The sequence below is a fragment of the Rhinolophus sinicus genome, linkage group LG03, assembly GCF_036562045.2.
Source record: "Rhinolophus sinicus isolate RSC01 linkage group LG03, ASM3656204v1, whole genome shotgun sequence".
In the NCBI taxonomy this organism is placed as follows: domain Eukaryota; kingdom Metazoa; phylum Chordata; class Mammalia; order Chiroptera; family Rhinolophidae; genus Rhinolophus; species Rhinolophus sinicus.
The window spans coordinates 46,696,723-46,985,080 of record NC_133753.1 but is presented as its reverse complement, the minus strand read 5'-3'; the positions used below and the strand labels follow the sequence as shown (position 1 = coordinate 46,985,080).

Genomic DNA, 288,358 nt, shown 5'->3' with positions numbered 1-288,358 from the left:
TTGGAAAACATTGAGGAGCTCTTGGAGTTTAAAAAAAATGATAGCAGAAATGATAGCTCAGTAAAAGAGTTGGAAGATAAAATTTAGAAAATCTCCCAGAAAGTAAACAAATAAAAACACCCATAACTTTTGAGAGAAATCAGACATTTAGGATGCATTTGCCTTATCAACCAAAAATTATTCAGGAAACCTTGGTTTAGGAGATAAATTTTTCAATATTTCCTCCTGAATCAACATCTGACTTCTCAGATATGAAGGGACTCCACCCTCCCTTTCTTGTGTTTTGCCTACCAAGAATTACTTACTTCAAATGTAGAGGTATTTATGTGAATGAGTCCATAAAATCGAATGCTGATTTCTGGTTAGCAAAGTATAACTGACTGAGAAATAGACAGATAAGCCAATTGAAAAAGTCCAGAAATAGACCCAGGTATACATGTGAATGTAATACTTAATAAAATTGGCATTTCAAATCAAAGAAGAAAGAAAGAGCTACAAAATAAATGATATTGAGACAATTAGCTAAATATCATGTTCCATTTGGGAAATCCATTTAAATTATACTGCTACCTCAACTCCTTACTCCAAAATAAATTCCAGATGAATTAAAAAACTCAATGTAAAATATGAAGCCATAAAAGTATAGCAAAGGAACATAGGTGAATACATATATAATCTAAGAATGAAGAAGGCCTATCTAAGCATGTCATGAAACATGCAAACTGTAAAGATAAATATTGATAAATTTGAGCGTATAAAATTTTTGAATTTCTGAAGAAGAAATTTAAAGCCTAATAAAAATAATTGCAACATATACGATAAATAATTGGTTAATTTCCTTAATATACAAAGAATTCTTATAGGTGAATAAGGAAAAGAAAACACCCAAATATGTCAGTCAAGATCCAGTTAGGAGTTGGTCCGAAGGGTGAGGGTTATTATTAAGAAAAAAAAAAAAAAAAAGATCCAGTTAGGAAAACAGAAAACAAGTTAGATAATTCAAACAGGGAAAATTAATGCATCTGGTTACACAGATGTTGGGGGGGGCGGGGTGTCAAAAGACAATTGGGTAATATATTTGGAATTCCTATCATAGAGCTAAGAATGTTAATTTATAAAGAGCACCTACAAACCAAAAAGAAGACCACTAACAACCCCACATAAAAGTATATGAAAAGAAAATTCACAGATAAGAATATACAAATGGGCCTTAAGTAGATAAAAAGATGCTCAATCTCATTCATAAGAAAATAAATAAAAATTAAAACTACAATAAGATAATGTTTTTCACTTATCATTTTGGAAAGATCAAACACCATTAAAAAGACCAAATACTGACTTAGAACCATCTAAAACAATTTAAGTGGAAAAAGCAAGTTCCAGAATGGTGTGACCATCTGTGTCCAAAAAAAGAGAGAAAAAAGAATATATAATGTATTTTCTGTATATATGCACATTATATACCATATGTAAAATACAAGCACACGTATAATAGTGTAAACAGTATATATATGCACATACACAAATATACATACAATAATCTCTGGAAGGATAGAGAAGAGAGCTAATAGTTTTGTCTTCAGGAAGGGGACCTTGAGAAAGGGGAACTTACTTTTTACTGAATAGCCTTTATTTATTTATTTGTTTGTTTGTTTGTGTGTATTGTGGTGAAATACACATAACATAAAATTTACCATTTTAACTATTTTAAAGTGTACAATCCAGTGACATTTAGTATAGTCACAATGTTGTTCAGCCATCACCGCTATCTATCTAGTTCCAGAACATTTTCATCACCCCAAAAGGAGACCCCATCATGCTCATTAGCAGTCACTTCTCATTTCCCTCCTTCCCAGACCCTGGTAACCACTAAACTGCAGATAAGAAAATCTCTGTGGATATTTGCTTCTTCAGGATACTTCATATAAATGGAGTGATGTAATATGTGACCTTTTGTGTCTGGCTTCTTTCAGCTAGCATAATGTTTTCAAGGTCCATCGAAGTATGAGTACATCATTCTTTTTTGGGCTGAGTAATATTCCCTTGCATGGATAAAACACATTTTGTTTATCTATTGTCAGTTAATATTTGGTTGTTTCTACTTTGGGGCTATTGTGAATAGTGCTCCTATGAAAATTTGTGTCTAGTTTTTATTTGAATGCCTGTTTTCAATTTTGGGGAGTATATACCCAGGAATGGAACTGCTAAATCATATAGTAATTACTGAATGACTTTTGAATGTTGTACCACGTGCACGTATTACCTAACGAAAAACTGACTATTGCAATAAAAATAACTAAGTAGAGACAAATATATTGTTTTATAATAACAGTTTGGCAACCCTGTAAAATCAGCATTGGATTAATAAGTGGCTTCATAAGTCCTAAAAGAAACTGATTTGTAGGAAGTAAAATATAATCCAATTCTTAAATGACTCAGAACCAGTAGTTCTTCAGGCTATATATTCTCCCCATCATTAAATGTTCCAGCAGCCTTGTTCTGGTGAGCATGGGAAGGGCTGTGAGAATATTTTTTAACTCTACATTTTTAAAAGGTAAAGAGATAATTAAAGTAGGCTTCCAGCAGGTGATTATGTTGGTTTGTCTATTAGTTGCATGTACTCCCACCGGTGTCCTCTAGGGGGCAATCCCAGGAGAGACCCCAGCCCAGGAGTTGCTCTCCGTGGGTGGCCAGGGAGAATTGTCCAGCAGAGCTTTTACAAAGGAAAGAAGAGGAAATACCCTCACAAAGAATCTAGTGCTGAAAGGACACTTGGAAAACATATTTATCAAGCCCTTTATTTTTATAAACAAGGAGACTGAGACCCACAGTGGTTGCTGATGGTTATACAGACTTTATACACCAAGTCTGGAAACCTGCTTTGGTGCAGTGCAAAGTTCCAAGTCTGATAGAGCTGAGTTTGGATTCGTTCTCCTTCCTTCCCTTTCTGCTCCCGCTTCCACCTGATTCCCACCATTTACTTAAATGTGTGACCTAGGGCCAGGTCCTTAACCTTCCTGAGCTTGTTTCATTATCTACATAATGGGGATTATAACATCTACATAATGTCGATGAAAGGAAGAAATGATATGATGTCATGTATGTATAAGACTTTGCTTATGCTTGGTGCATTGTAGGTTCTCAATAAGTATTTGTCGTGTGAATATGCTCCTCTGGCCCTCTAAAAAGCGATGGTTCCAGCGCCCGAATAAATCTTTATTGATGACATCATAGGCAATTATCCTTATGGGCTGTCTCATATTCAGAAGGCTGACCCTGGGAGGGAAGGGAAGGAGAGTTGGGGTGGTAGTGCCACTCCTGTTGGGTGAAAAGTTCCTTTGTGAAGCCTGAGAAGCCGCAGTTACTGGCCTGCTCTGCTGCAGACGCTTGGAGGCCTGCCTGTCTGTCAGCCAAGGTCCTCAGAGCTCCCAGGTCCTGACATTCTTTGCCAGAAAAGTGGGTCCCTGGTGTGGCCAACAGAGTCACATCTCCCTTCATTCAGGTCCCGCCTTCCTTCCCCGAGCACTCTAACAAAAGACCCGGTTTAGCTGTTTCAAGTAATACTAATCAAAGCATTTTATGAGAACTGTTGTTTATGCCAGATTACACAGTGATGGTGGCTTATCATCAAACACATCAGAATAACGTGGTGATAAATTGTATTTGATTGCATTATGAAATTCAGGATATATTTTCTCAGTCTTCATAATTTATAGGGTACAAAATTAGGTAGTTTTAAGTTGTAGTTTTCACAATTATTTTTTGGGTAGGAAGCAGGGTAGTGATGGACTGAAATGTACTTTTTCATTATAAAAAAAATGAGGAAAATAGAGAAAAGAAAGAAAATCTCCCATGATTCCATCATTCAGCTACTGTTAGTGTTTTCATTTTCAAACATCTTTAATGAACTTTCTACAAGGTTATAATTATGATAATGTTTCTTATTTTAAAAATTTGTCCTCCTCAGTGCCTAGCAATGATATTCATTCATTTATCAAACAGCTCCTAAATGCCTACTATGTGCCTGGCACTGAGATACAAAGATGAATTAGTCAGGGTCCTCGCTAGGATATTATTCATTCTCCTGTCAAAACATTTTCAGCCTGTTGTTATGTATCTGCTAAATGGTGCTATTCATTGGGGGAGCCCTCAAAAGGAGAGGACACTGATAAATCAAAGGCAGGGTTGAAGAATGTGTCTGGTGGAGGCGAGAAACAGCCTGATGTGGCCAGAGAAATAGGAGGTGCTCAGTCAGTACTTGCTGAGTAAGTGGATTATCCCAGCATGCAGTGCAAACAGTTTGGTTTAGTCTTTAGAATGCCATAGTGGTTCTCAAATTGCATCTCCCTCTGGCTCCTTTCTTCCAGGTTTTAAAAAATGTTATCTGTGCAAATGTTATCCTCTTGAAGTCTCTGACGAATTTTTCAAGATCCTATTCTTCCCACTGCCTTTCTCTAACCTCACTTTTCATTTAACTGTGAATCTGTCTATGACTTTCAGTTTTCCTCTTCTGAATCATTGCATAGGTCTCTGTACCCTTCTTGGTCTGATTTGCCCAGTGCCTAGAACTGTACCTGATTTAATGAAGTGTTCAAACCAAAATCTCTTGAATGAGTGAATGGATTTCCCCTTGTGAGTTTCATCAATTTTTTTCGACATCCCCCTTCCTTCAGCCTTTCCATTGGTCATACCCATGCCAGCTTCATGTGCTTTTTTTGAACCTACATGAATCACTGTCAGTTTTCCACTCAGTCTGTTCCTTGCCTTGGGAAAGGTGCCAGGTGCTACCTCCCAGGGGTGTCTCATTGCACACCAGTCTTCTTTGGACTTAAAGAGGTTGGAGACCTTTTAGGGAAGGAGGAAGAGAATGCCTGCCTACTCAGTACTCAAAAGAGCATACTAACCAAGCCAAAACTCTCATGCCTTGGACTTTTCCCAACCCCACCCCGAGATTCTATCAGAGTGTGAATCTAGACTGTGTGCACAAGGCCCCTCCCCATGGGAATGAGAAGTTACAAGTCAGGCAGAGTAAGCTGGGCTCCAATATGAAATTAGAACAAGTATGATTCACACTTTCTAGTCAAATCCAGATATATCATTTTCAACCATGTGTGACACCTGCATCACACCACACCGAAATGTCTTTATGGGGCTATCATAGAGAAACAGAACAAAAACCCTGGACTGGGGATGAGGAGACCTGGGTTCTCCTTCTGGCCTCTGTTTTATTTATTTTAATTTTTACTTATTTTTTCAGTTTTATTGAGGCAAAATTGACAAATAAAAGTATAAGATATTTGAAGTGTACACTAGGGGTGATTTGATACATGCATACATTGTGAATTGGCTTGGCCTCTTTAGGTCTCAGTTTCCTCATCTGTAAAAGGATGGATTGGACTAGATGATCACCAAAAGTCTTCAAGTGCCAAGATCCTAGTCTAAGAGCCTATCTCCAAGGGAAAGGCTGCCACATGACATTCACATTTTCCCACAACGAGTACTCTGCAAACTGGTAGCACCACCACCTCCAATCCCACAATACTACCCCATCACAGGGACCTCGATTTTGGACAGGCTGGTGAGGATGGTGCACAGAAGGAAGTAGATCAGCTTATTCAAGGGAGCTCAGCCCTGAGAAAAGCTGATGGCCCTGCCCAAATTCTCAGGAAACTGAAATGTATCAAAACACCTATTTAATAACATGTGCTGGGGACCAGAGCTGCCAAACAGAGAATATTGCTCTCTTCCCACCCACCCTTCTCCACCCCACACTACACCATGTCCTTCATCACCCCTTCCCAGGATGGCTGCTCCTGGAAACTTAGATAAGATCAGAAGGCAAGTGTGAGTATCTCCATGATAGGAGGGGTTCCCTGGGCCTCTAGAGTCCTGCCTTACCGGGGCTCTGTTCCCCTTTCCCCTAGTACCAGAGACAAACTGGCCAATTCCTTTGAAAATGGCCTTTCTCCATGCTCAGAGCTGCCTTTCCTATTCTCCAATTACTCAGGCTCACGTTAAGGTACAGAGATGGCTTTGGGGAGGATATCTAGTAGGTGCTAATATATCACAAAGGAGATTGGAGGAGCTGATTTCCGGGCAGGGTCTGACCTCTTTAGTTGGGACAGGGGTGGCCCACCTCCTACAGGGCCTGGGGCTGCCAGCTTCGTGCCCCCCACACACACCCCTTTCCTCAGAATCCTTTCTGTCTTTGCCAGGCCCAATTTGAAAGGAGGTCATCCTAGTCCTCCAGTGCACATATTCTAGCATCCTTCTCCCCAGATATCCACTCCAGAGGGTCCAGGGCAAAAGTAAGAGCTGCAAAAGTGTGCATGGGATGAAGCTGGTGACTCGTGTTTATCAGGAACCTACTTTATGAAGGGCAAGAGTCACATGTTCTACATATGTTATCTCAATCCTGCCTCACCACCCAACGGGATAGGCACTATTATAACCTACATTTTATAGGTTTTGGACCTAAGAGGTTCAGAGAGAGGAGGTCCCTTATCCAAAGTCACACAATTATTGAAAGGCAGATGGGAACTCAAATTCAGTTTTGTCCATTGTCAAAGCCAAGGCTCTGTCCATCAAGTAACTAACAATACTTGAGGGCTGAACATTTATTGAGAACCTACTATACGCAAAACCCTGGGGCCAGTACTATGATAAATGTACAGATGAATGAGAAATGAGTAGGTCTTGCAAACCAAGGACATAGTTACTAACTGGGAGGTGGTACAAACATGAATTCTCTTCCAAAGCAGACTGAAGTGCAGCTCTAAGGTACGAGCAGAGGCCCATGGGAATGTGGGTGAAGGAAGGAGATCAATTCACACTGTGTGTGAGAGAGAAGGAGGGGAGATAGAATGAAAGAAGGGAGGGAGGCAGAAGGGAAAAAAAGAAAATACAAATGAGTGTTGGGAAGAATTCTTCTAGAAGATGAGCTTTGTGCTGTGCCTTAGTAGGTGGAAGAACTTCAACAGGTAGGAGTGAACTGGGCAGAGGAAGCAGCTTGAGGGAGAAGCCAGGGTGAGAGCAATCAGGCCCAGGTGGGCGTGTGGGGAGAAGCAAGGCTGGCAGGTTGGTCAAGATCAAACGTATTGGAGTCCTGATGCCAGGGAAGGGTCTGGGCTTGCTTTTAGGAGCAGCGGGGAGCTGCTGAAAGCTTCTGATAGAGCACAGACAGGAAGAGATGATGCAAGTTTGCAGTGAGCACAGGTGGTGGGAGGTAGGGATGAGGCCTTTCTGTGGTTTCTGTCTTTTTTGACCAACACCCACTGCCAGGCTGACCACTCAGGGGGACCTGGAGAGGAGGATTGGTTCTAGCGGCGGGAGCTCCCTGTCTTAGCGCAGGCTGAGCATAAGGCCCCTTCAGGGCCTGTGGGAGGGGCTCACCGGAGGGAGTGGCCTGATGGTTTGTGGGGGATGCTATAGGAGACATTGAGGGTCCCAGGGTAGGAGGAGATGGGGAGCATGGGCAGGGGAAATAGAAAGGAATCACATGCTGTGACACGGTGAAGAAGAAGGCTTTTCAACTCCAAGTACAGTAAAAACTCAATGAAACTGAGAACCCAGTTGCCCGGGTGTTCCAGTCACTGAAATTGTTTTTGATTGAATTAGAAGAAACAGAGGTAAATGGCCTCTGTTAATATCAGATGTCAACTGTAAAAACACCTATCGATACCACAGACAGAATCAACAGTGTCAGCAGACGATGACTCAGTGTAGGTCCCACCGGAGGGGGTGGGGGAAGCAACCCTGCCTAAAAGTTTGCTCCACCCTATCAATGTTCTTAGAGGCCTAAACTCCTAAAGAACTCATGGTATCTGCCTCCAATATATAATTCAAAATTTTAAAAATAATAGAAATAAAGTGTACAACAGAAAAAGTATGCATATACTACAGTTCAACTACATTCTCTGGTTGCAAGATTCTTAACTTCATTAGAACTGCTCTCTCTCTCTCTCTCTCTCTCTCTCTCTCTCTCTCCCTCCCTCTCTCTCTCCCTCTCCCTGCTTTTGCTTTGCTGATTCCTTAACCAGCACTGCCCTCACTAGCCTGTCACCATATCCAACAGCCCACCATTACAAAGACATTTGGGGGGGAGGGGCTTGTAAATGTTTGCATTTTTAAAAATCACCTATTGAAAAGAAGATGCTAACATTTCAAGTCAGCCAAGTGGAGGTGGGAAGTGGCAGGCTTGGGAAGTGGCATGCCTGCGTGTGAGACTCGAATCAAGTTCTTCAGTCTCTGGAGCTCAGTTTCCTCATCTGTAAGATGGGGAGGGGGAAAAGAATAGTATCGCTCTCACTCTCGTAGGGTTATCTTGAGGATGAAATGAGTCAATACGCAGATTAAAAGTGTTCAGAAGAGTGCCTGGCACGTGGTGAGTGTTCATAGGTTATCACATTTCAGCTTCACAACAACCCGGTGGATAATTGTCCCTATTTTAGATATATACCATGAGGCTCGGAGAAGGTAGGTAATTTGTTTTAGGACATCCAGCTAGGAAGTAGCAGGATTAGCTGGGAGTCAAAGTCAAGTTAGTTTGACTGTAAAGACCCAGGTCTCTCCCTCCTATTGCAGTGCACATTTCCCTGAGGGGGGAATCACATTAAGCTTAATTTTTTCTTTAAATATAACTAATTTTTTGATCACCAGTGGTACCAAACTGAAAAAGAATAAAATGGTGTACGGTAAATAGTAAATTTACCTCCCTCTTTTCTCCCACTCAGTCTTCCTCCCTAGAGCCAATAGCTATTACCAGTTTCTTGTATGTCCTTCGATAGTAAGCTTTAGACTGAGCCTCTCACGGCTGAATACACATTTATTTACCAGACTAATATAATTCCCTGAGTGCCTCATACGTGCCAGGCACTCTCTGCTGGGGCTACTGCCGCCTTTAGAGGGCTCACTGGCTTGAGTCTGGAGGTTATTTATGGAGGGACCTGCTATACGGACTGTTGCATTCAGTGTTTGTCCCTCTGTAGCCATCTCTTTCCCCGACAGAACCAACTTGTGCATCCTGAGCATAAGAAGGGGCAAACGAGGTACACAAGAGAACTATTCTCCCACTTGGCTTCACACAGATGCTGGCAAACTAAGGTGTCAGGAGCCCACCAGAGAACTCTGGAGTGCTGAGAAAATGTGTCACCTTTCTGAGAGCGGTTTCCTCCTCTGTGAAATTCCTGACCCTTTCAGTTCTCTAATCACTCTGCTCTCAGTTCTCTTAGGAAGGGTAATTCCATGAAGCCCTGCTGCTTCTGGCCTCCATTTCCAGCCTGAAAGTACCAGCCACGGTACAGGCAACTGAGAAAGGTTCTAAGGCCCTTTTCCTACTTTTCCACCATTGTTCTTTGGATGGTAATAATGTTAAATACCGTTTTCCCCCTGCCCACTTATAACCAGGTCAGGCACAGCAGAGCTTTCTAGATGATGTAATTATAAAATATGCTTAGAAACTTTGGTATGATTATGTAAATGCATAAATTATGGGTGTTGGCAACTCTAGAAAATGGTTCTGATCACAACATGTGAATCCCTGTTCTCTCTTTCCAAACATAAGTATTTCACTAAGGGAGACACAGCAGGGAAGTCACCATTTTGGAAGCAGCTATTATTATATTATTCCCGTTTCGTAGACGGAGGCTCAGGAGAGGTCAGGCTGCTGGCCCAAGGTCACACAGCAGGCCAGTGGCAGAAACAAGACCTTAGCTTGATCGTACGCAAAGCCCTGATTCTTTCTAATGCATCAGGCACCTCATGGAAGGGTTTGGGACCATAAAAATTTATGTTCTGGGTGTTTGAGAAATTCATTTTCTGGTTAGCTGAATATTCCAGGTAGCTGAATTGTCAGGTCACATTAAGGGTGGGAAAGAAGAGGGGAAGGCAGAGATGGACGTTCTCTAAGCTTTCAATTCCTTTCCCCATCAAAATTCTACTTCTTAAAGTATATAAACCTCTCCTTCTCAGTGGGTTGTAAGCTCCTCAAGGACAGTGTCAATGATCTGGTCATGATTAGGGTGCAGGGGAGTCACATCTACATTCTAATTCCTGCCTGTTGGTTTCTAGGTAGGTGTGCACCGTGGTTTTAATTTGCATTGATTGCTCAGATGACTATAATGCTGTTGAACATCTTATAGCCATTTAATAATTGTTAGTTGCTTTCTTTATTCTGTCTTATCTCTTACCTTTCTGCGTCTTTGTACCCTTATGCCCTCTCCCAGGACTTGGCAAAGTGTAACCCTGAAAGATGCCAGAGTCCTGGGGACCAGATTTCTCTGCATTGGCAGTTCTTGCTACAGAGTCAGCAGCCCTCAAAGTCTGTCTTCTACCTACCTTGCCAGCCTCACCTTTTAGTTTTTCATCTCCTTGCACATGACTTCCCAGCCAGACTGGCAGCCTCAGATTCTCTCTGAGCCTCTGAGCCTTTGCAAATACAGTTCCCTCTGCTTGGGATATGATGTCCCCCTCCCCCAACACTACTTTACCTGGCTAACTCTTAGGTATCAATCAAGTCTCAGGTCATATGTTATTTCCTCCAGAAAGCCCTGTCTGATGCTTCCCCCACCCATGAGCCTCAAGCCTTGGTTAGTTGCCCCTTGTTTGTGGCTAAGCAACATCCTGTACTTTCCGTCCCAGCACTTATCACACTGTTGCAATTGCCTATTTGCTGGTGTGTTTCTTTGCCCCTTCCTCATCCTTTTGAGGATGAAACGTTGCGTTGCTCACTGTTATGTCCCATGAACCTTGAGCATCAGTGGTATTTGTTGAATGATCTGGCCCACATCCCTTTGAAAAGACAAACATTTAACCTCTTGTGCCAGCTGTACTAGAATCAATGATTTCAGGGCATCATCCTCCATCTCCCACATCAATTCTCCTTTTTGACAAGGTCTCAAGAAAGTGAACATTTATTGAGGGTCTACTGTATGCCAAACACCAAGGCAGGCCCTTGACATATGACTCTGTTTTTATAATTAAAAGGCTTAAAGCCCCACTTCCAGACAGCACTTGGAAATTCAGAGGCTCCGATGTCCAATAAGGCAATGAACAAGCAAAGGGAAAGGAGTGATATCACAGTGTTTTCCATCTTGATAGTGGCTAAGAGATGTCAGTAGAGGGGGACCCCACATAGCACTGAGCCCTGAGTCCCTACATCATCAGTGCCTGGCATGGGGCAGGACCACAGACAACGATTCACGGACTAAATGAATGGTTAAAATGAGGACACAGAAAGGACAGACTGAAAGCCTAGAAAACCCACATTTCTTTCTGGACGTGACCTAACATATTTCCCCCCTTTCCTCCATGTGTTGATAAACAAAACGGGCCACTGAAGTATTTTTGTCTTGGGCAGCTGTCCACAGTGCCAGCCAGCCAAGGCGGAGCCTAGTGATTTCTGTTCAGGCTCCATTAACTAAAAATGGCTACACGTAGCTACAGGAAAGATGAGAAATATCTAGTGAACCCAAGAGGAAAAGAAAACAGATTTGGGGTGGACCGTTAATAGTCTCTGCCCCAGGATACCAGAGCCTTCTTGCCGCTGCCAGTGTCACTGGGTGGCCATGAGCTGTCACAGGATCACTGAGCCCTCACTCTGGAAAGGCCCTGAGGGATCATTTTGTCAAACCCTCTGTTTTTACAGATTGGAGACCGGGGCCCTGAGGAAGAAGTGACCCCTTCACTGTCAGAGTTGTTTGGTGCTAGGGCCCCAGTGTTTTGCTCAATTGGTCAATGCTTTATCTGCAAAGTGGGTCTTTCAAACAAGAGAATGTTCTTATCTCCTTCATAAAAGTGCTGTGAAGTTCACATTTCAATGAGAAAAAAGAAAGTATTAAGAACAACACAAATTAAGATGTTGATGATATGATTATTACAATAGTACTAAACCTAAATGACTCTTTAGTTACTCTTCTGTATCCTGTGGTCCCTAGGAGTCTTCATTATTAGGAACTTAAGCTACTCCCATATAATACTGCAAAAATCATTTAGCTGACCATGCGTTTGAAGGGTAAAACTCTACCAACTTTGATGAAAGACCAAGTACTAATTGTGTATATTTGTGCAATTATTTAACCTTTTTTGAGCTTTTGCTCTTTCATCAGTAAAACAGATGATAATACCTACCTCAGGTGATAATACCTGTTGTGGGGATTAATGAAGAAATGAAAATCACTTGATAGAGTATCTGACACCTACTTGAAACCCAATAAATGTAAGTTTCTGTTCTTACGTATTTGAGGTCCTTTCAGTGACTACCTAGGGAACCATTACCCTTAATGATTGATGTCATCACTCTCAAAAGGGGGCACTTCCAACATCTAATCCACAAATACAATAATGTTTTTTTAATATCTGCAGTTGATGAACTAGGTGCCTAGGATCCACAGATGAAAACCATCTGTTCCCAAGGGAGACTGAAAGGTACAGAGAAAATAACAGCACCATGTGACAAGCTGTTACAGAATGGGGTTTGGGCAGGAGGAGGTTCAGCCATCTGCTTGGGCGAGTGATGGACTCGCCCTGAGGAGTGATGGCTTCCCTGAGGAGGCTATAAGCTTCATGGAGGAGGAGGAGGAGCTGGTTTGGTAGTAGGGAAAGAGGTGGGAGAAGATACAGAGGTGTGAGGAAGCATTTTTTCCATAATCAGGGAACTATTTTAGGTACTGCTGAAACAGTTTTTAAAAAAGCTTTAGCGAAAGAGAAGCGGCAGGTGACTATGATGGCAGCGGGGTTCTGATTGATTTTATCTTGCCAGAGATAGGGAGCCAGTAAAGAATTTTGGGCAGGGAAGTAATGCGAAAGGGGTGAATGTAAAGAAGTGGGAGAATGACACTGCGTGGGTATTCCTGGGTGCAGAAGTGAGGGCTGGCTGCCCTCACCCACCCCCTTCATTCAGTCATTCAGCAAATAGTGACTGAGAGTCTGCCAAGTATCAGGCTGAATTCCAGGAGCTGGGAATCAGGCGATGAACAGGACTAGCAAGGTTTCTGATCTCATGGAGGAAACTGACAATAGATAAACAAGTAAACAGGCAAGGGACTGTCATATAAGTGTCGCTTGAAAAATTAAATGAGCTAATAAAAAAGTCCTTGGGGCAGCTGCCCCTCACTCCCATCCCCTCCTTCTGAATTCTCACCAAGCCTTCTCTTGATCTAACTTTGATTTCCCAAGGAGGCTTTGCTCCTAGAAAAATCTCTAAGGTAAATAATCAACCTAGCTGTCTGGGTGCTTCTAATAAGCCTTGCCTGAGTGGGGATAGTCAGAGCTAGTCTTCCCAGGGCCTGATCAGCTTGTAATCCTTGCTTGGGGACCACTGATTTTGCCAGAATTCTCAAGTCTAAGGCTAGGGGAAGGTCAAAGCAACCTTGAGACCTTTCCTGATTATGGTTCCCATGGCAACGTATGCTTTCCCTCTCCCTTCCTGCGTCAGCACCCGCCCCCCTTTATATGTATACATCTCCTTTAGATGAGAAACATTTGATAATATGGTTGAAATTGTGCATTCTTCTCTTCTGAAAAATGCAAACTTAAAACTCCACCGCCGCTGTTGGCAGGAGCCACCCCTTCCCTTCTCCTCCCCCGGGCTGCTGAGGGTTGGCTGGGGAACCCGGAGGCCGCTCGTTTCCAAGTGCCTGAGCTGGAGGCTGGCTCATCAGCACCAGGGCTCACTGTTATGTATGTCAGAGCTCCTCAGTGCCAAAGCGACGCGGGCCAAGAACAAAAAAGCGAACGTTGCATTAAATGTAGCCGAAGAAACGACGAACTGAAAAAGCAGATTTCCCAGTGTGTCCCGTGGTCTTCCCCCGCTTGACACATTTACTCACCGCGAGGTTTCTTCCCCCCCTCAATATATTATTTTAGTATGAAAACTTTCAAAGACACAGTAAAGTTCCCTGTGTCTTTTTTCCTTTTAAAAAGGAAAATCTAGCTAACGCTCCAGGAGGCCCTCTTTGATTTTGCCAGCTTCTCTGGACTGCCTGGTAGTCATAGCTTGCCCTCTGGGGACTACAGCAGTCAGGGATGACTAAATTAGGGCCCTTGTTCCGGAGGTTTTTATTCAAGCTGGGGAGAGAAGATTCTAATAAAAACCTTTCTTTCTTTCATTTCTTTAGATTTTTTGTTGTTGTTAGCAGTTTATACCTTACACGTTTCTGATGCTGTCAAAATCATAAACTCAGAGCTGAAGGAAACTTAGAGATCACCTTGGCTGGGGGGCAAATGCCTGGCATATGTTGGGCCACATTCTAAACTCCTGCCCATGGTAGACACTGCTAATCGATCACTCATTCATTATTGAACACTTATTTATTGGAAAACCTCCACGTTCCACATGTTGTTAGCAATACAGCAGGAAACCAGACAGACTTGTTTGCTATCCTTATGGATCTCCAAGGGGAAGACAGACATTAAACAAACAAGTATACACATGAAGAATGTTTAAAAAAGGCAGAGTGTGGGGGTAGACAAGGGCATCACACACCTGAAGGTAACCTGGGAGTGGAGCAGGGTCAGGAAAGGCCTCTGTGAGGAAGTGATGTTTAAGCTGAGGTAAGAATAAGGAAACTGAGTCTCTAAGAGGGTGAAAAAGAGACACATTACATGCCAATATGAAAGACAGCATGGGTCAGGCAGGGCATGCTCCATGGCTAAATGAGGGGTATGGATACTAAATAAGGGTAGGTTTCCAGAGGGAAACAGAAGTTGGTCCAGCCAGGCCTTGAAAAAAGATGGGAGCTTGAACAAAGGTCAGATTTATTGTTTATCCTCTGCTTTCCTAGGAATTATTCCCTCACCTACTGTAATTTTTAAAAAACTATAAATTATTGGATATCTACAACATAGTGGCAATTCATACGAATTCTCACATCTTCTTTGCGAGATAAATATTATTTTACCAGTTTTATGGATAGAAAAGAAACGGCTTGTGTGGACTAGAGCTGCAACTCCTCACTGCCATAAAATCCCAAGACTGAGGCTTGCTGTAACAGAGCAAATCAAATAAAATTTTGGAAGCGACAGAAAGCGTTGACTGAGGAATCGGAAATACTATTGGGGGACACAGTCGGCACAGATGCCCCCAGGTGAGTGGACACCATTAGGAAGAAATCGAGTGGTGCCGGGGGTGGGAGAGTGGAGGGGGGATGGGGGATGGGGAGAAGTGAGAAGTGACGGACAGGACATCCCCGAGTTGTTCCAGGACTGCACGGCAGGGAGGTGCCCTGCTCTAACCACTACCCGGCCCGACCCGGTTAATCATTTCCTGACCTTCCTTCCTCCTCTCGCCCTGCCCGCAGGATTGCCACATCCTCCTCCTCCCCACCCCTGCTCGCCTTCTGGCTTTGCTGCTCCTTCGCCGGGTTTTACAAGGAGCCCCAACTTTAAGGCAGTATTTGTAATAACCCCGGACGTCCTCAAGGCCGTGCCCCAGAGAGATCCCACGCTCGCTTGGGTGTAACACCAGCTCAAACAGCCCTTTAAGGCTTGCCTTATCCACTTTTCACAAAGAGGTCAGAGACTTCAGGGAATTTATTCTGGCACGCATTAGCGAATTACAGACTAGGTTTCCCCACGGTAGAAAAGGGGTTTATAACAGCAGCAGGCAAGGTGGTACGAGGTTTAAAATGAGGTATTGGGTGTAAAATGCCTGGCCATGAGACAGCAGTAGGTGTCTAGCAAAGGTTAGATCGCTTCCCTTTTTATCACCGGGTAACCAGGACCTCGCGCTCAGCAAGCCCAGGTTAGGGCTACCCCACTGCCAGTGAAGGGTGAGGCGTGCAAGTCCGACCACGTGCTCGAGGTAACGCGGATGGTGAGGCACAGCGACAGGGTTTGAACTCAGGTTCAGGGGCGCCCTGGCGGGCCCAGCACCCAGAAGGCTGGCTAAGGCCACGTGTTCAGGACCTGGAACCTGGTTAGTATCGAACCTGCCCCAGGGAAAACACTACATTAGGACTGCTCTGCGACCTACGCAGTCCGCTGGGCTACTGGGGGCCAGGCCCTTAACTTCTCTGAGCTCGTGTGTAAAATGCGGACTCTAGTGCCTGTCTGCCCGACTGGTTTTTGTTTTCTTCTTCACACTTTCTTGTGTGGCCAGATTTTCTATCACGGTGTAGTCAGGCCACCAAACACCAGGCAGGATCAGTCTTATCTGACTGCGAACGCTCGCCGAGCCGTGGTGAACGCAGCGGACCTGCCCAGCTTGTCCCGGCTTGGCGCCCCACCCTTCCCGAGACTTGGGGAAGCCGCGGCCGCCCGGGGCGGCAGAGTTGGGAAAGTCATTTAGGAGCGCAGCCTGACTCCGGGCCACCCGCCTGCAAGCGACAGGACTTCACCCCACGGGTGTGGACGGGGGCGGAGCTGGGCCTGGGGGCGTGGCCTGCCCAGGGGCGGGGCCGGCCGGGGAAGACGGAAACCCCAGCCTAAGGGTGGCGGCAGAACCCGGACCCCGGATTTCCATGTTTTCCGGAGCGGGACTTCTGGAGTTGGCGGGAGAGAAAACCCGGCGCCCGGAAGCTTTTGCTTTCTTTGACGCAAGGGCTCGGGACGCAGCCGTCGTCGGCCGAGCGCCCGGCGAGGAGCGACCCCAGACGGAGCCTTCGGAGTCCCTCCGCCCCCACCTCGTGCGGTGCCGGAGCCTCGGTCCTCCTCGCCGCTCTCCTCGTGGCCATGGAGTGCCCGCACCTCAGCTCTAGCGTCTGCATCGCTCCGGACTCAGCCAAGTTCCCCAACGGCTCCCCGTCGTCCTGGTGCTGCAGCGGTGAGTGCGGCCCCAGGCGGCCCTGCCGCGCACCCGAGGTCCCGGCTCCGCCGGGCCTGCCGTCTAGGGGCCGCGGGCGGTCGTCACGCGGACTCGGCGAGGAGTGAGGGCGAGCAGGGCCCGGCGGCTGGGGAGGGGTACGCGGTGAGGCTGGCGCGGGCAGGCGGGCGGGCGGAGCGGCGGCGGCTCCTTTGTTTTCCGCGGGCCGACTGTCCGGCCGGCGAAGGAGAGGCCCGCGCGGGGCGGGAGCCTGCTGGGGCCACGAGCGCGTGGGGACATCGGCAGGCCGGGAGTCGGGTCCGCGCTCGCGCCCCCGCCCCGCTGTGCCCGGGGGCTGTGCTCGCCCGTGTCGCCGGGTAGGGAGCTGTGGGGGCGGGTGTCCGGCCCCCACAGGGCGGTCGCACGTGTGTGGGGGGGTCCCCCGAGTTGTGTCGGGTCGTCAGCGGGACGGGGAAAACGCCTCTCTCCCAGCGCAGCTTTGTCTGGGCTGCGGGGCGCGCTGGGGCCCCTTCGCCGCCCGCTTCGGCCGCGTTTCCTTTCGTTTGCCCGCAGGCGCAGGCAACGCGATCCACGCCGGGCTGGAGCGCCCAGCCCGGAGCGGTGCTCAGAACTCGGGAGGCCGAGGTCGGTCGGAGTCTTTCATCAGCCAGGGAGGGTGAAGTTTGAAAACAAGATGCAAGCTAGAAAGCTCGGGAGGCAGTTCCAGCAGCTGCTTCCGAGAGGCGGCTCGATTGCCTTTCAGATGTTTTGGGTTGGCTGAAATTGCGTTCGGATTCCCGAGGTCATGTGCTGTAGAGCGGTTATAAGGTTTATATACTGCTTTTGCATTGCTTAAGCAAATGAACCCCTCTGCCGGGCCCCTTGGAAGCCCCAGTGCCCTCTTATTGTCTGCTCTAGAGACTTAGGATCGCACCGGCCACACTGCTTTGATTACTTCCTGGTAGGGCCCTGGTGCCGCCGCTAGAGTCTTTGTTTATTAGCTTTGAGATGATCAATGGTAGTTTGGATTGTAGCGCAACATTTGGACGTTGCACTTCAAAAATCTCAAAGTCATTTGAAGAAATATAGGGAAACAGCCATGGTACCATTAGCTGTGTGACACTTCTCGTTGTGGGCCAGAGTTGGGAAGACAGAGAATGCCTTAACACTTTTGACAGGGTACTTCTTAAATGGTGATTATGTCCTTGGAGAAAAATACAGGTAACGCCGCAAAGAAAAATGTACTCTAGGATAAGGAATAGAAATAACTGCGGTTTCCTGGAGCTTTCTGAGGTTTGATGCTTTGCTTGCCTTTGTAAAGTCATTATTTTTTTCTGCACGAAGCCTTTAAAAATGAACCGGTTAATTCGTTTTACAGTGCAGTATTGCTATTCTTTTGAGAGTGCAGAAACTTGTATAAGTTAGCTCTTACCTACGAATGTATCTTTCACAGTAAATGTTGAGAATGAACAACAAATAAGGTGTATCAAACTGTTTTACAAATTGGTTGGTCATACATTAGTTATAATTGTAGCTATACCTGTGGTGCTAATAACTGTAACTTATCATTTTTCCCCCCAAAAGAGATTTGAAAGAAAAATGACCAAAGTAAACACTAGGAAAAGCAGACCTCATGAAGAATGATGAAATTACGCTTGCTCATCTGTAGTAAACTACAAGTATACAAAGTGGATGGTTAACGCACACTTCTGGTTTTTTTCTGGTAAAACCACATCAAATTTTAAAATGGACTCACTGGGCACATGTATCAAAAAAAGGAAAAGACTATGCAAATGGCAGATATTCTGTCAGTGTTGCTTTTGTCAGTCAGGGAGTCAGTCCACTTGACTGGAAAAGAGATGCAGAAAATTGAGCATCTCTTTAAGAACATAAGTTAAAATGGAGCATAACTAAGACTTGTGCTGATAACAAGAACAAACTAGTATGCCTAGCCCTAAGGAACGGATGATTTCTGTCCAAGAGGTAGGATGGCATCTTTGCATCTTGCAACAAACTTGGTCTCTGACATGGCTTTGCCAGGGTGCTTCTAGTCATGCACTTGGATTGGTAGAACCAATAAAGCTAGTTTCACAACTTTCTGTGTTTTTCCTCCTGTCAATTTTCTGTGATTTGAGCCCTCCTCATGTGTGCCTTCCATTTTATCCTGTTGGCATCTGTTCATTGATACAATCTAGTGTTATTGTATTGAGCTTGGTCTTGTTCTTGCCTGCCTGTTGTCTCGGTGATTAAACGATTAGTAGTAAATCTGTGAGTTCGTAACGAAGTCATCATCTTGGAGCATTATGTATTTGGTATTTATTCTCCGACGCTCTTGAAAATTCTTTTCTTTTTTCTTTTCTCTCCTCTCTCTCTTAGGGAACCAAAAGGGTAGCCAATGTGTTGAAGAATGCTGTGACCCAATATTGAGTCTGATTACGTTCTTATTAAGGAGCAGAAAAAATCCCTGTTTTGGCACTGGGACAATAAAAGTAATGCCCTTGCCCTGTTTTCTTTGCAATTACACCACAGCGAAACAGCCTAAGGCAGCCAAGCAAATTGCAGAAGACCAACATGTAGATTCTACTATGAGCTAGGTAGCAGTACATCCTTGGACAGGTAGTTCTGTTTCCTTTAAGCATGAGTTTCATTATGTCTTCTGTCAAAAAGGGTAATACTTCACATTTACTTCACAGCTTGCTGATGGGATGAACAGGGTAATTTTTGTGAAAAACGTTGAGAAACTTCTATACACTAATCAAATAATAGGAGGTATTACAGATCAGAACATCTTTATAAAGAGGACTCTGAATACTTAAATATCTAAAGCCCCTTAAATAGGGCCTAGGACAGACTGGCTTTATGCTGAATTATGCTTTACAAGGATATATGTTACTCGTCAAGATTAGGGGGTATAAGAAGTAATTATATTTCAGATTTAACTTGAGCTTCTTATCTCTGGAAGTCACTGTGTGTTAGGCTATGTATGTAATTCTTGTACTACAGCTGTTCTCAAACTTTTTGTTCCCAGGCCCCTTTACACTTAAAGAACTATTGAGACCCCAAAGAGCCTTTGTTTGTATGGCTATAGCTATTGAAATCTGCTGTACCAGAAATTGAAATAGAAAAATTTTAAATACGTATTTATTAAATTACTTACAAATAACAATAATACATCCATTATCAGTTAACATAAATAATAGTTTATATAAAATAACTATCTTTTCAAAACAAAATTTAGTGAGGAAAAGTGGCATTTTATATTTTTGCAACTCTTGTCTAGCTTAATAAAAGACAGCTGGATTTTCATATCTGCTTTTGCATTCAGTCTCTTAATATATCACACATCATGTAGCCTCTGGAAAATTCCACTGCATGCTTGTGAGAGAATGAGGGTAAATAAAAGTAACATATTATTTGTGAGAATAGTTTGACCTCACGTAGCCCCTGAAAGAGTCTTGGAAACTCTGGGGTCCAGGATCACACTTTGAGAACCCACTGGTATATAACTGTAGTAACAGGGACACCTGCTCTTTTCAAAATAGCTTTAAAGTATTAGAGAAATCCTTCAGGTTTTAAGGCTAACGACGTTTATGTGGAGACTCACAGAGTTTTTGAAATATATTAGCTGGGAAACAGATAATGGGGTCCAATAGTCCTCTGCTTTAGAAAGAAGTATAACGTAATTGGGGAGAGACAGGAAGCTAACTGATTAGAAGATAAATCCATGTTGTGGTTTAAGGTAAATGTTGAAAATAACAATCTCCTAATAAGGTAAAAGCTGATTTTTGTCTAAACTTCGCTAAAGGCATTCTCGTTTTAAATGAAAAAGTTTTAAATAAAAACTAGGACATTCTCTCAAGCTTTTTGTTCTGTGCACATACCAGATGTTATTTTCAGAAACTGGAGGCTTTGGGCATTATTTCTGTGGGTGAAAGAGTTGAACCAGTGGCAAAATACAGGGTAAAAAACAGGGAAAATGGTTCAAAAAGATGCCCTAAACCCAACTGTTTTAATAACTAAGGAAGGCTGAAGACCAAGCATTTGGACTTTAGGGGTTTGAGTTAAATAACCAATTAAATTGGAAATATTTTAATAGTGCAGGCACTAGAAATTTTCCCTGATTAGTTCTCCAAAGAGTTGAGAATGCCTCTTTAAGTTTCCCGTACACACTTCCCCTCACATTACCCAAGAAAAGTAAGTGGAGATCAAGTAAATGTGCTGCACTTTGGTGGGGATTGGAGATGAACCCCTTTTTTTGAAGATCCATTTAATAGGATGAAATGCCGATTATTGAGTCCTTATCAATGGTAATAAGTTTGTAATTTGTGATAAAGGTTAGAAATCGCCTTGGTAAAGTGATGGGTTATTATTTTGTATCATATTTTTTTCCTACAACCTACATCTGAAGTGGACTTTTGCATGCCCAATAGACTAAATTTTCTAGATAGAATCAGTATTTTTTGTTAGGTCAAATGCGTTTACTGCTTTTTGGTAACACTCTATGAAGTATTTATTACGTGCTTAGCACACAATAAGACCCTCAGTAAATGTTTGCTTGATGAATGAAGAAACTTTCTTCCATTTAGATCCAGGCTGGAATGGTCTTTAACTTTATGTTGAAAATAAATGCAAAGTAAGTGAGCTTCCCCCGAGAATGCTTTCACCAATCCTCCCTCCCAGTATTTTAGTTGGTAAACTTGGGAGTATGAGCACATGACTATATGCAGTGTTATTAGCACAATGAATTTGTATTCTTTGGACATTCTGTGTTTCTAGATGGGCAGGTGGATGAGGCAGTTAAAAATCAGTGGACAGGTGATACTTTTTCCACATTAACTCGGAAGATTAATATTTTAATTTTATGTACTTTTCTGAAGCATTTAAACATTTGGGATAATCTTTGCAAGCTTCAGTCAAATGTAATTGTCTTTCTAGTTTTTCTGGCAGCCCCACTGCCTACCCGCCCCCCACCCCCACCCCACCCCGCCCCAAGGTTGAACCTTAAAGCAACATCATCATGTTTCCAGTCTCTAAATAACGTAGTAGATGTGGCAGAGCTGGAGTTTAGAATGTGCTCCATGTATTTGATTGAAGACGCTGCAGTCTAGGGGTTGACCTTAGTATTTTGCTATTGTGAAAAAAGTTTTGAGACGTTGATCAGAAGTTATTTTCTAAATCGTATTCTTAGTAATATACAAAGAATATCCTTCATGACCTAAGGGAAAGAACGAACGGATGAAGTCGAGGGGAGAATTCAAACTCTTTGTTTCAGTTTCCGTTATTGATTTATTCTCAAAATAATTCCTTCTCGTCATTCTTTGCTTTTACAGCATTAGCCTTAGGTTCTTATAGCATCCTACTTTCTCCTCGTTGAAATTTATGCAATTTCCTTCTTTACTGGAATATAATAGATTAATTTTGGATCCTTTAAATTAGATTTAGAGATACTTATGTTTTTATAGTTATTTGTAGCTCAGTAAGCAGAACAGTGAGTAATTTGGTTTGTAGCTCAGTGGGTAATTTAAATTCCTGGTTTAAAATTTAATTGAGTCTTCCATCAGGGAGTAATTTACATGTACATTTCCTCCTAACCTGCTTTGTTTTTTTTTCTTTTTGAGCTTTTCCTTTCTTGAGCTATTTTATATACTTTTCCTTCTCTGGAAAAAAATATTAGTCTCCTTTAAGCTTCAGTTTCCGACCTACCTACCTATGGGTTTTGTGTTCAAACCAGGTATTGGAAAAGACTTGGGTAGGTAGTATATTAGTGTTTGAAGTGGAAGATGTATGCGGTTTAATGTATTTTACTGTTTTATGTTTATTCAGAGCTCCTTTAGACATGAGAGCAAATGCATTGTAGGTGTTTTAATAGGGTTTTCCTAGACAGATGGCTTAGAAGGAAGTACTTAGATGCTCAGCAGGGACTAGTTCTTTTTGGATGGTGTATTTGTAATGAAGCTTACCTTGATTGACAGTTTAGGATGCTGAAAATAGCAATAACGACAGTAACAGCTTGTTCATCTTAACCAAGAATTGTTTTGTGCCAAGACCTCTCAAGATGCTCTGCTTTGTAATATAGTCTGATTTGAGAATGTAGGTAAGAGGAGGTATCTTTCAGACTGAAAGGAAATTTACCTAAAAATTGTTCTTTGCAATTGTATCCTGAAAGCTTTTGGGGTTGTTGAATGAACTTTGGTTTAGAAGTTTGTAAATAGAGATCATCTTTTAACTGCTGTGAGTCTTCAGATGTTAGTATCTATAGTAATTCCAGATGTTTTCTCATCTATTAGTTTTACTGAGTAGGAGGAGAACTGAGAACAACATAACTTCAAAGCAGTTTGCTAGCATTTAATCCTGACTAATTTAATTAGCTACCCATCCTTGTAGTTTTTCCTGTTTTATAGATTGTGAAACTGAGACAGATTAAGAGAGTTGCTTAAAATGCAAGGAGTGGAGGGAGGGGGGTAGAGAGTGCCCAAAGCTTAAATTCAAATACCATTCAAATCATGCTTTTAGGTTGTCTTTTTAAAAGCAGGATCTTTATTTTGTCATCCAGTAACTTAATGCTTGATAATTTAAAGTGTTTGGAAATATACTTGAAATAATTCCTTTGAAGATTCTTGATGTGAAAATACACTTTAAATTCCACATTTTGACAATAATTTATTTTAAAATTCTGTATTTGATTAGCTTTTCCTCAACCTGTTTATTGATTAAAGTGCAGGCAAGTTGGGGTAAGATTGGTAATACAGTTGGAAGAAAACAACTGTTTTTGAATGTCTTAACTTCGTTACAGTTCAGATCTAATTTTTTTTGCAGACTCTTCACATTACTTCAGTTATAATAAACTAGCCTTCTCAACATAGCTGTGGATAAAATGCAATTAGCTTTTGGTTATTTTTTAAATGTGCTTATGTCCTTGAAGTCCCCATTTAAAAATTTTTTTTCTGTTAGAGGAGATTCTTCTTGGAGGGTGTTCAATTCAGGGTAAAGGAGGGAGAGAATTCTTAAGATACTGAATTTAGCTTTTGCCTCTGGTAGTTTAGAGGTTATTGGAATCTTTGCTTTTAGACAATGTATTTTGTTGGTTCCATTTAGTTCTACGATTTTCAAATTGTATTTCTTGTAAAAGTTAATTATAGTCTTTAGAATGCAGAGCTTAAAACACATTTTCCTCTCCTTAAGATACACTAAAAAGTGGGTATATGTGTGCTATTTACGGATACATAAAATGCAGATGAGCTTAGAAAGGCAGTTTCGGATTTTGAAAAATATTGAAATTAAACTTGGACATTGGAAAATGAAGTTTATAGTTATATTAGTGTTTTTGTTAGCTAAATAATAAATGCTAACTAATTAAATTTTATGAGACGTTTTTGAGGAGGGAATTGAGTTTATTTTTATAATGAACCAGCTTGTGTCTTTGAAAAGATATAACCAAGTGGATTTTATCTGGAGACTTTGTACTCTGCTTTAGGATTGAAGAGCTGTATCACTGGGCTGTTTTCCATTTTGAGGAGATGTTCCGTCCTGATATTTTTCTTTGTTCTAGCTGGGTTTAAGGCAGCCTTCTAGAAATCTGCTGGTCTGTTTCTCCTTGACCCACCCAGAAGTCTCTTCATTTTATGGACTGTTCTTGTACTATCTCATCACCAAGAAGAGCAAGCTGGTGATTAACTGCTCCTCCTGTGGGTTTAATTTAACTGATTATGAGAGAGTACACTTCCCGTTTTAGCTTCTTTAAATCTTTGTCTTTACTGTCCATGCTCAGGTTTTCTTTTTTTAAAGAATAGATTAGTGTCCATTTCTTTGTTTGAACATTCGTTGCATAGGATTGGGATGGTAATATCTATTATCTATCTATATTTTTTAGTGTCACCCAGTAAAATGTTTGATTTAATTGCGATTAACTCTAGTTTCCACCTGAATTGTTTTGAATGTTAATAGATGTGTTAACATTGAAAAATTGCTCTGCAAGAACCAAGGACTCATGCTTCACCTTATGTGTGTGAAGTAGGTGCCAGAGCTCAACATTCATGCCATGAGAATTTAATTGCATCAGTTTGATGCATCAGTTTGAGAACTTAATTGCATCAGTTTGATTTCAGTTATTTTAAGTGTTTTGTTTGGGTATAGTCTTTTTAGAGCCTCATTTTAAAAATATGTTTTCAGGCTTTTGTGTTTTGTTTTGTTTTTTCTTTGAATAGTTAATAGAGATTCTTGGGAAAATGTGGGTCAGGTTTTAAAATTGAGTCTGTTGGTTATAAAAAAATATTCCAACACTTGGTTTTTGTTAAATAATTGGAACAGCTATTAGAGTTTACAGATGCCTATTTTCCATAATTTTGGGTATCTAGCCCTTTAAGGAGAGTATAAGTCTGTGCCCAGTTTATATATATATGTAGATATATATTATTTACTTCATAAATAGTCCCATTGATTTTAAAAGAATAAAGAGTTTCCCAGCACACTAGTAAATACACATGTGATAATTGTGATAATTTTTCCCCCACTTCACTTTGTGCTTTGCACTAACCTTTATTATATAACCATAAAAAACTAGGAAGAGAATTATACACTGCCTATATTAAACCTATTGTTCTGTGAGTAAAGTCTTTGATAATAAGTCCCTAAGCCTCTTAATTATTTTATTTATTTATGGGAGGGAGTGCTTCCTATAAAAATATATACGTAAGAATCTTTTCATATATTGCATACACTTGCTGTTGTTTTGAAATAGGGTGTGTTTACATTTGTGATTTAATTCATTTCTTTGGAAGATCCTACTATGTTTAACCATGGATTTGCTTACTCAGGTTGTTGGCAAAAGCATGGAATTGCATCAGATCTTGCTATGTTAAATAAATGGAAATATTGGATGTCAGAATTTTTCTTAAGTGATGCATGGCTTTTGTGTTCATTCTTTATATTATCACCTTCATAGGGGAGGTTATTTTTGAAATAATATAAAGTCCTGGTAATTTTTCTGTCATTATTTGTGTCTGGTCTTCCAAAGGCAAACCCGGCCCCTTTAGACTCCGATTTAGTAATCTGCTTGGCTTTAGTAATTTAATCCTTCTCTCCTCGCTACCCTTTCCCCTCATTTGGAGATAGGGACACAGTTCCAGTACTTAGTTGAAGACTGGTAGAGTAGATAGAACATAATAAGCTTCATTAGGTGTTTTTCACCAAACTAGGTCTAGTTTTGTGATAAAACAAATAATGACAAATTTGTTTAGTGCATTGCAGTTTTTGAGATTATGTAGTTTCACATACATTGTTTCCATATGTTGTTTTCCTTTGATGTTGAAAACTGATTTCAGAAATCCACTTCAAAACAGAGGAAAATGCTTGAGCCCGTGAGGGGACCAGCCTTATGGATCAGAATTTGCCGCTATGTGGACAGTCAGCAGGCCCAGATGCCCTCTCTGTTCTGGCTCTGTAGGTTTCTGGATCTGTTAATAGGTAGATGACAAATTTTGGCCAGCTTTGAGATTACATTCTCTAGTAGAGGCCACATGCCATTAGCTCTGCAAATTAGCCTTGCAGTATGTAGGGGATTCAGTAAGTGCCTGGCCCCAAATGATAAACTGGTATTGTAATTTTTATGCTGTGTGTAATAAATAGATTTTAGACATACTTCTTTTTTTAATATAAGAAATGGTTTGGGTAGTTTCATGAATTGATATTATATCAGTTTATCTTTTAAAGATTTAATTCATGCTTTCAAAAAGTAATACATATACACAGTTAAGTCAAAAGTTTTAAGATAGAACAATATCCCTCTCCTCCACCCTCAGTCCTGCTGGCCACAGACAACTGCCTTAAGCCTTATTTAGCTTTTTCGCTCATACTTCTAAGTAATGCGCTGTTATTTCTTAATTTATCAATTTTAGGCGTTATCTCAGGACATCTTGCTGTGGTAAATGACGACATTCGTGTTTGCACCACCCTTCCCTCTGCCCCTCTCTCCATTTCTCAATATAATTAAATTACAGGTTTTTGTCAGTATAGTGATTACTTTTTCCTTCTTGTCCAGCATTTTATTTTTCCTTGAGTAAATAATTGCCTTTTTTAAAAATTGCTTAGTTTACCTTCTATACATTTTCTCCCAAGTGTACCTGTAAATCTGTCAAATGTCCATGAATATTATTTTCCAAGCACTTAAGTAGATAGATAATCTTTTAGCACTATGTTTTTCCTGAAGACCTCCTTCCCAGAGCGGTCTTACTCTCATTGGAGCTAATTGTTCTGTAGGCCGACCGGACAGTTTTTATGCTGCGATTCCCTTGCTGTTCTCTTGCGTTAGATCTCCCATTTCCTGCATCACATATCTTGGTTTTTTAAAGTGTTTTGCTGGAGTACATCATCTAGCTCCCTTCTCAGGGGAGGGAAGTTTTTGACCCAATGCCAGTCGGACACTTTTATTCTACCTTTGTACTTGATTGCTTGGTTGACTATAGACTATTAGAAAAGATTTTTCTCTTAGAATTATGAAACCATTGTTCTTTTGTTTTTAGACTTCAAGTGTTGCTGTTGACAGAAACCTGGTACCTTTCTGATTACCGTTCCTTCATATGTTTTCCTTTCATTATTTTTCCTGGAAGCTTTTAGGATTTTCTTTTTTATCCGTGGTGTTCTGAAGCTACATAGGTAGTTTTTCTTTTATTGTGATGGGTACTCAAGGGTCCTTTCAATTTATACATTTGAAAATGTACACTCATCCTCCCATATGTGCATCTCCTAATTTGTACTTTTTTCTTTCTAGAACTCCTATTAAGTGAATGTTAGGTGTCCTGGGTAGACCTGTAATTTTCTTTCTATTTATTTGCATTTGGTTCTAATTCCTGAGATAGTTCCTTGATTTTTTTCTTCCACCCTACTATTGAATTTTGGTAATCATTTTCAGTTTTCAAGAGCTTTTTCTGATTTTTCTGACCGTTGCTTTTTTGTATATCCTGTTGCTGTTGTTTTGCACTATCTTCTCTTGTTACTTGAGGGTTTTTAAGTTTGCTTGTTTGTTTGTTTTGATGTTTTTTGTGCTCCTTGCATTGTTTCTGTTTTCTCTGGGTCCTTTTTCTTTTGAAAAGGATTCTGTGAAACTAGAGGCTTTCTTCAAGGATCTGTTTTACTTTTGTCTATCTTTTCATGGAAGAGGTACTACAAAGCTCTGTAAGTGGATGGGCCTTGTCTGCGGTGGACTTCACCCTGAGGTGGTGGAGCAGGCCACCTGCTTCATTGGATGACACTCAAGATGTCTGTGTGGAGAATTTTTTTTTTAGCCCCATGTAGTTTTGCAGTCTTCCCTCTGGCCACTCAATTCTGACATGAGGGTGCCAGCAATTCTGTGATTCAGTTGTTTCTCACAGACCTTAGACCCCTGGTTTTCAGGCCCATCCCTGTCCTTGCTGTCGGCTGGGCCAGTGTCCCTGAGCCCAGGACCTCCTCGTGTCCACATTCTTCTCTGCCCGCTCTTAGGTTATAGCTTCCCTTGCACTACGAAGATTGTTGTTGCTCCTCTAACTTCTTCCTGACTTCCGGACACACGGGGAAACCTGGTGCTGCTTTGGTTGCCTCACGTGTTGTCTGTATCCTTGAGTTAACAGCTATTTCATTCCTGTTTTGTCATTTTAGTGGGATGTGAAGAGGGAAAGAGACGAGAGAAGTTGGTGTGCCGTGATTAAATTGGTGTCTATTTTTAGATGAAATATTTTTAATCCAGTTTTTAGGGCAAAATGCTTTGTTCTATCAGAAGTGGATCTTATTAGTTGTCCTTCAGAAAGTTAAGTCATTGAAACTGAGTGACTTTGCATTGCTCTGAGTAAAAGTTTAAACTCAGATTTACCTTCTCTGATGAACAGAGCAAATATTGTTGCTGTTACAGAGGCAGGACAGAGACAGGTAAGCCAGAGGGTTTGACTCTGCTTGGGAAGCCAAATCACAAGCCAGATTTTGGATATGTAAGTTCATCTGGACTACTGCAATTAATAATGTTGTAATATTTTTACTGGATTAATGTATCATCCATCAATAAAGGGAAGTTGATGCCAGGTTTATAGGACGCTGGCTCTGCACACTGGTGGTAATTTAACGTTTTCTCTTGTGCTTTAGTTAGGAAAAAAAGGTATGTTCTTAATTGGAAATAAAGAATAAATTTTTTAATCTCAAAAACCGTTTTTATTTTGCTATAGTAATTTCACACTTAAAGAAATATTGCTAAGAATAGTATAATACAAAGAACGCCTACGTACTCTACCTAGATTCACCATTTGTTACCATTTTGCATCATTTGTGTTATTTATGCACCTTCTGTTTATATATTCCCTCTCCCCCCAGTAATTTGCAGACATAATGCTCTCTCATCCATAAGTACTTTGTTTTTTTCCCAAGAACAAGGAATTTCTTTTGAAAAAGCACAGGTTATTGGTCAAAATCAGGACATTTAATATTGACACAGCAGTATTATCTAATGCATATTCCGTAGTCAGATTTCTCCAGTTGACCCAATAATGCTTTTATATAATGTGCTTTGTAGCCATTTCAGCTTTCTGTCCCCACTTCCACTCCCCTGGATCTAATCCAGGATGATGTGTTTCATTTTGTTGTCATACTCTCCAGTCAGTCTCCTTTAATCTGGCTGGAACAGTTCCTTAGCTTTTCTTTGTCTTTTACATCTTGGTATTTTTGAAGAATACAGGCCAATTATTTTATAGAATGTACCTCAATTGGAGTTTTTCTGATGTTTCCTCATGGTTAGATTCCAGTCATGCGTTGTTTTGGTAGGACTGCTGCAGAGGTAATGTGTCTTCTCAGGGCATCCTATGAAGAGGTATGTGATGTTGCTTTGCCTCGTTTTTTGGTGATGTTAACTTTGGTTACTTTATTAAGGTAATATTTGCCAGTAACTTTCCATTTTAAAGTTACTATTTTTCTCTTTGTTATTAATAAGTAATTTGTGGGAGATGTTTTGAGATTTTGTGTGTGTGTGTGTGTGTGTGTGTGTGTGTGTATCCTGTTCCTCACCAAACTTTCATCCACATTTAGCATCCATTAATGATTCTTGACTGAGTTATTAGGATGATTGCAAGATGTTGATCTTCTAACTTGTATTTCTTCTAAATATATTAGTTGGTATTCTATAAGGAAGAGCTTTCCTTTCTCCCACACTTATTCATTTATTCACTTATTTTATTAATATGGACTCAGATTTTTATTTTATTCTGTGATATTTTGTTATTATGATTTTGAGGCTCAAATTGTCCTAGATTTGGTTGGTGGGAACCCCCTTAAGCTGTACTTTTGACATGTCTCTGTTGTTCTTTGGGCCATTTCTTTCTTTCTTTCTGGCACAGCCATCTAGATGTTCCAGGCTTCTCTTGTGCTCCGCCTGCCCCAGCCTTGCTTGGAATCAACCATTTCTCCAAGAGCCCTTATTCCTTTTGGTCAGGAATAATGTTTATAAACTAAGATCTCTCTTCCCATTTACTATGATCTTAAAAATGTATTCAGGGCTTGTTGATGTGAAATACGTTGTTGTAATTCTTTTTCTGTCTGGGGAAAGCTTGAAATCAGGAAATCAGAGAGCTAGAAGTGGCCATGGAAACATTTTTAGTCAGTGGTAGCTAATCGTCTGCTCTGGGTTCTGTTTCATTTTAAGCAGTTGACTGTTCCTTGTACATACTGAACAGTGCTAGTTCACCACCTGAGGACGCAGACCCAGCTGTTTCTGGGACTTCTCTATTCCTTTTTAATTCATGTTAGGTTCGTTCATGTCATACTATTGACTGGCTGCCCCCTGGGGTTATAGAAGGGCATTAAAACAAAGACAGTTCTGCATAGGGTAGAACTAAGGCTTTGGGCATCCATTTTCTCTGACAGGTCTCAGAGCATGGGTCTTAGAAATTACAGATCCTCAGAGGAATGGCTTCTTGGATTCCTAGATAATGTTCCTGCCCTCTCAGATGGTTGATGACTTCCAGTCGTTTGTTCCAACCAGTGGACATTGGAGTAGAAGGGAGCCCTCCTCCTGTGTTGCTAGATTACCAACCATGTAAAAGATCGGCCAGCATAGCTTCCCATCAGAGGGGCCACGAGTGGATTGCATATGTGTTGAGATAATGAGCCCCCCGGCCTAAGGGTGGTTGGAACCTCCAAGCAGATCACTTCTGGCCCTGAGAAGCCTCTTCAGTTTATGACATGTGCCATCCAGATGCTGTTTTCTGTGCACGTCATGACATGGGAAAGGTTGGGAAAGTAGGCTAGCGCACAGTCTCGAAAGTAGCCTCTAAGAGCCAAGAATATTGCCCCTTAAAGAAAACCAGGTAGTAAGGTGGATAAGAATTGAATTATTTAGAGTAGAAGTTCAAACCTACTGTCCCTAAAAATAAGCTAATCACTATATCTTACATCTGGTGTGATTTGAAATCATTCCTATTTACTTCTTTGCTAAAACAAAAGTTAGAAATTAAAAAATATTTTTAAATGACTTGGCCTGTAACTCCATTATATTGGATATTGGAATATCCAAGGTCTCTTTTGGTAAACCATGATTTAATCTCTGTTCTGAATACCTCTGAGTTTGGTATATTTCAGTATGGTTTGACATTTAAGTTGCTTCTGTACTTAAATGTGTCTAAACCTCCTTGGCACATCTCTGAAAATGTGCTTCTGAAATGCATTTGCTTCCTAAGGTATGTATTTTACATTAGCTATATATAAAATTTAAGGATTCTGATGTTAAGCTGCTTATAACCAGCTTATAACTACTCTAGGAGTTATATCAATTTTGAAATAAGCTTATTAAAATTGAGTATTTTATCTCATTCATTTGATGTTTTGAATATAATTTAATTTTAGGTCAGATAGGAGTAGTTTCTGAGGGATTTTTGTTGACTTTAATGTGATGTATTTGGAAGTTTTTTGGAAAGGAATCGTCAGCTGCAATTTCTTTTAATGAATATACACTAAGCAGAAAAATTCTGAAACTTAGTAGTCATGGTATACATGGACATGTGACCTGTGTTGTATATAATAGCAGCCGTCAGAATTCGTCCCTGAGAGCCATTTCATTTCATACAATACATTTTCAGGGGAAAGGAACTGACAGTCACTGAGTGCTTTCTGTTTGTTAGGCCTTTTGCTATGCAGTTTATATTGTTTTTCTCATGAAATCCTTACCATAGCCATGTGAGTAGAGGAGGTATTTGTCCTGTTTTACAAAGGAGGAAGCAGCCTCTGGAACCAACTCCTTAAGGTCATAGAATAAAAGAATGGTAAAGCGAGAAGGTAAACTAAGACTTGGTTCTGAAGCCCACGCTGGCTTCATAATATCACGTGACCTCTAACATGTGTGAGGCTGCAGAGTGGTAGTTACATTGCTATGAGGGTAACCCAGTCAGTTTGGTACATTTTTGTATTGGAGAAGAAAGGAGTTCTTTTGGCAGGGTCAGAGGTCAAGGGCAGGTGATCAAGGTCTCTGCCTAGTTCAACCAAAGTGACGTGGAGCAGAGTTCTGGTCACTGCCCCTTGCCTAGCTCCTCCTCCCGGGCAGCTGCGCAGCAATGTGCTGAGAAGTTGAAGAGAAAAGTGTGAGGACTTCCTCAGAAGTCCTGGGAGGCTGGTCAGGATGTGGACTCTTGATCCCAGCTACCCAGGCCTGGGGTCAGACTTTGCTGGGTGTGGTGGGGGTCAGGTAGGCTGGCTGATGAGTATGTCACAACTCATAGGGTAAAGATGGAATTGGAAACAGAGAGAACAGGATGTTTTCAACTCTTGAAATTATTCAGTTTTTTAAATCCAGCCTTCAGTAAAATCTGAGGTTTCCCGGAGTGCTTATTAAAGAACATAATCCAAAGAGACAAAAGGAAGAAGGGTAAGGCTTTGTAGCTTTTAATGAAGAGAAAAGGATTTCCTGCAAATGACCATGGTGTGTTCTTAAGGGTTTTATCCCGAATTTGGGATTGCTGTGGGAATAGTATTTTTGAGATTTTGAAGGTGGCTTTTACAGTATAAGCCAACATTAGGAGTGATGTTTGTGCTCAAGAAACAATTAGGTTGTCTCATCGTAGTGACAGCACGTCTGGATTTGAATGTCTAAGTTACTTATGGGACATAGAAAGAGTCCAAAGGCTGATGACAACTTAGTTGATGATCAACTGCCATGTCGTGACTCCTTCGGCCTCTGTTCCAGAGGGGACAGTCTGGTCTTTGAATAATAGTTTTGATTCCTATGCAGTAGAGCCTCTTGACGGTCCCTTCCTCACTTCTCAACCACAGAGTCACTCATTCCAGTGAGTTATTTGGCAGGGGTGAGTGATGATGCTATATCCCTGATACGCCTTCTACAGGAGGTGTCCTGGTTATCTGTTGTTGCGTAACAAACTATCCTACGTCTTAGTGGCTTCAAACTAGCATTTTATTTTGCAGGTCAGGAATTCAGGAAGAATTTGGCTGATGTTGCGTCAGCTGGAGTACCTGGGGCTGGGCTGCGCCTCCTCTTGCTGACGGCTTCTTAACTCGCGTGTCTGGAGCCGCTGTGCTCCCTAGTCTCTGTCTCTGTCTCTTTCCCAGTCTCTTCCCGCCCCCCTGCCCCCCGCCCCATGGTGTCATGTTTTCCAAAGTCTCCATGTGGTTTGCACTTCTCACAGTATGTTGGGCTCGGTGATCAGACTTCCTCCGTGGTGGTGGCTTCCAAGCTTTCGCCAGAGGAAGCTACACCTGCAGCTGATGCAGTCACTTCTGCCCTGTTCAGTTGGTCATGGTGGTTACAGAGCCCGCCCAGGTTCAAGGAATGAGGACACAGGCCTGCCTCTCACTGAGGGCCATTCAACAGACAGAGAATGGTTATGGGAAATACTGAATTGTGGCTTGACCAGGAAACAGTTTCCTTATCTAATGATTCAGGACAGATTGATTGCTAGCCTTGAATAAGAATGGGACTAAGGCAAGAGAGAGCTGCCAGAAGGAGGAAGGTGGAGAAGATTCTCCTGGGGCAACGTGGAAAGACAACCAAGATAAGCTCTGCTGCGTAATTGCCTTCCCTGCCTTGGCCCCGGAATTCTTGGTTCCATGGTCTTGGCCTGAGTCCCAGCCTCCACTTCTGAGCACTTTGAATTTGGTTCTCATGCTGGCTCTTCTCCTCCGACATTATTTAGGCCTCTGCTTCGTCTCCCCAGCTTGGCATTGGCTCACTGCTTTGACCCTGGGCACCTCCTGTTGCTTTTTAAGAGAACCCTCCTGCTTCCCTGTTCCTGGGAACCCCGTGCCCTCTCCCCGAATGGGCGTCACTGAGGGAAGGGGCGGGGGCAAGAGACAGTGGTTTGGGCAGCACTCGGGCAGCTTTGGCACCTTTGGCAGTTGCTTAGTGTAGCTAGTGTTCTTTTCTGGGCTACATTAGGCCCAGTTCCTGACCTCTTTATGTGACTTGAGCAACTCCTTCCACCAGTAATTTCAGAGGGTTCGAGTTGAAGATGGAGAGACTTCAGAACTTTTAGAGTAGAATAGGCTTGTGAACATATGGTTCAAAGAGCCTTTATAGTATAAAGATTATATGCCTTGTTCTTAAACATTTAAAATTGTATCAGTTGGAGGGTAAACTGGGTTAGTTCTAGAATTTATTTCGACTTATATGTACTGGAATACTTACAGAATTTTTACGGTAGTATTGCCCTGTCCTCCAATTTCAAGAAAAATAACACTTTACTATTGATACTTTTATGGAGTATGTGTGTGTGTTTTGAATAACAGCTGCAAAAATTTTATTTTTATTGATCATATTTTTACAAACTCAGTTATAATCTTGGATTTGGGTTTAATTTACCACTTATGCTTAATCATTTAGCATAAATTCCTTTCACTAGGTCTTTATAATACCAGTATCTTTAAATTTAAGGCATTTAAAATTTATTTTTATTATAAAAAAGGTAATGCTTTCTGAAAAAATTCAAACAGTATAGTTGAAAGTGGGTCCATGTACCTCAAATCATCCATCTCATTCTTTTCACATAACTGTTAACGGTTCCTATATACTCTTACAGACTTTTAAGAAATTTATGTATAGGTATATAATAAATACACAGAAACACGTAGAATGGAATATTTTTAAAACTAAAATGACAGCCCTCTGCACTTACTGCTTTGTAGCAGTCCATGCCTTCAAACACTGCATGAGTTTGAGTTCTAGTCTGTCACTAACTCAGCAAGTTAATAACTTGTCTGTGCCTCAGTTTCCTTATCTATAAAATGGGCCAAATAATAGTATGTGCCTCACTGGATTGTAGAGGATTAAATGAAGTAATATCCATAAAGTGGTTGCAGTAATGCTTGGCAATAGTATGTACTAGATAAACATTGACTAGATAAAAACGAATTTGCTTTTTAAAAAACACGTATTATGGATGTTATCTAATGGGTTGCTAATATTTTTAGGGTTGCACTTAAAATATTCTGTGCGTGTTGGGGAGGGGACTCTGAGATTTTCCTGTGGTAGTAGCATGTTTGTCTATGACGGTTTTGAACAGTGATTCCACACGCTTCCCACCCCCGCTGTTGCAGCCGTTACTGATGGGCAATGCGGTGGGAAAGTGTTTGCTTCTCAGGGATGGTGGGAGGCGGGGGGGAAAGCTGAAAACCAGGGGTTTAGAAAATCATGCTACATTAGCAATTAATCTCTTTGTTAACCCTTTTAAGAAAAGTAGGTGGAGAGTGGAGTTGGAAGAATTTTATCTATAAGGGAAGATGACATGATTGTTTCATCTGTTTTTTGCCTTATGTTCTTTGAATGCTTTTATAATTAGAGGGGACATGCTCATCGCCTGGTCTTCATCTTACAATGAAGAAGTAGACCCAGAACAGTAGTGATGTTCTCGGTTCTACAGCCAGCAGTGGAGGAGCCAGGACTAGAGACCTGATTATTGGATCCTCGCTTTTGAATTCTTAGTCTCTACCAGTGCAAGCAACTGTTGAATAATGGATGCACTATAAATGGCTAGTCTGTCAGTGCTGTGTTCTTGAACTATTTTGTGTATAAGGACAGTGCCTAAGTTATATTGTAAGCACTAGCTCATGTTTTCTAAAAAAATTTTAGAATTCCAGGAGAATTGTTGACAGGCTTTGAATATCAAATGTGCTCTCTATTGTTAGGTTCTATGTAGTGAATTCCAAGCATATTGAAGATCGGCGGGTCTGCGGAAAGAACGTTATATTCAGCGTGGATGCCGTTTTGTCTTAGGAACACCTTGTCTCCTGAACACAACATGGAAATGTTTGCGTGTAAACAGGCCCCTTTAAGCGCAGACTTCCCTAGTTTTCTGCCCGTCTTTATCTCTTGATGATAAAGAAGGGCAGCATGTGATTCCCTGTCTCAGGACTAACGGAGGGAAACCACTTTGGTCTATGGGTCACTTGGATGCCTTCCCTCTGCCTCTGTGCCCCATCAGTTCTCAATTCCTGGTTCCCAGGAGAGTTAAAGTTTTGGGGGGCTTCAGGAAGAAGATGTGTGTCCGCAGGTTTTAGAGGCCTGCGCTTCTCCACCCTTCTCCCCACCCAGCATGTCTTACAGCTCGAGCCTACCTTCTGGAGAATGGCCCTCACTCAGGATTCTTCACTCCCTCCAAATGGGCCCCACTCGCAACTCCCAGAGCTTGTGGCTGAGTTGAGAACTGGGCCAGAGGAAGGTTCTGAGGCTGTAGCCGCAGGAGAATGGTGGAAGGAGCCTAGTTAGTACCAGCCTTCAGGCTGAGATGCCCAGAGACTGAGAAAAGAGATGCTGAGCTTGGAGTGAGAAGAATCTAAACAAAAGGGAGAAGAGCCAGTAACTTTGAGGAAATTTTATAATCTGAGTGAAAGAAGACGAGACTCCATTTATGTATGAGATCCAGTGACCTTGCCGTGGCCACGTGTGACAGTATGAGAAATACACTGCATGGCTTCCTGGCCTTGACAGCACCTTGAAGTGTAATTATGTGTAATAAAAAGAACCCTTAGAAATTCTCAGATTTGTCATTTTGAGCTTCTACAAGTGGCTATTCATATTACTCTCCTCTCAAGTACCAGCATTTAAAATTTAAAACATAAAAGCTTCAGTGTAATATTTTTATGTTTTACTGAATAGATAGTGTATTCAAAGTTTTAAAATATTCTTATTGACTATATATATATTTATAAAAATTTCAGTTATATTATGATTCATATAGAGTTTTATAGAAGAGCCTGGAAACCTCTAATACTGTTCCCATGGGAAATGGGTTCATCCTGTAGGTAAACTTTTGAACTCATCCATCTATAAATTGAGACTACCTTTTTATAATAAGATAATTCCCCTTAAAGTGATTAAAGTAAATGATTTTAAGATTATTTGTAGTATTGTTTTATTCATGCTATGTATGACCTATTCTTAAGAATTGAGAATTAGTTTAAAGCCAGTATCTTTTCATTCTATTTTATAATTGTCTTATGTACACTAAAGATTTCTAATTTAGATAAGGTGTGTGTGTAGACAGTGAATATTCCCCAAAGCAATACAATACATGGCTTTGGAATGCCTCATCATACCCTGTTGTCTGTGGCTTTCTAGCCTTCAGATGTTTTTCTGGTGTGAAAGTATTAAGCCCTTAGAGAGGGCTGTCATTTATGTATCCAAGACCAACTGCCCTATCGTACAGTAAGTTTTCACTTATGTAAATATTCATGATAGAAGAAATCAGGTTTCTTGACTCAGATTGTGATGTCTTTTTTGAGATTTATCAAAAGGCTCAGTCACTTGTTTCCAATGTTTTTGAAAGTCAGTACTTTATTTACTTTTATTCTCTCTCCTTATCCCTGTCTTATTTATTTATCTAATTTATTTTATTGAGGTACGATTCACATAACATAAATTAACCATTTAAAAGTGAGCAATTCAGTGGCAACCTCCATCTCCATCTAGTTCCAAGACATTTCCATCACCTCAAAATAAACCCCACGCCTATTAAGTAGTTACTCCCCATTCTTCTTCCCCTCAGCTTTAGGGCACCTTTTTTAAAATTTGAAATTGAGATATTAAAAAATTAATAAAACTTGATGAGATAATTGAGGTAGTATAAGACTAGATGTAGAATACACGGTTCTAAATTCAATAACATGAAGACATGCGCTCAGTATACTGATAGTAGAACAATTAGATTACAAAATTGTATGTGTCGTGTGTATTTATAAAGGGGAAAAGAAGAACACCTGGTAGGAAACACATCAAAGTAATAGTGATTTTGCTCTATATTTTCATCATTGAAAGGAGGAAAAAAAACTTTCATAATTCAAAAAAAACACCTCTAGATAAAAACTTGAACCTGAACTTACTGTTATAACATTATTTATTATCGGGTGATATTAAATTCAACAGTTGTTGTTTTTCCAGGTTGAGTTACAGTGTTTTTTAGTATTTGCTGAAAGAAAAAGAGATATGCTGGAGGACCAGAACTACAATATGTGTAGTTTTTCAATCCTCCAAATTATATCTCAAACCATGAATACCTGTGTCATGTAAGCTGTTTTCTGATTTATTTTTCTTTTTAAAAAATGCACGTTTTAGGACTTTCTTTTCAAAATATAAAAACATCATACTCTTGATGTAAATCAAATACCTGAGGGTGTACAAATAAAAAGCCAACAGTCTCCCCTCAGAAATAGTTTTCTCATGTACCTGCCTAAAATAATTGTTGTTAGCAGTTTGGCAAGTATTCTTCTTAGCCTTGCTGTCATGCAGCTTACGTAAACATATAACAAAATTGGACCCAACTGAGTAAAACACAAATATCTTCAGGATGGTCCTGGCAATTCATGTAAATGTGTGAATGCCCTAAAGAAAGGCCCTTGGCTAACTGGAAAGGGATTTTATCTCAGCTTTCATATTCAAAACTAGTTAGAGCCCTGTGTCAGGCAGTCCCTTAGTTTATCCCTGCACTCTTTTTTGCTTCCTGTCCTCTCCTTTCCTCCCAAACACAGGGGAACATATGTCGTAGATTTAGCTCATGATGAGGTAACCAGCAGAATGGGAAAGCTGATTCTAAGAGCGTTTGAGGAATTGAGTGTATATAGACACTGAAGAATGAACATTGCAATCAATTGCTAAACTAGATATAAAATTGGTTAAGGTCCTACAGGGTAGTAAAACCATAACCTTCGGAATCTGCTGGACAGAAATTATCTCTACTAAATAAAAATCTACAGATTTACTTTAACTTCATAGAATTCGGGTCCTAATCAGTAGTAAACAGCAGGTCAAACAATGGTTCTGTAATTAAATACCTTTGGGAGGACCTATTAAAAGTGTTTCATTATAAACATGGAGGAAAAACAGGGTTGCTAGAGGGGCGGGGGGGTGGGGATAAGGGGAAGGTGAGAGGTTTAGAAAATAGTCGGTAACCACAAGATGGTCATGGGGTTTTGAAAATTAATTTGGGGAACGTACAGAGGGATAGTGGATGGGGGGAGGGGGGTTCACACAGTGTGAGGGATATAAATGATAAACGTCTAAGTTTTGCTTTGTCTTGTGCACCTGAAACTAATAAAATAATTAAAAAATATATATTTATCCTAAAAAAAAAAAGTGTTTCATTATATATTGAAAGGGTTTACAGTTCTTGATTCACCTTATTCCCAGTTTTGGTTAATTTTTCTTAACAGAGAAAGGCCTGTTGTGATGTATGATAAGGCAAGAGCGGTATATAGTTGTCTGTTCCAGATTTTGGAAGAGCTTGGTGTTTTAAACTAAGAAATTTTAACTTTCTTTCAACAAATGTTTATTGAGCATATATTATGTGCCAGACAATGGATTTACTATAATCCTGAGTGCGTGGTTGTGCTGTGGTGCCCTGCTCCCCCATGCCCCTAGAAGCTGACCAGTGGTTCTCAAGGGGTTGTATTATTAGGGAGTCATCCGGGAAAGCTGTTTTTCTCAAGATACACATGTTCTTTGTCCTTCTGTCCCCACCTCAGTGTAGATAGCTCTGCTTGAGTAGAACATACGTGTTTTGAAAAAGCTTTCCAGGTGATTTTTATATCCCTTTCTTTTTGAAAATTGTTGTTATGCTTATTGGGTTTTTTAATTGAATGAGTAAGCAGCAATCAAAATTGTAATCAATATTTAAAAAGTATTCATACCCTTTTTTGCCTGCCCCACCCCTATAATATTTAAACTAAAACAATTAATATTCTGATTACACTCTCAGTTAGAATTATATGCAATTGTCATATTTAGAATTATATTTTATGCAACTGAGATATTAATTAGGGAAGAACTGGGGTCAGTCTTCCTAAGTGTATCCTTAGGTTGTACTTCTCACTAAGTAAACTGAAAGAGTTGTCACTTATAATAGTATATGATCTGTATGGCAAAGACATGTGATTAAATATTAGACTTAAAAAATGTTTTCAATGTAAAAATAGACTGTCATTAACTTGTCAGAGACTGTGGTAAAAGGAATAAGTAATAAAGGAAAAAAAGTAAATATGTATTTAACTTGTGATTAAACTATTTGAGTTGAGTCAACAATTAAAATGAGCAGCTGTTGTGGACATGCGTTTAAATTCTTTTCAATATAACTTTAATTAGGCAGCCATTTTGTGTAAATGCACTTACAAAGCAGGGATTTGTGGTTGCAGTACACTTAAGCTGCCATGGAATTTATAACTTAATCACAGGATATGATATTACAGATTAGGGGAGAAATTGGGAGCTAATGTGATACAATTGGTATATTGTGTATTTTTCTTTTTATTAGTGTGCCGGTCCAACAAAAGCCCCTGGGTCTGTTTGACTTGTTCAAGTGTCCACTGTGGAAGGTAGGTGACATACTTATTACTTCATTACCCTACTTGCCTTTTTCAATTTGCCTGTAAGCTTTATGTCAGGTTTATTGATTTGGATTTATTTAGCACCATTGCTTAATCATAGTGTGTAATTCTCTGTAGGGTTTCCCTCTCCCAATAGAATCTGTTTTTTCAGTGGTACAACTGAGGAAAATCTAGGGGGAAAACCCTTTATATTGATACTCAGAGGAATTCATTTGATGACAAAGATAATCTAAATCTAGTAATAGTTGATTGAAAAGATGAAATAAGGGAACTTTGAAATCTTTAAATAGAAGTTTTTCTTATGGTTGTTTTTAAAACCCTTTATTAGGTTAAATTTAAGCATACACAAAAGTAGGGAGATAGTATCATTGAACCCCATGTTTTCATCACCCAGATTCAGCAGTCATCATCACATGGCCTGTCTTGTTTCACCTGTTACCTGCCCCATTTCCACCTTTACTGACGTTTGATTTAAATCCCAGCTATCACATCATTCTTCAGAAAACAAAACAAAACACTAAAATATTTACAGATAAAGGAATTCCCTTGAAAATGCTCTCACTGTGGACTTCATAATTAATTGTAAGATGTACCAAGTGTTTCATTTTTTCATTAAGGTATTTTTGCTTTCCAGGGACTTAACTCTTCACCCCCACCCCCACCCCCATTCCAGTTGCCTGAGCGTTTCCTTGCAGTTCTTGGCTTCAAAATGATGTTATTTAAATACTCTGGTAGCTCTTTTCTTTGAACACAAACTCAAATACCAACCTTTGTGTTCTTTTAGCCTGGCATTAGCACATTTATATCTATTGCTCTTTTAGCTTAGAAAGTCCACTTTGAATTTGCTGTACAGTTAAAAGCTTAGTAACCGGGGCATGGGAAATCACACTAAGTCACACAGGCTGAATCCTATATCGTATTTATTAGGACTGTTTCCCCATTGTTTTTAAACCCTCATTGCATGAAGAGAGCATCTTTGTTCAGTTAACTTTGATTTTTCACATTTTGAGCCCTGGAATTGAGTATTTTTTTCCATGTACACTTAAGAGTACCTTTGGAAAATGTTAACTGCATATCTTAATTTTGGCTGTTGTGGTTTTGAAATCTCTAGGATTTGGGGAACCTGAAAATACTTTGTACAGATAACATTTTTTTAAAAAAGAAGAAAAGTAGAAGCACTTAAATTCTGCACTTGAAGAGACAGATTCCTCTCCTAGATTTTGAGAGGTGAGAATTATAATGCAATAAAATTTATGTAGTTCTGTTCTCCAGTTGTCTCATAGTGCTCTACAACTTAAATCTTGAAGGTCATATGCCAACAAAAAGACCTGACAAACTCTCAAAAATTGGAGAGATTAATGTTTTTAATAGCAAGCAACAAACAATTTTCTAAGCAGGTTTTGGAAAAGTAAATGGAAAATTTTCTAGACTCTGCAGGTAGTCTATTTCCAATTGCAAGCAATCTTAAAAACTTAGAAATTTGACATAGTTCCAGAAAAATATGATTAAGTAGATTAAACACATAATCAGAGTAGCCTGCATTTGGATCTTCTTTTTACATGGTTTATTGGTTAATTTTTTTTTATTATGTAATCCTGGGTGTTGATTGCCAAGGATTCTGATTTTTCAGTAATTTTAGACCACTTTTCTGCAGGGAAGTCTTAAATTGAATATCTTTCCAACTAGGAAACAGTTTATCGGTAGCATATTTGAGTTACATATTCTGTTGGTCTTCGTAATACCATCCCATTGAAGTTATTTTTCAAATTTTTGTGATTGTATATTGACATTTTCTTTTTTAGACCAAATTGTCTAGTGAAAATCTAAAACTAGATGAGGGAAATATTTCTTTATGTTAGCCAATTTATATATAATGGTTAATTTCTGACTGTATTGAGTATTAGCCAAAACATTGCTAATCTTCATGTCAGCAGTAATACACTTCTTACTTTATCACGGACATTTATAGTAACCATTTAAACATCTAGTATATTTGGAGACTACAGTGTGGTCTAAATAAACTATGTGTACTATGTACAGATAATAGTTTTCAAAGACTTGAAAATAGTAATGCCTTTATTATTGTTTAATATTGCTTTTTCTTTGATTCCAGAGGAGGTACTCACTATAAATATTATTATTGCTTTTCATGGCACAGTACAAATACGTATAAGTATAGGAAATTGTGCTGATTAGATATTAGCCTGTATTATAAGTTAGAATTCGCCTTTTAATTAAATATTGGGTGTTTCTTGACCTATGCAATGTGTTACCTCAAAGTTACGTGCTTAACATGACCGCTGTCTAAGCAATTATGTTGTTTGGATTCTGAATAAATACTAGTTAAGCAGATAGAGGAAAATATGAATAAAATTGCTCATGTTCATTTATCCATGCATGTGTTCTAAGCCCTGGATTATGTAATTTAATCACCTAACTATTCATGAGCTCTGAGAACTATTATCTGCATTTTACAGAGAAGAAGACATAAGCACAAAGAGGTTAGGTGACTCGCCCCAGCTCACGTGGCCAGTCTGGGGCAAAGCCTGCTTCTGAACCCAGGCAATCTAGATTTTGAGTTTATACTCTTAATCATTACTTTCTTTTCAAATTCATTTTAGTCCACTTTTGTGGACAGAGGGCCCATGTATACACAAGTATTGGTTGTTTTACTGAAATGAAAACATGGGGGAAGAAACGTGATCACATTCTGAGTTGAGGTCAGTAGTACCTCTGTTGCTTTCAGCTCTGGGGTAGAGAGGCTGGGCTTGCAGGTGACCCTTCCTGACAGCTGTTCTTCTTTCCCCAGGTAGGTGTTGCTCCTCGTACAAGTAAGGTGCCGCATGACAGAAATGGCACCTCACCTCCCTGAGCGTATTTATTTTGGTACCACTTAACCAACAGTTGTTTTGACTGTTCTGAATTTTCAGTTAGGCCTTGCCTTCTACAAATTGGCTGCATTTTAGGCATTGGGAGGTTTTGTTTTATAAGGGTCTTCACAGTAGTGGTCAGTCACAGCGTTGTACAGTATTTAGGCAAAAGTGTAGATGAATTTGGGTGCGTGCCATGTGCACAGAAATCCTTATTTCGGTTTCATTTTGCTTTTCGTGATGCAATGATTTACTGAATCTGAGTTGGAAAGTGTTACAAATTTTTTTATGAACATAGTCAACTTTTTTTTATTAAAGTTTATTGGGGTGACAATTGTTAGTAAAGTTACATAGATTTCAGGTGTACAATTGTGTAATACATCATCTGTATATCAAATATAGTCAACTTTTGATTATCTTCATCCATGTAGAAAAATAACAGTTTATATAAGTTTAAGATGATTTGTGTTTTGTTTGGATTTTTTCCTAAACAACTGTGTTTCCATATGAGTGGAGCTGATTATTCAGGTGTTCGAATGAAAGATCTGAAGCCATATTGATGAGAAAGAAATGGAAGATTATCCTGTTTCCATATCTGACTCTCGACGTTTTATATTAAGCAGCAACCCAAGCAGAGCCTGTGGCCCTTGTGGAAAGTGGTTGAGTAATGTAGTTTACAGAGCTGTGTTTGATAATAACCTGAGTTGGGGGTTAGCAGTGTGAGACAAGCTTGAAAAAAAATAACTGTAGCAAGAACATCAGTGAAGGAGTTGATAAGTGAGAATATCAGTGGTTTTGAAACTGATTTGCATAGATAATTCCTTTCCTTGCCTGGCCCTAGTCTTGTGTATATTGTAATTAAAAGTTGACTCTCCTATTTGATTGCAAAAAAGGAGCATATTTTAAGTATTCAACTTAATAAATCACTAAATGATTGAATGCCCTAAAAAGGAGGAGTGAATTCTTTCTCATTTTGATTTGATTACCACCTAAGTTTTTATCATCATCTCCTACTTTAACTTCCAAAACAATATTTAAATTAAAATAAATTTTCATTTGATTTTTGTAAGGTATGTGAATGGCCACGCAAAAAAACATTACGAAGAAGCACAGGTGCCCTTAGCCAACCATAGGAAACCAGAAAAACAAGACAAAGCTCAGCACACAGTGTGTATGGACTGTAGTAGCTACAGCACATATTGGTAAGTATTAATATTTTTCTGGAAATAATATTCTTTACTATGAGCATGCACGTGTTTTCTCATTTTCCTTGCTCCCTGCCCCTCCCAGACTCTAAGCCAGTTGCTACTGTTGCTACTTCTTTTTAGTTCTGCTAAATCACAAGGCACTGGAGCCATCAGGAATGCCTGTCCTGTTCATGCGAGTTTACTTTGCATGTTCCCTTCAACTTCGAGGCCTCCTCTTCCTTCCCCCCTCCTGGTCCTTGTCCGTGCCAGTAAGCTTCAGGGAAGTGAAAAGTATTTTTGTGTTGTTGTTCATCATAATTCCTTTTTTCTTCTTGTTTTGTTTTTAATTGAAGAATAATGTGATAAAAACCCTTGTTAAAAATCCCGTGTTCTTACTGTGCAAGTTAACATTTTGTTATATCATCTTAAAAATTTAAGCTTCGTTTAAAAATTATTTTGACATTCTCACCTCTCTCAGCACAGTTCCCTTCTCGTCTTCCTACTCCTCTGTAGATACGTGTGAAGAATTTCATGTGTAGCTATTTTTTAAAAAAATACTAGAAGCCCTGTTCTCTCTTTGTAGTATAATATACATGTCTGCTTCATATAAATGACAATAAAATTAAGTATTTTTGTGATGACTTAGATCTAAGGTGTTTAGGTTACAGTGATGTTTTACAATCCATATCCACTTGGCATGCTCAGAAAGTCAGTGTATTTTTCAGTTTTAACTTCAGTGTGAAGTGAATTTCTTTCTTTGATTAGTGAATTATAATTCTTTGTTTTAATCAGTTCACTCTCAATTCAAAAGGTTTTTGACATTGAGGGGAAAAAAGCCACTTTAAAGAATTTCTTTGGAGTTTTTATTTTTTTGCCATACAGCCCTTGACTGTTACATGTAGGCAGTACTAGGCGAGGATGGGGATTAAAGTCTAAATATCACTTTTTATTCACACTTTCTACTGAAGTTGTGTGCTAATTAGTTGATAATTGTATTGAAGAAACGTGTCCATCAAAAGGAAGAAAAAAAGATCACGTGGCTTCCCAAGTCTTAATTTCTACAAATTTAACATTATTAAATTGTGGCTATTGAATGAAGCATCTTAAGGTTTAGTCATTCAGAACACTACTACTTTAGTGATCCTTTGTGTGAAAGGTGTCCAGACCTGGAAGACAGGGAAGCTAGCGGTAGATGAAGATTTCAGTAAAAATGAAAATCTTCCCAAGATTTGCACACAAGGCCTAGTGCTCGGTTTCTTGTAATTTGCTCTTGTAAAACACTCCTTTCTACAAAAGCTAAGCATTATCCAAGACGTTCAAGTGTTCTCATTAGTTTTCCCCCCTTTCCCTTAGGAAACTTACATGCTAGAATGACATAGCTGCCTACCTACCTAATGACAGAACCATGTATTTCTGTAAGGTTGTATTTCTCTTTAGACAGCAGAAAATAAGTTCCTTCTTGAGGTATCTATCTCACAACCGTTGTTATAGGTCATGCCAGCCTGTGCTTACCAGATGTTGAAAACATTCATTCTTCTTGATTTTCAGTTAGCAAGGTGCATGAAATGATTAATTGGGAAGCTTGGAAACAGTAAAATCTCTGTGTGCAGTGAGTTTTCTTGCTATTGGTAAGATTATGAGGAAATAGTAACTCTTGGAGGAAATTTTAAGAATTATTTTAGGATTATTTTAACGGAGTAGAATTATATTCATAGGTCTCTTTAAAAAGATAGATTACATACCTTAATATCATTGTATATTGCATTTTGGAGGAATACCTTTATTAAATAGAATTGGAATTTGTTTTATATTGGTATAGTGTTTTATATTGGTGTCGTTTTATGGCTGGATTGGAATTAAATGGCAGATCTTGAACCTTGGGGAATATACACCATGGCACAGGCTTCTTGGCCAATTGCCAGTCTTTTGTGTGAGGTTACACAGAGCTGCAAGTGTGTGCACACCCAGAGCTTCTGAAATGCAGGAAGGGAGCTGCAGCTGGTCACATTACCGTCTCATTTGTGGGTTTTTAGAACAAAATGCCAGAGACTCACCCTGTAGCATTACACTGGTGGCCTAAAAGGAATCTGTGATAGCTGTGAACTCATAAAGCTGTAGTTTAAATTAACATTTTCCCCACACCTCACTATGATTAGGAGACAAATAAAAAAAGATTTCTTTTTTCTGTATGGGTTATTTTCCAGTATACTTTAGTAATTTCACTTCTGTTTGTACATTTTCCTTATACTTAATTTTCTTGTGGTTCAACCAAAAAGGTTTGCCTTAGAGGTAAAATGTTGGTATATTAGGTTTACCTGTTTGATTATTAATTATTATGCTTGTAGTCAAAATAGTTTGACTTTAGCTAATGTTAAAGCTCCTTCCCCATCTGGCCTGTGCTGTGTTCCAAAGTAGAGAAACATGCTCTGAGGCGTACAGGTTTCCTATGCGTTCCTTTCCAAGAGTCCCTGCCCTGCCCTATCTTTGGATAGCCCTTATGAAGCTATCACTGAGCTGCCCCCATTCCTCCCTTCCAGATCCGCTGTAGCTGGATATAACCTCTCCTAAACTCAGAGTTTTGGGCTACTTGTAATTTCCTACCCACATTAGATATTTGTAGATGTCCTTGGGGACTGCAGGAGCCATGTGTCAGGTCTTTGTACCTGTCACAGTACTCAGTGTCTAATGCGGAATGGCAATATATACTAGAAAAACGGAATTTTGTTAACTGTCTCCCCAGAATGGGGAAGGTTATACCAAATCTGTAATTATTGTGCCCTCTGATCGTCTTGGGCCACAGAATGTTTTTCCCGAAGCCCTAAATCATGGCATATGTTTGCTATTTCATTTACTTCCCAAGAGGGTCACCCTTGCAAAGCTGCTCCCCTTCACTTCTGATATAAACTGGGCATCCAGAAGAAGCGCATATTGACCAAATAGAACAACATAAAATGGGTCACTATTTCGAAAGCAGAAAAGCAACACCAAAAGAAATAATTTTGATTTGACACAAACCCACTCCTTTAGGAGATAAGTCACATTAACTGAGCTAGAGATTAAGTGAAGATTTCAATAAAAATGAAAATCTTACCAAGATTTTCATACAAGGGCTAGTGTTCAGTTTTATTGTTTGTTAAGTAATGTTTTCTTTCCTCCCATCCCAAAGTTCTCTAGTCAATACAAATGGAATGGAATGTGGTATACGTTAGTATATCAAATAGAAACAAAGATTAAAATTAGGAACTTATTCTTATGTGGATAGACATTTGGAGTTAATAGAGTTAAAATACTGAACAAATAATTTTCGACATCTGTCATAGTCTTGTCAACTCTGATCCTTATCAACAGTAGCTGAATATCTGAGAATGCAAAATTATGAAAAGAATATTAAAACTAAATTACTAGAATTTTTCTTTCCTGGCAGGGTAATGGTTAACTTCAAAAAAATACTATGAAATGTGGATAAATTCATTTGTCTAGGAAAAAGACTTGTATTTCAGATTTTAGACACCTGTAACAGTAGCAGTTTTAATTAAAACTGATAAAAATAAAGCTCCTATTTGTGGGCTAAAATTGATACTGAATCATTTTCAAAGGCAGTTATGATTAAAAAAAGAGGGGAAAAGCTTTTGTTGACTATCCTTATAAAGTATTTGGAAACAAATTTTCATTGGTATAAAGATTAGAGAACAGGAAGAATTTTGTTTATTTAAAAACAGCATTTTGAAGTTTAAAAAGAAACCTTTTAACAGAGGTGGTCTGAAAACATAAAAGGCTTGTTCTCAATAAGCTGGTACTTGTTTGCTTTTAACAAAGGATATGGGTTTTCTCTGCAGGTATTCGTCCAGTTTTTTTTTAGATTGCCTTGTTTGATGGCACTATATCAGAATTTAATAAAGGAGAATTTAAAAATAAGCTTGCTTTCTAAAAGAGTTCTTTTGGATTTTAACTTTTCTTGGTTTGAAATAGATGAAGTTATTAGAGTATCAGCTTGTTTTTCTTTTCTATATCTATATGTCATTTATAATAAAACCAGAGGTCAGTTTGCATAATACTTTGATACTTTGCAAGGGGATAAAAAGGAATTAAAACTTAATGATGGATCTGCCATGTACCCTTCTTGAGGGTACTTTTTGCATGAAAGTTTTTTTTTAACTTTAGTATTATACATGACTTACTGTATAAAGATTGCTTTGTAGCTAGTAGATTAAAGGACTTTTTCTTTACTGTTGCATAAAAAATGAGGTTCATTTGTATGCTTGCTGCTTGTTGCAGAGGGATCAAAAATGGTTTGATTTAGGAATATTTTCTTAGCTCTTTAAGAGTATGATGTGGAGCCTTATGACTTGGGTAGTTTCAATAGCACTAAATAACAAGAATGGAAAAAAAAACACCTTAGAATTTTAAAGCTGAGAAAGAGATACAGATTTTTCTCTGTTTTGGGTGTGACCTCTGTGAAAATTGAACAATTGAAAGTGGCTAGTGAGACTGGGGAATTGAATGTTTTATTGTGAAATTGTCACGTGTGGCTGGTAGCTATTATATTGGACAATACCACCTCAAAAGATTAAAATTTACCATTGAGTATGTTAATATTATAAAACTTTCAAAACCTTAAAACAAAAATCTGATGGAAATTCCAAAAAGGAAATAAGTCAATTTCACTAATTAAATTAGTTGCAAATAATTATAATTTAAAGAAAATCTAAGCCAGTAGGATGTATCAAAAAGAAAAATTACATAATTACTAAGTTAATTTCATCTGAAGTCTGCCAACATATTCATTATTAAAGGAAACCCCAGGTTATGGTACCATTAGAAGCAAAAATACTTTTATAAATAAACCATTTCTGATTTTAGAAAAAAACTAATAAAATTGAAATAAAAAGGAAACTATTAAAATATGATAGTTTTCCCCCAAAAAAGAAAGCAAACATCATATACTAATTGATGAAATACGAAGCCATTTTCATTCAAATCAGAAATAAGACGAATACTTCCTATCATTTACATGATCTCACTGTAATTAAACATTGTTTTGGAGGTTCTAGCCACTGAAATAAGTGAAATAATTGGTGTAAATATCGGAAAAGAAGAAAAATTATTTCTGTTTCAAATTACATAATAAGATTGTATTTGGCCCAAAGAATTTGAATTTGAGACTAATCTTTACATGGCCAAGACAATACTGTAGTTTGTTTCAAGGTGTTAGAAGTAAAGAAAAATACCAATCCCCCTCCTACCTTGCCTTTTTACATCTTATTTCCTTATCTGACATCTCTAATATGTTGCCTAATATGATTTCTAAGCATTTTTTGTCTTTAATGTTCAATTTACTTAAATTTTCTTAAACAGTTCTTTCTTTTCACTAAATACGGAAGTAAACCTTCTTATCTGACAAGTAGTCTATCAGAAGTAGAACTAATCTGTACTTAAGAATTACCTCAAGTCACTAAGTAAAAACTTGCATAAGTATACATTTAGCAGCCTAAAAACTGGTGAAATAATATAGGTAGTTCCTGACTTCTGTTTGTTAGACCACATGAAGTCCTATGTACATGAAGAGATGCTGAACCCTAGACTTCCTCGCCTAGTGAGGTACTAATCAAGTTCCCCAAACCCTGCCCAGCTTGCTGCTATCACAGTTTCTCAGTGCCAATAGTATAGAAAGGAGAAGAGGAGTAAAACTTTTCAAAATATTATTTCAACCACATTTTGGGAACCAGGTCTATTTTCACCTAATGACATTTAGCCATATTTTATAGTCATGTCAATTTCAAAATGGGAAATACATTCCAAGTTTCAGAGAACCAATCTGCAAGGTTTTAAAAGACAACCTACAAGTTATGTGCTTTTTTTTGTATTTCTTATTCTAGAGTAATCTTCTGGAAGGGAAAACTAAGAATAGTGGCTTAATTTTTTTTCAGGTGTTAGGGGTAAGCATAATTCTGGCCAAATAGTTTCAACACAGTTGTAAACCAGGAAGAGGTATTTAGAACTTGTTTACTTTAAATCCTTCTGTTTGCTTTGGGACTTCTTAATACCGGTATTATTAGTGGGATAGTTTTACAGTTTGAAAGCAGTGACACAGCTAAAGACTAAGGCAAACAGGCATTTAAATTCTCATGTATTTCCTACTTTTGCTACTTTTTTTTTTTTTTTTTTTTGACCTTTGGGCTAGGGAGGAAAAGAAATCAAAACGGAAATGTGGGCAGCTAGAGAAGCTTGTGCTGTGAGCAGCTCTTGGTTACACGAGGGAAGGAAACTTAAGATTTGTTGAGCCTCTACCACGTGCCAGGTACTCTTAGAAGTTTTGACCTGTGGCAGGAGGAGCTTTCCTTATTTCTTCTTCTCTATCATATCATCATCATCATCATCAAATAAGACTTATATAGTGTGGTAAATCCAGACAGTACAAATGTTATAGTCTTAGAAGTAGTGTCTTTAGTGACTTGAAGAGAACCTGAAATTGGTTCTTGATAAATAGGGACAGAAATAGGAAACTTAAAAAAAGAATTTTTTAGCCAGTGAAAAAAATCCAGCCAAAGTAAAATTGATCTCTTATAGTCCAATAAAGTTATATTTGTTACCCCTTTATGATATGGAGGTAGTAGTATTATAGAATATTAGAGCAGATAGTATCTTTGATACCCTTTAGACTATCGTGTTTCCCCAAAAATAAGACCTAACCAGAAAATAAGCCCTAGCATGATTTTTCAGGATGACATCCCCTGAACATAAGCCCTGGCACATCTTTTGAAGCAAAACTTAATATAAGACCCAGTCTTATTTTCGGGGAAACACGGTAGCAGTGCAGTCCAACAGAAGTAATATAGCTCACATATGTAATTTAAAATTTTCTAGTAGCCACATTAAAATAGCAAAGAGAAACAGTTAAAAATTAATTTTAATTGTATATTTTAATTAACCCAGTTATCCGAAATATAATTATGTCAACTGGTAATCAATGCAAAATTATTAGAGATAGTTTGCATTCTTTTTTTATGTGGAACCTTCAAAAATCCAGTGTGTATTTTGCACTTAGAGCTCAGCTCCATCCAGATGCTGACTTCTCATCAGAAATGCTTGATCTGCGTTTAGAGATGATCATAAAAATTGCAATTAAAAATGTAGATTCCAAACACTACTATTAAATTTTTTCCAGTAAATGAATTAAATACAAAAAACATATTTCTTTAGTATTTGCATATGTATTGACAAAACTGACTCATTTTTTTAGAACAATTGGTTTGACAAGCAAAAAAAGATCAGTTTCAAAACTACATCTAAGTTAAGTAAATTCACTAACTCTTGTAACAACTCACTATTATCAACATTAAATTCAAAGGGACATTATATAAACTGAAAATCAACTCTTAATTTATCCACATCAATAGCGTTTCTTCAATTTTTCTCATAGATTTTGCAGCCAACATACCTAATGATGTTACAATTAAAAATCTTCATATTTATTGAGTGTAAAATCATTGTTGATTTGTATTATGACTAGTTTAAATTTTAACATAAATCTGTACCTGTCTAGCTGGTTCACAAATAAGCCTTTTCTCTCCCAGGGTCTTTAATTTAGCTCATTCATGTACACTGTGGTGTAGGTGGAAAATGTGAATTACACTGTGATGTTTTCTATGTTACTGTTAAATATTGGCAAGTGTTTCTTCTGTTTCAAGAATATCTTGAATTACAGTTAGCAGTAAAGTAAATGTTTGTAAACCTTCCATGACTCAAGTAATGAACATTGGCAAAGAACTTGTGGTTATTAAACTCATTATCTTCTCTTAGTTCCATAAACTGGTGATGATTCATAGAATTTGCACATAAACTGAACAATTTTAGGCATCCGTGATGCAGTCTACTTCACAGCACAAATATTTTCAGTGTGTTATCATGCAGTGAAACAAACATAATAAGGGAAATAATTCTAGTAAACCCAGATTTTGACCTCACATAGCTCGCCCATTGTCTGTCTTGATAGAAAACTAACTTTTTCCCATCTAGCTGAAAGTGATGTAAAAGAATAAAAAATCCCTACAACATGAGATCGATTATTTCTAAGGTTTCAAATAGACAAAGACATTTCTTTGTAAATTTGGAAGTAATTTGAGATAAAAACATGCCAAAAGTATTAATTGGCCAGTAACTCTTATCTTGTAAAACTCATCTAAAGCTAGAAATAAAAGTATTTACAATTTTTTCAAATGTTGAATTGATTGATCTTTAATATTGTTAGAAAGGTCTATTCACTGACGGTTGCTTGGTGGGTCAATTGAGGATATTTCAGTTTTTGTAACCTACCCTCTTTAATCTTTGCTTCAAAATTTTAAACATAATTCCCTTAACTGAAATAGTCATTTAATTTTTCATCTCTACATCTAAAAATGGTTTTCTTTCTTGGGCAAGAATTCAAGCCATGTGATAGCTGATCAAAATTACAAGCTCAAATTCTTTAATAATCATTAAAAATTTTTTGTTGTACATTTCATTCTGATTTCATTGATTGTAACTAATTTCATTATTTTTTTCAATTACAGTTGACATTCAATGTTATTTTATATTCGTTTCAGATGTACAGCATAGTGGTTAGACATTTATATAATTATGATGTGATCGCCCCAATTAGTCTAGTACCCACCTGACACTATATAGTTATTACCATGTTATTGACCATATTCCCTATGCTGTACTGTACATCCTGGTGACTATTTTGTAACTACCAATCTGTATTTTTCTTAATCCCTTCAACTTTTTCATTGATTATATTTTGACTGTTGAGAGGCAGCTTATTAAATTAATATACGTTTGTTGAAAATGACTCTTAATATTGTTTATTTTATTATCTTAAAACTTTTTTTACAGCTGATTTGTTTTACTCTGTTGTTCTCCACTTGATTCTGCCTCATTCGTGTGCCTTCATTTGAAAATTAAAATTTTTTTCCTTAATTTTTAAGCTAGAAAATAATTATATTATAGTTAAAATAATAAGTATTTCAGTTTACTACCAATTGCAATCTGCATAGGTATCACTGTAACTCATGTTATCTGCATAAAATATTCAAACAAACACATTGCGTGCTACACTGTTGCATAGAAAAATTAAGTGAATCATTTGGTTAACAAACTAGATTGGTGATCTGCTTATGTATAGTACTAGGAATGATATCCATCTGTCATGTGTACTGCAATACATCTTATGTGATGTAATAATAAAAGAAATATAGTTTTGCCAAAATCATAAAGCTGTCTTTAATGGAAAAATATTTTATACTGCTTCAGGTAAGTAAAATTGTGTATTAAAAAGTTTAAAAATTAAAATTCAGTTCCTCAGTTGCATCAGCCACATTAAAAAGTTCAGAGAGATGAAGCAATTAAACCCAGTTAAGCCAGATTAGTTAGAATGGAACAAGGCAAAAAATAAATCTAAATTACAATATATGGAAAGGTTACTTTAAGACATATGAAGTTAATTTTATATCCCAGGCTGAATCCTTGTCACACCAAAAATAATTAATAAGAAAAAAATCAATTATTTCATTTGAAAGAGTTTGTTTCTTTAAACAAAGCAACCACTTTTTTTGTGGAGTTAAGGGGTTCAGTTATATAGTAGGGCATCCAATTATGAAAGGTGATCTAAATTTCCTCTTAGACTTCGTTTCCCAGATGAACACTAGCATTTGGAGTGGTTTTCTTTGTTTTGAACTGAGGATTGTTTTATCTGACATACATGCATAAATATATGCAAACATGAAGTGAAAATGTAAGGAGGAATTAGAGTAACATGTAATTTCCTTCTTCAGTGAATGCTTAAGGTTCATGGAGGAACCAAGCACCTTAAGCCCAAATATAAACAGAGTAGACTTTACCTTCTTAACATGTATGAAGAGAAGCAAAAAATTAAAACTTTTCATTTATTTAATTCCTTTACATATTTGTCATAAAACTGATAATTATTCTCCTGCCATTGCTGGTATTTGATCATAGAGAAATAGTTTAGGATGTAAAAGTAGCTTTTGCTATTTGTAGAAATGTGGGAATTAACCCTAGGAATTTGGAGAATAGCTTAGATTCTTGATTGACACATACATAGTCAATTAATGGGGCAAAGGGAGTGTTAAATAATTACATATGTAATATTTTAAAGTTTTCAAAAGCATTCATTTAAGATTTTGACTCCTGTGAATAAAAGGCACAAGCTATGCTTTTGTGTGTAATCGTTTTTTAAAAATTACTTTTCCCCCATCCTCTTCTCATTTTTTAATAGACTGGTTTCAGATATGTAAGAAAAGGTTTTTTGGATTCTGCTAGAGATGACCTAATTTTTACTAATTGCTGTGCATTCAAAGTTTTGTTTGCTCAGAATGGCAGTGTTATTGTCATTATTCTTTGGTAGATATAAAAAGTGGTTTTATACAAAGCTGTTATTCAAAAGAATATATTGGTAATAGCTCGTAAGTTGTTTTTGTTACAATTGGCCTTATCCCAGGAAAAAAAAAAAACGGAATGCTAATGTACATGTTAAAGTTTATTTTGTGTGATTCCTTTTATTATTTATTTATTGACTTGCTGAAGGGTCTCTGTCTCTCTCTCTCTCTGTCTCTCTCTCTCTCTCTCTCTCTCTCTCTCTCACACACACACACACACACACACACACACACACACAGTATCAGTTTTAAAGAACACTTTAAACATCTTTCTTCAAAGCAGTTATCAGTTTCCTAAGAGACGCATCCCACTGTTTTATACTTTGTTTTCTTGTCCTTCGCATTGAAAATATTCACTCTTCTCAACCATCTGAATTCAATTTATTTTAATTAAATTATGTTTAAAGTGTGTAGCTTTATTTTCAGTTTTTTCAAAAATCTACTATCCCTACAGGTTAGTTACCTTTTCCCAGCTTTTCATTGAAATCTCTCCTCCCCCCAGTTTCCCCATTAATTTGAGTTGGGAAGTATCACCTTAAAGCTTTATGAATAGAATTGGTGCTTTTTAATTCATTTTCCATGTATTATACATTACTAAAAAGAATGTAACACATGTAGCAGCGTATTTCATTTTCAAAGGTGGAACTGAAGAGCTTTTGAATAAAATGTGAAAAGAAGCTAGTGTTCATTGCCTACGTGGCTTTTAAAAAAGGCTCATAAAAAACATTCCATTGTGGATTCCAAGTCCTCTTTAAACTCACCACCAACAGTAACTGCCTGCAGAGCCCTGTGATCGTCTTGGCAGCAGCCAGGCCTTTCGGGGATTTCATTGCTGTGGTTTCCTCAAGCTCTTTACACACACTGATGAATATTTTTCTTGCAGTTATCGCTGTGATGATTTTGTGGTTAATGACACCAAGCTGGGACTGGTACAGAAAGTCAGAGAACACTTACAGAACTTGGAAAAGTAAGTAATAGACCTTGGGAAAGAAAAGGGATGGGTTGGGATTGAGGGGTCTTTCAGAATTTTTGAATGGGATTTTTGTTTTTGAGTTCTATAACTTCATCATGTTTTTAGTATGATTGAAATGTTAATAAAATAAGCCTTATATGTGGGTATCTGAAACTGCACCCATAGTTATTGGTCATAGCTCAGCATTTGTTTCTTTTAATATTTGTTATAAACCATATCCAAGGGCTCCGGAGCCTGTTTTTTAGTTATAACCCACCAATTTGTAAGCTACACAATTTATTTGCAAGGGGAATTTTGGGAGTGCAAGGAAAGGGCAGAAGACAATATAAAATCATTACAGAGTTACCTTTGATACTAGAAAATCCTTATCAAATGTATTATGAGGTCTTCTTAGGAGCACTAAAATTTATGCGTTATTTTTAAGGGAAATTAGGTTTAATTATATTATTGTCCACTTTGCATCTATGTGATAGCACAAGATCATAGTTTCTTCTTTTCCTTTTTTGTTGGGGGCTGTATATATGATTTGAAATTACAGGAAGCTATGAAATGCTTTGTCAACATAAAGAAATCAAAGTACTTATGTAAATAGGATTTCCTACCTATAGCCAAATAGGCCATTCAGTAAAACTCACTGGGCTCAGAATTCAAGCAGTTAGACAGAAACCCAAATAGCAATACCTTTGAAGCTACAGTGGATAGAAACCTAGCCCTGGAATGACTGCTGACTCAAGTGAAATTTGTGTAAATCACCCCGTGTCATCTAATTTATTTTGCAGTTGATGTATAAAAGGTATTATGAGAACATGGCAAAAGCAAACTTTAATGTAAAGACAATAGAATGTTTTAAAATTGTATACCAAGAGGAAATAACCTAAGTTCTGTAAGGGAAACACTGTTTAGTTTTGTTTAACCAAAGTCTTTATGTATGTCTCTTTAAAAAAGAGATTATAAAGCTGATAAGGGAAGAAGAATTGATTTCTTTAAAATCTAAACTAATTAAAACACTTTGGATTTACTTACTTTTTGGCTTGTCATCTTTGGGCCCCACTCTTTTTCAGAGTGCTTCCTCCCCTCTTTTAATTTGAACAAAGCAGCCTAAGCCCTATCTAGGATTAGAGAGACAGGTACGGATATACAGATCCGAAATATTTAATTTTATCTGAAATTGTCACAATGAACTGTGAAGTAGATTCCTGCAGTAATTTATATAATACCACTCTTTGGTGGTGATATCATCATAAAGATTTTACTACCTTGATTCTTTGTTATAGAAGTGGGTAGCTACCAGAATACTTTTTTCTGCCACTTAATCACTTTCTCTCAGAAACAACTACCATCTTAATCCCAAATAAATTCATCAGAACTAAGTCAAAGGGAAAAGACGACGACATTCAAGAACCTGTATGCACTTATGCAGTTATCAAATCTTTTCTTTCCATTGACTGCTTTATCAGGTAAATCATGTCACAGACCACCTGTCTACACTTCTGCTTGGCCCCACTGGAAATCTACCTTGCAGTCCTTTTCCTGTGTTGAAAAACATTACTTAAGCTCATTTTTGTGTTTTCAATCACAGGCTTTAATCTATAATGGAAGCTGCAATTTTTGAAAACTATAATTACATTTGTGTTTTACTTAAGACTATTCTACATAGTCTCTACGGCAGCACTTGCGATAGAACTTTCCGAAGTGGAGGAAATGTTCTGTCATCTGTATTGTCCAGTATGCTAGCCACCAGCCACATGTGGCTGTTGAGCACTTAAAAAGTAGCTAGTGTGACCGAGGAACTGAATTTTAAATTTAATTTCATTTTAATGTATTTAAATTTATCTAGCTACTCGTAGTGAGTGGCTAGCATGTCAGGCAGTGTGGGTTTAGAAGATTCTGCCATTTTGAGACTCACTGATGGTAAAATGTAATAACTTCTATTTTAAAAAGTGAGATGCTTTATGTCAGTTTAAACTAAAAGTTAACTATCTGGCATTGTCACTAAGTAGTATATGTACTGTGATTATGATTCAACTTCATTACTTACAGAATTTGTGAACGAATAGCTTAACATTGTAGCGTATGGAACAGGTCTCCTCTCACTTTGTAGGCACTGAAACACTGAGAGGAACATAGCATACAATTCTGCAGACATGTTTCCTAAGAGTATTTTTACATTTGAAGCAACTGGCTTATTAGATCTGATGCTCCAACGACACAGTTCATCTGGAAATTCTGGAAAGAAAAGTAATTTAGAATAGCCTGGTACTTTTAGAAGATGGGAAAGAATTGGTGGACTTAAAAGTCTGTGTTGTTGAATGATTATTTTTACCTCCCTTAGGTTACTTCTCCTGATACATAATAATTTTAAAGTGACCCTTTAAAGATAGGAATTACTTTTTGATAAAAATTTTAAGCAAAATATCTCATTCATCAAGAAAAATTTAAATAGGGGCAGCCAGTTAGCTCAGTTGTTTAGAGCGCGGTGCTCTTAACAACAAGGTTGCCGGTTCGATCCCCGCATGAGCCACTGTGAGCTGCGCCCTCCACAACTAGATTGAAACAACTACTTGACTTGGCGCTGATGGGTCCTGGAAAAACACACTTACAATAAATAAAAGTTTAAAAAAGAAGGAAAATTTAAATAATTTAAATTCAGAATTTCTGTGCTTGTTAGGAATTGTTTTAGAATATCCTTTGTAGCATAGCTGGATCACATGAATTTACATATGCCTGTAATTTACTTGTCATTCCACAAACTCAGATGATACCATAATCTATTATGACAAATGAGCAAAACATGATACCTTTATCAAAATTGAGAAAGAAGTAAAACAGTTTTTGAGACTTAATGTTAAATCGCAGAATAATCACGTCAGACCCGGGTTTTCCTTTTGTTATGAGCAGTAGGTGTTCTCATTTTTGAAGCTTCACAATCAATGAGGCAGATGGAGTGGCGGTGGAGAGGGATTGTGTCACACTTTATTTACCTGGCCAGCTTGTCTTGGAAGTGCCTGGTGGTGGCAGCTTTCTGTCCCACCTTGCTGGAGGAGAAGTGGGGATTTCCGGGGGAAGTGGAACTCCTCAGTGACTTCAATGCTTGTGGGCTTAATGGGTCATTTCCTGGCCTGACTCAGCAGCCAGGCAGGGCTCCATACCCTAGACACTTAGCACAGCCAAGTTTATTCTTTAACCTGCTGTACAGTATGTGTGTATTAATGTCTTTGTGACTGTCTGTTTGTGTTTTAATAGCTCAGCTTTCACAGCTGACAGGCATAGGAAAAGAAAACTTTTGGAAAACTCGTCAATAAACAGCAAGTTATTAAAAGTAAATGTAAGTAATTACAGTTTATTCAAATATAAGAATTGGTTGAGATCTAGTCACTGCTTTATTACAACTTTAATATTAACGTTGCCCTTTATAAACTTTCCTAAGTGTATGCCTTGGGTTTAGAATATTTTACAAAATGTTTGCCACTTGTACTGATGGTTCTTGACGTGGCTGAATACCCTAGTGAGCCCATCTGTCAGAACCTTTCTTCCCTGAGGATCACTACTGTATGCTTCTGCCTTCGCAAGCATTTGTTCTTAACGGCTACTCACATACCCTATTACTACGTTTCTATAGGATCCGGAGATCCTTGCCTTCTTCTGATACATGCAGGCCTCTAGCGCAGAATCTGTGGGTCCGAAGTTTTGGTATTTTATTTCTTAGGACTTCATTAACACAACTTCACCAGTAAAAGAATATGCCGTCTCATTCTGGTAACCATCTGTTACAGATATATGAGCCATTCGTGGATTGGCAAAACTTAAGAAAATCACTAAATATTTTGAAATATACTAATAATTTTGCCCCGTCATGCAAAACCTCTCTGCTGTCATGCTAGCTATGGGTAGACACACACTTAATTAAAGTGTTATGATTGTGTGGAAGAAAGAGCTGAAGTGCTCTCTGGCCATCTGAATAATGGGCAGAGATGCTTTGAGTTGGATTGGTAGATTCACTTCCCAGATATGTTGCATTTGTAGCATTAATCAGCAAACCAAGCCTTAGTCTTTAAGGGAAATTCAGGTAGTTTTTTTAAGATTGATATCCCAATGCTAGGAAAACACATATTTAGTCATTTATGCATGGCTTAGAGTTAAAAGTTTGGAGACAGAAATACAAATAGAATCTTATAAAGGCATTAATTCTTAAACTTTATTTTAAGGTTCTTCCTAGTTTTTGCACTATGTACTGCGTGGTACCTATTAATGCTGATTTCCTCATAAGCTTCCATAAAATACTCCCATTTAGAACAATCCCAGGATCAGAAACAACCTTCTAAAAATATCCAGACACTTACACAGAGAGTAGAAAGAGAGTTTGAAATATTAATTGGACAAAAAAGTACCAATTCCAAATTGGCTTGATGCTAGAGTTTCAAATATAGGCCTTTGCTTTGGTGTTTGAAGTAGTTGGCCTTCTCTTGGCATTACTGATGACCTCTTCTTGTCCTATTTTATAGGGAAGCACCACTGCCATTTGTGCCACAGGGCTTCGGAATTTGGGGAACACGTGTTTCATGAATGCCATTCTTCAGTCTCTCAGGTAATGTTACAGTCAGAGCTTAAGTAGCTAATGTTAGTTTGTGGAGGAATGGTGAGAGCAAAGGCTCTGGGATCAGATCTGTCTCTGCCACTGGCTCTAGTCATACTGCTTGGGGCAAGTTACCTCAATTCCCTGTGCCTTAGTTTTCACATTAGTAAAATTGGGGATAATAGTTCTACCTCACAGGGTAGTTGAGACGATTGAATAATGTAATTTGTATAAAGTGCTCATTAGAGCAGTGCCTAGCAGTAAATAACTGTTAGCTGTTATTATTTATTTCCTATTGCTTCTTGAATAAGCTAGGGAAGACGCCAGCAACCTTTTCCGTAAAAGCCAGATTAAATAAATATTTTTGATCTTTGCGTGCCTCGTACAGTCTCTCACATATTCTTCTCCCCTCTCCCCACCCACTGCCCTTTTTAAACAACTCTTTAAAAGTGTAACAGCTCACTGGCCAAGGGCCAGCTACGGTGTGTGGGCTGTAGTTTGCAGATCCCTGGGCTGCAGGGAACCTTGTTCAAAGAATTTATTTCAATCATTAGTTGAGTCTTAAGTGTGGTCATGAGATTGGATGTTTAGAAGATCTTCAGAATGTAAGATAAGCAGTAAAAATAAAATGGCCAACAAGGCTGACCCAAGTTATATAGAATAAATTATTTTGAAAGTTGTCTACTTTTAGATTCTAATGAGGCATCAAAGGCCAGAATGAATTATTTTCCCAAGGCCCCGCCAAGGCTAATAAGGAGCAGAAGCCATATTGATCTCTCCTTAAAGGTATTGGCAGCTTATCCAGTTTTGCTCAAAGAAGAAATTTTAGTCACTGCTGAATTCTCCTTGTTACTCTGTATAGTGTATCTAAACAATATGGTTCATAGATTGTTTTTATTTGAGGAATATATTGAGCACCTGGAAACAAGCACCTGAGAATGAAGAAATGGTGACAACCTATAGATGGTGGGGGGAGGGGAAGGATTCTTTGGACAGAGATTTTGCTTTAAGATCTTTGTTCATTTCTACAAAGTCATCTATTTTTACTGGGGTTTTTTTTGGAATAAGAGGAAAACTTAATTTAAAAAACTGCAGTGCAAGCGATTACATTGAGTACGATTTAAATGAGAAATTGAAAGATAACATTTTCAAAATTTATATGCAGGTTTCATAGAACTTCCTTTACAGTCCTAATAAATTAAAAAAATAATTTTCTCCCCTTCCTTTTAAAATAGTAACATTGAGCAGTTTTGCTGTTATTTCAAAGAGCTGCCCGCTGTGGAGTTAAGGAATGGGAAGACAGCAGGAAGGCGAACGTACCACACGCGGAGCCAGGGGGACAACAATGTGTGAGTTCTAAGAATGTGTCCTTTCTGGCTTTGCTCTACAAAACACATGACTCTTACTGGTGGTTTCCATTGCATTATGTGAGTTTATAGGCACATACATTTTTAAAAACTCTTCTTCTGAAAATTCTGTTTAAGTACCTACCTGGTAATCTTAATAATTGTTGGAATTCTTTTATTTGTATTTACGTAACAAGATAAATTTAGCACTCTGTTTATTGAATCTTTGTGAATCTGGACATTCTAAAAGTTGACATCTATATATAAAATGCTGTTCTAGGTGTAGACCAGCATGAATATCATTAGTCTTTGTGAATTGATTTGTCTGATAGTGTTAAGTAAACCTGTCCTGGGTAGTAAAATTAATTTGTAGTCATCAGATTAATTACAGGGCAATACAGTCATTTGTTAATTGATATGGAGAGGGAAAAAACTGGTTAAGTGATTGAGTATTCACATTCAGTGCAACCATGCTCTAACTGGGGTTTAGAAGATCTATCATATTATCATGATTGTAAGGAGCACATTTTTTCATATCTTAGCATTACTGAAGTCGGGTTGTGATTTATAATCTCTGTATATTTTAATGTAATGTTTTCCCTGCTTGCCCATCTCCTCTTCCACATACCCCATCCCCACACATTCCGAAAATCCATCTTATAATCTGACACTGTCCTGCCTAGGTGGCTGAGGGAGAATAGGACAGAACATATTCAAATAGTGTGCAGTCTGATTAGAGCCAAAATATGGGGAAACTTTAAAGCCAGGCATTGGAGCAGTGATGGAATGACATCACGAAAAGTAGTGTTTAGAGAGTTTACTTTGATAGCAGCATGAGCTAGAAAATGCCTGCATTCAAGGAGGCTTCACACTTTATAGTAATCGAGTTAGAGTGGATAGCAGTGAAATGAAGAGGGGGGGAAACACATAAGTGCACAAAACTTAAGGGAAGAATTAGTAGTACTTCATGCATTCATGTTATTTAGGGTTTAGTTACAAACTGTAGAAAATGCTTCTGGCCATCTTAGGCAGAAAAGGAATTTGTTGAAAGTCTGTTGGTGCAGTGTGCTAACCCTTACTGGATGGGTAGAAAGTTAGATCTGAATTTTGAGCATCCAGGGTACAGCCTTAGTCACCTGAGGACATCACTGCTTCTGTTGCCCAGTGCAATGCCAGTCCCCACCGCTGGCACTGCTGGAGTTGGGTGCTGGGTGGATGCTGTTGTCATTGCGGCCCCTGCATTCTGGACGATGCTCTTTGCCACCAGAAAGGATTTGGCACTGCCCCAGCTTCTTTGTGTCACTAACTCCTGCTTAAAGTAGGCAGAACCCAGGCCATACACCCTACTCCTGGCTGCAAGGGGGAGCTAAGAAAGCAAATATCTGGCCTTTCCAGCTTCCATGGTAGGAGGCAGGCTCTAACTCTCATCAGGGCTCTTAAGGTGGGGAATTCCTGAAACATAGGAAGAGGGTTCAGGTACTAAGAAATAAAAAATATGATTTGTATCCCAGAGAGCTACTGGATAATAGGGGTTGGGAAAGAAGATGCTGAGGATTCTCTGAGATGTCAGTGAGGCAACCGTGAGTATGGTGGTTGTGTTGACAGAGACAGTCATTGAATTGAGGAGGTGTATCGGTTTAGCAGCGTACATAGAATACCAACATTAGCAGTGACTTAAATAGCCACCATTTATTTTCTCATGTAAAAGTTGGGAGTTATCCATCTCGGGCTGTTTCAGTCATTGGGCTCCTAGTTTTTTGTTCCACCAACCGTAGGTGGGGGCTCTCAGCCGCATAGTCCAAGATGGCGCTGGAAACCAGCATTTCATCCCCATTCCTCCTAGAAGGAAGAAGGAAGGGGCTCATAAGGACTGCTCTTTCTCTCTAAGGAAGTTTCTCAGAAGTTGGGCACACCTAGTTTTTTATTCCAAGAGTTCATGTGCCAAGAAAAGAATGGAAGTTCTATTCCTGTGGAAGAAGAGGAAAACATACTGGGGGACAATAGGGAGAGTACAGAGAGAAGGTTTACTACACACTGAGTTTGAAGTGACAAGAGGACATCCAGTGGAAAATTTTGTTGGAAACTGGAGAAACCCGAGTAAAAGCAGTTATGAGAAAATCTGGATTTGGATTTTCGAAAGTCATTGGTATAGAGCTTAGTGTTGAAGCTTTGTGGCCAGATGAACTCTCTGAGGCCGACGTGAGCAGATGGGCACACACTGAGGTCTGGGAAGTGCTCCTGGTGAGAGACGAGAAGGAGCAATAAAAGAGATGGAGAAAGAGAGTCTATTACTTGTTTCGGGTTTTGTAAAATGGACATTCTCACGTAATTTGGTTTATATCTTACCCGTTACTTTATTGTGCAAGTATGGCAGTACTTTGGCTCAGAGTTCGCCGTGTGGTTAAAAAACTGGTTTTGTCACTAATGACTGCTATTTACATAGGTTTTTGAGATGCTCTTACTTAACTGTCAGACTCAGCTTAAAAGAGACTAAACCCTTTTTATGTTTTCGTTTTTTATTTATTATGAATTTTATGTAATTGGACATTATGCATTGAAATAGTAGTCTCACTAATGATAAGGGTATCATCGTCCCTTCCTCTTTTCCAGGTCTTTGGTGGAAGAGTTTAGAAAGACACTCTGTGCTTTGTGGCAAGGTAGCCAAACTGCATTTAGCCCAGAGTCCTTATTTTATGTTGTTTGGAAGATTATGCCGAATTTTAGGTAAGTGTTATTTAATAAGGATATTTAAAACATTAATCTTTGTCTTTACATTGTTCCTGAAATGATTTCCAATGTGGGAATATTCTAAATAATAAAGACTGGTTTTGCTTTTTTTTTTTTTTTTTTAAAGGAGAACAGAAGTTAGATATATCTGACTAGCACTAGACAAATGTTTGTTTAAATAATAGATGTTAGAAATGTCTTTAAGAAAGAGTAGGATATTTTATTGTTATAAAAAACAAAGCTCTTATAAATAATGTGCTCTAGGAAAACATACTGGACAAAATTTCCTTGATTCTTTCAAAATCTTATAAAGAATAATTACCATCATACATTGTCTTATTATTTCAGCTGAAAAAATCTAAATGTAATTCGTAGAAATCTGTCGTACTGTATTCACTGTTCTGGTCTGGGTTCTGAAGGGCTTAGACGACTGTGGTCAAGTCCATGGGGACTCACTTTCCAGAACATAGCTGGGCCCCATCCTATTGAGGCTGCAGTCACTGTATGCTCCGTGCTTGCTCTCCAGCCAGCCCTGCTGGCAAAGGATGCTCCCTCTTCTATGTTAGTCACCCCTGGAGGGATTCAGGTGATACTGTGTTTCCCCGGACATAGGACTTAGCCGGACCATCAACTCTAATACGTCTTTTGGATCAAAAATTAATACAAGACCCAGTCTTATTTTAATATAAGACCGGTCTTATTATATTTTAGTATAATATTTTAATATAAGACCGGGTCTTATATTAACAAAACCAGCATTCTCTAGTAAAACTTAGCATGCATCATGCTCTATTGTCTTAATAGTGGTTTAGAAATGTTTGCAGTATAGAGAAAAGTTTAAAAGGTAACAACTTCAAAGAACTGTAAATTGTTGTGAGTGACTGTTGTTATCCCAGATCTTTGTTTTGAAGGAAACTTCTTTTATATATGTTATTTAAATCTCCTCTCAGGAGAGACTAATTTTATAAGGATTTTAGGATTTCCACTGATCAGGTTTGGACTTAATATAAAATTTCAAACATAATCACCTAGTTAGAGATTGAATCTGTATGTTTTATTATTATGTAAAAAAATATTTATTGAATGCCTACTACTGTGTGTCCCCGAAAATAAGACCAGGTCTTATATTAATTTTTGCTCCAAAAGATGCATTAGGGCTTATGTTCAGGGGATGTCATTCTGAAAAATCATGCTAGGGCTTATTTTCCAGTCAGGTCTTATTTTCGGGGAAACAGCATGTGCCTTGCACTTTAGATCTTTTATATCTGATCTTTAGTAAAGAATACAACAAAATTCCTCTCCAGGTAGGAAGTGTTAGCCCCATTTTAAATAAGAGCAACTTGTTCAATCTAATACATATAGTAGATGATATGACCAGTATTAGAACCCAAGTTTCTGTGGGGTTGGTTAGTGATAGATACATTCACCATAATGTGTCCATGTGCCTGAATGAGGCCCACCCACTAACTTTTTACTCTTCTGCTTGGTCTCCATGGTGACTGAGGTCCCTCTTAACTGGGGATTTAGAAACAGTATGCAACTTTTATTCAATATGGTTCTACTTTTCCTGTAAATCTGCCAGTCTCTCTGCCTTTTCTAGTTTATGTAGTGCAACTGTGAGCGTGATTTAGTTTTTAGCTGCTCAATTTTACACATTCTAATATTCCTCCTGATAAAGGGAAAGAACTTTTGGAAAAGGTAACCAAGTTGAGGAATTTGACATGGAGTTTCCAGGGGGATTCATAATACACATGAACTCTTAAATTTCCTTCATGACTGATGAGAATAGGACACCTGTCTATTCTTGGCAAGGCTTTCTCTTAATTCTGTAATAATTGAGATTGTTCCCCATTTTCATGTAATGAAAACATAATTTTCTCTTGGTTGGATCCAGATCTTGAGTTACGTTATGGATACGACCCAGTGTGAGGCAAGGAGGTGGGACTTCTTTTAGGTTTGCAGGGTCTTAAACATTCCTATGCGGAAGTGCAACGAGTCTTGAATTATGTTTCCATTATATTTATAATCCCAAACTAAGTTTTTTGTAAAGTTTAGAAAGCCCATTGTCTTAGATTAACATATGACAGTGTCTAAGGAGTTTGATATCTTGTAATGAAGTATGAGGACTACGAAATACAAACTTGCATGTAGAAGTAGGAACAACTTTCATTTATTAAATCAATATTCTCTATGTAGGCAACAGCTTTGGATATAGAAACCATCAAAGCTATTCTTTTTTCTTTTCCCACTCAAATCAAGAGCCAGTTACCCAGCAGGGAAATAGTTCTTGGAGTTTAACCTTCTCAACATACATACAGTAGTTTCCTCTTATCTGAGGTTCACTTTCTGTGGTTTCAGTTATCCACAGTCAGCTGTGATCTGAAAATATTAAATGAAAAACTCCAGAAACGAGCAATTTATAAGTTTTAAATTGTACACCATTCTGAGTAGCGTGATGAAATCTTACCCCGCCCCGCTCTGTCCCGCTGGGATGTAGATTGTCTCTTTGTCCAGCATCTCCATGCGCTACTTTATCACCAGTAAAGTATGTATAGGAAAAAGCATAGCATGTGTAGGGTTTGGCAGTATTCGCAATTTCAGGCACTCACTGGGGGTCCTGGACCATGTCCCCTGGGGATAAAGGGGGAGTACTCTAACTACTTGGCCATACTTTTATGGCTTCTCAGTATGCCCAGTTTTTCCTGTCCTTTTCTATTTCATAAAAATACCTTAAAGTTTATTTTTTTAAATAGGCAAAATACAGATGATTCGAAATACAGATGATTCAAAAGATAAAAAAAAGGATATGCAATGAAAGTTTTTTCTTTTACTCTGTTCCCCAGCAGTTCATTTTGTTTTCTGGAAACACCATAATTACTAGATTATTGTGTATCCTTTCAGTGATATTCTGTATGTGTGTTTACAAGAGTGTGTGTGTGTGTGTGTGTGTGTGTGTGTGAGCTTTTTAACATAAATGGTACATACCTTTTTTCCTACTTTGAGATGATCGATATTAGTATATAAATAGCTTTCTTAGTCCATTTTATGGCTGCATAAACTTCTCCTTTGTGGTTGTATCATAATTTGTGTAAGAATCTCCTACCAATGATTGTACAGATTGTTTCTCATCTTTTGCTGCAGTGGACAGTCTCATATATACATATGCCTGTATCTAAAAGAGGAATTACCAGCTCAAAAGAGACTTGACTTTCGTAGTTTTGATAGTCTCTTCTGCTAGCTTTTGCTTTCTTTAACGTGCTTTCATCTTATTGCCTCCATATCTTTGTTTGTTGTGTGCTTCCTGACTACAGTATTTGTCTTGTGGTCCCATCTCCTTTTTTAGGACCCAGCTTAATGCTAACACTCTCCAGGAGTCTCTTGATAATTTAAATCAGGTCTAGTATTTATTCCCTTACTTCCCGTATCACTTATGTACTATTTCTACTTTAATGTATAACTTGATTTAATATGTTTGTCTTGACTTCCCCAGAGTTTTATTTAGTTTTTTAAAAAATTAGTTCTTGTTGTAATTAACATTTAAAGATGGTGGGTGAGTAAATTACTTATACATTATTCTTATATTTGCTAACTATTCTACCTGGCTTTGTAGAATGTATAAAAAATCTTTGTATACAATAAATGAGTGTTTGCATGTGATATTTTAATTAAAAATAATCTTTATAGGTTTTTGTAAATAGAGAACTTTAAAAAATACTATACAGTTGATATTTTATATTTAAACAATATTCTTGTAACTAGGAATTTTGCTATTGTAGCTTTTCGTGTGTGTGTGTGTGTGTAAACAAAATACCATTTTTGAAATTTTCATTTTCTGGTATTTTTGTCTTGAAGAAACTCATCCATGATTGGTGCCACATACTGGATAGAAATAGCTACACTTAACTGATTTTGGTTTTGTAGATAATTTGGACAAAACAATAATTTAGAATTCTTTTATGAATATTAAAGATACTATAATGTGAACAGAACTTGAAATTCTAGTATGTCCTAGGGATTTTAGAAGTTTGTTCTAGAATGATAAAATTTGATTCTATAGAGGCAGATCCTATTCTGATTGGTCTTTGCCATTTTTCTCATTATGCACTGGTACCGTGTCTCCCTGAAAATAAGACCAGCTCTTATATTAATTTTTGCTCTACAAGATGCATTAGGGCTTATGATCAGGGGATGTCATCCTGAAAAATCATGCGAGGGCTTATTTTCAGGGAAACACGGTGCTGCTAAAATACAACGAATCGTCAGTAATGTACAGGTGTAATCACTCACCATGGTGCATTGGGGTGTCACCCAAGGACTTGTGTGTGTCTGCTTGATTTTTGGGATTGTCTGCTTTTCACTCTCAAGCCAGGAGCAAAGTAATATTTTCTGTGGTCATTCTTTATTAGAGCATTCCTTTGTTTTTTAGGATTTGGGTAAATAGGGCTTTTTTGTCTCATCATGCCAAAGACTGTTGTGAAGAGCCAGTTGCCCCATGTTCCCGTACGTTGTACTTCAGCAGCGCCCCTCTTTCCCAGTCCCCTCGTTCAGAAGGGTTGACTCATGATCTTTTAGACCTTTTGTATTTGTAGTGTGCTCTCCAGTGATTATTTTTCACAGCATCTTTAGGACAGGTTTTCTATAGGCATTAAGGAGAAGGAGGTAATCTTTAACGTCACAAACAGTGTTAAAATTGGAGCCACTGTTCTTTTCCTCTGTTTTCTCTTCTATCTTAATACTGGCCTGTCACAGAGATAACTGTTGGTTCTTCATCCATTTCCTCACTGACGCACAAATACCTGTTTGGTTGACATCGCTGAAATAACTTGTATACAAAACAAAAACACTGCACCCAAATATGAGCAGTGTTTCCTTAATGTGATTACCAAACAAGAGAAACCTAACTTGACTGCAGAGGAAACTCTGAAGCCCAGATTGTAAAATTGGGAAATAATTGAAAAGATAACTGAAGTTTGTTGAATTTAACATACTAAATAATACTTATTAAGACCTTCAGATAAGTCAATAAGAGATTTTATTTAAATGTTTAAAAATGGAATAGTAAATGTCTCTTTAGTCAGAATCAGAAAATTTTCTCAGTCTTAGAAGAGACTGTTTTCTGGTAAAGATCACATATTGAAGCAGAAACCCATAAGTTTATAAAATAGCTGAGTATTCCATGATCTCGTGTAGGTGAAAAGTGTGTTTCTAATGGTAAAGGAAACATTAGAAAATAATATATTTTGATATAAGAAAAGAGAATCATGGTGTGGTTGGAAACATTCATTAATGTACATTGGGAAGATTGTTTTTTAGAAAGTGATAGATATGTGTTTGATGAAAATGCAAATCAGCATCACTATACGGTACTAGTTACCCATTTTAGAAACATGGTTAGATATCAGATTATTTTGGTGAGAGAATGAAACTTTTTTATATGTGATAAATTTTCAGATATGGCCTAAAATACTAATACTGTCTTTCAATCATGAAAAAAAAAAAGGATGTTGTGTGGAAAAAGTTTACAGCACCTCCTTAGATACATAAAGGAACTACAACTTTGAATACTGTTGACTGTGAATTTTAACATTTTTATTCATATAAATCTTATGAAGAAATACTTGAATATGTATTAATATTTAGTTGTTAAATAGTCCAGAAAAAGTTATAGTGTAATGCTGAAGTGACTTCTGATTTAAGTTCCATTGATTAGGCAGATTGTTTTCATAATTTATAGTATCCAGGAAAAATTTCAGGAAAGGAGGGAAAATATACTATATTGAGGGAAACTGGTTGAAAGAAATTTTGTTTATGGAACCATTTCCTGGAAAAGTGGTGGAAGTTTTGACTCAAGACCAGGCCCCAAAAAATTGAGATTTAGAGGACAGATTAAAGAGACCCTTCCATGCTGGCAAAATGTAGGCAGAAGTCTTCTCTATCCATAGTTTTATGAAAGTACTTTATATTTCATTGCTTGGTTTATTTTATCTACATAAACCTCTATGACCTCCCAACTGTACCAGCTTCATTTTTAGTCAGCCCTCATTTCTGTTTACTTGTCATTGATCTGTATTACTGTAAGAATTCAATGTAATTTCCTGTCTGAATTATAATGTAAAAAGTAACATTAAGACAATGTTGCTCTATATATTCAAGTTTTAGGATAGAGAATACTTGTGTATGAGTCAATTTAAAAGTATTTTTAAAATGTCCTTTGAATCAGAGGTTAGGATGCAAGTACAGAATATTAGACATCTTTAACTTTTAGATAATTTTTCTTTCCCTGTCAGCCAGTATTTAAAAAGTAGTATCTTCCAATCTAAAAAATTAGTTCTAAATTCCTTATTTCATATAGTGATGGTTTAGACCTAGTTTTCTGCCGAGTTTATGTGAAATTTTAACACTGGAGCCTCTTCTGCAGGGGCCAGTGGGATAGTGGGAAGATGCAGTCTACCCAGGAGACATGGTTACTGTCCCATCTCTGTTACTCTGTTGTAGGACGTTAGGCAAATCACACACACCCCTTTTTTTGCCCCCTCAATTCTCCTCATCTCTGAAATGAGGTCAGTTGAGATCACTGCAAGTCCAGTTCTAATATTCTGTATTTTCTAACTTGTTTTTAAGTAGAATTTTTTCTTGAGAAATGTTATGTGTAAAACATGGAGCAAGTGGGGATGACGAATCAGGGAGCCCAGCTGTGCTGAGCGCTGGGCTGCGGCCCTTCCCTGTGCTTTTCCCTCCCTGCCTGTTTGGCTGGGCAGGCGGGGCCTCTCCAGTGACAGACTTGTTTCTCTGTGTTTCAAGGGGTTATCAGCAGCAGGACGCCCATGAATTCATGCGCTACCTTTTGGACCACCTGCACTTGGAGCTCCAGGGCGGTTTCAACGGTGTTTCCCGCTCAGCAATTCTGCAGGAGAATTCTACTCTGTCTGCAAGTAACAAGTGTTGCATGTAAGAGTTAGTTTCTTTTCGTCTTTCTGGTGAACCTCAGACATTTCTGTTGGTGTTTTTGTTTGTTAGATTTATAATGGAAGGGGGGAGTTTTCCTGGCCCTTTGATGAAACGTTTATGCACTTGAACTTTGTGACTAACTGGACTGGCACGTCCCTCCTTCTTCCAGACCAGAGGCATCTTGTATTTGCATCTTGGTATAGTTCTGATTGTTATTTGGTATAGATTATTTTAAAAGTTAAAAAAAAAAAAGAAAATATGTGTACAATTTAGCGTTTAGAATTTTTCCTCTATACTGAATAATGCAAGGGAGACAATTTTCATATACTAAGATAATTATATTTATTCACTAAAAGCAAAGGCTTAACATAGTTTGAATGTGAATTTTCTAAAGCTTCATTTTGGACTTGAATTTTCCTAAAGTATATCTGTTTGAAACTGAGGCATTTGTAAGTTCTCAAATTATTTCTTACCTCTCTATATGAAAAACACAATCCTTTGGATTGCTTTTCCAAGTACTAATACCCCAAAATATACTTTGAGATTCGAGCATTTATTTTGCTTGAGGCAGGGATACTTTACTGATATTTCAGCCTGGATTCTGTCTGGTTAATAATAGTCTCCTTTTGTTCAAATTTTTGAAAAGTTTTGTGTTGACCTAGGCAGCAAAGGGATTTATAAGATGACCTCCTCAAAGAAAGGAGTAGGTATTATATAGGGGTTGCTGTAGTATTATTGCCTCACAGTCCACAAATCTGACTTAGTAAGATAGGTCTTTTCAATGACAAAACAGTCTCCTAGCTAATCTGGCTGTTAACAGAGAAGGGTAACCAGTATGAATTGTCATACTTCTCAAAATGTTTCGCCTTCCAGATCCTAGTTGCTATGATTCCAATTAGAATCCAATACAGAAAGGGAAGGACCTGTGACCTGGTAGAATTGTTCGTGTTGCTAGCACCAAATTAAAAATAGTATTAAATGAAAAATTCTGTTTTTTATTTTGACTTGATTAGTATCCTTTTCTCAGAGACAGAAATTATAAAAGAAGAACTACATTGAGTTAAAATGTATGGCTTTTTAATAAAGTGGTTTCTATTTAAATTAAAGGCAGCATTGTATGTGAACATCAACATGAAAGGATCATAGTCCCTTTATTTTTAGTAGATATTTTTGGGGTGTGTCCTTTGTTTATGACACAGATATTAAACTTAAAACCTGAAGTGGCCTTATTTTCTACAGTTTCCAGTATCTCTTCCCTTTATGTTTAATTTCTAAACAAAAGCCATATTCCTTATGAAGAACTTTTTTAAAAAAAATGATAAAGCTGCAATATACTTATTTTGCCAGTAAAGGAAGAAAACTTGAAATAATAGAATGGGTCAGATAGGTTTTGTCTGTCTCATTGCAGTAGGGTGAGTTTGTAGCAGTTTAGAAAATATGGTTCAGTGTGTTACTAGTAGTATTATTGATTGCAAGTGACAGAAATCACCTTGCTTTGCTATTAGCATAAAAGCCTTTACTGGCTTAAATTAACTGCGTAAGTGCACAAAGGGTGACATATAGGTGTTCATTGTACTATTAACGATAGCAAAATATTGAAACCATCTCAGTATCTATTAATATTATATTGATTAAGGGAAGGAGTATAGAGTTAGAGTAACTGCTCAGGCCACACCAGCTGTGTGACCTTGGGCCGAGTTATCTAACCTTTTGGACTTCAGCTTCCCTGGTCTGTGAGTGGGGATAACTGTACCTACCTCAGAGAGCTGTTGTGCAGATTAATTGATTTAATAAGTGGGAAGGACTTAGAAAGGAGCTTGGCATGGAGTGAGTGCTGTGTAATAGAGACCTTGCTAATTCTCTCACTGGTGCACTTTCTCAGCTGTTCTTGTGTCCATTCTGTGGTACGCCTTGCAGCTGTCAGAAATAGTGAGGTACGTGTGCAAAATATATATTCAGGGGAAAAAATAAAAGCAAAAGGCAGGTATGATCCTAATTATTATGCTAACAAAAAAGCCCTTAACATATTTTAAGGGCTTTCTCTTTGGTAAGCACTTGTCTAAAAGCACTTTTTGGTAAGCACTTGTCTACATAAGTCATTTCATCTTCACACCAGGCCTGTGAGGCAGTCCTGTTTTACATTCGATGAAGCTGAGGCAGAGAGGTTCAACAATATTAGGATAACTGGTTTTTATTGTTCTTAAAGTGGTGTATTCTTGATCTTCACAAAGGAATTATTTACAGTACCATTTTAAGTGAGCTTTTTAAAAGGCTTGTTGACAGTAACGTTCAGCACTTCAATGGTGAAGTCATACCTCCATCAGTAATTACTAAATATGTATTAAAATTCTCACTTCTTTTTCCCCAAATATGACAGATGACCATCTGAAAAATCTAAATCTGTTGGCGATTAAGGTTGTTATTCAAAGTAAAGTAATGGAGATGCCTTGCAAAGATTCAAATATAAGACATTTCTCTCTTTTCTGAGGGATATATTTGGGGGAAAGGGGTTCTACTGAGGGGTTCTCATGCACGTGATGAGACTGTTAGAAATGGTAAATGTCAGCGTTAGTTACTTTTGGAGAAAGTAGTGGATTGGAAGAGAGCCTTGGGGGAGGCCAGTCAATGGTTTTAAACCTTTTATTTGCATCTATATAGTTTTGAAATTTTTGAATTGTTTCGTAATTTAAATAAATATAAATGATATACATTCCCCCAAAGGGAGTCACCTATGGGAGCTCTTACAGATTTATTTTAGTTTTTTACTGAAGTGTTTTCCTATGTGGTGATTTTCTTTAGAAATGGTGCATCTACGGTTGTCACGGCTATATTCGGAGGTATTCTTCAAAATGAGGTTAACTGCCTCATATGTGGGACAGAATCTAGAAAGTTTGATCCATTCCTAGGTAAGACATATTTGGTATGTTGATATGATACTGGATAAAAATAATAATTTTAATGTTTCCTTTGAAAATTAAGACAGTAGAGATAAATTATTAAAAATATTCAGATTCTGAACTTACGTTTTGAGTGTGGTTATATGACTTTAACAGCTGTTTTCCTATTTCCTTTTAAGACCTTTCATTAGATATTCCAAGTCAGTTCAGAAATAAGCGTTCTAAGAATCAAGAAAATGGACCGGTTTGTTCATTACGAGGTAAGATACTAAATTAATGTTCTAGAATTCTTTTTTCCCCTTCTGAAATAGCTGAATAGATTTATAAGCTCCATCTATATGTGCTATGTTATTAATCATTTTAATGAATTCGTGTTAAAATTTAAAAGTCAATCCTGAATGTCTTTTCCTGCCCCCCCCCCCAAATTCTAATAAGAATGCCTGCCACAGATGTGAGGTCAAGCATAAAATATTTCTTACCTTTTCTGTTTTTAATACTGGTTTTAAAAGTGAAAGTCTATAACAAAACTTTTTCTGACCTAATGAAATAGAATTTATTCTGTAGCTATCCCACTAGTATCCATAGGAAGACAGAACACTAAGCCAAGTTTCCTATCAGCCTGCCTTTCTTGAGACTGTCCAGGAGAAGAACGGATGACACAGGTTAGGTGGTTGATCGGTGCTACAAACAAGAAAAGTGGCAAATGGACACGATACATTTGAAACAAATATTTGTAACATGTATGAAAAAGAGTGGGCAAAGTCTAAAAATGAGGAAAAATGCAAATGATCAATTTAACATCAGAAAAAGTACATCTCGCTTATATTCAAGAAAGTTTAAGTAAAGCAAAATTGGTCAAAATGATATAGATAAGGTCCATTGTTAGTGAAAGGTTTGGAAAGTGGGCACTCTCATATATTGGTGTTAGGAGTATAAATTGGTACAGTTGTTTTTGGAGGGTGGCGGTCACCGTTTTTAATAGGCATTTCCTTAAGCATAGTAATTTCAGTTGCAAATGTGGACAGTAACGTGTAAAAGATGTTCATTAAAGCATTCTTTGTTACTGCAAAAAATCATAAACAATTTATATGCCCATCAGTAGGGCATTGGTTTAATAAATTGTATTATGTAGCAATTAAGAAAGATAAAGTTGATCAATAGCCAGGCCACAGAAAGATAACTACAAAATATTGTGGAGTAAAACACTATCTGCAGAAGTATGTATATAGAATGAATCCATTTGTGTAAGATAAAAAATATATGTGCATTAAAATTCCTAGTAGTATACACCGTCTGTTCACTGTAATTATCTTAAGGGAATAGGAGTCAGGAAGAAATGGAATTGTGACTTTATTTTTCATGCTCTTTTATATCGTTTGAATTTTTTAACCTATTGTGTCACCTTTATAATTAGGTATTTGTTTTGGGGTAGTAAAACAAAATGTGGATTAATTTATGCATACCTCCCAATTACTGCTTTGCTAAATTAAATTTATGTAGTACATAAAGATCTAATAACTTCAACAAACCAGTTCTATTCCCTGCTCTCCATAGGGATGCTATTTTAGTTAACATAATGTGGAAGGCTGACACTTGTGAAATATATGCCTTTAAACCTTTGAGAATCTTAGGAGTTTCAAAAACCACGATGGTATATTTTTTTTCCTATGAAATAAAACAAAATAGAAATGAAAATTTTAAGCAGCTTCCTCAGTTCCTTAATGAGAGATGTGAAGGTCATTAGAGAACAACAAAACGTTGCTCAGCTACGAATGCCTGGTGGGTAGTCGTCTACTCACCGGCCATGTGATGCATTCACTTCCATGTATGAGCTTTGAGGCGAAATTCATATTCATGCTGTTGCAAAATATTAAACTGTAGTATATACACTTCAGGATCAGACTTTTCAAGTAGTTAAAATGGCAGTTTCCAAATCTTTGAATGTCAAGGATATGCTGTATCTAGGTCATCTTCCTTTTAAACATGTTTTTGTGCGTATATGTTTCCATAATGGTTTTCCTTATCACTGAGGACAATTCTTTGTATGCTCATTGTAGAATTTGGGGAAAATTCAAAAGAGTGCAAAGAGTTAAGTAAATATCCGTTACAAGCCTATTGTCCAGAAATACCATGGATAAGGATATTTTTGTTTAAAAACTGATTTAAAAGCTGTTTTATAAAAGGGCAGCAGTTGAAACTTCAGAATTACTGTGGGTTGTCTTTAACACATAGAAACCATTACAAACAAGCATTAGGTTTTCAGGAAAGCTTAAGAAGCTTTTTAAAACCCACATGGAGATGACATAGTGATGACGGGTAGTGGGGGTAGTTCTCAGCTGATTCAGCGAGGGCGTGTAATGTTGCTTCTCTATGACGATAGCACTCCCTAGAAGCTGCCCATGGGCACACCAGTCTTCTGACCTGATGCAGCTGTGACAGCGAAGCTGCGTAATTGTCTGGGGTACAGCAGCAGTTGTGGGGCTCCTGAGCCTGTCTCAGTCACGGGGAGACGTGTGAGAATACAAAGAGGGCCCCTCCAGGCAGGTGGGCTAGCATTTTTGAGTATTTGCAAAACCAGGCTCAGCTTGTATTGCTCGTTCATGAATCATCTAATAGGTCTTTTCATTCCAGTTTGGTTTATTACATGGCCTCACATGAAAAGGAGGGAACTCTGCCCTATCTTGTGCATAAATCGGCCATGGGACCACTTTGTGGTCACCCTATAAGCTTAGGACTTTCAAAGAGGTAGCGAGAAAGAAAAATACAAGGGAAAAAAGGTTGGAAAGCAAGAAGATGCTGGGGGAAACTGAAAGAACTGCCTTTGCGTTGGGGAGAAGCTGAGGACGGAAGGCTGCCGGAGAAGGATTCCGTTTGCAGAAAAGCTGAGACAGGGCCGGGCGCTGCGGTTCTGAGACCTGCTTGTGGAAAGTGGGCCGGGCCCTCCACCTACAGGGAGGGCTGCCAGCGTGGCTGCAGAGGTGGCCACCCACCAGTGCCGTAGCCAGGGGAGAAACTGGAGAGCATTCCGGTATTTCTATGTACCTGTTTTACATTTTGGTCCCAAAACTACAAAATGAGTTGCTGTGCAATGTTAATACATTTCTTTCTGTCGGTAATTTCAACTCTTGTAAGGGTATCAAGTCCCTAAAATTAGAGGTTCTAAATAATTACCAAAGGAGACTTAACAATACTACCTACTAACTCATTAGCTACCCCCTCTGAATGACTGCATGTGTCCATATACCGGGGAGAGGCCCTTTCAGAAAGTGGTTAATGCAGGTTAAATGTAGGGAAAAAAAGCTTCCCTGCTTTCAAGTAGTTTCTGCTTCTCAGTGTTGTGTGGCCAGGGAGACATGGGAACAATGTCTTGCTGGTGAATCTTAAAACCACCTGAGATGGTGGTTTTAATGGGACGGAGAGAGTAACAGCATCTGAGAGCCATCATTGTTGCCTGACCTCTTATTTGTCTGGGAAAGTCTCAAGCAGGTATTCATTTTCACTTATTTAAAAAAAAATTTTGTGCTGGTAAAATATACATAATAAAATTCACCATGTTAATGATTTTTAAGTGTACAATTCAGCAGCATTCAGTAAACTCATTATGTAAATATCAATACTATTTCTAGAATTTTCTATCATCCAAAACAGAAACTGTACCAATTAATGACTCACCATTCCCCATCTCCCTTACCTCAGTAACTTCTATTCTACTTTCTATGAATTTGTTTATTCTAAGTACTTCATATAAGTGAAACCCTTTTGTAACAACTGGCTTATTACACTTAGCATAATGTCTTCCAAGGTTCATCCATGTTGTAGAATGGATCAGAATCGCCTTCCTTTTAAAGGATGAATAATATTCTGTTGTATGTGTATACCACATTTTGTTTAACCATTGATCTGTTGATAGACACTTGAGTTGCTTCTACCATTTAGCTATTGTGAATGCGACTGTGAACATTGGTAGACAAGTGTCTGTTTGAGTCCGTGCTTTCAGTTCTTTTGGGTATATACCTAGGAGTGGAATTGCTAACATAGTCATTCTATGTTTAACTTTATGAGGAAATGTCAAACTGTTTTCCACAGCGGCTGCACTATTTTACATTCCCACCAGCAGTGCATGAGATTTCTAATTCCTCCATGTTCTAGTTAACTAGAGTTATTTTCTGTTTTTTTTTTCATTTTAAAAAAAGTAATAGCCATCATAATGAATGTAAAGTGGTATCTCATTGTGGTTTTGATTTACAGTTCCTTATGGTTAATGAAGTTGACCATCTTTTCATATGCATATTGGCCATTTGTATATCTTCTCTGGAGAAATGTCTATTCAAATCCTTTGCCCATTTTTTAATCAGATAAACCATCCAAGTATTTTTTATTTATTAATATTCATAAATACAGCAGCTTCATTAGAGATTTCAGTTTGAATGTGGACTACTAGGAGAGTCTTTTTCATGTCAAGGTACAGGAAGCAGAGATCACTCCTGCACTGCTGTCAGTGATTTATTTTTATTGTTGAGCTGTAGGAGTTCTTTCTTTATTGTGGTCATTAATTCTTTTTTTTTTTTTAAGATTTTTTTTTTTTTTTTTTATTGGGCAAGGGGTACAGGACTTTATTGGGAAACAGTGTGTGCTTCCAGGACTTTTTTTCCAAGTCAAGTTGTTGTCCTTTCAGTCTTAGTTGTGGAGGGCGCAGCTCAGCGCCAGATCCAGTTGCCATTGCTAGTTGCAGGGGGCGGAGCCCACCATCCCTTGCGGGACTCGAGGAATTGAACTGGCAACCTTGTGTTGAGAGCCCACTGGACCATGTGGGAATCGAACTGGCAGCCTTCAGAGTTAGGAGAATAGAGCTCTAACCGCCTGAGCCACCGGCCCGGCCCTGTGGCTATTAATTCTTTATCAGAGACATGATTTGCAAATATTTTTCTCCCATTCTATGGTTTGTCTTTTCACTTTCTTGTTAGTGTCCTTTGATACACAAAAGTTTAAAAATTTTCGTGAGGTCTAGTTTATCTCATTTTTCTTTTGTTGACTGTGCTTTTGGTGTCATGTCAAAGAAATCATTGCCAAATCGAATGTCATGAAGCTTTTCCTGTATATTTTCTTCTAAGAGTTTCATGTCTTATGTTTCGGTCTTTGATCCATTTTGAGTTAGTTTTTATATATGGTATTAGGTAAAGGTCCATCTTCACTCTTTTGTGTGTGAATACCAATTTTTCCAGCACCGTTTGTTGAAAAGACTGCCCTTTCCCTATGGAGTGGTCCTGTTGCTCTGGTCAAAAGTCAATGGCCCGTACATTGGAGGGTTTATTTCTGGGCTCTCTATTCTGTTTCACTGACCTATGTGTCTGACTTTATGCCAGTGCTACATTGTTTTGATTACTGTAACTTTATGCTGTGTTTCCCCGAAAATGAGACCTGGCCGGACAATCAGCTCTAATGCGTCTTTTGGAGCAAAAATTAATATGAAATCTGGTCTTATTTTACTATAAGACCCGGTCTTATTTTACTATTAATTTTTGCTCCAAAAGATGCAGTAGAGCTGATTATCCGGTAGGTCTTATTTTCGGGGAAACATGGTAATAAGTTTTGAAATTAGAAAAGTGTTGTTGAGTCCTACAACTTGGTTCTTTTTTGTTCAGGATTGTTTTGGCTATTCGGGATTCTTTGAGATTCCATATGAATTTTAGAATGGGCTTTTCTGTTTCTAAAAAAGAAAATGCCATTGGGATATTGATAAAGATTGCATTGAATCTGTGGATGGCTATGGGTAGTATTGTCAAATTAATGTTTCCCAGTTCCTGAAATGGGATATCTTTCCATTTATTTATGTCTTTATATAAACTTCTTTCAGTAATGTTTTGTAGTTTTCAGTGTGCAATTCTTTTGTCTCCTTGGTTAAATGTATTACTAAGAATTTTATTCTTTTTGATGTGATTGTAAATGGAATTGTCTTAATTTCCTTTTTGGATTGTTCATTGTTACTTTATAGAAACAATGATTTTTTGTGTGTTGATTTTATATCCTGCAACTGCCAAATTCATTTATTAATACTAGAAGTTTTTTTTTTTTTTAATCCTTAGCATTTTCTACATTTATGCTTGTGTCATCTATGAACAGAAATGATTTTACTTTTTCATTTTCAATTTGGATGCCTTTTATTTTTTTCTTGCCTAATCGCTCCGGCTAAAACTTTCAATATACTATGTTGAAGTGGCGAAAGCAGCATCCTCGTCTTGTTCCTGATCTTAGGGTAAAAGCCTTTTTTTAGTTTTTGACCACTGAGTATGATGTTTGCTTTGGGATTTTCTTATATGAACTTGATTGTGTTGAAGAAGTTGCTTTCTTTTCCTAGTTTATTGAGTGTTTACATGCTGATTTTTAAATATGGAAAATTCTGTTTTTTTCCCCTATATCTAATCCCTCCCCCAACCCTAGCCCTAGGCAACAGCTTTTTACATGATGCAACAAATATGTGGTGATGACAGCTCCTATGAGTTGAGCTTCACAGCTTACAAACACCAAAATAATCAGTCTAGAGGGATTCCTAGTACCAGCCAGCCTGAGGTGTAGTCAGTGCTTTCTGTAGCTAAAAATGTGGAACTTGGGAGGCCCCTGAGGACAGCATCACTCTAAGTTTGGGTTAAGAATCTGAGACTTGCTTCAGGAAAAATAATGTTGAAACTGTGGCCTTTAGTCGGAACCATCCTTGACATAAAACAGGTTGGCAATGTTTTATATTCACGAGCGCTATTCGGACAAAGTTGAAGAGGGGTCACTGCCCACTGAAGGTTGGGAAAGCCTCAAAAAGAAAATAAGTGAGAATTATGCTGAGTTGAGGGGAATAAGAGGTGGGATGTACATTCCAGGTGTTGGAATCAGGGAGTGAAGGCACATGCAAAAATGCATGGGTGGGGGAGGGTCCCACTTCAAGATGGTGACGTAAGAAGATCCGGAGCTCACCTCCTCCCAGGGACACACTGAATCTACAGCTACATATGGAGCAATTTCCTCTGAAAAAACCCCTGAAAAGTAGCTGAGCAAATCCTGCACATCAGGGAAGTGAGAGGGAAACCACATCGAAGAGGGTAGGAGAGGCTGAGACACAATCTCTCCCACCCCCTGGTGTGGTGACGCACAATCAGAGAACTAAAACTCAGAGCTTCTCCCTGAGGAGCAAAGGGTTTGAACCCTGCGTCAGGTACTGCAACTTTTAAGACCTGCACCTGAGAGGACCCGCATTCACGAGGCTGTAGTGAACCGAGAAAGGGCTGTGCACAGACTCACCCACCCTAGGGCCCAGCCCAGATGCAGCCGATAGACAAGCACCCGACTTGGTGTGAAATGGGCTCGTTTGCTAATCCCAGAGCGGTCACCTGAGGGCAGGGGCCTGCTGGGTACTCGTTGAGGATGGAACTGGCAGCTCCATCTTTGTGCTCTCCCTCTGCCACACTCCAGAGGGGAGCTTTTACATGTGCCTGGTGCCCCGTTTTTGTGGCTGCTGCTTCATCGCCTGGCTCTGCTGGCCAGTGGAGCTTCTGCTCACAGGTCCCACAGGACCTCAACCAATAGAGAAAGTTTTTAAATAGCTACCACCCTCAGGGCAGAACAAGAGGCGGCAGACTCATGAGCTCAGTCTTTCTGTGAGAGAGACTTACTAGCTTATCTTCATAGCTGCAGCCTAAAGGGCAGGCTTCTAATTAAGCACACATGTGAGGGCTGGCTGTACTCCTTCCCAGAGACCTCAGCTGGTGGGTGCTGTTGTCCTGCTCTCCCTCTGCTGTGCTATCTCAGAGGGAGCTCTTACACATATCTGGTACCCCGATTTTGTGGCTGCTGCCCAGGGGATTCCCCTTGATCTCCTGGCTCTGGTGGCCAGGGGAGCTTGTGTTCCTGGGTCCCACAGGACTGTAACAATCGGAGAGAGAGAGTTCTTGGCAGGCTACCATCCCCAGGGCACAGTGCAGACCTCAGACTGAAACACACCCCCGGTCTTTCTTTGAAAGAGGCCTATTTGCTTGTCCTGGAGCTTTGGCCTGAGGGGCAGGGCAGGCTTCAGGTTTGGCACACGTCGGGGCCTACGGAGGTGCTCTTGGGAAATGTTGGCTGTGATACACCATCTTTGTGCTCTCCCTCTGTCCTGCTATAGCTCACCAGTATCTCCCAGAAAGGAGCATATGAGTATATAAGCAGCCCCGATTTTTTCAACTCCTGGGGCCACCTCCGGATTGCCCGGCTGTGGTGGCGAGCAGGGCTTACACTTGTGGTCCCACAGGACTGTGTTTATTTGCATACTTTAAAAGCTGCTGTGTGAGCATCTGGCTTGCAATCAGCCTGAATCAAGTGGCTGATGGAGGTCCTCCCCTTTGGGACTCTGACAAGTCTTGGCAAACCCTTAACTACTGGGAGCTATTAAAAACAAAATATGTTGCTTGGACAATCACAAGTTGCTTTGAGAGACAACTAAGAGCTAGGGCAGGGTTGAATGTTAAGGTTCATCTTTGAATGAGGCCACTCCTTCAAGACTGAGAGAGGTGCCCATTTTATCTAATGCTGAGAAACCAGTAGAGTCAAGAAAAATGAAGAAACAGAGGAATATGTTCCAAATGGAAAACATGATAAAACCTCAGAAAAAAATTTTAATGAAACAAAGATATATAATTCACCTGATAGAATTCAAAGTAATGGTGAGAAAAATGCTCACTGGTATTGGGAGAAGTATGGATGAACACAGTGAGAACTTTAACAAAGAGAGAGAAAATATAAAGTACCAAATAGAAGTCATGGAGCTGAAGACTATAATAACGGAACTGAAAACAGCGGACTGGACGAATCAGAAGAAGGGATCAGTGAACTCAGACAGGGCTCTGAAACTCACCTGTTTTCTAAACAGAAAAGCCATAAGGATACATTGACCTTAAATGACTCATAATACCAGATGGACTTTATAGACATATGTGAAACATTCCATCCAAAAGCAACAATACACCTTCTTCTCAAGAGCACATGCAACATTCTTCAGGATAGATCATATGTTAGGCCACAAAACAAGCCTCAATAAATGTAAGATTAAAATCATGTCTTTTCCAACCACAATAATATGAAACTAGAATTCAGTTACAAGAAGGTAACTGGCAAGTTCCACAAATACGTGGAGATTAAACAGCATACTACTAACCAATGGGTTGAAGAAATCAAGAGAAATAATTACCTCGAGACAAATGAAAATGGAAGTACAACATGCCATAACTTGTGGGATGCGGCCACAGTAGTTATAAAAGGGAAGTTCATGGCGATAAATGCCTACCTCAAACAAGAAAAATCTCAAACTACCTAACTTTACACCTTAAGGGACTAAAAAAAGAACAAACAAAGCCCTAAGTTAGTAGAAGGAAGGAAGTAACAAAGATCAGAGCAGAAAAAAAACGAAACAGAGACTAAAAAGACAATAGAAAAGATCAGTGGCACTAAGAGCTGGTTCTTAAGAAAGATAAACAAAATTGACACACTTTTAGCTAGACTCACCAAGAAGAGAGAGAGGAATCAAATAAAATCAGAAGTGAAAGAGGAGACATTACAACTGATACCACAGAAATACAAAAGGATCATATGAGATTACTATGCCAACAAACTGGACAACCTAGAAAAATGCATAAATTCTTAGAACTATACAATCTACCAAGACTGAGTCATGAAGAAACAGAAAATCTGAACAGAACAATTACTAGTAAGGAGATTGAGTCAGTAATCAAAAAACCTCCCAACAAACAAAAGTCCAGGACCAGAGGGCTTCACTCACTGGTGACTCTACCAAACATTCAAGAAGAATTAATACCAATCCTAAACTCTTCCAAAAAATAGAAGAGGAGGAAATACCTCCAAACTCATTTTACAAAACCATCATTACCTTGATAACAAAACCAGACAAGGACACCACAAGAAAAAAAAATATTATAGGCCAATATCTCTGATGAATCTGTATGCAAAAATCCTCAACAAAATACAGTGGTACCTCGGTTTTCTAACGTAATCTTCCAGAAGACCTTTCGAGTTCTGAAACATTCGAAAACCAAGGCACAGTTTTCCCATAGAAAATAATGCAAAATGGATTAATACGTTCCAGACCTTTAAAATCAACCCCTAAAACTGAAAATTCAGCATGAATTTTACTATCTAATGATACCATAGATCCATAAAATTTATGGCATTTGTAAACCGAAATGTTCGTCAACGGAGACATTCAAAAACCGAGGTACCACTGTATCAGCAAACCAAATTCAACAATACATTAAAAGGATCATACGCCATGATCAAGTGGGATTTATTCCAAGGACACAAGGATGGTTCAACAGCCACAAATCCAATTGATGTGATCCACTACATTAACAAAATAAAGGATGAAAATCATATAATGATATCAATAGATGCAGAAAAACTACTTGACAAAATTCAATATCCATTTATGATAAAAACTCCCAACAAAGTTGGTATAGAGAGAACACATCTCAACATAATATAGGACATATATGACAAGCCCACAGCAAACATTATACTCAGTGGTGAAAAGTTGAAAGCTTTTCCTTTAAGATAGGAATAAAACAAAGATGTCCACTCTCACCACTTTTATTAAACATAGTATTGGAAGTCCTAGCCAGCGCAATTAGCAAGAAGAAATAAAAGGCCTCCAAATTGGAAAGGCAGAAGTAAAACTTACTATTTTCAGATGACATTATATATAGAAAACTCTATAAAGACTCCACCGAAAACCTGTTACAAGTAATAAATGAATTCAGTAAAGTTGCAGAATACAGAATATACAAATACTATTGCATTTCTGTACACTAATAACAAACTATCAGACAGACAGTTAAGAAGATAATCCTATTTACAATTGCATCAAAAAGAATAAAATAATTAGGGTGAAAGACCTTGTTGGTTAAATGTAAGACATTGCACTGAAAACTGTAAGACTGATGAAATAAATTGAAGAAAACACAAATAAATGGAAAGATATTCTGTGCTCATGGATTGGAAGAATATTGTTCAAATGTCCATACTACGCAAAGCAATTTACAGATTCAGTTCAATCCCTATCTAAATCCTAGTGGCATTTTTCACAGAAATGGAACAAACAGCCCTAAAATGTGTATGGAACCACAAAGGACTCCAAATAACCAAAGCAGTCTTGAGAAGGAAGAACAAAGCTGGAGACATCCTGCTCTCTGATTTCAAAGTGTACTACAAAGCTGTAGTAATCAAAGCAGTATGGTATTGGCATAAAAACAGACACAATCAATGAAACAGAACAGAGCACCCAGAAATAAACCTATGCATATATATAGTCAATTTATAACAAAGGAGCCAAGAATATACAATAAAGGACAGTCTTCAATAAATGGTGATGGGAAAACTGGACAGCCACATGCAAAAGAATGAAGCTGGACCACTATCTTATGCCATACACCAAAATTGACTCAAAATGGATTAAAGACTTGTATGTAAGATCTGAAACCATAAAATTCCCACAAGAAAACAGACAGTAAAGAAGTGAGACTACATCAAATTGAAAAGCTTCTGCACAGCAAAAGAAATCATCAGCAAAATGAAAATGCAACCTACTGAATGGGAGAAATATTTGCAAATCATCTATCTGAGAAGGGGTTAATATCCAAAATATATAAAAACTCATACAACTCAATAACAAAAAAAAATTTGATTAAAAAGTGGGCAGAGGATCTGAATAGACATTTTTCCAAAGACGACATCAGATAAACAGGTGTATGAAAAGATGCCCAACATCACTAATTATCAGGGAAGCGCAAATCAAAACCACAATGAGATACCACCTCACACCTGTCAGAATAGCTATTATAAAAAAAACAAAACAGAACAAAAAACACACCAAGAAATAACAAGTGTTGGTGAGGATGTGGAGGAAAGGGAACCCTTGTGCACAGCTGGTGGGAATGTTAATTGGTGCGGTCACTGTGGAAAACAGCATGGATGTTCCTCAAAAAATTAAAAATATAATCACCATATGATTCAGCAATTCCACTTCTGGATTATTATTGGAAGAAAATGAAAACACTAATTTGAAAAGGTATATGCACCCCCATGTTCATTGCAGCATTGTTTACAATAGCCAAGATATGGAAATAACCTAAGTGTCAATACATCAATGGATAAAGAAAATGTAACTGAAACACACACACACACACACACGAATATTATTCAGCCATAAAAAGGAAACCTTTCCATTTGTGACAACATGGATAGACCTTGAGGGCATTATACTCAGTGAAATAAGACAGAGAAAGCCAAATACCATATGATCTCTCTCATATGTGGAATCTATAAATAAACCCAAGTTCATAGATAAATAGAACAGATTGCTGGTTAGCAGAGGCAGGGTCAGATGTGGGGGTGGGAGGGGGTGGGTGAAGGGGGTCAAAAGGCACACATGTGCAGCTATAAAATAAGTCCTAGGGATGTAATGTCTACAGCATGGTGACTGTAGTTAATACCATATTATATATTTGAAAGTTGCTAAGAGATTAGATCTTAAAAGTTCTTATCACAAGAAAAAAAGATTTTGTAGCTATGTATGGTGATGGATGTCAACTAGACTTATTGTGGTGATCATTTTTCAACATACACAATTATCAAATCATTATGTGGTACACCTGAAACTAATATGTTATATGTCAATTATACTTCAATTGAAAAAGAACGCATGGCCCCCTGCCAGCCACTGGCCCTTGCCCCACTGCCGTGCCCGGAAGGGGCTCTCCTCCTCTGCCTTGGTAGCCACGGCTGGCTAGGACCTGAGCACGCTGAGTAAGACAGTGTTGCTTTTCCTTATATAGATGGGTTTGTGCTTGCCACCCAACTTTTCAAACTAAACATTATATTGTTTAAAGATGCATGTATGTGGTCTATAAAGATAAGCAAAGTAACGATGAACACCTAAAGTCAGGAAAACAATGGCTGCTTTTAGGGGGAGAGGGGGCTGTGGTTGGGAAGAGGCACACAGGAAGCTCCTGACAGGGCTCCCGCGTGGCCACACGGGGCCCACTGCCCAGCTCTAAGGGATGCCAGTCACGTAAACTGGCTCCTCAAGTACCAGAGACTCTGTTTCTTTACCTGAGTGGTGGGTGCACAGGCATTCACATTTTTCTCTAAAAAGAATATATTATTCAATCTCTACAGAATAATACATACATTTTATATAGACTTCTGAATATATTACTGATTGCACCAGGAGTCAGCACACTTTTTCTATAACGGGCCCAATAAGTAAATATTTTAGGCTTTACAGCACGTAAAGATCTGTGTCCCAACTGCTCTACTGTGCTGTTGAAGCGTAAAAGCAGCCACATACAATATGTAAATGAATGGGCGTGGCTATGTTCCAACAAAACTTTATTTACAAAACCAGGTGGCTGGATTTGGCTTGGGGCCGCAGTGTACCAAGCCCCAGAGTAGACAATTAAATCATTAAAGGAAAAATACATAGCTGTGGTTCATCCAGGGGATTGAGAGTAGAGTCTGGAACAAAGGATTCACTGGCGGGTATAGTAGGAAGGTTGGTAATGTAGCCTTCTGCAATCTATGTTTATTTTCTAATAAGTTATGACTGTGAAAATGATCTAAATTTGACTTTATGAACTTTGGGCTTTGTCCTCTGTAATGTAAAGATATTGAGAGAAGATTGCTGTTTGAACCTTGATTTCATTAGGGAACCATTTTTAGTAGAATTATTCAAACTAATTCTTTCATTAATAATAGCAATCCCAATAATACATCTGAAAAAAATAATAACCACCTGTAATTAACTGATTATTACCAGAAGTCAGGCATGATGCCAGGCACTTTATACACATTTTTCTTCCTTACAGCAGTTCTTCAAGGTAGGTATTATTATTGTTACTATTTGGTCTTCATTTTGTAACTGAGAAAGGCTGACTTTTCCAAGGTCATAACGGCTAATAAAGTTGAGATTTGAGCCTGTGTTGTTCAGTTTCAAAGTGCAGTCTTTTTCTCTACGGTACAATGCCTCTATTAAAAACTTACAGTTTTCATGCTGCCAATATCAATTTGGTTTTAGATTGTCTTCGCAGTTTTACTGACTTAGAAGAACTTGATGAGACAGAGTTATATATGTGCCACAAATGCAAAAAGAAACAAAAGTCCACTAAAAAGTTTTGGATTCAAAAACTACCCAAGGTAAGTGTTGAGTTTCAAATTATAAGGCAATTTTGAGGGGAAAATGCTTATGATTGATGGGAAGACAAATTATTTTTGTAACTTTGTGTGATCTCTTCTGTATTGGTCTCTAGGCCTTCCGTAAAAGCTAAATAAACCCTTTGATAATGCATACTTAAATGTGTCCTGATCACAATTTCCAGTGTGTGGAAGGGGAGATTCCCACCACATCACCAACAAGCAGACCTCCCACAACAGCTGGGTGTCTGTCCTACAACCAGCTTAATTCTGACACTATCCTGAGATAACACCAGATTCGACAGGTTAAGGGCTTATTCCCACAAGACCGCCCTCCACTTCAGACACCATTCACAAGCCCAGGTTGTTTATACTTCTTACCTACTCATTGGAGGTTACCATGACCCCCTCCTCTTTGGACTTCACATGTCAGTTGCAAGTCCAAGTGGTTTCCTGTACTTCTGATTGGCTATAAATCAGAGGTTCCCATGCCCCCTCTTCGGGTTCCATGAATTGGCTAGAGCAGCTCACAGAACTGAGGAAACCCGTTCACTCACTAGATTACTGATTTATTACCAAGGATATTAAAGGATACGAATCAACAACCAGATGAAGAGATACACAGAGCCAAGTCCCAAACAAAGGAACTTCTGTTCTTGTGGAGTTTGGATCCTGGAATGTGGCACATGGAAGCATTCTGGTTCGCTAACCGGGAAGCTCTCCCAACCTAGTCCTTTGGGTTTTTATGGCGGCCTCATTACATAGGCAAAGCTGATGAGATCACTGGCCATTGGTGATCATTCCAATGCCACTCCTCCCCTGCCTGGAGATCAGGGTGGTAGGACAGAAAATTCCAGGCTTCCAATCACTTGGTGGGATAATGGCAACCAGCCCTCATCCTAAGGTGAGGTCCACCTGTCACCTCATCAACAGAACAAAAGACATGTTTCTCACGCTCATTGCTTAGGAAATTCAAAGGGTTTTAGGAGCTGTGTGCCAGAAAAGGGAACTTAGACCAAATATGTATTTATTACAAATCATAATATCATAATACTATATGCATGGAAGAAAGCAGTAATCAAGGATCAAAAGAAAAACTGATGGACCACCTGAAATATTATTTGAGAGACATTAGTACCGAATAGTTTATTTTGATTGAAAGGTAAATTTTAGGTGTTTGTTTACAATCTTTGACCTTATTTCTCATCCAGGTGCTATGCTTACATTTGAAAAGATTTCATTGGACAGCATATTTAAGAAACAAAGTTGATACATATGTAGAATTTCCACTGAGAGGCCTAGACATGAAATGCTACTTACTAGAGGTAAGGTAATTACCTTTGTTAGCATGGTGAAAAAATTGTCTTCAATAAAATTAAGTCTTCATAGACAGTGGGGAGAGGTCATTGAGGGAGGAGATACTGAAGCCACTAACTCGGTCCTGGGATGCCTTCTCCCTTGTTCTGTAGCCCGAGAACAGCGGCCCCGAGCACTGCCTGTACGACCTGGCGGCGGTGGTGGTGCATCACGGTTCCGGGTGAGTGTCGGCCGGCCGGCGTGCCGGGGAATAGCCGGGCAGACCTGCGCTTTTATACCAAACTCCCTAAAAAACGGATTCAGATACATGAAAGTGGGTGAAAGAGAACTGCCTTCAATTTTGGTGTGAAAGAATATTCCTGAGCGGATGTGAAGCAGGAAGGCACATGAAAGCAAAATGGAGCGCGTTCATTTGAGCCCAGTATTCAGAACCCAGTCTGTGGTCCACAAAATCCTGCAGCCTCTACTCCAAAGTTATTTCCTTTGCCAGTTGACAGTAAATGGGGAGAAATGGAAAATTATTCATAACTTACTTCATGTCCTCTACTTTAAAGATTCATTTTTTATTTTGTTGAATTCTTGATTTTTCTACCTTGAAAGTTTGTATTAGGGGCATATACCTTCTGATTTCTGGTCTGTTTGAGAATGGCTAGTTTTACCTTCAAACTTCCAGACTGCTGTTACTTAGGCAGACCACTGTCCTTGCTGGGAGTCCTTTTCCCTCAGAGTTTTGCAGACAAGCTCCATGACCTCACCACTCATAAGTTAGCAGTTACAAGTCCACTAAGGCTGACTCGTACTTTTTTACAGGCAACCTGTTTTTTCTCTTTGGAAGGTTGTGGGGTCCTGATAAGAAATCATATCAGATATGTTCCTGCTTAATAGTTGACAGGGACAATCTTAGCCTGGTGTCTTCAGCTCATGGAAATTTTATTTGTTCCACCCATTCTCCCTTCTCTCCTCTGGAACCCCTGTTAAATGTACAGTGAATTTCCTGGGTCTTTCACACATTTTAACTATTCTTTAATGTTTTCCATCTCTTTGTTTCTGAAGATTGCCACGGCCTCCTTTTCCAAATCACCAATTTGGTTTCATCTGTATCCAAATTGAAAAATAGCCCCTCCGTGAAATCTTTATATCATGACAGTCACATTTTTTCTGATAATGTTTTCATAACAGCCTATTCTTATTTTATGGTTGCAGTATCTTCTTGAAACCATTGGTACTAATTAGAATTTTTAAAGTTCTCTTTGGTTTTCTGCAGTAAATTCCTCAGTGATTAATTGCTTTACTGTTTTTCCTGTCACTTCTCTTTGATATTTGGTTGTTTATTCAGAATCATAATAAATGAAGGATGAGATTGATCATTATTGGTAAATGGTAAGGGTTTTGCTAGCTGTTGTGAAAGTCTCTGTTGTACCTGGAGGCTTTTCTGACGGGGCGGGCTGCCTCAGGCTCCAGTGAGAGTGGGTGGGTCATACTGACAGAAAAAGCCCAGGTGGCCAGGGGAGGGGGAAGGTGCTTCCCTGGAGGCAGGTTACTTTCTTAAGCTCAGTTTTTTCTCCAAGACTCTGACTGGAAATCTGGTTCTCAGTTTTCCATGTTTCCATAGGCCTTGACCTGTGCTTGTTAGGTTGCAAGTTCCTTAGCTATTTGTTTTTCCATTAATCCAATACCATGTGAACACTCCTTTATGTGTTCTAGAAAATGCTCAATTTCTGATGAGTCAGAGGCACTCTTCCCTGTTTTCCAGTGTCAGTATATTCCTTGTCATTTCAGTGGGTATTGAGGAAGAGAAATACCATCTTAAACCACAAGTCTCTAGGATTTATTCTTTAATTATAGTACTTACTAAAATTTATTGTATATCTAATAAGTTATATGGTTGTACAGTTTCTTTTGTGATTTCTGTAGTTGCTGTCTTTGATCTTTTGACTTTTCCTTACAGGGTTGGTTCTGGACATTACACAGCGTATGCAACTCATGAAGGTCGCTGGTTCCATTTCAACGACAGCACTGTAGCACTGACTGATGAAGACACGGTTGTGAAAGCAAAGGCCTACATCCTTTTTTATGTGGAACGCCAGGCCAAAGCTGGGTCGGATAAACTTTAATACCTCCTCTAAATCGTTATTTGTCAACTGTACCGGACAAACATTTCCAATTTTCCGTAAATACTTGATCCAAGATTTAATTTCATTATGCACTTTTCAATTTCCTATTTTGGGTTTAGTTTTATTTTGTCAATGGTAGTGACTTTTTGAACATGGGCACCAACTAATTTTTTTTTTTTTTTAGTTCTACCAGAAAACCTCAGCAGATATTTTGATTTGCTGCTTTAGTTGTAATAATTCAGTTTTTATATGTAGTTCCAAGAACTTAGTACTATTTGGCTTTTTTATATTAATGTTTTCAGTTCTCACTCGGAGGCACATTTACATCAATGCTTTGTTTCTCTAACGTGCTGAAAGCAAGGTATGTTCCTGATGTGAAGGACAACGTAACTGCCTGCTGTGCTGGAGATCTGATTGACTCTGAATCGAGAATAATGTGTGCACGTAAATTGTGGCCCACGAGATTTCAGTGACTGCTCAGTAATCATTCTTATTGCTTGTAAATGATAACAGGGCATCGTTAAGTAGACCAGGTAACTGATGCTCTTAGTAGCTCTCAAGGCTGCTGTTCCTCAGCACTGAATAAATGTGTTGGTTCAGTGGTATCTGTACTGAAAATTCAAGAATTACTCTGTTGGTTTTTCTGTTTGGGGGTATTTTTTGTGTGTGTTTTCATGGAGGAGATAGGAGTACAGAAAAGTCCAAATAAGACCAAATACATGTAGTGTTTAAAAAATTCTGTGACCCAGCTACATGGTATATGTGTTACCAGTGAGATGCAACCACAGCTTCTGTTTGCTTTTTCCCCCATTCGTCGTAGCACTGGGGACAGTGGCATATCTGCTTAGTCTTTTCGCTGGGCCATCTGGGGGTTGATGCTAGCCTCCAGCGTTGATTTTGACCGTCACCTACTCTTCATGTAACACTGTAGGGTCTGCTTCTACAGAAGGAAATGAGAGTCTTTATTACTCTAGGTTTTAAAAACTCTCAGTGGCCTATCTAGATAGCAGAGCAAATTGAAAATATTCTCACTTTGAATAAGTAGAGTTTCTATTCTTGAGTTTAGTAGTCTTTGTTTTAAAACTGTTTCCAAGAAAAATAGGTATAAACACTATTTAGATTTAACTCAAATTGAAATTTGGAATCAGAATCCCATCTAAAGATGATTGTGATTTCTTCAAGTGTTCCAAGCTAGTGTGTTGATTCTGGGTGGTGATGACATTACTTATAAATTACTGAGAGAGAGAAGGAACTCCAGAATAGGTGGCAGCATAGACCACACTCTTCTCAGGTTCATCTCTGGTCCCTATTGTTCTTTTCCTCTCTTCTCAGTTCTGTACAAGTGGTAACAAGGGGCAGAAAGTATTTCATGTTAAGCCAGCCAACCAGACTTTTAGGTAATTCTTCTATTAGAAGAAGGAAAAATGGTGAAGATTTTAAGTGTGTGAATGTAAAAGAAAGTCTGGTGGCTGCCCTCCTGGGTCGGATATTTGAAGTTGCAGGAGCAGCTGTGACTCCATTTCCACATTAATGTTAGCTGCCTAAATCCCACATTTCCTCAGCAGAACACATCTGCTAAACACTTGAACATGACTAGGAGCAAATTACAATTATGTTTAACCTTGTCCTATCCAGTAAGGCAAGGCGGTCACTAGACACAAATTTAATTAAACTTAACTCAGTTCGTCAGTCACGCCAGCCACAGTTCCGGTGCTCAGCAGCCACGTGCAGATCTAGAATGTCTCCAGCAATATCTAGGGTTTTCTTGGACAGCACTCATCTAAATTTTCACTCCAGAGAAAAAGCTTTGCCAGCATGTTTAGATCTTACAACTTAGAGTCTAGAAAATATGAAGAGGGGAACATGTATTTAAAATGGTTTACAATGCTAAATTACATTAGGTTGAACCATGTGAAATTGTGGTATTTGACTCTTTGATCTACAAAAATGAGTTTCACATAATTTGATCTAATATATCATGACATTAACACCACATCTAATTGAAATGTGCATCTCCTTTGATCTTGCGAAGGATCTCCTATGAATCCGGGCTTTCTTGCTTTAGAAGGTACACAGCTGTATCTCCTCCAACTTTCACACTAGATGGTTAGTCTCTGAATGGGCAGCTGTTACAACTTCAACAATAACGCCTTGGTTGATGTTGGTGGAGAAAAGCTGTCTTTTTATACCAGATGGAATTTAGCAACAGACCGCACTACTTTCTCAGGGAAAGTGGTCCTCAGACAGGCAATACTGTTTGCTGAAGAGATGAACACATCTCCTCTGAATTTTTGTAGTATTTTTACTGCTTGATTTTACTTAAGCGGAAATGTTTGAACGATACCATGAAGGCTCTTTGGAAAAGTGACGGGATCCATCTGAATTGTGCACTTGAGCACCAGTGATGTAAATGTGCCTATTTGTATTTTTAAAAATTTAAGTGTGTAGCCTTATCACACCTATTTTAAAAGCTGATCTTTTTGTGCTCTTCAGGGCTTTTTCCCTTGTGCCATGCTGTCTCGGGCATGTATGTGGCTGCTTGCTCAGAGCTTACGCTGAGGCAGGGCCTCACGCCGCTGAGTCACATGGCTCCTTAGACAAGAAAACTTTCTCAGAAGTCCTCCCACACACGTGGGTGATAGAAACAGTTTGTGGCAACACAAATCTCTCTCCATGGTGGAGAAACCTTTGCTTATCCACTGTATTCTACTCAGTGTCTAGTGATGACAAATGTAATAGAATTAAACCAGTAAAGTGTACTGGCCCTGGCTGAGTGTTAAATGTGTATCTCACCTGTGGAACCTACTCAGCAGCTCGGTTTCTGGGATTGGGGACATATTTATTTCTTAAAGCCAAACCTCTACTTCATTGGATTTGTGTACATAAGTCTATTTAGATGTACTTACCCCACTTCAACCTCCAGCGTCCCCCTTAAACTGTCTCACGTCCCCTCTGTTGCTGAAGTCGCCTCTTCACTCGGGCCCTGGAAAAGCCCATGAGCGGGCTGCTCCCGCAGCCAGGGCGGGGGTCCCAGGTGGCCCGAGTGGAGCCATGGGAGCGCTCCCACAGCACGGGGCGAGGCGGCACATGGGGGTGGCATGCTGCAGTCTCGGGCCGCACTGCCTCACGGGACACAGTACCTACCCCCGCGGGTCTGAGCGTAGCAGACTCCAGACTGCCCTCCACAAGTGCTGGTTGTGCTGTGATGTAATCGTTTGCCATTAAAACCTAGTTCATACGATGCCGAGAGGGTTAACTGTGCAAGTGACCGATTTCATTTAAGTTGTATTCACATCCCCTTTCTGCTTCACCAACCTGAATTGTTTTATGGAAAGTTTCATTAAAGGTCTGGCCTCTTTCCTGTGGACTGTTATTTCTCAACACCTTTCAGTGGAGCCCAGTAAATGATGGACTTGCTCAAGCTCTGTCAGTGAACAGGAGTAAGTTCTTCCAGAACTCAGCGTCGGGGCTGGCGCTCATGGGCCCAGGGGAAGTGACCTGCAGGGGCAGGTGGGACAAGAACCTCTTGTGCCTGCAGTCAGGTACCTGAGGGAGCCCACCTGTGCTGAGGGAATCATACTGTCTCTCCTTGTGACAGCTGCTCTCTGAAAAGTGAGGTCTGCTTGCCTCCTTCAGAGCTAGACTACACTGAGGAACCCGGTTTTAGGCTCTGAGCAAAGGATATTGGTCATCTTTTAAAGTAAAACAAGTGCTGTTAAAAAAATATGTATACATTCTGCTTTATAGTAAGCTCCTATGTACACTACCTGCCCCGTGTCCCCTGCAAACAGATAAAAGAACCACCCTGGTCCACACTCATTCTCCTGTTACTTACTTGCCTGTTCCCATCCGTCTTCTGTAACTGAAGACAGTCGCCTGCAGCCCAGATGGTTTTGCCTGCGGGTCCTGCATTGCACACTCCCTTTGGCACTTTGCAGGTCAGGGACTGTGCAACTGCTGTTGCTGCAGCCAAGGAAAGGAGCCAAGCTCCACACAGGCAGAAAGGGGTGCTGTTGTCACCCACACCCCGGCCTGAGCCAGACCCCTTGCCCACAGGCAGGCCCACCTTGCGTCCTGGGACACGGCCTGCAGCCCACCTGGAGCAGCAGAGGGCCAGGCCCTAAGCACTCACCCTGCCAGGTGCCCGTGTTCCTCCTGCAGCGCTGCGGGAGCCACGCGGAACCATCACATGCCCACTGTACTGCCTTCTAAGAACCCGAATGAACTTATTTCCAGGGCTCAGCCCTGTGGAAAGCACTGGTTTGGAAAGGATTTGGGGGAGAAAGTAGAGATGATACGGCTTTCCTTAAACCCATCTGTGCCTCTGCAGCGTACCTTTTGGTAGAGAAGCACAACTAGAGCCCAGACAGGCTTCAGCTTTCAGCTGTCATTTTGAACAATGAACATGATTAGCTTGAAATATTAGCTAATTACCCTTTCCTTGAGAAATGCTGCTGCTTTAGCTGTTCTGTTTATGTTGTTTTTAAGAAAAATCACCCCTTCCGTTTCACCTTGGCAGTGGTGGGGTAACTGAGGCACAGAAGACAGCTGAGCCTGGCTTCTCAGAGCAAGCGAGATGGCCAGCATGGCTTCTGTCCTTAGCTGCATCCTGCTTTTAAAGGCAAAGCTGCACCAGGCCTGACCAAGTGTTATTTCCAGAAGAGGGTCCAGCATAGTAACTTCATTCTTGTTACTCCACACAACTGGAAACAAAGTATTTCTCCTTCCAGTTCCAATTAAATGGGAGAAGGAACAAAGGTAACCCCTGAGGTGGTGGTCCCTGGTCTAGCAGAGGAAGAAAACGCACCTCATTACTCCATCTGCATGTTTTACTATCAGCGTCCAACAAACAGAACAAACCAGTACACAAAGCTAGGCCTTCACAGCAGGGGAGTTGCGGTAGGGTCCCAGGTAGGACTGGCATTGAAGCTGAATTAGAAAATGGACGCATTATTGAGAAATCTCAGTTACTTGAGGGGAGAACTTAACGGCTAAGATCTCCAGGCAGTTTGCAGAGTTGGAACTGAAGGCATCCAGGAGGACGGTGGTATGTGGCTGGTTTAAAAGGGCAAGCTTAGACTAAAATACTTTAAAATTGTTTCAAACAGTTTTGTATGAAGTGCTACCTCTTCCATCCTGACATTTTGGGAAATACAGGCAAATAAAGCAGGACACTAACTGGAAAAATGTAAAACCAAGTAAAAAGTTTAAAACATAACACAGAGAAGCTTGGAAATATAAGCTACTTAAGATAAATCTTTTGTGAAACAACTCAGGATAAAACAGCCAGTTGGAACCCCTTTGCCTGGTGGATGGAGGGCAGCAGGATTTGAAGGGTCAGCCTAGCCTGGACAAACCATCACCACTGAGTAAAAATGACAGGAGAGGCCTGACCCATGGCTTCTGCTTATAGATCTGAACACAAAACTGGCACCCTTAGCTCCTCACGGACAACTGGTTTCTCCCTCCTAAGAGGGGAGCAAAACACTGATCCTGACGTATATGCTAGAAAAGAAAACCAGATACTACTTAGTCCCTCCCAGGGAGGAGCGCCTACGAGCCCAGACAGGTGGTCTGGCCAGCCACCTAGAATGAAAATGCCTCGAGAAAAGGCAAACGAGCTTGCTGCTGAACACCACTGTCAGCTAAAAGAAAAAGAAATCCCTTTTAAGGAAACTATTTAAACTTCAATAGACTGCTTTTCTGCCAGGATTTTCAATTCCTCTGAACATAAGCCGAGCCACAGACTGTTGCACGTATGTCTGGATCCTGGCTTTCCCCCCACCTCAGAGCTTCAGCACCAGTTGTTAGCCAAAAATAAACCCCATTCCACAACCATATATGTCCACCAGCCCGGAGCTGGGGAGGAGCAGCAGGAGTAGGTCAGGCCCGGGACCCGCCACACGCAGTGTGGCCACAGTGCACCATGCACATCACCCAGCTCAACCGGGAGTGCCTGCTGCACCTCTTCTCCTTCCTGGACAAGGACAGCAGGAAGAACCTCGCCAGGACCTGCCCCCAGCTCCAGGCCGTGTTTGAGGACCCTGCACTCTGGCCCCTGTTGTATTTTCGCTCCCTCTCAGAACTCAAGAAGGACAACTTCCTCCTCAGCCCGGCGCTCAGGAGCCTGTCCATCTGCTGGCACTCCAGCCGCGTGCAGGTGTGCAGCATCGAGGACTGGCTCAAGAGCGCCTTCCAGAGGAGCATCTGCAGCCGGCACGAGAGCCTGGTCAGTGATTTCCTCCTCCAGGTGTGCGACAGGTAGGTCGCCCCCTGAGCAGCGCTGGCTTTGGCACCCAGAGCTCTGGGAGGGTTCTGGGGGGCAGGGAAGAGCAATGTAAGAGACCAAGATGGCTCTGCCTCAAGGAGCCTTGGGCCAGACCCTCCAGGCCTGTCCACAACACAGTCCCCAGAACGTAGGTAAAATCATGAGGGAAACAAGTGACAAGCCTCTTAGCCTCACAGGTCCCGGAGCTGCTTCTGCAGCCGAGAGAACTGGGCTGTCGCTGTCTGGGCCGCTGTCCTGCCTGGCAGCCCTTCAGTGCTGGGGGGGGGGGCCAGCTGGGCCTGGATTTTCAAGGTCAGACCCCGGAGAAAGGCTCCTAGATTCAGCAATTAGCTCAGCCCTCCACTCCCTCTAGCAAGTAAATGCCAAGGCTTGTGAAACACAACTGAGGAGAGCTGGGGTGCTCTGGGTTAGCTGAACTGTGCCAGGCTAGGGGGGTAGGGGTGGTGATAAATAGTCATGGTTTCCTCATGAGAAACTTACTAATCTTCATGGTTCCCCTGGGGCAGGGTGTTTTACCCTCATTTCTCAAATGAGCAAACCAAAGGGCTGAGAGGTCACGTGATTTGCCCACAATCTAGGATTGCTAGGTTTTAGCAAATAAAAATTCAAGACACCCAGTTAAATTTAAATTCAGACAGAATAACTTCTTGCTGTATGTCCCAAATACGTCCTCTTTTGATCTGTGGACCCTGCCTGGACAGAGGCCGAGCCGCAGGCCAGGCTCCCTCGGGGTCAGAGCCCCACGCAGCACACAGACCTGCTCAGCCGGCCTCTTTCTGATCCTTCACCAGTCCCAGGAGGAAAGGCACCCCTGGGCTACTGACAAACTAGGCTCAGCCACCCTGAGGCCTCCCAGGTTACAGTAGCTGCTGTTTGCAGGCAGCATGACAGGAATGGAAGAAGATACTGTAGTGGCCCCACCTCTCTTTTTCAAGGCAGTAGGAAGAAAAGAGAAGATGGACTTGGGACTGGGCCAGGCCATTTTGATGGTTTTAACAAAGCCCAGAAATCCGACTGGAGGGTGATATGCACGGGGAAAGCTTGGCCTGAAGTTCCATTCTTCCTGTAAAAGAACCAGATGTAATCCTCCAAACCAGCAAGGGGCCCTGGCATCACGAATGTGTCAAGGGCTTGGTGGTCAGGGTTCTGTGCTGAGTCCCCAGTTCTGCCACTGGGACCATGTGACCCCAACCCAAATACTTCCATTTGCAATCTCCTTTCATCTGTAAAATGGGGTCAATTGCCTATCTCACAGGCTGAGGATTAAATGACACAGTAGCACTGGCACATACGGTAGTAGGTACAGATGAGTATGATAAATCTGGTTCTTCTGGCAGTCGGCTGGGGGTTGGTGAGGAACAGCTGGGGCTGGCTAGGCAGGGAGGTAGAATCATCAGAATTATTCTAAAGGTTCTTCCAGGAAGGGATCACTCAACACCCTTGGAGCTTAAACACCTAACCCTCATAACCACCCAGAAGGCAACAATTTCCCCCACTTGACAGATGAGGAGGTGGCCACTCAGACATTTGTCCTGGGTCAGACAGCAAATAAATCACAGGCAAGTCACTTGAACTCTCTGGGCCGGTTTCTTCATTTACAAAACTGAGGGTGCAGAGGTTGATGTGAAGAAAAGGAAGGCAAGTGAACTTGGGAAGATGGAATGGGTTCTGTGTGATGTGGCAGTGCTGGCTACTTTAGTTCCTTACCCCCGTCCCCAGGCACAGGGGAGCCGAGGTGGCCCAGGCAGGTGCACTCAAGGGACTAAGGGGGAGGGTGACGGGAAAACCAAAGAGAAAGGGCAACTCCCGGTGCAGACTCCAGCTTCCTCTGGCTACAGGGAGCCCACGACAGGTCCTTGAATGGAAGCAGTGTGGTTCTGTTTATTCCCGGGAGAAGTTTAGAATTGCCCATAGAAAGCCCTGTGCAGGCTCTTCACACCCCAAATCTCACACCTCACAACCTCACTGATAGGCATTATTCCCTCGCTGCCCCACCAGGAAAATTGGGCTCAGAGAGTGACTCAGCGCAGGGCACACTGCGAATCAGCCAAGTGTAACTTTGCTTAAGATCTTTTTCTCCATTAGGTGCCGGTAAGGCTGGGGCAGAGGGGCCGCCAAGCTTTCTGGACAAGTTACCTGTGTCCTTGACTACTCACCTCAGGCATCCTTCTAGCTACCTCCAGTTCCTGACCTTTTCTAGCCTGGGGTCGTCACAATGGGGATGCAATCACTGAAACCAAGGCTTGAGAACCCAGAGCCAATACTCAGAGACACGCCCCCCATCAGCTCCCACTTCAAGGGCTGGAATGGGCCTGTCTCTAAGCCCGTCCCCCTCCCAGGAAACCCTTCCTCCCTCTGCCAGGCGCATCAGGGCCTCAGCGGGAAGCTAGACTGCGGCAGGCACCACGCACCACGCACCGCTTCCCTCGCCCCCACCCAAGGCAACAAGTCCAGAGAAAAACCAAAGCAACTACAGTTGTCCCTCCTCGCAGCAGCATCCCCTCTGTCCCAGCAGGACCTGGGCTTGGGTTCCCCACTGGGGGCTCCTGGGGCTAAAGCCACGCAGATTAAGGGATGGTGAGTGGAGTGGTAGAAGCGCAGGGGAAATGCGACAGAAGCCCTGGTTCAGATCCAGGAGGCAACTTCCTTAAACTCAGTGGGCCCGGTTCCTCCTCTGTCAACCGCGGCGAGTCCTGCCAGTGACCCCCGAGCCAGCCAGCTCCCGCACGGGCGTGGCCGGGGGCGGGCTAATGGCGCCCTCCTCAACCTGGACCCGCGCGGTCACCGCGTTCTCTCCGCAGATGCCCCAACCTGACGTCCGTTACGCTGTCGGGCTGCGGCCACGTCACAGACGACTGCCTGGTGCGCCTGCTGCGGTGTTGTCCGCGCCTGCGCGTGCTTCGCCTGGAAAACTGCGCGCGCGTCACCAACCGCACGCTGGCGGCCGTGGCGGCGCACGGGCGCGCGCTCCAGACGCTGCACGTGGACTTCTGCCGCAACGTGAGCGCGGCCGGCCTGCGCCGCCTGCGCGCCGCCTGCCCGCGCCTGGTGCTGCGCGCCGAGCACAGCGCAGCCATGATACCCGACCAGCCCCCGCGCGGCCCGCAGGCGCCCGGCCCGGCCCTCCGCAAGCTGCTCCCGCGCTAGGCCGCGAAAGGACACCGGCTCCGGCCCCGGGAGGAAGGAGTGACCTGGCTTCCGACCCTTGCTCCTCCAGCTCAGACTGGCGCCACGTCTCCTGAGCCTCAGTTTCCCCGTCTGCAAAATCGGGATACGAATGCCTACCTCACGTTACGATTTTATACATAGAATGAGTGCGAGATTAAATGACCGGATGCTTGGAAAACAGGGTGTTTCTCACTAAACACCAGAACCTTTCCCGTCTCTCTTCCGCAGAGCGGGAGGCGCCTACACCCTCCTCGGGAACTGCGACCGGGTTGGAAACGTGGTCACTCGAGCTCGCTGGCCGCGCTCAGAGATAGGCAGGGACTGGAGGGGATCCCGCACTGCGACGAGCAGCGCGCCCTGGTAACGGGACACAGTGGGCCCTGCGGCCCTCGGAGGCCCCGCCGACTGCGCAGCCAGGCACAGGCTTTCCCGGAAAGTGGCCACGGTGCTGCGCCAGCGAGCGGTGCGAGGGGAGGAACCCAGCGCAGGGGGCCCGAGAGAGTCGCCCAGTGCGCGACAGAAGCGCCCAACGGAGCTCGGGCGAGAGACGCCAGGGCCCCGGCGCGTGGGCTTCGCTCCGCGCCTTTGCCGGCCGCTCACTGTTCCTCGGGCAGGTGCGTTCCGAGGAGTTGACTGTACACGCGATTCCAGAAAATTCGCTTGTGATTCTTCCATAAATTGCACATAGCCTTTTTTTTTAAATAAACTGTTCTCATAAAGGAAAAAGGAACTTCAAAAACCCAAAAAGGAAAAACAAAAGCACCGGCCCTGATTAGGTTCCTTGAATAATGAGACCATTATAAGATGATGCAAAGTTAGATTTTTACCAGTTGGATTTGCTGAATGTGGGCACACGCCTGATCTCCAATTTCAAGGCTTTAGTCACCTGTGTACCACTTTTAGCCACCAAAGTAAAGCCTCCAGGTCCCAGGTACATGGGAAAACTGGGAAAGTGGGGAAGGCAGGGAGCACCGATGAAGGGTGCTCCACCCATCACCAGCTGTGACCAAAGCCCTTTACTCACCTGAGGCCAGGGCTTTCCTTTGGAAAAGGCATCTTGATCCCTACTCATGGGTTCCTTATTTTGTCCAAATTATTTGGGAAATAGCAAGGAAAAAGAGACAAGTTCTGTTCTCATGGTGCTTACATTCTAGTAGGGGGAAGAGACAGTAAGTACAGGCCTTACTTAAACCTCTTGATAGGTTCTTGAAACCAGTGAATGGAACCGTATAATGAAACTGATTTTATCACTGGCTAAGTGATATAAACAATTTCCTAAGATATCTAATTAACATAACAAAATGAACTTTATTTGAGGACTTTCTTTGTGGGGACAGAGTCCCAGAGAACAGTTCCCAGGCTCTCGGCCTCTCGTGGAAAGGTGCTGGCTTGGGTAGTAGATGGCCGTCAGCTGTAACCAGTTAGGCAATTAGCCACTGATACAACTGCCCTGACTGCATTGGTTGGTTGGTTGGTTGGTTGGGAGAAAAGCAGAGGATTGCGGATTGTGTGGATCCTACTTCCTGTGTCTCCCATGGCCGCCAGCAAGACTGGGGTGCAGGAAGACCCTTTGTTGGGATACTGGCGGATGTTTGCTCCCTGTGTCCCCAACCCGGCCACCAGCGAGAATATAGTCGTATGACTCCCCTATCTATGGCTCTGTGGGTGCTCCTTTTTGGCCTCACCATATCCTGCGTTCTTATGTAGCGAGCGGGACCGGAGACCCTGCATGTCACCACGCATGACAGCTGTAATTGGCATATAAGAAGTGTGTGTGTGTGGGGGAAGCACAGGGTAAGGGAGAATCTGCTTCAAAGGGGTTGACCAGTGTAAGCCTCATTGAGAAGGTGGCATTTGAGACATTTTGTGAGGAAGGGAGCCGAGCAGCTCTGGGAGGAAAATATTCCAGGAAGAAGGAACAGCCAGTGCAAAGGCCTTGCTAGGAGCAAGGCTGGTATGTTAGGGGAATAGTGTGGCTGGAGCAGAGAGTGAGGAGGAAAGGCAAGAAGGAGAGGGGATCAGAGAAATAAGAGATGGGGGAGGCGGGGGAGGCTCCCAGGTTGTGTGAAGGGGAAATGAGAGCTGCGTGCCCCCCACCCAGCCTTCCGCTGGCAGGAGCCAAGGCAGAGATGATATCCAGGTGACGATCAGGAGGCGCTGACATTTCTCCAAGTCGCACCTGTGGGCAGGCCAGCAGAACGCCACCCACCCCAGCCCCTGCAGGGACTGCTGAAGGCTTCAGTCACTGCCCTGGGCCCCTGGTTGAGCCAGTGCTTGGCCTGGAAATAGGGTAAGAGTGTTGGCCCTGAGCCCAGGCCTGGCATATACCTCATCCCCGTGTGGGCAGAGCCAACCCCTCAGGCGGCCACCTGCTGTGGAATGTGAGGGCCCACCACCAGCCTGTGGGACCAGCTCCCTCCACGATTTTACAGTTCACTCACCGTGCTCTGGGCTAAGGGGAGAGGACCTGCGGGACTTCATTTTTCTCCCACTGTTGCAAACAATGTTGAAAGAAAGCTCAGGTTTCCCGGGGGTTAAATGTTTAAAATGGAGTCACCTAAGCCCCAGGGCTTTTTGCTTTTGTCATCTCTGATAAGACCTAATTCCCATCGGGCCATTTGCCTGAGTTGGTGGTTTAGTCTGGGGAACAAGCTCTGCTCTGACCAAGGACAGGTCAGCCCTCTCTAAACCTTAGGTTTCTTATCTGTGTATTGGGATAGCTAGAGACTCTTGCTCCAGGGTTTTTATAAGGAGTATGAGATTGTGTTTGTAAAGCAGAGGTCACTGCAAATTCAGCTGGAATGGAGTAACCTGGATTCCCGAGGCCGCTTTCCCCACGGAAGCTCTTTTAAAAATGAGGCTTAAGTTCCCTAACTAAACCTTTGATGCCGAGTAAACCCCACATACCAAGATTTTAGTGATCGCAGAACTAAAGCTGTGCTGACAGCTGTGTTCCACATAATTTCTAGGGCTCTAATTTGGCCCCTCCCCCTCCAGGGGAGTGTTGGGCCCCTGAGCCAAGGGCCATCTGAGGTGCTCCCAGAAGGCAGGCACTGACGGAGACACATGGCTCCCCACTGTGCCTTCTAATAGTTCACCACCAGCAGGCACTGAGCAAAGCACTTGACACACCGGGGCTTGCTTCATCTGAAAACAACTTTCCAGGCCTTCTCTCAGATTTGCATAGAACAAGGAGCACTACATGCTTAATTAATCCTCTGACTCATTCATCTCACAAACATTTACTGGGTATTGGCCATGGGCTGGGCCAGGCCCCACCCCAAGGCACTCCCCCTGCTCAGGTCACGCAGCTGGCGTTGGGAGCTCTTGAGTCCTCTCCCAGCTCTTCTGACAAGTTATACACCCTCTCTGAGCTTCAGTTTCATGATCTGTAAAATAGGACCCGTACCCTCTCTGTGACACTGTGATGAGATTATGTCTAAACGTGCAGTGCCTGGAAGGCAGGAGTAGGGAAAGGCCCTTCACATCCGTGGGGGGCTGGAAAAGCCAAGTGCCTGGCGGAACCCCCAAAGCACGGGCACTGGAAAGAAGCAAGCTGGGTCTATACAGGGGTGATCCCGGAACATCTGACGGAGGACAGAGCCTTTGAGCCGAGCCTGGAAGACTGACTCCAGCTCCCACGTATTGCAGGGTGCGGAGGGTGTCGCTATCAGCAGGCAAAGCTCAGCAAAGGCAGAGTCAGGAAGCTCAAGGTCTGTCCAGGGAAGAGCGAGCCGGGGAGCCGTGAGCCTGTCCGTTCCAGAGGCACTTGGACATGGCTTGGGGTTATCTATGCCCTCACAGCCTCTGTCACGACAGACCACAGACTTTCCTCAGCTCCTGAGTGCTAACTTTTGTCACACTCAGTTTGGGCCACAGCAGCCAAAGGCCACACAGAGGGAAAGCTAGGAGAGACGTCAGCACTGGGGCCAGACAGTGTCCCCTGGCTGGAGGCTGTCCCAGTGACCACACCACAGTGCCAGCAGAGACTGGGGCTCTTTAGTGGGGGACCCCAGATTGCTTACCTGGGAGGCAGAGCCTGTTGGGGTGGTGCTCCGAGGCCTGTCTTGCAGGGCCACACTGGCCCGTTTCTGCACAGGCTGAATGTTTGGAGGAGACTGGCTGAGCCCCCTCGGCTCTACCACTGGTGCTGACAGGAAGCCAGGGCTCCCAGCTCTAGCCTGTAAGCACCTGTGATTAGTGCTTTCCCTCCCCTGACCTCGGTCTGTAAATCACCTGACCCCTTAGCTCAGCTCTAGGATTCCTCCAGCTCTCGGATTCCATGCCTAAGACTTGCTTTTGCTAAAAACTGAGTTTTTAGCAACTCGATGCAGGTTTCATCACCAGGTGTAGGTTTCATCTGGCTGGCAGTGCTGGGTAAGGGCCACAAAGCTGGGAGGCCCAGAGCAAAGCTGTACCCTGAAGGGCCTCTGGGAAAATCTTAAATTTTAAAGGCTGGAGGTCAAAGTTCCCTTGAGACTGTTTAAGAGTCATAAAAACTGCAAGTATTTGTTAACTGTATGAGTCCAGCAAACAGAAAAACTGCCCAAGCCTCCAGAGAAGCTGAAAGTGAACTAAGGAAAATAAACACCTGCGCTAAACTCATTTCAGCTCCTCAGACAGGGACTCACGCCTCCCCCCTCTCATCCAGAGGTTCCAAAAGTCAAGAGAATGGGAAAAAAAAAAAAAAAGACAGGTTCCAGCAAAGAAATGGCATCTGTTATAAAACTGAGGCGTCTGTGCAGACTTTCCTTGCAGGGTCAGACCACTGGAGAAGCTTCTGTGAGGCCCGACAGAGAGGTAGACCTGCAACAATGAGTATCAGCCTGCTGGGGGTGCCTCGGCCCTCAGTCCGGAGCAAACTGGGGCAGCAGAGGCTGCAGCCTCACAAGGGTGGAGCATTACTTTGATTTAATCTCTGAGATTGCAGATGTCTCCAGTTAAGCACACGCTCAGCCCAGGCCAGCAAGAGAGAAAACCCACTTCTCACCAGGAACCAGCCCAGACTAAAAGACCCCTCTCTGTTCAGGGTCTTAGCTGCACACAGAGGCCACACTTCTCTAAAAAAGGTTCCCTCCTGGTCCAGAGGCCTGGGCAGCCTTCACCCCAAGTGAGTGCTTCAAACACAGAGCCCTTCACTGCTGCTACCGACTGAGCTCTCAGATCAAGTACGACAGGTTTGTCTTTTCCCAGAACCTCCTGGGGTTCCCCAGAAGTTGTGGTCTCCCTCTGAGACCCAGTTCCAATCGAAGCCTCTTTTCAAGAAAACTAAGATGTCATTCTAAATATTAGATACACTGGGAAAGATCCATGCGCCATATTATCTTAGCCAACAAAACCCCCTTTTTCTTCCCATTTCTCTTTGAAAATACACACCTTCTACCTTCCTCGTGTTAAACAACTGCTGCAAGGCTCTCCGGCCGGCTCCTCATTTGAGCTGTCAGCCTTGACCTTGTTCACGAAGTACAATGGAAGCAGCTTGTGGCTTGAACTTGCTGTAGATGAAGGAGACAAGCCACCCAAAGGCCTTCCCCTCTTCCTGTGCCCACGCCCGGCAGCCAAAGCCTCCACAGCTGCTCTTAAGATGGCCCTGTACCCCAGAACCACATGCTTTCTGATATTCCTGAACAAATGAGTATACTGCCCAGGGCCCTCGAGGCTGGGTTCAAGCGCCAAGGGTGTAACCCTTTTCCTAGCCCCTTGCACAACTCCTCACCATCCATCGTTCAAGGATATGAAAGCCACTCATTAGTTCTCATGTTTGTTCACACATTCACTCACTCATGCACACAGTCACGAGTGCACGGTCATCCATGCATGCTAAGTGCCTACAAGCAACAGTGGTCCTTTCTGCATACTTCCCACTTGGCCGCGCTCCCCAGACACAACACGTTATTGTAAACGGCCCTGCTCTTTCATTCCATCACGTGTTCTTCACAGGCAGAGTCAGAACCAAATCACTTCGGTTAGCTTCCTCCTTGCCTAGTAGAGCCACACCCTGGGGCTTCACGAAAGGCTCTTCTTAGCGTGTTACACTTTAAGCCAGCTACGTAACAAGAGGAAGGGAGGTGCTGAGAGGTGGGCCAAGTGGCTGAAGCAAGGACCCTGGGGTTAGGGAACAAAGTGAGAGACCCAAGGATGACAGAACAAATGAAAATGGGGGCTTCCCAACCCCATGGACTGCTACACCCACGTGGCCCTCTGCTCTGTGATTTCCAAGCAAAGCCTACGCTCAGTGAGAAGGAATGTTTCTGAAGGAGCAAACAGACATCAGAGTGAGACTAGCCTGAAAGCTTGTTCTTTTCTCAGTCAGAAGCTCCATTGGAGATAACAAAAGCAGCCCACGTTTTAATTCCCGAATTGGCTTTATTTCTCTGCATAAGGAACCCTGCACAGGCAATTCAAATTAAAACAAAATAAATATATGAATATTCATGTAAAACTGTTCTTTCTAATGAACAATTATACACAATGTACAATTTCATGTTCACTGGGTGGGTTTACAAAAATGTACCATTCCCAACTAAAAATGCACCAAAATAGTTCCATGCAAACTTATCAAAGTGACCAAAAATATGGAGGGAAAAACCTGACTGAGAGCACTTTGTCTTTTTTTTTTTGTACAATCACAGAAAAATAAAAACATCTAATTTCTTTGTTACATTTAGAATAACTAAATGTGGCCACTGTTTTTAATGTCGGTTTATGTTCCTAAAACATCTATGTAGTTACCATAAAAGTATATCAACATTAAACTGGAAATTACTGAGAAAAAGAGGGGGTGACGGCACCCCCAGCAGTCAGTAGTCGGTGTCGGAGCCCTCTGCGTTGTCCACGTTTCTTGAGAGCATGTAGTTGTCCATGTCGATCGAGCGGCAGTTGTTGATGGCATAGCGCAGGCGCTCGGCCATGACCAGCTGGCTAGAGTAGGGCGGCAGCCTCAGCTGGAAGAAGCAGGTCTGTGAGGTAGGCAGACTGTCGTAAGGCTGTGGAGAGAGAGAGAGACCCAGAGCCGTGACTGCAGCATCGGGTGTCACATGGCAGCGAGGGGCTGCCCGTTCCCTCCGCCCCAAAGTCAGGAAAGCGTGTCCCTGCTTGCAAGATGGGCTCCACAGACATGACTGTGTGGACAACGCGAGAGGAGGCAGAGACCGGGCCATGGTTTAGAAAGCGCTCAGGCTCTTGTGTCCCATGGCCATCAAGGCTTTCCTTCCTCTCCTCACGTTCCAAAGCCCTCGTGTGTACAGCGAGAACAAGCCCTGACAGGATTGAGAGAACACACTTCACACAGTGCCAGCTGCAAAGTAAGCGTGCAACCGAGCTCATTCCCTTTCACCAAGAGGGTACCAACGTGAAGATGCTTCGGGGATTCCCCTACAGAGCTGGTGAAATGGAGGAACAACTCTCAGGGAGCCACCACCCTCTTCCTCCCCTCACTGTCCCCCTAGGGTGCGTTCTGCACGCTTCACCAGCCATGGCTGCCAGCACACAGCTCAAAAGAGGAATGAGCAGTTAATTAAATCCCAGTCCATCCTTTAACTGATGGTGATGCAGTCATTTAAAATGATAATTATGATAACTAGCAGCAAAACAGAAAAAGTTCTCAGGATGGATTGTTAGGTGCAAAAAGCAGAATACAAAATGCAAAGATGTGTATGCTTGAGGCAAAGACTGGGAGGAATCAGCAAAGGTGAAAGGTGAGAATGGCTACTACTAGACAGATAGGATTACATTATGTTCCCTGTCCCTCCCTGCAAACACAACTATTTTCCAAACGATTTGTAATGATTGTAACAATATTACACCGATTTTACAATTTTTTAAAAAATTAGTTGTTAAAAAAAAACCTGCCCACTCTTTCTTGCCCAACCCCCACTGAAAACCAGCCTTCTCCTCCCTCATTCCCCTCCCCTCCTCAGAGCCTTAGCCAGGTGAGTGCATTTCAAAGAGGTGGGAGATGGAGGGCCCAGAACCCAGAGCCAGTGCTAACACAAAGCTCAAATGCAGAAAAACCCCAAACCAGCAAAGACACTGAAGGGGAATGTTAGCAGGTGGCTCTGACTCGGAAACTAGAGAACTGGTCTAAGAGTCATAAAGGCGAGACCAGCAGTGGTCATTTTTCGGAGGCTGAAACCCCCCATGCAGGGGCTTAGTGGTGGATTAACTCCAAGGATGGCGGGGTAGCCCCTGACAGATACAAGGCAAGGGTTTTTTCCAGAGCTGAATAGAAATAAACCATTTCCTCCTCCCCACCTCTCTCTGAAGCAACAAAACAGATTTACAACTTATAGTTTCTGGCAAGTCATGTAGAAAATTTATGGAAAGGCTCTTTTCATAGCCCTTCCTGTGCGTGGCCTCTTCAGCAAGCCTAGCCCAGGAGTGGAGCCCAGGCGGGCAGCCTTGGGAGGCAGCGGGGGAGGGATAGCTTTGGCTAGAGCAACCTCCAGGAGTAGTTACTGGAAAAACACCAGAAAAGCAGGCACTGAAACCTGCTGAAACTGGCAGGAAGGGCCTTTGTGTGAAGAGGCCCTACTATCCTTACTGTTTCCGGAATAAACACTGTCGGCCCTGCTTGGAGGACTGCCCAGCTTATTGGGAGGGGAACAGGGATAGAGGGAACAGAGACACTTATAACTTAATGCTGGGTTTGAGGGGTATACGAAATGTGCAGGAGGTGGATAGAAAGAGATCTAAGTCTCCCCTCAGGAATGGTCAGAGGGTCCAGGAAAGCACCCAGGAGGGCTTCCTGGAGGAGGTGACACTGTTGTTAGGCTTAAAGGATGAATAAGTGCTTGCCAGGCATAGATGGAAAGCAGTGTGAAGGGGAATTTACTAAAGCTAGGGAACAGCCTACACAAAGGCAAAGTAGTTTAAAAACAGCATGGTCTGTCAGGGAGAAAGGCCAACAGCCCATTATGGCCAGAACATAGTAAGTGTCAAGAGGTTATATATCACAAAGCGGGGCAGAGGCCAGACTGTGGAGGTGTTTACGGCTGCAAAGGTGGTCGGCATTTATTCTGGAGTCAATGCAGGGGGGCCCTGCATGGTCTGAAAGGAGGAGAGTGACATGGTCAGATGGGTGCTTGAGAAAGCTGAGTCTGGCAGCAGTGTGCATTTAAGACTCTAAGCCCTTTTATTCCTACGCCATCTGTCAAAACGGCAGCTGGGCCAGGGCTCTGCAGCTGGGGCCTTTCGTCAGGCTACAGAGAAGCTGCACTGCCTGCTCCGCACGCGGCACTCCACACAAGGAGCTGCAGAGTGCGTTCCCGCTGCTCCCGCCTCTTCCAGTTCCCCCTGGAGCATGTGTACCGTTAACGGAAACAAACAACTAAGACCCTGTCCCAGTGACAAGTCACACAACGCAAAGGTGTAGGAAATAAGAGGCAGAGGCAACACGATGGTCCCTCCGCCAAGCTTAGCGTTCACTCAGGAAGATACTGGAAGATTTAGCGAAGCTTGTTGGTTATAGTATGCCTTCCATATCCATTTAGGTCTTTTTTCACTGAAGTTATGTGATGTTTCTGAACAAGTTTTTCTGCTTGGTTTTTTAAAAATACGGAAATTCCAAGCATTGAGCCTGCACTGGCAGGCCTACTTGAGGGTTACAGTTTGGTTTTCCCAACATATAAGCAACAGGAGGCAATAAGGACAGGCATTACCAAGGAATTAAAAATAGCTTACTTACCCTATCAACCTTCATGATTTGAAATCGCTGAGAAATGTCAGCAGTGTTGGCTGGCAGTCGCGATCTCCCCGACACGAACCTCATGAACAGCACCCGCTCCTCGTTGGAGAACTCCTCCAGCGTGTGCCAGAACCACTGCACCAGCTGGTGCTGCTCGTCCACCTCCCGGTACCGCACCACTTTCTTCAAGACTTCCACGGAGATCTCGGGCATCCCGCACACCATCTGCTCCAGCTGCTTCGCGGTCAGGAGGGACAGCAGTGGCACGGGGACGATCCAGGACATCCCTTCTCGGACTGCAGCTACCTGCTCCCACGAGAGTTGTTGATTCAATGTCAGCGCCCAGACTGAGTACCCATCGTGGACCCACATGGGCTGGGCACCTCCCGCCTGCTCACCCACTCCCCAGGCCCCTGACTTATCCCTCAGAACTCCAGGCACGAGTGCCCATGTGCACGGCCCGCCCTCCTTACCTCTGACCCTTCCTTAGAGCTTCTCCCTGCTGGTGGGACTCAGATACTCCTTCTGGTCCCAGTTCCCGTCACTTTAGGAGCCCTCCTTCCGTCCCTAAGCCTCCTCACTTATATTCCCACACGCTGCCGTGGGCTGTGAAAGTGTGCCACGGGGGCAGTTAATCTCCTCAGCAGGGTAAGAAGCTCTTGGAGGACATGTCTACCTTCTAATGTTTTTGTAATTTCTATTTTTCTTTTGAAAATAGTCATATTTTTTGGTAAAAATTATTTGTGTTCATTGTTTTAAAAACTGTTAGAAAAGGACAAAGAAGAAAGGAAAACTGGAAAATCCTCTTGTAGGAGGGCAGTAGAAAGGACAGAGAATTTAATTTGGAGACTTGGGTTCCAAATCCCAGCTCCCCCACTTCTTTGACTGTAATTTTCTCATCTGAGAAGTGAGGCAAATAACTGCTGCTCACATAACCGTGAGGAGAAGTGTTACTGGCTGGGCAGTGACACCGCTGCTGCTGGGCCCTCAGCACACAGGCCAGCGGGGCTGCCGCGGGGGGCTGCCAGGGGCGGCCCACACCGGCTGCTCAGAACTCCTCCAAGGTTGCGAGTCGTGTCTCCCCTACACACAGACTCATCGGTCTTCAAGGCTGGTTTCATAAATACGCCTTCATTCTTGGTCAACCCAAAACATCTACCAAAAACAAAAACAAACAAAAAAAAAGCAAACCTAGAACCTCAACAGGTGCCACACCTCGGAGAAGGCTCTGGAGTTATGATTGGTCCAAGGTTGTCATGTCTGGGGCTGAGGAATGGGACTGGCAGTGACAATGGTCTCTACTGATATTAAAAGGAATACCCCCGCCAAAGTCTGCCAAAAACCAAGATGGCATGCCTGCTGACTCTAACACAGAAGCTGCCTGGAAAGAAATGCGGCTATGGTATGTTATGGGGCTGGCTGCTTGGGCAGGGGACAACTGGGGACAGTTATGGGAAGAACACTGGGTTCTAAGAGATGAGGAAGAAGTGAAAGAGGAAGAAGGCCTTGTGACAGAGAAAGGAATGAAGCCAGGACAGAGCAGCGCACAACTGACAGAGGGTGGAGTGTCCGTCAGACCCTCAGGGGAAGGGCCAGCAGAAGAGCTGCTGCTTTGGGATCCTGGCTCTGCCTTGGGTACAGCACTTCATTTCTCGGGACTCAGTGCTTTCATCTGTGAAAATGTGACAGTAATCCTTATTTCCCGGAATAACTATGGGAAAAACTGCACGGGGTGCCTCACCACGCCTGGCACGCAGGTGATCAATACACGTTAGTCAGTTATTCACTATCTGAGAGTCAAAAATAGTCAAGAACTAGAGTCAAATCCGAAGTCCCGGCTGTGTCAACAGCATTGCTGATGGAACCCGCCCTCACTAAACTAAGGGATTTCGTTTTCTGACTGGACTTGGCCCAAAGCCAGAGTCAAAGGACCAGGAGTGAAGAATGTAGAAAATACATACTTTAAATCACTACACAGCCTCAGAGCCTGAGACCAATTCTCAATAAAACCTCAACATATTCTGCAAATAAAGTATTACTGAAGTGGCTATAAGGATTGTACAACCAAAAGAAAAAAGAAAAAAACATTTCTGGGCACAAATATTCATTTCTATGATCACTGATCATATTTCCATCATTTGTTAAATGCTTACTACATGTCAGCATAGAACAAGAATATATAGGAAATAGATTAGACAGACTGATATACATAGATCGATAGATAGATGAAGATAGATGAAATATATTTTTCATTCAATGTCTTACAAGCTAATCGAAGAAACAAAACCCAAACTCTATGGCCTAATTCTTAGACCGCAACACAGAAGTATGTGATATCTTGAGGAATTTCCAAGCAACAAAAAAGAGCTCTACAAGTTACGGACTCGGAGGAGAGCTGGTTTGTGGAGGAGATGCATTCTCAGCTGCAGCAGGAAGGGGAAGAGGCACTCGTGTGGGACTGCACGATCAGCGTTCAGGGGTTCCCTCACATGGGCCCTGACTGCCCAAGCTGGAGTGGGGACACTGGGTTGGGGAGCAGGAGGAGATGAGGAGGAGAGAGAAAGCAGGGTCTGAAGGCCTGGGTGACAGCCTGGCCTCAATCCAACCAGTGACCAATTCGGAGCTGACCTAAGTAAGGCCTTGGGTAAGGAGGTAGGAGACCCAGAGCTATGACCTGAAAAGTCTCTGAATAGGAGCTGTAATATAAACACAAATGAATGAACACAGCCAATTCATATGCCAAAATTCAGCAGTAAATAGCCAGTTCTTATTTGGAGACAAAGGCAAATGTTCGTATGCACCTCCCCAAATATTTCATCTCACCTGTCGGTCCATCTCATGAAGTCGATATTCAATGGCCCTCTCCACATACTCCTTCCTATTGGAAAATGTGAGTGGGATACTATTTCCACCAGGGATAATGGGAACCATTTTGCCATCAGCACTCTGGCCAACAAAAGAATCAAGAGGAATCATCTAAGGATAGAAGAAAAAAGAATTTTTACTACATGGTAGAAGTGACAACAAAAAGTACGTTACACACACAAATATAGCACAATAGTAACAACATCAAGATTTTTAAGGATTAAAACAAAGCAGCCGAGATAGCTGATTAGGGTACTGGAGCAGCAGGAAATATGCTGACTCCTCTGGCTGGAGTTAGAAAGGATGCTGAACATTTCTTCCCTAAACTAGGTCTGATGAACTCTGGTCGCCCCTGGCTTCCTTCTCCACCTTGGTTCCCTTGGTCCTTCATTCTAACTGGCAGAGGATTGATTAAAGGGGCAGAAGCTGGGTGCTGGAGCTGACTCTCTTGGCAGCTATTTCAATTGCTGGAGCTGAGCTGCTGAGGGCAGCAATGGCACATGGCATGGGTCAGCCAGACAGCAAGGGGAAGATCACATCTGAGAAGCATCTACTCAATCCCAGCAGAAACATGGACGGGCCAGGGTTTACCTCATGGAAACTCTCCTCGGTAATCCCACTGTCTTCAATGTGAAGAATGCTGTTGAGGGTCTGCACGTAGAGCAGATCCACCTCCTCCAGGTCTTCCAGGGTGAGTGGGACACAGCACAGCTGCTTCCACACCAGAGGGGCCAAGTGGAGGTCCAGAGGCTTCTTTGTGCGAATGGCAACCCCCATTAAAATTCCCAAGAACTTAAACTGCATTAAGTGTTCATCGAGGCAGGCAGAAGGGTTAAAAAGGAACCTGCAGAAATAAAGAAAGTATTTCAAACAAAACGGTTCTCAAGTCTATTCAAAGTAAGTTACCCAACAGCTAGAGCATTAGTCTAGACCTGCGTTGCCCAATATGGTAGTTATTACCACGTGTGGCTATTTAAATTATTAAATAAAATTTAAAATCCAGTTCTTCAGCTACGCTCACCACATTCTGAATGCTCAGCAGCCACATGTGGCCTGTAGCTACTGTTCTGGACAGCACAGGGACCATATTTTGAATTATTTTTAGAAGAGACATAAAAGGGCAAGTGAATGGCCTATTAAGTCCTAAGCTATCTGCTCTAGGATACCCGATTTCCTATATTCACTTCATTTACAAATCCATGACACAAGATCCAAAATTCAAAATTTGGCAAATACAGGGATAACATATAACTGCAAATAGTAAGTGCTGTGACTTGATAGCCTATGAAAGCTTTTTGATAAATTTTGATGCAGAAAATTCCTTGAGAGGAGGCCACAGTGGTCTTCAGAAATACAAAAGAAGTGAGGTTTCATTATCAAGTTTAACTTTCCTCTCTCTACCCCTATATATTATCATTGAGTTGGTCCCATACTAAACACCCAGATATTATGGCAGTGCCTCAGGTCTCTTCTCTGTGAAAAGGGAATAACAGTAATTCCTACTCCTTAGGGTTATAATGAAGATTCAATGGATAGCACATGTACAGCACTTAGAACAGTGCCTGGCACATCGTAAACAATCAATAAATGTGATGAATGCGAGCTACTATTGTGATTATTATCATTATTATCATTACTGATTACTGACACTCAATACCTACTTGCTAATTGCCTTACCTGTCTCTGTTGTAACCTACTTCTGCGGTAGCATTGGGAGAGGGGATGAGAAGGTCAACAATACCAGTTTCAAGCTCCTGTAAATGAAAGAAAAACAATTTTTTGAGAAATGACAATCAAATGCAGCAAGAGAATGAACTAATTACATTAAACATCATACTGAAACGAGAATATTCTAGAAATTTATAATGCTATCTGACAACCAGACATCTCTATAATTATTTTTGCGGTTTTAATTTAAAATGAAATTAGGAACTCCCCCATGCAGAACTAAGATGAAAAGAATCCAGGGCAGAAGTTGGGGTCTATGAGTAGGGTATAGTATATTCAAATATAGACTCAATAATTGATAGCTAGGTGTTATATTAGTCACAGGATTTATCAGATTTATCGGAAAAAATCCTGATACTAGACAAAGCTGGAAGGGTCAGAGCTGATCTGGAAGCAAAGCTGCCACTGTAAATCTTAAAATAAGAACTAGTCCAAACTCTTAAGACTTGTTTTTCTAATTCCCCTGGAGCCTGGAAGTTCTAAAAGCACCAGAATAAATCGGAGCACATGGGAGGTCCAGGATTTGTCTGTTATATAAATGTAAGTATGTGTCATTGTTGTTTCCTCTGCCAGTATTATACGGCACAACAGATGGTGAGTCATTGATAGATGGCTAAGCACTGACATTTATTTAGTAAGGTACCTTCACACAACATTTCACAAACTCTCGCTATAATTCACCTATACATCATTAACAGCATGACTTCATATAAGGCTCACAAATGCATCCTTGCTACATTTACAAAAACATGTCTGACAGAATAATCACTGGAATCAGTAAAATGGCCAACACCAGAGCGGACGACTCAGGGGAAAATGAATATACCTGGCACATCTCTGTGATTGTGTCATCAAACACTCCTCCAGCATCATCAGCCCCTTCGCCAACCAGCTTAACCTTCCACGCTCTGGAGGGCAGACGGAGATCTGACGCATTCAGTTTAACTACCTGTCTTGCTATCTGGACAAAGATGGGCTTACACTTCCGTCCTCTTCAAGAGAAAGGAAAAACAGAATAAAACACAACTCTCACCAGCTTCCCCAAATCACCACAAAGGTCATTTGAAGATGTCTTCCCATCAGTGAATGAACAGGCAAGCTTAACAACAGCCAAACACTGTGCTAGGCCCACTGTAACCACATCAGGTACTAATGTAAGTACTGTTACTATCCTACTTTACAAATGAGGAAGGCTCAAAAGATTAGTTAGTAATAATGTTCATCTAAAAAAATGCTAGTTAGTGAAACATACACACATATGCTAACCTGGTTGAAATCCTCTTGACTGTAATTTGAGGTCCATAGTTTTTGCCTTGAACCATGGTTTTTCCTATGGAGCGCACCATCGGGAGGGTGTAGACTCTTGGGGCTAACAAAGGCCGCAGCTGTCCCTGCACAATGCCCCACGTCCCAGCATTATAATGGGAGGTACTGCTCTATAACAGAAAGTGAGCTTATCATAAACGATACACTCTAAGACTTAAAAGAAATACTACTTTTTTACTTTTAGAACACAATTCTTTCTGAAATTCACTTTAAAACCATAAACCCGGATATGAGTAGCTATTAGTCACTTTTAAAAATATTTGTTCTAATAAAATATGTAATTATTATTTTAAAAAACTTGGAAAGCACAGAAAAGGACACATACATGTACATACACATGAAATCATCCAGAATGCTACCATATGGAGGTGGCCCCGTTAACACTTCGATCTGTTTCCTTCCCGCTTCCTTCCATGTGTGTAGACATACATTTTCCATATTGTTACCATACTGTTTATACAATTTTCTGCTGCTTTTCTCACCCAACTTTATATCATTAGACATTTCTCCCACTAATTACAAACAGTTTGCTGACACTCTGTGTAGTGCATACAGTATTCTGTTGCCTCGCTGATTATCTATTTCTAACAATGACTTGTCAAATCTCTCATATGCCCATTACTGGTTACCCAAAGGATTTTTGATGAACAGTTTTATAAACTGATACCCATTTTGGTAGGCATGCCTACACATTAAACAAACAAACATAGCCAGCTTGCTTTCTTTCTAAGTTACTAGACTGTTCTATAAAGACAGTCAAATCAGCCAAATTTACTTTATCCCCACCCCCCACCCCCCACTTACTCTTCCACAGGACCCAGAATGCACATCTGTAAGGAGAGCAAGAAGTCTCCTAAATGTTGTGGATTCATTCACATAAGAACCTTGACTGGGACTAACCACTGTGTGTGCCTAAGCTTTAAAACCATTTCACCGACTTCACAGAAAACACATGCTTAGCCAGTCATCCCTCCCTGAGGTGGACAAGCCAAAACCCAGAAGGAAGACCACTGTGTGTCCAGCACCATGACTACCGATGTCTGGACTGTCACTGAACCAACAATAAAATGCGAACAGAATTGTTGACTTTTCTACATCTCTTGGGTGCTGGGAGTAAAAACTATTAGCCACGGAAGAATTTTCCACAGGCTCAGAAAGGGCCAGACCTGGTGAGCATGTATGTCACAGGCACTATTTCCTAAGCCAGCATTTACCTGGTTGTTGGGGCTGAGGTTCAGCAGCCTCCAGGACGAGTACATGAGGTCTGAGAAGTGGTAGAGCAGCCGCAGCCGGGCCCTTGCGGTGTGAATGCTCACCTCCCGCAGGGCCCCGTACTGCGGGGGCACTGCATCGGGCAGGCCCAGCTGCAGCGGTACTGACACACCTGCCCGGAAAGCAAATGGACACATAAGGAAAATGCATTCCTTGCATTTTCAGTATTTTGAAAATTTTCAAACACACAAAACAGTGAAGTGCACAATGAACACCTACTTAAATTCTATAATTAACGTTTTGCTACATTTGCTTAATCACATATTTATCAATTCCTCTATCCGTTAATTTATTATGGAAACTTTTTTTCTCCTTTAATATAGTTTTCCATTTAATTATGGGACTTAAATAGTTTCTTCACAAAAAAACAAAAACAGAAAAACCCAAATTCTTCCTTTCATATTCAGTAATTGTCATCTTCATAATAACACCAGTGTGGGTCAAGACCAGGCAGAAAGTTCTGGAAAATGGAAATGAGCAACTTAGCAGAGCCACCTCCCACACTCACTAGGGATCTGACAGAAAGTGACCATGACAGAATGAAAGAAATGGGCGCATGCTTTACTGCAAGAATAGCAGCTCTGGAGAAGTAAAGACTACAAGGACTAACTATATCCACGGTTACTCTCTTATAAAAATGTACAAGGAGTAAAAACAAGATACTTAACTTATTTGAGTTTCCTATAAAGATTTGTACAGCTCAGTTCACAGAGGCATTTTACTATTATTAATAAAAGCTAACATTTATTGAGTACTTCTATGTGCCTGGCACTATTCTAAGACCTTCACAGGAATTGGTTCATTTACTCCTGTAGCTCTTTACGATAGGTGCTATTATTATCCTCATTTTATAGACAAGGAAACTGAGTCTCAGAGTCACTCAGTTCGTAAGTGGAGGCGCCAGGATTCAAGCCAGGCAATGTGGTTCCAGTCTGAACTTTTACCCACCACACTGTGTAGCCTCTGTCCTGAAGTGGGAGGGGAAACCTCTTGGAGACCTCCTGAGTATCTGAAAATGTCAGTACGTGGGCAGCACTGTTCATTTTGGATTCTGTTAGCCAGAAACCATCTTCTGCTTTTTTGGACCTACTGGTAAGTCCTGCCTTGCTCTCTTAGGGTATCTAACAGGAAAAAAACCTCTATGGAGAGTCTTTCCCAAGGACCTGTGGCTTAGAAGTAGAGAGGTCAGCAAAAAGGGAAGAAAATGCTGAGCTCTCAGGTACAAGGTTGCTTCAGGGAAATTATAAGGCCATAGACAACAGAGGATGGTAGAAAGAAAGGGCTTGAGGAACTGGGAAAGAAACAGCCTAAATATGAAGAAATGTGTAAGGATGATAAATGCCACATTTAAGGCAACAGTTACATTTGTGGGGAATGGAAGATGGATTTAATCCGGGGAGTACACAGCTGGATGGTTAAGTACACAAATATGCACTTTATTTTTCTTTATATAGTTTTGTAGCTCTATAAAGATTTCATAATAAATTAAAAGCAAAACAAACAACAAAAAGGTAGAAACAGCCCATCAGTACTGTTACATGCTGGAGTAAAATGGCAACAATTTTTTTTTTCTGTGCCAATGCACAGACAACAACATCATGTTTCAAATGGTTAACTGGAGTGAAGAATTTGACAAATGCGCTCAGGGCTTTTAATCTTTATTCTTAACAGTAGGCCTTAGGAAGCTACTTTATTTTATATAAAAACATACTTAGTTGATGCTCTAAAATTATAAATTTTTGCTTGCCTAAGTAATATGCAGAGAGGGACTGCTTCATAATGAAGTCTGCAGGAGAACTGCCTGCTGTGAAAGTATTTACAGTGCTGGTAGCACAAAGAGTGCTTTGGTTGTGTGGGGTTTGATGGTTTCAGAATGACGTCTGGATGCAGTTTGAAACTGGCAAGCAGACAGTGCAGCTGGGCACTGCTGAAAGAGAAGGTGCAGGAGCATGGGTATTTCATCCCTCACCTGGTGCTCTTGGTGGGACCGGTGGCGCTGTCCATGCAGCACTGTGGCAGCGGCCAGCTGAAATCTGCCGTATGTTTTTCCCTTGCAAAACTGTTACCAAGGTCGGTTCTCGAACGTGGTTGGTGTGGCCTAGGCCAAGCTGGGGATAAATTCAATCAGAGATTCAATTAGAAAGAGGAAGAGAGGAAGCCAAGATGATGAAATTTGTCTTAGATGGTAGCAGATATAAGTAAGTTAATAACTGTACCAAGACAAGCATGGAAATAATGAAATTAATTCTGATTTTCTCTATCAACGTGGTCCTCACAGCTCAGATTGTCTCCTAAAAACCAAGCTACAACAAGGCCATTCCAAATTTAGCAGCTGCGTCTTAATGACTGAACACATCCTTGATTTCCACTTTTGGAGAGGTAATTAATTCTTAGAGAGTTAAAACAAACAGAATGATCTATAGAGCTTTCACTTAAAACTCATGATTTCTTGGTTTTTAACACGGATTGCCTTTGTAACAATAAATAAGCAATTATAAAAACATACACAGAGGCAGGTTGTCATCTCTAGATCTCTGTTCTTAGGGTCTGACAGGGACAGCAGCATTTCAGCAGCTAAGCACCTCAACATCATTACGGAGGATCCTGTCAAGGCCCTGTCAGGGACCTCCCGAAGTTTCCTCAAAAATCAACTGCCCTCTCAGTAAGATACTGTGCAACCACGATGAGCAGCTTCCCCATCTGTTATGACAGTGATGAGGAGACAACAGTACCAAAATGAGGCCATGAGGGATGTTACTGGACCTTGAACTTGAGAGGACTGATGCAGGAAGGGGATGTGGGGTGAAAGCCAGTGTATTAGCCGGCATCTCAGACTCTCCCACTGAAGTCCCTCCCTCCTCCATATACAGGGTAGGCTAAACACATCAACATCGAATCTGTTCGCAACCTTAGAGGCTCAGTTTACTCCTCTTTATAATGGAGGTGACAAGACTTCCTGCACGCACATGAATATATTTTATACGCTATAGTATTATAAAATATAAAAGTATTGTTGTTTCATTCTTTCCATTTTCCAGACCAACTGATGCTCCTAGGACTAATCTCACGTACCACCGATGACGATGATGATGACAGAAGCGAATACTTACACAGTGCTGCTTCCTACGTGTCAGGCACCTAGCAATGTATGTAGACACATACTTGTACATTTACTCAGTTAACTCCCTGAATCACCTTGCTGTGATTTTTCCCTTAAACCACCGTGTAATACTTTCTTGGCCACAATCAAGACAGAGATACGAGCATGAACAAGTGGACGCACAAACCAGCCCCACAACGAGTGGGCGCACGAGGCACCGTGACAGGTGGGATGAGCTTCCTAACTTACCTGTTTCCCAAATGAGGAATGTGGTCAGATTTCTAGGATGTGAGAGCAGCACGTAAGATGAATATTTACCTGTCCTTCTGAATTGCTTCCCCAGGCATATACATCTCCAGTTGATGCCAAAGCAAGTGTGTGTTCAGCTCCAACTGCCACATCTTCTATGACCACTCCAGCCAGCACAGGGATTTGCTGGGGTCGATTGTGATTGCGAGCACGCCCCTCTGGCAAGCCTATCAAGCGATCTGAAAAAAAATAGCAGGAGGAAATTTACGAATGGCACAGCACAGTCCTTTTATGCTTTCTAAAGAGTCACTGAACTTTTATGGTGGCATAGCAGTGACATATAACTCACTGGGGCAAAAGCTGCTCTTTTGATAAGGTGTACTGGATTCTGAGTGAATGGAAAGTTTGAAACTGTTTCTTTGTAAAATGTCAGTGTCCTTATTCATAAAAATGAATACAATTAAATCTAAAATTAGTAGCTTATTTCAAATCAAGAGGCACCTCCGGTACCCTCAGATCTGAGAGGGCTGGTGTGTATGTAGTTCACAAAGGCCTGAAGCTCTCGCATTCTAAGAAAAGACGTTATTCGACCTGTCTTGTCCTCAAACTTCTAACCTACCCCTCCCCTTGCCTTTGCTTCTCAAAGTGCAGGCCAGCCCTGGTTTTTCCATGTCCTCCAGGCCTGTCTGGGTTGGCCACCTTCCACAGCCTACCTTCCACTCTCACCACTGCACTGAAACTGTACTGTCAAGAGCCATGAGTAGCTCCTAACTGCCAACCGCAGCAGCCTTCTAACCAGAGTGAAGGCTCTGGCGTAAGGGACCCTCAATGGGGAGGAGAGTGTCTTTACGACCAAGTTCATAGAGCGGAGCAGAAAAGTAGCTAGCGCCTGAAGGTCACAGTGTCCACTCATCACCCAGCGCAAAAAATGACTCAATTTAGGTCACTTTCTATAAAACTGGAAGGCAAATGTTTGTATAATACATATGCACACAAAACAAGCAACGTAATGCTTTGAAAATGCCTTACCTTGGCCAAAGGTATACACATGACCATCCTTGGTCAATGCAACAGAAAACTGGGTTCCACAAGCAACCTTTTTTATTCCAATTCCACAAAGGACATCAACTTTCTGCAAAACAAAAGTGTAACACACACTTCAAAAAGGAAAAAAAAAACGATTGAATTTGTCGACCGAGATGTATAAACACAAGGATTATCTTCCAATAAAAAATACTAATAGTCACCTACCTCTTTCCACCCAAATCCATACTCCCAAATGACATTTTCCCATACTGCTTGTCAAACTACCTGAATTTGGGGGAGGAAGTATGCATGGGGCATTTGATTAAAATCCCCAGGCCTCATGTAAGGTGGAAGCATTCCTCTGGGCAACAGAAACCGAGGAGTCCTGTGGCCTTTTAAAGACCGCTGCAAGATCATGTAAAGCCATGGGCTGCTCCCAGTTAGACTTTTCCTGCTTTCAGAAGTTACAGTAACTGGTTTATCTGTTCTCCAGAGAGGGCTTCCTGGCTTTGTCAATTAAGCTGAATATTCACCATAGTTTACAATGTATCACAGACTATATATAGCGGTGAATATGGAGTTGAATATAAATTGGATATTTGTAAATCATGATGCTTATTATATACAGAGGGTACCCAAAAAATGTATACACATTTTAAGATAACATCTCTTAAAATGTGTACACATTTATTTGGCACCCCTGATTTGGCACTCCCGGTATGTTAAGAAAACAAAATAATTGTATAAGAAGTCTTCTGTAGAGCCAAGAAAACTTCTATAATGTAAATAATATTTTCTAATTTATTTGTTTCTGCACTCGGATTTCCTTTCTATTATTTTTTAAAGGGAGGTGCATACCTGTATAATTCAGTGGTAATAATAAGCAGAGATGGCAGCAGCAAGCAGAAGGTTACAAAAGATTATTCATGGTTCCCTCTATAAGACACCCTGAATATATGTTCATAACTATTTCTTCTTTACATGGGAGGTAGTGCTACAGTACGCAGCCCGTATACAGAGACAGACACTTATCCTTGCAGATTTTTACATCCAGTTTAACTATTAATGGCTTATTTAAAACCAAAATCTAGAAAGCTGAACATTTAAGAATAAATAACAAAAGCTTCTGAACTCCATTATGAATTACCAAAAATCTTAAAGGTAAATTATCTCCAACTAAAAAGAGGTACTGACATAAATGAAAACTGTTGTCTGAAACACTAAAGACAATACTGACCTGAGGCGAAGATTTTGCCGTGGAATTTCCTAAGCCCAGTTTTCCATAATCCCCATCTCCGAAAGCCCACACCATGGAGCCATCAGCTGACACTGCTAACGTGTGGTTTAAGCCACAAGCCACCTGGAGAAATAACAGGGTATTCAGTAAGGCAAATCATAATACCTACAACACATACCCTTGTTTCTGGAATCATTTTTTCATTTCAGTGAAAAACTTGGTTATGTTTCCAAAGATTCTACATGTTAACCAAAATGTGTCAACGAGAAATAATTCCTAATGTCCACAAACAAAAAATAACTTTTTGTTCAACGTGAAATCCTTCAGTTATCTGAGGCTAACTCAGAATCAGAGTATAGAAGATAGAAGTACATGTGACTCAAAAATACTCCTTCACACCAGAGAAGTCTAAGGTATGATACAGAAAAAGATAAAAATATCTTATTTCCTTGTTAAGAGATAGTCTCAATGTGCACAGGACTGGGACAATTACTGCCTAACATCAGTAGCTATCAGTGATGCAGCAGTTCAGCGATCTACTTCCAGACTACTGGACAGGAGTCACAAAAATCTGTATTCTTTAAAGGTTTTACATCAAGTTGTATTAGTACTTTAGGTGGGGGTTTTAAAATATTCACATCTTGAATTAATGTGGAACCAAATACGACAAACAAACTTATATGACAAACAAACAAACGAGTTAAAATGTGAATTTTCATATAGGGGAAAAATCATGAAAAATTCTCAATTAGGCCAAGCATCAGATTACATCAGATGTACAGCAGATTAAATATAACTGGTGATTCTTTCGTTCCTGAAAGGAGAATGTCTAAGCGCACAGAAAGGAAATGAGAAACTATGATTAGATACAGTGAGCATTGACTTATTCCATGCCTGTCCAATCTGATATCCCTCCAGTGCAGTCACTCTCTCTGGAAGTTTTTTGTTAGAGGTGTTTCCAAGACCCAGACGACCATAGTCACCGTTCCCAAAGGTAAACAGTTTGCCATCTGAAGTTACCACTGCAGAGTGCTTGAAGCCACAAGACATCTACAGATAGAACCAAGGAGAAAAACATTTTTGAGAAAGGGTACTTAGAAAAAAAGAAATCAGTTATTTTTGGTTATTAATATGGTAATAAATGTCACTGACAAATCAGGATCTTCAAGACCAGTATGTCACACCTGCCCAGTGACTTTCCTGCTCCCCCAAACCTGATCTACCTCACCATCCTCGGGAAGACCAAGCTAAACAGCATACCTGGGAACAACTTGCTACTCTTCAGCTATGTACAGATGACCCAGACTACATGAGCTAATGAATGGGGAAACTCTTTGTAAAATCTAAGGTGCTATGCAATGTTACAGTATTACTTTAGATCACTAATAAGATTTTCCAGAAAATGTGTATGAACTCAACCTTTGTGACAATAATGATAGGCTGAAAGCAAAGCTTTTCATTTACTGGTGTCTTAAGAACTGAGTGGCAAGAGCTAAATCCCACAATGATTCCTCCAAGGACCCATAGCACGCTAGCCTGGGCCAAGTAGCTGGCTCCGGAAAAAGGAGTCCATTCTAATTCCAAAGCCAGTCAGATGCTGACAGAATGAATATGAACAATCAGATACAGTGACTCTCTTATGATTGTGTAATACATTTTTACTGTTATTTCCCATTATCTAAATTTGAATCGACAACTAGTACGTTCACATTCAAAGGCATTCAAAGGCAAACTTATCCATGTCCTGCCTGACCTGCACCACTTCTTCTCCTTGTAAGGCCTCAATCTGCCTGGGTCGCCGCTGCCTGTCGCTGTTCCCATGGCCGAGTTTGCCATAATCACCATCTCCCCAGCTAAAGACCTCACCACTTTCCGTCAGGGCCATCGAGTGCCCATCGGAACCACAAGATGTCACCAGCTGAGTCACCACAAAGCCTGGAACAGAGCAGAAACCCAGTAAGAGTCACTGTATGTTAAACTCCCTCTTTACTTGCAGCTGCTAAAGAATATTCTCTGAATCGATATATGCCAAAATGGGACTACAGAAATAAAAACAATTTCTTAATTTTAAACCAAATTTGCATAAATAGCCTACCAAATTGGGAGCAGTCATATAAAATAATGATGTGACAAGGAAGAGGAGGGTGACAGGAGCAGTTATAAAGGACTGTGTTCTAGCTACTCCTATAAATGCTTTAACGGATTACTTCATTTTCTATCTTCGCATAGAACCTATGAGGCAGATATTATTGTCACCACTTTTACAACTGGGGGAATTGAGTCACAAAAAGGTCTAGTAACTTGTGCAAGGTCCCAGAGGCAGGATGTAGTAGAACCAGATAGGAACCAAGCCCTCCCACCCTCACTGCTATGCTCTTCACACTTGGATCTCAAGGAGAACTCAGGAGCTACTCAGGAATTGGTTCTAAACTCCTTGTGACTTATACTCTTTAACTTGAAAAAAAAAACCAAAAAACCCTCTTTGCTCTTTGTGTAGGCTTCAGAGTCAGTAAAATTTAAGAACAAACCAGAGGCTCCCGCAGTGGTTTCTCCAGAGGTATTCTTTTTCTAAGTCATAGAGAACTCTGACAGAGATGCCCTTCAAGTCTTTAGTACATTCCCATATAAACGGATTTTCAATTTTAATGGAACACATGCATGACGGCTACTGCTATTAACAGTTGCCTAATTATAGTTTTGCAATTTTAAAGAATTTGTTTATATTCTTTAGTGGGTCTTAAAACAGTTATTCATACCATTGAATTCTACCATTGCTATGATAAATAACTTGCAAAATAATACAGCTTAAAATATGGGAATTAGGGCTGTACGTGCCTAAAAGAGAATCTCAACATAAGTGAAACCCCTATGTGACTATCTAGGGAAAGTTTGAGATGAGCTCCAGCATAAGCAAACATTCCTACAGTTAGGCCATAGTTTCTGACCAACTTTTAATTGAGGATAATTTTACCTTGTAAGGCTGAAATAACTGTCAGCACATGAAGGTCATCTGAATTTCCTTGTCCTAATCTGCCATAACTTCCTTCCCCACAAGCCAACACTGTGCCATTGGCCTGGATGACAAACGTACAATTCTGACCACATATGACCTAGTATAAAAACATACAGCTAAATATATTATCCTTTATTATACAGCTTTAACATGCAAATATTTAAAATAATTTCATTTATACTTAAGATACCATCATCAATTTTTTTATCCTTTCACTACAGGGGAAGGGTTAATGTAACTAGGGGGTTCCTGTAAGCCCTTAATTGTTACAAAACTGCTTACTTAACTAAGAGATGTATGAGGCTCACCTGAGTTTTTAAGATAGTTTGAACTATGTTATTTACAGGGATTTCAGACAATTGTGAAGAGTTTAAATAATATTAACAACAAAGTAGATAAAATAAGAAAGAGGAAAGGGTGACCGGGAAATATGAAAGACTGGAGGTCAGCAAGAGGTATAAACTGGAAGGGATATACATGAGAAAGAATAGTGCATTCTGGGACTTACTGAGGTAGAGAAGAACGAAAGAGAAAGCAGTGGCCTCAGGAAAGGTTTGGATATATAGTACCCAATTATTAGAAGAGGGGAGGGGTGTCAATGAAATCTGGTTAAAGATCCGAGTAAGTCTATAGCTCCAAAGAGAGAATTGATAATTAGAAGTATCTTCTATAAATAAGTATTGGAAAGGCCTAATGCTTCAAGATGTTAATTTATTAGACGTGAAAGCAAGAAAAATTTAGAAACTTATTAATACAACTTAAGTCTGATAAAAACCTTAGGCAAGCTTTTATTTGGAAGCTATAACATCATGCCTTTCTTTAGTGATTCCTTACAATAGACTATGAAATGCACAAATTTTATCCTCCAGTGTTATTGACAGCAAAGGAATCAGACAGAACTGTCAGTTTCCAAGTTTCTTCTCCATTTTTTTACCCTGATAGTTACCTGCTGGGCCTGTGAGAATGAGGGAGCTGCTGCAGGTACCATTACGTTTCTTCCAGCTTCTGCCAGTTGTCCGTGCCTGCCAGCACCCCATAAGTAGACATCACATTTACCCCCAAGGTGCCAGTCCTAGAAAACAACAATCATCTCAAAATTAGATTCTCATTCATTCAAACAAACAGGTACTGGGTACCAAGTGTGTGCTGGTCTCTGTGGGAGACACCAGGACACAAACACACAAGCATTTACAATCAGAAGATTTACTGGAACCACCATATAGTGATGTCCATCTTTACTGACCTCAGGTCTGGAAGTTGCCCAAGACATAATCTGTTCATCCATGCCATTAATCCATTTACTGTTATCCTGTAAGACAGGGCAAATGTCAGGATCAATCTTGCTTAATCACAATTTACCTGTTCTTAACTATTAGGCTGGTGCAAAAGTAATTGCGGTTTAAAAGATTAAAATAGCAAAAACCGTAATTACTTTTGCACCAACCTAATAACAACTAAGTCTTCTTCTAAAACTTAGTCTTTACAAAAAAGAACTTGGTAATATGAGAAATTAAGCCAGTTCTACAATGCCAAACTTGACTTTAGGCATTGTTAGTATTTCCCTTTATTATAAACACTTTCACTATCAACTATCACTATCACCTTGGTGATTCAAAGCTAACCATTTATGTTTTCTGAGCACCCAAAGGAATAAGGTCATGTCCAGGAGCCACTGTCCCATAAACTTGCTGTATAGCTTTGAACAGGTCACTTCATCTTTCTGGGCTTTAGTTTCCTCATCTACAAAATGACAGATTTGGGGCAAATGGGCTCAGAAGGACATTTCCTAATTAAAGTGTTCTCATTTAGATAATTTTCCTCAATTCATGTCTGTTTATATTTTATCTATATTTATAAATTTAAATATTTGTATATATAAACTTTAATTAAGTCCAGGGGGTATTGGATCACGAGCTGGCCTGCAGTACCTACATTATAGTTTATATTGCTAGACACTCAAATACAATCAGAATGCTCTTCCATATTCTTATTTCATGGTGATTACAAACATGATTGAAGTGCCAAATAATTTAGAATCTATACATGAAACAAACCTTACAAGATGACCAGGAAAAGATGCTAAAATATATACAAATAAGGTACTTACAGGCACTTATGAACAAAAAAAAAAAAAAAAAAGGAAAAATATGGGACTATGTCATTGAGAGCTAGCAAGTTTATAAGAGCTCTAGTTCTCATATAATCAATCCCTGTCACCACAGAGGCCTGACAGCAGATCAAAAATGACTACTGAAAGCAAAATATTTTAAGTTTATCTAAGGGTATGTTTCTAGCTATTCAAGCTAGCAAATACTTACTGAGAAGCTGCTACATGCTAAACACCCATGATACAATCTCAGCCACAAAGAACAGCAGTTCCTATTACATTTACCATTAGGAATACAAGCTCATCCTCTGGAACAGGCTCTAGATCTGGAACAGTAAAAGATTCTGGAAACTGTGCTCCATTGGTCAGGGCTTCAGCAGCTTTTATGGTGGTTGAGAAACATTCTAACCAGGCCCACTCATTCGGATTCCAGGATGCAGGGTCAGGGAGACAGTTCTGGTGGTGTGGTGGCACTGGAGGGTTACACAACAGCTGGTCCAGATGAAGTCCCACAGCAAGGGAAGCCAGACACTGCATATAGGGGCTGTGAACAAGCTGGTCACCACAAACCACATGAGGCTAAGAGAAAAATGCAAGGACATTACGCTGAAGAGCCTCTGACAAATATTCTAAATTAACCTACTGCAATCTGATAGCCTGTAATTTTAAGTTCACTGTTTTTTAAGCTTTTTACTATGAAATAACTTTAGATATACACAGAGTTGTAGAGACAGTAGATAATTCCTGTATTCCTGTAAACCCTTCACCCAACTTCCTCTAATGTTAACATCTTCCATAACTGGTGCATTGATCAAAACTAAGAAATTAACACTCATACAGTACTAACTAAACAACACAACTTTATTTGGTTTCCCATTAATACCCCTTTTCTGCTCCAGAATCCAATTCAGGATATTATATTGTTTAGCATATTTTCAGTAGTTTTTCTTGATTTAGAAAAAAAGAAAGGCAAACAGATAACAACTGAATCACGGAGAACTGCTCCCTCTCACAATTCCTCATTTACCAAGAGAACTCTGGTAGCCGCCAAAAGAAAATCCTTCTTTCATGGTGCTCCCTAGTTGTAGTAGAGCAACTCTGTGACAGACTAAGTGATTCAGAAAATAAATTGTGGGCAAATGCATCAGTGAAATTAACTGGGTGTGGTAACAGTTGATTATATTAATGTAGCTTGGCAAAAAATTCCCAAATCAAACCCAAATCACTCTACCTAGGGGTAGCACACTGTGACTAGTAAGGCCTGGAAGACAGGCTACATACACAGGAACAAATTCTGTAATTCCTCATTCTAGTATTTAATGACCCTACTCAGTCAAACTTAGCTTTTCCATACAACTTTCCACAAGGATTCACCTGATGTGGGGAGAAGATGTCCACTCTGACACATATCCACTCCCACCTCCCAACTCTGGGATGACAAAACCACACAAAAATAGATATATAGGCAAAAAAAAAAAGGGAAGATAATACTCTGAGGCACAGGTATTTTAAGAAGTTTTGGAGTGAATAAATAATCTGAAAAAGAATGATATAAAAACACCATTCAAATTTGAGGGTTATTTTTAAACTTTACTCTCACTAAAATAAAGTAGGAGTAGACTTAGGATTACTGAACAACTGTTTTAAGCATGACTTATCTTCATTTGATTCTGCCCAAATAGCCCCATGTATTTTCCTCAGACCTCATCCTCTTAAGGGGTAAATTCAAAGCTGTAATTCAAATTCCAAAGCACCAGGTATCTGTAGATCTGTAGGAATGAGTGAAATCAATCACCTTTTCATAGGCATACTGCTCCTGAAGCATCATGGGTAGCCGCTCCAGAAACGCTCTCATGCAGGGAGCCATGTTTAATCCCAGAACACCTTGCTGTTTCAGTGCGGTCCTACAGGTTGCTAAAACATGATTGGCAGCAGCCCATTCTGGGGTACAATTCACAACCAAAACATCCTGATGGAAAATAAATCATGTCACATAATTTATTTAAATAAAAGATAAAAAATTCTATCACCATTCACATCTGAGATATTCCTTCCAGTAATTGCATTAAACATGTTTGCTTTTTGGACATTTTATGGTGTACTTTTAATGCCTATGAACTTCAAAACATCCTAAATTTTGCCTAAGTGAAAACAAGTGAATAAGAACCATAAAATTTGTGAACTACCTTGGATTAGCTGATTCTTCTAAGAGACAACAGGAATTATTTGCTATTACATAGGACTTGGAGGACAAAGTATCTAGCATATTTTAAAAGTCTGACATGACCACAGGGATACTAAAGGAAGTACTACTCTGTCTGCTGAGGGACATATATGCAAAAGAAGCAGCACTACTTGAACTGTGGCTCTATGGTTTATTCTACACAGGCCACTACTGCCTAGGGTCTGGTTCTGTGTCTTACTTCTAGCAGGACTATTCATGCAGGTTTACAGGTCTATTTTAGTATCATTTAACCACACAGAATGTAAACCAGAGCAGTACAGTGGCTCTATTCATTAAGGGTATAAAAGGCAATATTAAAGGGGATAATGTCATAGAATTACTTCACAGCAGTAGGGGGCTAGTATTTTTTTTTTTTTTTACTAGAATATTAAATTTGGAAACCAAAATATATTGTGTATACTTGAGTTAAATGTCTTTGAGATAGTCCTTCTTTTCAGAGAAAGTTCTTTTGAGACAGTTTAGTGCTATCTCAAAACTCATGGCAGAAAGTCAAAATCCACTTTATAACTTACAATGGAGATGAAGTCATTCAATAACTAAGCACTTCACTGAAGTCTGGGGTATAATAGAAAGAGTACTAGATTATAAATCAGGAGACCTGGGTTCTACTTTTCTTTCTGCCACTAAATAGTTGCATTATCTTGGGCAAGAAATAATCCCTCTGAATATCTGTTTTCTCCTCTGTAAAGTGGGATGTTTGGACTATGATTTCTAAGATACCTTACAGCCTTATACCCTATCATTTGATATAACTGAAATTACCTTTGATCTATTTGAACAAGCAGCAACCCCAACATCTGGAATCCATACCGTGGTGTGAATAGCTCCAGAGCCTATCACAACAGTTTGCAAGACAGAGCCATCCTAAAATGAAATGTATTTATAATATGCATTACTTAACCTTGGCTATTATTTACATTTTAAATTTATACTTTACATTCATAAAAACATATTCTAAAATCTACACTTCAGCTAAATTTGATGATGTCCAATGACATACCTACTACTCAATTTTCTAGGGCCTCGATGACTTTAAAAGAACTTATCATCAATAAAAAAAAAAAATTAAAGGGCAGAGGATTCTGAAAGGAGTTTTCCAGTATTCAAGATATTACTACATAAAATATTCCTAGGCTTGATTGGGTTAATTTTTATCATACATAAGTTAATGAAAAACATTTCTTAAGATAAAAATAACATCTATACTCTTACCCTTAAAGACCAAATGTTCATGAGCCCACCTAGTCCACCAGACACCAGGGCCAACCCATCAGAACTAAAGGCAACGGTCCGAACTGGGGTGATGTGTCCCCGCAGCTGATAAACACACTTGGCTCCGGCTGGTTTCCTATATCCATCCTGCAATTCATTTTTGTTTTTAACATATATTAAGATTAAAATAATTTATAAATTCAAGATTAATAATTAATTCTTGGAAACTTTGTATTTCAGTATAACATTGGAGAAGAGGGAAGGACAACTCTCAGAAAGATTAAGCTAACTGAGAAAATGAAATATTAACCTGGTTCTCCTTTGCTAAAGGTGAGTTTCATCTTTTTTGAAACACTTCTAAGCTAACTTCTTAATCTTCAAAGTGGCAGAAATGACTACATTCCTCAGTTCCAATTATCCCTCAGAGATAAGTAAACTGTAACTTCTACTTCTTAATGAGTGTTTTAATTTCACAAATTTAACAATGTAGTTTTCATTTTTAGCCTCTAACATTTGTGAACTGTACATGCTGCCTTGACAAAAACAGGTACATCTATTTGCTGCAGATGGTTCTGTCATGTGATGTCTAATTCCGTATTTGCTCTGCAGGTTTTAGAAGTAAGATAGGTAAGGCCTGTCCAAATACTCTCTGGCATAAAGAACAAACTAGATTTATCTTTAGTGCTTCTACCTCCACCTCTGTGATATTTTCCTCCCATTAGTGAGTTACCTACCCATCCCTCCTCACCTCTTCTCCCTGCCCGAGCTCCCTCTTCTTCTAGCTATGACAGAGTATAATACCAGGTGTATGCATTTACCCAAAGATCACATAAAGCATAGTATTTCTTTCAGGGATATTTGTGTCATGGACAAAAGAAACAGCAACAGAGGCTGCAAACTGGTAGCTCAGGGATGCAATTGGATTGGCCACCCAGTGCTGTAAAGAATCTTAAATCAGGTACCAATGTTTAACATTGGGAGATTTTACTTAAAACACTGGATTTTTTAGCTTCTATCAAAAAAAAAAAATTAGACAATTTAGTAACAATAGGCTCTCATTTCTTGAGGGTGACGATCAGCTTTGTGGTAATGTGCCCATCATATGAAGCATGTGCACTTCTGGGTTTTTTCTTAAAACCCTCTCCACACCTTTCAACTCCCAGCTTCAGGAATTTATATTACGTGCCTAGACTGTTAGCCCTGTAAGCATCTATGTGGATTTGTACCCTCTGTTTAAGGTAAATAAATTGTTCTTCATAGGGGGACTTCTGGTATCAGGAGGAGACATTAATACTTTGGATAGGTGTGCTCCTGTGGCAGTCCTATCTCACTGAACCAAAGACCTAACTTTGGACTTGTCTATTTGTAGTGTCCATTACACCCATTATTATAAATGATCACCACTCAGTATTTATTGAGTATCTCACCTTAACAAGCAATTATGGTGTCTGTGATTTATAAAAAAGTAAACTAAATTCAGAAAGTATACAAAGCATGACAATTATTCATGTTTCCCTAATGGATCTTACCCTTTGGGATACAGCAGTATCTTAGTAATTAAGGGAGGATTACTTTCATAACATATACTATTTATGGTGTCAGATAAGGTCTTCAAAATCACCAGAATGTTTACCTGGCAATTTGATTCCTGGTCCCACCATCCTTCTGAACCAGCTACACTGGTTTGTGTAGTGTCTTGGGGAATACGCCAAACACATACTAAGCCACTCTGACAGCCACTTAAAATAATCACATAAAACCAAAACATGTCAATATGCAGAAGTAAAAGTATTTTCAAATAACAATCAATTAAGACCTGATAGAACTACCACTAAATGATATTATTTTAAAATTTATTTGTAGTAGGCATGCTACAATCTAAGAAATACAACTAGGACTGATATTCTAACATCACACCCAGATAAGAAGATTACATATGAAGATTCACATTAGAAAATTGCTCTTTATTTCTCTAAGGTGATCTTATGGTATTACACATTTGAAGACTAGTAACTAGCAATAAACTGTATAAGACTATTGAGAAAACACATTTTATGCAAGTAACAGTCTATGAAAATTAAGAGACACACACACACACACACACAAATTTACAACATACGTAGCCATTAGTAAATGCTGCTTGGGTCCTTTCCCTGGGAGGCTGCACCAAGCGATGCCATTTACAATAGATGGATGGCAGAGTGAATGTAGACAGCGCCAGCATCCTGAAATCAGCCCCCAGAGTTTCACATTTTCTTCTTTGGCACATGTCATAAGAATATGACCTGTTGGGTCCCACTTCATACTAACAAGAGTATCCTTGAAATGGTAGGGAAAAAAAGTCATAGTAACACTTCCTTCACAAATACTTTAAACTCAATATTTAGAACCCATACTTCTATTATTTGGAAATCAACATTATATGCAAATCAGATACTGTTATATCATTCCCAATCATGACACCAACTCACCCATTAATATAGTCGGCATTATATATATTTGCTGCAGTCAAAGCTCAATAAATGTTAGTGGAATAATTAAGAAATCCCGATTCAGAAGGAATATTTACCCCTCATTAACATTTTAAGAGTCATTTTTATTTATATTAAAATATGAAAAAGAAGAAACTTAAAAAAATGCACCCCTCATACCAAAATAGCAAATACTAATGAGAATCTGGGGTATGTTATTTATTTTTTTAACTTTTATTTAAGTGTGTTTTTCCAGGACCCACCTGCTCCAAGTCAAGTAGTTGTTTCAATCTAGTTGTAGAGGGCGCAGCTCACCGTGGCCCATGTGGGGATCGAACGGGCAACCTTGTTAAGAGCACCGCGCTCTAACCAACTGAGCTAACTGGCCACCCCTGGGGCATGTTTTGTATTTATATGGTTATCATTGTGTCCTTCTGACTTTTTTTTTTAAAACACTCCTTCACCACTTCCAACTACTGGCTTCATGCATTTATGTCACTTGCCTACCTGTAACATCTGAACTGGCAATCTCTGTTTAAGGTAAAAGAATCATTCTTCATAGATGGAATTTCTTGCATTAGTGGGATTTACTTTAACAGGGGATGTTCCAAGGATGTTCCTATTTCACTGTTTTGGTTTTACTTCTGTTTTGGCTTGATGGCTTTCTTACATAGACTTTTCCATGTATATACATGGTCCACAGACTTTGTATAATGATAGAATATTATAAGTGACTGATGTGAAACATTGTTTTAAAGAAACTAGTATCAAGGAGCACTACAGTAAGAAACAAGAAAACGTTACCATCTACTAAAGATGTTTTACCTTATGTGCATCAATTAGAACAATGCCTCCTTTCTCAAGTGGTTCCTTTGTTCCCAATAGCAATTTTCCATCAAAATATCCCACTGCAAATGGTCTATCTTCACTGAACCAAGCAATGCAAGTTACAGACACTAACATAGAACAAAATAAAAATTTTAAAAGAAAAAAAAAGAGAGAAATGTATTTGTCATTGTCTAACTTAAAAAACAGAGGCTTTGCAACAAATATATGCTATTGAACCATTGCAAGTAAGTTTTCAAACATCTCTGTATTGAATTTAGACAAAATGTAGGCATACTGCAGGGATTTCATGTAACTCATTTTAAAAGTGTTATTTACAAGTGACAAGGACTACCTCATTTTTAACCTTTCATTCTTTTCAGGTGGTTATTGAAAAAGAAAGACAAAATTTGAATTCCCTTGCTGATTTCAAGTAATTGTACTAGGTGCTTTCCTTTTGGACCAGAATCTACCATGAAACTGAGAAGTGAAATGATCCACATCATAGAAAGAAAATTACCTGTCCCTTCTTTTGCTAATATTCCATACTCAGTATGTTTCCATATTCTATCAAACATATTCTACTCTAACAATCTATATTCATATATGCGTCTTTAAGTATGTATAACACTGGACAACTACAAAAGAAAAAAACAGTATTTATCTGTGCAAGTAGAAGGGAGACATGGGAACTGAGTAGATGGAAGAAAAACTTTCACTTTATACCTTTTTAAACTTAAAAATTTTTGAACCCTATGACTGTATTATCTACTAAAAATAACAAAAACAAAAAAAACCCCAAAACTGTTCTGTTCTGCTAACACAGTACCATTTAAGCTGGGGCTGTGAACGCTGAAATACCCAATCTCCTAAAATGACTAACAAAAACTATCTAGTAATAGGCCTACGAATCCAAAGGGAATAAAGTGAGAAAATAAATGAAAGTGGACTTGACTACTATCCCTTGTCAGACCACGAACTCCCCTCTTCCTCTTTCCCCCATTTCCTCATTTCATTCATTCGTTAACAATTTCATCTCTACCAATGATTATTATCTTTTTTCTCTTGAACATTCCTAACCTTCAAGGGAGATTTGGAACCTGCTGTAAGTGATAAGACACTAACACAAAGGATGAATGACTAGTATATTAATATTGTATCTCTTTTGGCAGAGACCTGTGGTAAAGGTTGGGAGAGAAATATCTTTCAACTTAGTAACTAATTAAAATGAAATACCACCTGGATAAATTAGAAAACATAGTCAAAAGTAATATTTACTCAGCATTTTTAAAAGCAAATGCCAAAAGACTAACTCTATTTAACTTGGGGGAACACTTTCTTAACTAGATGTAAGTCATTTACCATCATTTCGATAGCAATGCTCCAATTCTCGACGGTACATGGTAGACACATCAACAACTTCGATCAGTCCTAGAGATCCGTCCATCCGTCCCACCAACAATAATTCCGGAGACTCTCCTGACCAGGCTGTAGCTGGAGCCTCTTCCGGCCAAGCCAGAGAAGATACCCAATGAGGTTGAATATCTACTAATGCTTTTCCTCCTAAAGATGGACAAAATGTTTACTAGTTGTTACTTAATTCTTAAAAGCAATTCTTAAAAACAAAGCAAGAACAAAAATAATTACTACCTAATTCTAATATACACTTAGAGCAGTCCCCAATTTCCTAATAGCCTACTAATGAATACGACTGCAAGACAGGATCCTTCCTTTACATACTACATAGATTATCAAATTAATAGGTTCCTCTGTAAAGCTACAAAAATGGTAGCTTTACAGAAGAGTAAAAGAAAATAGTGTATAAATGGCAAACACTTAAGTCCTTTCCTAATAATTACTGAAAACCAAATTAACGTAAGAACTGTACCTACAGGTAAGGATAGCTATTCCTTCAAATATGTGAAATAGAACAGCCATTCCTCAAATATGCAAAAACAAACAAAAATACTGATGAGTCCAAGATTATAATGATAATTTTTACTGTCCAGAGAGGTATTATTAAAATTTACAAATCTGTACCTGTGAAACAGACAAAATAAATAGAAATATTTCAAGTGATTCAAAAGAATACATAGCTGAAAATTCAGTAATGCTACTTCTTCTCAAACCCTTCTCTGAACACTCAGTGGTACATGAAAAGAATTTTTAGTTTATGATTACCAGGTTAGTTGAAACTCCCAGAAAGGAAAATCAGGAAATGAGCATGTCCTCTTTAAACATATTATGCATAGATTTTCACAGTTGATTAACAGATTGTGAGTTTCAAGGTGAAGGGAGGCCATTGCCAAAGGCTAAGAGAAAGGCTTAAAAAGTACCTTCAGTAGTTTACTATTATTTACATGAGTCTTACCATTAACTTGCCAGATATTCACCATCTTTTCCAAAGCCCCAGCTAGATATTTGCCACTGATACTCCAGGAAACAGGTGAGAAACTTGGATCACTGGGTGACACCAGGCTTTCCTCAGTACCCTCTTCCCTAGAATATAATAGATATCAATGGAATTCTAATCCCCATCATCCAAACATAAACTAAATCCCAATTCTTAAAGTAATTGTTTTATGTACACCTCGGTACATAATAGCAGATTCTTACATTTCAAAAGCTTGGCTAGCAGTATTTGACAATCACATAGTAGCTACTGTTTGTCATAATGTAAAAAATGTGGAATTATAAACGAGTGATGCTTAGACTATTCACCATTTAATGTAGTCCATAATTTGTCAATAAAGACATTCTGATTCTGTATGGGTTGTACAGGTGGTTATTATCCAGAAGACACTGATTCTTGTTTGTCTCATCTCTAGGTAAGTCCTCAGAAAAGAAATACCTACAGCTGTCTGTCTATAGAAGATGCTACATTCTACTACAGAAGAAACATCATTACTCTAATTCCTAAATAATCCTTGAAGAATGATGGAAAATTAGCCTACTGTTTTATAGAATTGAACATTTATTTGCTAGAACATTTATCTTGATTTAATTCTGAGTAAGTCCAACTATTGATAGCTAAAATTTTTATTTGCTGAATTACTATCCTGGAAATTTAAAAACACATTGGGGATATAAGACTATTCTAAAAGAAAAACTGAAATATTTTAGTAACAATTTGATTACATTAACACAGCCACGATGAAGCATGTTTAGAGCTCTCTTATTTTAAATGTTATACAAGAGAGGATGACATCAGCACTCACAGTCTGCTGAACATGCAGGTCTGTTGAAGTGAATACTGCTTCTTGGTAACATTCCACACCCGGATGGTGCCATCATTGCCACTTGTAGCCAAGAGTCCTTTTTTATTACACCAAACACAAGTCATTACCTAGAAAAGTTGAAAAAGTCCAGCAATGCTTGAGCAAGTTTTGATTCAAATGATTCTATCATTTGAAAAAGTTCTATCAAATTAAAAAAAAATTCTACCATGAAATTGTAAAATAAAAAGCATCCATGTTATAATGCAGCATGCATGGTCTCATTCTTTTCTAATTAGCTTATAAATATATACCCATTTGAAGTATATTTTAAAGTACTATGCCCAAACTCATTTGAGTTATCTGAAACTGTTGGAATTTTCAGTAAACAAGTTTATTTAATTCAAAAACATGTTTATTTAATTCAATAAAGTATAAGTACTTCAACATATTTATGTTTTATAAAATAACACAGACTAACAAGAGATTTTAAAATTAGTTAAATAACAGAAGCTGGGCTTCATTTCCTAAACTGCCCTTGTCACTGCTCTTGGGCCCAGTGGGTGAGATTAAAACAGTGAGGCCAATTTCTTTTCCTCTTGCATGCAGAAGTCTTCATTTTTGTGAGGCTATCCCTATGATTTTCTTCTCATCCCCCATCTGATTTTCCCATTTGTACACTATAATGTCAACCCAACATACAGAGAAAGGAGAGTAGGTAACTACAAGATAAATATTGATAATTGTGCGTGTGTGTGTGTGAGAGAGAGAGAGACCTAACACTTGGCGTTCTTTGAGAAGGGCAGAAACTATTTTATCTTCCATAAGATGATCAACACACTTGGCGCTCAAAATACATACTCTGTTCTGATGAGCCTCCAACTTGATAAAGGAGCATTTTCTGAGATCTCCTCCCATATCAGCAAATGTCTGTGGAGTAGTTTGGTTGTCGCGATCGTGTGCAGCCAGAGTGCGCACGAGCTGTTGAGCAGCCCATTGCCTGTGCTGTGAGGACAGCCTGGAGGAGAGGCAGCAAGCTGCCAGGGCATTAGCCAGCTCCAGAGGGCCTACACCAGAAGGATCATAGGAAGGATGGACATACAATTGAGCAGTTAAATCTCCTTAAACGAAACAATGAAATAATACCCAGGTGAGAGCTGGTGGTGATGAACAAACAAAAATGGGTTAAACCCTATCTTTTAAGAATTAGCACTTTTGTAAGCAATCATTTCACTAACATATGCACATAAGGTATAAAGCATTTATCTCACACCAAATTATATAAAAAATCGCTTTCATTGCAAATGTACATTTATATTCATCAATCAATAGTCTTTGCTCTAAGGACCCATAGACTGAGAATGCAGCAGAAATAATTTGAAGGCCAGGGCAGAGGAAGCATGCCCTAAAGAATAAGAATTTGGCTTTTGCTGCTCAAAAGTGATCTTAACAGCCAGTCAAGAGACAGAGCTGATAGATCCAAAGACCCATCTCTCTTGGCCACGTGGTCCTGATGAAGAGAAGGGTCGTATGATTAAGCAGTCCCTCCAAAGTGTTATCATCTTAAGACAGAGAGAAAAACAGCAGTATCTTCATCTCAATTTTATTAAGGAAACCTACCAGGATTATTATCTATGGTGACTCAAACCATAATCTAATAAAATAATCTAATCAAATGAAGACTAATTTGGTACATTTTCTAATATTGGTTTCTATGCACAATGAAAAAGTATCCATGCACTTCTTTTATGATCTAAACTTAAGAAGTATATATTTATATAATTCATCACATACCACACTGCCAAAATGCATTTTTAAAAACATGAATAAATTGATAAGGAGACTATACAAATTGATTAGAAGACTATACAAATTAAATGGTATGGAACTTACCTTTTTTTTCAACTTCTGACTTATCATAGTTAGGTCTCAGTTTGGCCCCTTTGTCTGCTAGTAATGCCACAAGGGCCTGAGTTACAACAAAGTTTGGGGAGGTTACAAGCTTATTCTCTTCGGCAATTCCTCGGAGAAAGCTGGGTAGAAATTTTCGCTGAATTGGATCATCGACCGTGGTTAGATTTACACCTGTTGCAGCAGAAATCAAGTTCTGAAGAGGCAATCGGAATAAACAAATTTAATTTTTACATATAATTTTGGAACAAAAAGAAGATTTCACCTCAAAAGGTTCTTTTAAGAATCTGTTGGAAACAAACAATGCAACAAGAAAAGTCCTGAAAACTAGCTTACCTGTGTACACAACTGTACCAGGAGTTTTGCGGCACTAGGTGTGTTTGATGCCAGACATCCCACTGCTGTGCTCAGATAGGCCAGGCAAGAGATGGGCTTGTTGGCCTTGCTGTGCCCACCTCGTGAGCGTTCTGATGTTCCTGCCGTGGTAGAAGGGCTGGTGGAGAGGCCAGCTCTCCCTGCTGCCGCCAAGCACATCAATCGAACCAGCGTTCGGATATCTGTAAGTCCCAGAGATTCAAGACCAGCAGCCAGGCTACAACTGGAACCACTACCAGAAAAGGAAAACACATCAGATGGATAGAGAAAACAAATTTCTTAAGGGACCATTTGGAACCCCACATAACATCCATAGTACCAACAACCAAAATAAACGGTAGGCTGTAGTATCACTAGTCATACATGTCCTAAAAGATGTCCAAAAATATTATGTAAGCTGTTAACTGTTATTGAAACTTTAAAAAAAAATGTTGACATATGCTTGAAGTATAACTGAATTACCAAAATATAACATACAGGAATGTTCACAAATGATGATGGGCATAAATGGAACAAACCCCTGCAACTAATGACCAGATTAAGAAACTAAATACTACCAACACCTTAGAAGCCTGCTCGGGCCCTTCTCAGTCACTATGCCCTCAAAAGTAACCATTATTCTGACATCTAAAATCATAAATCAGTTTCGCCTGTTTCTGAACTTTATATAACTAAAATAATAAAGTATTCTTTTGTGTCTGGCTTCTTTTGCTCAACATTATGCTTTTAAGTCCCATCCACGTTGTTGTATTATAGCAGTAGCTATTCATTTTCACTGACATATAAATGAAATCTACCACAATTTATCTGTACAGGTGACAATCAGGCGGTTTCCAGTGTGGTGCTATGATGAATAGTACAGCCGTGAACATTCCTGCTTATGTCTTTGGGTGCATATATGCAAGCATTTCTGTTGGCTGTATACCCAGAAGTGAATTTCTGGGTCATGGAATAAGTTAATATTCACCTTTAGTTGGTGCTATCAAACAGCTTTCCAAAACAGTTGTACCAATTTATTTTCTCACCAGCAGGGTATGAGAGGTCTGTGTGTTCCACATCCTCATGCTCACCTTTTCCCCCTAGTCTTTTAAATTTTAGCAATACTGTTGGGTATGTGGTAGTATGTCACTGGGTTTTCATTTTCATTTGTCTGAAGACTAATGAGGTTGAACACCTCATTTTTCTTATTTATTGACCACTTGGAGATCCTCTTTTATATTATTTTGTATTTTATCCATTTTTCTCGTCTTTTTCTTATTGATTTATAGGAATTCTTTACATATTCTGTTGGTTATATTCATTGCTAATATCTTCTCCCATTCAGTGGCTTTTATTTTTTTAAAGATTTTTATTATTGGGGAAGAAGAACAGTGTGTACTTCCAGGACTTTTTCCAAGTCAAGTTGTTGTCCCTTCAGTCTTAGTTGTGGAGGGTGCAGCTCAGCTCCAGATCCAGTTGCCGTTGTTAGTTGCAGGGGATGCAGCCCACCATCCCTTGCGGGAGTCGAACCGGCAACCTTGTGGTTGAGAGGACACTCTCCAACCAACTGAGCCATCTGGGAGCTCAGCTGCAGCTCAGCTTAAGGTGCTGTGTCCAATCTAAGTTGCAGGGGGTGGAGCTCGCTGGCCCATGTGGAAATCGAACCAGCAGCCTTTCACGTTAGGAGCACGGAGCTCCAACTGCCTGAGCCACCGGGCCAGCCTGAGTTTTTACTTTATTAATGACTTTTGCTGAACAGAAGTTCTTTTTCTAATGCAGTCCAATATATCAACATTTTTCTTTATGGTGAAGACCTTTTGTGACTTGCTTAGAAATCTCTGCCTGTCCCAAGATCAAGAACAAATTCTTCCTATGTTACCTTACAGAAACATTTTTGATCTACCTTTCACATTCAGCTCTTAGAGCCATTTGGAAATATTTGTTTTATACAGTGTGAGGTTAGGGCGAAGACTCTTTTTTTCCCCTATGTGCATAAACCATCTGACTTAGCCCAAGTTATTGAGAAGACCATCCTTTCCTCATGTTCTGCAGTATAAACACTGCCATAAAAACCATAAATCAAGTGTTTATCTACGTATATGTGTGGGTCAGTTTCGGAACTCTTCTCCACTGTCCAAATTGTCTATTCTTGGGTCAGTACTGCACAGTCTCATCTAATTTTTATTTTGAGTTTCTTTTGGAGTCCTTCTGTCTTCACTGACAGTTAAATACCCTAGCTTAACCATTTCTTAAATGGATATCTTTTAGGTATTGACTCTCTTCCCTTTTTCAACTTTATAATCCACAGTATGAACATGGCCTCCATGATGGAATCTGCAGGTTGACTTAGTTACACAGTTGGTTAATTCTGCAGAAAAACTCATTTGATCCTTTATTTTCACCCTGTACCAAATGGATCAATATCTGTAGTTTCCCATTTCAGATAATCAAATAAAATGATTGCAGTTACTATAATGGCATTATTTTCCACCTAAAGATAGCCAAGTATTAACTGAATAACTGATTGAATGAATGGATAACAATGATGACTATGTCCAACTTTTCTTTCAATAGTAGATATTCAAGTTTTTAAAAATTCTATCTCATCCTCCCAAACAATAGCCAGACTCCTGTCTAATATATACCAGAATCTAACTTAGCATCATTTGACACAAAATAACACTTACCTGACTGAGAGAAGAGACAGAGCTCTCATGACCATGGTTCTGGCCAGAAGAACCTGAGCAGCCGCAGTCACTCTCCTTAGAGCCACCACTCGGTCGTGAGGGTTTGCTAGGGCTGCTGCCTGCTCACCTAACGTTATTCTCCCAGAGGAACTCTTTTCTACAGAGCCATGGCAACCTAAAAAACATTAAGATTTTGTTGAGATCTCAACATGGTAAGAAAAAAATATCTGGACTACAGAAATAATTTCCCATTCTACCTAGATTCTACGCTGCAAGGAAATCCAGCAAACCAGTGTGTTTTACTCATCTGGAACTTTGTTCTAAAGAAAATTCCTTGGGAGAAATAAATATTTCTTAGTTAACAATCTATTACAGAAGACGTCTTATAGATTTAGACTTTTTATACATATTTTTGGTTTTATTAATACTTATTTTGTCCATGTATCATATCTACTAATATTAACAAATATAGGAAAGATATAGTTTTGAAAACATGCTTTGAGCACACATTAAGGGGTGAGTCATCAATACTGTCCCAATTCTTTACTTTGTATTTCCTATAGCAAAAAGTTACCATACCCTCTCACTCAAATAAAAGAAGACTGCAAGATAGTTCTTAGTCAGTCACAGGATTTTCTTATCACAGTGTAAAAACGAAAATCTTACTCATATTTATAAATTTTTTATCATTTCACTATTTCATTAAAAAAAATCAACTCATTATTGCATTATACCTTAAAAATGTTAAAACTGACTAAAGATACTTGGATACTTAATGGGGTAGGACAATGTTGAACCCTTATTCTTCTTATTATTTACCTTTAACTTATTATTATTGACCTAAGAAATAAATTAATGTAGACTATAAAATCCATGGCAATCATCATTTCAGTTTACCTATTTGCATTAGAGTCTCTTCCATACTGTTGGTGGCTGTTACCATTGCTACTGATGCTCCCAATGGATCACTGTCGGGGAACTGAACTGGTTCTGGTACAATACGCCTGTCGTTTAAACCAAGTGGTCCAGCAAGTAATTCAAATTCTTCTTCACCTGTTAGCTTTTCATCTTCATCAACCTCCAACATGTCCCAGTCTTCTGGAATTTAAATAAATAGATGTATGGTATGTGAATATAAACATGACATTAACTCTGCTGGCAACGGTTATTGTGAGATATGTCTAAGATGCAGGTGGACTAAAAGCCACTGCCCACAAAGTGAACTATGGCACCATCTCCTGGTGACCCAACCAAACTGCACTCCTGAGGCACAGTGAGACCACTAGAAGGGAAAGGGAGTCAGAGCAGTCAAATCCATTTAAAGCAAACGTTATAGCTGGTAATGGAGGTTTCAACTAATAAAAAAATATTGTTACAGGGCCAACAAAGAGTTAACGCTGTCCACAATCATTAGGGAATGAGTTCTTTCAAGTAAATGAATGCTCCAGATAAACTGATGCCCACTTAATTTTTAATTTTTTATTTTTTAACTTTCCTCAATTAGGATAAAGATTGAAAATATACTATTATATATTTTCCTTACTTTGAAAAAAAAAAGCCACACAGAAATGAACATTCTGTGGTAAAGCTAGTATTTGAACCCAGGCCCTTTAACTTTTAAAACTAGGGCTGTTGCTATTAAACTAGCTTGAGCTTTTTAGGGAAAGTTTAAGTTAAGATGTACATAAATACAAACACACACGAAGGTAAATTTTAGTAACCAGATGTTAAGCAGAAGGTATATATAAAAAATACATGTAAAAGAAGCTCTCAAAACAACTACCTTCATATACACTGTCCTGCTTGCCAATTAGATCTGGAGCTTGTCCCTTGTACCTGCACCAAACATGAAGAACATTGTGTAGTTATATAAAACAGTTAGTACCCAAAAAATGCAAATGAAGTCATTAGGACATTTTAAGAGGTCATTAATTAAGCAACACAAAATAAAAAAGTGTGTTTCATGTTATGGGGTAATGTAACAAAATCTGTTGGCATGTAGGTACACACATGCTTACAAAATCAATGACTATTTTACCACATTACTGGGGAGGTTTATCAGCCATCAACAATTTTTTAAATCAAAACCTATTCCAGAATACCTTAAAGATTTCAATAGTTGACAAAAAGGTCAAAAACCCTACTCACTAGAGATTAACTGCTATTCAAGGTATAAAGAGGTAATATTTTCGTGAAAGCTCATTTTCTCTTAATAGTCTATTTTTTCATCAAGGAAAAACTCTTAATTAAGGTGTCCAAAATGTGGTGAAAAACACAATGAAAACAACTAACCATAATCCTCCTAAAGGTTACCGCAAGCATCCTACCCACAACGTGCCAACACGCCAAAGGTTACCCCAGTCAAACTCCAGTGAAGGACCTGCTGACATACCACTGTTCCTGGATCAGACGCCCCCTGCTCTGACAGGAACATGAATTCCTCAACCTCCTCCATTCCTCCTGCCCCCAATTCAGAAATCACAAGACTTCAGGGAAAGTTAAAAAGTAACTGCTCACATGAAAAACAGCTTTAATTCCCATGTATTTAATGAGAGATATTTTGTACTCTTCATTCAGAGGGTCTGAATATCCATACAATTTCAAGGTACCTTTCAGAACTTGTTGTCTTGGATTTGGTCTTCAGGGCTAAGTACTTTTCCCTGCAGCTGCCACAAAGCAGGTAGTAGGGGTTTCCACTCCCACATTCTCCACCGAACCAGCCGTCCACGTAGGAGCCATTGCTGCGGTAGCCCTGCCGGTTGGCACTGCGCCCGCAGCCTGGGTGATTTCTCTTCATGTGCTGATTGAAGCTGACAACACTGCATTCACACAGTTCACACACCACCACTTCCTCCCTGTCTTCAGACTCACAAACATGCTGCACAAAATTACATATCAAATTATTAGTCAATTTAACATAAAATTAAGAAAAGGTCAATAGATTATTTCTGATATTAAATTAACTACTTTGTTTACATGTGTTGGTATATTTGGGAGATGTTCATTAATGCTACATACATTTCTTTCAAGTCAGAATTCACTCACATAATCTGAAGATGTTCTTTTCCATTCCTCTCTTTAATAAGTTATAAAAGTAACTGACTATACTACTGAGAAAAGAGAATAAAAACAATTTTCCTCATCTCAAATATGTATTTTTTAAATCCCTCTAATGAAAACTACTTTTTATCTAGCCACATAACATGCATAAATATTTTCTGGATTTCTAAGAAGTCATTAAGATTCATTTATCTTATCAACTTAATAATATAGTAGATGCTCTTTCTTGTAGGACTTACGCCTTTGAACTTTTTAGTTCCCTGCCACCAAAGCATAACACTAAACAACGTAGACATACAAACCCACCATGTACCCTGCCCCTGGATGGAGGTATTTACAAGATCTAGTGGCACTGGTTCCTAGAATGAGGCATTAACAATGATTAAATGGAACCTATAAAGGAGAAGGACATGCATTCAGTAGCAAGGTGAGCACAGCAGCCACGTCATAGAGCCAGGACAGTTGACTGGGACCTGATGCCTGTTTTGTAATCTACCTTTGATATTAGGATCAAATATTACCACACTATGGCTCTATTCACCTAGTCTGGGGAGAGAAGCAATAAAATCGCACAGAGACAGCAACAAGAGAGACTTTTTCTTATTAGTTTGTAGGTATCAAAGTAACTTCAAGCGTTAGAGCCCCAAACTTTAGGATGAGATGTTAAGACTTTTCAGAGATGTTAAGACTTCAGAGTGTTACAACTCTAGGCAAGGCTGTTATTAGTACGCTAGGAACAGGAGGGCAGGAAAATAAGTCAGAGCAGCCCCCGCTGCAGTCACACACACCCAGGTAGGCCAATCCAGTACCTCTGGGATCCACATTCCCAGAATATCATTTTCACTGGTCAGGTCTTGTCCAAACATAGCTTCCATTGCTTCATCATCAAGATCAATTTCCAATTCCTCATCTAAATTAAAGTCATACAACGCCCCTGGATCTTGCTGCAAAGATATTCCTTCTCTCCGACTTTGATTCCTGTGGGCCTGCACAGAGCGGTATAACCCCGCTCAGAACAAAACAAAAAAGGCATTTTATTTGCATGTATAAAATAATTCTGAATATTTCGCCAATTCTTAACCTCCATACATGAAGATCAGAGCCTATCTCAGCTGACTTACTGGATTCTAGATCATAAACATAAAATTTTACCTATCACGTGTTTTCTTTTCTGTAAAAATGGGGTAATAGCACTCATACTGGGGGCTGGCCCAGTGGCTCAGGTGGTTGGAGCACCATGCTCCTAATGCGGAGGTCGCCGGTTCGATTCCCACATGGGCCACTGAGCTGTGCCCTCTACAGCTAAAACAATAGTTCTCCCTGGAGCTGGGCTACCGTGTGCTGCTGTGGGCTACTGTGTGCCTCCGTGAGAGTCCAGCGTGAGTGGCTGGTGATGTGTGCCTGCCGTGTGCTGCCGAGAGCAGCCGACCAACTGCCTCAGCTGGGGGGGAGTGGGGGGGCAGTGTGTGTGTGTGTGTGTGTGTGTGTGTGTGTGCGCCCGTGCGCACGCAAGGCTCATAATACCAGCATGGACCAGGGAGGTGTGTCCTACACAACTAGACTGAGAAACAACGGCTTGAACCAGAGTCAGGCTGGAGGTGGAAGAAAGGGGAAAAAAGAAAAGAAAATAGCACTCATACCAAGCAGGGTGGTTCATGGGTTAAATAAGATAAAAAACTTTGTAATAACGTATGTTATATAGGAAAAACAGTAAGTGTGGGCTGTTATTATTTTAGGTTTTGTTCTTTTTAAATCAGTCCCTTTCATTATATATTAAGTCATCTTATATTTCTAGGGCACTCTTAATTTCTCTTTGTTCCCATAAATTATTGAATCACTATTTATGTTTTAATATTTCAAGGATCAAACTCTGTTTTGGCAAATCACATATCCTAATTTTTAGTTTGGAAAATATGCTCCCTATAACTTATACTTCACACGCCCAGAACATAATCCTAGAAGTGTTTACTAATGTAATGAGGCAATTTATTTTTGTGGATCTAGGGCTTTACCTAGTTGCGAAGCCCTAAGGTTCACAGAGAACATCAGAAAAGCCAGTGTCTAAAAATAAAAAAAATAAAAATAAAAAAAAAAGAAAAAAAGAAAAGCCAGTGTCTACTTCTTTGGCACAGTGTTCTTTTCAGCTCCTTCTCACCATTGATGTTAAATTTTAAGCATGCACCTTCACTTCTTAAATTATAAGTTGCTTGAGGGCAGAGAGCATTTACAAAATTTCTCAATATTTACAAGTGATCAGTATAGCCTTCTGTACCCAAAGGGAACTTAAAATCTATGAATGCATGCTGTGATTTCAATTATGTAAAATTATATAAATACACAGAATATACAAATAGTTCTCTGTTAATGTGGAAGAACTGACTACTTAGTATCATTAGTTTACATCTTCTTTAATTTTTCCTTTTACATTGACTTTAATATATAAGCAAACTCTATGACACTTTCACCAAGAGAAGGTGAAACATAATTACCTGCTCTTGCTAGCAAAGTGCGAGCAGCTAAATCAAACTTGTGCCTTCTTGTTACTGCTGAGCGACCCCGAGCTGGTGGTCCACTTCCAGAAGCTGCATTCTCTGTATGATCCAGATTATCAGGGCTACAAGTGCAAGGTTGAAAGCAACACAGATTTTTAAAAACCATCACGGATAGAAAGCATAGGTGCATGCTTGCTTGATGGTGGTACTTTTTCCTCCACATATTACCGAGAATAAGTTTAGGATAAAACTTGGAAATATATCTTTTGTCCCTGGTAAAGCTCGCAAGTTTTAAATGTGTCATATTGCCATAAGCAATAACTTTATCTTGTTTTGAATTATGTCAACAATGAAATAATGCTTAATGCATGTTCAAATTCGAATGGGATCAGTGGCCTTAACTAAATCTTAAATGATTAAATTCTTAAAATTTAAAATGATCGGGAATCCTTGCCTAGAAGAAACAGATATTTCAAAATAAGTTATGAAAATATTCACTGAGTTGTCAGAAAAAGTCAGCATATTTACATAAAATGCAAGCCATGGTAACCATATGACTCTGGCTAAAATTAAAAATGAAGATTTTGTACACCTGAAACTAATAAAAAAAAATGAAGATTTAAAGTCATAAGAAGTGCTGAAGGGGGAAAATTTTAGGAAGAATTGTAGAATATTTTATTACAGCTCATTAAGGCTAGGCATTATCACAGAATTCTTTCCTCAACTTAAAAAAAAGGGGTATATTGTATTCCATATTAAAAACTGAAGAAATGAAAATATAAATACATATTAAGAGACAGAAAAGACTTAAAAGTCCTTTTCTATCAAATGCATTAATTAAATCAATTTCTAATATTGAAATGAACATTTTATGTTATATCACTTATATGAGATAAAACCATTTTATCAGCATGTTTATTTCAAAATAAACTTGCTTTAATTTTCAGTTTCCTCTTTTCAGATCAATTTTATATAAAAGTTATTTCCTTCTTTCCATGAAAACACCCATTCAAGTCAAACCTTATCATGTCATTTTTACCCTTCACAGACACATAAACTTGCAACTGAAATGTCCATCTTTTCACATATCTCTACTTAGCAACTTTATACACCATTAGAAGCACCTATGATGGGAAATAAACAGGACTCTTGGGGGGCATGATTTACAACATGAACAGAAACATGGAAATTGGGAATTTCACCTTTCACTAAAGCCTTCCTCCATTTCAGCGGCATCGGCAGATGGTATGTCTCCTGGTGACTGCAAGTAACAGGGATCGTTTGACTTGCCACCACTGCCTAGGACGGCTGCTCCGTGCCTTGAGTCTGCTGTGCTCCCCGACTGAGGCTCCTCCTCGTCCTCATGCCCAGGGTGCTCTATCATCCACATGGCAAGCACAGTGATGTTCTGGGCATCAGCCTCTCCTCGAGCACCTGAACAGGAATAATAAGTACTTAGGGGAAGGAACTATGAAAATATGTAAATATCCCATTCCTCATCGAAATTTTACAAAAAATTCTGATACTGACTGTGGGCAAAATAATTAGTTATTCATGCTATCAGCTTAAGAGTGGCTGCTATGATGCCACTGTAACTAAATTTGGTGTTAAAAATCTTACCAAGCTTTAGGACCTCTTAAAACATATACTGCATTTAGTAAGATCAGGCTTCTCATAGCTGCATATAATGATATATAAAAACTTATCCTACCTGTGGCTTCCATGGCTTTAGCAATCTGCCGGAGAGAGAACCCCATTTCCAGCAAGGGTACTGCAATTGCTGGAGGAGGAGGAGACGTTGAAAGTCTACTGCTTGGGTCTGACAAGGCTGAGACAAAAGGAAAAGTAAAGACCTAAATATTACTAGACACCATGAGTAAAAACTGTTCTTAAGTAACCGTAAGTCCCCAATTTCCTGATACTGTCCAAATTTAATGAAATTAAGAATTTTGTGCTATAAGAATTTGCTAAATATATAACTAAACATGATTACACTGTTATAGCTTAAGGTTTTTCATAAAGATAAACCTGCTGAAAAAAATTTAAAACATTTATTTTAAAATAGGTTCCTACTTACAAAAAATTCAAACAACAGAAATTTGGAAGAATAGTACAAAACATTCTTTTACCCCTGATCCACTGGAAAGGAGTAGGAGACATGATGCTCCATCTCCCCTGAATACACTAATATGTGATTCCTACAAATAAGGACGTTTTCCTGCATAATCATTACACAACCATCAAAGTCAGGAAATCAATAATGTTTTATCATCTAATCCAGATCCCATCCTAGCTGCAGCAAAAGCAAAGGCTCCAATCCAGGATCACCTTTGTATTTAGTTTTCATGTCTCTCTTCAGTCTCCTTCAATCACTTTGATACTTTAAGATTACAAGTCAGGTACATGGTGGAGTATCCCTCAATTTCGGTTTGTCTGATGTTTCCTCATGCTTAGATTCAGGTTGTATTTTTAGGCAGGAATACCACAGGACTGATGCTGCCTTCTTCTCATTACAGTCTATTAGATGATACATGATTTCAATTTGTCCCATAACTGGTGATGTTAACTTTGATCATTTGAGTTAAGCTAGTATCTGACAGGTTTCTCCACTATTTGTATTAATAAGTACTTAGGGGAAGGAACCATGAAAATATGTAAATATCCCATCCCTCATCAAAATTTTACTCACTAGCATCTATTTATATTTATTGGCTGAATTAATCATTATGATGGTTGACATTTAAATGATGGTTTTCTAAGTCCATCATTACTTTAAGATTCATCAGTTGGTATTCCACTTTAAAGCAAAGTTTCTACTTTCTCTATAAGTATAGAGTTATATAAATTCTTATTGTATTCATGGGTTATCTGTTACTATAATTATTTATTTTGATGCCCCAAACCTTCCAGATTTGGCCAGGGGAAGCCCTTTCAATCTGTTTTGATGTCTTTGAGGCATGTGCCCATCATTCTCTGAGCCCTTTATCAGTTTCTGGCACCAGCTATTCTAAGCTCATCTCATACTCAACCCTGAAATCAGATTTTCTCTCAGGAGACTGGAGTTCCTTTTTGTAGAGAATGGTATTTAGATCTCATCTCAGCACTAGGTGTGTTTATTGCTACTGAAGCATCATTGCTCCCAGTGCTAGTGGAGGCCCTCCTTACCTGCATGGCCCTGGTGCCCAGGCCATGTGGACATTTCCTTACCCCACCTGGACTCCAATACTCCATACCAGACCACTCCCGTATACACAAGGAGCCTTTCTCACCCCAATTGGGTTCTGATCCCGCCCCCCACCCGGGCCACCATGCCACCTACCTCCCAAGCCCTGCTGGCATGAATGTGTACCTAGCTTGGCCTCACTTAATGGTTTTTGAATTGAATTAGGAAGGAGGGAGGGGAGAAGGACCGTAACTCTCATTTTTGCTTTATAAATGTCACTACTGCTACAGTAGTAATAGTACTGATATGTCTGATGAAATTCTGCTTCTAGCCATGATGGAGTAACAGAGATTGGATTTACTCTCACTTACACAGGCACTTTAGGACAGTGATTCTTGAGAGAAGGGAACCAAATAAGGGAAGGTATACAACTGCCTCAGCTTCTAGCCTGGGGAGCTTCCAAGCTGCAGTTTGGGGAGGGTAAATTCAACCTAAACTCAGTAATCTCTCTGAATTAAAAAGACAGAGTAGAGAATTCAAAGTGGCTAGAATTCACAGGGTGTAATACCAGAAAGGAGAGAGCTATATAGAAAGAAGAGAGCTGCCCAGAAAGAGAACTCCAGAAATGTGCAGAGGGTCCTCAAGTCCTCTGCTGATGCTAATACAGGAACTATCCAAAGCCAGGGAAAGAATCACCAAAAAGTAGCAGGCAGAACAATCCTTGAAGCTAACACAGGGTTGGGAAGGGTTTATGTTAACACAAGCCAGAATGAAAAAACTTTGTAATACATAAGGCACTGGACAGAAAGGTATCAGTTCAGTGATGAGGAAAAATTAGTCCCAAACTAAAGGATGAACTGGTCCCACATAACAAAGCTTAAAAGGAAGACTTGAAAGAATAAAATTGTTTCCACGTAACTTAACTATATCCTACAACAAAGCTAAAGTATATTTGAAGAAATACAAAATATTCTGCACCCAATAAGATAAAAATCACAATGTCTGGTATACAATAAAAAATTACCAAACAAACTACAGCTCAAAATGAGGAGAAAAACTGGTCAATAGAAACAGATCCAGAAATTAGATAGATGATAAATTAAGTAGAGAAATACATTAAAATAGATATTACATATACAGTTGATCCTCATTAGTTATGAATTCTGTATTTGCATATTCAACTTCTCATTAAAATAATTTGTTTCTCCAAATAAAAACTCAGGGTATTTTCACAAAGTCATTTACATGCACAGAAGAACCCAAATTTCAGTCTCCCAATGCACTGTTCCCAGCAGAAGTCAAACAAGGTGATGCTCTGTGTTCTTGTTTCAGCTCTCAGACTGTAAACAAGTGTCCTTTTCAGTCTATTTAGTGTCACATTTTGTGTGTGTGCATTTTTGTGCTTTTTGTTGGTGATTTCACAGTACAAAATGGCCCCAAGCATAATGTTGAGACGCTGTCTAGTGTTCCTAAGTGCAAGAAGGCTGTAATGTGTCTTACAAAGAAAATATATGTGCTAGATAAGCTCATTCAGGCATGAGTTATGGTGTTGCTGGTCATGAGTTCAATGCTAATGAATCAACAATATATATTAAATATGGTGCTAAACTAAATAAAAACACACATAAATTAAGGTTGTATATTGATCAGTTGACAAAATGTGACCAGAAGCTCACAGAAACCTAGTCCTATATTTTCCTTAGGTGCACTAGTTCAGTTTTCATTAATTCAGTGTACACAGTGACTGTATGGAAAATAGCTATTCCAATGAGAACTGACTGTTATTCCACATATTTGATAAGGTAGAAGAAAGATTAAACATGTTAAAAAGACATAAAATATTTTTTTAAAAGACCTAAATCAAACTTCTAGAGACAAAACCTCAGTATCTAAATGGAAAAAATATACTGGATGGGTTAAGAGCAGATTAGACAATGCAGAAGATTAATGACCAGAAGACAATAAAAACTATCCAACATGAAATACAGACCAAAAAAAGACAGCAACAAGAAAGCATCAGAGCATCAGTGATCTGTGAGACAACTTCAAGTGGCTTAATATACATGTAACTGAAGACACTGAAATGGAGAAGTAGCACAAAAAAAAAAAATCTGAAAAAAATAACAGATGAAAAATTTCTTAATTTAATGACAACTATAAACCCACAAATCCAAGAAGCTCAACAAACTGCAAGCACAAGAAACATGAAGAAATTTTCACTAGGATAGATCATAATCAAATTAAGTCCAGTGACAAACAGAAACATCTTAAAAGCAGCCAGAGAAAGAAAGATTACATCAAGATTAGAATGAGAAAGACTTATCATTGAAAACAATTCAAGCCAAAAGATAATAGAGCAACATCTTAAAGTACTAAAAGAAAAAAAACTGTCAAGCTAGAATTCTATGCCCAATGAAAATATTTTTCAAAAATGGAACTGAATTAGACTCTTTCAGACATACAAGAGCCAAAAGAATTCACCACCAGCAGACCACTATAAGAAATGTTAAAGGAAGTCTTTCAAGCAGAAGGGAATGACGTCAGATGGAAATATGAATCTACATAAAATAATAAAGAATCTCAGAAGTGGTAAATATGTGAGTAAATATAAAATACATGGTTTAGTTTTTAAATCTTCTTAAAAGATAACTGGCTATTAACAACAACAAAAATAATAATAATGTATTATGGGTCTTTATAAAATATGTAGAAGTTAAATGTTTAATAACAGAAGTGTAAAGGCCGAGAAAGGAGAAATGAAAGCATACTGTCGTTAGATTCTTTCACTACACATGAAATGGTGTAACATTACTTGAAAGTAGACTATGATAATTAAAGATGTATACTATAAACCTAAAAGTAATCCCTAAAAATACAATACAAAGTATCGCTAATAAGCTAACAAAGGAGATAAAATAAAAAAGACTCATTTAATCCAAAGGAGATAGGAAAAGAGGAAAAAGGGAACAAAAGAACAGAGGACATGAACAGAAAGATCGTAGATTTAAACCCAACCATACCAATAATCACATTAAATGTAAATGGCCTATACATTCCAATTAAAAGACAGAAAACATCAAGTTGGATTAAAAAAGCAAAATCTAAATATAGGCTGCCTTAAACCCACTTAAAATATAAAGACACAATAAGTTAAAGGTAAAATGATGGCAGAAGATATACCATTCAAACATTAATGAAAAAAAAATCATAAGTGGCTATGCTTATACCAGATAAAGCAGATTTAAGGGCAAAGAATATCACAAGGGATAAAACGAGTCATTTCATAATAATAAAGAGGTCAACTCATTAAGAAGATATAAGAATCCTAAATGTTTATGGATCCAAAGACAAAAGTTTAAAATACATGAAAAATTGATCAATGAAAGGGGAAATAAACAAATCCATAATTGCAATCAGAGATTTCAACACTACTCTCTCAATAATTGGTAGAATAAGTAGACCCAGAATCGGTAAGGATAAAGAAGACTTAGACAGCACCATCAACCAACTTGATCTAACCAACGGCTTATAGACCACTCCACTCAACAAGAGCACAATACACATTTTTTCCAAGTGCATGTGGAATATTTATCAAAACAGACCATATTCTGGGCCATAAACAAGTCTCAATAAATTTAAAGAATCAGGGGGTGGCCGGTTAGCTCAGTTGGTTAGAGCGCAGTGCTCTAACAACAAGGTTGCCAGTTTGATCCCCACATGGGCCACTGTGAGCTGCGCCCTCCACAACTAGATTGAAACAACTACTTGACTTGGAGCTGATGGGTCCTGGAAAAACACACTTAAATAAATGAAAGTTAAAAAAAATTAAAAATTTTTAAAAATAAATAAATTTAAAGAATTCAAATTATACAAGGTATATTCTCTGATGACAATGAAATTAAATTAGAAATCAACAACAGAAAGCTATTTGAAAAATCCCCAAATATTTGGAAATGAAATAATATAGTTCTAAATAACCCATATGTCAACGAAGATATCAGTGGTAAATTACAAAGTACTTTAAACTGAATGAAAATGAAAATACAGCATTTCAAAACATATGAGTAGCAGCAAAAATCAGTGCTTAGGGTGAAATTCATGGCACTAAAAATGCCTTTATTAGAAAAGAAAGGTTTAGTATGACTGATAAACAGTACATTATTCTCTCCCAAATAACCATAATTTAATGAAATGAAATTACAGCTTCAAAATATAGATGACAGTTCCGTTTGATGGGGCAGACCCCTTTTTATTAAAATCACTGTTTTACCTCCAATGAAGACAAAACACAATGCCCACATAATAAAGTCCTACATATCTGGAATGCCAAGAGATTTAAGTGTCATAGTACATGGTAACACACGCACCTGTGCGGTTAGCTGGCCTTGCTGACTGGGAATCAGGAGAAGTTAAGCTTTGCCTCCTTCCTACTTCATCAGAAGGAGAGGTTGGTAATGATGATATTGGAGGAGTCTGTGCACGACGAGTGGGAAGTACAGTGGTAGTTGGGTAACTAGAGAACATTTGCCTTTAAGAAAACAACAATGGTTAGCATAAAAATCCAATTAGCAAATACATACATCACCATCTTATAAAAGAATATATGACCTGGAAAACTATACAAGTTAGCTATAATTTAATTGGGGACAGAGGATAAAGACTCTGCAGTTTTAAAAATCAGTACCTCACAGGATGCTTTCACTATAAAAGTATAATACCTAATCATTTGTTTAGCAAAAGGTAGCAACATAGCAGGTGGAAGAACATAGCAATTACCAAAAAAGATTTTATAAAATCCCTGCCTTCATGGCACTTTCCTCAACTGTAATACCAAGATGACAGGGGTATTTTGGTAGGCTTACAGTAGTTAGAATGAAAAAGACTTTTAAAGATAGAAAACTTAAGAGTTACTTCAAATATAAATTCACTAGCTAGCCATGCAATTATTCACAAGGATTCATAGTAAAAGTGTATAGGGAAGTTATGGAAAGAAAATGGCCCAGTCACCCTGCACAACTGAAAAATAGCATATAAATGGCATGCCAGCTGTGTAGAACAGGAAAGGTACCGGAGAGGCAGCACCTCTCAGGATGAGGTGGCAGACATTGTCCAAAGAATAAAGTTAGGAAGATCCTCACTGACTGACTGCTCTTTTGATTTGTCCAACAGAACTAATAACTTTTTAAGTATCAAAAAGCATTGTCTCCCCAGTTAAATATTGGTGATATGATGGTCTTTACATAGGGGACAGTTGTTTCCCTGATTTTTTTCATGCTAAAATATATTCAGCCGGGCAGAGACAATTACAGCTCTAATGCAGAAGACTGAGAAGAAAGAAGAAATCACAGGCCTGGCGAATGCTTCTGGCAGCAAGAGAGCATTATTTTACCATTGAATCCTATGCCTATAATACAGAGCTTGAAAGGCAAAAAAGAGTCGCAGCACTACTGATCCTCTGGGGATGTCCTGAATTCTATAATTGCTGGAGGGATTAAAGATCACATTAGAATATCCTACCATTCCTCTCTTCCTCCTTTCTTGAACATAAGCACTTCTTTGGAACTGTGGTACTTAAGTGAGAGAGCTAAGAGGCAGGAGATGTGTGGGGAATGGGTAAAGGTAGCTACTAATACTGGTGTTCCTTCTGCATAAGACCAGAGCAATAATTTTTAACATGTGGCCACCGCATCAGAATCACGGGGGAAACTTAACTGAAATACAAAGTACGTGCCCAGCAGGCGCTAAGAGGTTTGCTGGGGGATACAGCCCCAGAGCTTTAGAAAGCCGACCAGGGGGCTCTTGTGCACAACAAAACTGACAGTCATTGCAATAACAGCCACTCTCTCTTCTACTGACATGTCAGTCTACACATTGGGGAATAATAATGGCCTGTTAATTAAAGGGAGGGGGGAAGAAATAAGAAAAAGGAGGCTATCCATTCTCCTTCCCCTTATTTCCCTTAAGAGAGCTCACAAAATAGCCTCTCCCTAAAGATCTTCTCTCAAGGTTTTCATTGTGTGTATACAACTAGCAAACTGAAGCAAAAAGAAAACGTTAACATTATCAGAAATTTACAAATCTACTAAAATAGGGTTGGCTGAAGAAGCATCATAAGACATGCTCTTTCATTTGAGTAGACTTATTTGATTTTACAGTAAGAAGAAACTATGTTTTAAAGGGAAATAACCTGAGAAAATTATTTTTCATGGGTGAGCTCTTTCTTGAGGCTGTAATATTCAAAATACAAGTATTTACTTGTTAAGGAAAAAAATATTCAAAAGCTTAGTCAAAAAAGAAAAAAAAGGATCAGTGCAAGGCAATAGAAAGTTGTTAGCAGCACCGTTGATTAGATCTGGGACCACCGCTAACTGGCTGTAAGACTTGGGGCAAGTTGTTAAACTTCTGAGGAACATTTCCAAGTTCAGTAAAATGGGTTTGACCATATAATCTCTTAGGTTCCTTCTATCTCTAGAATGCTTTAAGTTGAGCACATTCTTCGTAAGAGACCAATTGTGTATTCAGAACCATAGCCATCAAATATGGCAGACTTTACAGGTCAACTTCCCTACCTGAGAAGACTTAGTGGCATCACTCCTGGGGACTCAGAGGCAGGCACTGTTTCTGTGTCAGTAACTGGAGTGGTGGCAGTCGTAGTGTCCTCCAGTGAGCTGCTCATAAAGGAAGTCGTGCTCGAGGCTGATGGGCTGGTGGTAACTGGAGTCTGTGCCTGCTGGGCTTGGTCACTTTCTTCAGCTTGTTGGTCAATCTCTATAAAACAAGGTAAAGGTTAAGGAAGCAGCAAGGATTTGTTTTCTCAAATGTGACATGGGAATCGAAAAATTTTAACCTTTAATTTGGAAAGTTTCTGAATATATTTCATCAATTATCAATCTCTATGAAAGATTTACAGAAAAAAATGTTCTTACATATACATATACATCTGTGTATTCACTATTGTACTCAAAATTGTAGACTCTACAGACAACAATGTAATAAGTCCTTGTAATTACTCATTTCTCTTTTTAGGGAAGGTTCTTTAAAAAAAAAGTCTCATTCATGCTTGTAAGATCTGACCAGAGATTCTCTAAAGACATCAATCATTAAAACTGTGTTTCCTTCGATTTTGATGCCTATCTTTACTCTTTAAATAGGTAAAGATGAACACATGCAAATACAAGAATAATGAAAATCTAGACAGAAACTCTATGCTCTGAAAAGGGCAATGCCTCACAAAATAATCTACTCCAAGTTAAAAACAAAACAAAACAGTTGCTACAAAGATAGCTAATTCTATTAAGGTTTGCTAAATGGCCACATACTTTCATAATCATCATCAGCTTAACACTTCTATTCTATGCACCATGCACCCCTCTCTATCTGTGTACTGTCTAAGCTAAGAAAGAAAGGAGGGAGTAAAGGAAATGAAAAGGAAGGAGGAAGAGGAAGGGAAGGAAGAAATAGACAGTGGAAGTTCCATGAAGACAAGGGACTTTGTTTTGTTCACTGCTGACTCCCCAGAACCTAGAAGAGTACCTGGCATATAATTAACAGGCACTCAATAAATATTTACTGAATGGATCTCATTTTCATCTCAGAATTCATATTATCCTCAACAGTGAGGATAAATGATAAAACAAGGTTTTTTACATATAATACAGAGTCAATGAAAGTAGTACTTTAAAATGACCTTTAAAATGTCTCTGAGAAGTTATCAGAATAATATATATTTTGAATCAGATCAATAAATACTTGAATACCTTTTGTGACATGAGTTAAATTTCAGTTTTACAAAATGTAAGTTTTGTAAAATAATATTTACAAAATTTTTACAAAATTATTAAATTCTAATGCTTTATAGGTCTAAAATAGAAAATTATCGGTAGATTATTAATATAAAAGAGAAAAAAGAACTGTCCACCTTGCAAAGGAAAAACAATGTGAAAATTACTTTGGCCAAAAACAAAAGTTTATAAATAATTTCAATTATAAATAATTCCAACAGCACAAAAGAAAAAAAAATATCAGATAACATACCTTGCTTAATTTTGCCCCCAAACTGGTCTTCCAAAAGCCCATGGACCACTAATTTATAGATCATGGCTTGAGCTCGTTCCAGATCAGCTAATCCCAATGCTCTCTTTATGGGCGACCGCATGACTGCTCGCTTCACCATGTGTCGCATCAAAAACTGCAGGGCTGCACGCAGTTCCACATCTTCATGGACAACTGGAGAGCTCGCACAGTCAGAGTTGTGGCCATTTTCAGCTAGAACTTTTGGTATCAGCAACAGCTCAGCATATTTACTACAGCCAAGAAGAGCACTAAGTGATTTCATAGCACCAAGGTAGAGATAGGACAGCTGGACTGCTCTGATTTCTGACTGGGCTATGTCATGGTTTTTGGACATGTGTTCATGATTTTTTCTTTTTCCTTCTGGTATTTGATGTTGGGATTCCACACCTGGGAGAGCTGGATCTGAAGAAAATGAAGCTATTTCGTTTTCGGATTTGGAGCTTGTGGTACCCTGACTTTTGACATCGTCAGATGTTAAGCCTGTTTGCATATCTAAAGCAGATTCACTCTCGGTTTTCTGTTCAACATCCCCTTTCTCCTCAGATTCATGTCGGTGTTTCTTTTCATGTCGCTTGGTGCTCTGTTTGCCCATGTCTTCATGAATGCCAGTCAGATACGTGAGGTCCAGCAACACAGAAGCCGTCAGGCCCCGGAATCGCGCCACGTCAAAAGGCAGTGGTTCACAGGGTTCCAGGTTATACAGTGGAGTATCACTAGGCGACCAAAAAGTTGGGAAGCTTTAATAAAGATCAGAATGACACAGGAAGAAGCAAGTGAGGGATAGACAGGAGGAAGGTACAGAAAATAATGTAGACCAAATAAGATGCATCATGTACACAGTACAGAGAACAATTGATACAAACTAGAGAGGTCATCACAGAGAGAAAAATGAGTCTATTACGAGAATATGGGGAGATGTGATGTAAATGCAAAAGCAATGAGATGGGCATGTGCTTTCAAATAAGAATGTTCACTATAATATAAAGTAAGCCAGGAAGTAGCAAACTCTCTGTAAAGAGCCAAACAATAAATATTTTAGACAGTGTAGGCCATAACCTTTGAACCCTACCATCAGTGTGAAAGCAGCCACTGACTTACCTAAACCAGGGGGTGTGGCTCTGTAACTATTTACAAAAAACAGGAAGTAGACAGGTGTTCTTTGCCAATTCCTAATGTAAGCTATTTGGAAAGTTTGTATAATAAATCTAATTTATTATGTGGCTAATGGCCATTTATAACCTATTCCAGAGAAGACTTTGCTTCATTTAAAACATTACATTGTATTCTTTAATTAATGCTTCCAATTTATAGTTTAAGCAAAAATATGATCAGATATTTTCTGATATTTGGCAAGAATTTCCTGAAGTTTAAAAATCTTGTAATTCTATAAAACATAATAGAAAGTTTGAGGAAGTATAAAAAGTTTGGTGGCACACATTTGTTGTATTAACCTAAATTTTAGTTCTAACTTAACTTTCCTAATATTATTTTCCCTTTACCTCATTTTTCTTATTTGTTTTAATTTAATTTATTTGGTTATACTGTATGTATATTAATAAGGATTAATAAATCCTTTCTGAAATAAGGCAAAGAATAAAAGAAAAGATAGATATTTTCACATAACATTGTAAAATTTTCATTGGTTTCTTAGCTTGGTGGAGGTGGGGGGAGGTAGAATCTATCAACTCCTAAAATGATGTGTAAACTTTATTATGGATATTTTTTAGCTGAGAGAGTCCTTAGCTACTGTTAGACTCTAAAACAGTACAGCCTCCGAAAAATATTTAAGAAACACTGTTTTAGGTATTATCCCATGTCATATCAAGACTATCACAGAATCACTTTAGGCAGTATAGTGAATAGTTATATTATCAATAAATTCTTATTTTCAAATGATACAATTATACAGTAATTAGATAAGTGAGTCCCCTTATCGATGGAGATACTTGACATATTTCTTTTTAAACATATAAAGTTTCTAGTTCACACAAATCCTATCTGATGGCAAAACACATCTAAATGCTTTTAAGTATACACACAGTTTGTGTCAAATAATGTCATTCCTGTATTTATCCAAAATGTTGCACACACACACTGAGAGGATAGAAACAAGTGCTTAAAAAAAAAAATAGGCAAGAATACTTAAAATCACAGATAATACGAAACCTAATTTTAGTCACTCAAACGTTCTCGTCCTACATTCAAAGCCCTTCTACACGAGATGTAACTGATGGATCTGCTGGCTGGCGTTTTCCTATCCCAGTGTATAATAAACATGATCAAACAGTAGAAGGGCAAATGAAAAAATAGAAGGATCCCAGTTAGACTTACCATTTCTTCACAAAACAAAACAAAACTACATACTTTACAAACCACTAGTATTCCAGGGAACATAGATTTGGGAAATATTCCTTTATGAAATCATACCCAACTGTATGAAAAAAAGTATTTTAAAAAGTTAACTGGCAGCTCACCTAAAATAATAATTACTGTCTATAGGCAATGGCCCATGTCACCGTTAAGAACTCATTTGCTATAAGCGTAACTCAATAGATCATACCTGATTGTAATTTCTGCTTCATCCCATTGGACCTTGGCAGACGTGCTGCCCTCTTTGACCACTCCCAGCAGCGTGGCATGGCGCCCAGTTTGCTTGTGAACACACCGACCTCCAACTCTAAGACCAGCATCAACTCCTCCTATCACTGCCAGCACAGGCCACACCTCTATGCAAAGGGTCCTCAGCTGCAGCTCTGAGAGGTCAGCAAGGCCATGTCTATTATGTTTACCTTTCTCTTCCTCTTTGCTCTCCTTCTCCTCTCTCATTTCATTTTCCTCTCGGCTTTGAACCGAGCGGCTTTTCTTTAGCTTCTGACCTGACTCTTTAATACATATCTTAATTTTGTGCAGCCTTTCCATCATTTTTTTGTTAATGCAGTAAGTCCAACGGTCTGTTCGGTGAAGGATTCGGATAAGCTGAATAGTGGCCTCCGCCAGCACTGCTGCTACTGGACTACAAATGGGGTCTCCTGGAAGTAAGTCTCGGGGTGTGCCACGCATCTGCATATCACAAATTTTCACCTGTAAGAGAATGGCAAATGTGTAATATTAATATTTCTCCTAAACTGTAATTCACTATAAATTCTAGCACATGTAATCCCGTTGAACTAGTGTTTGGTCTCCTAATACATGTGTATTATACCACTGACCCCAATAAGGAGTGAGCTTTACTGATGTTTGTAACAGTTATGGTCCTCTGATATACACTGCCCAGTCATTTAAAATTCACGCAGGCTGTGAGTATCATAGCTGTTGTGGCCACATGGAAGATGGATACAGACCAAGGCATATGTGACTAACTCAGTTCAGTCCAAAAAAATAAGACGCCTTGAGAATCTATTCACTCTCATCCTCGAGACTCCAGAATAATATTGAGTCCTGGGACCATCTTATATTGTTTCAGGGGCACAAAGGTAAAATCATAAATGTAGATAATTAGGAGAGCCCCAATCTGGACACACACTTCAAATAAGACATATAGAGGTTAAGAGAAGAGTAAGACTTGGGTTCAAATTTTAACTCTGCATAACCTTGGAAAATTATTTAATCTGGCTAAATAAACCTCAGATTTTTCATCTGAAAAAAGATGGCACTAATAATAGTATTAATAGTATTGTATGGTTATTTTAAAGATTAAATGAGCCTATGTACATAAAGTGCTTATTAGGACAGTGCCAGACACACAGTAAATGTTCAAAAAAATGTCAATGGCTACCCTGAAATTATAACTTCTTGAAAATTTAAAAAATGTATTTAAAAGCACAGAATAAAAAGTACTGCATTTTGCTGTGTATAATGCGCACTTTTTTGCCCAAATTTGTGAGGGAAAAATAAGGATGCGCATTATACATGGGTACTACTGATTCTGTATCCATATAAATGTTTTTAATTCTTTTATTTATGCTTATGATTTAAAAGTGTAACTCTAGAAATCAATAACTGTATCCATATGCAAAATAATACCCTGGAATATGATAATCAGTTTTGTTGAACTTAAGAGGAACTTGCAATGACGATTAGTTCTTGGCCTTCTATGATGCGTAACTGTCATAAATTTGTTACTGGTACATAAAATTTCTTGTCCCTTCAATCTGTCCCTGTGTTTTGTAATTGTTACATAAAATTTCTTGTACCATATGTTAAAAAATAAATGTTAAAATTCCTTTATAATACAAAAAACAAGCACTTAAATGTAAACAAGTAAAAATTTGAATTACAAAATTAAAACGAAAGATTTTCTTCCCCTGAAAGTTTGAGCCAAAAACGTGGCTGCGCATTATACACGAGAACGCATTACACATGGCAATATACTTTCATGGTTAGGATTTACCAAGTCCAGCACTTCCATTACAGAAATATTATTGTAGGACAGAGCATATTTAATCCAAATTTCTGAAATAATTTAGCATTTTGTGATATGTTAATAATGTTGCCAAATTACAAATGTCTTTATTAATATACTGCCATAAAAAAAAAAAAGAAATATTATATATGAGATAAAAACTTCCTACTAACAGGGTGGCCCGTTAGCTCAGTTGGTTAGAGCATGGTGTTAATAACACCAAGGGTGCCGGTTCGCTCCCTGCCTGGGCCACTGTGAGCTGTGCCCTTCTTAAAACAAAACAAAACAAAAAAACTTCCTACTAAAAAATAACTAGAAATTCTGGAGACCAAACCCAGTCTACCCTACATCCTCAAGTGAAAGGATGGATTAGAAAACAAACCCACCCACCAGCACAGGGAGATGACAAAGGAGTTTGTCCCTGCCTGGGTTTTAGATGAGAAGAAGAAAAAGTTTAGAGCTAGGGGATATCTCTTTCAGAGGGTCCTCCTAAAGGTTTAGGGATCGCATTTATAATACCTATAAGATCTGAGAATCCCCTCAACTGAATGAATGAAAGGCAGCTTCCCCTTCACAACTGGAACTACCATTATTCAGCTAAGATATACCTGATTACATTTAAGATTATTTCTATTATTTCTCTCATATTCATAATTGCCAATGAACCAGATTATTCCTAAACTATTTCCTATAATTTTTATAATTGCACATAGGCTTGAAAGTTGACTCACTATGTTCACATTGCCAGAATATCAAACAGTGCTTTAATAAAAAGTAAAGGCAATTTCTAAAAGTAATCTGTTCCAGAAGAGTAAATTGCCTGAGCAGGTAGGTACTTTGAATAGTAGAAATAACCTATATATATAAACTCGATCTATGCTAACAAATATCAATAAAAAATGATAAATATCCTTTATGTTTTAGACTTGAAGCTTCCTTACCTTTTCCCCTGGGTTGCTACTATAGAACATTACACATGGGTACAACTGTGCTGCATCCACATCTTCAAAAGCTAATTTGGGTTCCTATAGTGTGACAGAGGTGATGAAAAGAAAAGGAAAAAAAAAAAAACATTAAAAAAAATTAATAATATCCAATCACATTCAGATTCAAAGCTCTTAGGAGACAGAACAAAGTTACTAGAGCCAAATTTCAATTAACCTTGCTAACCAAGGAAATTCCACATTATTACAAATGATCCTAATTTGTTCATCTGTCAATAATCTTACTGGGATTTTACTATCTTTCTGTTGTTTGATGCTGATAAATACTGTAAGAACCAAAAAGTAGTAGAGAAAAAGAATGGATAATCTATAATCTGAGTAATAGCACTTAAATAACTGAGATGAGTGTAAATAAAAACAAGAAAACATGAATGTTTGTGAATGAGTTTCAGTACCTCTCCATTTTTCCCAAAGGAAATGGTCCTGGCTTCCATGTCTAACACACAGGTAATGAAATCTCCTTGAGTGAAGCTGGACAATGTCAGAGTCTGTTCTCCATTGTGATAGAGGTTCCCACTGTAGGCCCGATAGAGCCACATATCCGAGGTAGTACGGTGGTTAAAGTCATGTACTGGCCAGCGAGAAACTCCAACACACGTGCCTTCATTACCTCTGTTTTCCTTCACAATGTAAAACTAAAATGAAAATGGTAATGTTCACTAATATTCCAAAAACCTATTTAGGTACTATTAACTACATAAACCAATACTGGAAAATGTTTATAAATAATACTTATACATTTATGGGAATATAAGTTTATTTTCAGCCTAAGTGAAAATAACACACAAATTAAATATATTTCATCATTTTGTAAAGATTTTTAAACAAATTTAATCTTTACCTTGTAGAACATTTAGAATAACCTTTGAATACTTATTTAAAATTTTTTTAAAATTTCAATTACAATTCACATTCAATATTATATTAGTTGCAGGTATACAGCATAATGATTAGACATTTATGTAACTTACAAGGTGATCTCCCCGATAAGTCTAGTACCCACAATGGCAACATACATACTTATTACAGTATTATTAACTATATTCCCTATGCTTGAGTACTTATTTTAAATAAACAATCTTAGCTTACATCTTAATTATGAAGCTGAGGAAGTATGTTTAGTCCAGAAAATTATTAATGGAAAGCTTCAATTCTTTACATATAAATTTTCTAACTGCTCTCTTGCATATACTTCTGTGCAGAAAAGAGTTAATACAGCAGGTCTGAGACTGCTATCTTTAAAAACGCATGCCTTGTAATGCTGGCCCTTGGCTAGTGTCTGGGAATTGGGCTGGTAAAGTTTCCTCCACTGATACAAAACTTTCCCTAAGTGATGGGTGGCTCACCAGGCCTAGAATATTTGAACAAACAATATGGTTTATGCTGAACACCTGCTTTCCTTCTGGGAGTCTGGAATTTTGGCACATGCCAGGCAAAGGGTACCTTCATGATCAGCCAGCCCCCAAGTAGTGATCTTGGGTGCTAAGTCTCTAATAGGCATCTCTAAAGCACTGCAGACATGTTGCTGCATTTTGCTGCTGGGGAAAGAGTGCTCCATGCGACTTCTCATGGGAGGGAGAGAACATACGGAAGCCTGCACCTGGATTCCTCCAGACTCTGCCTGTGTCTTTTCTCCTTATTATCCAGCTATGTATCCGTATTGTGTTGTTGTAATAAATCTTAGTCACACGTACAACTATATGCTGAGTTCCGTAAGTCTTTCTAGCAAATCTTTGAATACAGAGGTGATCTTGGGGACCCCCAACACAGTGGTGGCAATGATGACATTGGACTCTGGAGCTCTTCTTGAGGACATCCCACTTGCAGCTGACTTACTATGTTCAGCTTTTTGGTTTAGTTGCAGTTTGCAATAACAGACTGATAGCTTGACTCTACATGTCTCATCTGTCTCCTGATATACACGCCTCAGTAGGTGAAGCTTTTCCCAGAAAAAGATCGATCTTTTCTAGGCTGCTCACTGGATAAATGATAATGATAAACGGAGGTAGAAGGTTTTCTAAACCTATTTTGAAAAAAAATTTTTTAATTGGGATTTTTGTCGTGACCAATTTCTGGTTTATAAGTTACATAAAAATGTTTTTGTGTGAAAATTCTTTTGTCCCTCTTTCACCCAACCTGTCTGGACAAAAGGTCTAGATGAAGATAAAAAGTGATTGAAAAAGTTTGAAATTATAATTACTAAATTACTAAATCACTGGTTTTAAAATAAGGGAGAAAAAACAAAAATGCAGGCCCTGGGGAAATGTGGAGGAGTGGGGAGGGCATCAATGATCTTTGTTTTTCAGAACTGTTCCTCCTCCTAAGGGAAAAAGTATCCATGTTGTCTTGAAGCCTGTTGTGAGCACTTTAAATTCACACTGACTGCTGGGCCTCCCACCACACTTGACAGACAACAGGAAGCAGAGGGTGGCCCCTGCTCCTGCACTTTGCACAGAACACCTCCAGATGTCATCCACACTCTTGAGGCAGATAAAGCGATGTCACAGACAAGCAAAACCATTTAACTGACTGCATTTAGGCGGTCCCTCTGAAACCAAGGACTCAACTAACTTATTCCGACTGCACTGGGAACAGAGGGAAAGAGGTGACACTGGCGCCCTGTTAACTTATTCTGCCTTATTACTGTACATCCTGACTAGGGCTATCCTAACAATTATAAACTTTGTTTCCAGGGATACCACATATGTCCTCTGGGAGTGTATTTCTTTTGTGTGCACCTATCGTGACAGCCTGAGACCTGGACTGGCCAGAGTTGTGCTGTGCTAAATCAATGCCTAAGCCAGTTTTAAAAGGTTAATACAAAAACGTAAGACCAAAGCCACATGACTTTTTAATGTAGACATTTATAGTTAATAAAATTTGTTTTAACTGGCTAAGTCTAGGACCTCTAAAAGGCATAACTGAAGTCAACCCTACAGGTTGGTCTCACTCTGCTGCATGGGGTTCTACTTATAATAATAATTTTACTGTAAAGACACTGTGGCCAAGAGCCAAGAGGGTGGACTGCACAAAAGGAGTTAACATAGAAGAGACAGCTATCCTTAGAAAGGCCTGCTTGTGATGTTAGCCCTTGGCTGGCATCTGGGAACTAGACTGGTAAACAGTTCCCTACACCAGGGGTGTCAAAACTGCGGCCCACAGGCCAACTGTGGTCCACAATCCATTGTTAATTGGCCCGCAGCAAATTCCAAAAATATATTTAGTTTACTTAAATACACCAGGTGAGGCAATACATACTTCACCTGGAGTGAGTGGCCCGGCTGTTTGCATATTTTATCGCATATGGCCCTTGGTAAAAAACGTTGAAAAAAGTTTGGACACCCCTGCCCTACACTGATAAAAACTTTCCCTAACTGAGAAGGTTGGCTCATTGTGCCTAGACTCTTCAACAATATGGTTTATACTCAATTCCTGCTTTCTGACTGGCAATCTAAAATATTAGCTTATACCAGGCAGAGGGTATATGATCGGCACCTGATAAAAATCGCAGGCACTGAGTTTCTAATGGGCTTTCCCTGGCAGAAACATTACACACATCACTGCATTTTCACTGTTGGGTATGCACTGCATGACCGCCTCATGGGAGGGACTATCATGATTAAAAAATTTTTTGATAATTTTAGAATTGTAGAACAGTTATAAAAATAATAGCATTCCTGTATATCTTTCATTCAGTTTCCATTTATGTTAACATCTTACATAATGATAGAACATTTACATATAATGATTTTTAAAAACTTTCCATACATTTTTCATAAGAACCTGGAGAAAAAGGACTAGAAGGCAAAAATGCTAAAAATTACTTGGAATTCTACGCACCTTCCACTGATAGCACCCAGAAGTTACTCCAGTCGATGCCAATCCATATCCTTTTCCTCCACTGCCATGAGTTAAAATCTGTCCATTCTCCACTAGGCAACATTGAGCTTTCTCTGGGTCAAAGGACACTTCTTGAATAGGGAGATTCTCATCTTCTTCCTCCAACTCTCCCTGCTTCTATCAGAAAGGAAGCTGGGTCAGTATTTTGGAGTAACGCCAGATCTGAGTTAATACAAGTTAATACAAGTTTTGGCACCCCAGTATATTCTAAGACCCCTAATTGGAGTCCATAAATATTTATTGAGTATCTACTACTGAGCAGTTACTATACAGGCAGTGGAAACACAATGATAAATACAGCATGGTCCCTGCCCATAAAGAGCTTACAATCCAATTAGGGGACAGAGAGACAAATAAATAACACCAATATTATAGTGAGAGAATTACAAAAGTTATATGACAGGTATAGCAGAAATATAAAAGTTTAAGTCTAACCATGCTTGGAAAGAATAAGGAAGCATTCAAAAGATGATGATTTCTGAGCTTAGTTCTGAGTGATGAGAAGGCATTAAGCAGATGGTCAAAGGAGAGAAAGACATTCAGGGCAGTATGTGTAACACAAGTCAAAGCATAAAGCTGCAACAGAGTTCAGATTGAAAGTAACCTCAAGCAGCATGGAATGTCTGGAGGATGAGAATGGCAGAAAAGGAGCCTAGAAAGTGAAGAAGGAACCAAATCTTAGAAGGCCTTGAATGCCATTTTCAGTTTGAACTTTACTCTAAAGACACTAGAGAGCGGACGGGTGGCTCAGTTGGTTAGAGCGTGAGCTCTGGGCAACAGGGTTGCCGGTTCAATTTCCACATGGGCCAGCGAGCTGCGCCCTCTGCAACTAGAATGAAGGCAACGAGCTGCTGCTGAGTTGCCGCTGAGCTCCTGGGCGGCCGAATGGCTCAGTTGGTTGGAGCGCGTGCTCTCAGCTACAAGGCTGCTGGTTCGACTCCCGCAAGGGATGGTGGGCTGTACCCCCTGCAACTAAGATTTAACAATGGCAACTGGACTTGGGCTGAGCTGCGCCCTCCACAACTAAGATTGAAAGGACAACAACTTGACTTGGAGCTGACAGGTCCTGGGAAAAACACTCTGTTCCCGAATAAAGTCCTGTTCCCCATCCCCAATAAAATCTTAAAAAAAAAAAAAAAAAAAAAGGGCTGGCCTGGTGGCTCAGGTGGTTGGAGCGCTGTGTTCCTAATGCCAAGGTCACCGGCTAGATTCCCACATGGGCCAGTGAGAAGCGCCCTCTATAGCTAACATTGTGACCAATAGTTCTCCCTGGAGCTGGCCTGCCATGAGCAGCCGAAGGTTGGCATGAGCTGCCGCGGGCTAACGTGGGTTGCCGTGTGCTGCCATGAGCAGCTGACAGCCGATAAGAGCTGCCTTGAGCAGCTGACTGATGACTGGCAAACAATGGCCTCAGCCAGGGGTGGAGGGCAAGGCTCATAATACCAGCATGGTCCAGGGAGCTGTGTCCTACACAACTAGAGAAACAATGACTGAGAAACAATGGCTTGAACCGGAGTGGGGGAGGAGGAGGTGGAAGAAAGGGCGGGAAATAAAAAGACAGTAGGTCGTGCCTACACAGAATGATTTACATAGAGGGTCTCTGATCAGATCTGTGTTTTATAAACATTGTTTTACCAGGAATGTACAGGATGAAGGCAGAGAGACTAATCAGGAGATTACTGTAAGAGTTCAGGTAAGAAATACTGAGGACTTGAATTCATTCATTCATTGAATATTTATTAAGCATCTACTATGTGCCAGGCACTATAGCAGGTCCTATATATTTTAACTAGATAAGATCTCTGTTCTTAAAGAACTTATATTTTGGAAGATGGAGACAGAAAATAAACAAGAAAAATATCAGGTAATAAGGGCTACGTTGAAATTAACAAAGAACGTGTGGCAACTAGATTGAGGATCAGGAAAGGACTCTCTGAAGAAATGATAATTAAGTGGAGACCTGAATAATAAGAAGTTGACCTCTGAGAAACATATCTGAGGGAAATATTAGGAAGAGAGAATAACCTGTGCAAGCCCAAAGGAAAGAACAAGCAAGCTTAGTGTGTCCAAGACACAGGAAAAGGCAAGTTGTTCTGAGTATAGTGAGCAAAGGGGAGAGAACAGGAGTTCTAGATTTTATCCCAAGAATGATGAGAAACCATTGGAGGGTTTTAAGCAGGGAATCAACATGCTCTGATCTACAATTTCAAAATACCACTCTGAATCCTGGGTAGAGAATGAACTATAGGGAGTTAACAATGGAAGCAGAAAGACCAGTTAGGAGGCCATTGCATAGTCCAGGCCAGTGATGATGGTGGCTGGCAGTAGGGCGATGGCAGAGGAAGGAGGATGTGGACAAATACAAGTTATTTTTTACAGAGGAGTCGATGGACTTGGCGATTGCATGGATGGAGACAGAGAAGAATCAAGGATGACTCCTAGGTTTTTGGTTGAGTCACTAACTAGGCAGAACAGACTATAATAAAACTAAAGACGCTACTAACTATGAGATACCTATTAGACTATGGTTCAAGGGGTAAGTCAAGTAGAAGAAAGGTATATAAGTGTAGAATTCAGGAAAAATGTCAGAACTGGAATTAAAAATTTGGGAATAAATGGCATATGGGTCTGCATAAGGTTTGGTTGGGTACAGAAAAGGGAATGGGAGTGACAGCTGAGAAAAAGGGGGTCTTGGGACCAAGCCTTGGGATACTCCAACACTTAGATTAAATAGAAGAGGAAGAAGTAATAAAAGAGAATGAGGGGGGGGAAAGTCATTGTACTGAGATAGAAGGAAAACCAGAAGAAGTGTGGAATCATGAAAACCAAGAAGGACCGAGGTAGCTAGATGGAGTCAAGAGCTACTTAAGAGCTCCTAATCAATGAGGTCTAGTGACTATATGGATGGGGACATTAGAATAGTCTAGAGTTCCCAGGAATTCAGATCTGGAAAACTAGGTAAATGGAGCCATCAATAAAAAATGAGACAAGAAAAAAGGGGGAAAGGTTTGAGGAGGAGACACCTGGACTAGCATTTAAGTTTGGAAGGCAAACTTAAGAAGACTGCTTTCGATCCCGGGTTTCGGCACCAAAAAAAAAAAAAAAAGAAGACTGCTAAAAAAGCTAAGCATAGAACTCTGAGGAACACCAGAGTTTGGGATGGAGGCAAGGGGAAAGTGGTGTCAAAGGAAAGATGCCTCCAGAGGGAATCAGGATTGGCAGAGAGTATATGGAGATCTAGACGGTAGTGCTCTAAAAGCAATAGAAGGCTACCGTTTCCAGAGGTCCAGTAAGATGTGGACAAAAAAAGTGTACACTGTATTTAGCAATTAACACTTTGTCATTTAATTTCTGTGCTTTGATGGAATATAAACAATTGGGTTGCAGAGGTAATGAGAAGCAAGGAAGTGCCTGAAACATATGTAAGATTCCTCTTCTGAGAAGCTTAGCAATGAAGGACAAGAGAGAAGATATAATATAAATGATACATTTACAAATGAAGAGACTGAAAGTTTAGATTTTGGGTGAATCGTGTTGAGGATGTCAAAATCATCTTCCAACAACTTTAAAAATAGAAACTTGGGCCATTTGATCAATGTCTACACCAGATTCACAAGCTGGAAGCACAGCCTCAAGGACGTGAAGTGTAAGGAACCTGTTCTTAAGATAGGGAAGGCTTCATGAATTAAAAAAGGATTTGGTAGGCTGGGAACGAGAGATGTGTATAAGCTGAGGGGAAAGAACCAGTGGAGAGAGAAAGAGTACAGAGAGAAGATGGAAAAACATAGAACAAGGTCCCTCAGAGGAGAGGAGATCTAGAGACAGGTGACAGGATCCTCACTTGTGCTGTCTAAAAATACCTCTTTGGAAGAATCAATTACCTGTAATTTTATTTCTTGTTCTTTTTCCTTTATCTGAATAGCATGTTTGGCCTGAGCAATGGGTGTCTCCCACATACAATCCGACAGAAGGGAAAACAGGCATTCAACAACCTATTTGTTGAAAGAAAAAGAATGATGAAATTTATAAAGGGTAATTTTAAGTATTTTTAGAAAAGAGAAATCATTCAACTATAATACTAAGTCACATGTGAAATTTGATTATGTCAATGTCCAACAGCTACCTTCACTGGTTTTCATTATCTTTTTTAAAGAGAGATTATTAACCCACTAGAAAATGGGTTCCATCGCCCTCATGTTGCCCCACTATGTGGACCTTTGAATAGGCCATGCAACTTCACATATTTCTCGGTAGAGGCCCAAACCTAGTAAGAGATTTCACCCTTACTATCCCTTACTGTAGATTCACTATCCCCCTCCTGCTTACACCTCATTACTTAATTTCTCTTTCTCCTTCCTTGCTTGGAGATGAAATAATAAAGCAATCTCAGAAGTGGAAGTTTTGTTACTAAATAAATGAGACATTTACAACGGAAGAGACTGTAACTTTAGATTTTGGGTCAATCATATTGAGGATGTGAAAAACATCTTCTAACAACTTTAAAAATAGAAACCTGGGCCATCTGATCATCTTCTACACCAGATTCACAAGCTGGCAGCACAGCCTCAAGGACGTGAAGCGCAAGGAGCCTCGTTCTTAAGTTACCAACTAGAGGAATACCTGGGTGGGGGGAAAAGACATTGTTTTATTATCAATGTGACTTAAATTCAAAGTTTAAATGAACTTGGTGAAAAATATCCCTGAGGCTGCTAAGCGTTTATGGGTGTAATGGACTCTACTGCAACCTATTATCACAAGAATTCTGGACTAATCCTGGACAGATTAATGTATATGAATATTCCCATTTATGTTTCCGTTTTCAGATATATATAAAGGAAATAGCACTATAATCACTACCTATGCCAGGCACTGTGTTATGGATTTCACACATATTAACTCTGTTGATCTTCAAAAACTTTACATTATATCCCCATTTTACTGATGAGGAAACTAATGCTCAAAGAAATTAAGTAAATTGACCAAAGCCCACACAGCTCAGTGGAGGCAGAGGTAGAATTTTAAACAAGTCTATTAATCTCTAAACCTCAGGCTTATCATCCCTTCCATTGCTTCTTCTCTGTCCATACCCTGGCTGCCTCAGAGAGATTGTAAGCGTTAGTGGGAATAAGCAGTTTATCCTTTTCTAAAGTAAACAAAGGTAGAGACAGACTACTGATACTTTTTTTTTACACCCATTACTGCAATAGTACCAATGGAAAATAAGTGCATATCTGATTTTTTTTATGCTCCAAGACCTGAATCAGTATTATATAAGCCTCACCTTTTAAAAAGAGAAAAAAAGCTGTTATAAGGTGTACTAGTTAAAAAAAAAAAACTATTAAAGTATATTGAGAATATATGCATATAAAATAACAAGTACCATGGAAGATCACATTATGTTTTAGCATACTTAAAAAACTAAGATGATGAAAAAGTTCTGGAAATGGAGAATAGTCGTGGTTGAACAACACTGTGAATGGCACTGAATTGTATACTTAAATAGTTAAAATGGTAAATTTTATTTTATGTATATTTTAACCACAATTAAAAAAACATACTAGGAAAGAAAGACTGACAGTAATCTATGCAAACAGACCATACTTTTAGGCTATATCAGGAATTAAGCTTATTATATACAACTTTCATAAATAGCACACAATGAGAAATTACAATCAAAGTACAGAAATCATATTATGATAAGAGAGAATGGACAAATTCAGATCTATATTTTGATAAAGAGATGAGGTCAAAATCTGTGTGAAATTATCAAACAGGATGTTCTCTGCTTATATTTATTACTGTAATCTGAAAAAACAGGGCCAAGTTGTTTAAATCCATTATGTTCTCCAGTGCTACTTTCTGTTATTAATTCCCATCAATTTTTACTTCCGAAATTAGAGTTTTCTTTTGACCAAATAAGTAGTCAGAAAATAAGAAAGAAAAGTCCTGAAATCAAGGTCAAGCATCTAGTGTTGTCAAAGCCTGGCATTACCTGAATAAAACACATGTGATGTATAAAAACACTCTACAACAAGGCAAAGGTCAGATACCTGAAGAACACTTCTGAGATGCTATATTTAGAAGCACCTCTGTCCACTTTGGGGAAGCCATTTTTGATTGAATTGCTTTTGAAGACACAACTCTGCGAAGAAAAACTAAAAAATCTCCCAGATGCAGTTCAGCTGCGTGTTGCTTCCTAAGAGCAGCTGAAGAGTGAAGAGACAAGTTTGCATTATAACCAAAACCCAACAAACAGGAGAGAGCCTTATATCAAATAACTTACATTTAGATTGCAGTAAGCAGAAACATAATTTCAAAATCTAGGTTGTCTGCTGCTAAATTTTTACAATTTAAAGAACAGAATGGGGGTAGAGTACCTCTTCTTTACTTAAATGTTCATAAACAAGTATTTTTTATAATCTTAGTTTGAAGAATATAAAATTACTTGCTTATCTTGGGTACACACATACACAAGCATCTCACTCCAACCTTGTTCCTACACATTCCTTAAAAATCCAGTTCAAAAGCTACCTCTTCTGTGAAGGCTTGTTAGAGATCCTGGGAAAATCTCTTTTATGAGGCCTCCATCCTACCCACCCACCCCCACCCTCACTCCCAGCAAGTATTTCTAAAATAAGACACTAAGTTCCTTAAATTAATTAAAGCCTGGAGACCTTATATATAAAGCTGGTTGATACAACTTGATGATAATTTGTGTTTCAGTATCAATACATGTGAAATGAAAGGTACACCTTTCAGGTAAGTATTTTAGGTTTGTGGGGTTATTAATACCTGGGCAGCCTGCCTCTGAATGCCTGGCCACTGCTGACTAGAACCAGTCTCACTCCCAGCCATCCCCATAAATCAAGAGGTGCAATGGCCTTCTCTCCAGGACGACCTGAGGGGAATGGATGTGGATTCAGTCTGCTGTTCCACCTGCTGAGATTCACTCACAAAAGAACTGTTTCATTCTTTGCTGGATATGGAAGGATGCAGTTTTGTTGGGGACGCATAGGCTGAGAAGTAACTTACTATGTCTTCCCACATATGCAGTACTCAGCCCAGAGTGGAGAGAAACTATTACCTTGACAACCCTGTATCTCCAATTGGATCTCAGGAAAACAAGAGGTGGCATTAAAAGCTTGTTTTTATTTTATTACCTTGTGAGTCTGCCCACGTTCTTTGTATAAGCACTGTACTCTCTATATAAACATGGAGAAAGAACTTGTGACAGGTTCAGCCTCTGAAACTAAAAGCTAGTCCTTAATCAGACTTATACATCCTCCTAGATTCTGAGATTTAGCTATTTTTTCTATTTTCCTGTATTACACCATAATTATTTGTTTATATGTCTGCCTTCCTTATTGCCCTAGAAGGTCCTTGAGGACAGAGACAATGTTTTATCATTTTTGTACCCCCAGAGTATTTCCTCTACCCACCTACCTATCTATACAATTTATAGATACTGGAGTATTAGAATATTCCAATATTAACATTCATTGAGCTCTCACTATGTGACAGACACCGCTCTAAGTGCTTTACGTTTATTACATTATTTAATCCTCATAACAATCTTAGGAGGTTGTTACATTATCCTTATTTTATAGATGAAGGAATTGGGGCACAGAATGGTTAGATAACTTGCTCTCTCCATCCATCCATCCATCCATCCATCCATCCATCCATCCATCCATCCATCCATCCCAGATTTAAAGAATTTAAAGGCTCCCAGAGTTTATTATGGTAATAAGACATGGTAGTTTCACAAAATGTTTTGAATAAATGACCAATTTTAGACCTTTATTCCCTTAATTATGTAATAGACATATGTGGTAGTTCTGCTCGGGGTTTAATTAATTTAATGAAATACAATGTTCACTGTAATTTTTTAAAAGCTATAAGCATATACAGCAATCAAAAATTATTATGGCTAAGTATAATGAATAATTTTTTTAGTGACTAGGGAACAGAACAGCCTACCAAGAAGTTTAGCTCCTCTAATTCTAACCCAGTTCCCAAATAATAAAACCCTTGGTCCTGAGGGAACACTTAAGCCAAGTGTGGTTAGAGATGGGCTGTCAGGATCATATGCTAAGGAAACATAACCTGGGGGAATCAGTCAGCTAGAACCTTTAGGTTCTAGAGCCAGGACAGCCAAGGAGAGGCTGAATATAGAGAGCGAGCAGTATGGTCACCACATCAGGGTTAACGGACTCTAAGGAGATAAGGTTCAGTCAGAAACTCATCTATACCACACATATTTGGAGAGAAAAGGGGTTTCTAAATGAACAAATAAAAATCTTTTCATGCCTCACAACAGAAAGACATCTACCATCTAATGATATGCACATAATGGAGATTCAATAAATGCTTGTAAATAATGACAGAGAAAAGAGTTTATGATACCTCTGAAATCTCTCTTCTCAGTTTCTCCACTGGAGTCAACTTTTTTTCCTTCTTCTTCACCCTCTTCTTCTTCCCCTTCTCCAAAAGAGGCCATAAGTAGTACACCAGCTTGGGATAACAAATTCTTCAACTGACTACAGAGTAGATCCAACAAGGATTGAACTACCTTGGGGCTCAGTTTATCAGCATAGGTCCTACATGAAATAACAGGGAAAAAGAAAGTAGTAATAACACAGAAGGGCAAATGTTGTATCTAAACACATAAAGGAGATTACGGGAGATGGAGATTACTAAAATGGGAAAAGACCAGGCCCCACACAGTTCTATCCAGACTTCTACAATGCTCACCCTGTTGTGATGGCCAGAATCTGGAGCAATCTTGTACTAGCCACTTTTAAAGCCGTGCTAAGCTGGGAAACACCCGTCTTTGGCAACAACTGCAGGGGCTGGCCTAGCATAGTGTCTGTGCCACATAACTGCGACAATACGTTTAGCAGACCAGTGGAAATTGCCAAAGAAACATCCACTGGTTGATAGTGAACACTCAGGGCGAACACTGTAACCAAAAGGAGACGCTGCTGGGCTTCTAAAAAAAAAAAGAAAGACAGTTGAGAATCTTCTTTGAAGTAAACAAAGCATTTAGTAAAATGAACCATATTCCAAATTATAAATAGTAATATGGAACACTATTACATTTTCAAATATGTATTGTTCACACATTCTGTAGGTACAGAATGTTACCTATTTAACAAAACCTCACGCCAAAATGTAACTTGCATCTTGTATCTGCAGGGACAGTTACTCACCAATGTGATGTTTGTTTGCTTGCAGGGCCCTCTCCAGGGTAGCCGACAATTGTTGGTAAATCTTATGCACAGCCACCTGGATTTCAATCTGTATATTTCTCTTAGCTGCTCTGATCCCATCCTGAATTACACATAAAGATTTACTTTTTCTATTAGCAACAATAATACCTCCTACCAAAATAAAAGCAATAGCATTTTATCCTTAGTCTATCTATCTGCTAGAGGCGTATGGTAGTTTGTAATTATTTAGTATACTTCAGTATATAAAAGTTTTATACTAAATTTATTTTTAAATGCTTCATAATTCTTGATTCTATGTAATCTTTCTCCTCTCCCACAAAGCAAATTTTCCTCAAATTAAAAAAAAAATTTTTTTTTCAAGCAATCAGAGAAACCAGGTAAAATGATCAAGTCTAAACTGTAAATTCTAGAAACCCATCCTCCCAAAAACCATATCCCAACTTTAATCTATATCTACCTCTATCTAATTTGGCTATGAGTTAACAAAACTGAGTGAGCAAAGAATCTAAAAGTATAACAGTACCATGGCTCACCTAACCCCAAACTATAATACTATTACTCAGGAAACTAAACCAATGAGATACCTTTAACACTCATCTAAAAGTCTTTATATTTTAAACCTCAATGTTAAACACCAAAAAGTTTAGTATTATTAAACTGGTAAAAAAGATGGTTAAAATCTGAATACACTGCAAGGTGTCATCCTCACCGGCTCCGTCACCTACCTGATAGTGATGCAATCGGCCGCTCTCTCCTTTGGCTCCTGCGTGTCCCACAGTGCCCAAACCAAAACAGCCCGCTAGAAACTGCAGCCTCACCGATGTGAGCAGCGTGGATGACTGGAAGCCTGGGCTTGACCTGCTTCCTGCCAGAGAGATGCTACCTTTTTCCTCCATCCCAGACAACAGAATGAGGATCTGGTGAAGTGCCTCTAAACGAAGCTTGAGAAAAGTACAATAAATATATTTTAGAGTTCTTCACTGAACCAAGATACAAAGGAACTCTATATGTCATTGACAATATATTACTTAGCACACAGAGAATTCTCATATTTCTCAAGAACATATTTTATTTTATTAAGATGAATGTTTATTTTGACTTTTTAAAACTGAAATATCTCTAGAAACTCTGTAAGGATATTTCAATATAAAAGAGGCTACACAGTACGATAGGAAAAGTAGTAGATTTGAATGTAGGAGACCTGGTTTCATGGCCAAACTCTTCCACCTACTGTGTGGCCTTAGAAAACTCACTTAACTTTCTGAGTCTCAGTTTCTTCATATGTAAAATGAAGCTAATAGTGTTTTATCTATTCTACTCACAGAACTACTGTGATGCTCACGAGGTGATATGTGTGAAGGTTTCAAAACTGTAAGGTAGTATGGTTACTGCTTTCTTTTACTTATACTAAAGTTACATAGAATGAAAACTCTTTAGTTCAAAAATTAGAGGAAGTATTCCGGAAGGTTTCTCTATGGTTCTCTCTACTTCTGGCTCTATCCTCCCTAGGAGGACAATACCTACTACTGCAGTCAATCAGCCTAACCCTCCTCTTTTTAAAAAAAAAAAACTTATTTTGGAATAATTTTATGTTTCCATAAGAGTTTTAAAGATGGTACAGAGAGTTCCTGTACATCTTTGCCCTAGCTGCCCCTAATGTTAACATCTTATATAATAACTATGGAACATTTATCGGAACTAAGACATTAACATCATTAACATCAACACTATTGACTAAACCACAGACTTTATTTGGACTTCACCAGTTTTCCCATGATGTCCCTTTTCTGTTCCAAGATCCAGTTCGGGGTATCACATTGCATGTAATTGTCATGTCTCCTTAATCTCCTTTAGTTTGGGACAGTTTCTGTCTTTCTTTGTTTTTCATGACCTGGACACTTTGGAAGAGCTGTTCATATGTTTTATAGAATGTCCCTCAGTTTGGGTTTGCCTGAGGTTTTCTCATGATTGGACTAGAGTTACGGATTTGGGGGAAGAATAAAGTCTCCTTCTCATCACGTTCTCAGGGGTACATGATATCACCATCTTATTACTGGTAATGTTAATCTTGATCACTTGGTGAAGGTGATGTCTGCCAGGTTTCTGCAATGTAAAATTACCATAGTTTTTCCCTTTTCATATTCTATTTGTTATCCTTGAATCACGAAGTCCAGTTTACTCTCAAGAGGGAGTGGAATTAAATTCCACCTCTTGGAGAGAAGAGTATCAAATAATTTGTGGACATGTTAAAACCACAATAACTAATAAATTATGTATTGGTAAATAAATAAATAACTCCAATACACTTTTTTCCGTTCTTAAAATGTGTATACATTTTTGTGGTACCCTCCATATTTTAAAGGGGAGATATTTTGAGGCTATCTACACAGACATCCTGTGTCTCCTTCAAGTTTTGCTCCCTAATGTTAGCATTCATCATTATTACTGTGGTGTTCTAATCTAGCCCATTTTAAACAAAGATAAATGGGTCAAAAATGGAGGCTCTAAGAAGCAGATCCATATGGTCACCAGTCAGTCTTACTCTAGTTTCTACGGGACAAGTGAAGACTTATGATCAGAGTATCTTGTTCTAAGAAATGGCAATTAAAAATGCACTTTTGTCCACTTCAAACAAAATATCATGTTGTTATGGTTATGATAATGACATCAAAAAGCTCAAGTGGAGGAAAAAGGAACGCAAGGAGAAAAAGAAAAGGAAAAGTTTTTCCTACAATTGTACATTCAATGGTTTATGTTTCCATAGTCCCTCATGAAGAATAAATATCAAAGACTTACTTCTGCCCTTAACTGCTGCTGTTCCATTGCAATGATGGAGGCCTGGGGGCTTGTAGACATACTTTCCTCTGGCTCTTTAAAACCTGGTGCATTCCCCACATCTCCACTCACAAAGCTTACAACATTTTCAATCAAAGTATGAACTCCCAAAGACTTGGTAAGATCAAAATCAGACTCAAAGGAGTAAGAGGAGTTGCACAACCAGTCTCTGCTGTGTTTCAAGCGAGCCCAAGAGTCACTCAGGGATTCCAGTTGACTGAGCATTGGACCTACATACAAACAAAACAAACAAGCACCAATGGCAACCAAGTAGAGCAAACATTCTGAGACTACAGGAGGGCTGAGTGCTGTTACCATACCAACTGGTGAGAAATGGATACTTATGTTTGAATACATGCATGCATTAAGTGAATCTGAGCAAAATGCTTTGGTAAAAAACAACAAACAAAGCAATGTAAGAAAATAAAAGGAAAGCCCTGTTTGATGTACCAGTGTCTCTGTAAGTGCTTTAGCAACACGCTGCCACAGAAAAAGGAAGGCAGAAACTGCTCTCAAAATGCTTAGCTTAAAATGCTCTGCAGTATTAAACCAGACCATCATTTATGAACAAAAAGGAACTAGGCACTTAGGACACTACTGGTAAGACCTACTAGTAACAGGACTTCATCTGATTAAACATTATCATTGCAAAGAGTAAGTTAAGACTGTGCAGTGTCTACGTATCTGCAATAAAACATTACCAAAAAAATGAATATAGAAGGGCAAGTAAACTTACACAAAAAGGAAACACAAACGTTACCCTTTGGGTTTCATTAATAAAAGGAACACTTTCACGGTTGCAAATGAATACTTATCGTAGGTTGTGAAACTCCTAGATAGAGGAAGCAAAGTTTCACAGACAAGAATATGTACGATTTACTGTAAGATGATATTTATGTAAAATTACTGAAGGGTGTCACAATAGTTGCTAAATATACCATTAGGTTTGCCAGCGGGCATTTTATAGGCTAAAATCTTTAGACAGCAAAAATGTTAATATGTTTGAATACAACAATGACTGTCAAAGTCATGTCAATATTAGCTTTAAATAAATAATAAATGTCCAATTCTTGTTACAAGCTTTGTTTTTAATTTTTAAATTTTACTTACAAATTTATCCTTAACTTACAAATGATCCTGGGTACAGGAATTAGATTAATCATAATCCTTGGCTCATGATATACGTTGGTATAATCATTGGTCCATGCATGGCCTGCTTTTGTATTTATATTTACTTATAATAAATGTGAATATAATAAATGTGAACCTAAGAACTAGAAAATGACAGTAACTTTATCTTTCTATCTGTCCCGCCTCCAACCCCTCTCTCTCTCCTTGTATCCTCCTACCCAAAGCTTTTATTACCCCTAGGCCTGAGTTTGCTTTCATTGTTATCAAATAGTGTTTTATCTTATATGTATTCCCAAGACAAATAATGTTTAGCTTTAGTTGTTTTTGACTTTATAAAAAAGTATCATTTTATATATACATTTTGGACATACTCTTTTCATTCAATATTATATTGCTAATATTAATGCACAGTATTGCATGTGGCTATGATTCATTTGTTTGAGTGTTGTATAATATCCTATCATGTGAATATACCAAATTTCTCTATTAGGAATGCATCTTTAGGTAACCAATAAAATATGCATTACAAAAATTATATTTGTTATATAACGAGATGGAAAAGATCTGGGAAGAGAACTACTTAAACATTAATGCCCACAGAGAGAACGAACTAATACAATATTGATTGCATAACTTATTTTTGAATTACTACCCTGGTAACAGTAAAACCTCAGGACTGTAAAATTCAAAACAGGCAGCTAATATAAAGTAACTATGAAATAATGATATGAATTCTACCAAACAATTTGGAATGGTAAAGAATATATGGTTTATCTACCTTTGCAAGAATTTTTTGCACGTTTTTGCAAGAATTCTTAAAAATTAAAAAAAGCTGAATTTTCAGTTTTACTGAACATGAAAAATAACCAATCTGAAAATTTCCTCAAATTACATAGCTGAATATTCTTCATATAGAATAGAAAAGAGGACAAAATCCAAAGAATAACTTTATGGATGTAAAAGGTATTAAATTAAAAATTATAAAGAATAAAGTAGGGGTTAAGGTAAAAAGAAAAAAGAATCATTTTCCATTTCCTTAAGCACCCCATATTCAGAATCTGGATTTCTCCTTAACTTAAAAATAATAGTTTTTGACTCTTTGCATTGAGCTTGTTTGTTCAACAATAAAACTTCATAATAAAAATTCTTCTGTTTTCTATAACTTATAAATTCTTTTTCAAAATGGAAATAAAAAGTGCAATGAGCTAGTGTTAGAACCAAAAAGTAAAAGAGACTTTAAAGATTATCTAGTCCGATTTCCTCAAATAGAGGCTCAAAGAAATTGATCTGCTAAATTAACACTAATTCCTTATTTTTATGGGAGGTGGTCTTACATTTTCCTGTTATTAATCAGCTCACAAATCACTAATCCATGGAAATTTCAATTGCCTGCCTACACTCAGGTTCAATTGTGAAGAATCTACAAATAGTTAATTATATTAATACACTCCAAATATTCTGTGGAATGGGTGGCCAACCCCAAGTTAAATCTTCTCTGCAATTTAAAGCAGAGGTCAGCAAACTTCTTCTGTAAAGAGACAGACAGTAAATATTTTAGGTTTGGTGGGTAATGAAAGTCTCTGTTACAATTACTTAACTCTGCTGTTGTAGTGTGAAAGCAGCCACAGACAATCCATAAACAAATGAGTGTAGCTGTGTTCCAACAAAACCAGATTTACAAGAAAAGTGGCAGGCCAGATGTGGCCCACCAGCCATAGTTTGCTGACCCATAATTTAAATATAACTTATTAGGTGTATGACCCAAACAAAACTTTGTATGAATAAAATATAAGAAAGAACAAGAAAGACATTTATCTGAAATCATTAGGGTAAATTAATAATTGTAACCAAACTATTTAGGCTGACATCTTTGAAACACAAAATTTTACAGTTTGGGAATGAGAGATGAAAGAACGCTAATTCTTAAAAAAAAACTACAACAACCTGATAACTTTGATTTGTTCTATATTATTATATCTGAATATAGGAAATACTGTGTCTGAAAAGCAAAAGCAAAAGCCCAATTACTTAATATTAATTCAGAGTCAGCTACTATAAAAAGAAAATGTAAAGGCCAACAAGAAATTTTTGAGATTGTTTACTTGTCCTTACAGCTTTGGATCTTAAATGGAATTTTCAAAATGAACATGGCAGAGCTGCAATACATACTTTATAAACCATAAAATATGTAGGCAAGCTAAAAGGGGGAAAAAAATTAAAACATGCCATCATGTACTTGCTTGAAGCTCTTCTTTTTTCTGGGGCTCAACTGGCCAAAAAGGAGTAAATACACTACCATACAAGAATCAGAAGACAAAAGGAGAAATATGATACAGAAGACAACATTTACATCTTCTTTTCTTTATATAATCTCATTTGAAATGCACAGATAAAACAGCATTTCACCCATACATGTTATACCACAAAACACACATATTGATAAATGTTTCCGGTATTATTTAGCAATGAAACCCTAACTTTATATTTAAAGACCTAGGGTGCAAAAAAAATCAAACCATATAGTATTTTAACTAATAAGGTCCTGATGTTGCTTCTTAAAATTGTTGCTTTGGTATCCCCCCATTTTTTCACCGTATCAGCTTAAATATGAAAACTACACTTAAGTAGCTGCAAAAAGGTACTTTCAATGAAGGATGAGCCCAGTTCTGCACAACCATAGCCCATCTTTTAAGTATTTATCAAAGGATCAAAACACCAACATATTTAACAGGTTTTGCCAAGAATTTTGAGAGGCTGTTAGGAGAATTAAATAATATGTTTGAAGTGATGAGAACAATGCCTGACATATAGTAGTAAGCAGTTTATAAGTGTTTAATGAATACAGATTTCATATTACCTCTGAAGCACTAAGGAGAAATATGTTTCACTTGTCTCTTCTTAAAGTAATTTATGATATTTTTGGTTTTAAAATTTAGCTTTGATACCTCTAAAGAGCTGAGCAAGTTGGCTAAGCTAAACTGATATGCTCACTTTGCTTTACCCCTTTCGACTATATTTGCTTTCGTGGACCAAGAACTTGGACCAATTGGGAAACAGTAACTGGAGTAAAGGAAGAAGCAGCAATCATGGATCAACAGCGTGTATCCTAGTATCCCCAACGCAATTATTGAAATTATAAGCACTAGGAGGAGTCTTTGGAGACATAATAACAGCGGCTGAAATGTGTATACAACCATTAATTGTCATTGATACATCTATTTAGTTTCAGTAAACGGGACATAATTAAACATTATGTCTAATTTCTCTTACTAGGCTTTTAATAACTCAGGACTGCGAGTCTAATAAATACAAAAGCTATGTGAAGGGGAAAAGTTACATTTCCTCTGCAAAATACTGGAAAGAGTAAACGAGCACATAGAACAATTTTCACTTGGCTGGACATGTGTTGTCCTTCAGAGCTCAAGTCAGAATCAGAACACCTGAATGACTCTAAATAGCTCTCTGACTTGGTAGGTACATCTGCCCAATTGAAGATAGGCATATTATGGTTTATGGCATCTAGACCATATTGACAACAAATAAGGAAGGAAGAAAGGGTGGTTTATTTCACCATTGTTTAAAGTAAAAAAAACACAAACCAGAAAAATAAGAACCCCCCCCACCCACCAAAAAACACACACACAAAAACATTAAACTGACCTGGTCAGAGGGTAGTCACTAAATATACATGATTTAAAAAAATTCCTTTCACAATATAATCTCCTAAATGTGTCTTCAATGTTAATTTCTTTTCAAGAAGGAAATCCATTAGAATAAAATAAAACTATTAAGTGCACACTTTCGTTTAATCCACAAACTCTAGGATTCATGAGCTTGAAAACTATTTTTGTTGCCCTATCTAACATAGTCATTTTTCTTTTTAGTCACCTACTCCTGGAAACAAAGCCATCAGCAAAATTTTTCCCTGGGAACACTAAAATGCAATGATTAGAATAAATTAGTACCACATTAAGTGATACCATGAAAATTTACATAACTAGTCTGCCTCCCTATTACATCTTCCTTAATGGTAATTAAAAAGAAAACTTTTCCCATGAGGTCCTGGGTTTGTTTTTCTGTTTTCAACAAAATAAAGTTAACTGCCAACAAGTTAATAGGTTTCGGTACTACCTTGAGATTTTTGGAGAAGGTAGTTTATCCATAAACAAAATTTGGATTGATGACTTAATTAATTTGTATTCACTTAGATCTAAAACTACAGGAAATCCACATCTACTTCTAGGATAAATGTTTAAAAATCTGAACAGGCAGCAACTCTAGGACAGTAATTTTAAAATGTCATATTAATTCCTCCTAAATAATTAATCCTCAAATTCTAGGTTATTCTTAAAAACACTAGGTTAACAAGATTAGGTTAACAACACTAGGTTAATAATTCTAGGCTATTCTTAACACTTTCTGTTTTATTCCAAAGATTGCTTTGCCACATGCTGACATGGTTAACATAAACTGAATCTCAAATTTCCATAGGAATGATAGGAATCTCCATAGGAATGACAAAGATTTGAGAGAAAAGGATAATTTTAGCCAATAGACTATCACTTATAATTAACATAGTAGGAAGCTCTTAAACTACAGGTTGGATCCCTTATGCTAATCAATACGTTTGGAGCCATCTTCTCTCCAGCACCAAATGGTATGCACTCATTAACATAACACAGAAATTTTAGAAACAATAATCATCTGAGTTGACCAAAATCAGGAAGGTAAATTTGTTCCAAAAATTTATTTCCTAAGTCAAGTGGTTAAGGAAAAGGATACTCTAGCTAATTATGGCACATGAATTGCCAATTTTCAAAGAATTAGAAAATAAAACACATACTGCACATTATACTATCGTTTAATTTCTTTAATGTCACAAATACCTTATAATTTTTTTTTACAAACCTAGTAGCTTTGATATGTTATAGTCTCAAAAGATTTTTCAATAAAGTACCAGCTCTAGTCTTTATTCCCAATAATTCAGAAAAATCATTTATGTATTCTGATTATAATTAAAGGGCAGTCAACAGAAATACCAACATTTCTTCTTCTAAGTTATAAACACAAAAATGAAAAATTGTGTTTGCCTTTCTTCCCCTCATTCCTGTTTTTTTCTGGGGGGCGGGGGGGTGGCCTAACATTCTGCCAAGGGAGCTATCAAGAGAGGAGTTTCATTTTGAAATATAAAAGATTTAATAGCATGAAAAAAATATTTTTCCCCCACAGGCTTTTAGAAACTGCCCCTAGTGTCAATTTTTAACATTTCACGTTTTCATAACCACAGTATAAATGGGTTTAATAAAAGTCAGTTAATAGAGAACAATACTTAGAGAGTTTTTAGTTATTCTTGGATTTGTTTTATTTAAAACTGCTGTTCGTCCCATCCATGTGCACATATAACCAACAGCTAACTATATTATTCCCTAAGACAGAGCTTCTAACAAGTGATCCCTTGATGACACTTTAAAATTGTTCCTTGTGGGAAATTTTTTTATTTAGAAATCATATAGTTCATCTATTTCATGCTTTATCTTAAGAGGCAAAGAGGGAAACTAGAAACTTTCAACTTGAACATGTGTATGTGTGTGCAGGAGGCAAGTGGGGTAAAGAGTTCTCCCTGTAACAGCATTTAAACTACAGCAACTCTAATATCACCAAGCTAAAACATGGCAAATTCTGTACATAACCCCTTCTCCCCCCATAATTGTTCCATAGGACTTTTAATAAGCCAAAACACATGGAAAATGAGAAACAGAGCTGATTATTAACTTCTAGACATTCCTAGATTTTAAAAGGGTATATATTTTAAAGAAAATGATTTTCCATTTCACTCTTCTGATAAAATGTTTCTAATTTTTTTTGCAATAACATTTCAATGACAATCAGATCCAAATACATCAGATATAAAAACAGCTACTTAATTTAACCAGATAGTTAACATTTCTTAATACTCACCTCTCTTTCTATGAGATGATGCCAAATCCAAATCAACATTTCGTCTTCCACTCTATTACGTTAAAAATAAATAAAATTTAGTTGTGAAAAGTATTTTAAGACTAAGAGTTAATAGAGTATTAGTAAAAAATTATATAATTATAGCAAAGTGCTACTTATTCACCAGTCAAGTCAGACTAACAAAATGTCTAAACATTCACTGAAAACAGCTCTAACAAAGTCTAGGCACATAACTCTCAGATACTAAAACTCAAAGTCACGATGTACATTAATTAATATTGTAAAGTAGCATAAGTTTTTCTGTGTTGCCACCTTTTCTTCTTTGGAATCTTTGTCTTTTATTTTCTAAAAACATATTAATACCCTCTGGATACGTAAAGCCCCTGTAGCAAAGTCGCACTTTCCAAAATTACTACTTGCTCTATCCTCACTTTCTGCCCTTTTCAAAACTCCCACTAGCCTTGGCTAGGCATTTAAAGAAAGAGAATCTGCTGAATCCACACTAACAGAAAAATAACATAGTCCTAATCCTTCTGGTACTATTTTAAAGTTTTTAAAATGTTTTAAAGAACCTAGTAAAATAAAGAAGCCTCAAATGTGTGAAACGGCAGACAGCGTAATAAAACAGTGAAGGTTTCCAGGAAGAATGGAAGTAGATTTGTGTGTGTGTGTGTGTGTGTGTGTGTGTGGTGGCAGGGCAGTGTAGACAACTCTACTCAAATGTACAGCCAACTACACTCAAACTCTAGATGACTTAAATTTATGCACACTTGACATTATGGCCTTAGTAATTCCAATTGTACTCTATCACACAATAAAAATATTGGTGGCAAAGAAGAAAGGCTGCATAAGTGACAAAACAGATCCATTTAGGAAATGTAGAAAATCTTTACTTGGTCACACAAACAGACACATGTGCACGCACGCACGCGCGCGCACACACACACACACACACACACACACCAGAAATGAGTATATACTCAGACCATTTGGTGCTGGACAAAACATGAACTGGTCATCACAACAGTTCCTGAAGACATCACTGTGTGCCATGCAATAGAACATTTTTATCATACAGTACCTTTGCCATGAGGACTCATGGAAGAAATTTATCTCAAGCCTCAGAACCAGAAATATCTGTGTTTCCCTTGAACAACTGGTCTCTTTTTATCTTTTAGATACTGTGAATCATGTAACTCATTATGCTTTTCCTGTTTGGTGGCCCACCTCTAGCAGAACACCACAGGATATGTGCTGAAGTGTGCAAATATTACACCCAAGGCTTTATTTTCCTCTTAGTTTCTTTCAGCCCTAATTCATTCCTTAATTTATCTTTTTATAAAGTATTCATTTTTGTACATAACATCAAATCCTTTGTGAAATGAGGGAGGTAGGAGTTAAACTTCAGTTTAACTGTTTAGTTAGGTTTCTTCTCTGTTTACTAAGACAGAGAAGTAAATAATATATGACATAATTTTTTTTCTGAAAGGAGGTTAAAACAAAGATTTAGCATGAAACTGGTTAACTTCAGTTATTTTAAGAAAGCATTTCATTCACTAACAATTCAGGATAAATGAAGTACTACTAGATATCAAGGATATGAACGGTAATCCTAAATAACCTCAGACAGAAGGATGATATGTTTCAGCTGGAAAAACCTAAACTGCCCCCACTGCTTGCTACTCTTCATCTATACCAGGCTCTCTGAAGCTGAAGGCCCAGCCCAGGTGTCCCTTTTGTCTATAACAGAATCTGCTCTCTCTGGTTCTTGACTTTTCCACTTTTTATGATACTATCTTTCTAAATATTCCATAAGGAAAGATAATCAAGAGTCAATCTTTTTCAAAAATGTGTTTATTAATCTTTTAACAAACAATTCTGCAGAAACTAAACGAACAATCTTTTAATTAAATCTAGATTCAACCCACTTTTCAATACTGAGCTGTCTATTGTTTAGAAAACATAATTTTCAAAATGTTTTATATTATATTAACAAACTTGTTCTTCACAACAATCAGATGACATAATTACAGCAGGTAGTATTATTCCCCACCTCAAAGATAAAGAAGCTAGGGCTCAGAAAGGTTACGTGTCTTACCCCAGATCAAAATCAATAGTTGAGTCTTAAGCCTATTGTGACTAAAACAGTTTCATTGTTTATTTCCAAAAAACATGCCACTTTGACTCATCTTTTATCTTTTCATCACAGTTGAAATGAATTACCAATTATGCTTTGTATATTCTAGAAGATATCAGGGGCATTAAAAAAAACAAACAAACCTTAGACCTTCTAAAAGGTCTATTGGAAAGAAAGACTAATAATGCATAAGTTTAACATGAAACAAACCACTATGGTTTATTAGAGTTACTAACAAACTGCTATGGAAATAACAGTGAGAATCACTATGAGTAATCTTGGGAAAGCTTTCTGGAAGAGATGACATTTCAGCCAGTCCTTAAGAGAGAGACAGGACTTCATCAACAAAACCAGGAGGACATTTAAGGCAAACAATGCTTGAACAGAGGCTCAAGAGGTTTTCTTATGTTTGGGGTCTGGCATATGGACTACTATGGCAAGAATGCAGATTACTGCAGGAAAAAACTGGCTCCAAAAGCAGACAGGCAACATTTTCTAGACTCTCTGATTTCTGGATAGGCAGTATAGTCACTGAGGTCTTTGAATAAGAAGGGAGCACGACAAGCTGGTGTCTTGTTGTCTGTGCCTTCAAGACCTCTAACTTTGGGAGCAGTGTATAAGGAGATGGGCAGGAGAAAGTAGGGAGATCCATCTGAAAACTACCAGTCGGGCAACAAGGGCCTGAAGTAAAAAGTGGAAAGCACAGAAATTTTACCAAAATCAATAAAACAGTTATTCATTCATTCATTCATTCATTCATTCAAAAAATATTTAGTGACTGCCTACGGTGTGCCAGGCACTATAGATGCTTGGGATATAGCAATGAATAAAATAGCAAAAATTCCTGTCCTCAAGGAGCTTATATTCTATTGTAGGCCAACAGAAACTAATAAATATAACAAGTAAATTATGTTAGGTGCTGGGGGGGGGGGGGGGGGGGAAAGCCAGGAGGCAGACAGGGAGTGAATATACGGAAGGGAGGGTAAATTGCAATTTTAAATAGAGTGGTCAGGGTAGGCCTCATTGAAAAAGTAACATCAGAATGAAGATTTCACGTGAGGGAATTCCCCATGCAGACAAGAGTATTCCAGTCAGAAGAAACAGCCAAGTAAAGCCCCAAACGGGAAGTTGAGTGCTGTGTTCATGGAAAAGCCAAGAGGCCAGCGTGGCAGGAGAGTCACTCAGGAGAGCAGTGTCACAGTAGATCAGAGGTAGTGCAGCCAGGATATGTAGTCTTGTAGGCCCGTGTGAGGACTTAGGCTTCTACTCTGAGGAAAAGTGAAGTCTACTGGAGGTTTTGAATAGAGAAGTAACATGATCTATGTTATAAAATTATCACCGAGTTGGGAGACTAGATAATGAGACTGATGGACAGAGAGGAATCTCATTCGACTACAAGACTGGGAACCTGAACTGGCAGCACGAAGATACTACTGGGAGTGAAGAACAAGAGGAGGAAGAACAAACAAAAACATGATGATACAATGAAACTTGAACACACTATATGACCTTCCTTAGATTCTTAGAATTTTCTTTCAAACAACAGTTTTTTGTTTAGGTGGCACTTTTATGAAGTCAGGTTTCCAGCCTGGATAGTTAATAGTACCACCTGCTAAGATAGGCAATATGACAGAAGGTTTGGGAGAAAGACGAGTTTATTTTTGGATAGATTAAGAATGGGGTAACCTGACATGCTCAGGTAGAATATCCATCAAGGAGTCAGATACATGAATTTGTAATTTTCTTAGGAAGAAAGAGCTAAAGATAGAAATCTGGGAGTCATTAACACATAAGTGGAAAATATCTATGCAATATAGTTATCTCATTTCTCTTTAAAAAGTTTTTTACATATCTAAACAAATGTATATTACTTAGTCTAACCAAAGCCTTATGTATCTATACCTTGAAAACAAAAATCCTTCTTTACTGAATCTAGATATACCTACCAGTGCGTAACCCTCTTCATCTGATTCAGGCTGAGACAAATCAGATTCACTCCTCGATTTGATCAGTCTATAATTTGGACTTGCGTGGACTAGCCGGCTCTCTGCAGTAAGACTTTCACTCCTGTCTCATATGCACAAAGAAAAGTTTTTCGATTTGGGACTGTTAGTGAACATAAAATTGAATGGAACTAGCAGCATAGATAATACACACACAATGAGGAGTAATTATGTCCATTGGTGGGAAATCCTAACTAACTCTTGTCTAAACACAAAGCCCTTCTCAATTACATCAAAATAATTTGCATGCCACTAAATTAGAGGCATGCACATAACCTCGTTATGTTTCTCAGCTACTGTTGTTTCATGTACGAAAAACTGAGCCTCCTCATTTACTCAGAAATCAGTATTACTCTTTACATTACTTTCAATTCATCCCAGTCAATTTGCAATTCTTCCTCGATGCCTGTGTTAATTTCAGAAGAATACACTAACTTTGAGAATAATCCATTTCCGTGCATAAAGTAACAAAGGGAGGAGAGTAATGTTTTAAGTTTCTAGTCAGTCCCACCTGGTCATAAGTCCACCCCCTTCAGAGGCACTTGTTGAAGGTTGCTGCAACTGTCCTTCTTCCCTTCGCTTCTGAAGCTCTTCGATCACAGGACTTACTCCTAATATTAAGAGGGCACACCGATGGATCACGGAGTTGCAGGCAGCAGTGTACACATCCTGACCCTCAGGAAGGTCTGTGCTGACCCTTCGCTCTTGCTGAGACTGAGGAGATGGATCATCAGCTCGAGCCCCAGACCCTGCCCCACTGTTCATTCTATCTCGATCTCGGCTACGAGCTACTTCACGGGCTGAGAGGAAACACTGAAAGATTTCTGTAACATGCAACACAAAAACAAGGTCTTAACACATGGGGAGAGAAGAGCAAAAAAAAAAAAAAGAAAAAAAATAACAATAAAAATAGTCAAAATGTTTGGACCAAAAACTTACTGAAAGAGGGAAAAATGGTTTTTTAGACATTAAATACAGCATAGTAATAACTAAGTTAAAATTATATCAAAAATACATGTAAAATATTAAACTTTTCATGAAAATCACAATAGGAAACACTCATGCTTTTACAGAATTTAGATTTGGTTGATTTTTATTTCTCCTCTTATTTCTGAATTTGATCAGTGGTTTTCAAGTGTGGTCTTAGACCAGCAGCATCAACATCATCTGGGCACTTGATAGAAATGCAAATGATTGGGCCCATCCCAGACCTTCAAAATCAGCAGCTCTAGGCATGGGGCCAGCAGTCTGTGTTTTAATAAGCCATTCAGCTGATTCTAAAGTCCACGAAAGTTTGAGAAACACTGGATTAGATAAAAATAACTGCTTATATTCATGACCTTAGTACGAAAAATGTCAGGTTACAAAAAAAACCTGACATTGGTCAAAATTGAAGCTGCACTGGTTATAATGAAAAGGCCTCTTTTCCCTTCCAAATTCCATATAATATTTAACACCTACACTTTGCTGTATCTTGGACACATTCAATAATCACCATCACTAAAGGTCTTTGCTGAAACAGAATGCGGCTATAATATATGGCCAAGATTGCCTCCAGAGTCAAATGGCATCACCAGGAATGTCCACCTGATGCTGGCTCTTCCCAATTTATAAGCAAAAAGGCAGTGGGTATAACAAGGTTCCGATGCAGTGGTACATACTTCAGAACAGGAAAGCTTTTTTTTGCTCAAATATGAAGTGAAGAAGGTATTGTTAATGGGGAACCAAGGCAGAAAAGTTGGGAAAACACTAGATTCATCTGTTCATATAGAAGTATAAACTTTAAAATTGATCTGTGTATTTTATAGAATTATTATAATATTTTCATTATGCTGTTGAAATCCCTTATATCTCTAAAACCAAAGCAACAAATGCAGTCTAGAGATAGAAATCAGTTAAAGTAATTAAGAATGGACACTGGAATTTGGGACAGACCTGGTTTTAATTGCAGCTGCTACTAACTGTGGCCCTAGCCACATAATTTTGCCTCCTTAAACCTCAGTTTGCCCATCTTAAGAACAGGGTCACACTAGGACTCCTAAAACTGTTGCACAGATTATGAGTTAATCCATGTGAAGCATTTGACTCAGTGCCCAGTATATAACAGGTGCTCAAAAACTGTGGCTAGTTTAAAAATTATTACTCCCCAGATGACTATTATGCTTTCTGTTACTATATTTGAGGGCTACACTTTGCTACTATTTTTTCCCTTTTGGCCTCTGCTTTCAGGAATTTCTAAGCTAAGTTTTAAGTTCAACCACAAAGTTCCCTCAGCCTAAGCTTTTAAAATAAAATTATTCTCCCTCCCCATCTCCAATCTCCTTTTCTTCATTTATCTTTTTCCTCTTGTTTTAATGGTTTTTGGTCTTGTTTTGAGCCACCCTCAAAATCATTTTTAGAAGTATCCAGAACACAAATAAACTGATAATAAAGTGTCAAATTGATTTATATATACAGACAATCCCAATAGCAAATGCATAGCTGGTCATAACATTTTAGGCTACAAAATGAACACAAGTTTTAACCAAAGTGAATACATTCTTTAACTTAAAATAGCCAAATCACTCGAGATAATAATGAATGTTTTAAAAGCTTTGATAGTTCTCTTTAAATATCTAAATGATTACCTTTAAAAACTACTGTAGCCTTGGAATATAAAAATATGAAAAGGGTATTTACCCAGTCAATAGTATTCTCATGTATATTTTTGCTCCCTACTGAAAATAGCAGTGTAGTCAGTGGGTAAAATTTATAATTGTAGAAGTTCTACATATGAAAATAATTGGGCTCTCCTAATAGGCATCGAAGGAGGCTCTCTCTTCCTCACCACACAGAAGCCAGCTAGACCAATGGACAACTCGGTGCCCCCCAGAGGACATACTTTGAGTGACCTTATCCAATGGCTCATGGGCGTCTTTCATGCATGAGACTCAGTGGAATGGGCATGGTTTCCAAAAGCCTGCTTCCAGAGTTTTTCAGGCCCAAACATGCAATTCAATAGCTTCAGAATGGAAGGAACTATGACAGTTTTCAGAGCTGAAATGTTAGCTAATGTAAATTCAGATCACCAGCAGAAGATCAGATCCTTTTAGAAAAAACTATACAGAAATTTTTGTCTTTCTCTTCCCTAGTCAGTTCCCCTACCAAAAAGAACAGCACGGCGTGTATCTGTAAAGTAAGGTGTGTACTCACTGCCAGCTGTCATCACTTCATGTTCCCGTTCTTCCTCCTCATCCTCTGGCTCTGGATGCCCCTCTTCCCGGTCTCGCTCGGCTTGTTCCTCCATTTCAGCTTCTTCATCAATGGTTCGGGTAAATGAATGCTCCTGAGGATCAACATCTGCAGAGTCTTGGTTTTCTGAGATCTTAAAGAAATGATCAGAGTGACACTGAATATAGTTTTCAAAAACCGTGAAAAACTTCATTAAAACCTTGACTTTTTCACCATGGAAAATACTGCTAATATCAATAACAACACATGAATTTTACTACCAAAAAAAAAAAAAAAAAATGACATACTAGATAAACCTGAAAAATTAGAAAGAACATATATACATAAAATATATACAGAGACACCTATACACTCTCTCTTCCTCAGTATTTTTATTATAATGTCATGCTATAAATTGATTTTTATATTGCTATTCAGTTGTAAATTCCTAGAGCTGCAATTTAAAATGAGTTAAGTATGGCACCAACAATAAAAGGTACTGAAAGAATATGAATTTTTATTCCATTAAGTCTCTCTCAAGTTATGTATGTTGTTACTACACTGTATAAATGTTTAATAATTCTAATTTAAAACAGTATACTTTTAAACTTTTTTTTTTTTTTTTTGGTGAGAATATTTAAGTTCTACCCTCTAGCAAATTTCAATTATACAAATAGTATTGTTTTTCATTTTTTTCTTTACTTTGCCCTTGAAGAAACCAAAAATTAGCAATCTGGTAAAGACAATGTTAGTTTTATTTCCCACAATGGTTATGCTACCTAGCAGTCATCTAGAGGAAAGAGTCCTTACAACAGGTGCTAAGAGAGTCACAAATACCATAACAATCCTGTGACAGTACTATATCACTTCCCCGACAAATCTCAGTATAAGGCACAAATGAGAAATTTTAATGATAGCCTCAAGATGCATAATAAAAGTTATTCTGTGATTCACAGCCAGTGAATAACAAGAATTTAACAGAGAAGGGGATACTTCGTCAGACTCACACAATACATAAGTCATTATTCCCACACTATGAGTTTCAAATTTGAGCCTCAACAAAATGGCAAAGTGAAGCAAATGGAGTTTTAAGGTCACTAACAAATAGATCCACAAATATGAAATCAGGGCATGACAAAGGAATACTATAACACAAACACAGAGATAGAGTTTGATTTTTAAAAATCCAAGATCTTAATAATGGAGTGAATAGCAGCTAATATACAAAGAAAGCATTTCTGAAGGTGATGTATTTTACAGGCTTATACTTATAACTAAAAGATCATGTTATCAGGGTTACCAAGCACTTTAGAAGTTATCTCATTTTTGGTGCATGAGTTACTTCTGGAACATCCTTAATAAGAGGTTTCAATCTTTACCTCCAGTAGTGGACAACTCTAATACTAGAAGGTTTTTTTCCTTATATTCAGCTAACAATGATTCTCCATTCAGTTGTTACCCTTTAGTCCTACCTTTGCCCAAAGGTCTATTTCCTCTCCTACATACCGTGTTTCCTCGGAAATAAGACCTAGCCGGACCCTGGGCTCTAATGTGCCTTTTGGAGCAAAAATTAATATAAGACCTGGCCTTATTTTACTATAATATAATATAATGTAATGTAATGTAATGTAATGTAATGTAATGTAATGTAATGATAATATAATACTGGATCATATATTAATTTTTGCTCCAAAAGACGCATTAGAGCCCATGGTCCTGCTAGGCCTTATTTTCGGGGAAACACAGTAGAAGCTCTTTAAGGCAGCTATCATGTGACTCCCCTTTGTTTTCACTTCTCTAGGCTAAACATTTTTGACATTTTCCAGTTCTTGTATGAGATGATTTTCGGACCCTTCGCCAATCCAAGGTAGTTTGTTAATGTCCCTCGTAAATTATTAACACCCCAAATTAAACAGAATAATTCAAATGTGGTCTGATCAGCATAAAATAAAGAAATATTAGTTCATATGAGATTTGGACAATTCAATTTGTACAGCCTAAGACTATATAAATTTTCTTAGCAGACATGTCATAACTGATAAGTGTGGCATGAAATAAACCCCAAATTTTATACTCGCCCAATTTTTCACTAGAAAAAGAACTACTCAACATTTATTGAACATCTGCAATAAGCAGGGTACATTTTTTTTTCCTGACATAAACCAATATGGAGCTCTCTCTCACAGCTTGCAGAAAAACATAGAAATGAACTGATTTTCAACTTTACCCATCTGTCTCGTGATGATGGCCTGGTTTGAATAAGTTCAAGGTTCTTGCAAGCAAGTAAACGACTTCGAACTTTGTACACACAACGGTACACTTCTGATAAGCTTTTACCGGGTTGATAGCTAAAGAAAAAAAACAAAATAGAAAATTTACCTAATTTCTAACATCATGAGAGCAAATATTTGTCTGAGGATAGTTTAAAGTTACTTACCGGCTTTCTCCACATGCTTGACTAAGTAAATTTGTGTGTTTCAGAAGAGCTGCAAGAACAAATCTGGATACAGTATCCAAAAGTGACTCATTACTTAAAGTTGCACTGTCCCAATCTGAAAATAAAAACGATTCATTGACATTTAAAAGGGCTCAGAAAACAGTTCAGAGGTAATTCTAATAGCTTTAGTAATCCAACACCTGAATGTTATAATTTTTTTAAACAGTTATTTAACAAGTACACCTACTAGATCCCACATACTATTTCGTGTGCTAAGGATACGGCAGTGAACAAAACTAAGTTACTGATCTCACAGAGCTTATATCCTAGTTGAGGGGTAGCAGAGAGACAATAAATAAAAACATTAATATGACAGGTAAATGCTATAGAGAAAAATAAAACAGGGTAAGGAGAACAGGGATTCTGTACTGTGTGGGATTCCTATTTTATACAGGCTGGATTGGGAAGGTCTCTGATAAGGGTACAGTTGAGTAGACATCTAGGTGAAGGAGGGGAAGAAGTCACATAGATGCAGTGTCCCCTCAGAAAAACTAATGTAGAGGTCCCGATGTGGGTTCACAGAGGTCAGTGTGGCTGGAGCAAAGTGTGCATTCACAAGAATGGTAAGTGACATAAGAAAGCTGGCTGGGACTAGATCACATAGAGCATTGCAGGCCATTGCAAGTGCTCTAGGTTTTACTCTGAGGGAAATGGCAAGCACAGTAGGCTTTGAACAGAAATATGACATGATCTGACTTGTGTTTTCAGAGACTCACTCTGATTGCTGAGTGGAACACTTCCTATAGGGATAGCAATAGCAGAAGTCATTATTGCAGTGATTCAGGTGAGAAATGGTGGGGGCTCAGACAAAAGTAGTACCCGTGGAGGTAGTGAGAAATGGTCAGATTTCATATGTATTTTGAAGGTAGAGCTGATAGGATTTGTTGATGGATCAGATGTGAGATTCTGAGAGAAGTCAATGTTGACTATAAATGTATTTAGAATGTGGTTGGCATTTACTGAGACAGGAAGAACACTTTTGGGGGATACAGAGCTAGAATCAGGAGTCCAGTTATAAATACTATCTATTAGATCTCTTGGTAGAGATATCAAGTAAACTAGTCAAGTGTGTATATGGTATTTGAAGCCATGAAAGGAGATATTGTGAATACATGTACATTTAAGTGGGTAAGAAATGAAACAATTGGACAGAAATTAGTACATGCAATGGAAAACCTAAACCACAGCATTAGATGATGAGAACTGGTCAGGAGCTTTCTTTCATGCCATATTAGCGTACCAGTACTGTACTTTAAAAGTGTAGTACATTCAGTAGATTCCAAATGGGGGTGGGTTTACCGTCTATTCCACTCTCAGAATGTCTGCTAGACATTCTGTTAATTTGACAGATTTAATGTGCTATTTAAAAACAAAACAAAAACACCCTTGGCAAATATCAAGCCTCAAGTAAACTTTATTTGTTCTTAATCCTTTCTTAAACCTCCTACCTCAAGAGATAAAAATTTTACATCCTGGTTTTCTAGTCATTTCTGTATGCTAAGGTAAAAAATTAAGTTCAGATTTACCTATTTTACTGGTGAAAAAAAACTGACAATCTAAAGATTCCAGATTTAAGAAAGTCTTACGGCTTACAGAGGATCTTAAAATGACAGTCTGTATCACATACAAAATTTTTCCACATTCGGTTCTTGAGAAATCATCTGTTCTAAGGGACCGCTTGCTATTCTGATAACTATGACGACTTAAAATTAAACAGGACACCATTTCAAGGAGACTAACATTCAATTTAAAAAGCAAACTAAAGTAATACCCTTGCTGTGTTTCAAATTGAGCAGAGATTATCCTCCTATGCAATTTTTAAAGTAATCGGTTCTTTTAAAACACCTTCATTAAAGTTATGGTCATTTCATACCAAGTACTAAAGAATGTTTCCATTATCTAAGTATAAAAGTTCAGGATATAGTATATAAGCAATTCAGCAAATAGTGCCATACAATGAGTTTTTATTCAGAAAATACAACTTAGAATGTAAACTTTTTTTCTCCTCATTACCATACTTTTGTAGCTCTGGTGGGAGTCAATATAATAGAATGAATAAAATAAATGAATGGTAAACTGGATGAGACTAAACTTTCAAAGGTTATCATCTCACCGGTGTTTTAAAGATCTGAATAATATGTATCTCCTTTCATTTTTATTATTCAAAATGAAAGACAATAAAAGTGACATTTGTATCACAGAAAGAATAAAATCCAAAGAAATGGAGGGAAACTAAAGATAGGATAAGAAAATATAACATGGAAAAACAACTAGGGATATGTGATTCTGAACAATCCAGGTCACTGTTAAAAGGGAAAACATGGGAGCTAAAAAAAAAATCAGGTATATCCTTTGAAAACTTGTACATAAAATTAATTTTAGTAATTAAATATTAGAAACTAAAATACCACTACATACTTGCACAACACTTTACTACTAAACTTAATATTAATAGTACACCTTATTTCAAATTGATATCTTCACCAGCACTCTGAAGTAGGCAAGTTTTACAGAGGAGGAAAATGACCAGGCCTAGAGTTTAGACTCTTACATACACGTCCTTTCAGTTCTGACACCAGGGCTTGCAAAGGGAAGAGATTCATTAACCTACTCTTATACTAAATCCATTAATACTGCATGGAATCTTCAGTAAAATGATTGCCTCTGGATTTATCTTTTATATAAATCTCAATTTTCCCAAGTGGGTTTGCTTCAAGTGGAATACATGTATATATTAAAAAAACCTAGAGGGTAAAGGGGGTCAAATACATGGTGATGGAAGGAGAACTGACTCTGGGTGGTGAACACACAATGGGATTTATAGATGATGTAATACAGAATTGTACACTTGAAACCTATGTAATTTTACTAACCATTGTCACCCCAATAAATTTAATTAAAAAATAATAAAACACAAACTATACATATATATGTGTGTGTGTATATACATATATACTTAATATTAATAGTACACCATATATATGTATATACACACACATATATATGTAATATATGTAAATAGAAATCACAGAGGTCATCCTACGTTTTATAGAAAATACCCTAACTTAGGATATTTTCCACAAAGAGGAAAAATAAGTTTTTTAAAAATGTTATTTGTAAAATACCCTTCTATAAAAAATAGGGTGACCCCTGTGATTTCTATTTACATGTGTTACATATATATTAGTATTGTGAGCTATCTAAATATTTAACCCCCTTTAACCTCTTCATCTCACCTTTACTAACAGCATAATCCTGCATGCTGATCCAAAGACTTCGTGCAGGCTCTTTTGAACAACCCAATGCAAGGTCTACAAAGACAGCAATTTCAGGTCTCAATTTGTAATCAAAAGGTTTCTGTTCTTCATTTCCTGAAAGAGCTACTTCTAATAGGCAACTCATACATTTATCTAAAAAAAAAAAAAAAAAAATTGTTCATGTTATTAATTTTAAACCTCATGAATTTTGGTGCTACAAATAAAATCTGACCACATTTATTTAATGCATAAGAAATGACACATTTCAAACCATTTTAAGTAGATGATACAAAGTTCTTTAATGTTTCTCAATTGAAGGTAGTATTATCACTTCCATCTCCTCCAGAAGAATCTGTGGCCAAATGTACCTCTCCAAGGAAGAGTTCTAGCATTTTGGTAGGCAGGGGCCTATACATGCACAACAGTCTTTTATAATAACAAAGAGCTCTCTTGTTTGAAATGGAATGATATCCTCTTTGAGAAACATGGGGCCACTGGGAAAGAGACTAGACAAGAATTTTATAGGCTTAAAGGAAAACAATCAGGTATGATTCAAGAGAGATCAAAGATACCATGAAAAATTCCTCAATTGATGTTTACATTTGTTCAGATGTTTCCTAACTTTTCAATGGGACATTTGAAATTCAGAATTTATTTTCCATTTAAAAAACAAAACTCATAAATGATATGTTCTTGGGATAATACCAAAAGTCAATTTAACCCATAATATAACTGAATCATAAATTTATAAAGGCCAAACATCCTTTTCCTAATATTTGCAAGTATTTAAACATAAAGTGTAACATTTTAATAATTAATGATGTTATAATTTAAAAACTGAAAAATAAGAATAAAAACTGAAAGTGATTTTACTCATACTAAAGGCCAGTTAACTGAGTAAAGTAAGTATAACAGAAATATGAGGAAGGTAGAGATATAGATACTTTCTTCCTCAGGAGGAGATAAGGTAACAGAGTTAAACACTAACAGCACTGCAACCATCTTCATGATATTAAATATCCCTTGAAAAAAACCATGATTTTACTTTTCTTGATACAACTGTATCATAAAGTACCAGCTTAGCATTCACTAGCCATGGCCAAAATCACCTTCTAGTTCATAAATGAAATAAAGAATATACATTCCTATATGGAAAAGAGGAAAATCTTCAATAGTTTTTCCTCATTCCATTCTCCAACCCTCCAACCCCAAAGTAGAATCTTTCTGTGCTTTTTGTTTTTCCTCGTTTGAGATTCTCTTAGATTGAGGTTTCTCTTAAGACTTTCTTTCTTGGATACTCTCTGAGTCTCTTTCTCTTATCAGAGAAATAATGAATTTTAGATCTAGTATGACCACATAGGCTATCGAATCTAACTCACTATTTTAGGGATCAAAATTAGAGGCCCAGTGAGATTTAAGGACCAATCATAGATAAAACAACTAGATCATCTGTTTAGGAACTGGAGAAATCCTCATTTCCAGACAGTCTGCAAGTTAGCCTGCCAGCAAAGTAGACAAATGGGAGATGAGGCAGGAAAAAAGGAATCACCAAAGGTACGATCAATAGGGAGGAAAAAATAAGGAATCGTACATTGTAACATCAGCATGAAAGCAGGACAGGCTGGGTGGGAGGAGAACGACTACCACTCACATCTGAGAGGTGTCTGAGCACTAGTAGTCATGGTAGGTAAACGTATAGAGCTTTACTTTATATGAAGCAGTTGTATAACCTCCAGGTCCCAGAACAAAAGTAATCAAGCATTTCCCATTTTTTGAGTTAGATGACTTGCCCCACATGAGTGATAAATAATCACAGAGTGGGACCGGGCCCACATTTTCCTAGCTCAGGGACTCCTTCACTCACTACACAATACTGCCGGATTTAACTGTTTTTCTGAGTGCTCCAAGTTACAGTCTCAGGTCCCCTGCCCTGGTAATGCTGCATTTGTGTTCAGTTAGTTATCTACTGAGCAAGCCCAGAATAAGTGAAATCTCCACTGGATGTGTAAACACAAGCATGTATTTTAAATGTTGTAAAGAAGCGTATTACCTAACTGAGGGGTGTCCATCTCTACGCCGTCACTAAAAAGTGGTGTTTTCATCCAATATGCAGTGTCCTGTTCCTCTGGAGACAAAGGGGAGCCCTGAAGCATGCCACCAAGGCACCGCCCAATAAGGAGAGCAATTGTTCTTTCCAGATCCACAAGCCACACCCAGGACTGGGCAGGCTGAGGTAATGGCAGGCCAGCAGGGTCAATCAGTTCTGGCCCTCCTGAAGACAAAACCATTAGTAATTGCGCCTTTATCTGGTATTCAAGAGTCTCAAGCTTTCTCATTTCTATTGCACTGCAATAAGATATTGAAGCAGAATAATTTTACCAAGAAAACAAATTATAACGCTTTCTGTGTATTTTCTCTTTAGTAGGTTAATTTAAAACACATTCAGTAAGTTATGCTATCAAATAAAAATTTCCTTTATAAAATTAATTAATTTTAAGATAAAAATTAAAGCAGTATATGACGGAATTATCCCAAAGGATTCTATTTATATTCTTCATTATCCAGATCAAATTTCACCACCACGAGTGAGGCAGCTCATCCCTTCAAAATCAACACAAGAGTTAATCTAGCAAGATGATATTTAGTGCTATGTAATGCTTTTAAGGCCTGAATTGAGAATTGTCTTGTACTAAGATCCAGACCCATGCTTTCTTATTGAACATTTGTTTTTAAAAGTTCTTCACATTAAATAAAACAAAACATGCTTAGCCATAAAGATAAGAACAGATATCAAGGCTTTAAGAAGTTATAAGTGACTTGCCCAAGATCATACAGCCAAATTACTAGCAGAGCCAAGACTAAAATCTGGGTCTTTTTATGCATTAATCCAGGATTCTTTCAAAAAAAACATGTGACTTCACTTAAACTTCAAAGATTTTTAAGATTTCAGTAATGAAATTCCTTTGACAGCCTTAGGACAGATAGACTCCAGTGGAAAAACATATTGATGTATTCTAGACATGATATTTTAAGCTATATTCAACTGAATAGAATCAACATTTTATAAATTAAGAGTGAATTCAAGTGTCATGCCTAAAATCAGAATGCTATTTCCTATACAGTACCTAAAAAGAAAAACAGAAAAATAGTCCAAATTTCTACCTTTTGCATTTCAGCTATCTATATATCTAACCAAAATATAAAATACTTTATTGTCAAATAGATTCAAAACTAAAAATCTTTGCATTTAAGAAATAAAAGTTTTAATCAAATCAATCCACTGATGTAAAATGTATCATTATGCTGCTGGCTGAATTATGAAAGAATGCTTTATCATCCATTATAAGATGTATTCCAGTTTTAACCATGTCAAAATTTGAAAAAAAGTGTCTTGGAATCAATGAAATACACAATTCAAACCTGATGACCATATAAAGACCCTATTCATGACAGTTATATATGAGCAACTTCAGTTTTCTCATATCAGTGCCCTCTATAGACTGTGAGCTCTTAGAAGATAACAACTTTATCTTTTTCATTACATAAAACATCAAAGTGCCAGATATGATTTACCTGACACATGTAAGAGGAACATATTCTCTCAAAAGCATTATCTGCTCTTTTACCATTTTTACTTACCATGAAGAGGCCACTGTAACTCCTGGTCTTCTAAAAGAGCGGCAGCTGGCAGGAGTCTATTAAGGCAATCAAGAGGTGGCAACAAGTCGAGGAGGTAACTCAATAAAGGCCGAGCCACGGACACGGGGAGTAACAGTAGGGAGTTAACAATTTGGCAGAGCATACTGCCTGCAGCGGAGACATATATCACATCTAGAAAGGGTAAGAAATTCAACATGGATCAATTGTTACAAACTTTAAAAAAAAAAAACCCTAAGAAATACTATTTTAGCCTGAACTACTGTACACTAACTCAGTAACTCTTTGCTGAACACCTACCTGGTGTGATATTTACTCACTTTCAGAAAGTGCCAACAACAGACACTTTGTGGGAAAGCATATACATCTCATGCCAACAAATTCAAAGGACTATAGCTGCTTTTCTTAAAATGCATTATGAATTTTTCATTCACAAATTTACCCTCACTTCTAGATTTACTCAAGAAATATTTATTGAGTACCTACAACATACTAAGCACTGTTCTAGGTGAAAGGGATAAAGCCATGAACAAAGAGCTAACAATTCCTGCCCTCGTGGTGCTTACATTTTAGTGAAGAAAGACTTTATGTTTTTTAAACCAAATTTACTTTTTAAAAAATTAAGATCACCTCAAAGCATCTATCTTTTTACTATCTGTATTGATTTTAAATCAATTTGGTTTCAATATTTCATTGGATTTGGGGACAGAGAGGCAGGGAGGATCATTCAGAGATGAGCTCAGTTTGAATGGATTAAATTTTAAATGCCAGTGCAACAATGAAATGGAAGTATCTATTAAGCAATGGTTTTCGTTTCTCAGCTTCTTTTTTTCAGTTGGGGATCTTCAGAAATGAACTGGTTTTGGACATACTGAATGTTAGTTGCCTTTGGGACAACCAAGAAAAGTAGGTAACTAGAGAGAGGCTCCAGTGTGAAAAACAAGTTCTCAGCTAGGTGCAAATATGGGGGTCAACATACACATGGTGGTTAAAGACAATGGGACCAGAAAAGATCACTCAGGGAGAAGAGGGTTGAGGGCAAAATTCAGAGGAGTTTATAGGAACCAACAAAAAACAGTGGTCAGAGAGATATGAGTAGAAACAGATCTATGACTACATAGAAACCTAGGAAAAAGAAAGCATTTCAAGAAGGAAAAAAGAACTGGAAAATGCTAAAGTAAAGAAATAGCAGTTAAAAATCTCATTTGATGGCATTTACAATTAATCTTTCTGAGTATGTATCATCTAATGCCTTAAAATTAGGCCTTTGTCATGCCAAGTAGCATCTTTTCAGATTAACCAGGTCAGTCACTGCTACCGTCACACGCAAACAAAGATGAAAGGGATCTTCAAAAAGGAGATTCAAGATCATTCCTATTCCACTCAGAGATTTCAGGCCTTCTTTCGGCTTTGGAAAGGCTAAGAACTCTTGCTTTACAACCACTGATTAAATCTGAAATCTAGCACCAAACACACCTCTTAATTTTTCTCCAACGCTGCCATTCCAAGGACTTTCTTTGAGCAAATTTGCAGAACGTGAATAAATATCTGTAGCATGAGGCAACAAGAGCTGAAGATGTTTATGAAGCAATGCCACACTGCTTGAGTTCTGAAGAAAAAATGTTGCTAAATTACTACTTTGAAAGATTCAAGGTACAAAAATATCATGGCTTAACCAAATATCTGCGTTTCAAGTTCCCTGAGAGACCACCATAAAAAGCAAAGAATCACATACCTCACTAATGTTATTGATATGGCAAAATGCCAGCAGTTGTTTCTGTAGTGAACACAGGAGTTCATGAAGATGAGCAGGCTGGCTGTTCTCTGAAGATGATGTTCCAAGCAGAAATTTATCACTATTCTTTTCTAGCTCTCCAAATGCTTGATCCTAAAATGATACATAAATGAAGATTATATTTGAAGTGTTTGAGGATGAAAGTAATGTCCAACCATAAGTGATTCTAATTTAAGAAGCCACTGTCTCCTTTCTCCTATTATCAATCTTGAAATCTATGCTATGTTGTTATTAGTTATTAGATGGTAAGATTTACAAGCAATTTCAATTTGTTTTTCCATTTAAAAAAGTAATACATATTTCACCACAGAAACTTTGAAAATATAGAAAACAAGAAATAGGAAAACAGTACACTACCCAAAAACAACACATTTCAAAATTGAATGGTATTGCTTTCCAGATCTCATGTATAATTGTTTTGTTTTCACATACTTGTGAATATCTAAGAGCACAATTCTTAGAAATTAAATTTGCTTCTGATTATAAAAGAAATAAGTGGACTAAACAGACATGACAATTAAATGTAATATGTGATCCTGGAGTGGGAAGGGGTTGCTACAAAGGACATTATTGGGACAATTTAAATAGGGACTGTATATTACCGTGTTTCCCCGAAAATAAGACCTTGCCGGACAATCAGCTCTAATGCGTCTTTTGGAGCAAAAATTAATATAAGACCCGATCTTATTTTAATGTAATATAAGACCGGGTCTGTGACGTGACGTGACGTAACGTTAATGTAATGTAATGTAATGTAATGTAATGTAATGTAATGTAATGTAATGTAATGTAATACCGGTCTTATACAATATAATACCGGGTCTTATTTTAATTTTTGCTCCAAAAGATGCATTAGAGTTGATGGTCTGGCTAGGTCTTATTTTCGGGGAAACACGGTAGTTCTGCATCCATGCTAAATTTCACAAATTCGATAATTGTTCTGTTGTTATGTAAGAGAATGTCCTTCTTCTTAAGAAATACATGGCTAAGCACTTAGGAATAGCCAGCATGACACCTGCAACTTACCCTCAAATGATTCAGAAAACTAGATAGATAGATTAGATAGATAGATAGATAGATAGATAGATAGATAGATAGATAGATAGATAGATAGATAGATACAGACAAAGCTAATTTGGCTAACAGGTGTGAGGAGTCTTTCAATGATTCTTCTAACTCTTGTGTAAGTTTATATTTCAAGTTAAAAATATTTTTTAATAATGTTATGTGTAAAAATTTTAGAAAATACAAAAACTGTATTTTTTAAAAAGTTAAATATCACCATTTGGTCAAAAACCCAAAGAAAATCACTAGTAATACTTTTTGGTGTATTTTTTCCTGATTTTTGGTAGCTTTTTCATAATATTGCTTATTCTATTTTTATTCTTTTCCAACAAATTCACAAATATTTTCTACATTTTCATAAGCCATGTGCACATGAAACAAGTCATATAATATTCCCTAGAGCATATATAGCATAATTTACTTAACCATTCCCCTATTTTTAGATATTCTAGTTGTTTCCAAATTCTTACTTCTTATCAAAATGATGTGAACATCTTTTACAAAGTGCAAGAGAGAGAACCTCAGAACATTTTAAGGCCCTTGCTATATAAGCACCATTATAAGCTGCCAAATAACTGGCACTACTAGAGAAACTGAATGTTTGTGTCTCCTCAAAATTCGTATGTTGAAACTTAATTCCCACAGTGTAGTAGTATTTGGAAGTAGGGCCTTTGTGAAGTGAACAGGTCATGAGGGCAGAGTCCTCATGAATAGGATTAGTGCCCTTACAAAAGAGACCCTAAAGAGCTCCCTTGTGTGAGTACACAGCAAGAAGACAGCTGTCTATGAACTAAGAAGCACGCACCGCTAAATTTGCCAGCACCTTGCTCTTGGACTTCCCTCCTTCTAAACTGAGAAATACATCTGTGTTGTTTATAAGCTACCTAGTCCAGGGTATATTCTGTTACAGCAGCCCAAACAGCGGCCCAAATAAGATAAGCACCATTATTTTAAAATCTTGGAACATAATAAATTTGGTTTAAATCACATCAGAAAGAAACAATAATTTATGATTTTAGCCTAAAAGGAGTTAGTGTTTTATCGCCATTTCCATATAATATATACATCTAGCTCATCCCTAATAACATAATAAAGGCATTACTTTAATTCAGCATAAATATTCCTCACAACTTTGGAAAAATATTTCGGTCAATAACAAGTGGATATACCGTTAACACTGTTCCCATTTCATTTGCAGCCAAACATCAGATTAAACTTAAATTCTTAAATCTGAGAGAAAATAATTCTATAGGAATACCTGTCACTCTGACTTAGTCAACAATCTTTTAATGTGGGCAGAACAGAACAGTAAGACTTGTACAGAAGAAAAACAATACACAGACCCAACAATATGAAATGATACGCAATTCAAAGTTAAGTTGCCGAGTACATTTTGATGCTAAAAACTGCTAACGTGTGTGCAGTTATAACTACATAGTTAGATGGGGTTATCTGGGCAAGGCTTCCTAGAATAATGAAGTCTTACAGAAGTTACAGATTGGTAGACGGGAAGAGTAAGTAGAAGACAGGTACGCCATGTGCATGAGCTCAGATGAGAACGGTGTGTAAGCCAACTTCAGAAGAAGGTTCTTCTGAAAAGAACCTTCATCATTTGGATTACAATGAGGTTATTTAATAAAACAAGTCTATTCTAGCAGTAAGATGCTGAGAAGAGACCAGCAACAGTGAAAACAGCTACAACACTGCTATTAGTGTTAGGTCATGATGACTTCAGTTAGAACCCAGAGAAACGGAAAGAAAAAAAAGAGATGGATCTAAGAAACACACAGAGTAAGGCTTAATGGCATCCTAATACAGGGAAAGCCATAGTGTCCCCTGTCTTCTGTCCTACTGACCAGCCTATTCTTCAATAGTACCAATCACATTCTTCAATTATGAGATTATATCTGGTAAGGCCAATCCTCATTATTATACCCTTCCTCATTATTCACCTCTTACAAAACGTTGTTGACTATTTGTATCTGTTTATTCTTACACATTAACATCAAAACAATCTGGAAAAATTCTAAATTAAATCTCTCTGGAATTCTCAATTGCAAGTCACCCAGCACTCACAATATTTCAGATCTGATATGTTTTCCTCCTTTGGGGTTAGGAATCTAGAGTTTTATTTATTTTATTAATGTTTAAATGTCAAAATATCTTAACCTGAAGCAATCCTTTCCCCGTCCAAAAAGAACTCCCCGAGCTTTATTCATTTTTTACCTCCAAGAAAAAGGGCAACTTACTGTATAAAATCCTAAATTTCTTAAGAGAGTCTTCATCAAAATTTCAGCCAGATGGGTGTCTGGATGGCAGCTCTGAGTGCCGTAAGGTTGATCTGAAAGGTTTCCGTAGCCAGTACACACAGAAGAGAGGTCGGCAGCATCAGAGGGTGAGCTATAGCCAAGTAAGGAGGCTACATGGGTATGATCTTGCAAACTTGTCAGAATGATATCCAATTGCATTCTCTAAAGAAAAATATTTCCATCGATGAAATAGGAACAAATAAATAATTAGCTTAAAATGTACTAGAAAGGGGGGGAAAAAAGGATCACAGAAAAAAAACTATACTAATAATAACTAACCCACTTAATATCCTGATTAACAATAATCTTTTAACAAGTACATAATCAAAAGAAAAGCTACACCATTAATACCATTTGGGAAAACATAACTTACAGTTTTATTCCATCCTTTATTATAATACCTAAAACTCAAAGCTAAAATGGCACACTCTGCATAATGATTTTAGCACTATAAATAAAGTGAAGTAGGAAATGTCAACACACAAATTATACTACACATTCTTCTATAGAGTTACCAATGAAACTATTTATTCTAATGTTTAAAATAAATCACTGAAATCTAAATTAATGCAAAATACTCATTGGAAGGCATCTGGGGATATCATCAGTGCATACCACTTTTTCCCTCTAATCTATAACTCTATAATTGACTGTTCTACTTAATTAAGCAAAATATACTTATTTTAATAAACAAAAGATATTAAAATGGAAAGAATACGCATACTCATGTTATCATATACTTTTTCATAGCATCTATCTTCTTTTACTTTTTATGTAAGCAATTTCAAACTAAGTTCTGGGCATGGAACCAACATTAGTATATGCCCTTGATTTCAACTCAGTACATTACAAATAAACTAAAGGGTCACTGGTTTGACAGTAGAAAAATTAATCATAATTTTAATAATTAACCACAGATCATTTAAATTATCATTTACTTCACCTTCATTAGAAACCTGGGAACTCTTCCAGCAGAAAATATTAAATACTAGGATTCACCAGACCCATCAAATCAAGCATTATTTCATGAACACAAGGCAATCGACTAGTTTTATTTTCCTCGGATGTGTGTGTGTGCGCGCGCGTGTGTTTGTGTGTGTGAGAGAGAGAGAGAGATATTACTGGTTTACTTAGATAACATGCAAAGGCTCACCTGTCCTTTAGATAAGCTTTCCCATCTATCAGGTCCTTGGGGTAAAAGAGAATGAAGTAATTCCATACGTTCTCGTAATGGAGGTAACAGCATGGTTGCTCCCACTGACAGAGTTTCAATTACTACCTAATATCAAAAAAGAAAAGTGGGTTTATTGGCCTGGTTGTTATCTTTTTAATAAAAAGATAAAATAAATCTACTGACTATTAGGATCACCGAAGTCTAAAGAAGGTGGACCACGAAAGCCCAAACAAAGGTGGCATGTGAAAAAGAAAAGCATGCAAGTCCTTCTTTACTCGTAGATGTCTTAAAGAAGACCAGAATACATATTTTAGATATGCCACTAAATAGATAATCATCACCCAACAAATATTTAGTGTTGAATCTACAACATTGGACCTGGACAGGCTCCTTGCATAGTGCTATGGATGCAGAAATGAACGAGAGAGACAAAAGCTCTGCTTTCAGGAGCATATAGTCTAATGGGAGAGACCCTGAGCAAGTAATTATAAGTACAAAAGGAGTCACACAGGGAAAGTAAAAGGAAGTGTAAACTTGAATGAATACACACAAAAGCAGTTAACATGGACTATGGGCTATGGAAGGTCTCCCTAAGGATTAGGCACTTAAATTAAGAATTAAAAAATGGGCAGGACTTGGCCAAACAGAAGTCCAGGTAGTGGGAACAGCATAAGGAATAGCTGCATTATCTATGACCCATAACTTCTCTGCATCATAGCTTCTTTATCAGTAAAATGAGGCTGTTGGACTAGAAAAAAGAAACACTCCATGATTAAGAAAAGAACTCTTATAAATTGAAATATGACAGAAGAAATAAATAACCTCAATTGAAGGGTTAGAATATGAAATTAAATTTCTCACAAAATAGAGAGGAAAATGTGGAAAACAGGACAGAAAACACAAAAGGTCCAGAAGGCCTAGCATCCCAATAATAAAGAGTTCCCGAGAGAGAAAACAATGAAGAGGAAATAATAATATACTTCAAGATAATTTTTTAAAACCTAAAGCTATGAGTTTTCAAAGTAAAAGCTTCCACCCAAGAATACACCACAATGGATAAAATCAGACCCACATCAGTTCATATCATTTTCAAATGAGAGAACACAAAGGACAAGTAGACTTGTTATAGAATCCAGGAAAGAAAAACAGATTTCCATATAAAGGATCAAAAATTTGAATAGCACTGATTTTCTGAATAACACTGAAAGCTAGACGGCAATGACTTCACAATTCTTATGGGAAAATGATTTTCAGTTTAGAATTCTATGCCTGGACTATTCATGAAGCTATTGAATTCGCAAGCTACTTAAGGGTGACTATATTTTCAAAGAATATGTTTTCTATCTACCCTCTCTCAGAAGAAACTGATAAATGTAGAAAGCCAGTTGACACCACCTTAATAAAGTGATCAAGGTCAAAAACTCTAGTAATAAGATACATAAATATCATGAACCCCGTGATGTAGTGAGGACACATCATTTCTGTAGTATTCTTGTTAAAAATGCATAACCTTAGTTCAATCATGAGGAAAAACACAGAAATATTCAATAAAATAATTGACTAGTACTCATGAAGTGTCCAGGTCATAAAAGACAAGGAAAGAATGAGGAATTGTTACAGAATGTGGGAGACTAAGGAGAAATAACAACGAAATGCAATACAGAATCCTGAATAGGATCCTGCAAAAGAACAAGGGACACTGGTGGAATTGATAAAATTTCTAATAAGGTGTTTAGTTTAATTAATAATATTAAACCATTGTTAATTTCTTGGTTTTGCTCATTGTACCGTGGTTATGTAAGACTTCTGTATTAGAGAAGCTGGGTGAAAGATATATGAGAACTTTATTATTTATGCAACTTTTCCTTAAGTCTATAATAGGTTCAAAATAATGCACTGAAAAAGAAAGAAACAAAACACGGCAGCAACAGTGATTGCTGCAAACAGATAAATTACCAGAAGCTTCAGGGATAAGTACAGAAGAAACAAAAATAGCCCTCAACAGAAAAAGCCTTATAACACATCCTGGGAGAATCCATCTCCTAAGGATTCTCCTAAGACAGAGTAGCTACCAAGGAGCCTCAAGGAACAAATAAACTTATTTGTTCCTTATTTTATCCCAGTAGTTTTCAACCTTTTAAAAAATATTATACTCCCTCATTCCTGATTAACATTAAATCCTCAGAGTTCCCATTTCCCACCAAGTTCTATTAATACTCCTTCTAACTGCAAATCAGGGAATGTCCCTCTAGCAGAAAAGTCACTGTTATGTTTTTTGCTTTTTTTAGTGACACGTAATTCACATGTCATAAAATTCACCTTTTGAAAGTGTAAAATTCAGTGGTTTTTAGTGTATTTAGAGTTGTGCAATCACCAGTGTCTAATTTTAGAATATTTTCATCTCCCCAAAAACAAACTCTGTGCCCATTAGCAGTCATTCCCCATCTCTCCCTCTCCCAAACCTCTGACTACCAACTAATCTATTTTCTGTTTCTACGTATTTGTATACGCTGAACATTTCCTACCATGTTTCCCCAAAAATAAGACCGGATCTTATATTTTTTGTTCCAAAAGACGCATAAGGGCTTATGTTCAGGGGATGTCATCCTGAAAAATCATGCTAGGGCTTATTTTCCGGTTAGGTCTTATTTTCGGAGAAACATGTATATATGAAATTATACAATATGTGGCCTTTTGTGTCTAGCTTCTTTCACTTAGCATAATGTTTACAAGGTTCAGTCATGTTGTAGCATATCAGTACTTTATTCCTTTTTATGGCTGAACAATATTACATTATATGGATACCATTTTGTTCATCCATTCATTAGTTGATAGACATTTTATTTGTTTCCACTTTTTGGCTATCATAAATAATACTGCTATAAACATTCATGTACATGTTTTTGCATAGACATATGTTTTCAATTCCCATGGGTATAGACCAAGGTATGAATCTGCTGTGTTATATGGTAACTCTACCTTCAACTGTTTAAAGAATTATCTGTTTCCAAAGCAGCTGCACCATTTTACATTCCCACCAGCAATGTATGAGGGTTCCATTTTCTCTACATCCTTACCAATGCTTGCCATTTGTCAGTCTTTTTGATTATAGCCATTTAGTGGGTATGAAGCAGTAGCGCATGTGGTTTTGATTTGCATTTCCCCACTGACTCGTGATATAGAACATTTTTTTCATGTGTTTATTGACCATATGTACATCTTCTGCAGCAACATGTCTACTCAGATTCTTTGCTCATTTTTTAAATTGGTTTTGTTTTTATAAATTGTTGAACTGCAAAAATCCTTTATATATTCTGGAAACTAGAAGCTTATCAGACATGATTTACAAATGTTTATCCCCTTCTGTGAGCTGCGTTTTCATTTTCTCGATAATGTCCTTTGAAACATAAATGTTTTTAATTTTGATGAAGTCCAATTTACCTCTTTCTTTGGTTGTTTGTGCTTTGGTTGTCGTACCTAAGGAACCAGTGCCTAATCCAAGGTCATAAAAATTACAGATGAGTGGATAAGCAAAATGTGGTATATACATACAACAGAAGATTATCCAGCCTTAAAAAGGAAAGAAATACTGCCATATGCTACACCATGGATGAACCTTGAGGACATTATGCTAAGTGAAATCAGCCAGTCACAAAAAGACAAACAGTGCATGATTCCAGTTATATGACATAGTTAAGAATGTCAAAAATCATAGAGACAAAACGTAGAATGGTAGATGCCAGGGGCTGGAGGGAGAGGAGAATGGGGAGTTATTGTTTAATGGATATAGAATTTAAATTTTTATAAAATGAAGAGTAATGGAGATGGATGGTGGTGATGGTTGTACAGTATCACGAATGTATTTAACACCACTGAACTGTACACTTAAAAATCGTTAAGATGATAAATTTTATGTTATACGTATTTTACCATATTAAAAAATAAAACTGAGTCCTTGTGCTCAGAATTCATCTTTTGGTGGAGAAAGACAGGCACGCTTGTAAATAGACAACTACAATACAAAGGGATATGATGAGAACACATACGAGAGAAACCTAACCTGTCAGGACAGCAAGGAATGAAAAAGTTCTCAGAAACGATATCTGACCTTTCACTTAAAGGATGGTTAACCAAAAACATTTATTCCCGCCACGAAAATAGGAATAGGGGAAAGAACATCCAATTAAAATTTTTCAATATAGAGTTGAATTTATGAGCTACAACCTCAGGGAAAGATGTGGCCTGAGATAAAGATTCAAGAGTCCTATCCTCTTACCTCTTGGATTTCATCTGGGACAGTTGAGTCCATCAGTCTGAAGAGCAAATTTCGAAGTGGACCTGCCTGTCTCCCAAGAATGCTGGTAGCTACTCCTCCCGCAAGTGCAAGAGCTAGGTGATTTGAAAGCAGCTTCAGGCACAGCTTGAGGAAATTGTGGTGTTCCCTGAAACCAAATAATCTGCTGTGAATTTCTGGAACAAAAAAGAGCACGTGCTTTCCAATTTGGGTAACATTTTTTTTCTCTCTTTAAAAATTTTGTCAAATTATAACTAACAGTAATTTTTAAAACGTGATTGGTGAAATGATGGATAACTCTCCCAAAAGATTATTATCAACAAGGATCTAAGTTTAGCTCTTTTTTAGATTATAAAGAAGTTTCATATAACTGAGGGGAAAATCAAACAAGAAAATAAGTAAGTCAAAACTCAGAATGAGCAATGAACAGACATGCATGCACATACCCACAAACATACATACATGTAACATACCTTGATGAAGGGAAAGGGAGTGGGGGGACCTCACTGTTTATTTTCTCACAGTATCTCTCAAGAAAAGAGCGCAGGTGAGAGAAGGTACTCTCTTCAAGATCTACGCAGTAAGGTCGGTGCCATGCGACCACTTGTCTAGATGAAAGCATGAGAAAATCATGACACACCCTTACCGTGAACTTTTCACACATGATCAAAAACAAAAACTAAACCATTACTAACACTGAAAGATTTCAAGAAGATACGCAGAAGACCTTCCTGATTATGAAGGTGATAGAACCCTTCATTTCAGCAACTGAGGAAGACAAGAATTTGCCATCCCTAGAGTTCTTCAAAAGAAAAACATGTAACGACCACCTGAGGTGGAAGGTTTGGATATTCACTCACCTGAAGGCAGAGGGCTGAGCCACGTGATCTATTATAGCCCCTTCTGGTTCTAAGGATCTACAAAATGTATATTTCATATTCAGAAAAATAGCCTGATTCTATAGAGTGATATACTGACATCTATTAAAAGAAAAACTCCTAAAAGATCTTGTGAGGATTTTTTTAAGATCTTGGGAACCAACTACCTACAAACAAAGTGGGAAGTTACAGATTTAATACTAACAACAAATTGTTTATATTCAAGTTATTATATTTTTGGCTTTTGTTTTGGAGGGTAATTATCTATAAATGATTTTAATTGGTTAGAATGTCATAATAAAGCCCATCTGAATCAAAGGTCTAAAAAGCAAACACAGTTGACCCTTGAACAACACACAAGTTAGAGGCACTAACCACCCCCTCCCCCGGCGCATGTGAAAATCCACATAAAACTTCTGAATCCCCAAAAACTTAACCACAGTTGTCCCTCAATATCTGCAGAGGATTGGTCCCAAGAAACACCCCGTACTCAAATCCAGATGCTCATGTCCCTGTATAAAATGGCACAAAAAACGGCATACAGTCAGGCCCCCACTTCCAGATTCCCAACCGCAGATGGGAAATACATACTGTTTTTGATCTGCACTTGGTTGAATCTATACATTTGAAACCTGAAGATACAGAGGGCAGACTATATATTTACAGAAAAAAATACAAGTGTAAGTGGACTGGCACAGTTCAAACCTGTGTTGTTCAAGGGTCAACTGTATAACACAGTCTAAGTTGTAAATTAGCCCACACACATCCGAAAATATCTGAAACAATCCCCAAATTCCTTAAAATTCAATCTCCTAATACTGGCTGAAAACCACCTATCTGTTTATCTAAAAAGATCTGATTATCACTTTAGGAAAAAGCTAAATTGCTGCCAAAAGTAATTCTTTTATTTAAAAGTATGGCCACTATTTTCCAAAAAACCTACCAGATAAAGGACACTGAGGCAATCAACTGTTTAAATCAATAAAGCCTAGTTCTAACTGTGATTATTTTAACTTCTTCTTGATATGCAGACATTTAATTTTTAAAATCAGTATCTAGAGACAGAGAAGAATTCAAAATATTTAGAAGATACTTTAATTAAGAAAATATCTTAAATACAGGGTATAATTTCATGCTTATAAAACATATTTAACCTCAACATTCAAATAGAAAGAAATCTAGATGTCATTTCTATTATTGTAGAAAACCAATACGAGAAATGTTCAGAAGGGCATTCTATGAACAAAGTACAGTTATTTCTGTTATCGCTGGTGTTTCTGCTCCTATTAAAACACTAGAATTTTTAATATGGGCACTCTTACCTGTCCCTAGGAAGAGCAGTCCATGCCAGACTATGTGACGTTCCAGCTGAGATCTGCTGGATAGCTATGCCATCTAAGCCACTCACTTTCTTTGGTTTAGTAATAGGACCTGTGGAATTTCCTTGGCCACACTGCCCCATGGAATTATTGCCCCAGGCATAAACTTCATTATCTAAAAACAAAACACAAAATCAAAAGAAAAGCCCAATTTAAAAGTTATGTATTTATGGAAAGTGATCATTAATACTATTTCTTTAAAAACAAAGGATTTTACCATGAGAAAGAGCCAAACAATGACTGTCTCCAATAGAAATATCAACTATTCTTGTGGTAGCCAGTTCTTCAATAAGCTTGGGTCTCAAAGCAGTAGCTTCTGAAGAACCACAACCTAGACAAGCTCCACAGCCCCAAGCATAGACCTGAAATAAACAGAAATACAATGCACATAATATCCTGAGATATTAGGAATAAATACCATAAATAACAGTGTAGTTTGATACTAAATAATAACTTTCTGTTGTTAGAAATATTTAGTTTTGATTATTTTAAAGATTTTCACAGTGATTTATTTTGCTGTTTTTTAATGTTCATTGTATAAGCAGACAAATAGCTGATCTGTCAAGAAAAATAATCGTTCATAGAAAAAAATGGAATGATCTTCTGAGAGATTCTGCCAAAGCTACTAATTGGCTTGCATTGTTATAGTTACCCAATCTTAGCAGTTTGGAAATACTGCTGCTATCTTAAAAATTCTCCTTTACATGTTTCTTACTCTGAAAGTGTCAATAAATATTTCTTGGTCGATTAGACCAAGATGTGATCGTATAAAATAAATTATATAAATCACACAACTGACGTTTATGATTTAGTTAAAACTACCTCACCTCATTGTTGTAACAATTTTAATTACCACTCACAAAGAGGGCCATGTGAAGCAATAGTCAAGATAGTTCTCTTCGAACATCTACGTTCTTTCCTAATCAATACGAAAACAACCACTGACTGATTTAAGGTGCTCGAGGAAAAGATGAGGTGAAGAAAAGAGGAATATAAAAGAATTAATGAAGGTCAATTTGGCAACCCAAAATCAAAACAATCAGCACACTGGCTGATTTTTTTTTTCCTTCAATAGGTTTTGGTAACATTATAGACTCGTATCCTTATGTCATCAAGTTTGGGAAGTTTTTCTGTCTTGCAATTATTTCAGGAAAGACTCTTAGAAGGTTAAACCTCAAAAAAAAAACCAAAAAGATTAAACCTATTCAGCCAAAAATGAAGAGCAAATACTTGTACCAGTTGCCAGAGAACTTAAGAAAAGTATAGAATACCATACAATTCTAGTACAAGACAGGCATTTGTTAGGAGGAGTTAGGAACTAAAGACAAATAAGGTGAAAAAATATATAATCAATGTCATTGAATACCTCTGAAATCACTCATTAAGTACAATATAGTACCATCACTCAGAAAGACCCACATAGCTAGGGTTTGCTCTTACAGTGTTCCTTTGGCTTGCATTTAGGGACCTTGTTATATAAAAAATATATAATGTATTTTTAAACATTAAGAATCACACTTAATATGGTGGGAAGTTAGCAGTGAAGAGGCCTGAGGGCAGAGATGAACTGTGGGGGAAAAAAGCAGCTGTTGATCTTTATTTCATGCTCAGCAAGTATAACGGTAAATAGACCCACCTTACCATTTAAAAGTATTTCTCTCTCACTTTATTTTTTTCTAAGAATATATACAGAGGGTGCCAAAAAAAAAAAATGTTTGCACATTTTAAGAAAGGAAAACTGGATTAAAATTGTACTACTCAATATATACCAACAACAAAAGATGAATACAAGTCACATTTGACTTCTGCAATTACAAGAGGTGCTCAAAGTGGTTACCATCAGCATCCAGACACTTCTGATTACGGCGAACTACTGCTTGAGCAGCACTGACCAAAGTGTCCACTTGCATACATTTTTTTGGCACCCCCGGCATTTGATTTTACATAACTCAGTATACTTATGATACAACTATTCCATATAGGAAATAATTTACATGTTCTTTTGGAATTCAATACAATGAATTTATTGTTATTATTAGCAACTAATAGTTGAACAGTCCTTGATAATTTATAGACACTTTCAATTCAAATAATTATCCTTTATGATCATTTGTAAGCAAAGCAGAAATTAATACGCCTCTTATACAAAAGAAGCACGATGCTCAAGAGAGGTCTGTGATTTGCCTGCGAGTATACATCAAACAAGTGAGCATCTTCTGGCTTCAATTCATGGATTCTTAGCACAAAACCCATAGTAAGAAAGATGTAAAAGAGAAGTTTTAAGTTTTAAGGCAGCAACCAGCATTGTAACCAGACTACCGTGTTTCCCCGAAAATAAGACCTAACCGGAAAATAAGCCCTAGCATGATTTTTCAGGAGGACATCCCCTGAACATAAGCCCGAATGCATCTTTTGGAGCAAAAATTAATATAAGATCTGGTCTTATTTTGGGGAGACACGGTAATACAATGAAATACAAGGTGGTGAATAGTTTGAGTTAGATTTTTTAGGACACAAGGCATTCCGGTCTCTCAAAAAATAATTAAATTATATGCTAATTTCAGCTTTGCTGCTCATCTGCCTTGTGGATTAGTCAGAAAACATTTTTATACCACAGCCTGGCACACAATGTATTCCTGTATGTGAGAGAATGGGCGGTCAGTTCACTTTTTCACTGAGGGATTTAAGGGGGAAATTACTATCATCCTATCACCATACCCAGACCCTCTCTATCACCAACAAAAGAGGGAAGTCAAAATATGTACGCAAAAGTTTATAAAGGGATTGTAAAATTCTGACCATCCTAAGCCTGACTAACCTTCTCAGGAACCCTCTCAGATTATTTTCCATATGGAAATGTTCACCCTCTTTTGATCACTTTCTTGCCTTCTTAGTTCATATCACTGGTTCCAGCAAGATCTAGTCTCGCTTTCTCCCACTCTCCATGGTTTATAGGAAAATGTTTAAGGGGTGCTAAGTACTGAAAGATTTTATAAAACTATCTTAATACAAAACAACAGGGGACTGAGGGTACGTTTATCTGGGTCACATAGGCCAGGTCAGAAAACCTGGTTCTTTCTCAAATACTCTAGTTCTTCAAACAGGAGAAAACATTTCATTTCAGTAGACGGCATTTAAAATGTATTTTAACTCTAAAATTTAAATACAATTATTACTTTTTAGTCACCCCACCCTCGGAAATACTCCAATCAGCCTTTTATGCTCCTCCCTTGGTCCTACCTGCCCTGTTGATGTCAAAGCAAGTGAAGACTGGCTCCCAGCACAAACTTTGCGAATGAACATTCCTTGTAAAGCTTCAATAACTTTAGGTTTGTACACTCTGTTGGTATCGCCATGGCCAAGTTTGCCTATAAATACAAACATACTCAAGTTAAACAATTTACTTGTTTTAAACAATCTCTATTCTTTTTCTAAGTATTTAAGTTGACAAATAATGCTAATATTTCTGTTACTAACCTGACAGCTATGGAAAGCTCTAAGTTTCCAACAGCAGAGGATTTAACAAATGAATGTTTTTGTTTGTAAGAAACAACCGACAACTAATATCCTCTGAATCTTAATTTCAAGCAATTAAAACCACTTTACGGGAGATATGGAAAACTAATTTTCTGTCTTTCCTTTAATGGTCATATTTCTAATATGAAATTTGCTGATAAAATAAGCAGGTCCTATATTAGAGTACATGTGAATATAACTGTTTTTATTTTTTGAAAAGACTTAATAATTCATGAAATAAAACACTTGGTAAATCACTAAAGAAGCAAAACAAATGGCCAACAACACATAAATTCAACCTTACTAAGAATCAAGGAAATACAAATTAAATGATACCATTTTTACTATTAAAATTATTTTAAAAATCATCTTCATTTTAATACTCAGTGTTGTTGAGGGATATGGGGAAGTGAGCAGTCTCACATTGTTGGTACTACGTAAAGTGGATAAAACAACATTCATTGTATTGTTTTTAATACTGAAAAAAACTGGAAACCCTCTAGATACTCAACAATAAATTCGTTTTATAAGTTGGGCTACAATCACATGAAAGACTATTTTTAGTCATTTAAAGGAAAAATGCAGGGCCATGCTTGTCAACATACAAAGATAATCATAAAATACGGTTAGATAAAAACCTGCAGGCTATAAAATAATATCTATGGTAAATATGGGTCTGCTTTGTTTTTTATAGAGACATCTGTAGCCAAGTATGTACATACCAGGGATGCCAAAAAAATGTATACAAGTGCACACTTTGGTCATCCAGACGTGTCTGGTTGCTGATGGTAACCACTTTGAGCACCTCTTATAATTGCAGAAGTCAAATGTGACTTGCATTCGTTTTCGGTATATATTGAGTATTACAATTTTAATACAGTTTTCCTTTCTTAAAATGTGCATACATTTTCTGGCACCCTCTGTATTTGTATAAATGCATATATACTTAGATGTCTATCACCAAAGTCTTAACAATGGCTATAGCAATATTTGTAGAAACAGTCCATTTTAATTTTTTAAATTTCTGTCATCTGTATTGGGATTTTTCTACACTAGGCATGTGTAACTGAAAAATATTTTAAAAAAAAAAACTCAAGAAAAAAAGGCTAAAGCTATCAATAAATAATGTTTACATACCATTGTCTCCTCCTCCAAAAGACCACACGGTTCTCCCATCTTTAGATAAAGCAATAGTATGTGAACTGCCACAAGAAACCTCTCCTACATTGCTAATGTCTTTGACTAACGTTGGAATGTTACGGCTATTACTGTCACCGTGACCTTGGATAGAACACACACAATAAAAAAGAAATAATGCTGTTAACTCTTTTTCTTTAGTTATTACTTCACAGACAGAATATACGTTACAAGGTAGTAATAGAATTAAGTATTTTTAAGTGCAATTAAATATGAAAAACAGAATCATTTCTAACATCTTCTTATCCAATCTTACTGAGATACCCAGTCCCTTCAATGAATCATTACAACATTCTATTTATGCTCCTATCACAGCACTTATCTAATACTGTCTCGTATCATGCTTGTGTAGACTTGTTTTCATTACCCATACACTTCAGGATCACGATGGTACCTATCCCTGAAATCCTGCAGTGCCTCCTTTAGTACAAACTTAGTAAATGCTTGCTAGATTTAATTATATTTTAAATTTCAGCACCAGAATCTAGGTCTTCTCTATATAAACTTATCTTCCTCTTAACTTAAAACTAATGAAATAAATGACAACCTTTGGCCTGTTAATTCTAGTCTCACTGTTTCTCAGTAACCATCACCATTTCTATTTTTCTGTGAGAATAATTTCCATTTAAAAAAATCTTACCTAATCGTCCAAAGTCTCCTTCACCCCATGTGTATAATTCACCATCCTCTGTGACAGCAGCACTATGTCTGTAGCCAGCCGACACACAAACAACTACCTGCATTGCACACAAAGTGAATTTGATGAACACGAAGACACTAAAACATATAGTTCATACTAGATCCTATACACAGAGACTTCAGAGATGCTCATATTTCCCACTCATCCAGGAATTGTCATGTATAGTTGTGGATGTGCCCAGGACCAACGTGCCTGGCTAAAGGGTCAAGAACGTGCTGAAATATAGCCCGTGCTCTGTATTTCAGAGCACGGGCTATATGCTCTCTATTTGCCAAACCACGAACCCTGGCTTCCACCCAGAGGAGAGGACAACTCTTCTGAATTCATACGAAGGCAATGCAAAGACTAGCAGGCACCCCCACACACACACACACAAATACATCAATCTAATCATTTGCAAGAATATTATATCACCACTCAAGTCTTTACTCGAACAGTTGGAAGGGTCTAAACATTCATGGAACAATGAAAAAGTTTTAAAATATAATGTTAACATAAAACCTCTAATCCTTGCTAATCAAGAAAAACTCATTACATAATAGAAATAACTCTCAGAAACACATTGACTATTATTACCAAGGCAGAAAGATCCAAGCAGTATATAAACTTATATCAAACTCCTGACAGTATCTCTTTACCCTCAAGTAGCTATACAATTAATTAATAGAATCAGGGGGATAAGGGTATATAGCAACATAATTTGGGGGCCACTCATACCTATCAACACTGATGAAAATCACTACTGAAAAAAGAACACACAGAAAAAATAACTACGCTAATAACTCCATGTCTTTTCTCTCTCTAGTCTCTTCAATTTCAAAAATTAGAACTCACTAGAAAATTCAAACTTTAGATTCAATTAAAAATACTATGTACTTCACATAGTTCTGAATAATATATTAAGAACTTAGGAAATTTCTATCTGTAAATTATTAATTTATTTTTGGGGATATTTTTTCCTTCATGACATTCATACTATTTTTAATTGGCAATGTTTCCATTACAAAATGAAACATTAAAAGGATTTTAAGTAAAGAAAGTTAAAAAGAATTGAAATTAAGGAAGAAAGAAGGCGCTAGGAAGGCTAGGAAAATACGAGTTCAAATAATATTCATCTGAAGTTCCGTAGAGCCCATATTCAACATCTTATCAAGAATCCCCTGATGTTGTCCAGTGGAATGTACTTTGGGGGTTGATGTCTAAGTTAAAATACTGAACGTTATAATAAAGTAAAATGCATTTGATTAGCCAATCTTGTCAGACAACCTCCTATGAAGGAAAAGTATCCCACTTGTAATTCTGCTGTAAAATTAAAATTTAAACTTGAAAAGACTTTTACATAAGAAAACTTTCAAGGAAAGAATGCAATCTTAAAATGGAGGAACCCACATAATTACATACATACATATAAGTCTACAAAATCACTTCTTTAAAGAAAGGTAAAATAGAAATAAGAAGAGGAGATCTAAATTCAGTTTCTAATGGTGCCAATTATTTGTGCATGACCTTGTGCCAGTTACTTAACCACGCTAAGTGCTTCAGTGAGGTTTCTGATAAAGTGCTACCTCCTCCAAGAGAACCAACCCTCTGACCTCATCATCTACTGTAACAAACACCTATTCAAGTTAGTATCTATTACAATACTCAGTTTTTTTCTTTACTGTTATTTGAAGTTGCTATGTTTGTTTACTTATTATCTCTATCCCATAGACTAAAGCTCCATGACAGCAAGGATCTTGTCTGTTCTGTTCACTGCTATGTCCAATGCCTAAAACACTGCCTGGCACTTGGAAGGTACTAAATAAATATTTGTTGAATGGATGATTCAGTTTCCTTATCTGTGAAATGAGAAAATAACTACTTTAACAAGGTTGTTATAATAATTATATATATGAAAGTGTTTTATAAACCATAAAGCAGAGCCAAACCAAAGAGGAGGGGGGCTGGGGCAACTTCAGAGAGAATACATCAAAATCTGAAAGATATTGTCAATTATAGCACCAATGCATCTAATTATTGCTAAATCCAAAAAAAAAAAAAAAAAAAAAGGCACATACCTTTCCCTGCAGAGGGCCCTGAATAAGCTTGGGATATTTCTGTGTCGAACTATTTCCATGTCCTAGTTTTCCATAATCACCATCTCCCCAACTGAAGACTTCTCCTTCTGTTGTAAAAGCTAAAGTGTGACCATCAGATCCTTTAGAAGATGAAACCTTTTTAATGGACCTGTGAGGCTCAAATGTTAGTTTTTTTAAAGTAGACTGATTATTAGAATCTCCAAGGCCCAGTCTTCCATAGCTGCCTTTACCACAAGCTCTGACAGAGCCATCCGTAGAAATGACAAAAGTGCAGTATTGTCCAGCTTCAATCTATAAGCACACAAAAAGAATCGTAAATATAAAATGCTTTGGTGAGAATCAAAATATAATATTTAAGGCTGGTTTTACCAAAGAAGCTCAAAGAAAGTCTTTTAACAGCAGAATAGGGCATAAATCTTCATAGAAATTTAAAAGTATATAGAAAATTAAGAAAACTACTCATGGTCTTTTCATGTTGACTTTACTGTTAGGCTCAAATTAAAGTATATTTTCTCTTTTCAGGTCATTGACCTGATCATGGTTCAATGAAACAATAAAGCAAAATGTTTTAGCCTGCTCTTATAATTGGTGATGGGCAACAAATAAAATACATGTTTTCCTATAAATTCCTTAGAGTCCACTATGGCAAGAACCACATAAAATATATTCTAAACTCATTTGAAAAAATATATGTTTTAATAAAAATAATGAGATAGAAAGTTCTAGCTTGCCCAAAAGGTAGCTAAAAATATTAAAATGTGGTCATAATAAGAAAATGAAATGCCAGCCTGGGAAAGGGGAAATTCCATTTTTCACTTGTCTTATTTACTATTTGGGTTGAATATAACGGTAAGTCTGTTGTCATTCATAATTCTTTTTATAAATCCAGATCCCAATTTACCTTTTTGAAACTTGGAAACAGTGCTAGGGAAATGGAGGACTAAAGACATTTTTTTCTGTTAAAATGAAAAAACTGGCACAGTATGGCATAGAAAAAACCTAGATAAGAAACAACCAAGAAGCACCACTCATTTTAAAAACTCTTTAACATTATTTAAAGCAAACCCTGTCATCTACCAATTTTTAAGACATGCAGAGAACTCACAGTCTGAGCGTCAGAGAAACTGGGCGCCAGTTTGGGCTGTAAGATTTTCTCCTGTGTGCCTTCCACCAACTGATGGCTGCTGTTGCTCCCCCACACATACACCTCACAGGTTTCCGAGACTATGGGAGCGTCACCAGTCTGAATGCTATCTGGGCTAGCACATGTTCTTGAGTAATCAGAAGCCATTCTGCAAACCTATTTAAATTAAAAACATATAATAAAGTGTCATTTATAAAGTAGACATTTTTATAAATATTCTCTGAAATTACTGTTGAATTCCCTTCTTCGAAAACTTTCAACTGCTCAAATAACCTAAGAATAACACATCCAATCTTAAACAGAGATGGCTACACTATTTACTACTGTAGAATAAACCATTAAAAGATAGTAATAAAAATGGCAAAAATGGGGAGATGGAGACACACAATCAAGCCTTTTTAACTAAAAGTTTTGTTATTGCACACAACAGCACTATAGAAAAACAAAGTTAAAAAACAAAGTAGAAAAAACCACCAATTATAATCCCATCACCTTAATACAATATTATCTATGGCCTTCCGGAATTTTGCATATACATGTTCTTTAGTATAGCCATCACAGTGGATATATAAAAGCGATGATACAAAAGAGTCATGCAAAACTTTCCATATATCTATCTAATCTTCATGATTCAACCCATCAAATGTTAATATCCCATCAAATGTAAAAATCACACTTTACTTAACCACTTTCCTTTGATAGGATATTTAGATTCTTTCTACTTATTTGTAATATAAGCCATTTTTAAGAATATAGCTGTTACTACATTCTTTATTACCGCCTTAGTAGAGAACCACAGAAATGGGACTACTATATCCCCCCAAAAAAAGACCTCAATCTTGTGATTCTTGGAATGTCCTATACCAAACTGCTCTCCAAAAATAATGCTGCAACATTATATCACCAGCAATGTACAAAGGAGGGCTGTCCTCAAAACAGTAAAGGTCCAAAGCAATTCAACATTCACACATATATACATAGACAGTAATAAAAATCATGGCTTATGTACCATTTGCGTTAAATATAATGGTAAAATCTGTTGCCATTCACGCTTTTTAAAAATCAAGGCTTCTCCCTAACCCCCACTAACCCCACCAAAAGCACAGGCCACCCCAGTTTACCCTAACCAAGGAGTAGATGTATATGAGTGTACAAGTCTCACTGCATCCATACCAATAACAAGTATTGTTCTTTTAATTCTTTTGCAAACTTAAGTGGGGAAAAAGAGGATGCATTATTTTAACTTCACATTTCCTTATTATGAACAGAACTAAAGTTTTTCCATCTATTTGTTTACCACTAACTTCTGCCCATTTGTTTATTAAGGCTTAACGGATTTTTAATTGACTTGCATGAACTCCATGTAATAAAGGTGTTAATTCTGACTACAGCTGTTGTCAATATGTTGTCTAACTTTTAGTTGTGTTGTGTTTTTTTTGCTGAATCAAACAAAACAATAAAAGAAGACTCTTAAAAAGTCAATATATTGGATTACCAACCCATTAAATAGGAGGGGATAGAGCAATTTTAGTTAGAATCTTTAAATAGTATTCAAAACAATAAAATAATTTGTATGTTAGAGAAATATTTTCTGGTGAACATTAGGACAGTTTTGGGGACATACTAAATATGCATAAGGGAAGACTGCTGGTCCCTAATAAAAGACCTGAAATTTTGCTAGAGACAAATGGAGGATGATGGATCCAAGCAGGTTAGAATTTTTAAATTTAAAAATCTATTACTATAACAGGACAAAAGGAAAATCATAGCTCCCTTCTCCCCCCAAAGAGGAGAGGGGCAGGAAAAAAATCTATTCATAGGGCTTAGAAATAAGTTTTTTGAAAACAACTAGGGGCTGGGTAAGATTCGGAGAAGATGACAATAGCAGGAGCAATGTAGTTTTGTAAACATTCTCAATCACTACGCAGAGCAACTGGAAGGCAAAACTCCAAACCCATGCTCAATATTCAAAACCAAACTAAACAACATGGGAAGCTGCAATAACTCCAAAACTAAGCAGGTGCAGACAAATCACCACCAAACACAAAACCTGCATGGTAATGACATCTGTGCAGGTGGAAGCAACAGACTGTTGACAGACCTCAGAACAGGAAAAACCCACAACCACCAGCAGATAGTCACTGGAAAGAACAGTGAACCAATCTAAGAACAGCAGTTGCAACTGGGAAGATCTCTGCCCTCTCTGATAACAGGTAAGTACAAAGGGTCCATGATGAGAAGTTTAAAAGAAGCCAGAGCAGTCTAACTCTTGTGAACTCTTAAAATTGACAAGCCAGGATTCCTTTACAGGACGGAGCACCCACACTGAGAAGAAAGTACTGGGAATGGAATAAAAATTGAGCAGAATACAGACAACAGACAGGAAAGACGGAAAAGGTCAAGATAAAAGTTGGGGAGGGGAACACACTGGGAACCCACCATGGTTTCTTTAATGTTACACAAAAACAATAAAAGGAGGGAGCATATGGAGTTACTAAAGCTATCCTGAATCCCATCCCTTTCTAAAAGTTCAGGAAAATGAATTTCGCATAAAAATAAGCAACAGAAAAGCACTAAGATCAAATTCCCTATGAAGTTACAATTAGAAAAAAAGGGAAAAGAGGCAGAATAACATCCCTAAAAGCATGCTAGAAGGGAAATGCCCACAGAACAGATTCAAGTGTAACCTATTCCAAAGCAAGCTAAAAGGAGTAAGAAAATGATACAAGACATGAAAGAAAACCACAAATCTGAAACACTCAAAAATGAGGTAACAGAACTCAAGAATCAGAATTAAAAGAAAAAAAAACTGTTTCAGAAACGAAGACTAAACTAGAATGAATCCAAGAATAAATACACACAGTAGATATCGTAAGAGCAACAAAAGATTTAAAAAAGGAAAAGCTTTTAGAAATAGAAATGAAGAAGATATACAAAGTATTAAAGAAAAAGTGACATACTATAGATAGGCAAAGATCCAACATACAGGTAATAGAGGTCCTTAAAAAAAAGAACCAAATAAAAAGAATAAATACTAAAAACTATAATTTAGGAAAACTTTCCTGAAATAAAAAAGATTTGAAACCACAGATTGAAATTCTCACATCTCCGAGAATATCAACCCAGAATGAATAACATCAAGATGTATTCTAGCAAAATTAACTGATCTTTAAAGAAAAAAAGATGCTTTGGGCTTCTTGGCAAAACAAGCACATGACTCATATGGGAAAGAAAAATCAGATTATATTCAGACTTTGACAGCAAAATGACTCATATGGGAAAGAAAAATCAGATTATATTCAGACTTTGACAGCAAAGGTTTATGCCAGAATAAAATAGAGGAACATATTTAAGATGAGGAAGAAAATGTGAGCCAAAGATTTACATTCTCAAAACTGACTTCAAGTATAAAGAGCACAGCAATTAACATGTAAGAACTAAGAGAATCTAGTCCCTATGAGTCTTTACTGAGGAATCTACTAGAGAATGAGCTTTAAACCACCAAAAAGAATAGGGAGGCATTGACACAGAAACTGAAAGTGAGCATTAAATATGTAGTTATTTGTGGAACTAATACTAAATGAGGGTTCAAAGACAGAGTATGTATGCTGTGACTATGTAGATATAATACAACTATTAAAATACAGAGGGAGCATATGAAAAAATTATTTTCAGTAACCATACTGTGGTGTTTGTCTAATTTTAGGACTGCTGTGTGTGTGTGTGTGTGTGTGTTGTGTGTGTGTGTTATGTGTGTGTGATATGTGATTAACACAAATCAGTAATTATAAGATATTCTAATTCTATCATCCTTGTATCCTTGAGAATTAGCATTCTTAGTTTAGAAGAAAAGAGAGAGATATAAATGTAATGCAGAAAAGGTTACGCAAAAATTCTATAGCCCTGAATTGGAAAGTACCAGTATCAACTCCTAAAGTACTTTAGCTTTAAATAGTGTCTCTCTCTCTGTCTCTGTCTCTGTCTCCTTTTCTCCCTCCCCCTAACTCTGTCCACTATAAAAGCCTAGAAATTATAATACCAACTCAGTAGCAATGAGCATTTTTAGTGTCCTGATTGTAGTTCTGAAATACTATTTCCTACTAAAAGAAACCAGGGGCTTTTTGGAGAAATAGCTAGTGGATTCCAGGTCTGGGGCAAGAAACGTACAAGATGAATCTGGAACAAATTGATGGATCAGATAGCAAGGAAGCTATCAATGATTATTAGACCCATTTCAAAAGAACTTAGGAACCACACTGAAGAGGTTACTACCCTGAAAGACTATTGGCCAAAGAAGAAACAATATGAGCTTCACTACAGGTAATAATTCATTGTATTGAAAGTCAAATAGATTTAAATCTATCAGTTCATAATGATATTTTTCAAAGGAAATCAATTGGTCAAGGTTGGAGGATAATAGGAAACCAATTCATTAAACTGAAACCTAGTAAGTAAAAATCAGTGTTAAAAAAAGTCAGGTGGGGAAAGTGAAGCATTTATTCTGCTTCTTCTATATGAACTGGAGCAGAGTAACCAAATCATCTCTTTATAAAAACATTCTAATTAGTAAATGAAAGAGGAATGATAAAATATCACCATTTTGCACCCAACCACGAATGAATTAATAGATCTAGTCATTAAGCACCAAGGGTTGCTAACACCATGAAGAGAGACAACCATACGAAACCTGATGGGGGATCACAACACCACACACAGTCTTGCCAAAGCGATCAAACCGGAGACCCATCAAGTCTCCAGATCTACAGGCCAATTTGCAAGAAACACAGGACAGGCTGAACTGGATTATGAGTAATCAATCAGCAAAATCCAGATTGTGGGCAATTCTACAGCCTAAAAAAACCCAGGTTCCTGAACAAATACACTGAAAGAAAAGGAAAAAAAAAAAAAAAAGAATGGGAATTTATAGATTAAGAGATTTAAGACTTTTTTCTTTTAATGAGCAAGACTGAACTAGTGTCTAGGGATGCAAACCTGTGTGACACAACTACAAAGAAAGTGATTATAGACAGTCCCCAACTAACGATGGCTCAACTTACAATTTTTTGACTGCAAAAGTGATACCCATAATAAACATGAGATATTCAACACTTCATTATAAAAGTTTTTGTGTTAGATGATTTTGTCTAAGTGTAAGCTAACGTAAGTGTTCTCAGCAAATGTAAGGCAGGCCAGGCTAAGCTATGACATCTGGCAGCTTAGGTGTATTAAACGCATTTTCGACTTAACAATATTTTAAACTTACAGTGGGTTTACTGGGACGTAAGCCCATCATAAGTTGAGGAGCATCTGTACCCTAAAAGTCAGGATAGTGGTTACTTAGAGTAGAAGCAAAAGAGTTATGGCCAGAACATGAAACGGCTTCTAGAGTGGCTGACAAGCTTTATTTCTTTATCTGCGTACAGATTAGAAGGAAAGTTTTTTCAATGATAATTCATTAAACCATACATTTGTTTGTATGTCTTTTGATATCCATTTTATTTAATAATATATTTTTAAAACTTACAGTCACCTGCACGATACAAAGTTCAAAATGAATGAAAAGGTAAACACTGAAAAGTGTGTCTCCTCATCCCTGACGCCAGACACTCCAGCTTCACTTTCTAGAGGCAACCACTGATGCCACTTTCTTTGGCATCCTTTCCAGAGGTTGAACGGATTATTTTAAAGGGATAAATAATGCTGTAGCATTTTAACACAAAGTACTTTGTAATGTAAAAGCCACGATTACTACATACCTCTTCAAAGAGACACAAAGCTGCCTCATAGAGCGAGCACAAGCCATCAGAGGTTCTGGTGGGTTCCCTCCACTGACTCCGATCAGCAGATGAACCCTGTAAGTAAACATTGTGGGATACAGGTTGGGAGGAAGAGAGACATATGGATGTATTAAAATCAGTTAGCTAGTCCACAAAAACAATTGAAGAACTGTTTATATGATTTTGTGCATTAAGATCAAATCCAAACATTAGGTCATGAAACCAACTTTTACATAAAAATGTTATAAAAGATTTGGCTACAGTGTGAAACAGTAAATTAAGTGCCAATGTCTCACTGATTACCTTATTAAATAGTGATTTATTCTAAGGGTCACAGGGCTGGACCCAGAAACAGTCAAGGAGTCAGAATTTTGCCAAATATATCCCATAAATCAGGTTCCAGGAAATACTCTGCTCCCTTGGGGCTGCCTTGCCCATCTGCCCCAAGGATACAGGCAAGGAGAACATCGCCGACTTGAGTGGTGACCCTGAGCAGAGCAGAAAGTCTGGCTCTCCCGTCTTAGTTTCAGCACAACCAAGGTGCTATCATAAGTCAGTTCCTGTAGCTACCTGACTACACTAGCAACAAAGCACCTTTCTCCTAGCACAGCTGAGGAACCATAACACCTCTCTGGGACTAAATGCTTAGTCTCCACTAGGGCCCAATGGCTATCGCCAGGAATCATTCTCGCACTGATAAATGGTAAACCAGAAAGCAAACTTGATCTTCATTGTTCCCTCAAATTCCCATATCCTTAAGTCTTTAGATCCCAAATGTCAAGCGCTTTCTTTCATTGATTTATCAATACTAAATTAATTGCAAGATTTTCATCAGTGGCTTTATTTCAAAGGATACTGTATTTAGAATATAAAGATTTTCATGATGATCACCTGGCAGATCTACCACAGAAAAGTATATCCTCTACTGGTGGTTGGCCTAGGTACCCTGTAAGACCCATCCAACTCTCACAATATGATCTTATCAATTCCAACTATTTTAATTAACACAATTCCCAAGTCATGAAAGAAATGAACCTGTTGGCTATTTATTGCTAGGTCAGCAGGTACTAACCTGCCCCTGCCAACAATTTTTCTTTCTAATTATTTAAGGTGGTGCTTCTCAAATTTTAAAATAGACATGAATTATCTGAAGATCTTATTAAAATCCAGATTCTGGTTCAGTAAATACAGACAGGAGCCTGAGACCCTGTGTTTCTTAAGCTCCCAGGTGAATGCTGCTTGTCTGAGACTCAGACTTTGAGTCGTAAGACTTTAGAGAGCCATTTGTAGGTCTGAATCATACCATAAACTGAGTGTTCAAAATTAACTAGTCTTTAGACATACAAGGTGTTGCTATATCAGCAAACAATTGGGGCAGAGCCTCCGCAAATTCCATCATTAGCTGTGGAGCGCTTCTGTGAAGCACAATTGTAATCTGTGGCTCCGTCATTTAAAGCACCGATAGTGATCAGCAAACCAAATCAGACGAGGAGCAGCCTGCTGTCCCTTCTGAGGAGCTGGCACCAGGGCCACCACAATCCCTTTTTTATGCCTTTCTACAGTATGGAGAAAAATGTTGAAAACTGCATAGTTTTTATAACAGACAGACCTGGGTTTAAATCCAGATCCATCACTTACTGGTGATGTGACTTAAAGATAAGTTTCCTTATCCTTAGACATAAATAATGCCTGTATTATTTAGAACTGAGAAGATTAATTGAAGTTATATATAAAATACACTTAGTACAGTTTCTAGTATACATTGTAATAACTCAAAACTGGTTGCAGTAATTATTAGTATTTTGCATCATGTACACTGAGAAAGAAAATACAGGCAGTCTTTAATAAATTCTTGCTAAATTTAAAAATAAGAAACCAATAAAATATCCTTCAAACACTATCTGCAGTGACTGTCATTGATTTCTGTTCTTCTCAAAAAGTCAATAGGTAAGAGACTTGTCCCAGTCAATGAGGATTAAAGACATCTCTAAAACCCATTTTACACAGAATTCTTAATGTGTTTTGTAAACATACTGAATAATAATAGTAATAATAATAAACGGCATTTTCTAAAGAACTAAATTTTGAAAAATATAGCACATTAAATGTATACATTGTTAACATCATAGGACGCTCAATGGCCCAAAGATGAAATAGAAATTAAAAATAACAAATTTGTGGTTTCACAGGTCTTCATTTAATTACCTTTCTCTTAACTACCTACTGTTGAAAATCACATACTACCTTTTATTTGTTCATACTTGTCCTTTAAAGATATTTAGACAAGGACCTAAGACTGGATGGAGTCCATTTATTTTCTTGCTATCTGGCTTCACTCTACTTACAATTGCTTCAGTGATTCCCCACTGCCTAGGGCGTATAGTAGTCAAAGTCACCCAAAGTCACCACAGGCGTACATTAGGTTGAATTTAATTAAATCTCAGATTGCTTTTAGGGGAAAGAAATGATTATTTAATTGAATTTTATTTTTATGATTCCTTCTTGCACAGTAAGCAATAGCATCTGACGCTATTGGTCTCTAGAACCCATGTTTCTTAACACTTTACAGTATTACATATGAGTTTACTACAACACAGAAAAGTTAGATGAATTTCCCAAGTTCACATAAGCCAGAAAACTAAAACTAAAATTCTGACTCCCGATCCAGTGGTCTTAATACTGTATCAACTAGCTTGCCCTTGAATTCCATATTCACATCAACATGTAGAAAAGCTTCTCTACTCAAAGCATATAAAACATTTAACTAACCTAACAATCACCAGTAGAACTCTAAAATCATTCACTATTACTACAAATTCATTAAAAGCTGGGTTGACTTCTCCCAGAATCGTTAGGTAAGAATTTTAAAGTTGAGATTTATAATACATACCAAAGAACGCCTCATCTGCATTAATATCGTCATAAAGCAGTCAAAGCTGATCATTCCTTCTTGGCTTGATAGTAATTTGCTTTTCTCCATGGAATTTACAACTGCTGAAGCCCCCAATGCCATTTCTATCCATTCAAGAAGATACCGCAAAGAGCCTCGCTGAGCTGCTAAACCAAGCAGCAACTCAGAAGCTAACCTCCGACCTAAAGTGTCTGCCCCAGAATTGGGAATAGTTACTCCTTTAAGAAATGTTGTTACTTGTGATAAGCAGTCCAAGCCCATCGGAGGAATCTTGCTTTCATTTGCTAAAGATAATGGTGGCAAAGAGCTCACGACTTCAATTGCAGTATGAATAACGTCGTTACAAAGACTGAGACCAGGTCCCGACACAGGCATCATCCAACTTTGTCTCAGAAGTGCAAATAGTAAACTTAGACCAGTTCGGACGCCCATTTCTATAAGTGCATCAGTGCTGGACCGGGGCCGCTCACTCACAGAATGGACATCTGCAGACCCAGAGCTGCTCTCTGGAGAAGGCTGCTGCTGTTTCACTTTGCCTTTGTCATGGTATTTATTAGAAAGTGCATAAAACACACGCTGGAGCACAAGCAGTCGTTTCCGAAGGGCCCCAGCAAATGGGGAATCTGAACACACCATCTTCGCTAGGGCCAGCTGGCTGCTCAGAAGGGCATCCAAATAGTGGTCCTGCTCATCGCTTGAAAGAGACTCACGTTCAAAGTCTGGCAACTGTGGTCCTTTGAGGCACAAAACTTGTTGGGGCAAAGGTACTACTTCCTTATTGCTGACCAGTTTAGAATACAGAACAGCAACCCCTTCTCTTGTAGCAATAGATTCACTGTCCTCTGTAATCCAAGAGCTGTTGAGGTGTTCAAGCCATTTCAGTTTCACTGGTGGAACCATAGTTGCCATGTTGATTTACTCTTCAGCCATTAGTTCTGTAAAGGGAGAAGAAAATGAAGTCAAAAACTTATAAGGATGATTCATAAAATGTTTCTAAACTTCCATCTTACATTACAATTAGTTATTTTAAACTGGTGAAACACAAAGCCTGGACTTCAGTTCACAGCAAGGTACCTTCGTCACATAAGATGTTAGTATTAAGGGGAAATGGGTGAAGGGCACATAGAAACGCTGTACTATCAGTGCAATTTTTGTGTAAATCTAAAATTATCCCAAAATAAAAAGTTTATTTTAAAAATTGGTGATTTGTCTACCTTTTCTCTTCAGGTTCTGGTCCCACTGTCAGTATAACAGTGGGTTCTACATGCTGATAACTCCCAAATTTCTATCTCCAACCCATATATGTATAATGAGTTGAACTCCAAACTCATATACATAATTGCCCACTTGACCTCTCCATGTAGATATCTAATAGGCATCTGAAACTTAACATATTCAAAACTGAATTCCTAATCCAACACTACCGTCAGCCTCCCCTAAACCTGTTCTGCCTGTAGATTTCCTCATTTCAATAAATGGCAACCCCATCCTTCCAGTTCCTCTGGCCAAAAACCTTGGGAGTCATCATTGATTCCTCCCTCTCTTATACTCCAAATTAAATTAGTCAGCTCTACTTTAAAAAATACTGAGAATCCAAACAGTTCTCACCCCCACCATTGCTAAAACCCTGGTTTAAGCCATCACCTCTTGGATCACTGAAGGAGACTTCTTACTGGTCTCCCTAGCTGTACTGAGGAACTACAGTGACTCCAAAATGACAGGAATGTTTTTGTATATTTTGTTTACTGCTGTATTCCAGCACATAGTTAAGTGCTCAATAACTATTTGTTTTAAAAAAAGTACTTAAAAATTAAGTCCTCGGGGATAAAATGTTCACAAAACATATATCCCACAAAGGACTATCCAAGATACATTTAGAACTCCTACAACTCAATAATAAAGACAACATAATTTAATGGGCAAAAGATGTTAACGTGTTGCGTACAGATCACGAGAATCTTCACGAGGGATTTAAACCGCGCCGCACGCAACGTGTTAAAAAAACTTCATAAGCTATATAAATGGCCAATAAGCACCAGAAAAGTTCTCAACCTCATTATTCATCAGAGAAATGCAAATTAAAAACAAAAATACTATTACGCGTCCACAGTTATGGTTAAAATTCACAAGACTGACAACATCAAATGTGAGCAAGGATGTAGAACAACTAGAACGCTTTATAAAATCTTTGAGGAGTATAAAAAGGAACAATCACTTTAGAAAGATGTCTAGTAGTTCTTTACAAAATTAAACATATACCTACTCAGTGACCCAAAATTCTTCTCCTAGGGACTCACCCAAAAGAAAACATACCGTGTTTCCCCCAAAATAAGACCTAGCTGGACCATCAGCTCTAATGCGTCTTTTGGAGCAAAAATTAATATAATTTTTTTTATTACAAAAATTTATTTTATTTTATTTTACCTTATTTTACTATGAGACCGGGTCTTTAATATATATAATGTAATATGACATGAAATGACATGACATAATATATAATATAACCGGGTCTTATATTAATTTTTGCTCCAAAAAATGCATTAGAGCTGATGGTCCGGTTAAGTCTTATTTTCAGGGAAACACGGTATGTCATAAAAAGACTTAAATCAAAATAGTGGTTGTCCCTAGAAGGTAAAGGCATGAATAGACATGACAGAATTTCCTGAGGTGATGGTAAGGTTGGATTACAAGGTGTATGCATTTGTCAAAACTCAGTGAATATACTCTTAAGATTTTTGTATTTCATTGCATGTAAATTTTACTTCAATAAATATTGAACTCCAGTTGATATGCATATTGAAGCATATTTTGGGGGAAGTATACTGATAATTTATTTTAAAATGCATCAAAAAATAAGATGTGTGTGTGTGGAAAGATTAGATAGATATAGATAGACAGACAGTTACACGATAAAATACGTATAGTAAAATATTAATGGTAGAATCTCAGTGGTGAGAATATGTCTGTTCTTTTTTTTTTGTCTGTTCATTTTTAAACCTTTCAATTTTTCTGTTATGTTTGAAAAATTTCCTCATAAAATATTAGGGGAGAGGTGGGACTAACTCCTGCTTTTTAAACAAGTCCCCAGAATGGCAGTCGTTAACAGTTGGTGGTAGAGAAAGATCCTCAAACACTCGATTAAGGGCATTTCATTTTCATGATACAGGTAGATTCAAGAAAGAGCTCCAGTGTTAGAGATCCCACACTAATTAAAAGGAAGTTCTTATTTCTCAATATGCCCTGTTCAATTCTAAATATAACATCTAGTGATACTTCCCTTCTCAAGCTTGATTACTATGCTTAATTTATCTTTGTTAGATATTTGGAAAGTATGTACTTAAGCGGGCGGGGGGGACCATAAGCCTCCTCCCACTTCATTAAGTATTTATTAAACATTGTACAGAAGATATAAAAGTACTTTATTTACCTCCATCCCTGCAAGCCATAGGTAATTCTGCTTTTTTTATTTTGCTAGTTTGACAGCTGTAAAGGGACATGCTATAGCTCTAACTTGAATTTCCCTGATTAACAAATCTGCACATCTCATGCTTATTGGTTATTTGGATGCACTCTAATGGAAAATGCTTATCCTCCCAGTCGTGTGTTTTTCTACTTGGTTACCATTCTCGTCAACTTGTAAAAGGTTTTTGTACTTTATCACTGTCCTCAACATTGCAAACATTTCTTCTGTCTTCTGTTTACACACACATTTTTTTTCTTTTATAGTTTCTGCTTTCTATTCCTGCTTCAATAGGCATCCCCACACCCGCACACCCAGATTACTCAGGAATTCTGGATTACACAGACATTTGCCCAGATTTTCTTGAGGTATATATTTTTTTCCACACGCAAGTCTTAAATTCCGTCTGGAATTTAAATAAGTCCTATATTCATCTGGAATTTTAAGTAAGTTCTACATGGTATAAAACTGGATTCCAATTTCCTTGTTTCCAAGGGGATGGCTAGTTGTGCCACCACCAATTATTAAGTTATTCAGGACTTCCAAGAGAGCTGAGGACAATGGCAGCTACATAACTATCTTCCCAAACAGTAAGAAAAAAAAGAAGGAAAAAATAAAGTCTACATTAAAATCACACCTGCAGCATTATTTGAAGATACAGAATGACAAAATTGAAAATTAACTGTGAATAAAAAGAGAAAAATCACCGCTATCACCTCCAACGAGTCACAGGCTTTATGGCAGCAAAAGCAGACTAAGAGAAAAACCACAGAAAGGACAGAAAAGGAAAGATAATTAAGGGGCCTGAAGGTGATTTGGAATGACTTCCAGAAAGATTAAATCCACACAAAATGTGAAAATACTGGAAAAGTGTCCAGGCAGAACAGACCACAGACTACAAGGAAGAGATTTCAAAGTAGATTTAACTTAAAGAGGCAGGTATGATTTAAAGGAGCAACTTAATTTTAAAAGATGGGTGATTAAATGAGAATTCTTTGAAATGCAGATGGGAGAAAAAAGACAAAAAGGAAGAGAGATGCATCCTTTGGCAACTGGGTGGTGATGAGTAAAAAGGAAAGGGAGAAATGTTGAGGGTTCTGCAAGACAAAAGAGAACCATACAAGTGGAGACTTAACAAAGGTCCTCTCAAACAAAATAAAACAAAAAACCCTCTAAAGTACTTGGATTTTGCTATGACAGAAGAGGGTGTCATTAAATTAGGAATATTATAAAACACCAATACCATAAAAATGAACAAGAGAAAAGTCCATACAGAGCTATTGCAGAAAATCAGGAAAGAAAATTTCAAATATATCAACTGAGGGAAATCTTCCTGATAACAGCAAAGCAGAAGAAAATAACAGGTACCAATCTATACAAAATTAAACACACTCAAACATTTGAGTATATAAAAAACCTTGAATCAGAAATTCAAAAATAATATCAGAAATGGACCACAAAAAAGACAAACAGAAAGGAAGACAAGAAGGAAGGAAGGGAGGGAAAGCAGGAAGGAGGGAGGGGGAGAAAGAGAGAGGAAGTTAGGAAAGAAGGATGGATGGAAGGGAAAAAGGGAGGGAGGGAGGAAGGAAGGAGGAAGGAAGGAAAGAGGGAAGAAGGAAGGAAGGAAGGAAGAAAGAAAGAGGAAGGAAAGAAGGAAGGAGGAAGGAAGGAAGGAGGGAAAAAGGAGGGAGGGAGGAAGGAAGGGTGGGGTGGGTGCCCTCCTCTTGCAGTTGAGCCTTGGTTGCTGCTTGAACGTCAATAGGAGGGACTGACGCTCGGGCTGATGAGTTGTAAGGACAGGCCGCCACTACAGGGGAGGAGCTGTGGTGCAGGGGCTGATGCTACAGAGCAGGATTCCCTTTAGCAGGGCTCTGGGGCCTGCCCAGTAGGCCCTTTGGGTGTGTTGTCCCTGGAGGCAGTGGGTGATGTTCCAGCTGGGTCCAAAGTTGCCCACTGGGCCTGCCAGCCCCAGGGTCTCCCACTGCAGGCCAAGTTCATCCGCACCCTGTGCCCTGCCCAGGGCCACCTGGCATGAGCACAATGCAATGGTATGTGGCCACCACTCATGCTAGGCTTGGAGGTGCCTCAAGAGGCTAACCCACAAACTGATGCTGGCTGTCAATAGTGCTGGGCTGAGGGCTGCTCAAAGCCAGATGCTACTTGTTTGGGTTTTGTGAATCTTAGAGATTTTAGGAAAGTCTGCACCATGAGCCAAAAACGAGCTGTTTATATGGAAAAGCCACTAGAAGTGGCTTGGGAGGGCCTGACAGTTGGGTGGGGCAGGGTCTCAAAGAATCAGGGCGAACAAATGGGGTCAACCAGGTTGATGGAGACTCAGATATGGCGGTACCTGCGTCTGCACGCTGGGATGGGGGAGGGCTCAACAAAGAAACAATGGCTTCCACCAGCTCCTCTGTCTAGGAGAAAGCTGCCCCTCCAACCCTTGCCCTGAAGCCAGAAAATGCAGCTCCTCCCCGTATGTCCCTGGTGCCTTTCAAGCTGCTGCCCCCGTGTGGGAGCACAGAGTAAAAAAGTCCATCTGCAAGTAAGTCTGTGTGCAGGCCATTTAAGAGGAGCGCCTAGGACTCCAGCCGCCCTCCATCTCATCTCAGCCACAAACTCCACTGGTTTTCACAGCCAGTCAGACTTCTATTCCCAGCACTGGAAACTTGGGCTGGGACCTCTTGCTCCTCCGGGGGGAACCTCCACAGCCAAGATATCCCTTACAATTTTTAATGGTTACACATGGGTGTGGGACCAGCTCGTTCCACGTCTCCGCCCCTCCTACCACTGCCCAGGTGGCTTCTTCTGTGCATCCTTCATTGTGGGATTTCGGTTCAGCTAGACTTCAGATGATTCTAATGATGATTGTTCTGTAGTTCAGTTTTAATTTTGATATGGTCATGAGAGGAGGCAAGCACAGTATTTACCAAGTACTCCCCCATCTTGACTGGATCTCCACCTAAAATTTTCTTTTTTTAAAGAATTGATTATCTGTCTTGTTTCTAACTAAAACAAAAATTAAATAATGTAGGTTTAATGGTGTTTGTCCTTTCCTCAAGCAGATAGAAATCTTCAGTTGTGGGACAAATACCCTAGAGATGATGTATCAATCAGCCTGCTACCTCAGATACTCTTTAGATAGTTTTATTTACAATTTGTCATTTTGCATATGTATTATACATAAAAATCACAAGCATAACCTCTAGGTATATTATGATGATGCATTTCATAAAACAGAAAGATGAATCATCAATGCAGCAAGATTTGCTAAAGATAAGGTGATGACGCTTTGCAAAATAACTACAATCAGCAGAGAGAGGCTCAAAAAACAAAATACTGCATCAAACTAACAATACTTTCAATAAAACTTTTGAGTTACTAGCTAAGTTCTGTTTAGTCCTTTCTTTAACACATGTTGTAGGCAAATAAAAGAATAAAAAACAATTCATCAATGGTGTTCAAATTACAAATTCTGGTTCCTTCAGTGCTCAAGCACATATAATAAATTAAAATCAACTGGAATATCTAAATTTTTCAATAGTAAGCCCCATTTACATCAGCTACAATCAGCAAACCCTCTCTGAATAAGAAAAGTGAGAATAAATTAATTTCCTCTCACTAAAATACAGAATAAAGTTAATATTTCTTCAAATATTGTATAAAAAAGTAGTTTTCAGCCCATCCATTTCAAAGCTAAATTATCTACCAGCCATAGCCATCTCCAATGCTGACATCCCACAACTCTTCCAAACCAAAGCAAAACTGTTGAACTAAGCAATCACTTCTCAGTGTAGTTGTTAACACTACACTGATAAGTTGGGACAAAGTACAATCATTGATAACTGATTTAATTTTTCATTTTCCTTGAAACTCCAAGAAAGTATATAGTAGGTTCACAAAGTTTATATTTTTATATTCAATCAACTAACATTTGCAAACCATAATGTCTTAAGCCACTTTATCAACCTCTTCCTTCAGCTACAGAGAAGACAGGCATGATTCAGTAAATACTAGAATGGAGTCGGGAAATTAAGACACTAATACTTAAAAAATGACCTTAGACAAAATCACTTACCCTCCCAGAACACACCTAAAAAATAAGAGATTCAAATGAAATGATCTCTAAAGTCCCTTCCAGTTCTAAAATACTATAAACCTTTATATTTAAAACAAAACCCTAATGTTTAATAACATACAAAATTGAATCTTACTACATTCTATCCCCTTCTGGAAAGAACACAAAAAAGGACAAATAATTTCACCAAATGCAGAATATATTGCTGACTTTTCAAACCTCTTCCCAGATATAGCTCCAGCAGCAGAGTAGATTGAATGTGTACTTCCAAGAGTTTGGGGTACCATTTTAAGCAAGAAATTACTTTAAATTCCTACAATTTTAATTTTTTTCTTCATAATATACGGTGTGCTTTTAACATAAAATGATGTTTCAACTTAACTACCTAAAATTGAGACTAATGCCACACTTCTATCCTGGAATAGCTAGGAGTTCTCCCTCACCTTACCCCAAGCCTCCAACCTCACATCAACAGTGGGAGAAAAAAAGATAAAGGAATAAATCATCCATTTCCTACTTGAAAATTTAAATGAACACTCACAAATTATAACACTTAAAAATTCAGCAATAGCATTTTAAAGTACAAGTTTCTGCTCCACAGATCTTAAAACTTGGGAAGGAAAAATTGGGGGAATTTTCTTAGTTACTAAATATTGCCTATTGTAATGGTTTTGTTAAAACCTTATGTTAGCTTCTACAATTTGGGACACAAAGGTCCCTGTTTCAAATTAATCTGAAGACAATTTATGTTTGTCCATTTGAACCACTAGTAAACTCAGAAGGAATACATTTTTAAAAACTAAATCTAGTCCATCACTAAAGAGTATCATCACGTACGTCCATTCACCAACTAATACATTTTCCAACAGCTACATCTTATGCAAATTTTAATGAACCTGTTTCATTTAATATGAAGAGTACTGAAATATGACTAAGTTCAGTAGTTTCTAATGTAAATTATTTTAACTTTTAAAATGAAATTAAAAAATTTAAATTCACAAACCTTTACAGAGCACATACTAGATTTCAAATACTTTAATTATCAAATAAAAATCCGTAAGACAGTTGATAACATGAAAGAAATTTCTAAATTAGAATTTTTAAAATTTTCAATTAGTTTACACACAATACTATATTAGTTTAAGGCGTATAACAGTGATTAGATATTTATATGACTTACGAAATGATCACCGTGATAAGACTAATAACCATCTGACAGCATACATAGTTATTACAATGTTATTGCCTATGCTGTACTTCATATCCCCGTAACTGTTTTTATAAGTGGCAATTAATACTTCTTAATCCCTTCATCTTTTTCACCCATGCCCCCCAACTAACTCCCATCTGGCAACTATCAATTTGTTCTCTGTATCTATGAGTTTGTTTCCATTTTGTTTCATTTGTTTTTTAGATTCCACATATAAGCAAAATCATATGGTATTTGCCTTTCTCTGACTTATTTCACTTAATATAATACCCTCTGAGTCCATCCATGCTGTTGCAAATGGCAAGATTTCATTCTTTTTTATGGCCAAGCAAAATTCCATTGTGTACCACCTCTTCTTTATCCATTTGTCTATCAATGGACACTCAGGTTGCTTCCATATCTTGGCTATTGTAAATAATGCTGCAATAAACATAGGGGTGCACATATCTTTTCATATTAGTGTTTTGAATTTCTCCGGATAAATACCCACAGGTGGAATTGCTGGGTCATATGGTAGTTCTATTTTTAACTTTTTGAGGAACCTCCTTATTGTTTTCCATAGTGGCTGTACCAATTTCAATTCCACCAACAGTGCACAAGGGTTCCCTTTTTTCTACATCCTCACCCACACTTGTTTTGATTTATGATGATAACCATTCTGACAGGTGTGAAGCACTATCTCATTATTGTTTTAATTTGTATTTCCCTAATGATTAGTGATGCTGAACAGCTTTTCATATCTCTGTTGGCCATCTGAATGGCCTCTTTGGAGAAATGTCTATTCAGATCCTCTACCCATTTTTTAATCAGATTGTTTGGGTTTTTTGGAGTTAAGTTGTATGAGTTCTTTATATATTTTGAATGTTAACCCTTTACCAAATATTTTATTGACATGTATCTTCTCCCATTCAGAAAGCAGTCTTTTCTTTTTTTGATGGTTTCCTTTGCTATGTAAAACCTTTTTAATTTGATGTAGTCCCATTTGTTTAATTTTTCTTCATTCCCCTGCCCAAGGAGACATATGCAAAAAAACATTACTAAGAGTAATGTCAAAGAGTTTACTGCCTATGTTTCCTTCTAGGATTTTTATGGTTTTGAGTCTTAAATTTGCCTTTAATCCATTTTGAGTTTTTTCTTGTATATGGTATAAGAAAGAAATCCAATTTCATTCTGTTGCATGTATCTGTCCAGTTTTCCCAACACCATTTATAGGCGAGACTGTTTTTACCTCATTGTATTTTCTTGTCTCCTTTGTCATAGATTAATTGACCATACAGGCATGGATTTATTTCTGGGCATTCTATTCTATTCCATTGATCTATGTATCTGTTCTCTTATGCCAATACCATGCTGTTTTGATTACTGTAGCCTTGTAATATAATTTGATATCTGGTAGTGCAGTACCTCCAACTTTGTTCCTCTTTCTTAATATTGCTTTGCCTATTCAGGGTCTTTTGTGGTTCCATATCAATTTTAGGATTATTTGTACTAGTTCTAGTGAAAAATGCCTTTGGTATTTTGACAGGGATTGCTTTGGGTAGTATGGACATTTTAACAGTGTTAATTTTTCCAATCTATGAGCACAGTATATCCTTTCATTTATTTGTGTCTATGTCTTATGAATTTCTGAGTACAGGTCTTTTACCTCCTTGGTTAAATTTATTCAAGGTATTTTATTCTTTTTGAAGCAATTGTAAATGAGATTTTTTAAAATTTCTCTTTCTGATAGTTCATTATTGGTGTATTAAAATGCAACTGATTTCTGAATATTAATTTTGTATCCTACTTTACTGAATTCATTTATTAGTTCTAACAGATTTTTGGTGGATTCCTTAGGGTTCTCTATATATAGTATCATGTCATCTGCAAATAATGACAGTTTTACTTCTTCCTTTCCAATTCGGATGCCTTTTATTTCTTTTTCTTGTCTGAATGCTGTGGCTACACATAGGACTTCCAATACTATATTGAATAAAAGCAGTGAAAGTGGACATCCCTGTCTTATCCCTGATCTTAAAGAAATGCTTTCAGCTTTTAACCTTTGATACAATCTTAGCTGTGGGTTTGTTATATGTGGCCTTCAGTATGATGAGGTATGTTCCATTTATCCCCATGTGGCTGAGTTTTTATCATAAATGGATGTCGAATTTTGCCGGATGCTTTTTCTGTATCTAATGATATAATCACATGATTTTTGTCCTTTATTTTATTTATGTAATGTATCACATTGATTTGCAAATAGTGAGACAGCCTTGCATCCTGGGAATAAATCCTACTTGATCATGGTGTATGATCTCTTTAATGTATTACTGAATTCAGTTTGCTAATATTTTATTAAGGATTTTTCAATCTATGTTCATCAGAAATATTGGACTATAATTTTCTTTATTTGTAATGCCTTTCTCTGTTTTGGTATAAGGGTAATGCTGGCCTTGTAAAATGAGTTTGGAAGCCTAGCCTCTTCAATTTTTCTTGGAATAGTTTGACAATAGGTATTACTTCTTTTTGGAATGTTTGGTAAAATTAACTTATGAAGCCTCCTGGTTCTGTACTTTTTGTTTGTTGGGAGTTTTTTGATTACTGATTCGATTTCATTAGTAGTTATTGGTCTGTTCAGATTTCGTTTCTTTCTCATTCAGCCGTGAAAGATTGTATGTTTCTAGGAATTTCTCCATTTCTTCCAGGTTGTCCAATTTGGAGGCATATAATTGTTTGTGGTATTTCCTTAAAATCCTTTGTATTTAGTGGTGTCGGTTGTCATTTCTCCTCTTTTATTTCTGATTGTATTTATTTGGGCCCTCTCTCTTTTTATCTTGATGAGACTGGCTAAAGGTTTGTCAATTTTGTTTATCTCTTCAAAGAGCCCAACTTTTGGCTTCCTTGATCTTTTATATTGTCTTTTAAGACTCTGTTTCATTTATTTCCACTCTGATATTTATTATTTCTTCCCTTCTACTTATTTTGGGCTTTGTTTGCTCCTTTTTCTAGTTCCTTTAGATGTAAGGTTAGATTGAGATTTTTCTTGTTTCTTGAGGTAGGCCTGTATTGCTATAAATTTCCCTCGTCGAACTGCTTTTATTTTGTCCCATAGATTTGAGGTCATTGTATTTTCATTTTCATTTGTCTCAAGGTATCTTTTGATTTCTTCCTGATCTTGTTGTTAACTCTTTCATTGTTTAGTATGTTATTTAACCTCCATATATTTGCGTGTTTTACAATTACAAGTTTACAATTACAAGTTTTACAATTACAATTACAAGTGTTTTACAATTACAATTACAAATCAATTACAAGTTTTCTTCTTGTAATTGATTTCTAGTTTCATACCATTGTGATTGGAGAAGATATTTGACATGGTTTTAATCTTTTTAATTGTTGAGAGTTTTTTTGTGACCTATCATATAGTCTATCCTGGAAAATGGTCCATGTGCACTTAGAAAGAATGTATATTCTGCTGCTTCTGGGTGAAATATCCTAAAAATATCAATTACGTCCAGATGGTCTAATGTGTCACTTAAGGCCATGGTTTCCTTGCTGATTTTCTGTCTGGATGATCTATCCATTGACGTTAATGAGTTTTAAGGTCCCCTATTTGATTGTATTACTGTTGATCTCTCCATTTATGTCCATCAATATTTGCTCTATATATTTAGGTGTTCCTACATTGGTGCATCAATGTTTATGAGAGTTATATCCTCTTGTTGGATTAATCCCTTTATCAGTATGAAATGCCCTTGTCTCTTGTTACAGCCTTTATTTTAATATTTTGTCTGATATAAGTATTGCTACCCCAGCTTTTTGTTCACTTCCATTTGCATGAAACATCTTTTCCATCCTTTACTTTCAGTCTGTATGTGTCTTTCAATCTGAAGTAGGTCTCTGGTAGGCAGCATATGTATGGGTCATGTTTTCTTTGTCCATTCAGCCACCCTATGTTTTTTGATTGGAGCATTTAGTCCATTTACATTTAAAGTAATTATTGGTAAGTAGGTAGTTATTAGCATTTTATTGTTTTCTGATTGTTTTTGTAGTTCTTCTCTTTTGCTTTCTTATTCTCTTACTCTCTTCCCTTGTATGCTGATGACTTTCTGCATTGCTGTGTTTGGATTCCTAAATAATTTGATGTACACCATTAACTAATACAGTGTTATTTGTTAATCATATCTCAATAAAACTGGGGGAGAAAAAAAAACTTAAATAATTTGACAAGATCACACAGAAGTAAACTCCAAAGTCAGGATCTGCACACAAGTCTCCAGATTCTAAAGTATAGTGCTGTTTACACTGCCCCATAATACCACTCCCTGGAAAAATTAATTTTAAATGCAGGGTGAATGTGAGTTAAGAATCAAGTGTGAGAGCTTGTCTAAATACATATGCCCAGCTCCTCAACCCCAACCTAACCTCACCAAAGAACTTCTTTTAGAGAAGTATGATACTGCACTTCCTACCCCCACCCACACGAATGGAATCAGTGCCTAAAGATGACATCTGTGATATTGTAATTTATAATGAAAATATATAGATTCTCCCCCAATCTAGTTCATCCTCCATCTTTCTAAAAACCTGATGTTACTCTCCTGCTTAAAGCCTCAAGTGGCTATTTGGCGTTTACCAGGTAAAGGCCAACTGCTTTACACCAGCAACCACCTCCTTACAATCAGGAATTTAGGTACTTTCCCACTTTATTTTTTTTAACCCTCTCCCACATAATCCTCACGTGCAAGGCTTTCAGAATTTGAAAATTAGGCTTTCTAATTCTCCAATAGGATATCTCTCACTTTGAACTGCAATTATTTAGGATTTTTTTTTTTTACTCCCATAATAGATAATGCACTCCATCCTTTATAGGGACTCCAACTTAATTTTAATTCCCTAGCATGCAGTTTAAAACATTACAGTATTTGTTAAACTAACTAATTATACAACTAATGTCTATATTTAAATAATTTTGGCTACCAAAAAACTAACTTCCAGACAAGTTAACTTCAAATCAATCAATGACTAACTAAAAGTCAATTTAGAAATTACACAACTAAACTATAAACTCTGTAATTTAACACAGACAACCTCTTCTACCTACCTCCTTCCTAAGTTCAGTTCTCATACACAATAAGTTTTCAATAAATGGTAGCTAGTACCATCATCATTATCCCCAACTACATATACAGTTACCATTCATAGAATACCTACATCCAGCCCCCAACCTCAAGTGTAAAAGTGTAGAGGAACGAAAATCCAGAAATGTAGAAAAATTTCTATCAATATAGAATAACTCAAATATGTCTGAATTGTATAATATTGTTCCTTGACACAAGTATCCAAAGGAGACAATGATCCAGAAAACCCCTACAAGAAAGCTAGAATCTCCATGGGTAGTGCTAGTTGTCAGTTACTGAGGAAGTCGGTGCTTTGAAAGCAAAGGAGAATATAGAACATGAAGAAAGACAGGAGATGGAAGGTAACAGAACAATGAAATACTACAAAAATAAGTATTAAATTAACAAGTATAACTGCAAGCAAGACTAAAAGTGCAGAGAAGCAAAAAGAGGTCAGAGAATTTCAAAGAGCAGGTTTCAGGAGCTATTCCTAAGTCTGGCTTAAGACACTGTGAAACTGAATGAAGGGAAAACAAAATCACAAATGATCGTATCAACTGACTCAAAAATAGCATTTGACAAAATTCAATACCTTTTCATGGGAAAAACACTAAAAAAGTAGGAATAGAAGGAAACTACCTCAATATAATAAAAGCTAAAAATCCATATGATCATACTCATGACAAAAAACTGATTTTCCTCTAAGATCAGGAACAAAGCAAGAATGCCTACTTTTACCATTTATATTCAACATAATACTAGAAATTCTAGCCAGAGTAACTGAAAATTACAAGAAAAATAAATAGGCATCCAAATTGGAAAGGTAAGAATTAAAATTATCTCCGTTCATAGATAATTATCTTATATGTAGAAAACCCTAAAGAGTCCACAAAAAATTGTTAGAACTAATAAATGAATTCAGCAAAGTAACAGGACACAAATTCAACACAAATCAGTTGCATTTCTATAACTAACAATGAACAATCTACAAAGAAATTATGAAAACAATTCCATTTATAATAGCATCAAAAATAATAAAATACTAAGGAATTATACAAGGAAGTGAAAGCCTTGTATAATGAGAACTACAAAACACTGCAGAAAGAAATTAAAGAAAACATAAATAAATGAAAAACTTCCCATTTGCATGGATTGGAAGATTTAATACTGTTAAGATGTCACTACTACTTAAAGCAATCTAAAAATACACTACAAACCCTATCAAAATCCCAATGACACTTTTTGGCAGAAACAGTAAAACCCATCCTAAAATTCATATAGAATCTCAAGGGCCAAAACAATCTTGAAAAAGAACAAAGCTGGGGGACTCACACTTAACGATTTCAAAAATTACTACAAAGCTACACTAATCAAAACAGTGTGGTACTGACAAAGGACAGACATATATAGACCAATGGAATAGAATACAGAGCCAAGAAATAAACCCTAAGATACCGTGTTGCCTCGAAAATAAGACCTATCCAGACAATCAGCTCTAATGTGTCTTTTGGAGCAAAAATTAATAAGACTAGGCAATATATTATATTATATTATATTATATTATATTATATTATATTATACCCAGTCTTATATTATAGTAAAATAAGACCAGGTCTTATATTAATTTTTGCTCCAAATGACACATTAGAGCTGATGGTCCGGCTAGGTCTTATTTTCGGAGAGACATGGTATATATTCAAATGATTTTTGACAAGAGTGTCAAGACATTCAATGGGGAAATGACAGTTTCTTCAACAAGTGGCGCTGGAAAAACTGGATATCCACAAGCAAAAGAATTACGTTGGACTCTTACCTAACACTACACATAAAAATTAACTCAAAATAGATCAAAGACCTAAAACTATAAAACTCTTAAAAGAACACATAGGGCAAAAGCTTCATGAATATTGCATTTAGCAGTGATTTCTTGGATGTAACACAGGCACAAGCAACACAAGAAAAAACATATAAATTGGACTTCATGAAAATTTTAAAAATGCGTGCATCAAAAGACAATACCAACAGAATAAAAAGGCAACCCACAGAATGGGAAAAAATATAGAGGGTGCCAAAAAAATGTACACACATTTTAAGAAAAGAAATAACTGTATTAAAATTGTAATACAATGAATGACGCTAGCATTCATTTGATTAGTGCCATATTTTGAGCGAACGTCATACTACACACTGCTACCGTAATTCAATTCAACTTCGAAAAGTAAGACATAGATAACGTCTCTTAAAATGTGTACATTATTTTGGCAACCCCGGTATTTGCAAATCATGTATCTGATAAGGGATTAATATCCAAAATACACCAGCAACTCCTAAAACTCAAAAGCAGAAAAATAAACAATCCAATTCAAAATGGGCAAAGGACTAGAATAGACATTTCTCCAAAGATATACAAACGGCCAGTAAGCACATAAAAAGATGGTCAACATCACAAATCATTAGAGGAAGGCAAATCAAAACTACAATGAGATACCACCATTAGGATGGCTACTATCAAAAAAAAACAAGGAAAAAAAAAACGAAAAGCACGCAGGCTGCCGGATGGCTCAGTCGGTTAGAGCGGGAGCTCTCAACAACAGCATCGCCAGTTCAATTCCCGCATGGATGGTGGGATGCATTCCCCTGAACTAAAGATTGAAAACAGCAACTGGACTTGGAGCTGGGCTGCGCCCTCCACAACCAGATTGAAGGACAACGACTTGGAGCTGATGGGCCCTGGAGAAACACACTGGTCCCCAATATTCCCCAATTAAAAAAAAATTTTTTTTTTTAATACATGTCTTTAAAAAACTAAAATAAAATAAAATTTAAAGTATATTTAAAAGAGGAAAAAGTAAAAATTTTAGAAGCTTTTCAATAGTTTTACTCTAAAGAACAAAATCTCTACTGTGGCCAAGAAGGCCAAGGCCTGCCCTCTCCCCCTTGCTTTCCCTTCTATAGCTCCACCTGAGACGTTCAATTCCTAGAAGCAACATGCTCCTTTCTATTGCAGGACTTTGCACATGCAGTTCCCTCTGCTTAGAGCCTGGCTTCTCCATCCCACCCTTTTTCACCCTGTTAATGTCTAGTCACAAGATCTCAGTTTAAACAGCCCAGGACCAGGGACATATTAGGTACTCAATAATTACTAGTTGAATTCAATGTCACTTCCTCAGAAAAGCTAGCCCTGACAGCACCTATGTAAGACCTACTCCCTCTTTTAAAATGCTCACTCAGCACCCAATACTTTACCTTCACAGCATTTTGCAGTTTGCAATCATGTACTATTTGTGTGATTATTTGTTTAGTGTCCTTTCAAATTAGTCTGTAAGATCCATGAGCGTGCAGACAGTTTCAATTTTGTTTATATCCCCAGTGCTTAGCAAACAGAAAGCACATAGAGGGACCTCAATAAATATTTGCTGAATTGAGCTGAGTAACCTGGGTCTTTGTAGTTCATTATTTACACAGAATCTAATTTAAACTCAGATCTTATCTTACTCTGAACTGATATAATGAAAGCACTTTAAAAGAACAGATTCCAAGTATGGCGGTACCACAGTCCACACACCTCATGAATTCTGTCTTCAGTCCATTTCTATCTCCTTCTCTCACTGTACATACATTTTTGGAGTCATTCCAGTTAGTCCCAAGGTCTTCACCTACCTCTCACATGCTAATGAGTCCAGTCCAAATTTCTCTCTCCTTGGCTCTGGACCTGATTATCCACTAACATGCTATATCCACACAGATGTCCCAAAAGAATGTTAATTCCAACATGTTTAAAACTGAACTTGTCATTCACTACCCACCCTCTGCCACACTCACAGCCACACATAAATGTATAAAGCTCTAAATTTATTAATTTAGAGATTCACAAAAGAAAGATACCTATAAGGATACTTCTCAAGGGCATTTCTTGCAAGCGCAGGAGGGACAACCCATTTGCAAAGCTCTGAGACTGAAAATTAAGTCCCACTGTGACCCAGCTCTCCCCATCCCTGCCCCAAGGACTTCCCGTATAGAGGGCTCCATCAGGCGGACTAAGTGACTTTTACTCATTAAACCTCACAAATTATCAATGTTTAGCTGCACAAAATTAAACAGCTGACAAAAAGGAAAAAGGTTTTGTTATTATCCCTATTTAGAAAGTGAGTACACTTAGAAAAGGAAAAGACTTGCTGAGTTTGCTGGCAAATTGTTTTGCTCCATCAATAATGAGAATTAGTCAAAAAAAAAAAAAAAAAAGCTCAGGGAGCAGATATGCTTATTCAGCAGGTAAAGAACTATAGACAAAATCGAATCAAACTAATGGGTTTTGCTTGTATTCGAGAACCACCAATGTACAATCCTGATGAACCAGCTAAATAGTGGAAAAGAAAAAAAAACTACTGTTTTGTTTTGTTTTGAATTTACAGTAATAGTTAATACCACTAAAAGCAATTGGTTTTTTTTCCACTCATGGACCAATGCACAAATCCAAATTTAACTGCATACATAAATTACCAAATTCACCAATGAAAAGTGGGGTTCAAAAAATTACCAAAGGACTGGAAAATAAACCAAATAGCACTCTACCACCATCTTTCTAAAACTGAAATAAATGAGGAAAGCCGAAGGATTTGAGCACAGGGGCAGATGAAATAGTTCTTACAAGTGAATTTATCAAATTCTGAAGTTTTCTAACATTTCTTTAGGTGAAAAGTGATAACAGCGGTTAACATTCTTCGAGCACTTTCTATGTGGCAGGCACTGTGCTAATGCTTTACATGTATTCTCTGTATTAAATCTCAGAACAACTCTATGAACTAGGTACTCTTAACATTCCCCTTTGCCAGGAAAGAAAACAGAGGTACAGGGCGGCTAACTAGTTTAACCCAAAGTCACACTGCCAGTAATTGATTCAAGAGTCAAATCAGAGCAGTCTGACATCCGACCTCTTAAGCACTAAATCGTGCTGTTTGTCACTTATTATGGTGGTTTCACAGGTTCTGTATCACTCCAAATTTTTTTAAATTAAAAACCTCAAAAGATTTCAAGACTCAGTTGCTAATTCAGTTCAGCTCCGTCTTCGAGTCCTGCTGCTGTGATACAATCCAGTCCTTCTAGCCACTATCTCAAGATCATTAAATGACCCCAATCAGGTCACAACAACGAAACACTTTTCAGTCCTCAACAGAAACTTGAGGGACCGGAATACAAAGGACTGAGACTAGCAAAACAATTCTGATGGAGAACAAAGTTGGAGAAATTCCACTATCTGACTTTAAGGCTTATTATAAAGTTACAGTAATCAAGACATGTGCATTGGCATCCAGAGAAATCAACAGAACAGAACTGAAAGTTGAGAAATAATCCACACATATATGGCCAAATGATTTTTAACTAATGTCAAGGCAGTTTAATGGAGGAAAAGACAATCTTCAGCAAAGGGTGCTGGAAACAGCTAGATATGCACACAGGGGCAAAAAAATGAACCTCAACCCTAATTTCATATCTTATACAAAAATCTACCCAAATTGGTACACAGACCTAAATGTAAGAGTTAAACTATAAAAATCTCTAGAAGAAAACACAGGAAAAAAATCTTAGCAACCCTGGATTAAGCAAAGATTTCTTTAAAAGGATTGAAAAATTTATACATCATAGACTTCTCCAAATTTAAAACTTTTGTCCTTCAAAGGAAAATGAAAAGGCAAATGTAAAGAAACTATTTGAAAAATATATATCCAACGAAGAACTTGTATCAAGAACATATGAAAAGAATCCTTACAACTCAATAAAAAAACAAGACCCACAGTTTAAAAATGGACAAAATATTTGAACAGACATTTTACCAAAGATATGTGACAGGCAAAATAAACTTATAATAATGCTCAGCATTAGTGATTAGAGAAAAGCAAATTAAAACTACAATGAGATACTATTAAAAACCCACTAAAATGGCTAAATTTCAAGAAACAGACAATACTAAGTATTGATGAGGATGTGGGGCAACTAACTAAAACCCTCATAAACTGCCGCTGGGAACGTAAAATGTAAAACAGTTTGGCAGTTTATTATAAAACTAAAGATTTACTGTACTTAACTAGTATATATGTAGCAATTCTACTCCTTAGGTACTTGTCCAGAAAAATGAAAACACATGACCACATAAAAACTTGCACATGACTGCTCATAGCAGCTTGATTCATAATAGCCAAAAGCTGGAAACTCACATGTCCATCCACTGATGGACAGACAAATTACAGTATATGCTACTATTCAGTGATAAAAAGGAATGAACTACTGCTGTAAGCAACAACATGGATGAATCTCAAAAGCATTATGCTAAATGAAAGAAGTCAAACACAAAAGACTATATATATATAACTATATATATACATCTATATATAACTATGCTTCTATATACATAAAATCCTAGAGGCAAAACTATGACAGGAAGTAGATCAGCGGGTGCCAGTGGCTGAGGAATAGGGGAGCAGATTAACTACAAAGAGGTACAGGAGAACTTACCTCCTGGTGGTAGCTACATAACTATACATATTTGTCAAATTGTTCATTTAAAATTGTAAATTTTACTGTATGTTAATTATACCTCGTTAAAGCTGACCAAAAGCAAACAAACAAAAAACCCAGTAACTTGCAGACCTCTTGCCTCCTTTGTCCACTTACGGCCCGAAGTTTCTGGGACCGCCTCTTAGAGGGTACCAGTCTCAGTCTCCAAATGCCTGTGGGGGGCATCACTGTGTCAATGCCTCCCACCTCCCAGCACCTTGTGCAAACTTCACCACCTCTCCAGCTCCCCGACCCATCCTCCTCCATCTTCACAAAACCAGCTCCTTCTGATTCACCACTCGAGGACCCAGTCAACTCAGCAGAGCAGCCTTTCACTCAGACCTTTCCTTTACACAGCAGCCTCTTGTAACTTTCCCACTGGCCCCATCCCGCTTCAGCCCTCATAACCTGTCCCCAGAAAATGCAATGGGCTCCCCAGGAGCCTCCCATTCCATTGCTTTCTACCTGCTTCTGCTAGATTAATCTTCTTAAAGCTCAGTTCTAATCAATTCTTATGAAATTGAATATAATCCATTGTAGTGGGTTTAAATCCATCCAGAAGGAGCCAAGTTTGCCTTCCAATTTCATCTTCTACAAATACCCTAAATACATCCTAATCTTTAACGAACCAAACACTCCCGCTTCTGTGCATTTGTTCATGCTATCCCTGTAACTAACTGCCCTCACCTATCATAATTTCATACCATATAAAATCTTTACCTTTCAAAATCCCTACTTCAAAGGCTTTCAAAGGCCTACCTCAAAGGTCACTTCCTCCATAAAGCCTTTCACATTTTAATCACTCTATACTCACCAATACAGATTTGATCACTTCCTCCTCTAAACTCTCATAACACTTTCACTTACTACACATAACATTTGTCATACTCTGCCTGATTTGTTAATTGTGTGTCTGTCTTCATCACAACTCTACAACCAGGCTTAAGCTTTTCAAGGCTGGTCCTCTGTACTGCTCCCTCTTGTCCCTGTAAGCCACTGGCACCTTACAGGGGCTCAGGAACTCCCTGCAGTAGATGAAATCAATTCTGGTCTAAAGAGTCTACAGAAAAAAAAGATAATATAACCTACAGGAATTATAAGGATAAATCAGATAATAGATTGTACTTTGCTTTTTTTTGTTACAAACTGAAACTTTACCTGAAGAGAGAGATTTTTAAAGAAGACCCTCAAAATCCACTAAACCAAATCTTCCTACAACAGCACTTTCAGTATAACATTCCTCTGCTTACAAAGTCACAATAATTTAAAATGGGTTCTGGGCTAGGCAGTCTCTATTTGACCCCAGTCTCCCCAAACTTCCTCTCTAACCCTTCCCTGCTCTGCTTTGTGCCTCTGATGCTGACCTCTAGGGCTACACTGTGCAAGCCCTTCTGGCCTCCAGTTGGGTCAGGCCAATGAGGGGCACGAGGACGAGAAAAGGAGATTGCGGTCGGTATGTCCCTGGCTCCCTCCCCACCTCAGAACGCTTTCCCCTATGGCCACAGGTCCTAGCCACTGGTTTGGCTTCCATTGCTCCAGCTTTCATCTGGTTTCAATGTTCCTCTTGACACCTCTGGCTTAAAAGTATCAATGGCTTCCTGGTATTGGTAGGAACTGAGACCTTCACAATCCCTTGTTGCTTTCCTCAATCCTACCCAAACCTCTGTAACTAGTCCATTTATTTCCCACCAGGACCCTGAGTGACATAGCTCCCTAGGCTTAAAATTACTCTCTCTGCTTTCAGGGCTCTCAATGAACTGTTCCCCCAACCTATCAAACCTTCCCTACCGCGTGCTCCTTCCTCAGCAGCCCTCCGCCCCAGCCAGACAGGCACCCCTGCCAATCCTCACCATTGCTCAGTTGGGTGTGTTCACGCCTACCCTTACTCACGCTACTGCCCCCTAGAATGCCCATTCCTGCCTCTATCTAACAACTATTTCAGATCTACGACACCTCCACACACACAATTAAACCTGTTCTCATAAGCTTAACCCGCAATTATACTTCTCATCTTGGAATTTCCATGTCTCTTACACAGAAGTACTTTGAAATGGTAAAAATAAGTGTTAGGTATTGCATTGTATGGTCTCTAATTCGTCACCATATATATCCCAAAGGGAAGTCTTTTAAACTATTTTAAGTTCCTTCTTTTATAGTCTACCATGGAAGTTAGTGTAACGTTAGAAATACAGTAACTCTTACTGACAAATACTAGTTATTTTAACTCTTGTTACATCACTACAACGTTCTAGTACAAAAAGTTTATGGTAACTAGCTACAAGTAAATTTACTCTGTTTTTAATGATTCTGTTTTTAATATAATAATTACAAACAATGGCTGCTACCAACCTTGGGGTTTTTAGAACATTAATGCACTTTTTAATAAAAGAATCCTTTATAAAAAGAGTAATGCAAGTGATCAATTTGTCAAGTTCAACAACCTATTACACAAATAGATGGAATTCTAACCCAAATGCAAACAGAAATGCCAGCACATGCAAGAAGGATACCTTAACTTGTAGCTGACCAGTGGCCAGGAACCCGACAAAGATTTCAACAAAGTAGATTTTCTAGAAGCATGAAGAGACCAGTGGTCTTCATCTATATTGTTTGCAGAGAAAATTCTCCTTTCCCTTTAGAACACTTCATTTGCTAGCATCTAAAGCCTAAGTCATGGCAATCATTAACATTTTTGGTATATTTATGCTTTCTGAACTCCCAATGATATATCCAATTTACACTTCAAAAACTCATTCTTATGAGGCTCCCTAAAATAAAGAATGGAGAAAAAAGCAAAAGTGTTGGAAGGAGACACTAGAGCTAGATCCTCACACAATCTCAGAATATCACACTGAATGTGATTTTGAAGAGGAAAAAAATAAACCGTAAAAGACTCTCTGAAAGGGTCAGTCTCCGGCCAGAGTTGCTGGGGTTTCCTGCTTGCCCGGCACCGACGCTGGCCCCACGGTGCAGGCCACGCAGACCCAGCCCTGGGCCACTCCGCACGGCGCCGGCCAGCCCAGCATCCCACCACCGCTCGGGCACAGCACAGCCACGCAGCCGCTGGGTCTCAGCCGCCCACCACGACGACGGCGTCCTCCTCGCAGGTGCAGGTGCGCCAAAACTACCAGCAGGACTCGGAGGCCCACATCAGCCCCCAGACCAACCTGGGGCCCTGGCCTCCTACGTCTGCCTGTCCACATCTTACAACTTTGACCGCGATGATGTGGCTTTCAAGAGCTTGACCAAATATTTTCTTCACTGATCTCTTGAGGACAGGGGGCGTGCTGAGGAAGCGATGATGCTGCAGAACCAGCAAGGCGGCCAAACCTTCCTTCAGGGCACCAAGAAACCAGACCGTGACGACTGGGAGCGCGGGCCGCAAAGGAGTGTGCATTACACTTGGAAAAAAGTGTAAATTGGGCAGTACTGGAATTGTACAAACTGGCCACTGGCAAAAATGACACCCATTTGTGTGGCTTTATCAAGACTCATTACCTGAATGAGCAGATGAAATCTATCAAAGAATCCAAGATTTGACCACATTATCAACTTGCTCAGCGCAGAGTTAGCTCTTTGACAAGCACACCTGGACACAGTGATGAGCGCTAAGCCTCTGACTGGCTTCCAATAACCACAGGCCCCCTCCCTGCTTGGTCACCAAAGCAGTACATGCATGTTGGAGTTCCCTTTACCTTTCTGTAAGTTGTACCAAATCATCTACTTAAGTTCTTCCATTTGTACCATGCCAAGTAATTTGGTGTCCCCTCCCCCCCAAAAGACTATCTGAACGATCTAGAGCAGGGGTGTCCAAACTTTTTTCAACGTTTTTCACCAAGGGCCATATGCGGTAAAATACACAAACAGCGGGGCCACTCACTCGAGGTGAAGTACGTATTGCCTCACCTGGTTTATTTAAGTAAACTAAATATATTTTTGGAATTTGCTGTGGGCCAATTAACAATGGATTGCGGACCACAGTTGGCCCGCGGGCTGCAGTTTTGACACCCCTGATCTAGAGGTATCAAAGGAAATGGGGTTAGGGGAGACATAATGGTACCAAATATTAAATGGCTCAAAAGTAAACTTTTTATCTCCTCATCAGGAAGAAAGGAAGGAAGGAAGGAAGGAAGGAAGGAAGGAAGGAAGGAAGGAAGGAAGGAAGGAAGGAAGGAAGGAAGGAAGGAAAGGGATGTACCCTAGCACATTCACTAAAGTGAGTCCTAGTTGCACATTTTTAAAAAATCTTTTGTAACTATGTTAATTTTAACAAAGGCAGTCCTATTTATCACTACCAGGAACTTGGTAAGAATGTGGAAAACGTATCCAGAGTAGGAAGGTCTACTAGATAGAAAGCACAGTGCCCAAACGGACTCAGAAACCAGAATAAGATAAGGCTATGTAAGCAATTCCAATACAAGATGTTAACATTGCATAACAAAGTTACGTACTAAGGAACTGACAAGGACAGAGTGGCCAGGACACAAGAGATGCCCTACACATTGAGTTAAGAGATGTGGACCTAAACTAAAAGAGCAACAATGTAGTCCGATGAATTTTAAGGACATTTAGAAGGTATGCTCAATGAGACTAGGTTCAATCACCATTTTCACATTACAGTTTTAATCTTCACATCACAGTTTTAATCAAGAAATAAGGTATTGCTTAAACTACTAAATATCCTATTCACTGCAGCCTTTTTTAGAATAGCAAAAAGCAAAAAACAAAAAGGGGAAAGAATCTAAAGTCTACCAATAAGAACTGGTTAAATAAATTATACACATACATTCGGATTCAAGGCAATCATTAAAATGAATGAGGAAGATCTATAATTCCCTGGAATATATTGAATTGGAATGATAACCACGATATATTAAGTTAAAAATACATTAAGATGTAGGTTACGCAATTCCACTCCTAGGTATATATCCAAAAGAATTGAAAGCAGGGAATTGAACAGATATTTGTACACCAATGTTCATAGCAGCATTATTCACAAAGGCATAAAAAACCCAAGTATCCATAAACAGATGAATGAATAAACAAAATGCAATATATACATACAATGGAGTACTACTCAGCCATAATAAGAAATGAAATTTTGATATATGCTACAACATGGATGGACCTTGAAAGAATTATGCTTAATGAAATAAGCCAGGCATAGAGGGACAAATATTGTATGATTCCCCTTATATGAGGTACCAAGGATAGTCAAATTCATAGAGAAAGTAAAATGGAGGTTACCAGAAGCTGAAAGGAGAGGGGAAGAAGGAATTCTTGTTTAATGGATACCGAATTTTTGTTGGGGATGATGAAAAGTTTTGGATGTAGACAGTAATGATGGTTACACAATACTGTGAATGCATTTAATGGCACTGAATTATACACTTTACAACTGCTTGAAATGTTAAATACATTATCTATATTTTCCAACACATACACAAAAATAAGATATAGAACAGTCTGCAGTATGCCACCATTTGTGTAAAAAGGGAAAAAAGAGAGAGAATAGGTATGAATGCATGACTGAAGGGGTTTAAAATCTCTGAAAAGACATTCTAGAAACTGGTAACAGTTGAAGCTGGGAAAAACTAGGAAAGTGGATGGACATGGAGAACAAAACAGAGATATACATCTTGCTGTAACCCTCTCTGTACCATGTAGGTATAGCACTTAAGAATATATATCTATATATCTATATATATCTATATATCTATATCTATATCTATATCTATATCTATATCTATGTGTGTGTGTGTGTGTTATTAATTAAAAAAAGGAAAGAATTAGCCAGGCAAGGATAATCTTCCCATGGATGCTAAAACCACTGGGAAAAGGTTGTGGAAGAGAGGATTTTCACACAATTTCAACATACCACCCCTAGATTACTTACTAGTTACAAATGGAAAAAGTGCATTTACAGTGAAGTGATCTGGTAGTAGTCACCTCCTTAAATGATCAAACTTAGCATCACCTATAATGGAAAAAAATGGCATTAAGTGATGCCTCTAAAGTGATGCAAAAAGTACACACCATCTATACAGTGTTCATGCAATAAATGTTTAGCCCGAATATATAATCTGAAAGAAACAATTAGCAAATTCAGATTGTAGGATATTAAGACAAATGCCCTAGATTCTTCAATAAAGTTAATGTCGTTAGAAAGAAAAAGGCAAGGCATTGTTATAGATTAAAAGAGATGTAAAAACCAAAAGCAATATGTGAATGTGATTGGATCCTGGGTCAGAAAAGAGAAACAAATAGAACAGGTATAAAAGATATGTCGGAGACAACTAGAAAAATTTAAATACAGGCACTGCATATTAGATGATAATAAATTCATGTTAGTTTCCCTAGGCGTGATAAAGGTAACTGATTATGTTGGATAACGTCCTTATTTTTAGGAGATGCACACCAGAAATATGGGCAGAGGGGTGAGTATCTCAGTGGTTACAACTTACTCTCATTTAAAGCAAAATTGTATGTGAGTTTAGAAGAAAACAAAAAAAGCAAATGCAACAAAATGTTACAATTTGTGAAACTAGGGAAAAGTGTATGGGTATTTATTGTACTATTCTTCAACTTTTCTATAGATTTGAGAAATTTTCAAAATAAAAGTTTGGAGAAGATGGCAGAAACAGCTGAATCAGGCACAGCTGGGCCCCAGTGATATAAAAGAGGAAATATAAAAAAGATTATCTTTTACAATAAAAGTATACATGGGAGTTAAATGATAAGAATGGTTTTTCCATTATTAACCATGTCCTTCCTGATGGAGCATATGTAATAAACTCATTTATTCCCAGAGTTTCCGTGTTAAGCAAATCTCACTTTCGATTTCCCTGTAACACAATCATTTTCTTTTAAATACAGTGATACCATCTCTGTAAACTCAGAGTTGATTTATAAGCCTTATTCAAAAAAGAGCAAGCAGAAAAATATTGCTCCCATAAACACGTAAGTTGCCTACCCTTCCTTAGAAGGAAGATAAAGGCCAGACAGCAAGATGACAAGTTTTACTTAAGCTTGTGCTTTGTACAAACTACACAGAAAGAAACTAAAGGGCAGGGAACAGCTGGGTTCAACAAAAATGAGAAGGCAGAACTATTCATCTCTTAAATCTTTAACCCACATCTTCACTGTTTTAAAATAGTATCAATTCCTATATATCAGAGAACATCTATGTAAATCTGTATTGTAACGTGACTGGAGGTAAATTATAGCAAGGAAAGTTAAATGGTAAACTGATTTGGAAATGAGCTTAACTATCTCTGAATATGTCTATTTTCTGGAGAATTCATTTTTAAACAAAACAATGAAGACACAATATGACCACTACTGACAAACTGACTCAGGGAAAAAATGAGAAGTTTCTCATTCCCTCATCTTGAACCCTACCTAACTCCCTCCTGAAAATCTCTCAGGTTGACAGAAAATAGCAGAATTTGAAAATAAATCCATCCTTGTGGAATTAATCAAATTATATATTTACTGTATGTACACTTCTATGAATATATATTATGCTTTGATAGTTTTTAAAACACTTTTTAATGAAATACCCAGGTGCCATATGCTGAAAATTGCATGAAAGAAATCAAAGGAGACCTAAACAAATGGAGAGACATGCCATGTTCCTAGCTTGGAAGACTAAATATAAAAATGTCAGTTCTCCCCCAAATTGATCTATAGATTTAATGCAATACCTATCAAAATCCCAACAAGATTTCTGTAGCTTTAGACAAGCTTATTTTATGTTTATATGGAATGGCAAAAGAACTAGCATAGCTAAACTCATAAATAAACTTAGACCCAACAAGGAAATATTGAGAGATGTAAATAAAATATAACCCAATCCTCAAAAAGAAAAACGTATTTAAAATAAGACCATCCAAAAAATCTGCTTGGGCAGAGAGCGATTAACAAAGCAAATTACTAGATGCAGTAATAAAACAGAAAGCAAGATATGCTAAGAACTGACTTCAAGTACAAAAATCTATTCCACAACCCAACACAACAGGCTCTTTCCCTACCACCGCTCCAACAGTACTGAGGCAAGTTTCACACACACACACTCACACACTCGCACTCACACACACAAACACACCAAAAGTGCCCACACAGAGTACTCCAAAAGAATATTTTATTGTTCTCAATGTTTACTTAAAGAAGTCTGAGTTATTTATCTTTTAATCCAGTATAGTGTGAAAAGTTTTTTCCTATCAAACTACAAAACAATCAATAGTCAATCCCAAATTCCAATAAAAACAATAAAAATAAGCTTTACATTACTCATTGCCTCCTTAAATTAACCTAACCCAGACAGATTTTTATCTATTCACCTCACCTTTACCAACAGGTCAGCGATTCGGGGTGAGGGGTGCTGGAGAAGGGCTTGACTATACATGTTTGCCGGGAATATTACCATTTTATGCCTGTTGTCCCTGCATGTACCTTTTTACTATGGTAAAAGCAAAACACCAATGTTTATAGATATTCTCTTTTAAGAATATAGTATTTCAGGTTGTAAAACAGTATTTGTAGAATTTTGAAAAAATTCTTTATATAGATAGATAGATCTAGGAAAAAATCTGGAAAAACCACACATGAAAATTTAATAGCGGTTACTCTGCACAGGGGACAGTTTTCACTTTTTTCTTTACATCTCCCTATACTGTCTAAAATATTGTTTTTTACAATAGCATATATTATTTCCATATGTTAATATGCAGCTTTTCTTTCTGATCCAAATCCTCATCTCATTTCAAAAACACGCACTAATCCTCTTTATGTTATTCTTCAAGAACTGAGGCAATGTGATATAGTGTAGAAAACTTTAGCTTTTAAGATGCAGAAATCTAAATTCAAGAACCACCTTTGCTGTGGAAAATATGGAACCTACCAGCATACCTTTCAAGGTTGTTTAGAGGATCAAACGAGAATGCTTGTGAAAGTGCTTTCACGTAATAGACTAACGTGAGCTATGATTGTTACTGCAAGCACATGAACAAACTATGTAACCTCGGATCCCATATATAAAATGAGGGAGTTTTAAGGAGGGAGCTCCAATTCACTTCTAAGCCTGAAATCCTTGTATTAACAGTATCCTCTTAATTCAGCCTCCTATCTGCATCTAATCTATCTTTTTGGGAGTTATACTTTTTATGAATAACATTCCCAGGCCTCCATGTTTTCTATCTTTACTAGGACACAGCTCGCTCTCCACATTCTTCTCTTATGGCCCCCTGACCACCTACCTGTAAGTTAAAGAAAAGATGTCTTCTCCATCCAAAAAGACTTTAAATCCCCTTTGAATCTCATTTTTTTTTTTTTTCGTGATCTCCATCTCCAAATCTTGCACTGTAGAATAGTGGCTATGCAAATAGACTCTGGAGCCAGGCTGCCAAAATTCAGATCCTGGCTCTGCTATGTCACCAACTCTGCAATGTCACCTTGCACAATGTCCTTAATCTCTCTGTGCCTCAATTTCCTCCTCTGTAAAACTGAGATAACAATAGTGCGCCCACTGCATAAAGTTGTTGTAAAGATTGAACAAACTACAAATTATACACAAAGGACTGAAAACGGTGCCTGGCATGTGGTAAATGTTATGTATGATAAAGTCCTTTCCTAACTCCGCTTCCGTAAAAGTATAATGTTTACAGGCTAAGATGAAACAAACCAACCAGCATTTCCCTCTTGCTTTTTTCTCATTGAAAAATGTCTTATTATTTTTTACCTATCAAAAATTTCTCCACATGACTGTACTAAAGTCATACACATTCTTTGTCATCGGACATTTTTCTAGTTATTCTGTGTTCAAATCTGCTAATTCAATATTTCTCAAAACTTGTTTCCTCTAGAAAATTTGTTCTACTAGTTCAAGATGTTATGAGGGAGAAAAAAGTTTCAGTGATCAAATAAATTTGGAAAAGGCTGAGTTAATGTTACACAGGTTATTTTTTTTACTGTCTTTTACATGTTAATACGCATTATTATTAATACATTCCAAGAGGGGATAAAGTGCACATTGTTTACCAAGTTTATTTGACCCCAGTAGTCTTTTGTCAAGGAGCTACATTGGGAAATGCTGCTTCAGTTCTTTGACAACCTTTAAAACAAAATATGTTATGTAAACCCAAAAACTTTTTAAAATATAATTCATACACAGGCCTGTTCTCAAATTCATGCTGAGAAATCTGGCTCAAGAAACTAATAACTGCTGCCCTGCACAAATTACTTTTGAAATTTCTGAATATGAACACTGACCTCTAAAAAAACCAAACACCAATGACCAGGTACACACGCTAGGTCACAAGCTGCTATCTCACAATGGACGTTAATCTACTTGCTAGCCAAACGTCCTTTAAACAAAATCTAGTGATTCAGTATTCCCAAGTTTTCTCTGTGTTTTCAATAATAAGGACTTGTACTCTTTCTTCCCTTAAAGGAATTCCACCACAGAATCTTGTCAAATCATCCCAGAACCAGTTCTAACATAAATTCAATGACCTAAACATACAATTTACATTGTTGAAGAACTATCCAAAAGAACACTACATAATACCTGAGTACGGAACAGCAGAATTCCACTATTTTGCAATCTGATGAATTAATAAATCTAAGCAATGACCATCAATAGATGTTAACATCACAAAGAGAAATAACAAGACTTTATGTACCTCAAGGAAACACAAAACCATTCCTAAGAAGTATTCTTACTAAAATAATAAATTAAAAATCAAATAATCTCACAAATCTATCAACTTACAGGAAATTCAGGAGACAGAACATGTTAAATGACACTACAGAGATGCAGTCAGCAAAACAGGGAAACTTCTCAGCACAAACAACCTGGTTTAACAAAAAATTTTAAGGAAAAAAAAAGAGGGAAAGTCCGAAGATTAACAATGATTTAATAAACATGTCAAACAATTATAAAGTATGGACCTTATTTGGATCCCACTTCCAGCAAACAAACTAGATGTGTGTGTGTATGTGTATATATATATATATATATATATATATATATATATATACACAAAATAATCAGAAAAATATGAAACCTGATTACATATTTGTTGATATTAAGAACTTGCTATAATTTTTTTTGGTAAAATAATGGTATTATACTTATTTTGTAAAGAGAAAGAGGGATTATATTTTAGAAATCCATACTGAAGAAACAGAAATTTACAAAGTAAATAAATATGTCTGAGATTTGGTTCTAAAAAATCCAGGAATTGAGGGTGGGGTGGTGGATAGACATAGAGGAAACAAGACCGCCTATAATAATTCTTGAAACTCATTGGTGGGTACATGGGAGCTCTTTATACTATTCTGTCTACTTTTATATTAACATATGTTTAAAATATTTTGTAACAGATTGAAAAAAGTGTCTGGGAAATTGAATTATCTGCCTAGGACTGCTAACAGTTTCTACATATTCCCATAACAGATTAATGCACAATCAGGCATGAGTGAATGTAAATTTATCAGGATTAAATTATATTTATAAAGTACTATAAGAAATCATTTGATATGAATTTCACTAACACTCAACATGCTAAACTCTCCTATATAATTATTCTTTTTTACAAGCCTGTTAATATCCAACCAATTTATGGTTTTCCATGAAAAAAAAGTGTTTATGATTTATTTTTAAATTTTTCTTTATTAAATAAAGCAAGAGTCACAGAAAAAAACTTGCAGACAATATTGCAGAGTCATCGCCATCTTTCTAGTCCTATGGGCCTAATGGTACTTCTGGAATTTATCATCAGCAGACTTATTGCATAAGCACTCCAGCTCACTAAGCTCCAAGCAGGCCTGGTTTTATCTTATGTATAAAAACCCTTTCCTGCCTTCCTACTCTGAAATAAAGAGCCAAACCAACAGATGGCAGACCAACAGGGAGAGGGTGGTGATAAGGAGGCAGTTACAAGAGAGCACCACAGAAAAAGAAAATAACACAGAACTGAAAGATACTATGAATACAAAATATTCAGCAATTCCTTAGAGTTTTGCAAAACAAAGTCACATTTTGTCAATCATCGATCACTTCAAAGTGAAATTATTCTATGAATTTACATCTGACTTTATTCCTTTATACAGGGTATCTTTAAGAATTTTGAAAAGTCCCTCTTAATATCTCAGACCAATTTAAATTATCCAAAGCAGTTCAAGCTATTTTCAAAATGAACAAAGGAAACAGGGAAAATAGTAAACTTTTACCAACATTTCACGACTGCTATATGTTACATCATACATCAGCCTTTTCAGAAGCTACCAAACTTTCTTTTTGATCTCAAAAAAATAAAGCACCCCACCTCTATGCTAGTCTATGATACGATCAAAATATCGATATTACCTTAGCCTAACTGGTAGAGGTTTTAATTAAAATATTGGTTTAAAAAATTACAAGTGTTATTAGAATGACAGTTTTAACCTAAATTACATTTCTTAAAAATGCCTAAGCTTTTGGTTAAACAAACATTAAGAACACGCCAACTGCAACAGGCCATCTTTGCCCATTCAGCGTGCCACGGAGCTTCTGCTTCCAGAGTAAGCAACTTTCCAATCACTTATTTAAGAGATCAAGCCCATAACACCTTACAAAGCAAAAGTCCACTACTCCTCACCCTCTGGCAGTTTTACAAAGGAACAGCAACTTCCTTACGAACAGAACCTTCATTAAAGAGGGTCTAGCAACTACGTAGTGATTATTTAAGGGCTCGTTCTTCAGACAGCAACCTCTCTCCTCTGTGGAAGCTTGTCAAATGGCAGCCTATCTCACAGAGGTGTTATGAAGATCAACTGAGAAATGTTTACCAATGTACTTTGTAAAATAAAAATCTACCAGGGGTGCCAAAAAATGTATACACATGACTTGTATTCATCTTTTGTTATGGGTATATATTGAGTATTACAATTTTAATACAGTTCTTTCCTTTCTTAAAATGTGTATACATTTTTTTGGCACCCTCTGTATATACAAATGTAAATCATTATTATTTCACAACTTGTTTGCACTTTAGCCAGGTGGCAGACTAAACTTGCTTCTTAATGTCACTGGGTTTCAAGGTCTACCAAGAAAAACTTCATATTTCAGGGTATAAAGATTCACTAATATTCACCTTTCTATAGCAAAGTTCAATGATTATACCAATTAATGTTCTAACATCTATTTCCCCTCTTTGGTAGAAAAGAACAAGGAACATGCTTTAAGAAGTCAAAGCAACCTGTGGCACACCTAAAATTCTAATTGTCAGCATGAGTTCCTTAATATCTACTCGTATGTAGAATGATCCTGTCCATACATTACTTGGCTGGGATTTCAGATCAGCCAAAACCATCCAGCTGAGCCTGGCCATTTCCCTGCTCTGCCTCCCACAGTTTCCACCAACACCCCTCTGTTTCTGAATTCTAATCAAGGCTCCACCACTTACTAGCTGTGTGATCTTGGGCAACTTACTTAACCTCTCAGTGCTTCAATTTCATTACCTGCAAAATAAACGGGTTAAGCGTAGTTTAAATAAGAGTTCAACCAGATTTAAACATAGTGTAAATAACAGATGAAACTGCTTAGAATAGTGCCTTGTGCACAGTAAATGCTCAGTATTACCCAGTATTATTCCTTTATATGTACATCTGTCTACTCCACCACACCACCTTCACGAAATTACATAAATTTCTCCATCATTTTACATAATACCTTCCTTTCAGAAGAAGGAGCAACTTTGAGCAAGCAGAAACGATGGCCATACTTTGACAAAGTTTCATTATACGGTATATGACTGGATACTTGGTTTCCAGTAAGGTCAAAGATAACCTTATATAAAAGATACTGGCTCACACATGCTTTTAAATTATATTAACACATAGATAATATAATCTCCCTAGTTCTAGATTAGGTTATCCCGTATTTCTAATACGATCAGATAGCAAAGCTGCTTACTTGAGTTATCACATAAAATTGTCCATGACCAAACAGTTTTATGGCACAATGACTAACAGAAAAGGTCTTAAAACATGACAAAATTTAAAAGGACTCTTACAAATACTATTAAGTTTTTTAAAAAGCTTGGAAAACAATATATCCCTCCCAAATCACAATCACCATAGATTTTAAATCAAGAGTCTAGAATGAGGAAAAACAGCTTGCCAGAGCAAGACGAAGTATTCCTATTACACTCACATCACTACCACCATAAGGAGAGGACAACCAGAGTCATCCTCTGCAACAAGCACAAGAGCTGATTTTTCACACATTACTTAGCACATCCTATGCACAATTATATGCTCTTGAAAACATTATAAACCCTAAAACTTAACAGTTCGTATGTGAAAATTCAGTGTTGTTTAACTGACTTAATAGTTTTCCTTTGGCCTAAAACCTTTAAAAGGCAGAATCACTTAATCTAAGTTAGAGACAATTTTACTCCATAAACAACTTCCTAGAGCTGCATCCCTGACTTACATCGTGCCAGGGTCTTTTCTAGCACTGAAATAAACAAGACATATAAGGTTCCTACTCACATGGAGTTTACATTCTAGTGAGGAAGACAAAGAATACACAAGTAAACAAATAAGTCAGTAAGTGCTGTAAAAAATAAAGCAAGAGCGAGGGGGCTGGGGTTTGGCCATTATTTTCTGTAGTGTCATCACTGAAGATCTCTCTAAAGAGGTAGACTCTGACAGCACCTCTTTAAGCAGACACCTGAAGGATGTGAGGGAGCAAGCAGTGCGAAAACCGAAGGCAAGAGCACTCCAAGCAGAGCAAGAACAAACATTAAGCCCTGGGAATGCACCTGGCATGATCAAATACAGGGAAGTTCAGTGTAGCAGAAGTGGCGTGAACAGAGAAGATAGGTACTAACTACATCATCTAGGAACTTACAGGCCATGGCCAGGAATCTGGCTATGTTAACTGTATAAAGCACTATACAGAGGAGTAGCCTATCTGATTGACAGTTTAAAAGATCATCCTAGCCAGCCATGAAGTGCAGAAGAGACTTTAGGAGGTCAAGTGAGCAAGTATGGAAACCAGTTGAGAGACGACTGTAACTATCTAAGCAGAGGAGCAGGTGGTTTAGGCCAGAGTAATAAGGTAGATATGATGATATGTGACCAGATTAGAAATATATTAAAGAAATGGAGCCAAGAGGATTTGCTGATGAGCTGATTAGAGGGCATACCGAAAAGAGAAGACTCACAGATGACACCTAGGCTTTTGGCCTGAGTGACTGGTCCTGCCATTTACTAAGAGTAGTTTCATAGGAAATATGAGGATAGGAATCACACCTCTGTATTGTGCAAATTTAAGCTGAGATGCCTATTAGACAGCCAAATGAGATGTGGAATTGGCAGATGAACTATGGCACTGAACCTCAGGGAAGGGGTCTGGGCTGAAGATATAAATGTGGGAGTTGATCAGCATATAGTTTTTAAAGCCATAGAAATGAATAAATGTAGACTGGAAAGACTTTTTTGTTTAATCCTCACACCAGCCCTACGAGGTAGCAACTATAATTATTATTCTCATGTTATAGAGCGGGAAACTAAGGCTAAGAGATTAAGACGCATCCAACTCCATTCTGCTAATACATGGTAGAATTAGGGGGGGAAAATCTAACTGACTACAATGACCATGGCTTTTCTCAGCTGGGGTTAGTCATCAGAACCACAGTACTTGAATACTGGAGTGAATATTTTCTCAATTCTCCCAAGGATGGTACATAACTACTGCCATTCAAGACGCATTGGAGAGAAGTTAATTCTCTACATACAACGAATGTTCAAATATCCTAGAACATTACAGTCTAGTTCTCTCATGGAACCCCAGTTGAGAAAAAAACTGTACTATACTATTATTTTATTATTATTATTATTCCATTACTACTACTACTACTACTACTACTACTACTACTACTACTTACTAGGAATCACAATGAGAGCCGGTTAGCTCAGTTGGTTAGAACATGGTGCTAATAACACCAGGTTGCCAGTTTGATCCCTGCATGGGCAACAGTGAGCTGCGCCCTCCTTAAAAAAAAAAAAAAGAGGGAGATTGATGAACAACTTAAGTTACCATCCTGTGACTTTCCATGGCCTTCTCTCTGTAACCAGTAAAATCAGGTATTATTGGGGGTTTTATAGCGCCACAGGTTCCTTGAAGACTACAGCAGACCTTGATTGATTCCATTCACAAGCAGCACTCAGCATGTTTTCCTGAGAGCATCAGTTCATCAGAAACCCACAAGAACATCAGCTCCTCCAGGGCTAGAATCTTTGTTTTTTCATGTGTTCCATGCACTTGAACAGTGCCCTTTCTGGGAAAGAATCTAAATTTCTAGACATGCTGGGCAGAACTTGTTACCTTGTAAGATGGGGATGTTTTTCACGTTATCTGAGTTTCTTGGCACCACTAAAATCTGATAGGATTATCCTAATTATCCACTACTTTAAACTCTCAATTTCATCTTCCTTAAGATTGGCCTTCTTTCTTACGGAAATATAAAGGGTTCCAGATATGGCCATTGCTGAAAAAACCCTACTATACCTGTGTACTATTCAAAATAACTAGCATACAATGTGAGCAAATAGCTACTATATCAGACATACTTTAAAGGAAAAAGTACTCTCCTTACCATTTCAATTATCCTTTGTTAAACACCACAAGTATTCAAAGCACGGGTATTATGAATCAATTCTGCACTTCCATTAAATGCAAGGGTTTCAAATGAACAATCCGGACCAGACCAGAAATTGCATTCCAATCGATTTCACCTGCACATAATAACCTACATGTATCACTGCAATATTAGTGGACTGTGTATTTCATTTTCAAGCTATAAGAACCTGCCAACCGCAGGCACTAAGTGCCCTTCCACAACTGGCTTGGGTCACTTGGGTCACTAAATAACCTACAGAGTATTTTTTAAAATCATTCCTCTCAAGCAAAATAAAATGAAATAAAGTAAAAATAAAAAGAACAGCAACACATTCTGTTGGTGAGGCTGTGGGGAAAATTGGTGCTCTCACACATTACTGGTGGGAATGCAAATTAGTATACCACTTCTGTAGAAAAGCTTGTTAATACCTGACAAAACTACATATGTACTTAACTTCTGACTCAGCAATCCCACTTGTAGGAAAACTTGTACATGAAGATACAATACAAAAACACATATGCACAGGTCATTTATTGAATCAATTTTTATAATTATAAAACATAGGAAACAGCGTAAATGCTCATTCATTGAGGAACGATTGAATAAACTAGGATACATCCACACAGTGGAGTAGTGCACAGCTGTTAAAAAAAGAATGAAGAATATCAAAAGAACAGCTCTTCAAATAAATAAACTGATTTGGAGTGACTTACAAGACATACCGTTAAGTGAAAAAAGTAAAGTTCAAAAGAGCATCTATAACATGCCACTCTTCATATAAAAACAGGGAGTAGGAAAACAGTTTGGCAGTTTCTCAAAAAGTTAAACATCGAGTTACCATATGACCCAGCAATTCCACTCCTAGGTATATACACAAGGAAACTGAAGGCATATGTCCACACAAAAACTTGTACATGAATGTACATAGCAGTACATTCATAACAGTCAAAAATGGAAAACTAAATGTTGATAAATTGATACATGAATGAACAAAATGTGGTCTATTCATGCAATAGAACACCCCTCAGCCATAAAAATGAATGAAGCGCTGATACATGCTACATGAACCTTGAAAAAATTATGTTAAGTGAAGAAAGCCAGGCACAAAAGTACACACGTTATATGATTCCATTTACATGAAATGTCCATAATAGACAAATTCATACAAACAGAAAGTAGATAAGTGGTTACCAGGGGCTGGGGAAGAGGAAATGGGAAATTATGCTAATAGATACGGGGTTTCTTTTTGAAGTGATCAAAATGTTCTTGAATTAGATAGTGGTGATAGTTGTACAACCTTGGAATATACTAAAAACCACTACATATATTGTATACTTCAAAAGGGTAAATTTTATGGTACATGAATTGTATCTCAATTTAAAAAATTATATAAAGAAAAAAGAAATATAAGAAAACATACACAATCTGTTCATTTGTGTGAAAAATAATGGAAGGATAAACCCAAAACTGAAGAGATTCTCTAAGTATATCTTTTTATATAATAATGTTTAGTCATGCTAATGTTTTATATACAGAGAAAAAGAAAGAAAGAAAGAAAAGAAAAGTCAACCAGGATTGGGAAGAGTCCAAAATGAAAAAAAAGAAAAGAAAAAAAAAAAAAAAGAAAAGAACCTAATTGAAATACTGCCATTTGCAATAACATGGATGGATCTTGAGATTATTATGCTAAGCGAAATAAGTCAGACAGAAAAAGTTAAGAACTATAGGACTTCACTCATATGTGGGATATAAAACTGAAAGCAACAAAGGAACAGACAAAGAAACAGAAATTCATAAATAGACAAAGTTTAGTGGTTACCAAAGGATAAGGGGGAAGGGGTGGTAGAAGAGGGTAAAGGGGATCAAATATATGGGGATGGAAGGAGAACTGACTCTGGGTGGTGAGCCCACAATGTGATATTATAGAATTGTACACTTGAAACCTATGTAATTTTACTAACCATTGTCACCCCAATAAATTGAACTTTAAAAAGAAAGAAAAGAACCTAATTGCATTACAGATAAATAACATAAGCACAATAAAAGGAGTAGGGAAGCAAATAACTAACCTAAGTAATTTTGAAAAACAGTATTTTGAGTCAGATACTATAAGGCTAAAGACAAAAAAAAAACACCTGTACACAAATACTGCATCCTAATTAGCAAATATGTTTCTCATATGGGTATGGGTTAGCAATCATAACTACTTGATGTGCACTCTAAAAGTGAATAAATAAGTTAATATACTATAGATAATGAGAGCCAGGATTCTCACTTCAGAAAAAAAAATTACAAATAAGAATAGAGGAAAAGTTGGAATGAACCTTGTGATGATGGACTGGAATAGAAGATAGCAATATGAACGTATGGTTTTTAATATATAGAAAAAGACAAATATAGAAATAAGTGCGTAGGCATGCGCTATCACTTACATGCATGGGCAGGTTAGTATATAAACATATTTCCTTGCTCAGGGATCTCATCAGGAATTTAATATTCCCATTAATTTAGAGGACCCAGTATGTGACAGCAGAACAAACTAAAATTATAAAAATCAGATCTGGCATCTAAAAAGTAAATTACCTGCTTTACGTTCCCTTGTAAATTTTTTAGTCAAAAACATTTGCTAGTTGTTGTGACTTTATTGGCTTTGCAAACTTCTTTTTAAATGATGTGACCAATTATTTTTTCACCATCATGATAATCTACATTTCATGTGTCTGTTTAACCCAAGTTTTATTTACATTAAAAAATTCTCTTCAATAGATCATGGCAAGATTGTTATTACTATATAGTTGTCCAACTATAAAATTCAACTTTTGTTTCACAAGTCAATTTGCTTTCATCCTAGCACAAATGTCTCTCTCCACACCACAAACCACAAAGTCATCATTATTTTAAGTTCCAAAAATCTGAGTTTTAAAACATCAGCTGTTCAATGTATCCAATTCTTTTTTAATTTCAAATATTAAGGAGTAATTTAGTCTTTGGGGAGGAAAAATGCTTGAGAACTTCGAATTGTATTGGTATTTATTATGTGCATCATCTACTGACCAATCCAGCCAATCAACAACAATCTTCGAAATTTCTTTAATCAAATAGGATTTCAGGAGACGTTTACATTTCCTTTCTTCTCCATGCACCACCAAGATGCCTATATTGGGAGTGAAATAAGTACATGACCAGCAAATGAATGGGTGTCACATGCAAATAGCATGACTAGAAATTTAAGAAACATGATAAGAAACTTAGGGAAAGCAAAATTCATAAAAGTTTAGAATTACAAGAGGCCTTAATAGGCTATTTAATCCATTCCAATGACAACCCCAGACAGATGACAATCTATGCTCTTTTTAAAAGCCTCCAGATTTCCAACCTCCCTAGATGTCTCATTCTGCCATATAATCCTGTCATATGATTTGGGGGAAATATTTCAAGACTATTCTTTGCCCTACCTAATGCTTTCTTTTCTCACATAACAATACATTTTAACTCACTTCCAAGATATACATACACACAGATATGTGCACATAGGCACCTAAGGTAGTACAGCGACAGCTCTGACCTAAGGCACTCAATTTTGCTTGTATAAACACACACTATAGAAACCTATATAATCAAAGGAACATATCCATCTCATTCCAATCACAAAAGCACTATGAAACAAATAATGTCACATAACGATTTGGGGCTAAAAATAACCAATGGAAATCAATTTTATAAAACCTTGAGGTAAACAGGTTTCTTCTCACTATGGATAATCATAGTTTATTTGCTTTCCAAAAACACTGCTCCTTTTCAGCATCCACCCAAGGCAGAATTGTAAAAACATATACGTACCAGATCCAAGTAGATAAATTTTTAACGTTTGATTTTTAAAACCATTTAGCTAACAATCATTTTGGAAGAGGGCCCAAGGAAAGAGATATAGTGATGACAGAGTACAGCCAGTGATAATGAACAAATAACCAGTTTTAACCAAGCAGGCCAAAGAAGTGACTCAAAACAGATCATTTTTGGAACATATATAGAATGGGGAAGTCCCAATCAAAGACGAGGCAAGTACTATTTGAAAAAATTAAGTGTCTAGTAGGAAATACACCAAAATGTTAACCATTAAATGCTATCTCTGGAAATGGAATTACAAGGATGGCTTAGTTTGTTCAGATTTGGTATTCCTATTATTCCAATTATCCGTATTTTCTTCAGTATTACAGACATTATTTTTAAATTAAGACAAATTCTGCCCCTGAGTTTCACAGCTCTCTAGGATGGAAGGCATGTCTTTTACATAACCTCCTGGGAGAGGTGGTACGAGGTCCTGTCTTCGTGTCTCCCATGAACCTGTCGCCCATCACAGAAATGGTTTCACCATGTTCTCTGGGACAGCTCCTGTCATTATCATCCTCATCTCACCCCAAAGACTAAACAATGCATCTCGTCTCCCCTCATGGTAGCAGAGGCTATAAATTATTTTATCGAAGCGGGAGATTTGTAAAATGGTTTACCAGGGGATGAGTTGCCACCACCCAAATGCAGAGAAAAGGAGAAAGACAGCCCTAGAGAAAGACAACCTCCAGCCCTCGATAGGTGGCCAGCGACGGGAGACACGAGGGTTGCAGTTCTCAGATCCCGAGTCGGGCCGCCGCCCCCAGGCCCCAGCATCGGCCGGGGGAGGGGCGCTCGTTAGCGGATAAAGGGGTGGGGGACGTGATCAGAGATGCGACCTCCGAGGGCTGAGGGTCAGGTACAGCAAGCGCCGGAGGGGCGGGTCCCTCCGCCCTCTCGGGCCGGCGGCTAGGCTTCTAACGTGGCTCTGTATGCGGCCGGGCGGCGGGAGGCCCCTGGGGTCAGGGGGCCCCACAACACCGGGAGGGCTCCATCAGGCCTTCGCCGGCCCCCCACCCGGGACCCCGGCAGCCCCGGAACGGCCCCAGTTGGCTTTGTCCGGCCGGCGGGGCGCACGCACAGGCGGCCAGGAAAGCAGAAGAGGAGACGTTACCGTACGCGGCTCCGGAACTGGCGGGAGTTGGGTGCGGCTCCTGCGACCCGAGCCCCGCTCGGCAGCAGCTGCGGCTGCCGCGTCCTTTATTTTTACTGCAGCAGCGGCGACTTGTCAAAGGGAAAGACGTAAGAGGCGGCGGCAGCGGCGGCAAGCGAGTCTCGCGGGATTTGGGCGGAACTCTCGCGCAGTCCGGAATCCTCGCCCCACCCACCAGGCCCAGCGCGGGAGGCGAGAGGAGCTGGGGGAGGAGCGCCGGGAGTAGGTTGCGGGAGGAAAGGGCGAGGGAAGAGGATTTAATGCGAGAGGCAAAGCTAGGTTCTTTGGGCACCCTACTACCGCGCAGCCCTCACCTTTCAGCCCTCGCGGAGTCCGGACCCTGCGGGGACCGAACTCCGCCTGTAAGGCACAACTGGGGGCCTTTCACAAAGGATGGTGAGGAGTAGGGGGCCAGCCAGCACGCCCCGTTTTCCTTGTGGTGGGCGGGGAACACCCCGACCGCCCCGCGTGCTGCTGCTGCTGGGCGTAGCAACGCGTTTAAAAGCTGACGGCCCGACCTGGTCGGCCACACCCCTTTATCTCCGACGCGCACCTTGCGCTCTACATCTCTGGTGAACACCTGGCGGTAGACCTATGACGGGTCAAGTTCAATCGCGTGAAAGCGGTTCACTTGACCTACTAATATCTCATATTCACATCTTTGCGCTGCAGGACTGCCAGAATCCTGCAGATGCTGGCGCTTGTGGCTCCTCGGTTTTCTTTAGTGCTGAGGAATACGGAGGTAAATTGTCCTTTGGGTGACTTACATCCTTGATCATAATCCCGACGTCTACAATGATGACCCATGAGGGACCCTAACTGGCTTGGTCATCACTGTATCCCCAGCACCTAACACCAGTCCAGGTACTCATTAAATTGTTGAATAAATACTCCTGTCCCCATCTTCCTTTAGTACCTGTTCTTACTCCTAGGCGCCTGCATTTCTCATTTGTACCCACCTTCCCAGTGTCCTTCCTTGAAACATTCTACTGAGCACCAGTTACGTGCAACTAAGAACATAGAGCCCGTCTCCGCCCTCAAGAAGTTCGCCATCTAATTGGGGACATGAGAGGAATACACAACATACAAGCCATGTATGTGTCATTCATGTAAAAAAATTATGGTAGCGGCAGAAGAGGTTAAATTGGACATATGTGAGGTGATTTAGCCCAAGAATTATTCAACTCACTGTCAAATAACTTGTTTCACTGTCAGACAGGGGAAAATTCTGGAATCCTGTTTACCAGGTGTATAACCTTGAGCAAGTTGCTTGAACTCTCTGAACCTCTGTTCCTTATCTGTCCACTTAATAATGTTAGTTTTTATCATCATCGGGTTCCTGTGAGGAGTAAAATAAATGTAAAACTTCTGACATATTAATTACTCATTAAATGGTAGGCCTTATTATGTGTGTAACTTTTAAGTTTCTGTGTATAAAATATGTATCTTTCTGATAAACTAGATGTGAGGAAGTGGGCATAGAAGGTCTGACAAGTTCACAATGTTGCTAATCTTTTTTGATATCAGAGGGATTATTCATTATGAATTTGTACCAACTGGACAAACAGTTAAGCAAGTTTACTATTTGGAAGTGCTGAAAAGACTGCGTGAAAGAATTAGACGACCTGAACTTTTGGCCAACAACTCATGGCTCTTGCATTGAGACAATGCACCAGCTCACACGGCACTGTCTGTGAGGGAGTGTTTAGCCAGTAAACAAATAACTGTATTGGAACACCCTCCGTACTCATCTGATCTGGCCCCCAATGACTTCTTTCTTTACCCGAAGATAAAGGAAATATTGAAAGGAAGACATTTTGATGACATTCAGGACATCAAGGGTAGTATGGCGACAGCTCTGATGGCCATTCCAGGAAAAGAGTTCCAAAATTGCTTTGAAGGGTGGACTAGGCTCCACCCTTCGGTGCATAGCTTTCAAAGGTGACCGTAGTGATGATATTCAGCAATGAGGTATGTAGCGCTTTTTCTAGGATGAGTTTGTGAACCTAATTGTCAGACCTCCTACATGGAGAGGTGTCATTATTGCCAGTACTTTATGACCTGGGTATTATGTGTGAAGCTGGGACAAGGCCAACAAGCTCCCTTGTCATTCTCATTTTAACATGCTAATGATGTAGGCATCTGTGCCACTCACAAGCATCCCATGACATTCCATTTTTCTTTGATTTGTAAACCTGTACTGCCTTTGCCTTTTCTCTTTCAAGAAAAGGACTCTGCTTATTTTAAAGGCCAAATGAGAGATTCCCTCCTTTGCCCTCTCCTTAGCTTCCACCCTCAGGGCTGTTTGGAAAGGAGAATTGAATCCAATTAAGTCCAATTTCATACAAGTGTCACATACAGTTAATGTCAGCAAGTAAGCCCTCACTAATTTCCACCCTCACCTTGCCACACCACTCCTTCCCTAAACACTCTTTAATACTTAAATCTACATGGGCTGGAGGCTTATCGTCTCCATCATTTTCCCAACTTTACCCGTTCATTTTATTTAGATTTCCCCTAGAGAAAAATGTTGGAGATGAAAGGAGGAGAGAGAGGAAACTCAAGGCCAGGGCCTCAGCATCACAGGCCCTGATAGTCCTCTGAGCAGCACAGTCTGGCCACAGCAGTCAGCTCCATCTTTCCCCACACATACTCCTCACCCTTATCTCAGCCACATATTCCACAAATCCCACACCTCAACCAGGAGATCCCGGGCCAAGGAACTGTAGAATCAACAGAAGAATATATAGTTTTTCATCTTTCATCTGCATATAGGAAATGTGTGGCTCCTGAATAAAAAGTAGGGCTAAGTCAGAAGTGAAAGGATCCAACAGAGGAGTAAAGGCAGAGCAGAGGAGAAGGTTGAAAGGATTCAGGGAATAAGTTTTTTTGCCTTTGGCACTTGGCTTAGGAAACAAATAGCTCCTATGTTCAGAAAAAGGCTCCAGAGCAGGAATCCACAGTCATGAGTCTTGGTGTCCCCTGAAATGGCAGCCTATTTGCCCTCAGGTTATACAGCCTTTTTGAACCTCTTCTCACGTCTGTAAATAGGGGTGATCATGGGTTTCCTGCCTGCCTTGAGTATCAGGGGAGTCAAATAACATAGGAAAGCACTTCATAAGTCTAATGCCACTGTATAAATGTAAGACATTATCATCCATCCTTTGTAAACCAGGCACTTTTGCAAGGGACTGAATATATACTAAATTGAGCAAGTTTTAACACCTGCCCTCAAGGAGCTTATGGTCTAATGGGAGGAGATAGGGAAAAAAATAAATAATTACAATACCAAGAGAGAGTGCAAGTGATGAGGGTGTGGGGGTAAGGCTGCAGCTCAGTGAGGAAGAACAAAGAACTGAAACACTTCTTGAAGGAGGTTTAGAAGAAGAACACACATAATGAGAATCCAGCCCATTTCATTAAGAGTGATTCATAAATCAACTCCAAAATAACTTCAACAAATTTCTCTGTTGTGAATTGTGAATTCTGCTATTCTAATAAAACTCACATCTCCTGAACTATTAGAAAAGAGTCTTTGATGTGGAGTCATTATATACACCCATTAGCTTTGAAGAAAGATGGAATTAATGGAGGGAAAAATCAGTGGTATCTTAATTACAAACATTTTGTTCTTACAGTTTGTGTTTGAACAGCAGAAACAGAGAACACATTCCATCTCACAAACTGGTCCCCAATAGTTCTCTTCAGCCAGTCTTACTGATCCAGGGAATATTGCAGATCAGAGGCCAAGAGGCATTTCCAAAATGTGGTGACAATGCTTTATTTTTATTTATGTGTTTATTTATACTCCATTTTTTTTACAAAAACACTTTGAAATAGCTATTAGCACTTTATTCTTAATCATGTTTTCCACAAAGAAACTCCAAGAGAGTGTATATATCATTCAATCATTTCTCACATTTATTGGTGCCTACTATCTATAAAACATCATGCTAGAACTATCAGCTGTACAAAGTAGGCCCATGCCCTCTAGGGTCCTGAAAATTAAAATTGGAGTTAAAGATCCATGAAAAGATAGCTAAATAACTAACAATGTAGATTCTATCCCCCTACATTTTTCCTTGGTTGAATGAGCAAAATTGTAAAGTTAGGTGCCCAACTTCTGAAACTTGTTTACCCTACTGCTTTTCCAGAGAAGATACAAAGGAAGGGCAAGATGTTTATTGTAACTTGATATTTATAGATGTATGATGTATGATAGGTATTTTAATAGGTCCTCTGGAACACACCATCTTTAAAAAGAGTGTAACCATTACAGTCTTGTCTGTATACACGTAAAATTTGAAATTGACCAAACCCAAGGATCAATTAACATTATCCTGAAAGAGAGAGACTTATGAAAAAGAAAAAAAAAATCATTGATAAAAAGCAGTATGATACAAGCTAAAAGAAGGTGCAGAAAAATAAATATTCCCAGAACTCAGAAAACAGAAGAGATTGTTGGACAGAGAGAATTTCATCCAGGTGGTAAAATTTGAGAGGGGAGCTGAGAGCTAAATATAAAAGGTTATGTATTCTGATAATAATGTAGTCACAAAACACCAACCCCCAAGCCACAAAAGATCCCTAGAATTTTTGTTAAGTGTATCTACATATGAGAACACACGTTTTGCCTCTTTTCTTGCTAACGTATAATTGATCTGCCAAATGTTTGAAGGGAAGCAGGGATACTAAAAATGGGAATACAAGATTGGCAGGTAGTTCTTTTGGAAATGAAGTCCCTTGCTGAATACAAACCTTTTCGAGTTCCCACTTGAAATCCATGTTCTAAATGAAATATCACACACACCAGGACAATTCACCTTCTAAACAGTATTAACAACTTCCCTCCCTAGTTACTTAAGCCTGCAATGAAATAACCATTTTTAGATAAATTTTTTTCACAACAGTTTGTTAGTGTTGTTTCATCAAAACACAACTGCCTGGGGCAGACCAGATGAATATTTTCTCACTCAGCAGCAGGGAATGGCATGTTGATGTCGGGGAAAGAAAATGAAGCAACAGGAAAAAAGTGTGCCTACCATGAGGGGAAGGGGAAGAAGGGAAATAACATTATATAGTGCTATCCATGCCAGGCACTGATAGCACAGTGGGAACCAGGCAAATGTTTGTTCTAAAAAGAAAATAGTAGGGAGGGTGTATGTATAAAGAAGTATAGCACAAGTTTAGAAAGTTCTGAGTACAATAAGAGAACTTTCACCCTTTTAAAGCATTGGGGAGCTTAGAAGAGGGGTAGTTAAATTCTAGCAGGTTGGATCAGGGATGGTTAATGAGAAATGGGTCTCTAAGATTGAGTGGTGAGTTTTGGACATGTCGGGGAATAGGGAACATTTTAGGAACAAAGAACAGCATAAGCGAAAGTGTGCTCAGGATCAGGCAGTCCAATTTAGGTGTGGCTATGTGGTACTTACATTGTCCAGGACTCTTGGTTACTAGTGATAGACATCCAACCTAAACTTGCTTGGGCAAAAGTAAAGGAGAAGAATTAGCCCAAGAAAGCCAAAAGAAGTTTGAACTATCAAACTGGGCGGGATGGGAATGGGGAGGGTAGGAAGCAAGATGAACTGGGGCTTCAAGAACTTCTGGAACCAGAAACTTTAGCACCACCAAACTCTCTTGCTTCTTTGCTTCCCTTGCTGCACTGGCTTCAGTTTCTCTCAAGAATGGTTTTCTTCATATGTCAGGAAATATGATACTCCCAAGCTTTACGTCTTACTATTTCCACCACTAGAAAGGGACTAGCATCTTAATTCAAGTTTGAAAATTCCTGGGGGTTAAAAGTGCTGATTGGCCAGGCTTGGATTAATGCCCACCCCTAGAGCAATCCCAGGGGGCCTAGGGGAAGGGCAGGGCACACCACAGATGTGCCCCATAGCACTTGCTAACAGTATAAGAAAAAGTGGGAGATGGGTCTGCAAAATCAGTCAGCCTTGGGAGGCCGTGCTGTGGGAGTCGCAAGGACTGCAGTTGGCAGCTGTACAAGGAGCATCTCAGCCAAGGGGCAGGGGAAGGGGGAGGTGGCCCAAACTTACAGGGAACATTCACTGAACAATCAGGCTGAAATGGGGCTGAAAAGTTTGCCATTGTTCACACTGATTTGTTATCATTTCAATCAAGATATTGTAAAACAGTGGATCTCTCACTTGTTTAAGACCAGGACCTGGGATCTTTCTTTAGCCTTCTAACTGGGTGACTTTAGAGAGGTATCTTAACCAAACTGTCTCGATTTCCTCACTGAAAAATAATAATAATAATGACAGCTGATATCTATTAAACTAGATGTTCTCAGCACTTTTCAAACATTATTTCACGTAGTCCTCAAAAATCCCTATAGGGCTCTAAAGCTGAGAAGGTAATCCCCACTCATAGGGTCACTATAAAGATTAAAGAAACCACGTAAGCGGCAGAGCCCTTTTGCTTGGCACACAACCAGCACTCAATACATCATTATTTTTAATTATCTGTTGCCCAGAAAAGGAAACTCCCCTCATTTCCTGATTGCTTCAGATACCAGAAGCTACTTTGAGAAAACACAAACAAATGGAAGGGAAGAACTCTATGACTCCTTGTTTCTGACATAGAGGGGGTTAGTTAGAATCTGACTTAATAGGGGCCAAAATAGGCCAGGAAGAGAAATACTACAAAATGAAGTAGGATATTGAGAAATGTGACTGTGGAATGTCAATTGAATGAGATTGGGCTAGGTATTTCCTTATTTCTCTTTACAAGGACAGAACATTCCTAAAAAGTTCCCCCTGTAAAGCTGATCTAAAGAGCCATTTGAAGTTTTTAGTCTCTGACCTAATGCTGTCAAACGACAGGTATTATTCAACCAAAGACAGGAACTAACATTCACTGAGGAAAACCAATGCGCTTGAGTTCTGTGCTGTGCTCTTTATGTATATTAATATCTTTTACTCCCCCCTCCATCTAATAAGGTGAATATTTTCTGTGCACTATACTGAAAAGGACTCTCAGGCTGAGAATTAAGAAGAGACTTGGTGGAGATCACCAGCTAGAAAGTCACAAGGCTGGTATTCAAACAGAGGTCTGTCTGACTTCAAAGCTTTGAATACAAAATAAGTCCCACTCCCTTACTAGGGAAAGATATTTAAGGCATGAATGCTACCGAAACCTTAGGAAACTGTTGAAATAATAGTCACTTCCCAGCTTCTCTTTCTTCTGCCCTTTCTTTCATGGTCAGCCTCCTCCCTCCCCTTAGACAATACCTCCTGGCTGCTCAGGGCTGCAGACTCTTCCCAAAGACTTCTCATATCTGTCCTCTCTTAGTCTTCACCATAGTGATACGACGTCCTAAAGTGTGCTCATCCCTTCAGATAACACATTTTTAAACACATTTTGCATTCTAAATTAGATTTCCTGGGAGTATTGCAACATTTAAAAAATAACTCAAGTGATGGAAATTTCAGAACCCGGAAGAGGGTTATGGATCAGAACAGAGACAAACAGGCTTTTGAGAGTTGCCCAGATTGCTACATAGCTCTCCACCCCATTCCTGCAACCCCAACTGTGAGTTTCCTGAGAGCTGAGCCTGAGTTTGTCATGATCTGTGTCTGGAAATCAATAAGTATATAATGAATGAATGAATGAATGATACCTGAAACACATGACTGCCCCTTGCTTCCACAATGCCTCAGACTAACCCAACCCAACTGTTCCCAGGTGACAAGATTGTTATCTGCCTTTGGCAGAACATTCTTTCCCATCCCCTCCCTCAGTGAGCTCTGCCAAAGTACAGACAAGGTCAGAACAAAATGAACCATGCCTCAGTGAATAAGAATGGACCCCACGGCTATAAAATATGGACTAAAGCTTTCAAGAGCATAGAGAGAATGAGAAAGAACAGGTTTGCCTGTGTGTGGCAGTGAATGTGAGTTACTGAAGAAGCAATCACCACAAATCCAACAAAACCAGTTTCTTGAGAAATATTCACGAGCCTTTCGAGAATCTACAGATATGTAGATGGACTCTTTTGATTACAAACCAAAGCAGTGTAAATTAAAAGGGACTTTATTGGTTCATATAACTGAAGAGTCCATGGGTAAATCAAGTTTCAGAAATGGCTGGATGCAGGTAATCAAACAAGATCCTCGTGGACTCTGCCTCACGTGCCACGTGTAGGCCCTGCGTTCCTCGGGGACGGTTTCATTACCAAAGCAGATCTCTGCATATAGAAGGCATCATGGCACCTAGTGGCTCCAGGCTTATGTTGTCCTTAGAATTCTTTTTTATTTTTTTAAATACAAAATAAAACATAAATATGAGAAAAACACCTGAAACAAATACGTAGTTCAATCTAAGGTGAACATTCTTGTCACCAACACCAGAGGAAGAAATAGAAACTTGCCATCTCACATTGATGCTCCATACACATCTTTGCTGTAAGCATGTTGGGGCAAGCATTCTCGCCTTGTAAACTCATTGGCCATAAGGCAATTTTGTCATAAAGATAAAAATAGCTGTTTGACAGCTTGGTTTACTTTTTGGCAGACTTAATGTATTTTTTCAGTGTGGTTTCATTTATCCATTGACAAAGAAGTTCTCCCAGTACTCCCATTTTCATATAAATCTTAGCCCTCATAATGGTCTATACAACAAGTAGATGGGTGGTCTTGAAATACTGGATCATAACTACATTTAAGCCAGATTGCATGCTGGACTAGAAAATGATAGCATCACTTTGCAAATCCTTCCGTGAGCAGTCATCCTTCCCATCCGTCAAAACCAAAAGTTTACCGAGCTATGGCCAATATGGAAGAGATGGCTACTAATTCACAACGGCCTTTGAGAGCATTAATTATTGATTCTTTAGTTGGAAACTGATAATCACTCTTAATGAAGGAAGAAATTTTAGTGAAAAAGAAAATAACTGCCAAGTGAGACAAATCAACAAGCAATAAAAAAATGTCTACTATTATGAACAAAAGACTTTGAAGACAATGTATTTTCATTTTTTATAATTTTGTTTACTTTTTTCATATGTCTTTGTGACCTTTTTAATGTCCCTCTTAATTTTTGTTCTTTCGTCATTTATGGTAAAATTGACTGATGGCCAATTAGTTAGTTATTCGACGAACATGTTCCTGGCAAAAATACTTTTGGCAAACATGCTTGCAGCACAGATGTTTATGAGAAAACTACCTAGAACCTTGCCATCCACTCCAGAAGCCCCATCCATGGGCCCCTCCTAATCACCTTCCCCAGATGCTGATTTTTATAATAATCACCCCATGTGTATCCCTAAACTGGAGTTTAGTCTTGCCCATTCTTCTGTAAGAGGAAATATCCCTAAATCTCTTTCAACCCATATCTCCCCTTCTGTCCCTTTACTTCACCCAATCTGTTAAAGAATGTTTTTTACTTGTACAGCTTCCCAGTTTAGATTTTGCTGACTACATACTCTTGGTACAGTTCAGCATTTTTCTCTGTTCCCTATATTTCCTACAAATATGTAGCTGCATCCAGAGACTGGGTTAGACTCGGGTTTGGTCCCTTTGGCAAGACTACAAGCAAGACTATAGGAGGCACACAATGCCTGGGGGTCTCCATTTTTATGATGCCTAATGCCCATATCTAATAATTTATTGAGGGTTGTTAAAAATGATATTCTAATTCAAAGGTTAGCAAACTATGGCCTGTGGGCCAAATCTGTCAAACTTCCCTGTTTTAATACATAAAGTTTTACTGTTATTAAGTGACAGTCAGGCATGGAAAGCCACGATTTCGTCTCTCTGGATGTACCAGGCTTCCATTCTTTTCAGGGGTCCTGGAAATTTCGTGGGACTAGCTGGGTTAGGGTACAGGTTTCCCA

At 38.3% G+C, this 288,358-nt stretch overlaps 3 protein-coding genes across 26 annotated transcripts; 2 read left to right on the top strand and 1 right to left on the bottom strand.

Moving 5' to 3' along the window:
• The first annotated feature begins 16,388 nt into the window (after window positions 1-16,388).
• Window positions 16,389-95,534, top strand: USP3 (ubiquitin specific peptidase 3). Of its 5 annotated transcripts, none has more exons than XM_019755364.2 (15): window positions 16,389-16,759; window positions 40,492-40,552; window positions 44,505-44,636; window positions 55,941-56,024; window positions 59,274-59,355; window positions 60,533-60,615; window positions 61,839-61,952; window positions 64,560-64,673; window positions 71,478-71,624; window positions 74,424-74,530; window positions 74,701-74,781; window positions 88,629-88,747; window positions 89,956-90,069; window positions 90,214-90,281; window positions 92,010-95,534. In XM_019755364.2, exons 1-15 carry the CDS (start codon window positions 16,669-16,671, stop codon window positions 92,173-92,175), a joined length of 1,563 nt encoding a protein of 520 aa, XP_019610923.2. In that variant the 5' UTR covers window positions 16,389-16,668; the 3' UTR covers window positions 92,176-95,534. The 5 variants fall into 5 exon arrangements, with proteins under 5 accessions (XP_019610923.2, XP_074183707.1, XP_074183706.1 ...); XM_074327606.1 differs by having other exon boundaries at window positions 16,756-16,896; XM_074327605.1 differs by lacking the exon at window positions 16,389-16,759 and adding an exon at window positions 17,923-17,959.
• Window positions 95,535-97,967: 2,433 nt separating this feature from the next.
• FBXL22 (F-box and leucine rich repeat protein 22) lies at window positions 97,968-102,327 on the top strand. Its single transcript, XM_019755339.2, has 2 exons — window positions 97,968-98,436; window positions 101,266-102,327. The coding sequence occupies exons 1-2, from the start codon at window positions 98,102-98,104 to the stop codon at window positions 101,609-101,611; spliced, it is 681 nt and encodes a 226-aa protein (XP_019610898.2). The 5' UTR covers window positions 97,968-98,101; the 3' UTR covers window positions 101,612-102,327.
• A 5,651-nt stretch (window positions 102,328-107,978) lies between these two features.
• Window positions 107,979-278,625, bottom strand: HERC1 (HECT and RLD domain containing E3 ubiquitin protein ligase family member 1). Of its 20 annotated transcripts, none has more exons than XM_019755324.2 (80): window positions 278,467-278,625; window positions 236,369-237,324; window positions 233,458-233,553; window positions 227,663-227,857; window positions 226,537-226,848; window positions 224,420-224,516; window positions 223,720-223,863; window positions 222,307-222,434; window positions 219,284-219,428; window positions 219,010-219,181; window positions 217,670-217,726; window positions 217,283-217,417; window positions 216,792-216,957; window positions 212,495-212,620; window positions 211,282-211,503; window positions 207,908-208,060; window positions 207,649-207,781; window positions 206,155-206,346; window positions 204,566-204,787; window positions 202,495-202,668; window positions 199,199-199,313; window positions 198,989-199,109; window positions 196,744-196,915; window positions 194,063-194,402; window positions 193,495-193,615; window positions 189,412-189,463; window positions 185,680-185,745; window positions 182,284-182,552; window positions 180,213-180,428; window positions 179,467-179,587; window positions 179,009-179,246; window positions 178,661-178,854; window positions 176,305-176,460; window positions 174,768-174,874; window positions 174,136-174,246; window positions 170,195-170,371; window positions 166,750-166,989; window positions 166,292-166,375; window positions 163,509-164,029; window positions 160,910-161,685; window positions 159,445-159,643; window positions 157,243-157,403; window positions 151,424-151,540; window positions 150,915-151,146; window positions 149,710-149,834; window positions 148,009-148,229; window positions 146,770-147,038; window positions 145,944-145,996; window positions 145,058-145,258; window positions 144,161-144,335; window positions 141,456-141,726; window positions 141,102-141,315; window positions 140,070-140,329; window positions 139,212-139,339; window positions 138,365-138,492; window positions 137,356-137,556; window positions 135,994-136,124; window positions 134,817-135,016; window positions 134,331-134,436; window positions 132,698-132,844; window positions 132,248-132,349; window positions 131,036-131,209; window positions 129,526-129,819; window positions 128,377-128,442; window positions 128,080-128,205; window positions 127,092-127,230; window positions 125,874-126,055; window positions 125,015-125,170; window positions 124,121-124,243; window positions 122,887-122,989; window positions 121,927-122,096; window positions 120,478-120,616; window positions 118,451-118,620; window positions 117,177-117,346; window positions 116,737-116,902; window positions 115,860-115,936; window positions 114,774-115,026; window positions 114,141-114,293; window positions 111,318-111,623; window positions 107,979-108,618 (listed from the first exon to the last, which is right to left on the bottom strand). In XM_019755324.2, the coding sequence occupies exons 2-80, from the start codon at window positions 237,296-237,298 to the stop codon at window positions 108,433-108,435; spliced, it is 14,790 nt and encodes a 4,929-aa protein (XP_019610883.2). In that variant the 5' UTR covers window positions 237,299-237,324; window positions 278,467-278,625; the 3' UTR covers window positions 107,979-108,432. The 20 variants fall into 20 exon arrangements, with proteins under 20 accessions (XP_019610883.2, XP_019610889.2, XP_074183696.1 ...); XM_019755330.2 differs by having other exon boundaries at window positions 140,070-140,275; XM_074327595.1 differs by having other exon boundaries at window positions 145,058-145,255.
• Window positions 278,626-288,358: the final 9,733 nt, after the last annotated feature.

Bases quoted from the DNA above. Each gene is read 5' to 3' on its own strand.
- HERC1 (XM_019755324.2), bottom strand. From the start codon at position 237,298: ATGGCAACTATGGTTCCACCAGTGAAACTGAAATGGCTTGAACACCTC. The intron at 224,517-226,536 runs GTATGTGCCTTT...TGTGCAATGCAG, and splicing joins AGGGCCCTCTGCAGGGAAAG to GTAGTTGTTTGTGTGTCGGC. The intron at 139,340-140,069 runs GTATGTATTTTG...CAACTTTTCTAG, and splicing joins TGGAGGCTCATCAGAACAGA to GTAATGACTTGTGTTTGGTG.
- FBXL22 (XM_019755339.2), top strand. From the start codon at position 98,102: ATGCACATCACCCAGCTCAACCGGGAGTGCCTGCTGCACCTCTTCTCC. The intron at 98,437-101,265 runs GTAGGTCGCCCC...TTCTCTCCGCAG, and splicing joins CTCCTCCAGGTGTGCGACAG to ATGCCCCAACCTGACGTCCG.
- USP3 (XM_019755364.2), top strand. From the start codon at position 16,669: ATGGAGTGCCCGCACCTCAGCTCTAGCGTCTGCATCGCTCCGGACTCA. The intron at 16,760-40,491 runs GTGAGTGCGGCC...TCTTTTTATTAG, and splicing joins GTCGTCCTGGTGCTGCAGCG to TGTGCCGGTCCAACAAAAGC. The intron at 71,625-74,423 runs GTAAGAGTTAGT...GATTTTCTTTAG, and splicing joins GCAAGTAACAAGTGTTGCAT to AAATGGTGCATCTACGGTTG.